The 288,358-nt window shown below is 41.3% G+C and overlaps 1 protein-coding gene across 1 annotated transcript; it reads right to left on the minus strand.

Annotated features, from left to right (window-relative positions):
• Window positions 1–68,082: 68,082 nt before the first annotated feature.
• Window positions 68,083–181,726, minus strand: LOC126252574 (zinc carboxypeptidase-like). The gene is made up of 9 exons (XM_049953474.1): window positions 181,571–181,726; window positions 160,692–160,828; window positions 156,011–156,086; window positions 146,011–146,155; window positions 141,925–142,085; window positions 110,159–110,243; window positions 95,654–95,856; window positions 93,904–93,988; window positions 68,083–68,276 (listed from the first exon to the last, which is right to left on the minus strand). The coding sequence occupies exons 1-9, from the start codon at window positions 181,724–181,726 to the stop codon at window positions 68,083–68,085; spliced, it is 1,242 nt and encodes a 413-aa protein (XP_049809431.1).
• Between the last annotated feature and the right edge of the window lie 106,632 nt (window positions 181,727–288,358).

The raw sequence follows: 288,358 nt of genomic DNA on the forward strand, positions 1-288,358 counted from the left end.
AAACGTTGTTTGCTATTTATTTTCAAAATTTCTTCATAGTTACGCGTCTGTCAATGATGAATTTTCCAGACTTCAGTAAAAGCCAGTTGAAGTTGGAAAAAACATCTTTCTGAAGCGCAACACGATTGAATAGGAACACACGTGACGTACGATTCTGCAAAACTTGACTGAAGTTCAGAAACAGGATCATATTAACTAGTGTAAGGAATTGTTCGAGAAATTCGACCGAGGAAGTACAAAACCTATAAACAATCTATAAACAGGAAACTAAATTGCAGTCAAATGGTAGTGTTTTCCAAGATGAGCTGAAACTAGCAGAGGTGGTCCTTTTGTGAAGTAATTCCAAGGCTTATTTCTTTGCTTACAATGGATATGTTGCAACCACTTATTCAAAGAATACTGATAAACTGTATACAACAGTATGTTTGCCGCAGTCATCGATTACATAAGTGTAAATACCAGAAAATCTCACATCATTGGTTATCATGACTATGGCCAATGTCACACGGCACGTCGGACAGTTGAATATTTGCCATAGAAAAACAAAGAATAATGTATCCTTGTCCATATTCGTGTGGTTAATCATCTAATAACAGCCTACTGCCAGCACCCCCTTTTACAGGGGGTGCTGCTACTGCCCCCATGAGTCTAACAAAAAATGCATGAACAGGTCATGTTGAATCCTCGAAAAGCTATCTTTCTGAGCCACGAACATTAGAGGAAAGAAAGCCATTTGCAAAGTTGGTTCGAAAACAGAGAGACGTATACAAATTATAAAGGCGATTAAGCTGGGAAAAAAGAAAACGAACTGAAACAAAAACTTTTTTTTATTTTGTAAAAATGTTAACCGTAGTCCTCGTATCGATAAGGCAGATCCATTGAATTTCTTTTGTTTGTGTATCTGCTTCATGACGCACTGTGGTAAGAAATATTTCAAATACTGCTGCAGACAGCTTTCATCAATGTGTCTACTTGTGATGCTTAACTGCAACTGTGTATCAGGATGATCTCATAAGAACCATCAGGCAGCAATATGAGGCAGTAACATGAACTCCTCCCTCTGCTAGTGGTGACGACGTCAGAAAATCAGGTTCACCACAGATAGGTAAACACATTAGAAGAATTGGGTGCAACACACAACAATACACTACGTTGTTACTAAGCTTTTCTAGAGTACAAAATTTTTTCCGACTTTTATATATCCCGCTTTTCTATGGGGTCACCTTAAAACATTGATAACATTTGGAACAGGATCAGCTTCTTACTTGATATAAGACTGTTTCTCATAATTTCAGTTGACATAATAAAAGTATATTAGCAGGTCTAGTTGCAGCACTGTAGTTGAAACTTGTTGCTGGTATATGGACGAAAAAGTGTAGTATGTCTTATGGTTTTTGCTATCGCAGTTCAGCAGTAGTTTTGGTACAGCAGCATTAATGCATAGTATTGTAAACACAGGATAACATATGTTTAATGGCACTAATACATCATAAAAGGATCAACTGATTGGAGAATGCCACATCAGTGAACATGAAGGCAATGTATTAGAAAATCTCAAAAGAGAAATAGAGGGGGGCTGGCGATCCTTCACATATACCAGATGGTTATAGTTAAAGTGCAGCTACTCACAGAGGTCCGATAGCGGCTGTAATTATCATATGCCAGCGAATAGTGGTAGATATTCTAATATGTCAATGTGGAACTGATTTATGCTGCAAAAAAATTAGTTCCAGATTTGACCACCAGGTGTAAATCTTGTGCTGTGGTTTCAAGAAAGACGTATAGAATTCCATATGTAATTGGGGTGGGGTGGGGGGGGGGGAGAACAGGTAATATTACCAGTATCTGTTGAAGGACTTTATGTAGCTGCATACGGATATTTTTGGTGTTCAAGATGTTTGGTTTTTAACAGTACGACAACTCTGTCCTACACCAAGAAAAACAAACCCATTTTCGTTGCATCTAATTTCTCATATATATTGACCAGATGAAATAGGCGTCCGAATAACAAGGCCTGTGGGACGAGGATTATATGAACTGTAAAAGTTCGTGGCTTATGTTCAGTTTTCTGTTCTCGTGAGGCCACTACACACAAGTTGACCCAGCACTCATCTCACCACTGCGATCTAAAAGTTCCCGTTCGAAGGCAATATAGTCAATAACCGATATGCTAACCATACAAAACCGCAGCGAGAACTGAGGCACTCATCCTACCGACGCACCAGGTTGAAGATAACGGGTTAGTAAAACACCGTGTCCTGCTGCTCAGCCTCGTCCCACAGGACTCGTCGACCTTTGAACGCATTCTATAAGGGACCGAAGGCGTTATAGTCACATGGGAAGAGGTCAGGACTTACGGACGGGTACTCGAGTGTCTCCCATTGGTCCATAATGAATTAGGCTAGCCTCCCAGATCTGCTGGCGTCTTGTGACGAACCGCGACCAGCATGGAAATTGGTGCACCATTTGTTTTCCTGGTGCCCCATACAGTTTTCTTTCTCTGACGGACGTCTATGGGTGCTGGTACTCTGGCAGTCAAGAGAAGAATAAAAGCACACTGGTCCTGTTTCATTGCATTCGGTAATAAAGTCCCCATAGCTCAGGTTTCTGCATTTAGCACACACACGTGAGAAAAATACGAATGCCACACGACTCCCTTACGTACATGTCTGTGTTTGTATACGCGCACCAAAGTAGGTGTAGGGTATACGCTGCGGCAACACCCGCAAACGAAAACGTTTTGATCGCCCCTTACACAAGTGTGAGGTTCAACTTCACACGCAAATGCACACCAACGTACACACACAAACACACACACACACACACACACAGACACAGACACACACACTCACTCACTCACCCACACCCACACACATATAGTTGGGCTTATGCACGACTCTATTTGAAATATTAGCTCGGTATCAAAGTAGGGACGAGTTGTGCACCATTTTCTTTTATGTACAGCAGCTAAAGTCGCAGCAAAATTGATTTAAATCGTCATCCTTATATCGAAATTATCGAAGCATCTGCAAACTACGCAGATTTAAATTACATACAAGTAGAAATAAATAAAATTCCAATAAAATGATAAAAAGTGTTGTATCCCTTCGAATAAATAATTTAACATAGGCAACACCAAAGAATTTAAATCGAATGAACTGATGATTTATTCACTTAGCAAGATAAAATGCTCAAGTAATTCAAATTGTGGTCCTACAAAACTAAGTTTAAGCATGAAGTAAAATGACAATAATAATCAACTGCAGTAAAGATTTCGTGTTTGAGTGTGTCAGTGGAAGCAGATTCCCCAGATATTAAATATACATGACTGGTTCTTGGAAAACAGAGTCCAGTTCCGTTAAACTATTTACAAACTAATATCCATCTCACAAATAAATAAAGTTCAGTTTATCGATTAGCATATATCAAGACCCGTGTAATCACGTGTAGATTCCAGCCGGCGAACCAGCAATAACTCCAAAATGCAGAGTTCTAAGTTGGCCATCGCCTAATACTCGCGAAAAGTTAAGAGTTCCAATCAGTTTACTGTTTCTAAGTGCCATTCACCACGAAATCCTCAAAAGTACTATCGAAAGTCAAAGTATTCGCACGCTCACTTGCCGCCCAAAATCTATTACTTTACGAGTTCTATTCGACGCTACCACGTGTTCAATATCAAGTTACCTCAATGACCACCCGGTGCAGAACGACCAGCAGCGGCCTTTCAAGCACGCTTAAAAGCCCCCATTTAGTCCGTCAAATCTTACGACCTTCACAAAGTACATAAAATGAACCACCATTTAATATATGCATAACTCAAAAATACAAAATATACAGGTTTAAGATCAACAAAACCGACAAACGTCAGGGAGGGATTCCTGACTGGAAATGGGGGGAAAAAGTCTTATGAGCACGTGTCCGGAAGTGCATCATGGCCACAGTAGATGGCTCTGGCGCATGAAAGTTCCTCTGACCACGTTCTTTGTGTGTTGCAGGCTGTGTGATTGATGCAGCGCACTGTAAGCTGCATAATGATCCGGCATTCACGCCGCGAACAAGCCGACATGGTGTTTGTGTACGGCCAAGCAGATGGAAACAGCACGGCTATACCAAAACAATTAGCCTCACAGACACCAACAACATCACACAAAATTTCGAGGCCTTTTTGAGCGTTTGGGTTATCAAGGATCCTTTCAGACAGACGAACTCGGAGAGAGGCGGCGGACTGTGTGTACACCAGGTTTGGAGGATCATGTTCAACATAATGTTGAGAGGAACCTTAGTAAAAGATCCAGACAAGTGATCCACCAACATGGTACAAGCCAAAGTTCTCTTATGTGCATCCCGCATGACAACCGCTACTATAAATATCAACGGCAGTGAGTGCAAGGTGGTTAGATGAACTTTCATTCGGCCGCGCCATCTACAGTGGCAAAGATACATTTCCAGACACGTGTTCATAGGATCTTTTTTCTTACATTCCAAGTAAATAATCCGTCCCTGCAGTTTGTCGGTTTTATTAATGTTCATCCACCATGTTAAAAGAAGCGTCTTCCGGTTCCCCTAAGACCATTCATAATGTCCTATGTCTAACAGTTTAGCCACAATTAACGAAAACATGAAATTTCCACATGCACACATAGTATTAATTAGAAAGTAGTTGTTGATAATAATATACGATAGACAGTAAAGATGGCTGCTCAACAGAAGAGTTTCTTTGTGCTTTATTTAACGTTGGTTTTAGATTTTATGTACATATTATCTCTTTCAGACGACGGATTTCTTTATTATAAGCTGAATTAACATTCTCGAAATTAAAAAAGAAATCACTTCATGTACTACACATATGGTACATGGTTATGTAGGGAAAGTTACAAGGGAGATCACGCTGCATACATATTCTGTATAAATGTAGAAAATACGATCTTCTGACACATTTACATAGGCATGCTTCTGCTCTATGCAGCCTTTGGTATGCATTTAATTCATTTGTTCATTACAATATTTTTATACACTTGGAGTAAAAGTGCTTATTAATTACTTTGTAAAAATACAACAATAGCTTTTTTGTATGAAGAAAAAGAAGACAGTGAAGGAAACAAAACCGGTTATAAAAACAGAAATAGTTAAGCTTGTTAATACCCACATTGTCAGAATTCAATTTTCCCACACCATCTCTTGTCTAGACGGCTTTGCAGCGCCATAGAAAAACATGTTTTCACAAAAAGGCTGAAGGGTAGTCATTCACTAGTAGGTAAACGAATGAATTTGGCATTTCAAATATTCATTCGCATATTGGCTGCACTTCTCGTCCTCAGTCATGCTGGAACAATACGTTTCGAAAACGTCTAGATACCACAGGTTTCCACAACACCCCGTGCCACTCTGCCACCACACAAGAGTGCAACCTAAAGGCTAGGCTAGCATCTGCATTTTTGTTCAATGTTTGATAGTTCATAAACAGTCTTAGTAATATCTTATAACCCATTTCTTTCGTGTATGAATTACTTTTCTTTAAGATTCTCCCAATAAAACTCAGCCTGGTAGCTGCATTATCTACAATTTTCTTTTGTGTTGTCATACCACTTTAGGTCGCTCCGAATGGTGATTCCTCGGTATTTTACGGTCGTTAGTGTTTCTACTCATTTGTCGGCAATAGTCTCATCGAACAGTAGTAATACTCTATTCTTGTTTATACTTCCATTTATTTACTTTCAGGATGAATTACCAGTCCCGCATTAATCGTCAGGCTCTGCAAGTCTTCCTTCATATTGGTACAGTCTTCTACAGTCGCAACCTCTCTATAGAACACAACGTGGTCCACGAATTTCCTCACAAAGTCCCTTACTTTACAATTAAAATGTAAACACTCTCTTAAGGAACTCCCGAAGTTTGCTTTACATCTATTGATTTTGTTCCGTTATGAAATGCGTTTTGATTTCTATCTGTAAGGAAGTCCTGAATCCAATAAGAAATGTTGTCCGATAGTCGCTAAACTCATATTTTGTCCACTAAATGACAGCATGGAACTGTATCGAATGTGTTCCGAAGTCAAGAAATTCTTCATGTTAAGGGGACAGCTGATATTCCGAATCCTACTGAATCCCTCTACGGAATTACTATAGAGATGGGGCCCCTCCACGCCCGCACCAACGTGGTGACAAAACCAAAAGTTCTACTGTCACCTACGTGAACATGTTAGTAATCTAGTAAGTGGATCACAGGATGCTGGGCTGTGATGTTGTCCGTGCGTCTGGGTAAGGCTACGCATTAACACGGTCCATCAGGTCATAGATAGTGGACGAAACGCGAGTGAGGGTAGCGATTTGAAGAGCAGAGGGAAAAAAGTGCCGTGGCTCGTGCCGTGGGAAAAAAACCTCTGCGACAGCGGGATGGGTAGTAAGAGCAGTAGTGGCTTACTAGCTGCGATAGCTCATGCAAGGTTGGATTTGTTAGTATAGGTATCATGCATCATTACCGTGACAAGCGATGGGGATGTGTCCCAGTTGCTGCAGCTGCTACATTCCTGGAACAATCAAGATCGTTATACAGTAGTGGGAGATCGGCCATAGATCGTCTCACTGTGTGGGGGATGTGTGGAGCCTGTTTGCATGCAGTGTACGGTACGGCTTCCCTGTGTGGTGCCAGTTATTCGGCAGTGTAGTTCAGCTGGATATCCAGTAAATGCGTCTGATTAACAGGGGCTCGCCTGTGCCGTTATGTTTGCGTATGCTTGGCCATAGATGTTATGTCCTTGCAAGTATGTCTTTTGGTCTTTTATGTTTCCATCTATGGTTGTGGTCGTAGTTCCCCAGATTCTGAATAAACGGGTTCTGCGAATGTCTGGAGTTTCTGTATAGTCTTGTGGTGAGTTTGTGGATTACCTCCGTGAGAGTCTCAAGTCGGTATTCCCGGTGAAGGTCCGCGATGCGTGTGTATCGTGGAGCATTGCTTATGATTTTGAGTACTTTGTTTTGTATGAGCTGCAGACGGCGCAGGCGTGTAGGCGCAGCGTATCCCCAGACAGGAGCTGCGTACGTCATCAGGGGTCGGATAAGTGTCATGTACATGGACCTCGACACCCTTCTGTTCAGTGTGCTACGCCTGTTGAGCATAGGATAGAGCTGTTTGAGCCTCGCGCTAGCTCGGTTGGTCATGTGTTGTATGTGGTCCCCCCAGAGTAATTTCCGTTCCAGCCAGACACCGAGGTATTTGACTTTCTCGCGGAAACGTATTGGACGTGTATGTCGAGTTATTGGTCTGCAGTAGCGGTGTTTGCGCAGTTGCTTCGGTCTTTTGGTGAACAGAACGGCTTCGCACTTGTCGACGTTTACTCTAACACGCCATTTCTCCAACCAAGGCTCGGCCACTCTGAGTGCAGTCAGTAGGCGTGACGTAATGTTTGATGGTTTCCAATCTTGCGCAAGGATGGCGGTGTCATCCGCGTAGATTGCCATCATTGTGTTGTGTGTGGTTGGGAGATCGTTTATGTAGAGGTTAAACAGTAGGGGCCATAGGATGCTTCCCTGGGGTACTCCCGCGTGTATACCGTGTCGTGTTGACTGTTTTCCCTGCATGTCGGTGTTGAAGCTCCTGTCTGTGAGGTATGAGTGTATTAGACGCAGCAGCCCGTCGGGGAATCCCGCGTCGCTGAGTTTGCGGATGAGGCCGTTGTGCCATAGACGGTCGAAAGCCTTTACGATGTCCAGGAACACTGCCCCTGTAGCTTTGTTTATGTTGAAGCTATGTGTTATATGTTTAACGACCCGTAGGAGTTGTTGTGGAGTGGTGATTCCTGAAGCCGAATTGCTCCGGTCTCAGGATGTCATTTGTTATCCAGTGCCTAGTGATGCGTTTGAGAATCACCTTCTCAACAACTTTACTGAGCGAGCTCAGAAGGCTGATGGGTCGGTAATTTTGTGGGAGGCTGTGGTCTTTCCCCGGCTTCCTGAACATCAGGACCTTGGCCGTCTTCCAAAAGGCGGGGAAGTGTTGGTGTTTTAGTATGGCATTCGTTATGTGTGTTAGGTACTCAGTTGCTTTATCCGTGAACTCCTGGAGGACACGTTTTTGAATGCCATCATGACCAGGGGCTTTCCTAGCAGCGGAATGCATTATAGCCCAGGAGACTTCGGCTGTGCTAGCATGTCGAATGTCGTCGCGCGATGGTTGGGCTAGAATGCGTGTAACCTCTTGGTCAGTAGCAAGTGTGAACGCTGGATCTGATGGTACCAGGTTCGGTGTGAATGACGCTGCGAGTGTTCGGGCCATTAGTTCTGCTTTCTCTTCCGCTTAGTATGCAGGTCCGTCAGGCCCTTGAAGCGTTGGGGTGTATATTTTCCCCTGGTGAAGTGTCGGGCTAGTTGCCACACGCCAGGTCGTGTGGTGTCCAGCCCTTCGAGTTTTTGGTTCCACTGTTGTGTTCTGTGTGTTTGTATTTTATCGTGTATGATGCCCTGTAGTCTGTTAATGTGCCGTTTGAAGTACGGGCGCCTGGTGCGCTGCCATTGTCTCCTGAGGCGATTCCTCATTGAGATTAGGCCCAGGATTTCCTGGGGCAGGGCCGCACTGCGTTGTTGTGAGGTGCGATCAGGTATGGTGCCTGCCACTGCGTCCTGGACGGCGTTGGTGAGGGTTTCTACTGCCTCGTCAATTTGTGCTGTTTCGTTAATTTCGTGTATAGGTGGGATGTGGCTATCGAGCGTTTGCTTCAACAATGTCCAATTCGCACGCCCGTAGTCGAACATCTTGCGTTGTTCCGTGTGCTGCAGTGTTTCCTCAATGTATAGTATTACAGGTTGGTGGTTTGAGGGCAGATCGTTTTCAACGGCGACGTTGAGTGTCGCTGTAATGCCCTTGATGAGGGCCATGTCTATCACGTCTGGCCTGTGTCCCCTCTGATAGGGAATGTGCGTCGGTTCAGTCGGCGCTAGTATAATGTAGTTTCTGCCTAGCGAATGTTCGTACAGTTTTTTGCCGTTGGGATTTCGTATGCGTTAATTCCATTCTGGGTGTTTTGCGTTCAGATCTCCAGCGACTATTACTCGCGGTGAAATGTTGAGTAATGTGCTGATATAGCGTGTTGAGATGCCTACAGGGCTGTTGTATACCGATATCAGTGTGGTGTAGGCTCCGTTGAACTTGACTCTGACGGCCGTAGCCTCGATTTTTTCCAGTTCAGGGAGCTCTATGTTTGTGTGCTCAATGTCTTTGTGTATGACGATTGCAGTTCCACCTGCCACGGTGTCGCCCGGTCGGTCGGTACGATAGACACAATAGCCAGGAAAGTTTAGTGTTGTGCGGTTTAAGTTTAGTCTCGCTCAGTAGCGCGACAAGGATTCCCTTGCGCTCCATGAACGCGGCAAATTATGCCCTTTTGTTGTGGATCGAGTCTGCATTCCAGAACAGGATCTGTGATAGTGTGTGCAGGTCTGCGTTATGGGCCGGGTGTGGCATATTATTCATGTAAGAGTGTGAAAGAGTGTTGTGATGGCAGTGTGTATACCAGCCCAGTATTGCCCGGGTTCGGCGCTCATGAGCTGGGTGATGAGTGTAGCGACGGCCGTCAGTACCTTGGTAAGGATTTGAACGGTCGTGTGTCGGGGGAATAGTGTTTCCAGTATTCCCCCGGGTGGTGTGTTGGTGTCGGGTGTGGCAGCCTGAGGTGCTGTTGTGGAGTGAGCGGCCGCTTGTGCGGGTATTGGCGTGTTGCTAGGAGTGGCATTTGTGCTTTTTGGCAGAGGTTGTGGCGCCTGTGTTACTTCTGTGGTGAGGGGGATGGTAGTGTGAGTTACAGTCTCGGTGTCTTGTTGACTGTTTTCCTGTGTGTTGCTGTTCTGTTGTTGCTGCGTGGCCTGTTGTGGTGATTTCGTGTTCCCCGCCCTGTGTTTGCGTTTACGTCTATTCCTCCTCTGGGCTTGGGGTTCGGGGGGTTCTTGTGTGGATGTGTTTTCCTGTAAATGGTGCGTTTCTTCGCAGCACGTGATTTCCGGGAGTGGGGTCGTGTTGTTTGGGGGCATAGGTGTTGGTACCGATGCTTGTTGGGTTTCAGCTGTTGTCTGTGGCTGTTGTGTGGCTGTTGCAGCGGTTGTTTCACGTGTGTGTGTAGGGCGCTGAGGTTCCGCAGCCTGTGCCGTTCCGCCAGGGCGTGCAACCGTGGCAAACGTTACGCCGTTCCTTACTGGGTTCGGCGCTGGCCTTGGGCGTGGTATGTCGTACAGTACCCTGCTTTTGTCTTGTTTTCGCTTCAGCGCCTGTTTGTATGAGTTGCACTGTCTGAAGTTGGCCGCATGGGGCCCACCGCAGTTGGCACAGCGTCGCTGGTTTGGCTGTGTTTGTGTGCAAGTGTTGGATCTGTGGTTGCCAGCGCATCCGCGGCAGCGAGTTGCCAGGCCGCAGCGGAGGGCCGAGTGGCCGAACCGCTGGCAGTTGTTGCATTGTTGGGGGACGTTGGGTGGTTCGTAAAGTTCTACACGTACGTCCATCCGCAGAAAGCTCTTTATCTGCAGGATGGCGCGGGAATCAGCCGTGTCGGCTAACTCAACCATGTAGTGTGGTAGCGGTGCGTGTGTACGGAACCCTGTCATCCGGGAGGCACTTTTACAGTCGAATCCCAGATAACAAAGGGCCGCATGTACTGTCTCGTCGGGGGTGCTGGGGTCCACTCCCTTGATCACGTACTGCTGGGTTCTCTCGTCCAGCGTTCTGTACGTGTAATGTTCGATCTTCCGATCTTTGAGGAAGGTCAGAAGATCTTTATATTCGTTGTCTGTGGCAACGTACAGTGAGGCCCTATCCCCCGAGTACTTTGCATGTAATGTGCTGTTTATGTGCCTTGCCGCGAATGCAGTGTTAAGGACACTAAGGTTCCCATAGTTTTGTATAACAACTGGGGGGAAACCAGTCTTGTGTTGTGTGGGCACTGTTGTGGCTTTGTGTATTTTGTTGTTGTTCGCTAGAACTGTGTTTGCGTTTTGTTGTGTGTTAATGTTGCTAGCCTGAGGTGAGCTAGTGGGTGTAGGCCACAGCGCCTTTCGGTTGCCTAGCGAGTTTGGTTGCTCGCTTGTTTGTGCTGGTGTTTTTTTGGGTCTGCGTTTTGGGCCCTCCACCTGCCAGGGCTCTGTGTAGTAGTTTTCTGTGTCCACATCCGCCGCCGCTGCCTCAATCTCTTGAGGCTGCGGCGTCGATGGGAGAATGGTACATGACTGTCCAGTGACAGGTGAGTGTAACGTGATGTTGAGTGTACTTGTTTTTGTGGGAGAGACGTCCGCCCCGAAAAGTTCGGTGATTAGCCGGCGCGACTCAAGCTGCTTTTGCGCTTTCGCGCCAAGCTGTCGAGCGTCGCCAGCCGCTCCCTTGCCTTCGGTAGCGGGTGGGGCGCGAGTTTCGGCGGGTGCAGTCGATCCTCGCGCCTCTTGTGTTGGTCTTGCTGCGGGTGATAGCAGGGGAAGTGCTAGTAGCGTCCGCCATCTCGCACTTACGATTATTTACTGCTCTTCAAAGTAGACACAACCGTTGTGTAGAACCTGTTGCCAGTGATGTGAAAGTCGTAGTATAACGTTAGCAGAGACTGTTCTGTTGATGGTGCGAGTGGAGCGGTCTACTGCCAGTCGAATCTCTGGAACAGTTCTGAAGCGAATGCCATTAAGTGGTTCCTTAATCATCGGAATCAAATCAAAGTCACAAGGACTTAAGTACGAGGAGTATGGTGGATGGTACAGTGCTTCCCAGTCCCATCGACCGAAGAGAACAGCCACGGCTTGCGCAGTATGCGCCCGCGCATTGCCGTGCAAAATGATGGCAGCGTTGCGCAAAGCTGGTCGCAGGTGATGCTCCAAAAAACGAACAGTAATACTGTGCATTGACGGTCTGCCGTGGAGGAACATAATGCATTATGGTAACATCATCACAGTCTTATACGAGAATCGCCATAACTTTCACCATACTGGGGTTCTGATGCACTTTCGACTTTCGCGGCGACCCATAATGACGCCATTCAGTTTTCGCTTCGTGGCCTTCGCTTCAGAATTGTTCCAGAGATTCGACAGGCAGTAAATGGCTCCAAGCTCTGCTAACGGTATACTACGCCTTCCACATCGCTGGTGACGGGATCTGCACAGTGCTGGTGACTACTTTGAAGCACAGTAGCAGGTGCAAACATGTAACTCTTTTGTATCGGTTGTAAATAGATAGTGAAACGTCCCCTTTAGAAAAATTATTACAAGACTGTGCTTATCCTGACACACAATATTTTTAGCGCAACGCAATCTGACTTTCAAAAATCCCTAAAAAAAAAATGGCCCTGACTAACATTAACCTATGCGTTTCACAAATCGCTTACCTCACAAAAATCTTGGTTACTCGAACTACTGCAATACAGCAAGCGCCACTACTGCCAGCTACATAAAAGATTCAAACTATGGAAGGCACTAACTACTGATAGGGATAGTTAGCAAATGAAAGATATTAATAGAGAACAAACAATGTATTTACCTTAATATCATCATATATATATATATATATATATATATATATATATATATATATATATATATATATATATATATATATATATATAGCAGTTCATGACAAATTTCAAAACTCCGCCATCTCTCTCCCCACATCCACCACTGCTGGCGGCTCACCTCCAACTGCGCAACGCTATGCGCTGTTCACAGCCAGCTGCCTCTGCCCAACACTACAATGGCAGACAACAATGCAAACTAGCCACAGACTGCACACAGCACAGCCAGTGATTTTCATACAGAGGTGGCGTTACCAATAAAAAAACCTAAACAGCCTACTTACATAGCCCCCATGCTCCCCACAAAAAATTTTACAAATTGTTTTGGGCACTGGGCAATACATATTTGTTAAAATTTTTCATAATCGTAATTACAATAACAAAGAAATCAAATGCACACACTTATTGATACAATGTTGGTCAAAAGCTAAAATTTTCTCACAGTCCATAAAGATAGTTCTGATCATTCATCATAATAGTAATTACAGTTTTTTTTCACAAAGTCTCATTAGTAAAAGAAATTGCACACAGAAGTAGTGGATTTCCATGCAGTCTTGAAAAAGTAGTGTTGTCCTTCCAACGGAAAGACAGTGCTGACTCTTGACATGCTGACAGGTAATGGGCCACAACAGAGCAAACCCACAGCAGAGTCAGTCGAAGTTTTGAAGAGTATTTGTAGGTAGGTCATCACAGAGCAGACCCACTGTAGTCCTGGTAGAGATTACGGTACTGGTGGGCCACCAGAGATGCAGACCCACTGCAGTCCTTGTAGAAATAATGGTACTGGTGAGTTAGCAAAGGTTTAGACCCACTGTAGTCCTTGTAGAAATGGCCAGCAGCCATCTGTTGTGACTGTGCAGGTGCACAATCACCATTGAAGAGTCTTGCGGACAATATAGCAAGTCCATAAACCACCACTTGTGCACTCACAAAGTTTTTGGAATTGTCCTTAGAACCAGCAATGCTGTTATCCAGTCCCTTGCTGAATTATTAACACACGTGCAAACACTAACAGTCCCTACTTCTCACATCAACTTTACACATGAGCATTAAAACAGAACAGAATAAATAATGTCTAAACATCTTTACAAAGAAAATAACATAGTAGTTGAAAAATTCTAAAACATAAGTCTTATCAGATAAAAATATAAAGACAGGAAAAAAAACATAAATACCCAAGGGAACACAAACATATAGCGGAATAACACAAGGAAAGGACAGGGTTTCTTTTACTGCAGTATTTTGCAAACAAAACTTTCTTTACTTCTCGGAGATCTCCCTTCATTCCTCATTATTTCCAAAAAGTCCTATCTATACCTGTTTTCTGTACTTTTTTCGTATGACTTCTCAATGCATTTCTTCCAATTCATCGCAACGCAGTCTCTTATATAGTCTACCCCCTCTTAAGCTAACTTAAATCTACTGAGCTCAGATGCTAAACTAAGGAATGAGGCAATGCAGCAGCACAAAACAATTAACACAAACAGCAATGATAAAAAATACAAAAGGCAAAGCAAGCAGCATAAATTACAACTAATATAAGGCAATGAGCAGCAAACAAGAAAAATAAATCAGTAGTAAAACTGGCTTAAAAGAATAATACAAAGTGAAATTTAGTAGCACTATGCATGGCAAACAGCAGCAGCAAATGCTATAATTAATACCTAAGCATGGCAAAGATCAAGCAGAAAAAATATTACACTAAAGACAACAACGCAGACAAGGGAAATGTCTATTCACATCTTAATGTCTATGTAATTAAAGTGGTGCACCACAACAACTTATTGTAAAAAAAATATTACCATGTACTTGAAAAGAAAATTATGTGTGCAGTTACTGTTACTAGTCCCTTCTTATTGTTCTTTCCTTTCCAAGTGCTCCTTTTTTTAAGAATGTGGATTACAAAATTATTATTTAATAGATCTGTTGACAGAAAGTGTTCACATTAGCAAATGCATTTTATTTTATAAAAGCAATGCTGCAACACAGCTGGAAACTAGATATCAAATGAAATAAGCAACTATAAAAAGCAAAGCATAAAAATATCATTCAATAGTCATGTGACATTTCATAAGTTAGTAGAAATTCTCTCAACTCTAGTAGAAAGACGCTTGTCATAATCAGGTGTGCAGATGTAAAAATATTTCTCGTCATTTCATTAGGCATTTCAGTAAATATCATAAATTAAGAGCTCCACAGTGTAATCATATGTTTTCAAGTTCGACCGTGTCGTTTTTGCGATGCTTTCTACAAAGGAATGTCAGAAGTGAGGTTAATGGCCTCTTTTTTTCTCCACCTAATGGCTTTTTCTCCGGGCGGCTGTCGCCCAGCTGGGTGCCCACGACGCATTACGTGCAGGTGGTCACTTAACTTTCTTACCGAAATATTTACGACACCAGTTTCCACTACAGTGACAGTCTCATATAAAAAATTTCACAGGTCAAGAATTTGCGTTACAAATGTGTAGAAACAAAATCCTGTAAATATAACAGCGCCCAAAAAATTTTCGCCAGCATTGTGATACATTCGCGCATATACACACATTTCATAACTCTTAAAGTACGATTCTTGGTTTCGAACAACCTTTTTCACAAACCAGAGTCCCTTAACCACTACTCATTATTCCTTACCTTATTCGTCGACACTTCTTCAATATTTCATCATAAGAGACGTAGCATAATCAAATAACTCATATAGCATCAGCTTATTGATCATAAACATACCTCAGCAGCATAATACACATCGTCGTCGTAAAAATAACATCATAACACCTCAGTCAAATCTCAAAAACGTCGTAGCTTTCTGCAATAATGTCAAAACCTAAAAAAAATTCTCTGCTCATTTCAATAGTGTCATCTACCTCAAACGTACTTTAAAAATCATGATCCCACACCAAATACATCATTCAAAGCTCTCATAGCATCACAATGGTTCCAAAAAATTATGAACAGTTCACAAAGTACAGATAAAATACAATTTCATAAGTGTGAAGGTATCCAACTGTGTAATTGCGTAAACATGTGTCACTGATGTATTAAAAAAAATGTTTATCTCTCAGTTAAATGATCAGATAGCTGTGTAATTTGTGTGTTACAGAAATATGGTACCGATGTGTAAAGTTGTATAAGCAAATACCATATTAGCTAGGACTCCTTGTGCTTGCCAAACACATGGTACACAAAGTAGGTGTGTACCCCCCTGAGGATTAATGTAATTATACCCTCAGGTGTTACAGATTACAGCAATGGAATGAAATGTATCACGGAAAACCCTTGTATCATTGCACTTCAAATATCTTAAAAAAAATAAATGTTTTAAGTGCGAAATTAATCACTCAAATACGTGTACTGTAGCGCTAAACTGTGCGTCATGTTGTAAGATAATCTCTGTGGAAGTCTCGTATTTATCGTCCTCCAAAAGCTAAGTTCTGCAGAAGTCAATGTACTTACCTCATGATAAACAAAAGTGAAATGCTTTGTGTATAGATATCGTAGTTATTACGCTTATTGTTGTGATGAAGAAAGTACTGTACTGTAACGTATTGTTGTTCTACGGAAAACCCTGTCTCATTGTAGCTATACTACAAAAGTTACTACTAAAATATGTTTTACTTTCCAGAAGAATTCAGAAAAACTGTGCAGATATAAAACAGATACACCGCAAAAGCAACAAGGTAAATTGTGTCACACATTAGTAGCGTCGTGATATAGTCGTGTAGCTGTCACACAAACTCCAGAATGTATTTTCAAGTAAACCAAAATGTTGCATTAAAATCTCATTAGCAGTACTGGTAAATGTTCTAAGTATGTAAGCCTTATAGTCGTTACGTAATCATGCAACTAACAAGCAAGAATGTACACACACAATAACACTGTGTCGTCTGTTCACTTATAACAATGCATTCGTAATATCTGTTTAAATAAGTTCTCTTGGTTCTTGACTGGATGTTTAACTTCAAACATTGTTGCATGGTAACAGTTTTTAAGTCTGACAATGCATACTAGAAATGTGAAGTAAAAAGTTTTATGGCAATGACAAAGTTAAAAAGCAGATTATCTTTCAATAAACGGTCTTACATGTCAAATGTGGTGTAACCCTTTACTCTTCCTAGTGCACAGAGTTTCAACTTTAAAGCAATTATCATGTTATATACATCAATGCTAAAATTTTTCTCAAGGCTAGCGTCTTATGTTATTTTTCTCAGAGCCAGCGGGCGCACGCGGCTGCATGCTGTGCGAGTCATTGTCTGTCTCTTTGTTGGCGCGCGCCGTTATTGGGATTAGGAGACCTAACTTCTACAAATTCACTCTGACGAGAAGGCCCTGCCCTGTTTAAATCCCGCCAGTTCTGATGCAATTCAGGTCTGTCGTTACGAATATATCGTCTGTCGTCATGTCAGTAGGTTCCGGAGTTTCTTCCTTGTCCGTCACGTGGTGGAGAATTTCTCCCTGAATCGTAACTGTGCGCCGAACTGTTGCGTCTGAAGTTATTCTGTCTCCCTTGATAATAATTGTTTTGGTTCCCATATTGTCTGTTTCTATGGTAATCTCTGTGATAGTCATTACTATGGAAATGCGATCTTTCTCAGTAATTATTTTTACTCTGCCAACGGTTGTCATACGGGTGGTGTCTGTTTTGGTCACGATTTACGTTGTAAGAATAGCCTTGTCGTCTCCAGTTATTATTTCTTTCATCGCGGAATTGTGACAGATGTGACCTGTAATTGTTGTGCTCCTGTTTCCGCGTTCCCCGATTGTCAGTGTCAATTTCCAGTTCTTGTAACAGTCTCTGAAAAGCTTCAATGTCGTCTTTGCAACGTCCTGCCAAAATAATACACCATACTTGCTCCGGACACTGCGAGAGGGCTGTACAAGCAATGATCACACGCACGGCACAGCGGACACACCAGGAACCGCGGTGTTGGCCGTCGAATGGCGCTAGCTGCGCAGCATTTGTGCACCGCCGCCGTCAGTGTCAGCCAGTTTGCCGTAAACGTCCTGCCAAAATAATACACTCCTGGAAATGGAAAAAAGAACACATTGACACCGGTGTGTCAGACCCACCATACTTGCTCCGGACACAGCGAGAGGGCTGTACAAGCAATGATCACACGCACGGCACAGCGGACACACCAGGAACCGCGGTGTTGGCCGTCGAATGGCGCTAGCTGCGCAGCATTTGTGCACCGCCGCCGTCAGTGTCAGCCAGTTTGCCGTGGCATACGGAGCTCCATCGCAGTCTTTAACACTGGTAGCATGCCACGACAGCGTGGACGTGAACCGTATGTGCAGTTGACGGACTTTGAGCGATGGCGTATAGTGGGCATGCGGGAGGCCGGGTGGACGTACCGCCGAATTGCTCAACACGTGGGGCGTGAGGTCTCCACAGTACATCGATGTTGTCGCCAGTGGTCGGCGGAAGGTGCACGTGCCCGTCGACCTGGGACCGGACCGCAGCGACGCACGGATGCACGCCAAGACCGTAGGATCCTACGCAGTGCCGTAGGGGACCGCACCGCCACTTCCCAGCAAATTAGGGACACCGTTGCTCCTGGGGTATCGGCGAGGACCATTCGCAACCGTCTCCATGAAGCTGGGCTACGGTCCCGCACACCGTTAGGCCGTCTTCCGCTCACGCCCCAACATCATGCAGCCCGCCTCCAGTGGTGTCGCGACAGGCGTGAATGGAGGGACGAATGGAGACGTGTCGTCTTCAGCGATGAGAGTCGCTTCTGCCTTGGTGCCAATGATGGTCGTATGCGTGTTTGGCGCCGTGCAGGTGAGCGCCACAATCAGGACTGCATACGACCGAGGCACACAGGGCCAACACCCGGCATCATGGTGTGGGGAGCGATCTCCTACACTGGCCGTACACCACTGGTGATCGTCGAGGGGACACTGAATAGTGCACGGTACATCCAAACCGTCATCGAACCCATCGTTCTACCATTCCTAGACCGGCAAGGGAACTTGCTGTTCCAACAGGACAATGCACGTCCGCATGTATCCCGTGCCACCCAACGTGCTCTAGAAGGTGTAAGTCAACTACCCTGGCCAGCAAGATCTCCGGATCTGTCCCCCATTGAGCATGTTTGGGACTGGATGAAGCGTCGTCTCACGCGGTCTGCGCGTCCAGCACGAACGCTGGTCCAACTGAGGCGCCAGGTGGAAATGGCATGGCAAGCCGTTCCACAGGACTACATCCAGCATCTCTACGATTGTCTCCATGGGAGAATAGCAGCCTGCATTGCTGCGAAAGGTGGATATACACTGTACATAGTGCCGACATTGTGCATGCTCTGTTGCCTGTGTCTATGTGCCTGTGGTTCTGTCAGTGTGATCATGTGATGTATCTGACCCCAGGAATGTGTCAATAAAGTTTCCCCTTCCTGGGACAATGAATTCACGGTGTTCTTATTTCAATTTCCAGGAGTGTATGTCGTAAATGTTCAGGCAGTTTGATTAAGCAAATGCGGATGAGTTCTGAGTATGGGTTTGACAGGTTCTGATTCTTGTGCAACATGTCTTCAAAATATTTCACAAGACTGGAAAATTCAGATTGTTCGAAATGTTTCATCATTATGATGCTATGTTTTACTCGGTCTTGTGTAGCTTGAGACCAATATGCTGAGAGGAAGGCATGATAAAAATCTCCTTCACTGTGACAATCGTGAATGACCGATCGCATTCTTACAGCTGGTTCATTCTCCAAGTAGCCACACATAAATTCTAACCTGTGCTCCAATGACCAGTTGGGAGGAAAACAATGAGAGAATTGATGGAGCCACGCTTGTGGATGAATGTCGTTGGCAGAATTCTTAAATGTTTTGAATTTACGTGTAGTAATAAACAGCTTATAGTCAAAATCATCGTGTCGGCGAGTAGCATATCTGTCATTGTTACGTCGTGTCGGCGGTTCCATCTCAAAATTCGGTGCACCTTGCCAATTTCTTTCATAATTTCCGAAGTGTCCCGTGTTATTATTTTGTGGCTGTTCTGTATTTCTAAGTCCCCCTTCCCGTATTGGGGCGCGAGTGTCCTCTGAAATACATAATTCTTGTACTACTTGTGCCAACTGATCTTGCACTTCCCGGATTTCTCTTTTGTACTGTGTATTAATTTGATTTTGATTTTGTTTGAATTTTCTAATTTGTTCATACTCTTCAGTGTCAGTGAAGGCTACAGGTGTTGTGTCATTCAGATCATCATCTACCTTTGTAGATAAGTTAGTGAACTGATCTGAAAGTTCGGCTACTTTATCCGATAGTGAAATTATTTCCTCTGTATGTTTTTATGAACCAAGTTTCAGAGTGTCCATTTGTGTTGAAATGGTATCTACTGTGTCCTTTAAGTTTTCCTGAGTTTTTGCAAGTTGCATAACCGTATCGGTAGATGCAACTGAGTCAATTTTAGCTTGCAAGGTCTCATGATTTTCATGAACAATAATTTGCAGTTCTTTTATGGCTGCTTCGTGATTCTGTAATGCATTTTCATGTCGCGAAAAAATGGGCTGAAAATGCTCACAGATTTGTGTTTTTACGTCATTACAGACTTTTTGACATTTCGATTCAATGTTATGTAACTCAGTAGTTAAATCTTCACGTGTTTGTTCAAGCGTGGTGTCTAACTTTTGAAGATTTTGTTCCATTGTGTCTAACTGTTGCTGTGTTTGTCTCTGGTGTTGTTCCATTGTGTCTAACTGTTGCTGTGTTTGTCTCTGGTGTTGTTCCATTGTGTCTAACTTTTGAAGATTTTGTTCCATTGTGTCTAACTTTTTAAGATTTTGTTCCACTGTGTCTAACTTTCTAAGATTTTGTTCCATTGTGTCTAACTTTTGAAGCTTTTGCTGTGTTTGTCCCATTTGTTGTATTAATTGTAATAACAATGCACTGGTGTCTGGAACATGTTCCTCAGTGCTTTTCGGCAGTGAATTTTCACCGCCAACATTCACATTTTGACAAGTGGAAAATGTGTCTTGACTCATTTGAGAAAACGGTGAGGACCCAAAACCTGAATCTACAATATTTGCAAAATTGTGTCCTGTCATTACCGATTCCTGAGGCGAGCTGTTGCCGACCAATCGATCGATAAAGCTTCCCTCTTCACTAATTGTTTCACTGTCCACGCCATTGTTTGCCGCCCGCTCCATTTCCCTATGCACAATTACCAAATTACTACTTTGAACATCAGTTAATTCATTACTCGGTGGCGCTAACACACTGCTTTCGTTTTCACTGTCATTTCTCAGTTTACTTTGGAGCCTAGTATTACGTTTTTCACACGCCATTATTGTCACAGTATTTCACACGACAACACAGAAAAACACAATTTGAAGAGCAAAAATAAGAGAACACATTAACATAACACTGAAAATAATATCTAGTTAATTGCAGCTGCGAAATACTTGGTGCAAATCTACATGCATGCCACAACTGTTTTACTGTACAACAATGAAAGACTGCAACTACAAAGGAGATTTTCTCTACAATTACGCGCTAGCAATAAACAAAATCTACACTAATTACACAAACTACAAGAAAAAATCAGAAGAATCCAGTGAGGTATCCTAGGCTAAGGGTCGACATATGAAACGTCCCCTTTAGAAAATTTATACAGGACTGTGCTTAAGCTGAAACACAATATTTTTAGCGCAACGCAATCTGACTTTCAAAAATCCCTACAAAAAAATGGCCCTGACTAACATTAACCTATGCGTTTCACAAATCGCTTACCTCACAAAAATCTTGGTTACTCGTACTACTGCAATACAGCAAGCGCCACTACTGCCAGCTAAATAAAAGATTCAAACTATGGAAGGCACTAACTACTGATAGGGATAGTTAGCAAATGAAAGATATTAATAGAGAACAAACAATGTATTTACCTTAATATCATATATATATATATATATATATATATATATATATATATATATATACAGCAGTTCATGACAAATTTCAAAACTCCGCCATCTCTCTCCCCACATCCACCACTGCTGGCGGCTCACCTCCAACTGCGCAACGCTATGCGCTGTTCACAGCCAGCTGCCTCTGCCCAACACTACAATGGCAGACAACAATGCAAACTAGCCACAGACTGCACACAGCACAGCCAGCGATTTTCATACAGAGGTGGCGTTACCAATAAAAAAACCTAAACAGCCTACTTACAATAGTTGCCACAATTTAAGTTCCAACCCTCGTATAAGTTTAAACTGCAATAAGAAAATGTAATCGACATGCAGAGGGCGAGTGTGCAGAAACACTAGGTTTGCCTTCGGAAGGCGCTCTTCAACTATAGGTCTGATGGTTTGATCCTCCGCATCACTGTCATACTTTGGTGAAATTAGAATCCTTATCTCTGTCGAGATCACTTTCTATTGCAAGTCAAAGTTCTGTTTCTCAAGATAACTTTTTTTCTATATTTGAGGTGAGATAAAGTGGCATTATGGCTCGTCTGCCCGGTGATGGATACGTTCTTGTTGGCTTGTAATATAGTTGGGCCAACAAGAACGTATCCATCACCGGGTGATGGATACGTTCTTGTTGGCTTGTAATATAGTTGGGCCAACAAGAACGTATCCATCACCGGGCAGAGGAGCCATAATGCCACTTTATCTCACCTCAAATATAGAAAAAAAGTTATCTTGAGAAACAGAACTTTGACTTGCAATAGAAAGTGATCTCGACAGAGATAAGGATTCTAATTTCACCAAAGTATGACAGTGATGCGGAGGATCAAACCATCAGACCTATAGTTGAAGAGCGCCTTCCGAAGGCAAACCTAGTGTTTCTGCACACTCGCCCTCTGCATGTCGATTACATTTTCTTATTGCAGTTTAAACATATACGAGGGTTGGAACTTAAATTGTGGCAACTATCTATTTACAACCGATACAAAAGAGTTACATGTTTGCACCTGCTACTGTGCTTCGAAGTAGTCACCAGCACTGTGCAGATCCCGTCACCGGCGATGTGGAAGGCGTAGTATACCGTTAGCAGAGCTTGGAGCCATTTACTGCCTGTCGAATCTCTGGAACAGTTCTGAAGCGAAGGCCACGAAGCGAAAACTGAATGGCGTCATTATGGGTCGCCGCGAAAGTCGAAAGTGCATCAGAACCCCAGTATGGTGAAAGTTATGGCGATTCTCGTATAAGACTGTGATGATGTTACCATAATGCATTATGTTCCTCCACGGCAGACCGTCAATGCACAGTATTACTGTTCGTTTTTTGGAGCATCACCTGCTACCAGCTTTGCGCAACGCTGCCATCATTTTGCACGGCAATGCGCGGGCGATTACTGCGCAAGCCGTGGCTGTTCTCTTCGGTCGATGGGACTGGGAAGCACTGTACCATCCACCATACTCCTCGTACTTAAGTCCTTGTGACTTTGATTTGATTCCGATGATTAAGGAACCATTTAATGGAATTCGCTTCAGAACTGTTCCAGAGATTCGACTGGCAGTAGACCGCTCCACTCGCACCATCAACAGAACAGTCTCTGCTAACGTTATACTACGACTTTCACATCACTGGCAACAGGTTCTACACAACGGTTGTGTCTACTTTGAAGAGTAGTAACAGGTGCAAACATGTAACTCTTTTATATCGGTTGTGAATAAATGGTTTGCACTATTTAAGTTACAACCCTCGTAGATTATTGTATTGTATTAATATACAGTGAGACAGTTATTGATCTACATGCAATAATATCGTCATAACTTCTGAACGGTTTACGTTAGGATGTTCAAACTGCATGGTTGGCCGCGGGGCATGATGGGAGTAAATATGCATTGTATGGTTTGGTTTATGGATGAAGCCCTTTTGCATATGGATGAGTTTGTTAATAAGCAAAATTTTCGCGTTCGGGGAACCGAGAATCCGCATTTCGCGATCGAGAAGTCTCTTCACTTTCAACGAGTGACTGTGTGGTGTCCAGTGACGGAATAATCGGTGTGATATTCCTTGGTGGCACGGTGACTGCCGAACGCTACGTGAATATTCTGGAAGATGATTTCATTCCCATTATCCAAAGTGACCCTGACTCCGATAAGACGTGTGTTTCATACAAGGCACAACTAGACGCCATCGAAACAGGAGAGTGTTTGATGTGCTGGAGGAGCACTTTGGGGACCGCATTCTTGCTCTAGGCTACCCAGAGGCCACTGCCTTTGGCCGCCATATTCTCCGGATATTAACATATGCGACTCCTTTTTGAGGGCCTATATTAAAGACAATCTCTACAGCAGTAACGCCAAAACCATTGCTGAGCTGAAAACAGCCGTTCAGGGGATCATCGGCAGCATCGATATTCCGACACTCCAGAGGGTCATGCGGAATTTCGCTATTCGTCTGCACCACATCACAGACAATGATGGCTGGCGTCAGGCGCATTTAACATGTCATAACCCAAATCCGAACATCTGTGTGTGAGCCATAGTTTGTAACTAATTTACGTTTTTTCTTCTTTCATATAGTTCAATAATTGTCACCCTGTGCCTCATTACTTTGTAAATCTTATGCTAATTTTGTATCCATGTCTCTTGTGAACGATTTTTAAACTAGCTGTAAACAGCAGACGATAAATTAGTTTCACTAAGATGTGACAGAGCTAGATCAAATGTGACAAAGAGCAAGAAATCATTGTTTAGTGGGATATGCTCGAAAGAAGAGTCTCTTAATCTAAATGACCTTTCACGACCACTCTCCGTCACAAGAAAGTAGAGGAGGGAGGCTACCAAGCGGTCGAAGTTGGCAAAAAATGGATCTCGCGGAGCTCGTGAAAGAAAGTAGCACTTTTACTAATCGACAAATTCCAGAACTTGCTGACATTCTGCTCCTGCCACACGCTCGATACATCATTAGAAACTCCTCAAAATAGTTTCCTGCCACTAGCATATCGGCGAATGTGAGTGAGGTTGGATTCAAGATAAGTAAAAAATGAAACAAGATTTTGGATTAAACAAAATAACTTGAGCCGCTTCGGCTAGTATCGATAAGCTGACCTGCATGTCTTTGCCCATGTACGTTACTAAGGTTTATCCGCCGCCCGTTCAGATCACGCACGGTATACGAACATTTCAGAGATTTCTTGCAGACAAGTGGCGCGAGAGGCGGGTATTCTGTGTTTCGGCACGGAATACCCAACTACTTCGAGATCGACCGCAGGCGTCACGCCATTGAGACAGTCCGCAGCGGAAGAGTAGCTGGGCCCTCCTGTCCCAAAGTGCTGGCTTCTGGTCGTCGACGAGAGCGGCACCAGAATCCTACTCAGAGCCCTACAGCATATTCTGGAATTGTTGCTAAATTTGGTGAGCGACTTTTTAACGTTTACTGTAGGGTACCTGAGCCACTGGCATCTGTTGCTAGAAAAGGTTTCGGCCTGGTTGTTGACTACTGGGAGTGACTGGTCAGATTTTACACTTAAACTCAGGCGTGTTACGGGGAGCCAATGTTGGTTAGATGTGTTAGACGAGTTTACGTCCTCTACAGCCTGTGTTCAATTCGTTCTTAGTTGGTGGGCAGGTGAAGCTCTGAATCGAATAACAATCGTTGTCAATCAGACTTACGAAGCATACTGTTGTGTGTTTTGGTCATTCATTCGTATGTACGTGTTTAAACTGTTGGTGCAGCTGTGGTCCTGTTTACAAGAAAGTTTCGCAGTTCATTACTGTTTTTGATTGTTCAGTTAGAAGTTTGTTTGGTGCGTTGTTGTTTGAATCGGTTTTGTGTGCAGGTACTAGCCAGTCTGTGTTTTTATACTAGTTTCGTAGCTTTTGGTTAAACTGTTTGCTTGTGGTTATACACCCTCATTTTCATCCAGTTTTAGTTTTCTAGCTCCATAAGGAGATACTGTTTGGATTTAGAAACTTATTACTTTATGGGTTGCTTTTGTAAAAGATTAATTTTAACCATGGCGTTCTGATTCATTTTCCTGTAAGTTGATTTTAAGTAAAGTGCGTGCCTTGGTGTCTGTGGACATCACTGTCATATGTTTACAGGTTCTTGTAATTCCTAAAATTTTTCTTCATTATTCGTGTCTGTTAATATCCTACAGACGTTAATCTGTGTGCTATAGAAGTATTGTCTACTGCGCTACATTGGTCTGCCTCCTGCTACGTGGCGTCCGGTTCCTGGGCGGGTTTGAGTTCTACCCCATTTGGTAATAACACGCCAATCAAACGGATCATTATTGTTTTTCATACTGTGACCAAAGTAATGGTGAAGCGCATTTCTATATTTTGCTATATCTTGTATGGCAAAATTGTTGAAATGAGAGATGCTTATTTGAGGCCTTCATCACAACCACGCTACAAATTGTGAAACAAAAATGAAGCATTCAGTCGCGTGTTGTTCATCCCCTTGTGTTTTACCACGCTTGGATGCTTATTGCCATCCTCTCCACAAGGTGGACCAGATGTTGCCGTTCGACCCTACCTTTTTCTTCGGCAGAGACATTCTCGAGATTAGCCGGTGGGTAGCGTGGCCTTTCCGATCGTGGTGTTCCCGACCCTTTCGTGTGTGCCGCACGTACTGTGGGATTACCGACCAAGTAGCCTGCACCGTGGGTTTCCCAACCAGAGCCTCCCCCATGGCTGATATACGCCATTCGTTGACCTACAGCGGATTTGTTGTCACCGTCAGTCGGGCGGCGCCCTCGCCGACAGCCTTCGTTTCCCTATAGTTTCGTAAGCATAGGCTACTTGCGTTCTACACACCGTGCATAGCGGGGACGAATGTAGCGAATGGGGGCCCGAGAAAATCGGAATGTGACAGGACGTTGTCTCGAGACAGGATAACGAGAGGGCGTGTAGCAAGTGCGTGCAATGAAACAGTCATTGTTAGCCGCCATACTGTGTAATTTGTATTTTTGAGATTCACAAGCTCTGTACAGGGTGAGTCACCTAACGTTACCGCTGGATATATTTCGTAAACCACATCAAATACTGACGAACCGATTCCACAGACCGAACGTGAGGAGAGGGGCTAGTGTAATTGTTTAATACAAACCATACAAAAGTGCACGGAAGTATTTTTTTTAACACAAACCTACGTTTTTTTAAAATGGACCCCGTTAGTTTTGTTAGCACATCTGAAGATATAAACAAATACGTAATCAGTGCCGTTTGTTGCATTGTAAAATGTTAATTACATCCGGAGATATTGTAACCTAAAGTTGACGCTTGAGTACCACTCCTCCGCTGTTCGATCGTGTGTATCGGAGAGCACCGAATTACGTAGGGATCCAAAGGGAACGGTGATGAACCTTAGGTACAGAAGAGACTGGAACAGCACATTACGTCCACATGCTAACACCTTTTTATTGGTCTTTTTCACTGACGCACATGTACATTACCATGAGGGGTGAGGTACACGTACACACGTGGTTTCCGTTTTCAATTACGGAGTGGAATAGAGTGTGTCCCGACATGTCAGGCCAATAGATGTTCAATGTGGTGGCCATCATTTGCTGCACACAATTGCAATCTCTGGCGTAATGAATGTCGTACACGCCGCAGTACATCTGGTGTAATGTCGCCGCAGGCTGCCACAATACGTTGTTTCATATCCTCTGGGGTTCTAGGCACATCACGGTACACATTCTCCTTTAACGTACCCCACAGAAAGAAGTCCAGAGGTGTAAGATCAGGAGAACGGGCTGGCCAATTTATGCGTCCTCCACGTCCTATGAAACGCCCGTCGAACATCCTGTCAAGGGTCAGCCTAGTGTTAATTGCGGAATGTGCAGGTGCACTATCATGCTGATACCACATACGTCGACGCGTTTCCAGTGGGACATTTTCGAGCAACGTTGGCAGATCATTCAGTAGAAACGCGATGTATATTGCAGTGCTCTCCGATACACACGATCGAACAGCGGAGGAGTGGTACTCAAGCGTCAACTTTAGGTTACAATATCTCCGGATGTAATTAACATTTTACAATGCAACAAACGGCACTGATTACGCATTTTTTTATATGTTCAGATGCGCTAACAAAACTAACGTGGTTCCATTTAAAAAAACGTAGGTTTGTGTTAAAAAACATACTTCCGTGCATTTTTGTATGGTTTGTATTAAACAATTACACTAGCCCCTCTCCTCACGTTCGGTCTGTAGAATCGGTTCGTCAGTATTTGATGTGGTTTACGAAATATATCCAGCGGTAACGTTAGGTGACTCACCCTGTATAATGTTAATATGGAGTGTCGTAACAGCCATAATACAGTCTGTTGCATTTCGAAGGTAATTGCGCGTATTTAATTTTGATCAGAGGATTCTGTGATGAACTGTTATGTACTACAAGCTTGTATAGGACTTCGAACATGTGGTCGATGTTTGTTGTAGAACATGCTTCAATAACACGGTCAAAGCATAGCGAAAGTTTTCTCTGCTAAAAAGAACTCATTTCACTCGCAGATAATCATCGAATGACCAAATGTGAATGGCAGTGTTCCAGTTGGAGAAGATCTTATAGAAGTTTCCTTTCTCTTACATTTCTAGAATTTTACAGATAGCCTTGGGAGTCAGCAGCTATTTCTACACCACGAGAGTAACTTATCTACATATACGAAATTACGTAAGCTGTGGGAGTAGTCGACGCCGAACATACGTTGTCCTTCAGAGACATACAAACAGAGACATTACACACACTAGTTCAATACCAAAGGGTATAGTATCACCAGCTTAAAAATAGTAATTTCTTCTTTTGAGCAGTAAAATATAGTAAAAATGGCTAAAACGTGACAGGACCTACAAGGAGTGAAACACAGACACTGTCAACTGTTTCGTGGCCAAAACCAATTAATACATTATCATTCAGTTACATGTATTAACGATATAGTGTGATTCGTTGTGATAAATGTGTATTTTATGTTATATATGTACTAATGTAATACTTCGTATAATTTCATGTACAACTGATGGAATCATTCTATGTGAGCTATATCCGACATCATACAGCCACGACAACGCGAATCCATCACATATGTACTTCATCCAGTTCAGATATGCAGTAACGGCAAGCACAAGAATGACGTGCTAACTCATTGCACACATTAGTCTGTCTTTGTAGATAACGACTAGGTTAGGAAAATTTGTAAATATAGTTGGTTCAAAAATGGTTCAAATGGCTCTGAGCACTATGGGACTTAACATCTGAGGTCATCAGTCCCCTAGAACTTAGAACTATTTAAACCTAACTAACCTAAGGACATCACACACATCCATGCTCGAGGCCGGATTCGAACCTGCGACCGTAGCAGTCGCGCGGTTCCGGACTGCAGCGCCTAGAACCACGTGGTAGATTTAGTTATTATATGCTTTAGTATAGGCATAGGAATATGTGATTTTTTTCAAAAAAATGCTTCAAATGGCTCTGAGCACTATGGGACTTAACATCTGTGGTCATCAGTCCCCTAGAACTTAGAACTACTTAAACCTAACTAACCTAAGGACATCACACACATCCATGCCCGAGGCAGGATTCGAACCTGCGACCGTAGCAGTCGCGCGGTTCCGGACTGAGCGCCTAGAACCGCTAGACCACCGCGGCCGGCTGATTTTTTTCATGTGTTCACAACTCGGAGAGATATTCTGGGGTGTTGAATCTGATGTGTATTTCCGTGGCGTAAAGGTGAATTGTGTCCAGAGTAAAGTAATTAAAAGAATAGTGAAAAATTGAATTCTTATCGTTAAAACCTGATCACAGTTTGAAATTCAGAGGGAACATGAAGAGAATGTGCAGCCCAGTGGTGATGAACAAAACCCAGGGCAAACGTTAGATGCTGGCCAAGGAGAATCCAAAGATCATATGGCTGAGCTCTTAAATCAAATGAAACTTTTGATGAGTACCGTAGACAGTTTAGCTTCAGAACAGTCTCACATGTCTGCTATTCAAGCTAATATTTCAACAACAGTTGAGAATTTAGCTTCGGAACAGTCCAACTTGTCTGTTACTCAGAGGAAGCCGTTTACTGAACAAGCGAAAATGTCAGCTGAGCGGGTGGCTAGTTCTGCAAATGTAGAAAGCATAGCTGTGAAACAGGCAAATATTGTGGCTAAAGTAACAAATCTGACCACCACTGTTCAAAAAAATGGTTCAAATGGCTCTGAGCACTATGGGACTCAACATCGTAGAAGTCCCCTAGAACTTAGAACTACTTAAACCTAACTAACCTAAGGACATCACACACACCCATGCCCGAGGCAGGATTCGAACCTGCGACCGTAGCAGTCCCGCGGTTCCGGACTGCAGCGCCAGAACCGCTAGACACCGCGGCCGGCTACCACCACTGTGAACAATTTAGTTACAGAACAGGCAGAGGTAGCCGAGAAAGTAAAGGGTATAACAAAGTGAACGAACTGCCCACAAGGAAATATTTCGTTAAGTAGTAGCTGATGTGAGTACTTTGACAAATGAGCAGACGTAAATCAGAAAAGAAATAAATAGTGTGATGCAAACCCACGAAAAATTTCAGATCAAAATAAACAGAGTAAAGAGTGAAATTGAAACCTTGCGGGGGAGACAACAAACGGTGGAAGTAGAGGTACAAAACCTGGCCTCAACAGTAAGGAAATTAGCGTCCGGATGTGAACGGCGAATGAAGCAAAAGTTCCAAGAAAAAAACCAGCAGTTTAAGCAACAACTAGACGACTGGATAGTGGATAAGGAACAACAAGTGATATTATCTGTTAGTAAAGGTATCAAGGAAGTGGTAGAGAATACAGTGAGTGAAGGCCTATCTCTACCTCGCCAAATAGATCAGGAGTTGAAGGAAGTTCGCGAGCAAATAGGAACTGAGTTCCAAAGATGGAAACGAGAGGTTACACAGAATTTACAAACTTGCACTAAAAGGACAGAAGAACTACAGGGGGTGGCTACTGAAGAAAGAAAGGAAGCCAAACCGAGTAGAGATCTAAAGGTAGAAATCAGGGCTGTATGTATAATTATGGGAATGAGGAGCAGTACCCAGATACAAGCCCAAACAAACAGATATATATATATAAGTATGTCACCCATGAGTAATTATACCAGATCTATCATGTAAGAGAAAATGTTAAAGCATAGGCAATTCCAAATATTTCTTCCAGAAAAAAGACAGTAAATCCTGTGGTATTTATCAGAGGATTCAGAGGAGTGTTACCATGAGCTTGGTCTGAGCGACTGAAAATCGAATATGTGTCAGGATACATCCAAGGCGATGGTAGTCAGTGGGTGACTGACATAATAGATAAGTGTCACACCTACGAAGAGTTTGAGAAGGCATTCGTCAATAGATATTTTTCAAGAGGCATTCAGCAGAGATTGGAAACGGAAGTACATAACCCGGATCCCTTCTCATACTGGAAAGGGAACTTAGGAGATACTTCGAAAAATGTTTGAATAAAGAAAGATATTGGGATCAACCAATAGATCACGAAAGTGTAATAATGATCATCAAAGTTCAGCTTCCGACGGAGATCAGGGAAAGACTTCTGCATGTTTCAGAAGACAATCTGGAAGAATTCATGTCTGCAGTAAATTCAATCGTTTTGCTACAGGAGGAACGAAGAGGAAGAAATAACTACAATTAATCCTCTCAAATGGAAAATAGGCAGATAGGTTATAAGAGTAATAAAGGATGAATGATTGGAATACAAATGAATAATTTTCATTGAATCTGTATGAGTAATGATTACAACAATGGAGCAAACTGTATGAAACATCAGAATAACGGAAGACATTATGAGCCGAACAGAAACAGAGGCGATTTGAAAGGAGATACAATCCGATATATAATGACCACAGAAATCAAGGACAAAGTAATCAAACTATATATAAGGCGAGGGCAAGGCCAACAAATAATCAAGCCTGGCGAGAACAACCATCGGTCATAGTCGAAGTAACCGATGACAAACACGGACTGGCTAGATCGAGCAATTTAATCTGAATCCGACCGGATTAAGCTCCAGAGGTTCGGTCGATAAAAGAGTAATGGGGGGCAAGCAATCATCTGTAAACTGTTTAAAATACAGCGATGGAATGAGGATCATTGAGGATTTAACGGAAGACGTAAATCCTGGGGAACAAGTTTCTAATAAATTGCCAGTTATCAGCGATCCGTGCCGAAATACTAGAAATATCTGTCAGAGTAATGTTGGATACCGGAGCTTCGACAAATGTGGTCTCCAACAATGTATTTAAACGACTATCCACGAAGACACAGTTACCGACTTTGCCGTTGCGAAAGTTTAAGATCGTTAGAGTCTTAGGTACCTGATCACAACCAGTCCGGATACAAACTTTGGTAGATGTAAGAATAGGAAATACAGTGATAAGATGCATGTTCCGAGTACTTCAAAAATTAATAGAAGATTATATCACCCGATTAGAGACTATAAGGGAGAAGGACTTAAAAACAGACTTCTCGTCGGGTTAAGTCAGTTTTTGTAATAATGGGGAAATGGCACAAGTTGATCTCATCATGAAAGAAAGGAGAATTGGAAATTACTGTCCTGGGCGTGGTATTAAGCTCATTAGAAAATAAAGGAGATGTAAAGTGCAGAAGAGGTAAAAGAATCAAGATACTTGGAACAGCAGAACAAGTGGAAGAAAAGGCAAAGGAAGCTGATGGACTGGAAAACGAACAAAATGGTTGATAGTTATTTTGGAGGAATATATCCAGGTTTCTGAAGAAAGGCCAGGATTTATTGATTTACGTGTTTCCTCATGAGATGTATCGTAACAAATCATATTCAATTTCGTGGACATTGAAGAAATAAGTAAGTGAAGAAATAAACAAGATGATAAACTGGGACCTGATAGAACCATTGCTCAGTCCATTTTACAGTCCTCTGTTACTTGTACCTAAGCCAGAGGAATTGATGTTTGAAAAGGGAGAAAGGAATGAGTGGGTGAACAGTCTACCAAAGGTGCCACATAATGAGCCCACTTAAGAAGAAAAGATTACATTGGCTTTAGTGAACATGGCCGAAAGGGCCAGAAAGAGAAAGGTAAAATATGACAATAAATTAAAGAAAGTACAAACTTCTCCTGTGGGGGATAGAGTGTTGTTGTGCATTCATCCACAGGCATCTTTATTGAGGAGGAGGAACAAGAAATGGCAATTGTTATTTGTTGGACCGTTCGAAATAATAAGGATTCCACATCCTGTGGCATATCTATTGGCCTACCCAGTGACAGGAGAGGTGAAGGGACTCTGTCCTCACCATGATATTAAAAAGTACTGTGCGGAGTGAAAATTAGAATTAGTCCAGTCTCTAATAAGGATTTTATGTATTAAGGCGTTTTGGTTTAATTGACTTTTTAGGTGTAGGTAGGTTCATTTAGGTAAGTTAGTGTACTGATGTTTGTTTTCAGCAGAACCACAGAAGGAGAGCTGATTCTGATTGTATACTTTTAGGTGTATATGAATAACTTTTGTGTTTATTTCCAGAATGAATTTTAATTTTTTGTGTGTTCATATTTTTGATTAAGTATATATAATGTAGTTCACAGATGATAGTGTCAGAACTTACTGGAAGCAAATATTTTGATAGTAATTGAAACCAAGTAGCTCTGGACATTGAAATTCATGCACTTGTCTGAGAAGTATGCTAAGGCAGAATAATTTTCCTGGGGTACTACACAACAAAGAGCAGGAGTGTCCATGTCATCTTGTGGTTGGCTTTACTACAATTTGGTGGAACTATGCTATATAACCAAATTTTCAGTGTCATGTAACAGGCAACCTAAGGGTGGCTGAGCTGAGTATGTTAGAATCGGATGCTAGTGAGAAATTACTATGTATTAGTGGTTAAATGTTTGTATTACTTGAGCAGTTGGACTTCCAGTGAAGCAAGCAAAGTTATATGACATTGTAAATAAGGGAATATATGACTGATTAAATGACATATGAAGTTATCGAAATATAAGTGCAGTGTAATTGTGTATGCCCATGGACAACCTGTGACTGTTGATAAGGTACAACCAATGCACCATGATTAGGAACATTATGACAATTCATATCGTGTTGAGACTGATCCACAGTGTGATTTGAGGAAAATAGCATATAAAACGAGTAACGTTTAACGGAAGTGTTAGTAATCTGAAAGAGTGGTGAAAAGTGAACAAAGAAAAACTCGATCCGAATCTATCACCCCGGTAGCGGTCGTGGGGGAGAGGGTCATCATTCGAGACAAGGCCGCCCTGCACCGCCTCGCTTCCCGAGAGAGATCGACTGAAGTCACCCAGCTTCTGTGCAATAACTGATTGTGAAAGGGCTGAACAAGAGAATTTTTACTTAAAATCCAATCACAAGTATCAAAATACGAAATAGAGTTTGGGGAGGGGGAGGGCAGCCTGGGGGGTCCATGGACCTTCCAATCGCCTTCTGTTAATGGCGTTCGATGGGCGTGGTCCGGCCTAATGGGGGGGGGGGGGAGGAGGTATTGCGGGCGGCTGGTGTGCGACGGGTTCGCATAGAATTGTAGGCAGGATCGCAAGGTTGAACGTTTCGCCTGCGCAAGCGAAATATTTATTCCGTGACTTAGCATTGCTCCATAGCGAGCGAAGAAAAGTAACAAAATTGGAATGTGACTGGACTTTGTGTCGAGACAGGATAACGAGAGGACCTGTAGCAAGTGCGTGCAATGAAACAGCCATTGTTAGCCGCCATACTGTATAATTTGTGTTTTTGAGATTCACAAGCGATCTGTAATGTCAATTTGGAATTTCGTAACGGCCGCAATACAGTCCGTTGCATTTCAAAGGTAATTGCGCTTATTTAATTTTGATCAAAGGATTCTGTGATGAAATATTATGTACTACAAGCTTGTATAGGACTTCGAACATCTGGTGGTCGATGTATACTGTAGATCCTGCTTCAATAACACGGTCAAAGCATGGAGCAAGTTTTCTCTGCTAAAAAGAACTCATTTCACTTGCAGGCAATCATCGAATGACCAAATGCGAATAGCAGTGTTCCAATTCGAGAAGATCCTATAGAAGTTTTCTTTCTCTTACATTTCAAGAATTTTATAAGCAACCATCGGAGTCGGCAGCTACTTCTACTCCACGAGAGTAACTTGTCTACATGTACGAAATTAAGTATTCTGTTGGAGTAGTCGACGCCGATCAAGATATTGTCCACAGACATACAAACAGTGACATTACAGACACTAGTTCAGTAACAAATGGTATGGTATTACCAGCTTAAAAGCATTAATTTCTTCTTTTGAGCAGTAATAATATGCGCAGCAAATGTGCAGATTAAGAAATGAATCCGTAAATAAAGTCCACGAAGAAAAAAAGTGCTCACTTTCGAAATTTTTAAAGAGGAAATTCAAGATTTTAAAGATAAAGATCTAGATTTCGTCGCAAATAAATCAAATTAGGAGACCTCAAAGACCGCATTATGGAAAGGTAAAAGGTAATCAGAAGACTCAGAGCCCTGGCACTAGTTCTGAAAGTCAACTGGGCGAAGACACTTTGAAATTAACTGAAGATAGTAGTGTTTCGGAAATTGCCTATATGTCTGTTCCTGACAGAAGGATCCTGGTGCCCGGTTGTGATGAAGCGGAGAAAATCCTCTATCAAAGTGCGTAGCGTAGCAAGTTATTATGAGCTGTTAACCGTAGCTTGCCGTGAAGCCGGAAGGAGAGCAGATGTTGGTTCTCACACTGACACAGCTAATTCTGCGTACTGTGCCCAGCGAGCGGTGTACTTGCTTAATGCTGCGTGCAATACGTTACACATGCTTTCTGTGAATCTGAAGTAGTACTATTAAATATTACTCGATCTTTTTCATACTTAGTGTACCAGATTCTGTGGATAACACAACCATATGGTTAGAATTTCAAATTAGTAACTTCAATACTCTCGGAGATGTAAATTTGTACTAAAACACATCATAACCATCCTGGCATTGTGATACTGAGTTAGGGACTATCCTTTATGTATCTACAGCATCAATTGAAACTACAACCAACAAGATAAGTTCACATAATCTAATTTTCGGGGAGTTTATTTAGTTTCATTACAACAGATTCTCTACGCAGTATAAATACTTTGGATAGTAATTATTTCATCGTGTTTTGGTTTTGTGAGTATTTTGGAGAGACTGAGAGAGTGAATGGAGGACATACGTAAAGTTTGAATGTGACATTTTATTTAAACTATGTAAATATATGCGTGAGAAAGTTGTTGTTCAATAGGGAAATTTGTGATGTAGGCCAATGTCCGAGTAAGTTTGATAGGTAAAAGGCAGCCAGAAGTGGCGATGAGTAAAAAATCTATTAGTAATTTGTTTTGTTGGAAGGAATCTTATTTTGTTTTCATTAAATTTTATTTTACTTTCGGAATTTCTAGTCTAAATTACTTGTGGTAATCTGACGGCTGACGCAAGAAATACCGCGAGTATAGAAGTACTCAAGAGGATCTGATTGGCTGCTTAACGTACTAGCCAATGGGAATTAACACAACGCCATGGGTCCCAAAGGAGAATAAACAAATCTAAGTTAAGACTACGGTTTATTACGTCAATCACGTCCCATTTACAACACGGCATTGATTTGCTTTTAGGAAACATAAGTTAAATCCCACGACAATAATTTTAAACTAACAAGACTATGCCACAGACTGCTCCTGGAGAGAGAAAACTAACGCCTATAGAACAAGGGAACTGATACAAAATATCTCAACAATGTTGTGCACCTCTATGCTCAAAACCATCAGGAGTCTCGATGACGAAACCTGATGTGTCCACCGCCCCCGAGGACCCGAAAAAAGGTGTCGTTTTCGGGCAATGTCATCTCCAAACTGGCTCGCACAACAAGTGTCTGTGTCAGACAAACAGGAGCTGCTATCTCCCTCCACACCACATCCTAGCGTTTAATATTATTTATATAGCAAATGCGGCTTCGAAAACTAGTCAGTTCACCCTAATGAGCTGGTGGGAGGTAGATTGTATATGCCTATAGGTCTGGAATATTTTATTAGCCCCGTGGTCTCAGGCACCTTGCCACGGTTCGCTCGGCTTCCCCCGTCGGATGTTCGAGTACCCCCTGGGGCACGGGTATGTGTGTTGTCCTTAGCGTAGCTAGATTAAGTAATGTGTAAGCCTAGGGAGCCATGGCCTCAGCAGATGGTCCCATAGGAAATTACCACAAAACTTACTGTTTTATTTATTATTTATAGTAAACAGGACAGTCAAAGTTCAAATGCTGGGCTGTGATTCTTTGATTTCGGTTCCTCGCAGATAGCATCTTTTTAGGTAAGCAATACAGCATGATCAAATATGAAGTTGATCATAAACCAACGTATGATAACGTTAAAAAGTTAAAAATGTTCTTCTCTTTGATTGTCTGGTAAATTTTTCACTGTTTTTCCACAGCTTCTCTTTATATTTTCCGCTGCGGATTAATGAAATACAAAAACTAACACCTGACCTTCTCATAAAAGGAGCATACATTTCACCTCACTCAAGAGCAAAAGTAAATCATGAATTAAGGACAGATGCTTCACCAACAGGGCTTGAAATGCTTCGTGTAATTCAATGAAACACGAAAAAATTCTGACTGAAGACATTTTTATTCATACTATCTGTGTATTTAATCCAGTCACGATCACAGCTGAATCGGACTGATTGCATGACGACGAAATTCTTTTGGAAATATTTTGCTTTATAGTGCAGTGAAGGTAGATGACGTGCGGCAGCCGTTGTCTTTGACAGGGCCCTTTATTGAGGATAGGATAAACAAGGTACAGTCTTCGGACACTGATGGAGTTACATGGTCTCGAATGGCTCCCCTATGCTTTCTTGTATAGTGCAGTACACGTTATGATGCATTCCTGCCTCTATGGGGCAAAACACGCCACTAGACAAGTGTTTCCAATTCAGTCGCTCATGCTCATGAATTTATTTGCAGAATGAGTCTTCAGAGGTTTGCAATACGGTTTGCTTAAATGCAATCCCCCTCCTCCACTACTATTTTAGTTTTCTGTCTTCCGCCTTTTGGCAAAGACATTTGAAGTCCCATTTTTCTAGGAGTTTAGTCCGTTAAAGTTTTTACTGCCTATCTAAAGCCGATAACATCACGAAGAAATACGGCTTCAAGACGGAAGAGACTATCGAAAAACGATTTAAGGTTGCTCGGAGCCACGTCATGCTTTCGATGTATCGAAGCTATCTACCTCTCGGTATGTTTACTTGTTCTGATGTAATTGGGCGATTGCCAAGTTAGTTATCTGGAAGTGTCAATTCCACTCCAAGGACATTTCTAATGTCAGATCTGATGACTGTGACCTGTATCTTCTAAATCTATGTAGACCGGTGACACGTATTTCACTACACAGCTGTTGAAATGACTAAATACGTTTATCATTCATCATTCGCAAACCTTTATTGCCTGGCCTTGGCAACACTAAAAGACCTAATCAGGATTTTAAACTTGGCAGTGCATTATATTCATTGCGCGCACGAAGTTAGACCGCCGAATTTGAGACGTGATATTCCATGACGGTGAGACCAGTGGTATGCGTTTTGGTGGATATTATGCATTACAAGTAGCGGTAGGCTTTTCTCCTTTGTATGTCTCCATTAGCCTAAGGAGTGGACTTTTCTAAGCCAAGTATTCTTGCCTCTCTGGAACAGTGGTCGTCAAACTGTGGCCCATGGCTCCCATGCGACCCGAATCTAGTATTCGTGCGGCCCGAGGTTTTCAGCTCTATTAATTGATAACATGTATCTAGCAACTAGCAAACGAAACCAAAAACGCCAATTAAAGTTAACAGGTTCGTAAGAATGTAGTCTTCCTGCTCAGTAAGAAACTAAAATATTACAGAGCCAGTAATGTTTTAAAATATGGTTAATTTTAATTGATGTTTGTTAATTCGTCAGTGAGGTAAGTAATGTTGGCCTCTCAGGGGCAAAGCGATAAGTACTGGGGGCAGAGGATGTGAGGGGGGATGTTTTATTGTTTTTCTTCCAGCAGAGACGGATGTGTCACTAGTAGCGAACAGATCTCAAGGTACGGATTGCAAACGAAAATAACGTGGATTCTTGAATGCGCATAACAAAGACGGTCACTTTCAATTGTAGTACATTTTGCAGCAAGGAATAAGAAATTAAATTAAGGCTCTTGTAATACAACGCAGTAAGTAGAAGAAAAATTATGTTCAAACCAATTAGTAAAAATCTGTGATCGTGTATCATACTGCACAGTGTATTTAACTATAAGTAAAATAATTCTTAATGTTATCAGTCAGTTACTGTTGTTAATCATCCGCTCACACAGACAACACAACACTTCGTCAGGCAATTACAGCGGCGCAACTTTTTCCTCGCTGAGGGTGGTAGCAGTCTGGAACAGAGAACAGTCGACACGAAGTGTTTGAATGGCGATCGTTAAGATCAGTGCTTGGGGGCCGGCAGCCAGCTTATCGCGCCCTTTCTTGAGCTAGTCTACTGGGGCTTCATAACACACTAACTCACGTAGGTTAGCAATTAATACACTCCTGGAAATTGAAATAAGAACACCGTGAATTCATTGTCCCAGGAAGGGGAAACTTTATTGACACATTCCTGGGGTCAGATACATCACATGATCACACTGAGAGAACCACAGGCACATAGACACAGGCAACAGAGCATGCACAATGTCGGCACTAGTACAGTGTATATCCACCTTTCGCAGCAATGCAGGCTGCTATTCTCCCTTGGAGACGATCGTAGAGATGCTGCATGTAGTCCTGTGGAACGGCTTGCCATGCCATTTCCACCTGGCGCCTCAGTTGGACCAGCGTTCGTGCTGGACGTGCAGACCGCGCGAGACGACGCTTCATCCAGTCCCAAACATGCTCAATGGGGGACAGATCCGGATATCTTGCTGGCCAGGGTAGTTGACTTACACCTTCTAGAGCACGTTGGGTGGCACGGGATACATGCGGACGTGCATTGTCCTGTTGGAACAGCAAGTTCCCTTGCCGGTCTAGGAATGGTAGAACGATGGGTTCGATGACGGTTTGGATGTACCGTGCACTATTCAGTGTCCCCTCGACGATCACCAGTGGTGTACGGCCAGTGTAGGAGATCGCTCCCCACACCATGGTGCCGGGTGTTGGCCCTGTGTGCCTCGGTCGTATGCAGTCCTGATTGTGGCGCTCACCTGCACGGCGCCAAACACGCATACGACCATCATTGGCACCAAGGCAGAAGCGACTCTCATCGCTGAAGACGACACGTCTCCATTCGTCCCTCCATTCACGCCTGTCGCGACACCACTGGAGGCGGGCTGCACGATGTTGGGGCGTGAGCGGAAGACGGCCTAACGGTGTGCGGGACCGTAGCCCAGCTTCATGGAGACGGTTGCGAATGGTCCTCGCCGATACCCCAGGAGCAACAGTGTCCCTAATTTGCTGGGAAGTGGCGGTGCGTTCCCCTACGGCACTGTGTAGGATCCTACGGTCTTGGCGTGCATCCGTGCGTCGCTGCGGTCCGGTCCCAGGTCGACGGGCACGTGCACCTTCCGCCGACCACTGGCGACAACATCGATGTACTGTGGAGACCTCACGCCCCACGTGTTGAGCAATTCGGCGGTACGTCCACCCGGCCTCCCGCATGCCCACTATACGCCCTCGCTCAAAGTCCGTCAACTGCACATACGGTTCACGTCCACGCTGTCGCGGCATGTACCAGTGTTAAAGACTGCGATGGAGCTCCGTATGTCACGGTAAACTGGCTGACACTGACGGCGGCGGTGCACAAATGCTGCGCAGCTAGCGCCATTCGACGGCCAACACCGCGGTTCCTGGTGTGTCCGCTGTGCCGTGCGTGTGATCATTGCTTGTACAGCCCTCTCGCAGTGTCCGGAGCATGTATGGTGGGTCTGACACACCGGTGTCAATGTGTTCTTTTTTCCATTTCCAGGAGTGTAATAATATCGGTACATATGCGGCCCGAGTTGAGTACTGGTTCTCGAGCGAAAAAGTATGGCGACCACTGACTGCTCTGGAAAAACTTACGTTCTTCACAGACTACTCCTTTAGGAGAATTCTGTGATGAACTGCTCGCTGTTCAGAATTGGCTTAGGACTGACGCTTGGGTAGGAGTACCTGGAGGCGTGGAGTGGAGTTGATCGCACAAAACACATTGTTACGTTTGTAGTTTATTTAGCTCACTCAGACGCGTTGACTTTTGATTGTACAAAAATGTAACTTCAAACAGTGCGTTTAGGGAGACCTGCTCTGTAGTTTCATTCGCGTTGTGTTTACAACGACAAACATTATAAACGGTACACGGAAGGTTTGCTCGACTACATTTCCTGATGACGTTATAGAATTTTTTACATGTTTGAATGTTTGTTGTTGTTGTTGTCTTCAGTCCAGGGATTGGTTTGGTGCAGCTCTCCATGTTATTCTATCCTGTGCAAGCTTCTTCACCTCCCAGTACCTACTGCAACGTACATCCTTCTGAATCTGTTTAGTGTACTCATCTCTTGGTCTCCCTCTACGATTTTTACCCTCCATGCTGTCTTCAAATACTAGATTGGTGATCCCTTGATGCCTCAGAATATGTCCTACCAAGCGATCCCTTCTTCTAGTCAAGTTGTGCCACAAATTTCTCTTCTCCCTAGTTCTAATCAATACCTCCTCATTAGTTATGTGATCTACCCATCTAATCTTCAGCATTCTTCTGTAGTACCACATTTCTAGCTTCTATTCTCTCCTTGTCTAAACTGTTTATCGTCCACGTTTCACTTCCATACATGGCTACACTCCATACAAATACTTTCAGAAACGACTTTCTGGTACTGAAATCTATAGTCGAAGTTTACAAATTTCTCTTCTTCAGAAACGCTTTCCTTGCCAATGCCAGTCTACATTTTATATCCTCTCTACTTCGACCATCATCAGTTATTTTGCTCCCCAAATAGCAAAAATCATTTACTACTTCAAGCGTCTCATTTCCTAATCTAATACCCGCAGCATCACCCGAATTAATTCGACTACATTCTATTATCCTCGTTTTGCTTTTGTGCATGTTCATCTTATATCCTCCTTTCAAGATACTGTCCATTCCGTTCAGCTGCTCTTCCAGACCCTTTGCTGTCTCTGACAGAATTACAATGTCATCGGCGAACCTCAAAGTTTTTATTTCTTCTCCATGGATTTTAATTCCTACTCCGAATTTTTCTTTTGTTTCCTTTACTGCTTGCTCAATATACAGATCGAATAACATTGGGGATAAGCTAGAACCCTATCGCAATCCCTTCCCAACCACTCCTTCCCTTTCATGCCCCTCGACTCTTATAACTGCCATCTGTTTTCTGTACAAATTGCAAATAGCCTTTCGCTCCCTGTTCAAAAATGGTTCAAATGGCTCTAAGCACTATGGGACGTAACATCTGAGGTCATCAGTCCCCTAGACATAGAACTATTTAAACCTAACTAACCTAAGGACATCACACACATCCAAGCCCGAGGCAGGATTCGATCCTGCGACCGTAGCAGCAGCGCGGTTCCGGACTGAAGCGCCTAGAACCGCTCGGTCACAGCGGCCGGTTCACTCCCTGTATTTTACCCCTGCCACCTTTAGAATTTCAAAGAGAGTATTCCAGTCAACATTGTCAAAAGCTTTCTCTAAGTCTACAAATGCTAGAAACATAGGTTTGCCTTTTCTTAATCCATTTTCTAAGATAAGTCGTTGGGTCAGTATTGCCTCACGTGTTCCAAAATTTCTACGGAATCCAAACTGATCTTCCCCGAGGTCGGCTTCTACCAGTTTTTCCATTCGTCTGTAAAGAATTCGTGTTAGTATTTTGCAGCCGTGGCTTATTAATCTGATAGTTCGGTAATTTTCACATCTGTCAACACCTGCTTTCTTTGGGATTGGAATTATTATATTCTTAAGTCTGAGGCTATTTCGCTTGTCTCATACATCTTGCTCACCAGATGGTAGAGTTTTGTCAGGACTGGCTCCCCCAAGGCTATCACTAGTTCTAATGGAATTTTGTCTACTCACGGGGCCTTGTTTCGACTTATGTCTTTCAGTGCTCCGTCAAACTCTTCACGCAGTATCATACTTCCCATTTCATCTTCATCTACATCCTCTTCCATTTCCATAATATTGTTCTCAAGTACATCGCCCTTTTATAGGCCCTGTATATACCCCTTCCGCTTTCCCTTCTTTGCTTAGGACTGGGTTTCCATCTGAGCTTTTGATATTCATGCAAGTGGTTCTCTTTTCTCCAAACGTCCCTTTAATTTTCCTGTAGGCAAAATCTGTCTTACCCCTAGTGATATACGCCTCTACATCCTTACATTTGTCCTCCAGCCATCCCTGTTTAGCCATTTCGCACTACTAGTCGATCTCATTTCTGAGACGTTTGTATTCCTTTTTGCCTGCTTCGTTTACTGCAGTTTTGTATTTCCTCCTTTCATCAATTAAATTCAATATTTCTTTTGTTACCCGAGCATTTCTACTAGCCCTCGTCTTTTTACCTACTTGATCCTCTGCTGCCTTCACTATATCACCTCTCAAAGCTACCCATTCTTCTTCTACTGTATTTATTTCCCCATTATTGTCAATCGTTCCGTAATGCTCTCCCTAAAACTCTCTACAACCTCTGGTTCTGTGAGTTTATCCAGGTCCCATTTCCTTACATTCCCACCTTTTCGCAGTTCCTTCAGGTTTAATCTGTGTATTGTGGTCAGAGTCTACATCTGGCCCTGGAAATGTCTTACAATTTAAAACCTGGTTCCTAAATCTCTGTCTTACCATTATATAATCTATCTGAAACCTATCAGTATCTCCAGTCTTTTTACATGTATACAACCTTCTTTCATGATTCTTGAACCAAGTGTTAGCTATGATTAACTTATGCTCTGTGCAAAATTCTACCAGGCGGCTTCCTCTTTCATTCCACACCCCTATTCCATATTCACCTACTACGTTTCCTTCTCTTCCTTTCCCTACTAGCGAATTGCAGTCACCCATGGATATTAAATTTTCGTCTCCCTTCACTATCTGAATAATTTCTTTTATCTCATCATACATTTCATCAATCTCATCGTCATCTGCGGAGCTAGTCGGCATATAAACTTGTACTACTGTGGTAGGCGTGGGCTTCGTATCTATCTTGGCCACAATAATGCGTTCACTATGCTGTTTGTAGCAGCTTACCCGCATTCCTGTTTTTTATTGATTGTGAAACCTACTTCTGCATTGCCCCTATTTGATTTTGTATTTATAACCCTGTATTCACCTGACCAGAAATCTTGTTCGTGCTGCCACCGAACTTCACTAATTCCCATTATATCTAAATTTAACCTATTCATTTCCGTTTTTAAATTTTCTAACCTACCTGCCCGATTAAGGGATCTGACGTTCCACGCTCCGACCCGTAGAACGCCAGTTTTCTTTCTCCTGATAACAACTTCCTCCTGTGTAGTCCCTGCCCGGAGATCCGAATGGGGGACTATTTTACCTCCGGAATATTTTACCCAAGAGGACGCCATCATCATTTAACCATACAGTAAAGCTGCATGCCCTCGGGAAAAATTACGGCTGTAGTTTTCCCTTTTTTACAGCCGTTCGCAGTACCATCACAGCAAGGCTATTTTGGTTAGTGTTACAGGGCCAGATAAGTCAATCATCCAGACTGTTGCCCCTGCAACTACTGCAAAGACTGCTGCCGATCTTCAGGAACCACACGTTTGTCTGGCCTCTCGACAGATACATCGCCGTTGTGGTTGCACCTACGGTACGGTACGGTACGGTATCGCTGAGGCACGCACGCCTCCCCACCAACGGCAAGGTCCGCGGTTCATGTTTGAATATGTTTCGTTATTCAGTTTAACAATTTTAATTTGCTCGTAAAACCTTAGGACTGAATAGTACCTCCAGCTTCTACAAACCGGAATTCCGTAATAGATCTCGATCTTGCGATAACGTTTAGTAAACTATGCACAAGGAATTCTGTTATAGATCTCGATCTTGCGATAACGTTTAGTAAAATATGCACAAAGCAGCGCAAGCTCGTTCTGATTAACAACAAGAAACAGATGGCTGAACTTTTGTCTAGAATGATATTTTTATTATGCCTATGTATTTTTAACGTAATAAATATCAAACTAAAATATGTGTTCATTAATTAAGATGACTGTAATGATTGAGTTGCTGAGTTGATATTCATTTACGTTAATTGCCGAATATTGTTAGCTTACGACGATGTAATTTTTCTATGTGGCCACTTAAGATTCTAAAGCGTGCACTCGAATAAAACGGACGAATCTACGTATGAAATAATTGTGTGGCCTTAATGGATACAGCCCACATACATTTCATAGGTCTCCATCATACTTTAAACAATTGTCATTGTCGTTCTTAAATCTAAAGATTGTTTCCCTCACTGTCCTTTCCACAAAATGTTCCTTTGACCATCCTTTCTCTGTAGTGATCTGCGTATGATTGACGCTTCCTTCCAATCTCACACACGATGTTTTCAACAGGTTCGCTGTTTTGAATGTCGACATTACTAGGGTGTTGCTATTTTCGTGAGTATAACTTTTACTTTGGATGTAGATCGACCGTTCTGGGTTGAATTTGATATTAACGTGTCTACAAACCACTGTGTAAAGTTTTCACGATTTATTTCTTCGTTATTATTTTCTGTTTCTTTGATTTAGAAAGCATGAAATATTTTGGTAGAAAATTTTAGTACCTTTACGCAGAAAAATGATTCCGTCTCGGTAGCCTGAAGACACTGATATTCTTCTTTTTTTGTCGTCGTTCAGGCCTGATTCAAAAGAATGGCAGAAAAGACCCACAGTCCATCAATCAACATCACTTCATAGATACTGATGTTATGGATATCCCACAAAAATTTCCATCAACAGTTTGTAAGCACAGGTATTTCCAGTGATCAACTGCAAATAAATACGTACTACTGCCTTGAACAGACCTGCTACCTTCAGGTAACGGGTAATTGTCTTCACGTTGGAAGCTCCTTTTTGTGATAATGATCGCAAATACGATAGCACACTGCATCCAGAGGCGATTTATCCGCGTAGCAAATGACACATGCCGCACGCAGTGAGGGGCCGGCTGTCGCACTACTGTACTGTCCAGTCACATTAACGTCACCACTTGTCAGACGCCTTTTGCAGTGCGGACTGCTGCGAGATGCGCAGGGAGAGTCTGTGGGACTCTGCAAGGTACCGACGAGGATGTTGAGCGGTGGCGACTCCAGTGCCGTGGTCACCCTGCAACATGCCGTACACGTGCCTACAGGATACGTAAATCTTATGAGGTTTCTGTTGGCTTTGTAGTCTCTAAATGCATGATAAGTTTAGCAAACAGTCTCATTGTTGTTATACTGTTATTTGGTCTGCAAAACTTCATTGGTTTATCTATCAGTAGGTTATATTTTTTCCCCTGTTTTCGTTTGTAATGGTTTAGCTCCTCTCTCTCCCATGTAAAGGACATTTATCTCATGAAGTTACATCTTACGACAGTCTTTATTACTCACTTCTGTCGCTATCTGCTTTCATGTATATCGATAAATTCAAATGCTTAGATTCAATAAAGGTACAATAAAGTCTCCTTCCTGCATCAACTCATTCAATTGGTTAGACTCAGCTAACTTATAATAAAGTCTTCTTCATGCTCAGCTAAGAGTACACTACGAATGATAATCGTATTGCTTCATTATAGCTGTTGCGTAGAGTACATTAAGAATTATAATCCTCGCACTCCATTATTATTGTAGTGTGTCCGTGTAACAGACAGTGACTGAGCTGATCAAAGAATCCCAAAAAGAAATCGCTACAGCCTCTTTCCCTGTTGCTGTATATTTTCTCTCTCGTGCAGGGTAATGAATGACTGGAAATCTGAATACATTCCAATGTTCAGCCTTAACTGAGACGAACAAATCTCTTCCAAACCCAATGTAGAATGCATGAAATACGATAATGTTTGAAGATACATTTATACTACAGTGTTTCTATATAATAGTATCTTAAATTTTTGAAGCGTCTGAAGATCAACACAGTTTGCTTCTCTAATGCTATACATTTATACCCCAATTGGATTAGTGCTCTAATGCTTAACTCATTAGCCCACCTCACAAAGATGACAAAATTTTCCACTAATTCTGTATCCATTGCTCTCCTTATGTAAGTAAATTTATTTGGAGAATTATGGATGTTGTGTTATCAGTACTTTTTACGCCGTAATTTATACTTTGTTCCGAAGCTACATTCTATTCCTCTTTCCACTTCCCAGACGTTCAGCAGTTCCAGGGAAACTTGGCCATTCATTCATGTCGACTGGAACATATACCAGTCTTGTTCACACATTATTCAATAATTCATTCATTCACTCTTAAAATTCCACACATCCTATCAAAGAATGAGAACTGCCACGAATACGAAAGAACTCAAGGTATATAATAACAAAAAAAAAAACAGGCAAATCATAGGAACTTACTGTGCGTACACCGTTAACAGTATACTATCACTATGGTGCTTAATCTTATTAATGCTTAAAACAACTGAATTTCATGAAGTAAATTGTAAAAAAAAGCTGATTTTTGAAGAAAAGAAATGCTGCCTCCTCACTTATAATAAATATACGGTGTTTATCTTCTATTGGTAGCTCAATATTTGCTTGATTACACTAATATTTTCAAATAAAATAGTTACTTACATGTGTAAATACTGATTACTACTTACAGAATATCGCTATTTGTCATATAGTTTTACAATGAATAATGCTACTTATCACAGAAATAAAAAATAAAGTTAATAGTATATTTCAATTCTTGAGTCCAGATATTCAGTGCCTAATGAGATCTTTTGAATTTTCTGTAGAACTGATCGGGATGTATTTATGTGTCTGTCTGTCATACATCATACTCAAGACATGCAATAGAGTCTTTCACACACGTCAGACCCCATCTGCAAGTACCTGTCCTATCTCTTGCATCTAAGGAGGCTATACCTTGAAAAAACTGCACATCTGTCTTCCTCACTTTCACAAATCATGTATTTTTGACACAGATATCACTAGCCTGAGATGCAGCAAATAAAAGAGAAATGTCAGTATCAAATTTCTTCTCCATATGTATCTGAGTGTCCAAGACATATATGCTATTTTTAAACATTTTAATATGTTATTTGTATGAAATTTTTGGGGTTCCAAGTACTGCGTAATTGTATCTTTACTTCCCATCCCACGTCAAACCACGTGTATTCCCTGTTTCTTCCTATTTTTCATTATTTTTGTACATATTTGTGTTATTTTTGGAGGAAGGAGGAGAAGCTTACGGGCGCTCAACGCCGACATTATCAGCGTGTGTTACATTTTACATACAATATCTCCCGAGCTCAACACTATTTTGCACATTTTTACACTTGCTAAACACTTCATAACTTTTCCACATCGCATTATGATTTGAACTACTGTTTTGCACGTGCTTGGAAGTAAGGCAAATTGAGTAACTTGAAGCTGTGCAATTTAAAAACTCTGTGAACCTATTATATAAAATGTAGAAGGGCTTTCCTTAAGTCCATTGTAACGTTTCTTTCGCTTTGTCTATGTGGTGTCAGTATGAACAGTTTGTCTACTACACTTACATTGCAAGCATTTATATGCAGACATTCAGTGTCAGTTTGAACACTGTCTCTACTGCACTTACGTCACAGGTCTTTATTCCCAGATATTTGAATTTCTTTATACTGCTACGACATTCACACCATTTTCACATGTTAATGCTGAGTCGATTTCCATAAACAACATATGAAGCATAGCAGTCATGTAGACCACGAACAATTAACTTCTATTATTTTCACTTTTATATGTTTATCGATTCATGAATTTCAAACTGTTCCTCAAAGTGGTCGTCGATTAGTATTCATATGATGAGCTATTCGCATTTTCTGCGTAATACACCAAACGCTAACATAAGGAAGTATTAACCAAAAGACAGCGATGCTGGTGCTCTCTCACATTGATGTACTATATGAGGTCACAAGGCTACTGACGAAGATATCAGTGGAGTCCTGTTGTATGTAAAGTGACAGGGTCATTGGGTGATATAAAACTCTCGCTGAGTGATCCTTGTGCGTTCAAGCGACGTCTGAATGTCGGAAATAAACCGAGATCGAGTGTTTTGCAATAGAGAAGTCCTGGTTAAAGTTTTCAGCAAAGTCATTTTCAGGCTCAGATGGAATGCTCACCAACTTTGCATCCCCATTTATTCACGTGCAAATCAAAAATTCTGAAGTACACATACACAGGCATCCTCAAGAATACGGTCTTTGTCACTGTCAAAGGTACTGGTTCATACATGAATCGTATTTGTTTAACACAGAACTTAGACCACAAAATATACTGTCTGCCGAACATAATCATTTGCCGCATTCACGACCCATTGTACAAACTAGCTGCTCTAAAACAGTTGTTCTCGACAGTACAGCCTTTATTTTATCACAACGTTTTGTCTTCTTCACTATACACCCTACTGGGCACAACCCTACGACAAAATAATGAATTTCTACTGCTTCTTATATTTTGACTAAAGTTCAGTCTTGATCACGTCATGTATGTTTTAATGATACAGGTAACCGGTTTCGGTTCTTTCTACAAAACCATCATCAGACCTATGGCTCCTTAGGATGGTGGGCGGAGCTCTCCTCGCTGCTACGCAGTCAACTGATCTGCTTCTCCTTATTTGATTCGCTATTAGGCTTCCGAAGGAACTGAAATGAATCTGCTGCCCTGCTCAAACCTCAATTACAAACCATCTAACATATTTTGTATGAACCAAGTCACATAGACCAAAAATTCGTAACAAGTGTGCACCATGCCCCAGGAATAATGGAAACAAATACTGCCTTTTGCAAATAAGAATCTATCTGAAACCCTTCTCGAATTTTAAACGTTGTAATGCTTGCAAAAGGAGATCCTAGATATTCATTTTTATCTGACTGGTATCTCATGTAGTGACATTTAGCAGACGATGACTATAAAGTAAAGCCTACTCGTTAGTTGTGCTGTGTTTCGTATTGGACGAGTATCACACATAAATACATTGGCCTATATAACATGAGATCTTTTCCGATCACTGTTACGTTAAATAGTTGGACAGACCAGGGAATAGGCAGTATCTGTCTTGTGAAGAAGAGAAAAGGAGTATACCGCGTAAAATGTATAAAAGAATTTTTCTGTTTTGGTACAGGCGTATGAATATGCCGAAAGATTCTAGAGTATTTGACTCTGGAGCAGTTGCCAGATAACCAACATAATCGAAACGGTTTCGAGGCATTAACGTTACCTTGTAACCCAGTCATGAACAACAATATTATACGGAGTATTCATTCAGTATGATGTCGTACATATAATGCACTGTAGACCATGGTCATCTTAAGGTCTAGAGTGTACTCGGTTGGCAGTGAAATCAGCATCTGAATGAGGTTCGCTGAAAAACAGTTTCTTGCAGGATATTTGGCATTAGTTTCCATTGACCAGCTAACTGTGTCAGTATGTCTTTTCACTTTGTCAGAAGCAATCAGCGAAAACGAGTGAGCACATGCTGTAGACGTAGCAATCTGTTGGACAGTGGTTTAATTGTCTCACAAAGATAGGTCCCCAGTGGTGGAATCGATTGTTTTGAACCATCTATTAGGTGATATTGGTTAAAATCCCAGGTATCACAACATGCAGCCATTCGCCCTGGTGGACCCTCGCTTGCGAGTAATTGAATAAAACTAAATTCGAAATTTTGCGTGATGTTCAGCAGCGTTAAAAACGTAATATTCTATGAAATGGTTGCCTGATGTAATGTGTAGGGCGAGGCATTTTTATGTAGAAGGTGGTAGGTTAGAATGTCGGCAGGTTCTTTAAACTTGGTTAAATTTAAATCTGTATTGAAATGACTTCGATAATTACTTTAAGTAAATTAATTGGTTTAAATATCATGTTTATTTCTATTCATTTGTCAGATCGTTTTAATCATTATATCAATTTTCATTTTCTCTCATTTTCCTTCGTGTGTCTTAATTTCTACTGTTATACCGTCCTTTTTTTTTGTCCATGTTATTGCATTCATTTTTTATATTTCACATTTTGCTTGATCTTCGTTTTACTTATAATTTCGTCTTTTCTTTTAAATCTTCATGTGTGTTCTTTTTTGTCCACATTATAATGTTTGTATGCATACCTAGTAACGAAAAATACATTTGTGGCCACTTCCCCTTTTTAATGTGTGTATACACATCTTGTAACTAAAAATGCATATGAGGCAACATTGCACAGTCAACATAAATAGATAATTTCGTCTTTTATTTGTATCCGATAGACCGACATTTTCAAATAAAATTATTTTCAAATAAAATTATTATAATAAATAAGAACAATTAAATTCACATTCAGAAAAATTCCGAGTCGAAAAGAATGATATAAAGCAAAAATGAGAAAATATGCAAAAGTTCAAACAGTGGTTTTAATTATGTGACAAAGGAACAGAAATAATTATTGCGTTTTAACCAATTAACTGAGTAAAAATAATGGTCAATTTTAAGTACCTAAGAAGATTCGAATGCACATAATTCTGCACGCGCAGGTCTTAGCCTATCCATTTCACCATGCGACCATCCTACTACTATACTTTTTCAATACCTTCAAGCATCAAGCAAAATTCCGAAACTTTCTTCGTCGATTACTCGCAAACGAGAGCCCACCAAAGTGAATGGCTGCAGGGTGTGATACCTGGGATCTTAACCTACGTCAGCATACAGATGGTTTCAAAAAGTCGAGCTCATCACTGAGTACCCTCCTTGTCCGTTCTGTGATTCCGTGACGTAAATGTGTTTGTGTGGTAATTAACGTAAAGGTGAAGGATTTATTATGTGAGTGATCCTATTTACTTGTGTTTTGATTGAAATCACTAGAATAGTTCAGTTCTACAACGTCCGTTCGTGAGAAAGACAAGCATCGGTTGTAAGTTCTAAACCTGTGTTCGTACACTTGAACAGAGGAAACGTCTGTCCCCGGAAAACGACAGCTCCATAGCGGGAGAAGTTATAGGTTTGTGTGGTGTCTGTTCTGTCGATCATACATGACAGAGCAGACGTCACACTTATTTACAGTTCTGTGGGCGCGATAGCTGCTTGATGAAAAAGTTATAGTGGTGATGCACAAGCAACTTCGGAACTCTTACAGAAACCAGAAGCTTGTAAGTAGTCGGCCACAGTGGCCGTGCGGTTCTAGGCGCTACAGTATGGAGCCGAGCGACCGCTGCGGTCGTAGGTTCGAATCCTGCCTCGGGCATGGATGTGTGTGATGTCCTTAGGTTAGTTAGGTTTAATTAGTTCTAAGTTCTAGGCGAATGATGACCTCAGAAGTTAAGTCGCATAGAGCTCAGAGCTATTTCAACCAACTTGTAAGTTGGGAGTTAATGAGGAGGGGGTTTTTGCGGTGCGGCGAGCGGGAAGTTAGGAATATGGGTTTACTGGGACGTCTGTCGGGTTGGCCAAGGCGGTTAAGACAACCGTTCTAGATAAGCGGCGCATGACGGTTCAAGGCCCGGTCCGAAACCAATTTTCAACTCTCGACGTTGCATTTCCTCAATGGCCTGTGCGACGGGAAGTCTTTATTTCCTTCCTATCATTTTTCCATCCCGTTTCCCTTTCATCGCTCTCACCCCTGTTATTCATGACGACGTTGGTTTGGCCATGGTGAAATTACGTGGCATCTAGACATGAAAGTTCGATCGCCACGTGGTTTTGTCGGAAATTCATTGTACGATGCTCCAAGTCACACCAAGGATAGTGCGAGTTACGAATTTGTAACAGGACATTTAATTCTTCAGAAAACCTGTAACGGACGAACCAAAGAGTGCAATCCATGGAAAATGGAAAATAAGAACAAGGGTGAATAAACACTTTGCATGAGAGTGAAACACAATTGGATACTGGAGAACAACTCTTTGAGACAGTGTTGGTTCTTCTCGTGTCCTGGGAGGGCCACTAACTGCTTCGAATTGGTTGGTTTTCCAATGTCTGCCACTGTCAACCTGACGACAGTTCGTTGCTGACGAAGTCGCAGTAATTCGGTGATTTCACGATTTTCCCCAAGTTTGGAAATCGTGCTATGTACACATAACACATTCAATATTCACTATACTTGCGTACCGCTCCGCACAACCCACAACTTTATAAGTTTCTTATTGTGCTGTTTGCAAATGCTTCATTTCTCTTCCTAGTTCCATCCACGGATACATGAAGAGAAAAGAACGTAACAACAAGAAAGAAAATTTTGGGAAATTGTCATCAAGTGATCATAGATGTTCTGACATACCTTATGTGTTCTTTGCCGTCGTTGGCTGTTTGAGCCAAACATGAGATATACTCATGCTTTGTGCAATCGTTACCTGGAACCCGACACTTATCATAAGTGAGGATGCAGTTGTATTTTTACTGGAAGTGTAAACTCATTTATGTTCCGGGTATTATAAATCGGATAAAGTATAGCAGTTCCGTGATGTGCAATAATATTCTTATCAGCGTATATAGCGTCATAAACTTTACTCTTACAGTCCAATGAGCTCTTAACATTTCAGTTTTCTTTCAGTTTAGTCAATAGCTGTGAGCTCATTATATTGTAAGGATGTTGACTTAGTTACCTATTAATTTCTGCAGGGAGCAAACTACCACCGGTTATCACATAAGGCAACTTTATTGTTATTAGTGAATTTAAATAGCAATATGAATTATCTTCCATGTGGGATATCTGGTACGTAAGAGGGAGTGTCACACTTTCAGACTTAACTGACTGGCAAACGTAATTGTGTTGTCAGACTTAACTGACTGACAAAGTAATTGTGTTGCTGCCAGTTACAAATGACTCTGAATTTTGTCGAATTGTAAGACATTTTGATTTCGTTTCATTACTGTCTACTAGAACTGTTAAATAATAAGCTTCGGATGTTTTCTCTTTTCAGTATCGTTTCCCATTAAATAAATTTATTATTCTCAACTGCTTCCTGACTGTAGACCAGTAACGGCAATTTTAAGTAATTACTTTCAATGCTTTCTCGTTTCAGTGACTTTTTTTTTTTGGGTCATCAGTCTACTGTCTGGTTTGATGCGGCCCGCCACGAATTCCTTTCCTGTGCTAACCTCTTCATCTCAGAGTAGCACTTGCAACCTATGTCCTCAATTATTTGCTTGACGTATTCCAATCTCTGTCTTCCTCTATTGTTTTTGCCCTCTACAGCTCCCTCTAGTACCATGGAAGTCATTCCCTCATGTCTTAGCAGATGTCCCATCATCCTGTCCCTTCTCCTTATCATTCAAAAATGGCTCTGAGCACTATGGGACTTAACATCTTAGGTCATCAGTCCCCTAGAACTTAGAACTAGTTAAACCTAACTAACCTAAGGACATCACACACATCCATGCTCGAGGCAGGATTCGAACCTGCGACCGTAGCAGTCGCGCGGTTCCGGACTGCGCGCCTAGAACCGCGAGACCACCGCGGCCGGCTCCTTATCAGTGTTTTCCACATATTCCTTTCCTCTCCGATTCTGCGTATAACCTCCTCATTCCTTACCTTATTGTATTATATTTATTACATAGCCCAATGGTTTGTTGCAAATTACGTTATTCTCTCAAAATAAGAATGTGTACTGATTTTTATGTGTGTATAAGTGTGTGTATCGTGTGTGTAAGCATGTGTATATTTGAACTGTTAATAATTCACAATAAGATCACATGAAACTACTTACATTATGATGTACTTTTTAGTTTTGGTATTGTTAAGGCTTTCTATTTCAAGTGCCAGACAAATAAATTACTTTAGAATGTCTGTATAGATGTAAAATAAATTATGAACAGTTCGATGTGAAGCACCTTAGACTTTTTTAAATATCTCAGGGTTGTAATAAAATGTCTTTTCACATGAATAATAATTTATACTTTCGTAGGGTTTCTTGGAGAAGCACCTTTGCATGGTGCACTTATTAATAATAAGTCGAAGCTGAGCACTTTCTTAACTGTGAAAATCTCCTCACTTGACAAAAGATAGCCTTGGAGCGGCAACCACAGAATCTGTCTTGATATCGATACGACTGTTTGCAAAATGAATGAAATTAACTTGACTTTAATCTGTTTCTTCCGTAAATTAATTGTAACCCATCTCCTTTTTGCTTTAGACCACGTAATATTGAGCTAATTTCAAAAATAATTCCGTATAGCAAATAGCGGCCCATAACACTATCTACAACTCGCACTGTTCTCCACGTTTTAATCTCTGAAGAAATGAACAATTATTTTTTCAAACTTGTTGGGACGATAATGCTACTCAAATAAGTGATTTAGTTGTCAATAGCAACATATATCTACCAGAAAGTCGTAGCAAGATACATACATCTCCATCCACGCCTTTCTCGGCTGAAGATTTGCACCAGAGTAAAAAGATTATGAAACTCTATTTCCATTATTCTCATTTTTCTCAGTATCTTTACTACAACACATAGATTATCATGAAACATCGATACTGCTTTGCATAAACACTGCTGTGAGGTAATTAATATTTTTACGTACTCTCTTGCATACAGGATAACAGTTCGTTCAAACATTTCATATGAAAAATAAATAAATGGTTCTCGTTGCCAGAGGACCAGTACACATGCCATTCATTGTAAGAACATTCAGCTTCCACAAATAACATACACAGCTGAACAGTTTAAATGCCTGTAACGTAGATCCTTTAATTTTTTAAAATGTTACGTTGGTGACTGTTCTGGTGTAACCACAAACGCCGGAACGAAGATGCGGAACGCATGACCAGAGAAGGCTGTGAGGAAACGCCGCGCCAGATGTGCCCACTGCCAGACGTGGATAAAAGTGACGCTCTTGCTAGCCCAGGCTTGCTGATCGGCACCGGATGGCGGCCGGTGGTTGTCAGTGACGTGTCAACTTCCAGGAACTTTGTGTGTAGCAAGAACTTCACTGTTTTCGTTTTGCCTCTCGCTAGCGACATTTGATGTAACTTCAAAGTTAAGTATTGTCAGTTACTTTCTACAAATAAAACTACTTATGTTATCTGTTTAAAAATGTTGCGTAGCATTCCGATAACGTTGCATCCTGTAGATATCCTATTAGTGACGAGTGGCAAGACCCCACAGTGACTAATTTCGTTAGCGTTCTAGCTTCCTAGCTTCAGAGTAATCCTACTGAAGTATTTTCATCTAAATCAAGTCTTATACAAAAGGAAATAACAAAAAATCTTTCCTATCTGATTTCGTCATTTCTTTTTACTACCAAATAAAACTTTATTACGAACGCGGAATAATAACGAAGACAACAATCCATTATAATAATCCTGACATAACAGTGATTAATAAAGTTGAGGAAGCCACCTCCATTACAGACATCGCTACACCCGTAATTTGCAAACTACCGTCAATGAAGAGCTGGCCTGGCAGATGAGATAAGAGGCAAGTGACAACAAAAGCTGGTACACATCGTACCTGTGGTTACATCGGGCACACTTGTTGTCCCAAAACGAACTGTGAAGATACAGTAGGACATAAAACTGTGAACATCCTACTGGACCTAAAACTGCATACGTCGCTCCGTTGCCAACTGCAGATGGCTGTTGCACGGAACACATGCACAATTATTCGTTGAGTTCTTAGAAAATGTTAGTAATAACTTGATATTTAAACCTTTATCACAAAACCCATAACACACAAAAAGTAATAATAATAAAACAAAAATAATATGAACCTAGAAACATGTTTTTAGAACTGTATATCTGTAGTGTAGTGAAAGTGGGCTGTGCAAAATCCGGACTAGTAGACACTGGGAGCATCTGAAATACGATATTAATTGTATAGATAATCCTTATCAGCTGAATAGCTAGTTTAGCTAGACATCTGCTGAAACTTGTGTAAAGTAACGTAGCACTTGAGGGAGAAAATTTGTCGGGAGAGACATAGACTAGGAATTACAAAACTCATTAGTAAGTGTGTAGCAGGTTCAGTATGTGGATTTGGGTCTGCCGAGAGCTGCTGGCAAGCGGGGTGCACTCAGACCTCGTAAGGCTCATTGAAGAGATACTTTATTGAGAAGTAGTGGCACCAGTCACGAAAGCTGACAACAACCGGGAGAGCGATGTGCTGATGACATCAGAATTCACTGACGCCTATCGGCTGAGCATGACACGGCAGTCGGTCGGTACTGAAGGGCCTTCAGAGGCCATTTCGGTCATAGAGACAGAGAAAGAGTAGGTATGTGGATATGAAAAGATTAGGATGAAATGTAAGACGACGTAAACCTGTCTAAAATTCATTGTGAATTTTTTTAAAGAAAAAATAAAGAAAAAAGTGCGAGTCAATAAATAATTGGTTCATATTTTGAATAAGTGAGTAGTTGTCAAAGAAATAGTTCCCAACCAGTCCCCTCCCCCTCACCACCTACAAACTCTAAACAGAAGAAAAATTCTGAAGAAACAAGCCTTCTTAAAAATAAAAGTACAATAAAATTCAAAATTAATCTTAAAGTATTATTTATTTGATTAGATGTTTTCAACACAAAAATACCTTGCACAGTAGAAAAACTGTGCTGCGCTTTGCTTGACTTTAATAAGTCAAATGGTTGACTTTAATACGTCAAATGGTTCAAATGGCTCTGAGCACTATGGGACTTAACTTCTTAGGTCATCAGTCCTCTAGAACTTAGAACTAAAAAAACCTAACTATCCTAAGGACATCACACACATACATGCCCGAGGCAGGATTCGAACCTGCGACCGTAGCGGTCACGCTGTTCCAGACTGTAGTGCCTAGAACCGCTTTCTTTCTTTTTTTTTTTTTCGGCCACCCCGGCCGGTCTTAATAAGTCATCTTAATCTAGTTTCTCTACTGCAGTAAACATGCAAAATGACCATTAATTTAATCGATCTTGCAACACTGTTGACATTAAATAAGTTTTGAAATGACGTAAGAAACAAAAATTTCGTTCAGTACAGCAGGATGATCAAGGAGTCATTATAAGCAAATAAACAATGCGCACAAAATCTGAAATCAGTCCTCTTGTCCATTCGTATTTGTTTAAAAACTTCACAGCAAACCTCAAGGTTTTTTGCCAACTCATTTTTTCTCTACAAAAGTTGTAAAATGATTTTTCTATCGGTTATCAGTGTTACTCCGCCAAAAATTTTACTATTTCATCGATGACATCCTCGATGTCATCGATGAAATACAGTTTTCCATCAATTTAAAATATTCACGGAATTATTTTCAAACGGACTCTTGAGCGAAGATTTGATCGAAAATGTCAGAATAGAAATTTCTGAATAATTCTTGAATCTTTTTGAATCTTATCTTGATCGACGGGTTTAGGAGTTTTGCACTGTTGCAGAAGTTTAGGCTCATCAAGACAAATATCAGCAACAGGTTGAACACTTTTGCACCATATTTCCTCAAATTTAAAATCACTAGAAGCACTTACACCATCAGTGAGAGGTTTTTTTTCTTACGATTCGAGTGTACATAAATTAGGATTCTGAAATTTCTGTGTTGGAAATTTCTACCCGATTAAAAACTTCAAAGATTGTTAAGTAAATATATTACTCAAAACTTTGCAAATGACCAAATGCTGTCCGTAGAATAAAATCCATTGTCAAATCGTCACAAATGGCTCTGATTAGCTCAATTTGGGACACGTCACAAATTTAATCTAATAAAATTTAAAAAATATTAAAAATCATTCAGCAATTTGCATCTCATCCATAATTCTGGACAAGACTGGCTGCCATAAGTTGGAGAATTTCAGTTTGATTATTGTGGTGAAGCCATGTGTAACCTTTTGCCCACATTTTGTACTCGACCCTTTAATAAGTCATAAAGCTGGGATTTTCTTCTTCGCTGGATCCCTGTTTCGCCAGTGTCTTTCATGTGCAGAAATTTTTCAATAACACGCTTCGATCATTAATCAATCGTTTCAATTTGAATTGCGATATCTAGTGAACGACGCTAATAGCTTCCACGTTATTTTAATGCTTCGTTGCAGTTAATTTGAAAATAACTTTTTGGGCGAGTCCTTATCCGCTCTGCTACATGTTTCCAGTTTGAAAATCTATCATCATCAAACACTTTTTTTAGATTTTATAGCCTACCTGTCCAAAGTGACCATAGTTTTCGCTCACACCCTTTAGTTAAAGATTTCACGGAAGTTTATACTATCTTTGTTGAACTGAAGCCATAGATTATTCTTCCCCCAGTTTTTAAATATATGCATGAAAATACTGTGTATTTTTCATTTATCTGTATTTCATGTACGTAATATATGTCGAAAGTTCGCAGTCATTTTTGTCGAAAACAACAAACTGCTTGTTAAAATCCTTTTTCACAAAACGTAGAAATTTAAGCTGTATGCACATAATCACTAAGAGATACTATGTAGTTTGTTTTTGAATTATTATTTTACCAACATACTAAATATTAGTCAAGACAGCAAAACTACACGTCACAGTCAATATTTACTATCTCCTACCATACAACAAGGGGGAAGACCACTGTTACAGTAGCAAATAGGCGTAATTACATCTCACCCATTGGATCATGTTCTTACCTATAACAAAAGAGTCTCTAAGAGTGAAGTCTGACGTAGCTAGGGAAAAGGAATCAGTAGCCCACTACTGACATTCAAGCTGGAAGTTTGAACATCTTTATTAAAGATGGAAATAAAAGCAATAGATAGCTGTGGAACTAGGAGTACAGCCCCCTTTAATTAACTTTTTTTCCACACCGTCACGCAACTGTCCACCATGGAAGCCTGTTGGTGTATCCATTTTCCGCAGTAACTATGCAAATGTTCCTTTTCCAAATTATTTACTTTCCAGATGCATTTTGCCTTTTACATTAAAACATCTTCGGTGAATTTAATCTGAATAATAGAGTTCTGTTTTTATATGCGACACCTAGGTTAGAAAACAGTTCAAGCCATAATTTTTACGTTACTGAATTATTGCTTACCGTTATACGTTTTTGCAGTCGAAATTAGTCTTTCCTTTCTTCTACTCACAGGTTTAACACAGTACTGTCACTTAATTTATGACACGGCTCTTATAGCACATTTTCATGTCGCGACCTTTCTGTTTTGTAGCTGTCATATTTCGTAAGCTAACTGCTGTGGAACATCACTTCCGGTCTGGCATTAACTGCGATTTTTTTCTTTTTTTACGAGAAGTGTAAGCAATTTGTGTCGAAACTGCTTCTTTATTCGGTGTCCCTTTTCTTATTTGTTTACTTAAATATTGCCAGCCTAACGACTGTTCCTTGTTGTTCTCTCTCCCCCCCACCCTCTCTCTCTCTCTCTCTCTCTCCCTCTTTCTCAGTATGTGTGTGTGTTTGTGTATGAATGTGTATGCCCGTGTTTATCATTTGGTGTTACTTATTCTATGTACTACAGAGATGTTAACGTTATGTAAAGAATTTAGGAGGGTTGGATTGTGCGAATTTGTAGCAGAAAGTTGAATGTGGATCTTATTCTGTCAGGGGATTGTTTCGGAGTTCTAGGCGTTCAGACGATTCAATTTTAGGTGTAGAGTGTATTTGGAGTGGATCAAAAAAGTAAGGGAAAGGTGCCTTCTAGCATTATTCTGATGATCGTCTGCTTGGGTGTTATACTAATATTTTATCTAATAATGTGACCAACAAGTTCTTCGTCATGTACACTTGGTCATTTGAAGGTGTCGTTTGGTTTTTTCTATATGATAACTTTCTTGCAAGACCAGAAGGCCTCTTTTAATGTTTACTATAATTATTTTCGTCTCCTTTTATCTAGAGTTTGGGTTGTGATTATGTTCTCTGAAATGCTCTGCAAATGTGAAGTGATTTGTCCTAAATTTGCTGGCTCTCATAATTTTTTTGTACTGAATAACAAACGTTCTGTCTGTTTGCCCTTCACGCCTTTCATCACTTTTTTTAAATTGTTATTGATTTATATATGCTTCATGATAATGTCGATGTGTTTTGGTTGTTTTGGGATACATTTTTCGACAGACTTATTTATGTCTTGTCTTCTGACAATGTTCGTGATTTTACGTCTAAATTTGTTTTTGTATTTCAGTGTGTATCAAGTTGTGTCTTCCCTTTTATTGCCCTGATCAATCTTCATTCTTATGGTACTGAGTGTGTGTTTTGTGTAGGGTTATGTACTGTTGTTCTTTGTGGCTTTGTGTTTATTGTTATTGTTTGTCTTTTAATTCTGTTGTTTGTGAGTATGCTACTATTGTACCTATTCTTTATGTCTGTCTGCATTGTGATGTCTGGTTTGTTGTAGTTTTCATTGTGGAATGGTACTGTTTTGAGTCTATGGAGCATGTGTCAAAGTGTTACTTGTTTTTGTGAGTTTGGATGGTTTGAGATTTGGTATATCATTCTGCCCATTGTTGTGGGTTTACAATAAGTTTCGGACAGGTGCTGATTGATTTGTTTCATGATTTTTTACCTAAAAAGTTACTTTTATTGTTGTGTTCTTTTTCTATCTTATGTATCTTGTCAATGTCAACACGGAATATATCAGCTATTAGTTGTGTTTGGTCTCTTTAGCAGAGGATGGAATCTACACATCTCACTCATTATAATGTGTCATTTTATTTTATGTTATTTTTGTAAAAATGATCTGTTCAACATGGTTTCTCTAAAATATGTGCTAAGGCTCCCGCAACTAGGTAACCCATATACAATCCATCACATTGTATATAACATTCACTATTAGAGTCGAAGTAGTTTATTGCGGCGTAAGCTGTAATGACATGAGTGATTCCTTAATTAATTAATGACGAAATTATACATGTTCAATTTTTCTCAATAATGTCTGTTTCCTCTGTTACAAGTATGCTGGAATAAATACTTTCTATCTCGAATAGAAGAAGTATTGCTACGTTTGGAATTTTTATATCTTTTTTGTGGTATCAGATATTTGACAGTTTTAATGGTTCTGTTTTCTTGTAACTAGATGTTTTCTGACATTTGACAGTTTTAATGGTTCTGTCTTCCTGTACTTAGACGTTTTCTGACACTGTTTTAACATATGTCGATCAAACTGTAAATGGGGTTTCTCTAAAGTTTGATATAACTGTGATGGGGCTGTTTGGCTGGTGGATGCTTGAGTGGTGTCATAGGGTGGGTTTAATGGGTCATTCTCTGTAAGTTTTCTTCTCTCTGTGTTATCCAGTACATGATCTACGTTTTTAGAGTGTTTTTACTTTTGTCTAGCGTCTGTCTGTTGGGCCTGATATTAATTTTGTAATATTATTTTGTGATTTTTCTATATAGATTCCTGAGACTTTTTGTCCCACACCAGCCCTCTGTCTTTTGTTTCCACTTTCATGTCACTCTGTCTGGAGTGTCAACCAACAATGGTCGACTGCAACCGCTGTCACCAACATCAATGCTGTGAGAAGATGGAGTATGTTTAAACATGAAGAATGGGTGTTGGTGGCAAGTAGCATTTGATTTGATGCGCACTTTACAACAACGCAGTTGGGCAGTGATGTATCTCTACAGTAATAATGAAATTGAGCGCTGTTACTGTGAATGTCAACAATGCCAGAGATGAGCTCGTGGCGAGTGTTGGAAAGCTGAGGTATTTAAAGGGAGCTAGCACAAGGCCGTAATGAAAGGCTCAGTTGGCAATGACCACATGTTTTCCAGGCGCAAGTCAGACAACTTCAATGTTACAGATTACGATACTTCGGCCACAACGCAAACGAGTGTTGGAATAGAACTCAGGGTGATAGAAATAAGCAGTGGAAGAGGTTAAACATAAATGGGGATGTTTCGTTCATTGGAAAACATTTCAAGTAAGTCAAAGTACTGCAGACACTATTACAGAGATGGACTGTTGTTTGATGGTCTTTGTAAGTGGTAAATATTGTAAATTTTAGTCGATTCCGATGCACATGTGATACAAGGCCGCCGTTTGTACTGACTGCATGTGTCCTCCTTGTTCTGCTATAGTCACATAACAGGGTATTAACTGCTGTCAATTCCTTGCTATGTGCTCTTGTGAAAGACATAGAGTTTCTTGCCAAATGTCATGAGTTAATGAATTTCCTTATCTTACTTTCTCTGATTTTCTGTCACATTCTCCTTTCTGGTTAATGCATATCCTCAGTCGACAGACGGTGTCATAATGTGTCGATGACCAGACCCACTTGCCTGTTTCAGGCTTCTACCTCTGTCTTTGACATGCTTCGAGTTTGTTTGTGGTAATAAACATTTTCTGATTTCTTCTTCTTACTATTCTACGCCACAATACATCCCTCCTCTTTAAAAAAAAATCATCCGAATTTTCCCTTTCTTTCACTAATTATTAATCAATCTATGCCTGCCTTTTTTTAAAAAAAGTTACTCTGTAATTGTTTTTTGGGTTGCTTCTCAGCCTAAGTCTTGAACATTAGTTAGATTACTTGATCTAATTTGTCATTCTGTCATAGTTCCATAAACTGTTTACACTTTCAACTTACATTACTTATGCTAGTTCGTATCCATTCCACAGGTAGCTGATGGATAGCTGAGTGAGATACCTTCTGCTTTACACAAAATTAAGTTGCACAAATAAACATTGGTTAGGTAGTATGTGTGGTGATTCCTCTGGCCAGTACAACATTGATCATGACACATGTGTCCTTGTTGTGACCTCGGTGGTATCTAGAAGGTGAAACAGTCTTCCTGTTATTTCACTTCTAGTTCCATTAATTAACAATCCAATGCCTTGCAATTCTAGTTTCATTATCCAGCTGGTTAACCCCTTTTATAGTGAATGATAATTACTTATATTTATTATTTTGAGCTTTTCCTCATTACAGAGGCCTATCTCCAACATAATAATTTACTCGGAAATTACTACGGAAAGAATAAACGTTCTTAAACTATATTTTCGAAATATTCCTCCAGGTATTTCGATCTTGTGTGTCCTCTTCCTCTGCGCCCATTCTCCTCACTATGTGCTGTACATTTGGGGCCAGGTGGTCATAGGTCGTCCTCTTCTTCTTCAGCCCTCCGGTTCCCAGTCCAGTATCAATTTTGGTATTCTGGCTTCCTCTTCCACATATAAATAAGGAGTAAATCCAGTGATCTCCGGTTTTCTGGAATTTTGGCTGAGGAGCCAAAACTTGTTTATTGCACTCTCGTTCTTCCATTTTCCCTAAGGACAAATGCATTTCGCATGATTTGTTGTTCGTTTGTATCACCCTTGTTGGGCAAATAATAACGTTGTCACTAATACAGTCTTTAAAATCTTCTTCAGACATAATGGAATGAGCACCTCTTTGTCTAGAAACGATTAATATTCGTGAATTTGTTTCTATATCCCTTTCCTAATTCTGCTGTATAAATTACTGATGTCCTCATTACCTGCTGTGCAACATTAAGTTTTGCATGATACCTATCCAGGAAGCCAATTTCAGGAATTGCGGTATCTTGTCCCACAGTTGGCAAAACTTCCATGTACTCACGGAATTCTAAAATTCCATTCCTAAAAATGAACTGTGTTTCCCCAATGATACCAAATAATTATTTCCTGCTGCTCGTAATTTATGTGATGGAGTCGTTGTCTTCTTCCACCCACGAGGTCTACACTAATCAGAGGTGCGTGTGCACCCGTGTCGACTAAAATTTACAATGTTTACCATTTACAAAGACCATCAAACAACAGTCCATCTCTGCAATAGTGTCTGCAGTACTCTGACTTATAGGAATTATTTCCAATGGACGAATCACCCCATTTACGTTTTACATCTTCCCCTGTTTATTCGTTTGCCTTGTGGCCAAAACGCCCACATCTATAACATTGAGGTCGACTGCACTGCACCTTCAAAACATGCGGTCATTACGGACTGACCCTTGTGTCACAGCCTCACGCTAGCTCCCTTTAAATACACCATCTGTGCAGCTGTCGCCATGAGTTGACCCTTGGAATCAATGACATTCACAGTGGTAGCACTCGATTTCATTATTACTGTAGAGTCACATCCACACCCAACTGCAAACTTAAAGCATGGTTCACTATGACCGGCTAAATTAAAAATGGTATATCTCACTGGTATCAAATACGTCTCTTTAAAATTTCCTCTGTATTCTGATAAATCAACATGTTCTGTTGGTGTCACAAAAGATACTTTGGACGCAGCGTGCCCATCAATACACCTAAACTCTACCATGTCACAACTAAAGAAAGAGAAAAATGTCTTTTTCTACTTACTGTTTTGCGGTTACTGCTATAATGAGTAAACGTCATAGATGCAGACCAGTGTCTCGAAATTCTAGACACCAGAGTCGAACACTTCTGATGCCAAATACTCTGATGATAGCATCAAAGTGCACCCTTCTGGCGCCAGTTTACACAGGGCCGAGAGGAGACACCCCTGCGTGAAATCAAGTTAACTGTTGAGTACCTGAAAAGCGTCAGTTGCGCTAGTGCACATTACTAGAGTTCAATCTTTTATTCTCAGTATTTACAAGTCGGCTCGGGTTCTGCCTATCGATCTGCATGTTGACTTCTAGCTGACGTCCGTCAAGTCACCTCAGCGTCTGCACACACAGACAAGGTTTAGCGACTCTGGTGCGAGCGATCAGTTGAGGCCGCTGCCAAGGATGAGGTGTTCTCGAGCAGGCTACTGGTGTGTCCTCAGTCCCACTCTATGATGACCCTCGATGGCCTATCCACGATGTACCCTCCAGCCATCCTGATTTAGGTTTTCCGTGATTTCCCTAAATCGTTTCAGGCAAATGCCGGGATGGTTCCTTTTGAAAGGGCACGGCCGATTTCCTTCCCAACCCTTCCCTAACCCGAGCTTGCGCTCCGTCTCTAATGACCTCGTTGTCGACGGGACGTTAAACACTAACCACCACCACCACCACGATGTACCTGGCGTCGGTAGTAATGTGGCTGATTGATCTCCTCTCTACCACCTGGAGGCGCCTAACAAGGGAACCTCCCCATCGCACCCCCCTCAGATTTAGCTATAAGTTGGAACAGTGGATAGGCCTTGAAAAACTGAACACAGATGAATCGAGAAAACAGGAAGAAGTTGTGTGGAACTATGAAAAAAATTAGCAAAATATACGAACTGAGTAGTCCACGTGCAACATATGCAACTACAAGGGTAAAGCGCAGTCAGGAGCGCCGTGGTCCTGTGGTTAGCGTGAGTAGCTCCCCCGAGTGAAAAATTTACGTTCTTCATTTTCGCAAAGTTATAATCTGTTCGTTCGTTCATTGACGTCTCTGTTCACTGTAATAAGTTTAGTGTCTGTGTTTTGCGACCGCACCGCAAAACCGTGCGATTAGTAGACGAAAGGACGTGCTTATCCAATGGAAACTGAAAAGATTTCATCGCAAGGTCATAGGTCAACCGATTCCTCCACAGGAAAACACGTCTGATATATTCTATACGATACTGTTGACGGCATGTGCGTCACATGACAGTAATATGTTGTCGACCCACCTAACTTGTACACTTGGCGAATGGGTAAAAAGATTCTTCTACCTTGCCCGATTTAGGTTTTCTTGTGGATGTGATTATCACTTCCAAAAAAGTGATCGCATCGGACGGACAGATAATAATTGTCTGAAAACAAAAAATTAAATTTTGGAGTCGAGGGAAGACTTGAACCAAGGACCTCTCACTCCACAGCTGGTCACGCTAACCACATGACCACGGCGCTCCTGACTCCATAATACCCTAGAAGTTGCATATGTTACATGTGGACTACTCAGTTCGTATATTTTGCTAATTTTTTCCATAGTTCCACACAACTTCTTCCTGTTTTCTCGATTCATCTGTGTTCAGTTTTTCAAGGCCTATCCACTCTGCCAACTTATAACTAAATCTGAGGGGGGTGCGATGGGGAGGTTCCCTTGCAAGTGTTGAAAGGAACACATGTACCTCAAGAGGCTCTGTTGCTGGCTTCATTGAAGTGCAGCGCTGGCAGCACTCTGTGATGTGGTGTTGTCAGAAGAGAGTCAGTTCTTCCATTAGTAAATGGTAGTTGGCGACAACCATCAAGTTAATCAGGTGAAGGTCATCATCTTGAGTACATCTTTCTCTAGTTCATAGACTGTGCTGGAGCATCTAGAACATAGATTCGCTATAGTATTGTAATCACAGAATCGAGTGCTATTACTGTGAATGCCATCGATCCCAATGATCAACAGATGGTGTGAGCTGGAGAGCTGGGGTATTTAAAGGGAGCTAGCGTGAGGCCATGACGCGAGGCTCAGTTCGTAATGACAGCACGTGTCCACCTTATTTTACTATATTCACTTAACAGGCTGTTAACTGCTGTGCCAGTTCCTCTTGTGAAAAAGAGTTTCTGGCAACATGTCTTACAAGCTAAAGAATATGCTTGTCTCTCTTCCTTTGCTTTTCTGTTGCAATCTCTTTTCTGCTGAATGTGTATCTTCATTCGACAGACAGTCCTGCAATGTGTCCATGACCTGACCCACTTGCGACATACTGGCTCGCTTCCCGCTTGCTTCTCTGTCTCCGGTATGTCTTGAGTTAGCCTGTGACAAAGTGAATTTTTATAAACATTTTCTAGTTTCTACCCCATACTATTCTGTGTTATAACAAATTCTAAGCATAGAAACGAAGTTTGGCAGTCGTTTAACTTCAATTTTAGGCGAATTACTCCACTTAAGTGTAATACATAAGTCTGAACTAGAATTTTAGCGTGTAGCTAATGCACAACAGGAATTTCAATGTCAGTTGTGTATGAAAAGTTTGTGAAACTATAAACTTATTAGGTGACGTAGATGTGTTATTTTCTGTTCAAGAATGAACCGAAACCATAAAAAGGGACGACCATATTGCAATGGGACAGTATTCAGTGCAGCCTGATTCGGCCAGCATCTGTGATGATCCGGACAGGGTTTCAGCTGCGTATGTTTTTGAGTCGTCATTCGCGATACTTAGAATTATTTCGTGTGGCTTCAATTTGGACTAGTTGGGACTCTGGTTGTTTCCTGATATCAGTTCGACAGAAGTTGTGATTTTCGTGTAAAGTAGTTTGGGACTCCAACTTCGTGCACTGATGCTGGACTTTATATCAGTTTGGCTATGACAGGCTTTCTGCTACCATCGATATTTAAGTTATAGCATCAGGCGTTGGTTAGACTCTGATTAGGTGTGAGTTGGTGTAATTATTTCGAAATTATGAAAAGACAGCGAAATGATTTGTCCTTTTTGGGACATTTAACAGTCCAGTCTCTAAGACAAGTGGTGATACATCGTAGCTTATTCTTTGCACAGTATCTGGGCACCACAAAATGTGTGGGTAGGTGTTTCGCTGGCTAAGTGCTTCCAAGGCACAGCGTTACGTTACGGCGAATACTGGCGTCTTCTGGACATATCACAAGAGAGACAACACAGGACACTCCTCGTGGAGATCACCAGAAAGCGGGAACGTACCATCAGAACAGGACAAAATGCAATGTTCAGTGTCAACGTAGTTTATTATTCATTGGTTACAGTTACTGTACAGGGTTCTCTAGGGGAGCTACTAACAGCGGATAGCGTCCCACACGTCCTCGAGGATGGACAGGACGCTGTAGAAGGTCTCCTCGCTGGTGGGGATGATCTGGTCCGGGGGCAGCAGGAAGCCATAGTGACCCTTGTCCCTCAGCTCCCACAGGAAAACGTAGGGCACGCCCAGCTTGCCCTTCACCCAGTCGATGCTGCCGCCAGTCGCAGGGTCTGTACACACAGAGACATGCAGCCAAACGTTCGTCTGATGATACACAGTGGTCGACAGCACATCGTTTCTGCACTTACAACTTATACTTTGCTCATAGCCAACCTGTAGGTAACTACATACACAGTTTGTTGAGGTGATGATGAGACAGACTCTACGGTCTAATGGATAAGACGAAATGTATCTGTTTAAGATAAGTAATAATAGTCCAGGAAACGCTGACACAAAGTTTTGAAACCAAACTTGTGTGATAACAAGCAGAATACAAAAATTTGCAAATAACAGTTTGTATGATGTAACACATCGTAATTTAATACTTATGGTACTAATACGTTAAAGTGTAGGCAAACCTAACAATGATGTTGCCATACTTTATTTAGGTGGGAGAAGGAAACTCCACTAACACAAAAAAGATGACTTAATGTGATACATTTCCATTGTCTATCTTGATGTAGAAGTATTACTCGACAAAAAAGACCGAAGACCTGGCGCAGAGCTCCATAGTGTTAACTGCCAAAAAGCGACTATGTTTATTACTGTTCGCTCCAATTTTGTTATAAGTGAAGCGGTGTCACTCACTATATGTCAATCAAACGTTTACCAGCGCCTTTGCTTGCAAAAAAATCCAGTGTAGCAACACTTCAACATCATTTATTCAGAGTGTAACGTGTATGAACTAATGATTCGTCTGATTAAACCACTGGCTGTCTTAATTCTGAAGCTTCACATTCTGGTAAAAATTTAATGCAGTATGCCGTTTTGTCAATGTTCTCTCGTTCACACATTTAACGATTCGCTTATAATCGCACCTTTTAGGGTCAAATGCCATAGGCTGAACATTTTTTCTCAAAGTTTTCTTGCTCGCCTTGAAATCCAATTCCCTGCGATAAAAGCCACTAGCTTCTCGCACATTTGGAATTTCTTAGTATTGATCACACTATTGTAGCAACTGCCTGCCACCTGAAACACATTTATCCTTATCGCCAATGGTATGTTTCCTGTGGTCGCTTGCTTCATTTTCTTTGATGTACACCCTGGTCCCAACCCAGTTAGCATGGTGCCTTTCCTGACACAATTTGCGCACTGTTGACTTACTCAAATTTAATATTTGACTGAACATTGCGTCGTCTTTTCTGTCATCACTGTCACTCCTTCCGCCTTCTTCAGTAAATTTAGTAATGTTATTAGTAAGGCGACACAGCTGACCGCTGAGGCAGTTACTGTGATCATTCCTTATTCTTGCACTGCAAAGCATTAACGTGCACTGAAGCACGGCATCCACACGGAGAAGCCGAGTGAGCGGCAGTCGTCCCATCACGCACTTCACTCGCCTTCAGGCAGCTGAATCCTCACCGACTGCCAAGCAGCAGGCGAGTGCCTTCTTTCCAGGCAGCAGAAGAAACACGGTGGTTAACTACGTCAGAATGAAGCGTGAGGCGTAGTGGCGAGTAAACCTCCCTACCATGATCGTCCGCAGAATTTTTTTTAAAGAGGTGGGAAAGCTTGCTACGTACAACCTGTTAGTCTTATAGAAAAAATGAACAGACACTTTTTGTAGGAGATTTAATGTAGTTAAACATTGTACTTGGGTACGTTTTTGCTGGAGGCAATAGTTGTTCAATCACTCGAAAGCTGTGGCCTCCAACGAAAAAGTATCATCTATATTAAACTTTCCACAAAAAGGTCCTGATCATCTTTTGTGTAAGACAATAGTTTGAAGTTTTTTATCGATTGGTCTTTGTAAAATGGCTTTACAGTTGGCTATAATATCAGTACACACGTTTTTCCTGCATGAACAGGCAAATAGAAATTTCAGAATATCAGAATATATCAGCCAAGTAAATCAGTAGGAGATTTAACTCACATACTGTTTTTCGGTCACTGTTCCAGCAGTTAAGCAAACAGGGCAAGCGGTATTTACGGTACAGTGACTTTGAAGGACCACGAACGTTACTCGAATTGTCTCTTTGCAGGAAGCAGTGCTTTTATTTATGTGGGGCCTTCATTGAACACTCTACGAGTTGATCTTGTACTGAGTGTTGAGCACAGCACTGAGTTGAAAGCAATCGGGAAACAGCAGCTACAACCTTACTATTCACAGAGGGTGCTCTTTAATCGTTGTACAGTGTTTATAAGAGACAGACTCCCTACATTGTTGAAATTCATACCTTTGTACCTTCGTACACGCATGTGGTTCCATTTTGATGGAGAGCCTCCTGTTTTATACACCTTGCTGGTGATCATCTTTTCCCAGTACTCAAAACCTTGTATTTTTCGAAGGGGGATTTTTACGGGAGACGTTCCAACACCATTCCTCAAATCCCACTGTTTGACCCAATTTCTCCCAAGGTTCCATCCACATCGATAATTTCGTCCAATTAGGATGATTGTCTTGCTGCATTCGTTCACCTTCTCAGGCACTGCATTCTGTAGTACCAGACATAAAATAAAATTCGTAAAGGGCCTGTAACGCAAAATGAATTTTAAACAGTGGAATCTCCACTATGAAACCCTCAATGACGATGTGGTACCAGCTTCAAAGTGGCACTCTGCAGTTGCTTTTGACACATGTAAGCAAATATTTCACATTGTCGACCATTGATACTTGATATCTGGATCCTCACGTCAGCACCCTCTATTGTCAGCATTGTTTTGATCTTCAAGCTTTGGCACACCTTGTCGAAAATCCGAATCTCCTACAGGTGAGTGATGCTGTATATACACTATGTGATCAAAAGCATCGAGACACTTGGCTGAAAATGACTTAAAAGTTCGTGGCGCCATCCATCGATAATGCTGGAATTCAATATGGTGTTGGCCCACCCTTAGCCTTGATGACAGCTTCCACTCTCGCAGGCATACGTTTAATAAGTTTCTGGAAGGTTTTTTGGGGAATGGCAGCCCATTCTTCACGGAGTGCTGCACTGAGGAGAGGTATCGATGTCGGTCGATGAGGCGTGCCACGAAGTCGGCGTTCAAAACATCCCAAAGGTGTTCTATAGAATTCAGGTCAGGACTCTCTGCATGCCAGTCCATCACAGGGATGTTATTGTAGTGTAACCACTCCGCCACAGGCCGTGCGTTATGAACAGGTGCTCGATCGTGTTGAAAGATGCAATCGCCATCTCCAAATTGCTCTTCAACAGTGGGAAGCAAGATGGTGCTTAAAACATCAATGTAGGTCTGTGCTGTGATAATGCCACGCAAAAGAACAAGGGGTACAAGCTTCCTTAATGAAAAATCCGACCACACCATAACATCATCACAGACTCCGAATTTTACTGTTGGCGCTACACATCCTGGCAGATTACGTTCACCGGGCATTCGCCATACCCACAGCCTACCATCGGATCGCCACATTGTGTACGGTGATTCGTCACTCCACACAACGTTTTTCCACTGTTCAGTCGTCCAATGCTTGCGCTCTATACACCAAGCGAGGCGTCGTTTGGCATTTACCGGCGCGATGTGTGGCTTATGAAGTCCGTGATTTCTGCAGAGCACTCCATTCTTCCTTCTCACGATATCTAATGACTACTGATGTCACTGATATGAAGTACCTGGCAGTAGGTGGCAGCACAATGCATCTAATATGAAAGATGTGTGTTTTTGAGGTGTCTGGATACTTTTGATCACAAAAATGCAACTGTCCACATTCAAGAATATAATGGCAGGAAAACATTTTACCAACAAATTATATTCTTCTTTTGTAAGACCGAAAAGTACAAACTACCATCAAGTAGTTACTGTAACTTACATTTCAAGTGCTGAGTTTGCACATTTGTAAATACAGGGAAGCCTAACAAAATTTGTAAAATACTTACTCGATTTCATTTTTCATACTACTCACTCTACTGCACGTAAGAAATACATGGTATGCTCTGAAAGCGTAAAATCTAGTTTATCTATCAGCGTCGAATTCTACATCAGTTTGCCTGTGCCGATGAAGAAGTCTCTACACTGATAAGTACAGTCTGATCGGAAATAATACCACCTAAAATTAAATAGTACAAGGCAGAATATGCTGTGGAAAATTTTGCCTCTAATTGCATCTATTAGTTGTTAATTAAATTTTGTATCATATCAAAAAGCAGAGTTTAGACAGAATAGGAAATGCACCAAGTAAGACCTCACATGTGAAAGACATTTTCATTTGCAAATTCCTGGACCCAAATGGCATGATGATCGTGAAACATATAGAAGAAAAATAATTAGGGTAAGTCAGGGTGATATGGTGAATCGGGTGAAATGGTGAATTGCTTTAATTCTTTACTGTTTAAACAGATGTCTCTGTATGTCTGTATGCCAACAGTCTCTGTGTACGTGTTGAAAACCAGCTCCGTTTTAGAGACCATAAGTACTTTGTACAAAACTGTTTTCGATGCTAAATAATTTTTATATGCTGCATGCATTTCTAGATGTTACTTCATGTAGCGTAGTCCGCGGGGTATTTTTTGATATATTCTGCCTTCTTATATTGCTTATGAACTACGTAACCTAGAAATCGTTGCGTCTAGTGTTTTGAAGTTATTGCCGTGCTATTCACCGTTTCACCCATAGCAGATGGGAGAAATGGTGAACTTGGGTAGGGGTGATACGGTGAAGGACTTTTCTTATGTGTAAAGTTTAAAGCTTTTATTTAGGTACATCCCAACCAGGATTTTTCACAAGTCATGAAATGTTAGCGTTTCCTATCCCATGCGAGAGTTATATTCTGTTTTTCCGACGTCTCAATACAATCGTTAATTTAAAAATTAGTTTATATATATATTTTTTGCGAGTACAGTTTGGTTTGTCAGTGATTAAAAAAGTAAATGTTCTAACTACCGCCATTGTTCCAGGCAAAGATGCCTACATTTTACAAAAGACAAAAAGGATCCAGCCGTGCTGATTGGACAGAGGAGCAACTTAACGATGTTGTAAAAGCGGTGCAAAATAGAATGAGCCTGAATAAATCCTCAAAGGAGTTTCACTTTCCATGGTCAACGCTGAAGAGACGATTAGCAAACGGGTGCTTTACGAAAAAACCTTTGGGTGGGCCGCCTGTACTAACAGAAAAATGTGAGAAAAAGTTGGTAAAACATATCATAAAATTACAAAACTTCGGATTTGCACCGAAAAGGACAGAAGTACGTACCATGGCGTACAAACTAGCTGAGAAATATAAGCAACATCACAAATTTAACCGAGAAAAGGAAATTACTGGAATGGACTGGCTACATTTATTCTTAAAAAGAAATCCGGAACTCTCAATCCGTAAATGGGAAGGAGTTTCACAAGCACGGTCAAGGGGTTTAACTACGAAAAACGTTTCAGAGTATTTTTCATTGCTGCAGAACATCTTGGTAGAGCATAACCTCCTTGATAAGCCGGGAGATATATTCAACGTAGATGAGTCCGGACCTCAGCTGAATAATAGACCAGGCTACGTGTTGGCAACAAAGGAGTCTAAGAGCGTTCCAGCGATAACATCCGGTGATAAGGATGAAACCACATCTGTAATCGCTTTCTGCAATGGAGAGGGCCTGTTTTTACCCCTAGCTTGTGTTTTGAAGGGAAAAAATGAAAAGGCCGAGTACAAGGACGGTATGCCACCGGGTTCCACGATTTTCATGTCACGAAAGTCGGCGTACATAACAGCTGATATTTTTCTTCTGTGGCTAAGGAACCATTTTGCACCGAGGAAGCCTGAGGGAACAGTCGTGCTTATTTTGGATGGCCATAGCTCTCATTGCAGCAGCGTGGATACACTAGAGTTTGCAGAAGAAAAAAACATAATTTTGCTCTGTCGACCCAGCCACACCACACACTATCTGCAGCCGCTAGACAAAGCATTTTTTAAAGCTCTGAAATCCTATCATTACAATGCTTGCAATTCGTACATTAAAATGAATCCAAATAGAAAAATTTCCAGTGTTCGGAGGACTGCTTACAAAAGCATGGGTACAAGCAGCTACGACAGAGAGTGCAATATCGGGGTTCAGAAGCACAGGAATCATCCCGTTTAATCCTGACGTCATCCCCGAATACGCGTTTTTAACATCAGCTTCAGATTAACATCAGGAAAACAACGAACGACATGAAAACAGACCTACTTCACCTCGACCAAGTTGTTCGCACTGGCAGGAGATACCTAATCCCTCGGAAGAAGCAACTGCAGACGTAGATAACGAGCAGGGACTTGAACGCATACAAGTTTCACCACAACGGGCGGAAAATCCACAGGAAAACATGCAGTCTTCATCAGAAGCAACAGATATGACCTCGACAGTGGCAACAAAAGGATCTCAAATAACCCCTGGCAAACTCTTGGACCATATTTCGCCGATACCTGTCCTAGATGAAGTTGCATCTGCAAGGAAGAAGTCCAGAGCTTTAGCTAGGTTTAGACTTGTCCTGAAAACATCGACAACCTGAGAAACAGAAAACGACAAAATGAGTCAGTGAAGAGTAGAGCAAATACTAAAAAGAGGACCAAAGGACAAACCGTAAACAAAGGAAAAACCGTAACCAAAGGAAAAACCGTAACCAAAGAGGCTACCAAAGGAATTATCAAAAAGAAGCAGCCTAAGAAATGAAAAGCGTCTACCGCTGACACCGAATCCGACTCGTCGCTGGATATCCAATTGCAAGACGATGATGACGACGCGGATGATGGAGAGTGTTGTTGTGTGGGGTGCGGTGAACTGTGCAGTTGCACTAAAAAGGACGTGGATTGGATCAAATGTATTAGCTGCCCATATACATGGGTGAAATGGTGAAATTGATAAAAAGAAGTATTGTTTTTAGTTAGGTTTAAGTAGTTCTAAGTTCTAGGGGACTGATGACCTCAGATGTCAAGTTCCATAGTGCTCAGAGTCATTTGAACGATTTTTTAAACAACTCATTGGAAGTGGAAGACATTAAATTAAATCTCGCGAGACTGAAAGATTAACATCTAAGTTTCTGTTCACTGTATTTTTACAGGTCTTCTCAACTATTCTACATCGTTTGATTATTAATTATTGTGTAAGTATTTTTAAGTGCATATACAGTACATAGGATGAATCACTTAAGACACCGCAAATATTGCAGAAATGGAAAGTGCTGTAGTGCTACTGATGTGCAGTTTTCACAGAATGGATTGGTACTCAGAAGCTAGTATTGTTAGCCAATAAAGAGATGGTAATAATATTTAGAAAGTGTATATGTGTTGTCAAGAATATACTTTTTAAATCGAACAATGCCTATTGACATTAACAAGTAGGATAAATTAGAAAGTCATTGGTGCTTCTTGCAGGACTCTAATGCGAGTCGTTTACGAGAATCGTATTTTCAAAAGTTTCCACTCCGAAAGTTGTGCAATACCTGTGGTAGCACACACTACAGAACGAAACAAGCGTGTACAGGAAGTTATGTGTATTCTAATCAGTAACGAGACAATTGACTATCTCAGTTTGTGTTCAAAATCACCACCGGCAGCGGCACTACATGCTTCCAGTCTGATGTGGAACGACTGCTGACACGTGCTAGCGTTTTAACAAAAATGTCCAAGCACGTTGCAGTAATACATCGTTGCATATCGTCGGATACAGTCTGTATGTCCTTGTAGACAACGTCTTTCAGTTATCCCCACAGAAAAGAGTCTATAGGCATCAAATCCAGGGTATGGGTTGGCCAAGGTACGGGCGCTCTGCGTCCAATCCGACGATTTGGAAATAATTTGTGAAGATATGCTGTAGTACTTCATGCGCTATGGGCTAGAGAGTCATCATGTTAATACCACAGGTTCCTCCCTGTTTACAGCATCCGTGGAAGATGTCTATTAGGAGGCTGCGATATTTGTGTGAGTGCAGTGTTCCGTCTACGAAACACGGGCCTGTGAGCTGATGGTTCACTATCCCACACCACACTTTTGCACTCCATGTATGCTAATGTTAAACATGACGAACCCAACGCTGATTGTCAACAAACCAATAGTGTATGTTTCGGCGATTTACGTGGCCGTATTGGTAAATATGGCTTTATCACTAAACACGATACTTCTGGGGTATCCTGTCTTAATGCCCATGTACAGAAGTTAACACGATTCTTATAACCGTTTCCATGCAGCTCTTAATGGAGAGAGATGTGATAGGGATGAACTTACGTCGATGGAGAATGCGTAGGACATTCGCCTGACACATGCCACTTCCTCGAGCGATTGCGAAGGATCTAACATACGGATTAACTGCAAAAGCAGCACGAACATTAATTTGCCCAATTTTTGTCGCTCCTTGTTTCCTTCTATTACGTTGTGCAGGTGTTACACTACCACTTTCGCGTAACTGGTTGAATAAAAAAAAATGGCTCTGAGCACTATGGGACTTAACATCTGTGGTCATCAGTCCCCTAGAACTTAGAACTACTTAAACCTAACTAACCTAAGGACATCATACACATCCATGCCCGAGGCAGGATTCGAACCTGCGACCGTAGCAGTCGCGCGGTTCCGGACTGAGCGCCTAGAACCGCTAGACCACCGCGGCCGGCAACTGGTTGAATAGATTGATAAATAACTGACGAGATGATTGACGTATTCTAGGATACCTTGCCGCATACACCGTACAAGAACGAACGGTATTCTTCCTACATTCTCCCCACACCATGAGAATGTCGATTTTTCTGCATTGGTAAATCCCACCGTCCACTCACGACCTACTACTTGGACTGCCACGCACTGTGTAGCAAGTCACAATGCACTGAAGCAACACACAAGCACACTGTAAGGAAACATAACGGCAGTACACCTAGCAACTACTCCAAGTGAATGGCACAATCAAGTGTCAGTGTGCAAACTTTTCAAAATATCATCTCTCGTAAGCGACTCACATTAGAATCTTGCAACAGACACCACTGGCATTCCAGTTTATTGTACTATTAGTTTGTTAATGTCAACAGGCACTGTTCCATTTTAAAAAAGTGTACCTCTGCACAAAAAATTCACGTTCTAAGTATTATTACAATCTGTTTATTATCCAACAATACGAGCCCCTGACTACCAATCCACTCTGTGACAACCGCACATCAATAGCACTTTCCATTTGAGCAATATTTGCGGTGGAAATTCTAGTTTATTCAACCTGCGTGAGGTGTGTGTGTGTGTGTGTGTGTGTGTGTGTGTGTGTGTGTGAATGAGTATAGTTTATACTGAGATATTTTATTGAAAACAATTTCCTTAATCTCCCGTTTTAACCCTATAATTTTATCACTAACACTGTCCACGTAGATTCGTTTATCAAAAGTTAATAATTGTTTTTGCTAATTAAAACAGATGAAAGCGCTCTGAGCAGCATCTATTGTCTCTGTTGTTGAGAACTATCACTTGCCACTGAACACATCCTCCTTTTGAGACTTCCTATTAGCAAGTTCGTAATTCATCGAAGCCTGCAGACGCTCATAGTATTCAGCCTGGAGAACAGTAACTTTCGTCGCCCGTGACAGATGTCTATCGTAGCAGATGTACAAGTTTTTCTCTCGCTTCAGGACAACAGGTAAAGGCGGCGCAATCGGCCACGGTGGAGCACTCCTGTGAGCCGTTCCTCGCTAATGCCAGTGTGTAATCGTTAATGGAACATTTCTTATGAGGTTGACAACCTTTTCCACCAGCTGAAACTCCAGGTAAGTATTTTGTCGGAGGGTGGCTCAAGCCCGACATCTTCTCGGACTTTGGCTCATGGGCTATACAGTTCTAAGCGTTGATCACTCTAATCTAAAACCAAAAGGTATTAAATACTCCGGACGCAACTGCTGAAAGTGAAGCAGTGTTCTCTTTTTTTCGAAATAAGTATATGTAATCAGAAATTTTTAATCGGAGTAATCTACAAACCACGCAAAATCAGTGTGGTATCATCCTTCCAATTAGACCAGTCCTCACTAGTGTCATAGTACGAGGACGTAAGCGTTATGGGGGACACAGTGACTTGCAATTAAAATCTCGCTCTATATGATTCACGACAGTGAATTTTGCTCCAGGCCTTTCTGCCCATGATAAGATTTCATTAATGTACTAGTATTCCAAGCAGACCGCCAGAGAAAAGTCTCATTTAATAACCTATAGAAACTGAAAACAGGCTCATCTTGAAGTCCTACAAAAGGACTGTTCTGATATCCAAAGACCGGGCATAATTAATGAGTCGACATTATACGGTAACGCCTGGGAATTCAGTAGCGCACTGCAGGACACAACAATATTACAATACAATTTCCTCGTAGATCCACTACTGCCGATAATAACGAACATTTTTAACTATTCTCTGACCTCTAGCATCTTCCCAACAGCCTTTCTGCCAGCATTAGCGTGAACTTCCGAATCCACAATTCAGAATCAGCTTATAAATTACTTAATTCCCTGATAGACTGAAATATGCTATTGTTATACCTTTGCATAAAAAGGGGGATAGATCTGATGTCAACAATTACCGTCCAATCTCCCTTCTAACAGCTTTATCCAAAATTTTTGAGAAAGTAATGTATTCAAGAGTAGCTTCACATATCTGTAAAAATGAAGTACTAACAAAATGTCAGTTTGGTTTCCAGAAAGGTTTTTCAACAGAAAATGCCATATATGCTTTCACCAGTCAAATTTTGAATGATCTGAATAACCGAACACCACCCATTGGGATTTTTTGTGATCTCTCAAAGGCTTTTGATTGTGTAAATCATGAAATTCTGCTAGACAAGCTCAAGTATTGTGGCATGAGTGGGACAGTGCACAAATGGTTTAATTCGTACCTAACTGGAAGAGTGCAGAAAGTAGAAATAAGTAGTTCTCGTAACATGCAAAGATCAGCACATTCCTCAAACTGGGGAACTATCAAGAATGGGGTTCCACAAGGGTCAGTCTTGGGTCCTTTGTTGTTCTTATTATATATTAATGACTTGCCATTCTATATTCATGAAGAGGCAAAGTTAGTTCTCTTTGCTGATGATACAAGTATAGTAATCACACCTGACAAACAAGAATTAACTGATGAAATTGTCAATACTGTCTTTCAGAAAATTACTAAGTGGTTCCTTGTAAACGGACTCTCACTGAATTTTGATAAGACACAGTACATACAGTTCCGTACAGTGAATGGTATGATGCCATTAATAAATATAGACCTTAATCAGAAGCATATAGCTAAGGTAGAATATTGCAAATTTTTAGGTGTGTCCATTGACGAGAGATTAAATTGGAAGAAACACGTTGATGATCTGCTGAAACGTTTGAGTTCAGCTACTTATACAATAAGGGTCATTGCAAATTTTGGTGATAAACATCTTAGTAAATTAGCTTACTACGCCTATTTTCACTCATTGCTTTCATATAGCATCATATTTTGGGGTAATTCATCACTGAGGAATAAAGTATTTATTGCACAAAAGCGTGTAATCAGAATAATAGCTGGAGTCCACCCAAGATCATCCTGCAGACATTTATTTAAGGATCTAGGGATATTCACAGTAGCTTCTCAGTATATATACTCTCTTATGAAATTTGTTATTAACAACCAAACCCAATTCAAAAGTAATAGCAGTGTGCATAACTACAATACTAGGAGAAAGGATGATCTTCACTATTCAAGATTAAATCTAACTTTGGCACAGAAAGGGGTGAATTATACTGGCACTAAAGTCTTTGGTCACATACCAAATAGTATCAAAAGTCTGACAGATAACCAACAAGTATTTAAGAAGAAATTAAAAGAATTTCTGAATGACAACTCCTTCTACTCCATAGAGGAATTTTTAGATATAAATTAAGGGGAAAAAACAAAAAAATGTTTTAAAAAAATTAAAAAAATAAAATTAAAAAAACAAAAAACACAATAAAATAAAGTTGTTATATTAACTTAAGTATGTTGTTAAATTAACCTAATTATGTCATGTATTGGAAAATTCGACTCGTTCCACATCATTACGAAATATCGTATTCATGATCCATGGAACTAGTATTAATCTAATCTAATCTAATCTAACGTCGAATAACGTTCTAGATGGGTACTAGTCTGATTTCCGGAAAAATCACAGCCTGACGGCTGCTCTTGGAAAAATGTCTGACGAACTGAAACTAGTCATGGATAAATAAGAGGAGAGTATTATGTGCTTTTTTAGCTTCAGCAATGCTTTCGACACTGTCGATTTTGATATTCTACTTGCTAAACTCGGAAGCCAAAACTTTTCTTGAACTGTTGTGCAGAGATTCCACTCACGCCCTACGTCCCTCCAACACCACGTTATTATTGGAAAAACGAGGGCACGATGGAATACTGTAGCGTTATGGGTCCCACAAGGATCGGTATTGTGTCCAAAACCTTTTTCATTGTATGCTAATGATATGTCGACTGTTCTCTCCCATTGAAAATATCACTTACACTCGGCGACTTTCAGTTACACCTAACTGTAAGCCCAACAAACCGGCACACAGCCATCTGGAAGGTAAATTCTAACTTACTTGCTTTATCAGAGTGGGCGCAAACATTGGTTTAAAACTTAACCCACATAAAACGCAAGCAATCTTAGTTGCTCACAGAAGACTTACTATCCCTCATTTCAGAGAATCGCTTCCACCCATAATCCTAAGCAGTACATAAATAACCATTTTTTTCTTCTAAAGAGAACTTGGGGATAATTGTGTACCATCATGTAGACTCGACTGAAAGCAAAATTGATGTAAGAAAGTGTCAACAGTACTTCATTTACAACAGAAATGTGAAGAAGTATTTCCTCTCGTTCTTAAAAGAACCTGGTAGAGTCACTAATACTTCTCATCCTAGATTACGGTGATCTTATTCACCAAGGACTTTCGTATGAGTGCTCACGCAGGCTGGAACTTACGATGAAGCTCGTCTGCGATACATTTATAACGGGCACGCTGTTTAGACCATATCACTCCTGCCTACGAACAATTATCGAGCTACGTGCCGATAAGTGTAGAGATTATCTGTGTCTGTTCTGTCGTCTTCACTTCAGTGACGACTGAGATACTTTTCCCACTGGATACTTTTCCCACTTCGGTACTTCTACTGTGCTGCTCATTTGAAAGAAAAGGGGTTCCTGGAACGATAACGATATGGCTACTTTCGAGCCTTTTACCAACGGCGTCCTCTGGATCAGTCTGCTGCGCATGTCTCATACAGAAAAGGCGTTACAAAAACGGAAAAACCTAAGAAAAAATCTGTCAGTTCACAGGCCTAATGGCTTCTCAATCAGTCTGGATACCACTCTTTCCATAGTAATGGCCCATTGCTTCCTCAGCATGCAACTAGAGCTCACAAATATGACATTTTTAAATACATAAGTGTATAACAATGAAATATAGTGTTTAATTGCTAATCAAAATGTATTGTTACAATCACCTTATGACATCTCTCTCCCCCTAATCACATTGAAAAGAACATTAATAAAATACATTAGATGTTCACAACACGCTACAGAAAAGTCAATGTAACACTGATCCGCTACAAGATGATTTTGGGACTGGGTTTCTAATACTGGCTATCGTTTTAATCATACCTACGCTAACTCCTTCATTAGGCACTGCCACAGACAAGGTCCTCTTGATTGTTTTACGCAGTGTGGCAGAAACATGTCTCTAGGAAAAACGAGTGTGTCGAAGATGTGTTATTTTTTCGCTGACAATTTGTCGTAGCTAGAGAGTTGACTGCTTGTTGAGAAAAACCGTTTATTGATTACGCGAAGGCTTAAAAAAGTCATCATATTTTGCCTTTCTACTACTGAAACTGTAATTTTTTTACGTAGTTCTGCAGGATTCAGCTCGGTGCTTACAACAGAGTGGCCAATCTGATTTTGGGTATCACACCTGTTGCTTTGCTTTGTTCCGCAGCTTTCGGAACACTTTATATAATGCAGGCGTTGTGTTTCGCTTGAATCTTCCGCACCAAAACCTCGTTTATTTGCCAGATGTAGTTCTGCAGGCAGTCGTGTTGCAAGAGGTTTCTTTAGCTTCGTATTATGTTCATCGTCATGATTTACACTAAGTGCATTATTTATTTACTTATTGTTGCTTAAACCTGACCAGATTAGGACCTTGAGGCCCTCTGTTACATCTAACTAGGAAGAACGCATCCAAAAAATATTGCGTAACAATCACAATAATAATAATATGTATTATTAATAAAAATAATAATTGGAAATAATAATAGTGGTATTAACGATCACATAATGCCGGTATTAAGAGTTATGTTGATTAGTTACTACAAAACAGTCACAATAACAGTAATCTGCATTATTAATAAAAATTAATAATTGGCAAAAATAATAGAAACGGTAACGCTAATAATATGATAATGGACATGTTAAGACTGATAATAATAAGTTTTGTACTTTTGAAGTCTTGTTTGGTACTAGAAGAAGTGGAAAGGATCGTGAATAAGAAGACTGAAATGAAAATGACAATGGCTGTTAGAAAAAAGAGAATTTCAATAGAGAGGTGTGCAGGCGAGGGGGAAGGAAACATACGCGGGTACGAAGGGCTGGCGAGAGTGAACTGTGGAAGAGATAGCTATTGTGATAGAAGATGAGTCATTTTGAAGTTTGATAGGATTTTATTTTCTCTAATATGACGGGGAAGATTATTCAAAAGTCACGTTCCTGATAGAGAAAATGATTAACAGAACATGACAGAGTTACGTAGTGGTACACAGAGGATTTTACTATGTTGAGAACGAGTATTTCTGCTACGTTGTTCAGATAGTAGTGTAAGGGCTGGAGATAAATAAGAGGGAGCGCAATGAGAAGACGACTGTGACTGCATTCTGCTGTCGAATGCCCACACCAGGCACCTCAGGCCCAGTTCGCATTCACTGCAGTGGCTAAGGGAGGAGTGTCAAGCACGAATTGATGCCCCGAAGCAGGACTGTGTCGGCGGCAGGTACAGACCGTAGGTCGGCAGTACTGTAAGACCAAGTCCCACACAGGAGACTTAGTGCAGGAGGTGGCTGGCCAGACCCGGTCCCGAACTCATGGCCACAGCCGGCAGTGCCCAGACGTCTGGTCGTGTAGCATGACACTGGCGTCGTCGTGGTGTTGCTGGACTATGGAAGAAACTGACTTCGTAGCTATTTACACGGCTGTGGGGCACATCTTTGCATTATTACCCAGCGCTGGTCATATAGCTCATAACGTGGTTCTTGTCCTGAAGTGGCAATACCGCACTGCCCGCTCCGGCTACCACTGCCCTGCTGTATGGCTGGCTCGTCTTCAATTCTTGTGTATATATGGAGGGTGTTCGGAAATTCCTGCTTCAAACTTCTAGGACCTGTGCAGTAGAGTGAGTGCATAAAATTTAGAATAGGGACCCAGGTCCGGAAACTTACAATTTCCCTGCTACAACTGTTAGAAAACATGTTTGCTAGGTGGGTTTCTAACAGGGTAGTCATGGTGGGAGGGGAGTGCTTAAGTCGGATCAGTTGATGTCATTTGACATCCATTCTACCTCTGCCTACCCTTTCCTCGACGACGTTGTGTAACTGTGGCGAAATGTGTATGCTATGGAGTCCGACGTTGGGCATACCAATCTTCATAAAGGCGACGAGTAGCTCATCCATTACCGTGAGGTTTGCCATACAGAAAGATCCTGTTGGTGTGTTCTGTACTCAACCATGTTACTCTAAAACTCACAGGCACGTAAATGAGGCTCGAATCAGATCAGAGAGGTAGGATGCAGGTCAAATGACATCAATCAATCCGACGTAAGCACCCTACTCCCTACACCATGACTAACGAGTTGCAAACCTACCTAAAGTCTATTCAACGAGAGCTGGGACGAAACATAAACAGTTTCACGTGAGCGACTACGCTCGTTTCCAGAGAAAGCATGCGGTGTGCACGTGATACGTAGGGGTGTGGAAAATCCTTGGCACACGCTTTGCAGCTGGCGGCGTTCGGCTGGCTGCCGACATGTCACAGCGGACCGTGAGAAACCGGGGCAACAATGTACGAAATAAATTTAACAATAATGTTAAAATAATGTTAAACTGAGTTCATTCTGTCGAAACAGATTTATTTTCATTCAGGTTGCTAACAAAACGCTCCATTCAAACACAATTAATTGTTAATTTTAATAACAATACCAGTAATAATAATGATAAAGGACGAAACAAGGTTCACTCTGTCGAACTTGACCTGTTTTCATTGAGGTTTATAACAAACCGCTCCTCTCTCTCCTCTATAATGCAGTCTAATTTCCACATTTGAGTTTCCACTTTTTCTACGACGTGGAGGACACACTTGTTCCAATTATGTGCAGTCACTGTTCTTACTACTTCTTCTAGCAGCACTTTTAACTTCCGGCATTTTGTATGTTTTGTTTTTCGCTGCAACATAGCCTTTGATTCTGGCTCACACTAACTCGATGGCGTTTAATTCACAGTGGTACGGAGGAATTCTGAGAACAGTTTTCCCTGTATTCTTCACCATTTCATCAATTGTGTGTTCGTTGTGCGCTGTTCTGTGATTTTTAACTATATCTAAAAGTTCTTTCTTCAACATACCGTCTTCGAAATCGATGATTTTAGATTTTAGCCACTCTGATACTTCGTGCTTATTGGAATTCGCACTGGGAACTTTTTCTTTTCTCCGAGAATGGTACGGCGCGTTATCAAGAACAATAACTGCAATGTGTGCGATAATCAGACGTTTCCCTTTACCTGATGGGCCCTTGCTTCCGGTGGATAATCCGGACAGAAACGCTTGTTTCGAGGAATTTATTGTGTCATCTACCCAGCTGTAACTTCGGGTATGTCCTGCGTTCACCCACGTCTCGTCCAAATAGTTAATGGGTCTGTCTTCATCTTTCAACCGTTTAATGGTTCGAAGATAACCCCGACTCCATATAATGATGTCATCCCTGCCTATTAGCATGCTATCGCGCCCACGCCGGACATATTTGAAATTCATTTCTCTCAATAACTTATAAAATGTAGTTCTCTGAAAATTGCCCAGATCTGCATCTTCGTTCACGACTGTCAGCACTTTGTCAATTGTTGGCAATTCGTTACGAAAAAAAATTCGTGTACTTTCTTTCGTATCGCATTTCTATCGAAGTCATCAACACTTTCAGAAAGTTTCTGTCGTAATTTTCCTTTCTTGGGAGACTTCGAAGAGTGTGTGGCCTTGTACTCACTTATCACACGATACACTGAAGAACGTCCAACACCTGTAGCTGAAGCTGTTTTCGAAACAAAGTCACTCATCGACTGCTCTGGATGTAACAGTTCCGTTTTATACACATTAAACGCCATGTGCTTCTCGGAAGAACTTAATGATTTCTTCTTTGCTCGCTTCTTTGGTGGACTCAGAACTGACACGTCGACCTCGCTCGCTGGATCCGTGGATGACATAATGAGAACAGCCGTATGTGATGCTAATGAAATAAGTGAATATATAAAATAAGAAACTATGCGATGCTATTGGATGCGCACATAAACAGTGAATGCTCAGCGTGACTACAAAACTATCGGTGTCTGAGATAACGTGGGCTCGGTGAAACAATGTCTTTAAATGTCTTTGACACCGATAGTTTGCAAACGGAAGTGGAGCACCTGCAGACTGTATTTCTGAAGATTGGGTACTCGTCCCAGCAAGTGGTGAGAGCGCTGCAGACCTGTAAACGACTGAACAAAGAAGAGGAAGAGGCCCTTAAAACGACTGCCTCTTTACCATATATTGGTAATATTTCAGCGCAAATACGCAGAATACTAAGAAAATATAAAGTGAAAACAATCTTTCGCTCTCCTACAAAAATTTCGTCGCTGTTCGGATCTGTCAAAGACGACCTAGAGCTGCGCAAGGCAGGTGTTTACAGGATTCTGTGTGAATGCGGCAAATCTTATATAGGGCAAACGACGCCTACTGTGCAGGATCACATTGTAGAACATCAGCGGCATACTCGCCTTCTTCAGCCTTGTACAGTGTGTTAACTGTAAGACGGCAGAGTTGTGAGGGGAGTGCGGGGAGAGGAGGAAGCAATGCATTGGTTGGCGAGCGGAGAGGAGCCGTTGGGGGGGGGGGGGGGGGACAAGGCACGCCTACCAGTTGCAGTGCTGGCACTACAAATTGCGCGTCATGCTTACACGAAAGCAGACGAAAGGCGTGGAAGTAAAACTCGCTTTAAATGTTGTTCGTAAACGAAACTGAAATCGTCATGTACATTGTAATCTATATATATAAAAATGAATGTATGTATGTTTGTCTACTATGAGCTCACAAACCATTCATCCGATTGCAATGAAACTTTGGTGAGTTGTTCTCTGAACGCCTGAAAAGAGTAATAGACAATGTTTCAACAGTTAGGTTACTGTTGCATGCATAGCGCAATTGATTAGGTAAAGGCATGTCATGCAGAGGACCCGTGTTTGATTCCCACTGCTCGCAATTTCTTATTTCATTCCCTGCAATGTTAAACTATTAATTATAAAATTTAAATATACTTAAACAGGTCATATAGTATAACGTAACTGTCAATCTCTATATGCATAAATGAATGTATGTATGTCTGCCCTCTGTGCATTTTGAATTTGGAAATGTACTGTAATACGAATGTGTTTCGAAATAATACATTAACCAGTGGTGTTTCCATACAAAGCAATATGGTAGCAAGGAAAAATGAAATATAAGGTAATTCGGACGAAATAGGGGCTCCTTCAAAGTGATCGCGAACAAAATATCTGAAATGGAAACTCACCTTTTCTTGCCAGGCGTTTGTGGTGATACGCCAGGATGATTCTTGGAAAACTGTTTGAATCTTCCAATGCTACGCATGCTTTGTCCTGTGTATGTAGCAGCTCTCAATGAAGATTTGTAAATGGGGTGAAGCAATTTTTTCTGCTCCCTTTCCCTTTCGCAGCATTCAATTACACGCAATATAATTTTGCGAGCATCGCTACGTAATACTGGTTTCCTTCTAACCGTAGGCCTACCGGTAGGGGTTGTTGGCGACTCTTGAGATGGGCCAGCAACTGCCTCTTCACTCATTTTGATAATGTTTAGCACAACTGCACAATAAAAACACGCAGAACAGTACAGCGCAAAACAATAACGAAGCAGACGACAATGGCTACCTTGCACAACACAGTCAGCTACGTAATGTTGGCAGCAGTCGAAACTGCGTGCCTACCGAAGCCTCCCGACGTTTACCGACTTACCGATTCGGGACTAGGGAGAGGTCTGCCATCTAAAACTTTACACACTGTAAGTCTGCCATCGCCAAACACTGTATTTCCACTGGTCATGCCATGAATTACAACGAGACAAAAATTGTGGCCCATACGTCTAACTTTCAGAGTTCTATTGTTAATGAATCCGTGGAAATACGGCTGCCTGACAATGAGTCTCTTATTAATCGTGACGGCGGTTACCAATTGAATTCGGCATGGAATCCAATTGTTGAAAAACTTTGTGTCCTCCGCAGCCGGCGTAGGTCTGTGATGGAACCTCGAGCCTTTACCTTTCCTAAATCCAAACTGATATCGATGCGGCGAGTTTTCACCACAGAGGGCGCGTGACGCAGCAGAATCGAACGCGCTCAAACAGCGCACGCGCAACAAGTGAATCCACCACGCATGTGCCGGAGGGGCCTTAAGTACCAGAGCTCAGGGAGTTTTCGCTAATAGCACCTGAAGATGGCCAGAAGACTCTGCGCCGAAATATTGTGGTAGGAAGTTGCAAACATCCGGCAGTTCGCCGAAATTTTGTGGAACACTATGAACGTATCTTGATTTTTCTTCATTCTTGCTTCCATTATCAAGTACCAAGTCAGACTGCATTTCTCGAGCCTTTACCTTTCCTAAATCCAAACTGTCCATCATCTAACAGCCCCTCAGTTTTCTTTTGTCATTCTTCTCTGTAATTACTATTCGTGTCAGCAGCTTGGATGCGTGAGATGTGATGCTGAATGTGCGGTAGTTCTCGCATCTATCTGCCATCGCTATCTTTGGAGCAGCGTGGATAATATTATGCTATTTTTCCAAAAGTTTGATGGTACATCGCCAAAGATTCCATGTGCTAACTCGAACAGTCATTTGGATGCCATTTGCCACAATGATTTTAGAAATTCTGCTTTGTTTCATCTTAAGTCTTTCAGAGCCCTTTGAAAACTACCTCTTACACTGGATCCCCTATGTCTTCCCTATCGACTCCCATTTTTTTCTTCTCTGAAGCCAATGGACAAGGCCAACAGTGTACTCTGTTCCACCTATCTGCTCTTTCTGCTGCGTTTAACAGTGGTATTCCCATTACACTCTTAATGTTAGCACCCTTGCTTTTAATTTAACTGTTGGATGTTTTGACTTTTCTGTACTACAAGTCCGCCCTTCCGACAATCATTTCTTTTTAAATGTCTTCACTTTTTCCTGCAGCCATTTCGATTTTACTGCCCTGCATTTCCTGTTTACTTGATTATTAACTAATTTATTTTGCTGCATTCCTGTCTTTCCCTAAACATTTGTGTACTTCTTCCCTTCATTGACGAGTTGAAATATTTCTTCTGTTGCCCATGGTTTTCTTGGAGTTATCTTACTTGTATCCATGTCTGACTATCCAACATCTGTGATTGCACTTTTTAGATATATCCATTCCCGTTAAACTGAATAGCCTACTCTGATATTGCTCAACATAGTATTCACATCGTTAGTGGACTTTCAGAATACCACATACTTCCACACTGATTCTTCCATACGTTTCTCTTAAACTTCAATCTATTCTTCATCATTACTAAATTATGATCTGAATCTATATCTGCTCCTGGACATGCCTCACAATCCTATATCTGATTTTACAATCTCTATCTGACAATGGTGTAATACAGCTGGATGGAAACTTCCCATGTCACCAGGTCATTTCCAAGTACACCTCCTTTTCTTCTCTTCTGACCTTGAACAGAGTATTGGCTATCAGTAGCTGAAATTTATTGTAGAAATCAATTAGTCTTTCTTCTCTCTCATTCCTACTACCAAGCCCATATTCTCCTGTAACTCTTCTTCTACTCCTTCCCATTCAACCGTACTCCAATCCTCCACGTCTATTAGATTTTCGTCTGCCTTGACGTACTGAACTGCCCATTCAGTATTCTCGTCTACTTTAACTGTGTAATAATCTCCTGCTTGAGACGTCAGCATGCGTACCTGAGCTATTGTTGTCGGTGTTGGTTGTTGTCGATTCTGATGAGAACAACTTAATTTTCTACTACGTTCAAACTGCTGACATTCCATGCTGCGACTCGCAGAAAGCTATCCCTTTGTTCATTGTTCCATCTTTTTCTCATGGTCAGCTCTCCAATGGTAGTCCCCTCACAGAGATCGGAATGGGGTACTAAACCGAAATCTTTTGCCAATGGAGAGTGCATCATAACACTTTTTCAGTTACAGACCACATGTCCTGTGGATACACCCTATGTGTCTTTGATGCAGTGGTTTCCATAGCCTTGCCATTGATCATTGCTGATCATTCGGTCTTTTCGGGCAGTTTTCCATTCCAGGGCCAACAGAATCCTCCGAACCTCTGTGCGTTCCTCCATCCTCTCTGACTAGGCCATTGGCAGAGCAAGGGTGATTTCGTATGCCGGAAGTATTGGGCCACCATTGCTGATGATTTTCATTCTTTAGGTGGCTGAGTTCGAACCTCCGATCAATGATATTCTGATTACTACTCAAAGACACTACGCCTAGACAACATTTTTAATATTTTAATGTTGCTTGTCAGTCAGATGGTAGTGAGCTTCACCAAAGGCATATGGTATGGGCCGTTTAAGTAACTTTATTTTTTGTTTTAGAGCACGGTGGAAAGACTGAAGAAGAAACCAGCCAGCGAGGGTAAAGGGGAGTGGTCAGGTACTGACATGGCCAAAAGGGCAGCTGCCGATCATTTTAATGCTCATGGAACTACACTGCATAGGAGAGTAAAACCAGTGTAGGGAATCAGCAGACATCAATGACGTCTCAGTTAGGTTTTTTCAAACAAACCACATGAGGGACTTACATTTCTGGTTAATGACGCCAGCGAAGAGTGAGACGATTTGGCAGAAAATTTAAAACTTCTTCACAGATTTAAAAGAGAAAATAAACTGACAGGTAATCGTTTTCCCTCAGAACTTTATTAAGAAGCACCCAGAACTGTCTCAGAAAACCACAATCCCCAAATTTGATGCGTTGTTTCAGCTTCAGTCGACTAGCTGAAAATTATTTTAACAATCTGTTTTCTTTACTATCTTGTACTTTTGATATATAAACAGATTAATTCGTTTGTGAACCGCAAAAGGGCTCTTTTTATTTAAAAGCCCAAATCTTGTTTTGTGGTACACACTACCCGACACTTTTCTTAAGATCTTGAACTGTAAGCCATAGAAAATTTTCTCTTGTTGTGTGCCGTTTTGGTCAGAAAGCTGTTTTTCCCCATTTACATCAAAACAAATGTCAAGTAAAGGTTTTACCGAATTATACCTTATTTTAAAACACAACAAAAGTTTTATATTAATATGGCTTAAATGTCCCGTACTAGCCGCCATTTCCCTGTTAATGTTGCAGGACAGCCAGACTTTTATTAATAGAAACTGCGCTGATTGTGCTCTTGGATTAATACAGTAATTGTTAACTGTCAGAAGTATTACATTCTTATTTCAAGCACTTTGTATTTCCTTTGCTTAAGTCCAATTTTAAAGTGTGTTTGTTAAGTGGAAAAGTATTTGCAGCTAATCCCACGTTTGAGTGGTTCATTAAGTAAGAAATTTATGACATCAATATGGATGGCTCGCATTGCAACAGTATTTAATTAAATTCATTTGCTTTGTTTCTCAAGACGTAGTAAAATCTGGAAAGAATAAATAATTTCATTTTTATTTGAAAAGTTTCGTAAAGTGATTGGTGAAAAAAGTGGTCATTAAACACCTTGTGAGTTTCATTCTGGTCTAAATATGCATTTACCCAAACAGAAATTCATTAACTGTTCCAAGTTTAATGAAAGTAATTATATTGAAAATTCGTCCCTCAGGGTTGGTGACAAGTATTAGAAGGTAGAATTACCTGTTTTCAGAAGGAAAGTTCTTATGTTGAGTTAGTACTGCTTCTTAGCTCAGTGGTAAATAGTGGCATTGTGTTTTGGTGGGAAACATTATTTATCAAACCAATAATGAAAGCTAAAGAGTGAAGCGAAGCGTTAAACCTACTTTCTGGACAGAACGACCCCTAGTTCTTCACTAAACGCTGCGGAATAAATATGATAATCTTAATAATATTCAAGCGGGTTTACACGTAGTTAAAATTTGTTAGACATTTCAGTTCAAATCTAAACAGTTCTCGAAGAGTAAATTTTATTATTCCTTGGGAGTCTCTAGTTAGACGCTACGAAAGACATTCAAGATTTCAGCAAAGTTATGCAGTTTTGTAGGCGAGAACAGACACTCGTAATGGAAGATGATAAAGCACATTATAATTAACTAATGATAAGCACCAGTTTGATTTTGTTCTACAATATTACTTTTATTGTTAACTGCCTTTCGGCTTACAAGGCCATCTTCAGGCATGTCTGAAGATGGTCTTGTAAGCTGAAAACCGGTTAACAATACAAGTAATACTGTAGAACAAAAGTAAACTGGTGCTTTTCAGTCATTATAATTTTGTTTTACCAAGAACCGATGGAAGATTCTGTTAACACATTACTACTGCAAATGGATTAGAGATGTGTACGAGCGTCATAATCTCCTCTCTCTCTTGTCAGTGGTACATATCCTACTGACAGGAAGTAAAACTTAATTCGACCACTACCCAAAAACGATTATCAAAACTACGCTGTTATCTGTAGTACCTAAAGCCTTGGAGTACATTGCTCGTGACAGCTGTAGCGATATCTCAAATTTTATAAATATCAATCATGTTCCGAAAACATCGTAGCACAGCAGTTGTATTAGTCAATTTGACTGACCATGTCACATATGATTTACACAGATAGTTAGCATCAGTTCACTAAAATTTTGATACTGTTGATTTCAAAATATTACTTATGAAAATGAAGCAGCTGAATTTCTCAAACAGTGCAATACTTTGGCTCGACAGCTAACTCAGAAAAAGATATCAACGAACCATCTGTGGGGTCGGAAAAGCCATCACGGAAACATGTGCTCAATGAAGTCCCTTGGGGTCCAGTTTTTGCTCCGTTGCTTCTCTCATTGTAAATCAGTGCTATTTCATCTAAGTCACATGATTATAGCAACAACATGTATACTGACAAGATCCAGGTGTATCTAAGCTCCGGCTGTAATAAAATTGCCGGTGCTACATCAGCAATAAATTAGGAACTTTGCTCAGTTACACAATGGGCACAAAACGTAGATCTTAAATTAATCCTAAGAAGCGACACGTCATCCTCATTTTACAGCGAAATTTGCTCAGCGGACATTTTATTCATACACTTCCTCCTGTATTCCTTAGTGGTATAAAATCACGCTATGAAAAAAAACCTTAAATCATCTCCACATAATTTTTGATGAGCATCTAAATTGGAAAGAAATAACTGTTACAACACGCAGAAAATTATTCTCTTGCCTATATGCAGTGCGAAAGTATAGTATAATCTCTTACTACTTAAATGAAATAAAAATTAGTTCAATTGAATCCTTGACCAAACTAGTGAAAATTCCAGACAACTAGAAGTAACCATGAATGCTTACACAAGAAATGTGAGTAACATTCATTGTTTGATTACGTGCTCTGCTCACATTGAACGAACGCGACATAATATGAGAACTGATTTCAAACTCTATTCTTTTCTTCATCGGTTCCTTAGTTACAGTTGTCGATACATCTCATCCCATACCAAACATCTAATAACACTCCATCACTGCAACACGTCTCCACAGAAGTCCAGTTCCTCAGCTGTACCGATATTTCACTCTAAATTTTTCTGCATCCCTTTCTCTATGTCAGCTACGCGACTCATGAACGAATTGCCCTGATATATGCGTCTTATCCAAAACCATTGTACATTCAAATCTTGATTTGTTATCATTGGCGTAGTTTCCATCTTGGCATATTTCACGTGTTCTTTTTTGTTCCAGCTCTGACCCAGTCTCTCCGTGGCACTGTCGACACTATCCAGGCTTTCTGATCCCTATCGATTTCTATTTTCTACCTTCCATCTTATTTTCTAACCTTAGTCTGTCGATTCCTGTTCTTCCTTAGAAACTATTCTCTTTATTTGGTCCTTTCTGTGCAGCTGCCACACATTTCTGGTTGACACCGTTGCTCACATTCGACAAGAATTTGCCCAATAAAATGTCAATAACATAGACATTTTCCTGATTCTATATAGTAATTATTGTATATGTATCATCATTATCGCTATGTATTGCTCTTATACCAATAAGGATGTCTGGTTATATGGAAAAGATGGTCTGAAGGTCTTCTCTTGCCAGGTGAAATAAAAAAAGTCGTTCGTTAACAACAAGTACAGAATGGAAAGAATACCTGATATACGTATATATTAACTCTATCTTTGGTAAGATTAACAGATAAATATGCTGGCTACGTCTAGAGATAGTACTGCTAAATTCATAAAGGACTTTTTATGTGGTTGACTTAAGTTGAGCGAGTAGCTGCCTTACTGTAAGATACTTACAGATTGCATCCGCAACGCTGCCAAAGCCATAATGGGTGCCGTATCTGGATTCCAAAGCTTTGACTGCTTTCTCAGCCATTTTGTGCTGTAACAGATGAAAATACCCCCGTCGTGTTGACTAATTAGGTAACTTTTGAGATTCTCAGGAAGTCTCTCCTGCCTCACTCGCTAGACGGTTTGCAAAATGCCTCTATCAAATTCACGTATTTTTCATATAACAAATAGTAATAGACGTATGACTTTCACTTGGCTTCTTTTATTATTTTTTATAATTTTTATACTTGTTAAAACCACATTGAAGAGTTTTGCCGACTTTAACTATTTGAACATATGCACATCATTAGATGTCTTTATCAACTTTGTACCTGCATTTAAGCTATTTTTTTCTTCTTTGAAGAAAACGTAAAATTATCTGCTCTTTACGACAAACCTTAGCACTATTGCAGTAAATGGTCGACTCAGGAACTTGAGACCAAATTGGAACTCAGAGAAAGAGAGTCCACTCTCTATTAACATCGGAACCATTTAATAGTATACGCTTACACGAGCGAATCAAGCAGTAAATTGGTACATTGATTAATGAAGTTGAATCTTGGAGATGTAGATGAACAGGAAAGCCATATCACGGTCATACTACAAAAATGCCCCAAATTTGACGACACACGTAAAAAATATTGTACGCAACAGATTTACATGTGTTTTAACAAACAAATGTTTTCTACAAATATAGGAACAAAAGAGTGCACTAGTATTTGTCTTCAAGTTCGTCTATTTAGCAAAAATATGAATGAAATAAAAGTTGAAAAATAAATAAGTTATGGTATTTAAAAAGGCATTGTAGGATTGAGATGAATGGGAGAAAGGAATCAAATGATGAGAAGTGACAATGGATGTCCTCTTACCTAAATTCTAGGCTGTGGTATTCGACGTGTGGATGCTGACTGCGGGCCAGTGGGTCACATTTCACCGACGTGAATCACGAGGGTAATTTGAGCTTGCTAATGGGAAACACTACAATCTATAGCAGAGTCTGTGACTACTCCTCTGAACACGTTACCTGCCACTATCACAATTTCGTCAACACGGCTGCCAACACGTCGTCCCTTGCAGTGGACACTGACTAATTTGACTGGAACGTTAGAAGTTGGCTGTTACAGAAAACTAGTTAAGGTGAGACTGGATGGTCCCTGCAGGCTCATGTTTAAAGACAGTCCCAGGAAGGAAACTCATGTTGGTGTGTTTCACATTATTTTCTTTTGCCATCACACAGCAAAGTTCCCACGAAAAGTAGGTCTGCTTTGATAGTGGGTTATAAGAGGACTGTATACATCCGTTACAGTATCATCACCTGGTTAGCTACCTTCCAGCAGAGGTCACATTGTGTTCAGGGCACCTTTCTTAATACAAAGGGACTAAGGTTCAACATCATATTAGTGAAAATAACTATAACATCGAAATTTAAATCATCGAGATATATTTTCGTACCCAACGAACAATATTACCTAATTTCTGCCTCTCTGTTGCCTCAGGAACAAGCAGAAAAATCGTTATTCAAATGTTTCAATTAATTATGTAAAACAAAAATACAAAATAGTGAAATTTGATTCAGTTACGTATCTGTAATTCAACCAAAGAATTCCACTAAAATTTCCATCTTTTCTAATAGTGCACTACTGCAAATGCAAGTGATAGAGACACTGGCAGCCTTTCAAGCAATTCGAATGATTGCGAAAAATGTTGGTCTGCTCACCAGTTCAGCGGCGTTGTCGGCGACTTCGTGAGATGAACCGTAGGGATAGATGAGCAGCTGCCTGTAGTTGTGGAAGCTCAGGTAGACCTGCAGGTCGCTGCCCAGGCTGGTCAGGAACTCTGACATGGCCTTTGTCTCACACTCAGAGAACGCCATCGGTCCAGCGTAGTCCTCACGACATTGGTCGCTGCTGGCTCCCTCCTCTGTGGATATTGAACGATTCTTGAACATTCAGCACTACAGTAGGTCGATAATTAACCAAGTTTTCGCTCTATGGGAAGCTTGAGAGCTGTGCGCTTTATGCTTAGTGATATTCCTATTTAATTCCACTTCTTAAAACTTTCCTTAGCAAATCTGGTTATAACAAGGGCTTATTGAAGATGCAGATGAGTGTTAGCAGGGAGCACGGGTAGAAATATTTCTGTACCAGTTTTCCTATACTGGCATATTTCCCTTTGTGCATTCCCTTGTTTAAATTAAAGGCTAGATTTCAAATGAGCGCAGCTGATGATGTTAGCTGATTCATTTTACCAGCTATAATGATCATTGTAACAAGTCTTGCTGAGTTAACAGCCAGTTGAATTTGGTATTCACTCTGCCGTTTTCCTCTATTGAATTGTTTTTAAAAGGTAGAGTACTGCAAACACGACTGATGTAGTAATTCTGTCACCATATATTAGTTCTACGTGATGATGGCAAATACTGACACCACTGGTAAGTAATCTCGCGTATCCATCCTTTAACGCTTGCTGTGCAGTTTGCTGCTCATGTCAGACTGAGCCTTCCGCTGGCATATGCTACCCGTGGCAGTGTTTGGCCCTGCGTAGTGTTGCCGGCACTCGATAAATGCTCTTGCTTGAGCTAGTGCCGCGCGGCACCTGTGCTATACTGGGGTGGCCGTACAAAGGCGCATGGTGAGGGGATGAGTACGTAGTCAATACTGGCAATCTACAGTCACTGTCTGCAGTGTACACCTTGGGGTGCGTGTCCAACATTTAGCACTGATTTTCACGTTACAATAAGTATGTCGAAGATATTTAGCCACTTTTGTGTTCATGTGGGTTGCAGAAAGCAAACACGGCGCGTTAGGAAGCGACAGCGATAGTTTTCCGAGCGTATAAATTTATCCGTGGAAAGTCAGAAGCATAAACAGTGGAACAAGGATACGCTTCCCCAGCACTGCCAGCTACCAGAGTAGCCACCAGGGGGCCACGAAGTACGAGTACGCTCTGCCTCTCTCTGGGCGGAATGCGGCCCCACAGTCTTACCTGTAGATCGCCGCAGCTGCAACCTAATTTTAATTAGTTGCTGTCTGACATTTAAGGCCCGAAGTTGCGACACTGTCGTGTCCAACTACTGTTTGTAGGCAGCCACCGCAGCGCTTTACTCTTCACAGTGATAGAAAATCCCATTAATATCTCTATGTTCTACAAAAATCACATTAAAAAATCTGAAATGTACGTATGGCTTACATTTCTGTAGTTTCTAACCACGATAGAAATCTGTTCTTAACTTTAATTTGTCCAAGCGAAATAGTTTCCATAACTGTGTAACTTACTAACACATTTTTGTTCCTTGATTACCAACATACCTCGCTCAGTAATAGATCTTACCAAAGGTTGGTATCACGTTGGATTTCATATGTACAAATTTCGGGAGATGACATTCTTTTGCAATTCTGTCAATATTTAAATTGGGACGAGTATGGAGTTTAAATTATCTATCCTTCATTTAAAAAAATCCCATGAAAATTCTTAAATTCACTTACATAATAGATTTGTATAAAGTCTTTAAGCGTTTTACAAAACTCTCCATCACTTTAATGATTGCCAAAGCTCTATTTTCTCTTTTATGTATGACATTTTCGAGACTTATAAACTTTTCCTGCTTGATAACTAGCAAGCATGACGCTCTGTGCTACTGAATCGGCGACATTTGGGAGTCTACAATACCAATCTGACATTGCTCCATTGTTCGCAGCAGCTATCCAATCTGATCATTGTCAAATGTCAGCTGACGTAAATATAACTATAGGCAGTGCTAAATAGCGCATATGAAATACTGCTGAACACTTCGTGCTGAAGGAATGGAATTAGACTCACAAACTGTCACCCTCTATGTTGGTGTGTAGTTGCAACCTCTTTTAAAATGATTGCAAGAATCACTGTTTCGTAAAAGAACATTCTGCCTCCACGAACACTAGGTACAGCTGTGTTGGCGTCTTAAATCAGTTTGGTTTCAACAAAGTAAAAAGTCAGTCTTCATTGGCAAAAAATATACTTAGAAGTAACCGTAGGTTTAATCGAATCAATCATCAATTAAGCTCAATTTCCGTGTGGTTTTATTTTGTTTTTTAACTGTTTTAACAATAAATGTTTCAGATCGAGAAGTATTTCAGATTAAGAAGTTAGGAGCAGATAGGTCATTTCCCGTCGTAATCTATAACAGTATCATAAACAATACAAAACGAAGTTAATACATTTTCAAACGTCATGCTTCGTCACTTACTTTTACTTTGCCTCAAGCACCAGTTATATGCTTTCCTCAATGGATTTCCTACTTCCTTCAACTAGCCCCAGGGTTACCATAAGAAATCAAAAATGAAATTATCAGAAGAAATGTATTCTCCATTACGATTAGCTTGTAAACTCCTACACAATTCCTCTTTAGTCAGCGTTTCATCTGGCATTAAAGACGTCAAACAAATTGAAGTTGTAGTCTGCATTCAGCCTTATTGTTGGCGAGGGAGACATTACATACCTGCCACAGTGTCACATTCTTCTCACATGGGCATGCGAAGATATCACCAGGAAGTCACATATAAGAAATTTACATTTACATACATACTCCGCAATCCACCATACGGTGCGTGGCGGAGGGTACCTCGTACCACAATTAGCATCTTCTCTCCCTGTTCCACTCCCAAACAGAACGAGGGAAAAATGACTGCCTATATGCCTCTGTACGAGCCCTAATCTCTTTTATCTTACCTTTGTGGTCTTTCCGCTAATTGCATACAACACTTTTGCTTGCACGTCATGCTGAGACTACTGATATACTTATTCTTAAAACTGCAACGTGCGTCGTTCTACGAGTTCACATGTCCCAATAAATGCAACCGTTTTCACAAATAAATAAATAAATAAATAAAATAAAATAAAAACATTAAAAAATTACTATTGAAATCTTCATCATCACAGATTGATAACAGCCAATTTGCAATAGCCTATTAACGTCGGACAACAGTTTCTGAAAAAGTGCAATCGTTGCACTACCGTTACTAAGATTTTAGTTTGAGTTTGTGCATGACTCTACAGACACTCCGACCTGCTGGGCTACACAGCACAACGGTTTTCTCGAACTTCGTTGCGATGGCAGCCCTAACTCTTCTTCTGGTTTAAAATGATGTACCTCTTGCCAGCGTCCGAGAAACGGAGCGTAGCCTAAGCAGCGATAGCAACCAGCCTCTCTGTGTTTCTTCCCACGCAACCATTTGCGTCGGACGAGTAACGCCACGTACGATTCGCAAGTGTTTAACGGGTTGCCCACGACGCGTTAGTTATGAAGTGTACGTTAGTTATGAAGGAGAAGTTCTCGTACTGCCGAACGATTCGGCTCGTACACTGTCTAGTTACATTAATGAGACCAGCTGTCAAAAACCTCAATAACCACCTTTTTTGACGCAGACAACTGCGAGACATGCAGGAAGAGAGTCAATGAGATTCGGGAAGGTACAGCGTGGATGTGAAACCATTCTAACTCCAGTGCCGTGGCCAGATGCTGACGTTGAAGATCCATGTCTTGAACAGCCAGAGGAACACGGTAAACTCGTCCTGCCGCTCTTTGACCCACGTATGTATACTGCAAGCTTGTAACACATTGCACTGTCCTGCTGGTAGGTGGAATCGTACCAAGGAAAAACTACTTGCATTTAAGGATGGACCTAGTCCCAAAGGATACATGCATGCTTCTGCTAATCCATTGTGCGTTCCAAAATGAAGAGATCACCCAGGGAATGCCACGAAAATATTCCCCAAACCCTAATTGGTGCTGCGTGTTTGCTTTCGCACATTTCACGCTGTACACGCCAACGGCCACCTGTCCAATGGAGCATAAAAATTGTTTAATCGGGAAACGCCACCTGTCGCCACTCTATGGACGTCCAGCTGCAGTACTGATGTGCAAATCCCAGCCTTCGTCGTCAGTGAACAGCAGTCAGCATGGGTGCCTCAACCAGGCACCTGATGAGGAGGCCTAAATGCAGCGACGTTCGCTGAACAGTAGTTGAGGAGACATTGTTGCCAGCCCATTGGTTGAGTGGGCGGTCATTTGCTCAACAAATGGACGACTATTCACCCACACACATTTCTGCAGTCGTTGTTCACCTCTGTCAGCTATGGTCCGTGGTATGCAACAGTTGCCTCGGTGTCGTGTTTGAAGGGCACCATACGAACTGTTTACAAACTTAGAAATTTCAGAAATGCTTCCAACCTTGGCCCAAAAGTACTGATTGTGCCCTTTTAGACGTCAGACAAACAGCCCCGTTTCCTTAGTACGACAACAACTGCACTGTTTTCCGCTTTCCCCCCGACACGTTCTATATACGCTGCACTGTTACTAATGTCACCTGCCGTCTGTGAGGGGTTATTGCTCGTTGAAGCGACCGTAACCGACGATCACATTAATGTGACTTGACCGTATATTTAGCAGATGCAGCGGCGGCACAGAAAGTAAGAATTTATGGTTTGCTGTTTGCTGCGTGATATAAAGAACGTGTGAAACGACACTAAGAACGCCATATTCAACGAGCCGAGCTTCTCGTTCTGTCCACAGATAGATTATGTCAGGTACGACCCCTGTGAGAAGCATGGACACCTGTGCAGTAACACAGTCTGGGCTGCTAGTATCGATATCGTCTTTCAGGAGCAGAAAGAAAATAATTCACACAAATGCATGGTATCGACGAGCAACTGGTTTTCTAATACTTCCAGTGCGGTGTGCACCCTCAGAGTGCCAGAGATACAGACGTCGCTCTGTAGCGCTCACAGGGGGAAGAACTCAGACATGTCCAATGAACAGCGCTCGTTTCTGACAGGTCGGTTGTGCACAGTCTAAAATATGAAACTAGGAACAATACCTCTCCATTTTTGAGAAAACCATCCGTAAAGTCCATTACGCGCAGTGGACTAAATTTGGCGAACTCGATGGACAATTGAAAATTGGGCATTTTTCAACATTGTATACGGGTACGAAAACGCATAGTTTAGAATGTTATATATATTGAGCAAGCAGTAAAGGAAACAAAAGAAAAATTCGGAGTAGGTATTAAAATCCATATAGAAGAAATAAAAACTTTGAGGTTCGCCGATGACATTGTAATTCTGTGAGAGACAGCAAAAGACTTGGAAGAGCAGTTGAACGGAATGGACAGTATCTTGAGAGGAGGGTATAAGATGAACACCAACAAAAGCAAAACGAGGATAATGGAATATAGTCAAATTAAGTCGGGTGATGCTGAGGGAATTATATTAGGAAATGAGACACTTACAGTAGTAAATGAGTTTTGCTATTTGGGCAGCAAAATAACTGATGATGGTCGAAGTAGAGAGGATATAAAATGTAGACTGGCAATGGCAAGGAAAGCGTTTCTGAAGAAGAGAAATTTGTTGACATCGAGTATTGATTTAAGTGTCAGGAAGTCGTTTCTGAAAGTATTTGTACAGAGTGTAGCCATTTATGGAAGTGAAACATGGACGATAAATAGTTTAGACAAGAAGAGAATAGAAGCTTTCGAAATGTGGTGCTACAGAAGACTGCTGAAGATTAGATGGGTAGAACTAATGAGGAGGTATTGAATAGAATTGGGGAGAAGAGGAGTTTGTATCACAGCTTGACTAGAAGAAGGGATCGGTTGGTAGGACATGTTCTGAGGCGTCAAGGGATCACCAATTTAGTACTGGAGGGCAGCGTGGAGGGTAATAATCGTAGAGGGAGGCCAATACACTAGGCAGATTCAGAAGGATGTAGGCTGCAGTAGGTACTGGGAGATGAAGAAGCTTGCACAGGATAGAGTAGCATGGAGAGCTGCATCAAACCAGTCTCAGGACTGAAGACCACAACAACAACAACATATATATTACACTGTAGAAACAGCCGACATAGGGCTCTAGAACCTAGAGCACGTTATACTGAATAGCTTGTAATCATTAGATTTGAGGAGATGTGCTCTGTAGATGTGTGCACTCCTTTTCATTAAATATTTTAACTGTTTGTGGGAAGTCCCCCTTTTATAGCCACACTTCACTTTTAGGACCATATTTTTTAAACTGTATGTGTGTTTATATAACCTAATTTCTAAATCAGGCGACTGTTGTTGTTGCAGGGCGGAGCCTTGCCCATAAGGAGAACGAATTATTAATCATGTTATATACTGTCGTTGGCGTTCTTCATTGCATCATCGTTACTAATACATACATAACGACTGTCTTACTGCTGTACTTCAACATCTTCACCATCTGATAGGTCTAAGATGACTGGCTGAACAGTTTATAAATAGCTGTAAATATGTAGGTTTCAGTATAATGAATAGTGTTATCCTTGACACTAAGTATAGTGTTCATTGTTATCTTAGGAGCGAGTATATGCTCGAGCGGTTAAGCGTCTTTTATAAAAAAATTATGCAATTCCATTGATGATCTTGACAGCTTGTGCTTGCTGTGAAGTATGGAGGGTTGCATGCTGATTCATGATCCACTGGAATACACGGCTGTGGGGAAGTGCTTCAATTACAATTAGAAGAAAGCAGTGTATGGTTGTCCTGCGACTGGTAACGGAACAAGTTATGCTGGCCTAACGCTGGTGTTGCAGTGATGTATACGCTGCAGTTACCTAAGAGAGAGAGAGAGAGAGAGAGAGAGAGAGTCTGTGTGTGTTTGTGTGTATGCTGTCATACGTCGATAAGGTTAAAAAATAAATTTTTTATGACATATATTTATTTACAACTAGCAATTGCAGTAATGGCCAGTACATTCATATTCGCAGAAAAACTAGTCTGTCGCATCACCCACTATGAAGTACATTCTGTACACAAAGGCTGCAAGCTTTATTATGCAACGGCTTTGTAGTCATTACATCAGTACTGCATGTATCTGTTTGTTGCATAATGCACTCCAGGAAGATGTCTCCAATTTCAATATCCGCAGAGTAAGAAATCTTCATGTTGACTCCTTATATATACTCTTCTTCATCACTATCATTATTATTTTCCGGCAGATTTCTAATTGTTTCTTCATCACTTCATCCTCCTCTTTGAAGCTTATGGAACATATCAACTGATGGTTCCAAACAGACTTGGTCATCAATCTCGCTCAGTACTAGCTTCAGCTCTGCAACAGTGGATGACCACATTCATCCCCAACTTTTCATTCTGATGGATTTCTCCACTTACACCCAAACCCTGTGTTTGGAGCACTTCACGTAAGTTGATTGCTTTCTACAGCTTCAACATGACCTCGGTGGAGTCCTTCGCACATTCGTTCGGCAAGGAGGCAAAACGTCCATGTCGATAGTGGCGTTTAATTGATTCCAAAATCCCCTAGTCTGAATCAGGGCCGTCACTTTGGTTGCAAGACTGAATGGTTGTATATCATCAATAAACATTGTCAGTTATAAGTACAGCTTTCAGCGGCAGTTTTTTTTCTCCTTCATCTCCTTTCTCACAGCTAAAACAAATGTGTCGTGGAGCCACTGAGAGGATTTTTTCTGTGTCCATCTATAATTTCTTCCAAGCGCAGTATTGCACTGGTAACGTATTTATGTCACTGTGCTGAAAACAACGTGGATGTTGGAGTTTCACAATCACCTTGAGTGGCAGTTTATGATTGCTACTTGTGGTAGAACACGCCATTAATGTTACCACATTGTTTCTGTTGTTTATACCCAAGAGCTTCCTTCTCGTTCTTGACAGCTAATGTTTTTGAAGGAAGCCTCTTTGAAAAGAGGCGTGTTTCATCAGCAATGTACAAAGTATCAGCATTTAAATCTTCTTTTTCTATTATCTTCCGTATCTTCTTTTCAAAATGTTCTGCATATTTTTTGTTAGCTGAGCGACTTTCCCTAGCGACTGTCAGCTCCCACGCACGACGTTGTGCTTTTCAGTTTGACAGCCAAACTTCGCTTGCTGCAAACGAGTTATTGCCCGCAGGTTGTTTGTTAAATACAACTGCTTTTTCCTTTATTATCGCTCTGATTACTGGAACACCTCTACTGCAGTCTTGTATAAGCCTTCTATAAAAAGCTAAGTTCTTCATTCTCATTATATCATATAACTTCCTGTTTTCTGAAGTCGTTCTCCATTTGCTTCCAGTACTGTAGAATAATAATTTTTGTTTTTGATGTCACAAATAGTTGTTCATCAAACGCTGTACTCAATAACAATGGATTTGTACAAAGCACTTCGGTTCAGTTTATCTAAAACAGTGAGTTTCTGCTTTAGGTCTAGAATACTGTGTTTCCCTTTAGAAGCACTTATACTTAAATTTAAAGAAAGTCACAATTTGAAACATGTATCATTGCTTAAAACTGCAGTCAACTAACATTATTACTGGGCTGGATAATTCATTGCTGTGCATATCATTTCTGCTTTAGTGACTAGACGCTACATTTATTAGAGGCCAGACTACTGAGGGCAGGGTTAGTGACAGTTCACTGTAGTAGTTCTCCTAGTGTTGTAATGATAACAAAACAGCTCTAACACACACATAATACTACTACTAATAATAATAGTAATAACAATAATAATAATAATAAGACTAACAAAAATACTGAAAACAGAATTGACAGCAAGAAACAAGACTAAAGGTATAAATACTTATGCTATACCAATATTGACCTATTCATTTGGAGTAGTGAAATGGAGTAACACAGAACTAGAAGCACTCAATACACTTACACGATCACAATGCCACAAATATAGAATACATCACATACAATCAGCAACAGAAAGATTCACGTTAAGCAGAAAGGAAGGGGATTTATCGACATAAAAAACCTACATTATGGACAGGTAGACAATTTAAGAAAATTATTTATAGAACGAGCAGAAACTAGCAAAATACACAAAGCAATCACTCATATAAATACATCGACTACACCACTACAATTTCATAACCACCTCTACTACCCTTTAGATCACATAACATCAACAGATACGAAGAAAGTAAATTGGAAAAAGAAAACACTACATGGCAAGCACCCGTATCAAATAACACAGCCACACATAGATCAAGACGCATCCAACACATGGCTAAGAAAAGGCAATATATACAGTGAGACGGAAGGATTCATGATTGCAATACTGGAGCAAACAATAAACACCATATATTACAGCAAGCACATTATTAAAGATCCCAATACCACAACACATAAATGCAGACTTTGCAAACAACAAATAGAAACAGTAGATCACATCACAAGCGGATTTAAAATACTAGCAAACACAGAATACCCCAGAAGACATGACAAAGTAGCAAAAATAATACATCAACAACTTGCCATACAACATAAACTAATAAAACAACACGTTCCCACATACAAGTATGCACCACAAAATGTACTGGAGAATGATGAATACAAATTATATTGGAACAGAACCATTATAACAGATAAAACAACACCACATAACAAACCTGACATCATACTCACCAATAAAAAGAAGAAATTAACACAACTAATCGAAATATTCGTACCCAATACAACAAATATACAGAAGAAAACAGGAGAAAAAATTGAAAAATACATTCAACTGGCTGAGGAAGTCAAGGACATGTGGCATCAGGATAAAGTTGACATTATACCAATTATACTATCAACTACAGGAGTCATACCACACAATATCCACCAGTACATCAACGCAATACAGCTACATCCAAATGTGTATATACAACTACAGAAATCTGTAATTATTGATAGATGTTCAATTACCCAAAAGTTCCTAAATGCAATGTAACATATACTGTACAGTTAAAAGGTCCGTGTGACTTTCAATTTTTAACCATACATAACGTCTGAGAAAGGAAAGAAATAATAATAATAATAATAGTAATAATAATAATAATAATATTTAGAGGTGAACGAAATACTTACTGATACGTATTTCCAGTACAATTCACAACCACTTCTTGTATGCTGGGAGATGGCTATACATTTTAAAAAGAGTATACAATTCAAGGAAACAGTAATTACTTGAGCATTAGGCCACCCTCGAACACTCAGGTAGCTGGACGAGCTGCACATTAATCTCTACTATCCTATGTCAGAAGATTAGAGCAATAGGAGTACTCAACCGTTAAGAGCACTTTTCATTGTGTCCGCACACTTAAGACCCTGCAGTGTAGGAAAATCGGCCAGTCTCTGGGGAACTAAACAATTGGCATCTTCAGGAGTCACAAATCATGGATATCAAGGCAGGCACCAGCGCAGTCATGTGCGATGTTCCTTCAGTATTTGTAGATACACATGGTAGTGAGCGCAGCCAATCATCACCCAGCAGCAGCAGTGCCCTATCACAAACTCTGGGTGTAGTTCGTTATGGACAACATACAATGGAAACCAAAGCTGTGAGGTCAGCAGAAGAATATTTAGACCTAAATTCTTTCCTCAAGTTACCAAATTTCAAGCGTTCAGGGATAATATGCCAACCTCCATCCTAATGTATGGGTGGAGTAGTTTGGCTACACCATCCCAGGATCAAGATCCATTCCCCAACAGCTGGAATTTATTTGCTCCCATATTAATGGAGAAGCACCAAACCGGACATTATATTCAGTTTAGGGAAAATTTCCATGTAATGTACTGGTTAACAGCTATGAGAATTGGTCACCCAAGTGACACTGCCAATAGTTTTTCTGTTTTGATTAGTTCTGTAACTCATGTTGAACAAATTTTTGTTGCAGCAAATTGTAAAAACGCCTGTTCCATGAGCATCGATCCTACAATAAACATGTTTACTTCATGAGAAGTGGTCACTTACGTGACACTGATAATTGTTTCTAGATTTTGTTTGATTTTGTAAAGAATTTGTAACAATTATTTCTCCACATGTTATACGTGTTCACCTCTTGTGAATCGGTCACTCAAGTGTAGCTGGTAACAGTCATATTTTTGTTTAGCTTTATAAAGAAGTTTTGCAATTATTTATCCATATGCAACACATGTTCACTGGTTGAGAATGGGTCACACAAATGATACTGATGATAGTTTATGTGTTTTGTTTAATTATGTAAAGGATTTTTAGAATTATTTCCCCATATGGTACACATGATGACTTCATGAGAATAGGTGACAGAAGTGACATGTTAATTTAGTTACCTGTTCCTTGCTTAATTTAAGTAAGGCTCTTTTTATATTAGTTTGTTATACTAATTTTATCTTAAATATTCAATTAAATTATAAATCAATTAATTTTCGCATGTTGTTATTATTATCATTGTTTTACCCTTTCTAATCTAAGTTATTCATTTGCTCCAAAGATATACCTACACATTCATGCAGAATGAATAATGGTTGGAATGTATGCATTTGAAAATTGAAGTTCTTCGTGTTCTAACAGTTCAGCATAAATGTAAATGGTAATCATTTATAGCATTGAGGATACAGCCACAATATGTAGTCTCTCTGAGTTCTTTACTTTTAATTTTTTTTTACTTTTTGTTTTCTTCTGCTCGCAATAAATGTCGACGAAAATCGTTTGGTAGAGATTCCACCATGTTTCTCAGTGAATCCTCTACATTCACCAATTTTAAATCTAACTGGGGTGTGGGGGGCTGACGTGATGCGATGGCCTGTTCCAGGCATCCTCCACATGTATTTTCCCCTTATTTCCATGCCACTTTTGTATACGAAATGCTAATTATTAATTTGCATTCCGATTCAAATTGATTTACGGAACTTACTATTTCATTACGCGATTGGTTAGGATGGAGCATCTTTTCTTATTACGTCTTCTTCTGCTTGCAAGCAAATTTACTATGTGGTCTTAGGAATTTCTTTTTGTTGTGTAAGGTTTTGGGACAGTGGGGGATAGTGCATGTAACAGCTGCAAGTAAATTGTGATTACTTGAGCACTATGCTGTCCCTGAACACCAGGCACCAAGATAGCTGAATGAGCCCCATACTTATCCCTACCATCCTGGCCAGTAGAACTAGAAGTCAATGTCAGAGTGCAACTAGCATGGTGAATAGAGAAATGGGACACAAGTAGTCAAAGCCCTGAGTAATCCACCCACTATGAGCGCTTTCAGTCATGTTTGTGCTCATAAGATCCTGCCCACAGAAACGTAATATTTTGTCATCAGGACGTTTTGAATTTCACTTTTCTTCAACTTGTAGAGGAAATGCCATTATAAGCCTCAGTTGGAATTCCTCGATATTCGCAACGAACAAGCCTTCCAATACGAGATTTTTGGTTTCTACGTGCTCTCTGAACTCTCGATGCAGACCGGTGGATACATTTTAATTTGCTGGTGGGATCTGACGATGCGTGGAGGTCGCAGAATGGTGAAAATTTAGGTCCTTTTCCCTGTGATTGTCTGGAAGAATTGTATGGAGGACTTTTCTGAGGTCTTCAACATGGCAGAAATTTTTTAGGGTCACAGCCTTGCTCAAAATTTTGGTGGAGTTCCAGCATGGTGTGTCTGACTACAGTGGGTGTTTTGTGTCCATATGATTTAGAACTTCAGGTTTCACTTCATCCTCACTGGTCTCAGAATATTTGCGGCGTTGATGTTCGGCAAGAACGGCGGAAACAAGATTCACGTTGCTCAGAAACAGCTCCACTCCATATACCAGCTACTCCCAGCAGCCAGCGACACCACACCCATGGTAGGACCGCAAAAACAATGTAGGCCTGGGAATTTGGCAGATGTGGCAATGAAATACGTGTCTCGTCAGATCTAGAACAGTTTTGACCTGTGTTTCAAATGTACTTGGCGCCTCATGCACTCACTCGCTTACTCGCAATGGTTCTTTGCTGATATCACGTGTATCTTAGTGCCCAGCACTCACTCATGTCTAAGAATCGCCATTAAGGTAAAATAAGTAGAAATTTATTTCCTTGCTGATGAGTTTTCTGTTTTCATTTTCCATTTAGTAATTCTATTGTGTACTCGTGTTTTTTTACACTTTTCCTTTTATTATTGTGTTAAAATTATGTTCATGGTTTGATGATCACAATCGCATGACCTTTATATGATCAGGCAGAACATCAACTGAGATTTTTTCTAGTATCATGCTGGTGGCGACCCTGTTAATCTATTATCTTTTGTACAAAATCATTGTATCTTGTTAATCTCCCGTTAGATTCATGTTCTTCACTCGCACTTCTCATAGACGCCTTGTTTTATTTGAATAAATTTTAAATTTATCGGTTCAATGTCTTTAATTTCGTAGTAAATGGTTTCCATTTTTTGCCTTACTGCTAGCCTAGGCTCTTCTACCATAAAAACCAGGCGAGGCCCCGCTGACAACCTCAGGAACTTTATTATGTGTTTCCTTAATAAGCCACAGCTGAATCTTATTAAGTAGCCTAATCGTTTCTTGGGGGGTAAGCTAGCATTTGTCGTTGATTTGAGGTGAGAATGTACAATTAAATTTATATTTGTTTACCCAAGGAGTATTGGTAGATCGGTGTGAACATCAGCCCTTGCATTCCTGTCATCTGGCCTGTTGCATTGCCATTAATTGTTCGAGAGCTGTATGCTGGCGTCAGCGATTCGGGGAAAGCTGGTGTTGGCATCATCAATTCCGGGAATGTTAATGCTGATGTCAGCAATATTTTGTCCAGAACCCCTACTGCCATGACTTATAAAACTCGTAACATTCAAACCTGTCAGTTGCCTTCATTGGAAATCGGGTTATTAAAATCATCCTGATGTCCGAGGGTATTTCATCGTTCGATAAGCCTTGCATATCAGATAGGCCAGTATTTTGTTGTTCAAGAAACTCAGTAACTGTGAGCGAGTGTCACCTTTACCTACAGGTGTCATGTTTACACTTAGATACCAAATGAGATGGTAACTTGGTTCGCACACTAGACTCGCATTCGGGTAGACGACGGTTCAAAGCCCCATCTGCCCATCCAGATTTAGATTTTCCGTAATTTCCTTAAATCGCTACAGGCAAATGCCGGGATGGTTCCTTTGAAAACGGCATGGCCGATTTTCTACCCCATCGTATTTTGTAATCCAAGCTTGTGTTCTTTCTGTAATAACAGCTCTATTAAAGGGCTGTTAAACTCTAATTTTCGTTCCTTTCTCTTTTTAGGCTTACGTCTCTCATTGTTCTTAAACGCTGCTTGCAGTGTCATATCTCATCTCCAGCTTTCAGCTATCTCTCCTTTGCTTACAAAACTTGTAACTGTTAAAAATTCTTGACTGAGGATGTGCTAGATTGATACCTGAACCATCTAGGAATTTTGCAGTATTTAAGCTGACTAAGTCGTTCGCTTACCTGACCAGCGATGATCCCAGTTTCGATTACCGTCGGTGCCAAAGCACGGCACGTGTGGCCGACGCGTTTTGCGCCACATGCGATCCTGATAACATATAAAAGACAGCAAGATAAGATATATTACTGCCTATGTAAACTAATATTTAGCCGGCCTGAGTGGCCGAGCGGTTCTAGGCGCTACAGTCTGGAGCCGCGCGACAGCTACGGTCGCAGGTTCGAATCCTGCCTCGGGCATGGATGTGTGTGATGTCCTTAGGTTAGTTAGGTTTAAGTAGTTCTAAGTTCTAGGGGACTGATGACCTTAGAAGTTAAGTCCCATAATGCTCAGAGCCATTTGAACCATTTTTGAACTAATATCAGCCACTCATTTTCCCTAAAATTCGGTTACAAAAAGTTAGAATGCGGCTTGTCAGCTCAGTCCTACAAATATAGGTTTATTTTTGTACTATTAAAACTTTGGCTGTAGTTAGGAACAGAGTAACTATGCTGCCAATGTTTGGAAAGTTTTTCAAGCGTCTGGAAATTCAGATTTTCAATATTTGCGTGACGCTCTCCCATGAATCAAACACATTTGGACCATTTGCACCGCCCTTCTTTGTCATATTTGGTAAGGATTCCACGCAAAATAGGAGCAATATGCTAAGAGGGACGCAAATGGTTCAAATGGCTCGGAGCACTATCGGACTTAACATCTGAGGTCATCAGTCCCTTAGACTTAGAACTACTTAAACCTGACTAATCTAAGGACATCACACACATCCATGCCCGAGGCAGGATTCGAACCTGCGACCGTAGCGGTCGCGCGGTCCGAGACTGAAGCGCCTAGATCCGCTCGGCCACAGCGGCCGGCAAGAGGGACTCAAAATGATGTCTGTTACACAACAGAATAGTATATTGGTGCAGCCAGAAAAATTTGAAAGATCTTCTCTGGCAGCGGCAGTGGTAGACCAGAATGAGTCAATAGCCAGGCAGAATTCCAGCGAGAGAGAATCATCAACGGTGCAGCAGCAAACACAGAAGCTATTGCGACATCCTAAATGAGCTAAGCAAGTAAAAAATACTTCAGTATGACATCACGGTGACAAGAGACATCGTAATAATGGTAAATACTTAAAGCATCTCAAGATAGAGCAGGTGGATGCCAAATTAAATGTACAGTTCACTGACATGGCAAAAAGAACATTGAAGGGTGAAGTTGCGAAACCTGACGAAATGAGAAGAGCAGGGCGCATGATGTCATTACTGCCTCATTGTAGCCGAGTGCTTCAGACCATCCAGCACAAATACTATTTCTGCTTTGGTGGAGTTCTGTTCAGTTTATAAGCATCCTGCTGAGAGTCGTGGCCCATGTTGGTAGACCCTCTGGTCATCTCAGTGACCTTCAGTCTTCTATCGAGCAGCAAGTCTTATTTGGTGAACTTGGTCCCTGTGAGCTGCAACAGTCGACTACTGACTCCAGACCGATGGGGAGCTGTGATTGTTACCATCCAGCTGGCATTCTGAAAGCCTAACTAGCACGCTGGGAGCAGATTGTCATCCGTCATCGTGTGGGCGTGCCAATGCTGCCGCTTGCGTCCAGTGTTGGGGCAGACTTCGACGGTGCCGGTCTCTCTCTCGTGATGGGAGGCCAAAGCACTTATTTACATGGGTTCAAGTACTCTGGGCATAGCTGGTAGACGCCTTCCCTGTGTGCAGCTTACGACCAGCGTCATGGCCATCTTACGCCACAAGCTGTTGGTCACCTTGAGCAGCGCAGACGGCCATGCATGCTATACACGCGGGGCAGTGGCCTCGTGACGACATTGGTGCCGTGCACTGAGGCTGGCACCACCTCTGTGGCTAAGGGCCGTACCGTAACCAGCACAAACTGGGTGGGCACTTACGTCTCACACTCTCCCCAGCACTGGCTGCCTCAACATCGACAAATCAACTCTTGTATATGTGGACAATAAATGTTTCATATTTTAATACTGTGTTAATAACATCTTCAGACTTTAAACAGGTAATTGTCCTCGGAGTTCGCATACCCACGTCCCTTGGATGCTCAACCGTCGACTTCCTGACCTCGATCTGACCGCGAACCACCTCCCACTGTAGCATCATACCACTGGGGCACGACATTTCTAAGCAGTGTCCCAAGTAGGCGGATTGCAATTCATAGCATCCTACCAATGTGCTGAAGTCTGTCACCAGCCTTACCTATGACTGAGCCTATGTGGTCATTCCATTTCACTTCCTTACAAAACGTTAAAAACGAGGATTTTGTCTGAGTCGATTGATTGCAGTTAGACCCATTGATATTTCGGTACTAGGGTTCTAATTTTCACAGTTCTAAAATTAGAACAAGTTGTCAATGTTTGTAGCAATTAGAAATCTTATTAACAAATTGGTGACAGACTTCAGCACATTGGTAGGATGCTATGAATTACAGCTTTTTACTGTTGGTACTTCGTCGTAGATAACTACATCGTCTGCACAAAGTGTAGGGTTACTATACAACGAGTACCACAAGTGTCCCTAACTCCCAATCGATCGTCGCTACACAAACCAGGAATTACTTCTACTTGCGTTGATGATTCTCTATTAAAGATAATATGCTGCGTACTCGCTATCATGAAATACTCATTCGACTCACAAATTCTGTTTGAGACTCCATATGATGATACTTCTAGTAATAAAAGTCGGTGACGTACCGAGTTGAATGATTTTCGGATGTCGAGAAATGTTGCATTCCCCTTGTGGCATTTACCTAGTGCTTTCAGAATATCGTGTGAGAAAAGTGCAAGTTGAGTTTCCCATGATCGAATTCGGAATTTATGCTGATTGGCGTGAAGGAAATTTTGTTCTCAAACTAAAGAGTAAAATGTTGTCTTCACCGAAAAGTGGAAATGTTGAAAGAAAATCGACAACGAACTTTGGAATTCGGTGCAGTATGATGCAAATTTTGAACTCGTAGTTATTCGTTATACGAAGACTACATCCAATACAAAAGCTGGCAATAAGTGTGGTTTGGACGAATACGACATGTGATGGTGAATCGCTTTGGAGAATAAGCTAATAACTCTTCTTTTCTCAAGGATGTCCAAAAGAGAGTAACCTTGCAAATACCCTGAACTTTGAGCTAGAGTTCTTTCCTTTGTACAAGACAAACTGAAAGATGGGACACTTACCTCGCAAAAAATAATCCAGTTAAGGGGCTTAGAGATTGCGAAAACCATAAATGAGCCGCAGATGGAATTCCATGGGAAGGTCGTTTAGTTTCAGAACCTGCGAAATAGTCGCGAATAAAAACAGTGCTCCAGGAAGTATAGAATTTTTTTTTAAATTCCAGTGTGTATGATCTCAGCAATTTTCGGCAACTTGCAGACGATAATTATTGTGATCATAGACTGGAATTAAATTCTGTAACTTTTAGTGGTCTGGTTAATACGTAGAAATGGCCTCTGTATCCTACAAAGTTCTACAGTAACACAAAAACTGCCAGCAAGCTTTACCGAGAAACGTGTCACCTTACTGAGATTCGTAATCCAAATGCGACAGCGGCTCTCTTAGCCTCTACGCCAGGTCGCAACGCCGACGAGAAGCTCGTCTTTCGGGACTTACCGAGCAACACGAGAGTAGGCTATAAAGGTGAGGGATACATCGCATTAGAAAAACGGACTGAAGTTCCACTGTTAAGTAGATACTGCACAGAGGGGAAAGCTGTCGATTCTCAAGTGCAAAACATTGCCCAAGGAAAATTCCCCTAAGTAGTTAGTGATTCGTTGCCACGAAAGAAGCCGGATGACAACAGAATTAATTATAGACTAGCTAGATACTGCTTCGACTCGTAGACCTGATGCGCTTCACAATAAGAGAACTATGCTACTGTTGAATGCTTTTAAACTCTCACGCTGATGTAGAGAATAAAGGTGCTGCACTGAGGACAGACCTAGTCGCTACACCCAGAGGAATGACTTAAAAACAGTAGGTGCCTCATGTCGTAGCAAACAAGCCATTTAAATACCATCTCGGAAAATATTATTCCAACTGGGTTCTTGAAATGTATCATGCGCTCAGTCCACCTGGCAGGATTGAAATGCCATCACTCAGCCTTATGTGTGAATAGATTCGCTCTTCATTGCACACAAAATCATCAGATTCTGTCAGCAATGGCTTCAAGAAGTGCTGCATGTTCAGTGTACAGGATGGTAGTGAAGAAAACGTATTTTGGGATGAGACTGACGAAATGTGATTAAGACCGACTATATTACGAACAGTTTTTGTGAACCGGTAATGTGAGATATTTTTTCTAGCCTGAATTTGACTCATTTTCCACCTTCAGAATGAAGGGTATGGCTTATATTCGTATTCAGCTTGTACTCACGCCCATGCGACACATACAGCAACAAATTGAGGACTCTCTAGGTAGTGCTCCGACGTCACCATCAGACCACCTTGTTTTGCTTCATTGGTTCACAGGTGCCGCGTAGGATGATATTGTGGAAGCTGCACAATATTTCAACTAGGCAACTGCTCGTCATTTCCAGGTCCTGACTGACGTGTTGCTACAATGGCTCACAATATATACGCTGACACGCTACAAAAGCGCAGGCGAAAAGGGTGGAGGCTTTAACGTCATCGTAGACGAATCGTAGAGCACGGCGACATCCAGTGCCCCTTGCCGGAGAAACGGGCCACGGTCTCCGCATTCGCGATGCGGGAAAAGCGCGGCCGTAAATAGCGGCCCAGCGAGTGCACGGGTATCAAATAATATGTGGAATGGAAACTGTGCTGGGTTCTATTAAAGACAACCTAGGTCCAAGGAGACCAAGGATACATAAAATCCCGTGCCAGTGTGGGAAATCATACGTTGGCCAGGCGTGTCGCACTGTTAAGGATAGATGTGCTGAACACAGCCATCACACCAGACTGGGTCAGCCAGAAAGTCTGCTGTGGGTGAGCACTGTCTTGACACGAAACTCAGCATGAACTACGGAGAGACGAAGATCCTTTCGTCCGCTTTCACGTACTGGGACTCCATCATTAAAGAAGCTGTTGAAATTCGTATAATTTACGACCTAATCTACAGAGACACGGGATTTCAACTCAGCAAGGCACGAGAACCAGCATTGGCGGTACTAAGGCATCGTCGGCCGCAGACGAACCAATCCGAGTCAACATGGATTGTCGGCACACTTAAACTGGGCGCCAGCATTCTGGCCGTGCGCTCGCTGGGCCGCTATTTGCGGCCGCGCTTTTCCCGCATCGCAAATGCGGAGACCGTGGCCCGTTTTTCCAGCTGGGGGCACGGGATATCGCCGTGCTCTACGATTTGTCTACGATGGCGTTATAGGCTCAACCCTTGCGCCTGCGCTTTCCTAGCGAGTCAGCATATACACTCCTGGAAATGGAAAAAAGAACACATTGACACCGGTGTGTCAGACCCACCATACTTGCTCCGGACACTGCGAGAGGGCTGTACAAGCAATGATCACACGCACGGCACAGCGGACACACCAGGAACCGCGGTGTTGGCCGTCGAATGGCGCTAGCTGCGCAGCATTTGTGCACCGCCGCCGTCAGTGTCAGCCAGTTTGCCGTGGCATACGGAGCTCCATCGCAGTCTTTAACACTGGTAGCATGCCGCGACAGCGTGGACGTGAACCGTATGTGCAGTTGACGGACTTTGAGCGAGGGCGTATAGTGGGCATGCGGGAGGCCGGGTGGACGTACCGCCGAATTGCTCAACACGTGGGGCGTGAGGTCTCCACAGTACATCGATGTTGTCGCCAGTGGTCGGCGGAAGGTGCACGTGCCCGTCGACCTGGGACCAGACCGCAGCGACGCACGGATGCACGCCAAGACCGTAGGATCCTACGCAGTGCCGTAGGGGACCGCACCGCCACTTCCCAGCAAATTAGGGACACTGTTGCTCCTGGGGTATCGGCGAGGACCATTCGCAACCGTCTCCATGAAGCTGGGCTACGGTCCCGCACACCATTAGGCCGTCTTCCGCTCACGCCCCAACATCGTGCAGCCCGCCTCCAGTGGTGTCGCGACAGGCGTGAACGGAGGGACGAATGGACACGTGTCGTCTTCAGCGATGAGAGTCGCTTCTGCCTTGGTGCCAATGATGGTCGTATGCGTGTTTGGCGCCGTGCAGGTGAGCGCCACAATCAGGACTGCATACGACCGAGGCACACAGGGCCAACACCCGGCATCATGGTGTGGGGAGCGATCTCCTACACTGGCCGTACACCACTGGTGATCGTCGAGGGGACACTGAATAGTGCACGGTACATCCAAACCGTCATCGAACCCATCGTTCTACGATTCCTAGACCGGCAAGGGAACTTGCTGTTCCAACAGGACAATGCACGTCCGCATGTATCCCGTGCCACCCAACGTGCTCTAGAAGGTGTAAGTCAACTACCCTGGCCAGCAAGATCTCCGGATCTGTCCCCCATTGAGCATGTTTGGGACTGGATGAAGCGTCGTCTCACGCGGTCTGCACGTCCAGCACGAACGCTGGTCCAACTGAGGCGCCAGGTGGAAATGGCATGGCAAGGCGTTCCACAGGACTACATCCAGCATCTCTACGATCGTCTCCATGGGAGAATAGCAGCCTGCATTGCTGCGAAAGGTGGATATACACTGTACTAGTGCCGACATTGTGCATGCTCTGTTGCCTGTGTCTATGTGCCTGTGGTTCTGTCAGTGTGATCATGTGATGTATCTGACCCCAGGAATGTGTCAATAAAGTTTCCCCTTCCTGGGACAATGAATTCACGGTGTTCTTATTTCAATTTCCAGGAGTGTATATCGGTGAGCCATTGCAGCAACAAGTGCTGTTCACTGCCTTTCCGATGTGTCAAGTGTGGTGGTTCGCATCCGTCAGAGGACTGTAAACTCCCAGCCTCAGAAAAACCCATGTGTGCCCACTGTTTGGGAACCTCTCACCATCCCCACCATCTGGCTTCCGAGAATGGTTGTCCTGTACACCAAAAGGCTATGAGCTCTTCCCGACCTCCATGAAGGAAACCAAGGAGGAATCGGCCACCCCCGCCATCACGGGTCCACACCCATTTCTCAGTCTTGTGGGGTAAGTCCGGCGACCAATCCACCACTGATGCTCAGGCGCCTGACGTGTCTGCGACACAGGAGCCCCTCCAGATCCATCCCCTACGACCACATTCGCTGCTGCAGCTCAGTCTCATCCGTCTTCTGTGACGCATACCAACGCCCACCAGGCTGCAGTCTCCTCTCGCCCACCTGCTGAAGTGCCACATCCCTCCACTGCGGTACCTTCTCCACTAGCCATCACGCCCACCACTGCCCGCCACAGGGTCAAGCAGCCCCCTCCTCCCCCCAGGATGTTTCCCCAGTGGTGGAGACAGATGCTTCTTTCCGAGATGTCATGCGAGAGACCCTCCAGGCCATCTCTCTGTTCACGCGGCCTCACATCAGGGCTGTCTTTCGCGGAACAGCTCAAAAGATCCGTCGGTCAGAGGACAGGCTCATTAAGGTCATCGCCCTTGTTGAAGGGTTCAGACACATTTTGTTAGGATGGTGAATCGCTCACCACACTACCATCAGATCCCTCTGGATCTAGTTGTATTTTTAATGCTAATGGCCTTAAAAGTATGGAGATTGAACTGAAAGCTTCCCTCTATGACAGGGATTAACAACTGGCCGGTTTTGAGTGCGAGTATTCGCGTCTGCTCAGGCATGTGCTCGCGAGCGGCTGCAAGGTCGCGGAGTAGGGAGGGAGGGGAGGGAGGGGAAATGCGCGCGCACGTTTGAATAGGGCCGCAGCGTGCCTATTGAATTCGCGCCGACTGTGTAACGTTTAAAGTACTACTATAAGCTCTAAGAGTCACTTCGCTGGTTAAGAATCATGTCAAGTCGCCGTTGTGTAACCCCAACCGTGCTTTCGCAGTTCAACCCCCATTGGGAGGAATTGTATCTGTTTACAGAAAAAGATGGTGTTGCAAAATGTTGAGTATGTCACAAAACGCTGAATGCTTTTAGGAAATTTAATTTGCAGCGACATTATATGTCGTACCACGCGAAAGAGTACGGAAGTGGAAAATGTGATGGACCGGATCGTGCACAGGAAGTTATTAAACTTAAAAGGAAGCTATCCGAAGAAGATCTGGACGACGAAGAAAAATCAACTGAGGCAGCTCTCAGAGTGAGTTACAAAATTGCTTTGCTTTTAGCAAACTCCCTGCGCCCCTTCACTGATGGCGATTTAATAAAAGAATGTTTGGTAGTTGCAGCGGAACATTTGTGTCCATCTGAAGTTGAACAGTTTCGGATTGTGCCATTATCTAACATGACCATTATGCGTCGCACACAGGACATGGCAGACGACGTCCAGAGCCAGCTTGCAAATATCTGTAAAGATTTTATGGCGTATTCTCTAGCTCTGGACGAAAGTGTTGATGTCACTGGAACAGCGCAGCTTGCCATATTTATTAGAGGTGTTAATAGAGATCTTCAGGTGAGGGAGGAGCTCCTCGATGTAGTAGCCATGAAGAACACTACAACCGGAGGTGATATTTTAAGTAGTGTTGAAGAAAGTGGTGAAAATATAGGATTGTCGTGGAATTCTTTAGTTTCAGTGTCTACAGACGGTGCACCAGCGATGACAGGGAAAAAATCAGGTTTCGTTGCGCTGTTGATGGAGAAATGCAAAAACTGACCGTGCCGAATGAAATAAGGGGCGTTCACTGTGTGATCCATCAGGAAAACTTATGTGCAAAGAGTATCGCTCTAAAAAATGTGATGAGTATTGTTCGTACAACCAATTATGTAAGGAAGCATGGGCTACAACACAGGTAATTTAAAAGGTTTCTTGAGGATGTAGAAAGCCAGTATGGCAGCCTGCCTTATTACAGCGAGGTCCGCTGGCTTAATCGTGGCGAATTATTAAATCGATTATTTTGCCTATTAGATGAGATAAATATGTTCATGGAAATAAATAACATGTGTGTTCCTGAATTGAAAGAGCCTTCATGGAAATGTGATCTCGCGTTCTTAGCAGATTTAACTAGCCATCTGAATGCTTTGAACATTTCACTACAAGGTAAAGATCTGCTAATTACTCATTTCATAGATCGAATACGAGCTTTTAAAATGAAATTGACACTTTGGGTGAGTCAGCTGGAAACAGGTCATTTTCCTAACTTATCATCCATGCAAGATGTTCACAAAGACTGTGAACGTTATTCACGTAGTTTAGTTGCCCTGAAGGAAGAATTTGATCAACGCTTTCAAGATCTGACAGCACTAGACAGTGATTTTGATCTGTTCTCCTCTCCATATTCAGCGAATATTGAAGAGATTCGTCCTGAGCTGCAACTAGAAATTATTGACCTGCAGTGTGACAGAGACAAATTTCAGAACAAGAAAAACATTTTGGAATTCTACAGACACTTCCCTCAGGATAGATTTCCTCGTTTGCAGAAACTGGCGACTAAAATAATATCAATGTTCGGTTCCACGTATGTTTGTGAACAACTGTTCTCTGCAATGAAATGTAACAAGACGCGCCTGAGAAACGCATTGTCTGATCGAAATTTAAACTGCACGCTGCGCCTACAATGCACAAGAACAACTACTCCGAACATAGACGCAATTGTAAAGGGCAAAAAGTACAAGATAACCGAGAATCCCACACTTCAGTGACACCTTTTATTGTGTAACAGTTCACAAATTAATACCAATGTAGAGGCATACACTAAGCTAATAAAATTATGTGGCACATGTACATTCTCCTTTATTTGTTTCATTTGTCGCAGTAATAATTCGTGAGTGATATCCCTGCAGGTGGCCACGGATGTACATTGACTGGCGGCAGCTGTTGTGTGCCCCACGTGACTCCCCCCACTCTCCGCTCTGGTCCGGTAGTGGGGGTAGTGTGCTCGCACTGCTCCGTGCTCGCGCCTTGCTGCTCACAGCTTGCTCCGCGAGCACGTATGTTGTGAAGCCCTGCTCTATGACCACCATGTGTACATTTTACTTGTCTCAGAAACCCACCTGAAACCCACTGACGATTTTCGTCTCCCCAAGGTGGGGGCAAAGCAGTGTTTCTGCATAAGTTACTCATCCATAATCAAGAGGTTCTCCAACCACTCGAACATATAGAGGCTACGCCAATCACTGTATCTATCGGCCTTGGTGCTACAGCTTTTGTTGCAGCGTATTCGAGCCCTAACCTACCACTTCTTGAAGCTGATCTCCGTAATTTGACATCATTTGACAAACTCATTGTTGGGGTAGATGTCAACGCCAAGCATTCGTCTTGGCACTTCACGTTGCTAATCCCAAGGACAGACTCCTCCTTGACCTAGAAGATCCTATGGCGCTGTCGGTCTATGGCCCCCACACTCCCACCCATATACCAGTCCACTCTGACCACAACCGCATGCTCCTACAACTTACCGACGTCTCACTGTCTTTAGATGTCTGTTCTCCCTTGACCATCATGGATAGGGTCAAATTTTCCAGGATTCTTAATAACACCACTCAGCAACATTTCGACCTAACAATGCCTGCCAATCTGGTTAGTGCTGTTGATTACCTCAGCACAAAAATCCAGGACCTGTACTTTCATTGTCCCAAGGGCTTTAACCCCACTTAATGATTTGCCTACCTCTTGCATGAACTCAAAATTCAAAAAAACCGCTACCGTAGGCAGTGGAAGTAGTTTCGTGATCCTCCAGATAAGCATTGCATGAAGCATCCTAAATGAATTCTGCCACTGGCTCGCCAATTGGAAAACAGAACAATGGGAGAACAAGATGTCCGCCTTCCTCCTCCAATATAAATAAATCCGAATGGGCTTTTGTCTGAACCATGTGATGCTCTGCAGTGAAGACCAACTATGCCATCCACACAGTGGCTGACTTAACTTATGATGCCCTCTATGATGTAGAAACTCTGGCCGATGCATTTGAGGCCCAAAACCAGTTTCTCATCCAGGACCTTATGCCTGATGAACTCCAAAATGAACATGATAGTTTGGCTGCCGTTCCCACTTTCAGACAAAGACCACCTCTGACTTCCCCTCATCTTACGTCCACAACGGAAATCCAACGGATCCTCTGGTGGAAGAGTGGGCAGTCGTCTCCAGGTTTTAAACGACCACCTCTATCGACTCCCAAGCAAGCCACTGGTCTTATTTACCAGCATCCTGCATTGCTGTCTCACAACTGGCGTTTTTACCCCACAGTGGAAGCAGGCCAGAATGACTGCCATCCCCAAGCTCTCAACGGATCCTATGGTTTCTACTAACAACAGCTCCATTAGCCTTCTGAATACCATGGCCAAGGTTCTAGAATCTTTGATCCTTCACCGGATTTCCCAGCCTCTGGTGGCGGCTGGGACAATCTGTGCGGAACAATTAAGATTCGCTTCCCACCTGACAGCTAAAGTCCTTAAGATCACAGAAGATATCAGCAAGGGTTTTAACTCCATCATGTTGACTCCAGCAGTTGTCCTGGACCTGCAAAATGCGTATGACAAGACCAAGGAGGATAATCTTGTGTAAAAAATGCTGACAGAGACAACCATCCCCGAAATTTATCTGAAGATCATGGATAATTTCCTTCACGATAGGACTGGTTACTCATCAAGGTCAACGCTCTAGCTTACGTCACATGTAAATGGGTACCCATCAGGGCTCTGTATTCTCTCCCATCCTTTTTAACATATATGTTAACAATATGCCAGTTCTCCCAAACTGCCACCTGGCGCTATATGAAGGTGATACAGCGCTCTATACCACCGGTCGCAACACAGACCAATTCACTGCTGGCCTCCAGAGGCAGGTGGACGCGATAGTGACTTGGTGTCGTTCCAACAAGATTGCCCTCAATGCCGCTTAAATTACGGTAGTCTACTTCACTAAACAGCGCCCCATCCTCCACCACAACATCACTATTGTGGGTGTCCAGGTCTCATGGTCCCCTGATACCAAATACCTGGATGTCCAGATGGATAAAAATTGCTCTTCCATCGCCATGCAGAATAGGTAACCCAAAAAGGACTCAAGCTGATAAAAGCGTTGTACCCAATGCTCACCAGCAGGGAACTGAAACTCGACACCAAGCTCCAGGGCCAGCCGGTGTGGCCGTGCGGTTCTAGGCGCTTCAGTCTGGAACTGCGTGACCGCTACGGTCGCAGGTTCGAATCCTGCCTCGGGCATGGATGTGTGTGATGTCCTTAGGTTAGTTAGGTTTAAGTAGTTCTAAGTTCTAGGGGACTGATGACCACAGATGTTAAGTCCCATAGTGCTCAGAGCCATTTTTTGAACCAAGCTCCAGCTGTACTGGATAATTGTCCACCCTTCCCTCACCTATGGCTCCATTGCGTGGGCTACGATTAGTGCCTCCTGGATACAGACCCTCCAGCGCCTGCAGAATAAGGTGCTTTGGTGGAGCCTGCATGCCCCCCCCCCCCCCCCCCCCCCGCCTCCACGAGGAAACGGACATGACCACTCTCAAGACGTCCCTGCATGAGAAGGCAAGGTGTCTCTATGACAAAGTAGAAGCCCTACATGCCATGGTTGCTGGCTTACAAAACATTGGCATAACGTCTCCCCGGCACTGACACCAACACCCTGTTCCTCTCACCATCCTTGAGGACTCTGATTCTGATCATGGCTAACGACAGAACTTTTATGGCCACTAATGAAGCGTTAGTGTTGACTTGACCACTCGATGGGTAATGACCATAGTCAACTACCACTGTTGATACGTAATGTAGTTCACAGTTTGTTAATATTTGCCTGAGATGGCGGTGTGGGACTTCAAGTCCCACCGCCACACTTACAGCGTGCACTCCAGTGATGTCTTTCGAATAACATCATTGTCAAATGGAACAGTTTTACTAAGACAGAAAGACCATGAGCCGCCGGTGAAACTGTATTTCAGCCTCCCACAAAAAAAAGCGAAGCATCAATAAGCACCTGGAGATGACAAGCAGTTGTCTCGTTGAAATATTGTGCAGTTTCCACAACGTTATCAGACACGACACCCATAAACCAATGATCCAGTTACTACGTCGCCAAAGTCGCAAACGGCATATCTTGTTCTGTACTGGAACATGTGATCCCGTGTTCCACAGTCCAACCACACTTTTTGCAGATCTTGCTCCGATTTGTCCATGCAGTATACTCTTGGTCATCTCACTTGCTTTTCCTGCACCGCAGTACATTTTATTCTCTGGTCTCCTTCCCAAGACTAACAGTGGTCCAGTAATATGAGGTGCATTCAAATTCTAAGGCCTCCGATTTTTTTTCTCCGGACTGGAAAGAGATAGAAACATGCGCATTGTTTTAAAATGAGGCCGCGTTCATTGTCAATACGTCCCAGAGATGGCAGCACCGTATGGCAGATGGAATTTTACCGCCAGCGGCGAGAATGAGAACTGTTTTAAATACTTAAAATGGCGACGTTTTCCTTACTTGAACAGTGTGCAATCATTCGTTTTCTGAATTTGCGTGGTGTGAAACCAATTGAAATTCATCGACAGTTGGAGGAGACATGTGGTGATGGAGTTGTGGATGTGTCGAAAGTACGTTCGTGGGTGCGACAGTTTAATGAAGGCAGAACATCGTGTAACAACAAACCGAAACAACCTCGGGCTTGCACGAGCCGGTCTGACGACATGATCGAGAAAGTGGAGAAAATTTTTTTGGGGGGTCGCCGAATGACTGTTGAACAGATCGCCTCCAGAGTTGGCATTTCTGTGGGTTCTGTGCACACAATCCTGCATGACGACATGAAAATGCGAAAAGTGTCATCCAGGTGGGTGCCACGAATGCTGACGGACGACTACGTGGCTGCCCGTGTGGCATGTTGCCGAGCAATGTTGACGCGCAACGACAGCATAAATGGGACTTTCTTTTCGTCGGTTGTGACAATGGATGAGACGTGGATGCCATTTTTCAATCCAGAAACAAAGCGCCAGTCAGCTCAATGGAAGCAGACAGATTCACCGCCACCAAAAAAATTTCGGGTAACCGCCAGTGCTGAAAAAATGATGGTGTCTATGTTCTGGGACAGCGAGGGCGTAATCCTTACCCATTGCGTTCCAAAGGGCACTACGGTAACAGGTGCAGCCTACGAAAATGTTTTGAAGAATAAATTCCTTCCTGCACTGCAACAGAAACGTCCGGGAAGGGCTGCGCGTGTGCTGTTTCACCAAGACAACGCGCCCGCACATCGAGCTAACGTTACGCAACAGTTTCTTCGTGACAACAACTTTGAAGTGATTCCTCATGCTCCCTACTCACCTGACCTGGCTCCTAGTGACTTTTGGCTTTTTCCAACAATGAAAGACGGTCGCAGGTTCGAATCCTGCCTCGGGCATGGATGTGTGTGATGTCTTTAGGTTAGGTTTAAGTAGTTCTAGGTTCTAGAAGACTGATGACCTAAGATGTTAAGTCCCATAGTGCTCAGAACCATTTGAACCATTTGAGCCATACCCCCAACAACATACGTTTTTCATATTAGGTGCATTGTGCTGCCACCTACTGCCAGGTACTCGTTATCAGTGACCTCAGTAGTCACTGTCCATTGTGAAAGAGCAGAATGGGGCGCTCCGCAGAACTCACAGACTTCGAACGTGGTCAGGTGATTGGGTGTCACTTGTGTCATACGTCTGTACGCGAGATTTCCACACTCCTGAACACCCCTAAGTCTACTGTTTCCGATGTGATACTGAAGTGGAAACGTGAAGAGACACCTGCAGCACAAAAGCGTATAGGCCGACCTCGTCTGTTCACTGACAGAGACCTCTGACAGTTGAAGAGGGTCGTAATGTGTAATAGCCAGACATCTATCCAGACCATCACACAGGAATTCCAAACTGCATCAGGATCCACTGCAAGTACAATGACAATTAGGCGGGAAGTGAGAAAACGTGGATCTCATGGTCGAGCGGCTGCTCATAAGCCACACATCACGCCGGTAAATGCTAAACGACGCCTTGCTTGGTTTAAGGAGCGTAAGCAGTGAAAAAACGTTGTGTAGAGTGAGAAATCACGCTACACAATATAGCGATCCGATGGCACGGTGTGGGTATGGCGAATGCCCGGTGAACGTCGTCTGTCGGCGTGTGTAATACCAACAGTAACATTCGGAGGCGGTGGTGTTATGGTGTTATCGTGTTTTTCATGGAGAGGGTTTGCACCCCTTGTTGTTTTGCGTGGCACTATCATAGCACAGGCTTACATTAATGTTTTAAGCACCTTCTTACTTCCCACTGTTGAAGAGTAATTCGGGGATGACGATTGCATCTTTCAAGACGATCGAGCATCTGTTCATAATGCACGGCCTGTGGCGGAGTGGTTACACGACAATAACATCCCTGTGATGGAGTGGCCTGCACAGAGTCCTGACCTGAATCCTATAGAACACCTGTGGGATGTTTTGGAACGCTGAGTTCGTGCCAGGCCTCACCGATCGAAATCAATACCTCTCCTCAGTGCAGCACTCCGTGAAGAATGGGCTGCCATTCCCCAAGAAACCTTCCAGTACTTGATCGAACGTATGCCTGCGAGAGTGGAAGCTGAAATCAACGCTAAGGGTGGGCCAACACCATATTTAATTCCAGCATTACCGATGGAGGGCGCCACGAGCTTCTAAGTCATTATCAGCCAGGTGTCCGGATACTTTTGATTACAGAATGAATTCCTACAGCAGGTACTATTCATCAAAACCGGAAGAAAAGTTCTGGTAATGAACAGCTTTGAGATATGGCCCATTTTGCTTGTGACAAGTAAAGCGGAGTATTTGATGGTATGGGCCGTCTCACTGCTGCAGTTCATTGCACACACAATAAGCACTTGTGGCCAGACGCAAATCCTCGAGCAATCATGATCGTGAAGCGTCAGGATCTATCAGTATCAATGTCGGGGGAGGGGGGGGGGGAGGGGAGGAATTCTCGGTGACCAAACTGATTAATAACTGCAATTTTGATAAATAAAGACATGGGAACTGTGGCTGTTGTGCGAAATAAATTGTTGATAGTGAACACTCGAAATTGGTTTTATGTTACTTTATTGAAAAAGTACTGTTACCAGATTCGAATTTATACATTTCGTTACCAGACTGCTTTAATACTATCGTCATTTTCATCTCAGTGAGAAACACTGAGAACGACATGAAAATATTACACTTAGCTGAAAAATGAGCCACTATAAATATGTTAGGATAAACCGAAATACGTCGTCACAAAAACAGCTCCGCTGATAAAATCCTTAATGAGCAGACTGAGTTGGCTATTTTTTCCTAAAAAAACTTCCAGAAAATGCTTTCTACACTCCAGTATAAATAATATTTCTACACCAATCTGCAGATCAAGTTACAGATCTTACAATACTGTACGTAACTATAATAGTTGATAATTTTTATGGCACTAAATATTAATAAATTGTAATTTACTGTCTTCATCAGTGTTCAAACAGCACGTAAGGATTACTCATACTTTCTTTTCCAGATTTATTTCTCTATAATTTTGGAAAATAAGTTTGAACGATTTAGTTAAGAAAATTCCGTATATCTATCTGTGTATAACGCCCTGCAGTCAACTGAATACGAGACAGATGGAAGAAGTAAGTACACTGTTTATTACTTCAAAAGTAATTCCCATAACTGTTAATACATTTATTCCGCTGGCAGACAAGCCGGTCAGTGCCTTCATGGAGAAATTTTCGCAGTTGCCTGCGGAAACTTGACTGCGTCCAGGATTGCAGCTCTTTATCCGAAGCAAATCGATGGCTGCGAATGCGTTTCTTCAGGGCTCCAAAAATATAGAATTAGCACGGGGAGAGATCGGGACTGTATGGAGGATGTGTGAGGGCTTCCCATCGAAACAACAGGGACACCAGCTCCGGGAAAACCATGATGACCTTTCTCTTTGACTCCAAGGACCCGTCGTAATTAATGCATAGCAGCATGTGGCCACTTTGCAAAAACTGAAGCGCGCCATCAAATCCAGACAGAGTGGAATGCTGACAGACGGCTTCATTCTGTTGCAGGATAATGCCCGCCCTCATGTTTCCCAGGTCGTTTCGACTACGCTGCAGAAGTTTCGCTTGGGAGCACTCGCGTATCCTCTGTACAGCTCCGCCATCTCTCCACGCGATTTCCGTATTTTTGGAGCCCTGAAGAAAGACATTCGTGGCCGTCGATTTGCTTCGGGCAAAGAAATGAACACTTGGGTAGAAGCGTGGTGCTGTAGGCAAATCAAAACTTTTTCCATAAAGGCATTGACTAGCTTGTGCCACAGTGGGATAAATGTGGGTTTTTTTTCGGAATAATAAACACATTACTTACTTTTTTCCCATGTGTCTCGATTTCATTTTATTGTCACCAACACTTAGAAAGGTCACTGGACTTCGAAATAGCTTTTTAGGGAAGATGTATTTTGTTATACGAAAATCAATGCATTTTACAAGCCTAAATGAACTTCTGCAACATTTCTCCCACCTTATGTAGGAGTGTTATTCAGAAACTAAGGAACGATCGGTTGCGAAATGGAAAATACAGTGAAAATCTGATGAAGCTTTGCACAGATGCGTTGGCCACTGTGTCTATGGTACGCCCGTTGATCACATCATGTCGCTCTTTTCAGTTCTGTGAGCTCACAGTGAGAACGTAGAGATGGGTAGAAATTAGCGTCTCTCGCCAAGTATGAGAGCCTGGCGAAAGATTTCGACTGAAGCTATGCACTACACATAACATAAATGTCATGCGGTTCTTTCTACACGACAATTCTCGGCTGCACTCTGCAGGGGCATTGACGATGTTCCTGCAGCGTTTCCGACGAGAAGTGTTTGATCACAGCCCGTAATTGGCTACCCCTGAGGTTTATCTCTGCTCAAATGAACGGATGGCTATGAAGACAACGTTTTAACACAGACAATGAGCTGCAGTGCAGAGTAAAAAATTGTCGCAAAGCACTGGCGTCTGTTTTCTATAACGAGGAAATTGAAAAGTTGATACAACGTTACGACAGATGTCTAAGTCTGAATGGCGACTGTGTAGAGAAGTAGCTGGAAGGTGTAGCTAAGCGTTATAAATAAAACAGCTTTGATTTTCACTGCGGTTTCCATTTCGCGACCTATCGTTCTTTTCTTTTCGAATAGTCCTCGTATTTCGGCTAGTTTCAAGTATTGGGAGACGCGACAGCCGCCTCGACCTTCCACCACTGCCTAGTAAGTACTGAAGAGTAAGCTGAGCGCAGCACCGATATGCAGTGCAGTTGATATTTCATTTTTCCAGCAACTGACTGTCTTGCAGTTACCCAAGGATTTCCAGAAGATAGGAGGCGAACGAGTATGTCGTCATTAGCCCTTTTTCCTATATTCGTATTATCTTAATGCAGTGTATTGTTCAGTAAAGTGGGTCACCCATGGTTGTTATTCTAAATTTCGTGATATCTATGTACAGATATTACTGTTTGTAGTTCTCAAATTGCTCTTAACAAAGGAGGCAAAGAAAATGTCATAAGGTTTATCGCCGTATAAACAGCGTTAAATGGTGCAAAACGAAAGAAAATCTAAGGGGAACAGGTACAAGATTAAGGAAAAGATGGATAATATACAATATGTGCAAGAACCAAAGGGTACTATAAGAATAGAAAACAAAGAGAAAAGTATTCGAGTTAAAGATGGGCGTAGAGCGTACAGGTGGTATTTCTCCCCTACTGTTCAACTTGCACATTGAAAAGGCGATAAGAGAATTTAAAAAAGGTCCTTGTTGCGAATAAAATTCGGGGTGACAGGGTATTAGTGATAAAATTCGCTGATGACCTTGCACTGTCAGTGTAAATGAAGAGGTATTTGATGCGTTTAAGGTAATGGCCACCTTAACAAGCACAGTACCCAGACCGAGGGTAAACCAAGTCAAAACAAAAGTAATTACGAGTAGCAGAAGTGAGATTAGTGACAAACTTAACATCAAAATTGCGGACCATGAAGTAGATAAAGAGAAGGAGTCCCAATATCTTGCATTCAAAATGACGAATGGCAGACGAAGTAGGAGGGTATAAGAAACTGACAATCACAGGCAAAATGGGCATTCCTCGCTAAAAATTGTCCACTATTATAATCCTAAATTTGAGGGAGAACTTTCACAGAATGTACGTTTGGAGCTCAACATTCTCTGGAAGGGGATGACGGACTGTTTGGGTGGAATCGCTTGAGGCGCAGTGTTACAGAAGGACGCTAAAAATTAAATGGACTGATAAGACAAGAAATGAGAAGAATCTCCACTGAACTGGCAACGAAAGAAATACGCGGAGAACACTGATCAGAATGTCAGACAGGAGGACAAGGCGTATGCTATGACAGCAGAGAGTAAGTTCCGTGGTACTTTAGCGAGCTATAGAAGGCAAAAATAGTAGGGGAAATCAGAGACTGTAATATATGCAATAAATAATTGACGAACTTGGCTGTAAGAGCTACTCTGAATTGAGGAGTTTGGCACATGAGAGGAAGTCATGGTTGGTCACATGAAACCAGTCAGAAGAACGATGACCTAAAGAGACACACTGTGTTCTAATGGAAACCACTTGCAATAGTGTACAAACATCCATTAATTTTATCAGTTAAATGGAATGACTTGAGCCTTGAAAGAGGTTATAACATGATCATTATCAATAATGGAACAAGGATGATGGAATACAATCGAATTAAATAAGACGCTACTGAAAGAATTCGATAAGAAAATGAGACACTGAAAATAGAAAATGAACTTTGCTATTTTGGGCAGTAAAATATCTGACGGTGGTACAAATACGAGGGTAGACTGAAAAGTAATGCCTCCACCTTCGTAACTCTTCAACAGTTGGTAGCATTGGTATGCAGCAAGTACTGGCTTGTGCCGTATTCTCTACAGCTCCAGTTAGCGGGAAGCCTTAGCGTTGAACGGTTGTGTTGTTACAGTGTAAAGTATGGAACCCTGCGCAGACGTTCGGTCAGTGCGATTTAAGCAACGTGCAGTCATTGAATTCTTTTCAGCAGAAGATGTCACCCCAAAGGAGATTCATCAGAGAATGAAAGCAGTTTATGGTGACTGTGCTGATGTGAGTACTGTGTGTCGTTGGGTGAGTAAGTTTAACGATGTTGAGGCGGGAACATCAGACCTGCGTGACATACAAAGAGCTGGACGTCCTGTGACAGTAACCACCGAATTTCACAAGCAAAATGTTGACAAATTGATTCAGGACGATCGTCGTATCACTCAGATAGAAATTGCAAGCACAATCGGGATTTCACCAGAACGTGTGAGTCACATTATTGCTTTGCTTGGCTATCGGAAGATCTGTGCACGATGGGTACCCCGGATACTGACTCCTGAAATGAAAGCGCACAGACTTGAAATTTGCCAGGAGCTCCACTCGCGTTACGAGAATGAAGTTGTGACAGGAGACGAAACGTTGGTACGCCATTACGACTCGGAGAGGAAACGTCAGTCAATGGAATATCGACATAAAGATTCGCCCCAGAAAGAGAAATTCAAGACGCAGCCCTCAGCTGGAAAAATTATGGCCACAGTGTTCTGGGACGCAAATGGTGTTATCCATGTTGATTTCCTGGTTCGTGGAACAACAATAAATTCAGAGCGTTACATCACAAAGCAGCAAACTCTGAAACGACAACTAACAAGCGTCCGAAAGGAAGAGGGAAATGTTTTCCTGCAGCATGAGAATGCCAAACCACATTTTTCACGTGCCACCACAGCAGAACTTCAGAGACTGAAACTCACCACTGTACGGCATCCTCCATACAGTCCAGATTTAGCACCGTCTGACTTCCAGCTGTTCCTGACAGTGAAAGACGATCTGCGGGGACATCATTATGCTTCTGATGAAGACGCTGAGAGGACTGTGAGACAGTGGTTGCGGAAACAGGGTGTTGACTTCATCCATGACGACTTCAGAAAACTTGTTCATAGTTGGCAGAAATGTATCCAATTGGCTGGTGATTCTGTGGAAAAGTGAATATTGGTAATTAAAGATCACATTCTAAGGATTATTTCTGCATCTGATTTATTAAAATATTCCCATCCAAACCCAATTAACGGAGGTGGAGGCATTACTTTTTATTCAACCCTCGTGCACAGAATCAAAATGCACATCTCAAGACGTTTTTCTGAAAATAAGAAATAAATTAACATCTTGTGTAAAATTTAGTGTTAGGGTGTACTTTCTGAAAGTACTTGCCCGGAGTGTAGCATTATTTGAAAGTGAAATATGAACGATAAAGAGCACAGATAAGAAGAGAATTGAAGCTTCGAAGTGAAGAGTTACAGAGGAGGGCTAAAGATTAGGTGCTTAGATCGTATAACTAATGAAGAAACAATGTAATTGGAGAGAAAATAAATTTATGGCACATCTTGATGGAAAGAAGATATCCCTTCACCTCTCACTGTAGCTACATCTACATCTACATGGATACTCTGCAAATCGCACTTAAGTGCCTGGCAGAGCGTTCATCGAACCACCTTCATACTCTCTATTATTCCACTTCCGAAAGAAACGAACATCTATGTCTTTCTTTGCGAGCTCTGATTTCCTTACTGTATTGTGATGATCGTTCCTCCCTTTGTAGGTCGGCGTCAACAAAGTATTTTCGCATTCGAAGGAGAAAGTTGCTGATTCAAATTTCCTGAGAAGATCCCGCCGCAACGAGAAACGTCTTTGTTTTAAAGACGTCCAGCCCAAATCCTGTATCATGTCCGTGACACTCTCTCCACTATATCGCGATAATACGACACGTTCTGCTCCTCTTCGAACTTTCTTGATGTACTCCGTTAATCCCATCTGGTAACGATCCCACACCACGCAACAGTCCTCCAAAAGGCGACAGACAAGCAGTTTTTTAGTAGATCTATTGCATCTTCTAAGTGTTCTGCCAAAAAACCACAGTCATTTATTCGCCTTCCCCGCAACATTTTCTGTGTGTTCTTCCCAGCTGAAGTTGTTCGTAATTGTCATTCTTATGTATTTAATTGACTTTACGTCTTTATATTTAATTGACGTATCGTGTAAATGATGTTCAACGGATTCCTCTAAGCGCTCATGTGGATTACCTCTCGCGTTTCATTATTTGTAGTCAACTGCCAATTTTCGCACCTTACGGATATCATTTCTAAACCGTTTTGCAATTTTTTTTGATCTTATGACAACTTTACTAGATGATAAACGACAGCAACATGTGAAAACAACCTAAGATGGCTGCTTAGACTGTCTCCTAAATCGTTTATGTAGATGAGGAACAGCGGAGGTCCTACAACACTACCTTGTGGAACGCCAGAAACCACTTCTCTATTACTCGATGATTTTCCGTCATTTACTACGAACTCTCTGACAGGAAGTCACCAAGCCAATCACATAATTGGGACATATTCCATAAGCACGTAATTTGATTAAAAGTCGCTTGCAAGGTACGGTGTCAAAAGCATTCTGGAAATCTAGAAATTTGGAATCAATTTGAAATCCCTTGTTAATACCATTCTACATTCCATGAGTAAAGAGCTAGTTGTGTTTCACGGAAACGATGTTTTCTAAATTCGTGTTGACTGTGTGTCAATAGACCGTTGTCTTCGAAGTAATTCAAAATGTTCGAACGCAATATATGTTCCAAAATCATGCTCCATATCGACGTCAGTGGTATGGTTCTGGAATTTGGTGTATTACTCCTAATGCCTTTCTTGAATACCGGTGTGACCTGTGCAACTTTCCAATCTTTGGGTACGGATCTTTCGTCGAGCGAGCGGTTGTATATGATTGTTAATTATGGGGTTATTGCATCAGCATACTCTGAAAGGAACCTAATTGGTATACAGTCTGGAGCGGAAGACTTACTTTAATTAAGTGGTTTAAGTTGCTTCATTAATCCGAGGATATCTGCTTCTAAGTTACTCATGTTGACAGCTATTCTTGATTTAAATTCCTGAGCTATCAAGGAATATTAAATTGGTAGTGGAGAGAAATGTAGAGTGAGATCACGGCTTGAATACAAGGTGATGTTCAAGTGGATGCAGGCTACAGTGGTTAAGCACGGATGATGAAACTGGCGCAGGACAGTTTGCAATCTACCTCGTTTTCTTATATACAGTACAAGAACGCTCGGTTCACTCTACCTTGTGGAGGATGGACACATGTACGACCTTGACTAATGCTTGTTCGTCATTTGACGCAGTGGTGCGTTTCTGACCGCCTCATTTGTGCCCTGCAGGTATATTAATTAAAATTCAACAGGTTACACAAGTGATCCTGTAGTTGAAATTCTAAGTCTGGCAAGTTTGCCAATTAAGCATAAATAAAAGTGATTAATGATAAATACTTGCGATAAAGCCCATAGGGACAATAATGGTACACAACACCTTTGCTTCAAATTTTGGTGAATTGATTGTCTATTCATTAACGAAAAACTCAATAAATAGGATGGAGGTTTTGCAAAAAGCATGCGAATATAACGTCAAATAGGCTGGTGATGATAACGTACGTGAAGTGAAGCTTGCATATATGCAATTCTGGCGCAGGCAGATATCCACATTTCAAAGGCACGTGACATAAACTCCCGTAGCGCATTAATTACTGATATACCAATAGCTAACCGTACAATTAAATTTCTGTAGCTCGGTGAAAAAAATATATATAAATTTTCTCGAAGCATTCAGAAAGTTACTCTTTATCGTCCAGATAAGGAAAAACATCCATCTTTTGCAACTAAATATTTAGTATGCTTGTACCACACATGTTTCGTCTTTTCATGGCAAGCATTTTCAGTGGTAGTTATTTACATGTTCTTTTGATGTATCAGTGTGTTCTTCTGTCTGTGCTGGATGCAAGTAGAACCGGTGGTTTCATCCAATTGATAGGTTGCTTTATAACATTTCACTGGCATAAACTATGATGTAGCACACTGTAGGTATTGTGCTGTAAAATGTTTAAACGTGACCTATTAATTGAAGGAAGCCGGTACTATGCACACCCAGCGCATATAGAACACATGGATGCATCAAAAGGACATAGGAATGAATATCACTGATAATGCCTACTAGAAATAGGCGAACAGATTTGTACATACATTCAGCTGCAAAAGATGGATTTGTTCTTATCTAGACGATGAAGCAGAATTGAAGCAGCAACCGAGGAAAAAGTTTGACGGTATTAATAGTACCAGTAATAAAGCAGTCACAGAAATAACTCTAGGGCCTGCAATGTTTACAGTCTGACACTAATAAAAGTTAAGGTTCCAGCTGATTGCCGGATTGCAAGTTCAAAGCCTTAGTAACTCTACTCAGTCCCCAAAATATCGAGTTGACTACTTGCTGTCCAGTTTCTATCAGTAAACTACCTCACATCAATGCGAACAACCACACGCACTAGTTACCGTCGCGCCATCTCGGAACTGCGTGCTCTTATCGAGTCTGCGTGTAATCATTTGTACCCTCGTGATCACGCCAAACCAAAATAATTGTTAAAAGATGGCCAACCATTCAAATTAAAAGTGATTGAACATAATAAATATGAATATACGTTGAGAGCAGCGGTTCTTTTTGTCTGGCTTTTTGCGAACTCACAGGGTGAAGTATATTGAAATTTTGTTTCTGTATGGGTTCACAGCCTCTAAACATTTTACAAATGGAAACACCGTCCGTTGTAGGCTGTGTATTAACGTTCTTCATTTAACTTGTGCGATAAGCTAATTTCGACTTCGCATCGTTTTCAAGCAGGTGCGCGAAATCAACCTATGAACATCACGTTTTGCATTATGTAGGTATCGGATTCATGTTACACGCCATAATCGACGAGTACATGTGGACAAAGTCCGTACAGTAACGGTACACCATTATGCACTTTTAGTTGTAGTTACTATTATGTCCGTATATATTTATGGATTATGGCGTGTAAGATGAATCCGATACTTACATAATGTAAAACGTGATGTACGTAAGTTAACGTCATGCATATGTTTGGAAAAAAATGTTCAAATATGTGTGAAATCTTATGGGACTTAACCTCTACGGTCATCAGTTCCTAAGATTACACACTACGTAGCCTAAATTATCCAAAGGACAAACACACACACCCAGGCCCGAGGAAGGACTCGAACCTCCGCCGTGACCAGCCGCACAGTCCACGACGGCAGCGCCTTAGACCGTTCGGATATGTTTAGAAACGACACAAAGTCGAAATCAGCTAATAGAAAAACTAAATAAAGAACATTAATACACAGCCAACAATGGGCTATGTTTTCATTTGTAAGTATGTTGATTTACTTACAAGCAATGTAATTACATCGCGCGCGTAAAGGCGCTTGAAACTAGTTACAAAGAGAATACGTTTAACAACACAAATGAAAACTGACATCGTATATTCATAAGAAGCGTATTTTCGAGCTCTTTTCAATGGTGTATTGTGAAACGCGTAAGTAGCACCAGTTTTAATTTACTTGCATCTTCCGTAACAGTCAGATCAATATGTAACTAACTAACTAACTAATAAAACAATGGAAAATTCAGGACGGAATAATAACAGTATTATAAAAATTAAAAGTTGCTATTCACCATATCTTTCCTTATCATGAACCATGGACCTTGCCGTTGGTGGGGAGGCTTGCGTGCCTCAGCCATACATATGGCCGTACCATAGGTGCAACCATAACGGAGGGGTATCTGTTCAGAGGCCACACAAACGTGTGGTTCCTGAAGAGGGGGAACAGCCTTTTCAGTAGTTGCAGGGGCAACAGTCTGGATGATTGACTGATCTGGCCTTGTAACACTAACCAAAACAGCCTTGCTGTGCTGGTACTGCAAACGGCTGAAAGCAAGGGGAAACTACAGCCGTAATGAAACTTCCTGGCAGATTAAAACTGTGTGCCCGACCGAGACTCGAACTCGGGACCTTTGCCTTTCGCGGGCAAGTGCTCTACCACTTGCCCGCGGAAGGCAAAGGTCCCGAGTTCGAGTCTCGGTCGGGCACACAGTTTTAATCTGCCAGGAAGTTTCATATCAGCGCACACTCCGCTGCTGAGTGAAAATCTCATTCTTCTACAGCCGTAATGTTTCCCGAGGGCATGTAGCTTTACTGTATGGTTAAATGATGATGGCGTCCTCTTGGGTAAAATATTCCGGAGGTAAAATAGTCCCCCATTCGGATCTGCGGGCGGGGACTACTCAAGAGGACGTCATTACCAGGAAAAAGAAAACTGGCGTTCTACAGATCGGAGCGTGGAATGTCAAATCCCTTAATCGGGCAGGTAGGTTAGAAAATTTAAAAAGGGAAATGGTTAGGTTAAAGTTAGATATCGTTTGAATTAGTGAAGTTCGGTGGCAGGAGGAACAAGACTTTTGCCGGCCGAAGTGGCCGAGCAGTTCTAGGCGCTACAGTCTGGAACCGCGCTACCGCTACGGTCGCAGGTTCGAACCCTGCCTCGGGCATGGATGTGTGTGATGTCCTTAGGTTAGTTAGGTTTAAGTAGTTCTAAGTTTTAGGGGACTGATGACCTCCGATGTTAAGTCCCATAGTGCTCAGAGCCATTTGAACCATTTGAACAAGACTTTTGGTTAGGTGAATATAGGGTTATAAATTCAAAATCAAATAGGGGTAATGCAGGAGTAGGTTTAATAATGAATAAAAAAATTAGGAGTGCGGGTAAGCTACTACAAACAGCATAGTGAACGCATTATTGTGGCCAAGATAGACACGAAGTCCACGCCTACTACAGTAGTACAAGTTTATATGCCAACTAGCTCTGCAGATGATGAAGAAATTGATGAAATAAATGATGAGATAAAAGAAATTATTAACGCTATTTTGTCGAAAGTCGACATGTTGAGAAACGTGACTGTTGTACTTAAGGTTTATAATTTATATAAAAAACAGCTACCAGCCACATGTATGGTTTAAATAGGTTTATTATCTTCAGACCATGACAGGTTTCGGATTTTTCTTTACAAATCCATCTTCAGATGGCAGTTACAAGCATTCTTAGTTGGACCTAGTTTTGTTTTTGTTATTCGTTTGCTGCACTTACTTAAACCTAATATTCCATCAAAAACATTCAGTATACAGGCCCCAAAAACTGCTTATATGTAATTGAAAAATTGCATAATGAAAACATGTGCATTGCTTATTATGTCATATATTAGAATTTATCTCCCACTATTGTAACAACTAATTAGTAACACACAGTAATTCTGTACTACATATAATGTTTGTAATCATATTTGTATGTAATTTTATTTATTCCGTTTTAGATTAATTTCATACAATAGCAAAGAGGTATTTTACTGTACCCATATCGACTATACAGCATCTGTAAGTTAACATCGTTATGACTGTAAGCTCTTTGCAAATATTGTTCTCGTATGTAATATGAAGCTGGGCCACGTTTTGTCAACGTTATTCGTGTGTGCTGCGTGTGTAATTAAAATGATGAGGTTGAAAGTGACGTCCATTGACTGGAATAGCACTCACATAGTCCATATTGAAAAGTGTATTAAGCTTGCGTTCGAAAACATAAACGCACGAATATTTCGTCAGGCAGAACTACACAGCTCGTAAGTACACTAACCTCAAGTTTACTAATGTTTATAAAACCATCTCATGAGCAATTAGATTTTATAAAATAAGTAAATCTTTCGTAAAAATACCATTACCGATATGACAACAAAAATATTTCTTTTCTCTGCCAGTGCAGCAAACGAATAACAAAAACAAAACTAGGTCCAACTAAGAATGCTTGTAACTGCCATCTGAAGATGGATTTCTAAAGAAAAATCCGAAACCGGTCATGGTCTGAAGATAATAAACCTATTTAAAGCATACATGTGGCTGGTAGCTGTTTTTTTATACAAATTATAAACCTTAAAGAAATTATTCATGTAGTGAAGGGAGACGAATATTTAATACTCATGGGTGACTGGAATTCGAAAGTAGGAAAAGTGAAGGAAGGAAACATAGTAGGTGAATATGGATTGGGGCTAAGAAATGAAAGAGGAAGCCGCCTGGTAGAGTTTTGCACAAAGCATAACTTAATCATAGCTAACACTTGGTTCAAGAATCATAAAAGATGGTTGTATACATGGAAGAATCCTGGAGATACTAGAAGATATCAGATAGATTATATAATGGTAAGACAGAAATGTAGGAACCAGGTTTTAAATTGTAAGACATTTCCAGGGGCTGATGTGAACTCTGACCACAGTCTATTGGTTATGACCTGTAGATTAAAACTGAAGAAACTGCAAAAAGGTGGGAATTTAAGGAAATGGGACCTGGATAAATTGAAAGAACCAGAGGTTGTACAGAGTTTCAGGGAGAGCATAAGGGAACAATTGACAAGAATCGGGGAAAGAAATACAATAGAAGAAGAATGGGTAGCTTTGAGAGATGAAGTTGTGAAGGCAGCAGAGGATCAAGTAGGTAAAAAGACGAGGGCTAGTAGAAATCCTTGGGTAACAGAAGAAATATGGAATTTAATTGATGAAAGGAGAATATATAAAAATGCAGTAAATGAAGCAGGCAAAAAGGAATACAAACGTCTCAAAAATGAGATCGACAGGAAGTGCAAAATGGCTAATCAGGGATGGCTAGAGGACAAATGTAAGGATGTAGAGGCTTATTTCACTGGGGGTAAGATAGATACTGCCTACAGGAAAATTAAAGAGACCTTTGGAGAAAAGAGATCCACTTGTACGAATATCAAGAGCTCAGGTGGAAACACAGTTCTAAGCAAAGAAGGAAAGCAGAAAGGTGGAAGGAGTATATAGAGGGTCTATACAATGGCGATGTACTTGAGGACAATATTATGGAAATGGAAGAGGATGTAGATGAAGATGAAATGGGAGATATGATACTGCGTGAAGAGTTTGACAGAGCACTGAAAGCCCTGAGTCGAAACAACGCCCCGGGAGTAGACAACATTCCATTAGAACTACTGGCGGCCTTGGGAGAGCCAGTCCTGACAAAACTCTACCATCTGGTTCAAATGGCTCTGAGCACTATGGGACTTAACATCTGTGGTCATTAGTCTCCTAGAACTTAGAACTACTTAAGCCTAACTAACCTAAGGACATCACAAACAACCATGCCCGAAGCAGGATTCGAACCTGCGACCGTAGCAGTCGCGCGGTTCCGGACTGAGCGCCTAGAACTGCTAGACCACCGCGGCCGGCTCTACCATCTGGTGAGCAAGATGTATGAGAGAGGCGAAATTCCCTCAGACTTCAAGAAGAATATAATAATTCCAATCCCAAAGAAAGCAGGTGTTGACAGATGTGAAAATTACCGAAATATCAGTTTAATTAGTCACAGCTGCAAAATACTAACACGAATTCTTTACAGACGAATGGAAAAACTAGTAGAAGCCGACCTCGGGGAAGATCAGCTTGGATTCTGTTGAAATGGTGGAACACCTGAGGCAATACTGACCCTACGACCTATCTTAGAAAATAGATTAAGGAAAGGCAAACCTATGTTTCTAGCATTTGTAGATTTAGAGAAAGCTTTTGACAATGTTGACTGGAATACTCTCTTTTAAATTCTAAAGGTGGCAGGGGTAAAATGAAGGGAACGAAAGGCTATTTACAATTTGTACGGAAACCAGATGGAGGGGCATGAAAGGAAAGCAGTGGTTGGGAAGGGATTGAGACAGGGTTGTACCGTCTCCCGATGTTATTCAATCTGTATAGTGAGCAAGCAGTAAAGGAAACAAAAGAAAAATTCGGAGTAGGTATTAAAATCCATGGAGAAGAAATAAAAACTTTGAGGTTCGCCGAAGACATTGTAATTCTATTAGAGACAGCAAAGGACTTGGAAGAGCAGTTGAACGGAATGGACAGTGTCTTGAGGACATAAGATGAACACGAACAAAAGCAAAATGAGGATTATGGAATGTAGTCGAATTAAGTCGGGTGATGCTGAGGGAATTAGATTAGGAAATGAGACACTTAAAGTAGTAAGGGAGTTTTTTTATTTGGGGAGCAAAATAACTGATGATGGTTGAAGTAGAGAAGATATAAAATGTAGACTGGCAATGGTAAGGAAAGCGTTTCCGAAGAAGCGAAATTTGTTAACATCGAGTATAGATTTAAGTGTCAGGAAGTCGTTTCTGAAAGTATTTGTACGGAGTGTAGCCATGTATGGAAGTGAAACATGGACGATAAATCGTTTGGACAAGAAGGGAATTGAAGCTTTCGAAATGTGGTGCTGCAGAAGAATGCTGAAGATTAGATTGGTGGATCACATAATAATGAGGAGGTATTGAATAGAATTGGGGAGAAGAGGAGTTTGTGGCACAACTTCACAAAAAGAAGGGACCGGTTAGTAGGATATGTTCTGAGGCATCAAGAGATCACAAATTTAGCATTGGAGGGCAGCGTGGAGGGTAAAAAGCGTAGAGGGAGACCAAGAGATGAATACACGAAGCAGATTCAGAAGGATGTAGTTTGCAGTAAGTACTGGGAGATGAAGAAGCTTGCACAGGATAGAGTAGCATGGAGAGCTGCATCAAACCAGTCTCAGGCCTGAAGACCACAACAACAACAACAACAACAACATTCACCATATAGTGGAGATGTTGAGTCGCTTATAGGCACAACAAAACGACGATCATACAAGCTAGCTTTCGGGCAGAAAGTCCTTCAACGGAATTACACATCACACACACACACACACACACACACACACACACACACACACACACACACACACACAATCACACCAATGCAACTCACACACACATGACCACAACCTCTGGATGCTGAGGCCTCGGCAGCCAAAGACTGTGGTCATGTGCGTGTGAGTTATGTTTGCGTGAGTGTGTGTGAGTGTGTATTTTATCTAATTCCGATGAAAGCCTCTCTGGCCGAAAGCTAACTTGTTTGGCCGTCTTTTTGTTGTACATCTCAACATCTCCGCTATATGGTGAGTAGCTATCTATGCTTTTCATAATTAACTAATAAATCAGACAAAGAAATACACGTTAACATATTGGTACAGGAGATAAGCTTACGAACACAGCATACTGCATTCGTAATGAGATATGTGCGAAGGAAATGTCGTTCTGTCACATTTACGTAATTGGCCGCAATTACAAGTACAGTTAGGCTGTGTATTAGTTAGCAATGTGCGGCAAACAATGACTAGCTATTTCTCACAGCTATCGCCTCATACCTTGAACTGAAATTACAGCTCAGTGCCTTTACTAGTTATTAATTTTGAAAAGGTTACCTAATAACGTTGTTATAATTGTGCCAATCTAAATTGTGTAATCTTGGTAACACACTTATCATTCTAGCAGAAATGCACACTTATCATTGTCGTGATCATCTTGAAGCATTGGCATTTTTTGTAGGATGTTGCTATGGTTTATTGCTTAGTTTCTGAACTGTCAGCCGTGGCCATTCATCCTACACGTTGTGAAGTTCACCGCATTTGCCGCTTTCATCTTCGGCGATACAACTTTCTTCCGTGCCCTCGGTCTGAAGAAACACAGCCAACGGCCAACGTAAACCAACCTGTACGTTAGCCATTGCAAACAGTTCGACCGTCGGACAGGCACTCTGTCGTGTTTACAAAGCACACCCTCTGACAGCTCGGCAGTGAGCATCGTGTTACAAGCTGCATCAAACCAGTCTTTGGGAAGAAGACCACAATAACAATAGGATTCAGCCAACGAGCCGGCCGAAACATTTTCAAACTATGACCACAAAAGTCTATGAACGTACATTTAGAAGACAGCTACTCACATCCGTCCAAGAGTACTCGTATCCATCGGGGTTGGTGACAGGGAAGATGTAGAAGTCGAACTGATCAACGATGCTTCTCACTCTGGCGTCGGTCGAGCTGAGGATCTCGTTGATGAACCACGTCACGCTGGCCGTGCTGATCCACTCCCTCGCGTGTATGGCTGAGCACGATAAAAAGGCTTTCAATAATATTGTAATGAAATTGTTACAGGAATAGCAAATTTTTACACGGGGTGTATAAAAAATCACCGTCAACCTTCAGCATGTGTTGCTGAACGCAAACTGGTCATTTTTCAAGTGAGGACAATACATTAGACACAAGTGTAAAGAGAACGACCTTTCTCCGTCTGCGGACTGCTCACTACGTAGGGCAGCAAACTGATGATTTTTCCAAGGCAGAGTCATTGTCCGGAAATTCTCAGGAATGTTATTTATTAGGTGCAATACTAGCGTCTGCTTACATTGATTGCTAATGTGTTGCGATTCCACAGCTCTCATGCGTCACACTGTGCCGAAACTATGCATTTCCGGGTGACGCTTCTCCCTTTATAAATAACAAATTTGTGGCCCCTCAGATTATAGTGTTTCGATGACACATCCAGTACATAGTGTTAGGCGTCCAACTTAAGCACTTCAAATAAATTTTGTCTCTTAAAATACATCTGTAATTTCTTTCACATACTTAGCGACCAGAGACTCTTACAACAAAGGCTAATGCAACTTCACTAACAACAGAGATACAGACATCAACTTTCTTTAACACACCATGATAATTTTGCCATAAAACACCAGATCTGAGTGAAACAAATTCTGTGATATAACAATTCTCTAAATCCGAAAGGAAATTATGGATGTAACATACCGAATTCTAGAATTCTGCGCTCATTTTGCAGCCGTATGAATAGAGGATTACGACTCTCTCCATAGAAATTTGTGACGCGACGTCATGCTTGAGCGCTAGGCTTTACAACAGTTCCATTACACTTGAGTCAACTCTTCCAGAGGGCAACACACAAGCGATGAAGTATATCTTGGCTACACTACAGTGAAGTGACAAAGATCATGAGGTACCTCCTAACGTCGTCTCGGACCGGTTTTTGTCCGGCGTACTCGACGTAACCTGACGTAACAGGTCATTGGATGTCCGCTGCAGAAATAATGAGCCATGCTGCCTCTATAGCCGTCCATAAGTGCGAAGTACTGGCAATGCAAGATTCTGGGGGCGGACTGATCTCTCGATTATATCCCACCACAAATGTTCGATAGGTGGACAAATCATTCGCTCGAGTTGTCCAGAATGTTCTTTAGACTAATCGCGCATTGCCACCCATAAAAATTCCATCATAGTTGAAGAACATGAAGTCCACCAATGGTTGCAGTTTGTCTCCAAATAGCCGAACTTGTTTATTTTCAATCAATTATCGGCTCATTATGATACCACCACATGCTTGCACAGTGCCTTTTTGACAATTTGGGTCCATGGCTTCGTAGGGTTTTCGCCACACTCGAACCCCACCATCAGCTCTTGCCAACTGCAATCGGGAATCACCTGACCACGCCACGGTTTCTCAGTCGTCTAGTGTCCAACCGACACGGTCACGAGCCCAGGAGAGGAGCTGAAAGGAATGTAGTGCTGTTAGCAAAGGCACTTGCGTCGGTCGTCTGCTATCAAAGTCCATTAACGCCAAATTACGCATCATTGTCCTAGCGGATTCGTGCGTCATACGTCTCGCATTGCTTTCTGTTGTTATTTCACGCACTATTGCTTATCTGGTAGCAGTGACAACTCTACACAAACGCCGCTGCTCTCGGTCGTTAAGTGTAAGTGTATTTCGTCGGCTACTGCGTTGTACGTGGTGAGAGGTAATGCCTGCACACTATTGGCAATGTTTAACTCAGAATATTGATATTAACAGAATCTTCTGTCGGTTCTTGGTAGAACAACATTACAATAAATGAAAAGCACCAGTTTGCTTTTGTTCTACAATATTACTTTTATTGTTAACCGGTTTTCGGCTTACAAGGCTATTTGCAGACATTTTCTGAGTATTATCACTAAAGAAGTTAAATGTTAGCAGACAACATTGGAAGAGAAGTAACACATCTAGACTGAAGTAGAAACGTACAGTAAGTAACATCTTTGCAATGAAAAAGTAAAAACTGAACAGTACATAAATAACAATGGAGTAGACAGGAAAACCTTTAGCACAAAATAGCAATAGCATGCCTACATAACAGTTTCTGTTAATAAACAAAACTAATAAAATAAAATAAAATTAGTACTAGACAAGGCTGCATCAGGAGGTATGAAACATGGAGAGTGATACACAAAGCAATTAAATGATTCAAATGGCTGTGAGCACTATGGGACTTAACTGCTAGAAGTTAGAACTACTTAAACCTAACTAATCTAAGGACATCACACACATCCATGCGACCGTAGCGGTCGCGCGGTTCCAGACTGTAGCGTCTAGAACCGCTCGGCCACTCCGGCCGGCCACAAACCAATTAAAAGAAGAGACAGTTATCAATGTAAATACAGAATACATAAGGAACTTAAGCAATATCAATAAGATAAACAGAAATAAATAACTGCAGGAAAATGGAGGTGTTTGAGGGAACCTACAGTTTGAGAGTGTGGTGGACTGCATTTTAACATTAACATTATAATCAAAGCAGTGGCTGTGTACCAGTTTTCATTAAATAAATGAGCGAAGTAAAATATGAACAGTATTTGATGAGACAACTACAAGGGGTGTTAAACATGGACAGTTATTACTGTCCAGTTAAAAGAAATCCTCAACTATTGAAACTACAGTCTATGTGGAATACAAAGACAACTTCAACAAAACAAAACAACTTAATGAATACAGGAAAATGGGAATATGTAGGAAGAGAGTGTGTGGAAAGTAATGAACAACAAAGATGATTATATGTAGTTTAGGAGAGAGGAAGTGTTGAGCTGTGTCTGGTCATTTAGTATCTGGACTGTGAGCAAAGTGTTTGTTAATTTCCAGGGCTTCTTTCAGGTTGAGTTTATGGCCTTTGTTTGCTAAGTGAAGTACATGGAACACTGGCTGGTAGTTGTGACCCTCACTCAGTACATGCTCAGCAAATGCAGAGTCTGAATTCTACAACCTCCAGCTGCGTTCATGTTCAGCCAGCCTAGTTGATATGTCTCTGCCTGACTGACCAATGTAAAATTTGTCACAATCAGAACAGGTGATTTTGTATATGTTTCATATCTCCTGATGCAGCCTTGTCTAGTACTAATTTTATTTTATTTTATTAGTTTTGTTTATTAACAGAAACTGTTATATAGGCATGCTATTGCTATTTTGTGCTAAAGGTTTTCCTGTCTACTCCATTGTTATTTATGTACTGTTCAGTTTTTACTTTTTCATTGCAAAGATGTTACTTACTGTATCTTTCTACTTCAGTCTAGATGTGTTACTTCTCTTCCAATGTTGTGTGCTGACATTTAACTTCTTTGGTGATAATACTCAGTAAATGTCTGAAGATGGCCTTGTAAGCCAAAAACCGGTTAACAATAAAAGTAATCTTGTAGAAAAAAAGCAAACTGGTGCTTTTCATTTATCAGAATATTGAATCCCCTAACGATTTCCGGAATGGAACGTCCCATGCGTCTAGCTCCAAATACAATTTCGCGTTGAAAGTTTGTTAATTCCCGTCGTGCGTCCATAATAATGTGGGAAACTTTGTCACGTGGATCACCTGAGTATAAATGTCAGCCGTGGCAATGCACTGCCCTTTTATACCTTGTGTACTCGATACTATCGCCATATGTGTATGTGAATATCGCTATCACATGACTTCTGATCACTCAGTGTATGCAGATTACCGGCGAGAGTGGCATAAAATATCACGCGTGACTGACGTCAACGGTGTTAGTTCCCTCGGAGAATAGAGTATACAGCAAACCATAGTAACAGAAAAACGATTAGTAGCGTTACAGCTTCTCAAGATGAGTGATTCTGTTAAACTAGCTACTGTGAGTGAGCATTCACACTCTGATAGGCTCACAAAAATAATACGAAATCTGTGGTGGCACCTATGTTTACTTACTTCCCTCGATGACAGCTATGGGGCGGCCGGCGCCGTACGAAATCTTAACACCGAGGATTTCGAGACGCTCGAAGCTGAAACCAGCCCGAACCGTCGTCACGATGCCGGGGTAGGTTGCAGGAAGAGACCTAAGCCACGCGTGTACCTGAAGACAGGAGCAAACGCCTTAGTAGCGGGCAAGTGTGTTACGTACAATGCTAGGAAAATAGATTGTGTGTCTTGATGAAACTAGAACAGGAGAAAGAAAGTATCTGCGAATGTGAGAAATTAAACGGTCAAGCGAAAAGGGCACAATGAAATAGAGTTTGACACAAAAAAAGAACTAAGAAGTATACGACAAACCGTTGACAGAAGAAAACTACTGACTGTAGAGCACGTGCCTAGGATTGATTTTGAGTGCCAGAGGTGTAAATGTGTAGGACGAGTGACGAAGCAGGTTAGGGTATGAGTAGGGTAACCATCTCTCCCGTATCTCCCGGCATCTCCCGTACTGCAGCAGTTTTCCTTTAATCCTCCTGACTCTTTCACTGACCGACTCTTTCTTCCGTATATTTCGTCAGTCATCACTGTTATCCACATTATCCCCGCGAAGTACTACGAATAGTTCAAAATCCCTATCAGACAAATCTCGAAATATTTTCATTTGATAATCGATAATATTGTCGACATTTAGTCTATTTTATGGTTGTGCTTCTACGGAAAGAAGATGAATTGGCTTATGGCAATTCGAGGAGAGGAGGAAGAATGACATAACCTATGCGTCTAGAGTTGTCTTGAAACTGGGGAACGTTTACTTGTTTGTCGGTCAATACTGGCAACCAACGGATGCACTTGCCTCGTACCGCTCAGCAGCTACGGTATGAATAAAACACGGAAGTAACAAGGACTCGCGAAAGTGAATTATAGAGACACTCATGTGTAAAAACATCCGTCACACTATTAACTTTTCAGCTGACTCACACAGGCTTACTGTGTGCTATGTAAGCGTGACTTCAGGATCGCTCACTGACATAATATCGACTGTAGTCAACATTCTCGTTTAGAAGATCATAATCGAAACGAAAAGGAGGTGAAGATATCCTCATACTTACTCACATATTTTGGTAATGGCAGTAAGGATACTAAAAACGTTGCAAGTGAGCTAGCAACAGCTGTCAAACATAATGTCAGCTACAGAAGTATGGACTGTGGAAATAAAATATCAAAGGATGTCATCGACTATTCTGAACTGGGCAAGATGAGGACATGTGGTCGAAAAAATGTTCAGAACTTCATTGATATCTTGAAAGATACAGCTAAATCAAGCAACTTTTTCTCTATCGCAACGGATGCGACCAACCACAAAAACAGAAAGATGTTCCCTCTAGTTGTAAAGTATTTTGATTGGGGAAAGATAATAAGAAACAGGCTTGTGGACTTCACTGAACAGGCTGATGGAATAGGCATTGGTGTTTAGTCTGATCAAGTCTTCAGTGAATTATCGTAATTTAGATGTAAAGAACCTTACTGCCTTCTGCGCAAATAATGCAAATGTAATTTACAGGAAGCATAATTCTGTGTTTAAACTGCTTCAAGAAGACAGCAGGCACTTGGTGATACCATATCGTCAAATCACATATTGCATAATGCAAAAAACATGCATGTGATGCATTAGACTGGAATATGGAAATTTATTTATTTATTTATTGTTCCGTGGGACCAAATTAAGGAGAAGTCTCCATGGTCATGGAACGAGTCAATACATGAAATTATAACAAGATAGTAGAAACAGATAAAATGAAATATAAAAATCATATTCAAGCGACAAGTCGTAAGTTTAAATAAAGAAAATCAACAATGTAACACTGGAATTTGCTTAATTTTTTAGCTCTTCCAGGAGCTCCTCGACAGAATAGAAGGAGTGAGCCATGAGGAAACTCTTCAGTTTGGACTTAAAAGAGTTTGGGCTACTGCTAAGATTTTTGAGTTCTTGTGGTAGCTTATTGAGAATGGATGCAGCAGAATACTACACTCCTTTCTGCACAAGAGTCAAGGAAGTGCATTCCACATGCAGATTTGATTTATGCCTAGTATTAACTGAGTGAAAGCTGATAACTCTTGGGAATATTGCTAACAACAAACGACATTAAAGAAAGTATATACTGTGAGGGCAATGTCAGAATTGAATAGGGGTCGACAAGAGGTTCTCGAACTTACACCACATATAGCTCGAACAGCCCGTTTTCGAGCCAAAAATGCCCTTTTTGAATCAGAAGAATTACCCCAAAAAATAATACCATACGACATAAACGTATGAAAATATGCGAAGTAGATTACTGTTCGTGTTGAACTGTCACTTATTTCAGATACTGTTCTAATGGTAAATAAAGCAGCATTTAGTTTCTGAACGAGATCCTGGACATGGGCTTTCCACAACAGCTTACTATCTATCCGAACGCCTAGGAACTTGAAATGTTCCGTCTCGCTTATAATATGCCCATTCTGTCTGATCAAAATACCGATTCTTGTTAAATTGTGAGTTAGAAAATGTAAAAACTGAGTCTTACTGTGATTTAGCATCAAATTATTTTCCACAAGCCACGAACTTATTTCATGAACTACATTATTTGATACTGTTTCAATATTACACACAAGATCCTTCACTACCAAGCTGGTGTCATCAGCAAACAGAAATATTTTTGAATCACCTGTAATACTAGAAGACATATCATTTATATAAATAAGAAACAGCAGTGACCCCAGTACCGACCCTTGGGGAACGCCCCACTTAACAGTGCCCCATTGGGACTGAATATCACTACCATTCTCAATATTGAGGAGAATTACCTTCTGCTTTCTGTTCTTAAAGGTAGAGGCGAACCAATTGTAAGCTACTCCCCTTACTCCATAACGGTCCAACTTCTGCAGTAATATTTTGTGGTCAACACAGTCAAAAGCCTTCGTTACATGAAAGAAAACACCTAGCGTTCGCAACCTTCTATTCAATCCGTCCAAAACCTCACAGAGAAAAGAGAATATAGCATTTTCAGTTGTTAAATCATTTCTAAAACAAAACTGTACATTTGACAGCAATGTGAATTTAAATGCTACAGTAACCTTGTATATACAACCTTTTCGATAACTTTAGCAAACACCGATGGCATAGAAATAGGTCTAAAATTGTCAACATTATCCCTGTCTCCCTTTTTATAAAGTGGCTTCACTACTGAGTACTTTAATCGGTCAGGAAACCGACCACTCCTAAAGGAAAAGTTACAGATATGGCTAAGTACTGGGCTAACATACATAGAACAATACTTCAGTATTCTGCTAGATACCCCGTCATATCCATGGGAGTTCTTGGTCTTTAGTGATTTAATTATTAACTCAATCTCCCTCTTGTCAGTATCATGGAGAAGCATTTCAGGTAACAGTCTCGGAACACTTTTTTCTAAGAGCGCTATATGATTCCCTGTTGGGACTAGGTTTCTATTTAGTTCACCTGCTATATTCAGAAAGTGATTATTAAATACTGTACATATATGCGACTTATCAGTAACACGGACATTCCCACTATGCACTGATTCTATATCCTCGACCTGTCTCTGCAGACCAGCCACTTCCTTTACGACTGACCATATGGTTTTAATTTTATCCTGAGACTTAGCTATTCTATCTGCATACCACATACTTTTTGCCTTCCTAATAACATTTTTAAGCACCTTACAATACTGTTTGTAATGGACTGCTGCATTTAGATTTTGACTGTTTCTAACGTTTTGATATAATTGCCACTTTGTTCTACAAGATATTCTTATCCCTCTAGTCAGCCACCCAGGCTGCCTGTTTGTGCTAGTACCCTGGTTTGAACGTTCTAACGGAAAGGAACTTTCGAAGAGCACGAGAAAAGTCTTGAGAAAAGCATTATATTTATCGTCTACTGTATCAGCGCTAAAAACGTCTTGCCACTCTTGTTCTTTGATAAGGTTTACAAAGGTCTCTACAGCAACTGGATCAGCTTTCCTAAACAGTTGATAACTGTATTTAACATGTGCTGCAGCACAAAAATCTTTTAGAGTTAAAATTTTTGCATCAGGATCTGAAAGGCCATTCACCTTTTTGCTAACAGAATGCCCTTCTAGTAATGATGAATGAACAAAAATGTTGTCTATGGTTGTTCTACTGTCTCCTTGCACTCACGTTGGAAAGAATACGGTTTGCACAAGATTATATGAATTAAGGAGATCTACCAGCATCCTTTTCCTTGCACAATCACTTATACAATTAATATTGAAGTCACCAAATATAACTAACTTTTTGTATTTCCTATAAAGTGAACCAAGAACCTCCTCTAGCTTTAGCAAATTTGTTGTGAAATCGGAGTCTGGGGATCTATAAATAACAACAGTTAGAAGTTTAGCTCCATTAAATTTAACCACACCTGAACAACATTCAAACACCTTTCCAGTGCAGTACTTTGAAACATCAATTGACTCAAATGGGATGCCGTTTTTCACATACACGGCTACTTCCTCACACCGCAATGAGCTCCTAGGAAAGCTGCCAGCCAACTTGTATCCTGGTAAAGGAAGCCTCTGAATTATCTCCTTATTTAAGAAGTGTTCAGATATACCAATAATTTCAGAGTCAACATCTATAAGCAGTTCACTAACTTTATCTCTAATACCTTGTATATTTTGATGAAATATACTAATTCCCTCATTACTCAGATACCTAAGCTTTTTCAAAAGTGGTTCCTTTGTTAGAGAGACTTCCCTTAAGCAGGTATACCTATCAGCTGACTTCAGTTTAAAAAAGGTGCAGCTCTAACACCCACTACTGCAGGAATTTTCCCATGAGTGATCCCAACACCCCCACCTATGGTGTCACCTATAAGCTTTGCCAACCTCCCCTTCCCATACCTGTCGAGGTGCAGGCCATGTCTAGTGAAACCCATCCTGCTGATAGACTCCACTGACACCACTGAAATGTGACCCATGCTTTCTCTCATCAGGGCACCCCCAAGTCTCATGTTATTACGCCTGATGGCTGTATTAAGATGAGGCCGATCGTGACTCTGAAACAGTTCCACGAAATGCACATTCGTGTTACCAGTCTGAGTGGCTATCTTTTGCAGGTCACCATCTATGTCATACTCCCCATCCCTATCAATACTATTACCAGCCCCACCCACAATCACTACCTGATCCACTTTAGTAAAATCCCTACATAACCCCCCTATGTTAACAGTCACCTGAGCCAATCCTGCATTAGGCTTCAAAATGCTGGTGACCTGGCACTCACTCCCCAACACTTCCTGCAACTGCTGGCCTACACCTCTGCCATGAGAACTACCTAACAGCAGAACCTTCTTCTTCCTCTTCGACTTTGCAACTGTCCTAGCCACCGTAACTGCTGAGGTCTGCTGCATACTTCCTACAGCTACTAGAAAATATTTTCACGTTTGTTTGTATCACCTATTCCAAGAAAATGCGATGTAGTTGTGCAGCTGAGATCTATTACTGTCTAGTCTCCCGTAAAACTACCTTTTTTCGTTTTAAGATGTTAACCATCTCCTTTAAAATCATGATCAAATGTTGGTCAACCTAGGATGAAGCATGAAAACGTGAAAGTGGCAACGGATACAAGAAATTTAATAACGGCATGATACTACAGACGAATGGTGAGAAAAAAGGGACCATTTTGAGAGGTGGCATGAGCCCCCTCTCATATTTCTATCTTACTCTGAGTAATTCGATTTTCCTCTGTAATTGCATGCAGTGAAAAGTTGCTATTCCTTCACACACGGACTTCCCACGCAGCATCTCTCGTCACCCGGGTGGTCCGGCGACAGGCGAGTTCTGCTGAGCTTGAAAGGGTTAAGCCAACGGGTGTGAGGGAGTCGAGTGGATGCTTTCCAGACGCCGACATTGTCATAAGAGCGGGAGCGACACGCCCAGAGGGGCCAGAAGGGGCGGCTGGGCTAGAGATTCCGTTACTTCGCAGAAACGTAGTGAAAACGCTTTCTGGCGGGCTACCAGCGAGGCGTGGGAATGACTTGTGTTCCCAGGCAATCTTGGCGGGCATATTCCCGCGCTTTCTGCAAAATCGTAACTGTGATTGGCTTGCTCAGGGCATAGTTCCGTGACGTAGCAAAATCGGCGCAGAAATTGGCTCCAAGAATCGCCATTGGTGGAATGGTAGTGCTTCGGCAATAGAGTGGAATTTTCCGCCGGTTTTCGAGTTGCTGATTGGAACGTTTAACCATGGCCACTGTCGTGGGTGCGGGAATGTTCTGTGTTCGGTTTGCATGGGTGCTCTTGAGAGAGTCGGCTCTCGCCTTTCGGTCGGAGTAGGTTACAAGACTGAGCTCTCGCTGCTCTGGACAGCCTGCCTTCCATTGGCTGTCTAGTATACTATTATTTAATTGTAACTGTTTGACGATGTTGCTGAAGTTTCTACTTCAACGTAACTTTCCGAGTACAATTGGCAATTGAGCGTTCTGCGTACAAGCGGCCTATGTTGTCTGTCTTGAGCAGTTTTGGCTAAAGTCGACTGTATCGGAGTTACTGGGTGACTTCGCTTGTTAAAATCAATCACTGTAACGTCAGTGATTGTGTGGCGCCCCTTCTTCGTCTCCCTCAGAGGCGCATTTGTATTGCTAGGAAGTCTTTAGTCTGGAACAACCAGACCAGGATAATTTGTTTCAGGTTATAATCACGACATTATCATCACCATGACGGGACGTCGAAGCAACCAGCCATCACCTCCGGTACGCCAGATCGTGTTCTTGCAGTTAAGAAGACAGCTTGGTAATGTATGTCCGCAGCACCAGCAGATTAGAGATTTTGCTAGGTAATAATCAGAGCTCAGCAGAGCGCAACTGTTCGTCTTTTCTAACCTGTTCTGTCTTGGGTGCTCATTGTCTGAGTTCTCCCTACTGTAGCAGAAATTTATGTTGGGTTGGCTGGGTGTTTCTCTTAATATTTGAGTTGCAAGGAATTGGCTCCACATACCACTTCATCATAAATGTCACAATCTAGTTTATGGACAACTTCACCTTCACAGCATTTATTTGAGTGTCCAATTTGATCCAATTTGATGTATTGTAAATGTTTCATGTGTTTTGTTTATTATTTTGAGTTTAGTCATAATAAATCAAATTGTTGTTGTGGACAGAACTTTCATTCTGTTAATCGGTAGAGCAACCCTTTCATTTCCCACTACGTTAATGAAACTTCCCTTTATTTAATCAAATTAAATTATTGCAGGTGCCAAACTCTTTTCTACTCCACTTGCAGGGTCGATTACAGTGAGTTCGCATTTCTTCTTAATCCATGTGCAACAGCAAAAGTCGGAGTTAGAAAAGTGGGGGCTTAGAGCATCATTTACATATGAAGATTCTAGAATAATTTACTGTTAAAAACACGCTAGCCCCGGCACCTCGCAATTTCTCAGGTGACTGCATTATGTTACTTTGATGCGAATACGTATCACTCTTCACGCCTCTTCCCTCCCACTTCAAGTGTCGCAGCTATATCTCTTTTCTTTAATAATCAGTACACATTGTTATAGATTATTTCCCTTTACCCGCCCCTACAGCGGCGCGTGAACTCGCAACTCGCCGTTTCGTGGTTCGCCGGAACGCGCCCTCCCCGAATCGAATCTGCCCGGCGAATTTACGATGAGGGCTGGTGTGTCGGCCAGTGGGGATGTGGTTTTTAGGTGGTTTCCCACATCCGACTATATGAATACCGAGCTGATACCGACGTCTCGCCTTAGTTAAATGATTTGCGAACATTTCGAAAACGCTCCCATTCCTCCATATGTGATACACAACTAGGCGCAGACAGATTGGGTACACACATTCTGTCCCATGCAGAGTAGGATGACAACTGGAAGCACGTGCAGCCGCCCTCAAACACTGACAAATCCAGATTAACGTGCCGGTCCCTTGATGTAGGAGATAAGTCCAAGAAAAAGAGGAAGAAAGATTATTTTCCTTTCTTCTCTTTAAATATGCACACGACGAATCGTTGGCTCTTTGTACTGAGAAAGTTTTGGAAATACTCTGCTAATGATATGCTGTACAGTATGCCAAGATCCAGTATCCAGTCGTTATTAAACATTAGCTATTTGTAGTAGGTCTACATGACAATTAAAACACTCTTACTAACTGTGAGGTTCTTCAAACTCTATTATCCAGTAATTATTTTCGCACTTTCTTCATGGGTTCGGGTTTACAAATATACTTGCCCCAGTGAGTAATGGATTATTTACATAACTTTTCTTCTGCTGCAGTTAACGGCTAATACACAGACGGAAAAAAGTCGCTAGATCAAAAAATATTTAATATAGAGTACAAAATTTCGAGAATACATTTGTCTAGGTAATATGTTTCAGTAATTAATATTGCAAAAACACAGTTTAATGTAACTCCATATAAGACATCGTAAATGTGATGTGTGTAACCACCACAAGAATGAAAATATGCAAACGTGCATGTTGTATAGGTACCGGATGTCAGTTTATGGGACGGAATTCCATGCCTGTTGCACTTGGTCGGTCAATAGAAGGAGAGTTAATGTTGTACGCAAATGACGCTGGAGTTGTCGTCCTATGATGTCCCACATGTGCAACATTGGAGATAGACTGGTGATCGAGCAGGCCAAAGGGCATGTCGATACTCTGTAGAGCATGTTGGGTTACAGTAGCGATTTATTTTCCAGTCATGGTGTATGGGATAACCACGAGCCCTCTCGCGCTGTCATAAGAAATAGCAGCCCAGACCATAACTCCAGGTGTGGGTCCAGTGTGTCTGGCACGCAGACAAGTTGGTTGCGCGTCCACGGCCATCAATGGCACCAAGGCCGAACCAGCTTCCATCAGAAAAAAACAACAGGCCTCCACCCTGCCCTCCAAGCTCTCACTTGCCCCCACTGAAACCGCAAATGGCGGTGGTTTGAGGGTAAGTGGAACGCATGCTACAGGGCGTCTGACAGGATTTGTAGTAGTTCGTAATGTCATTATGAAGCCAACTGCTGCTCAAATTGCTGCTGCAGATGCAGTACGATGCAGCACAACCAAACACCGAACGCGATGGTCTTCCCTGTCGGTAGCGCTGCGCGGTGGCCAGCGGCCCTGTCTTCTTGTGGCCAGACATTCTCGTGACTCTTCTGACAGGAGACATGTACAGAGGTAACATTCCTGCCAAGTCTTTCTGCAATATCGCAGAAGTAACATCCAGCTTCTCGCAACATTATTACATGACCTCGTTCAAACTCAGTGAGGTGTATATGATGCGTCTTTGTGGCCTTAAAGGCACTCTTGACTAACATCAACCCATCACATCCAATCGCAAACGTAACTTCCCTCATGAGCCATACAGCGCGTATTTGAAGCATTACATCCTTATAGTGGCGCTATTAGCGTCACATTTATCCGACTGGTGCGAAATTTGAACTGGCCTCACCTGTCAAATGTAGAAACACGCCTACCAGCTTTCGTTTATGCCGTACAACTTCTTCTCGGTGTTGCGATTTCTTTCTGTGAGTGTATTATCTAGCAATTACCCCTTTCTTTATATTTGTACTTGGTTTATGTATTCGGCTTTACAATAGATTATTTGCTTAATTTTTCGATTTTCTTCTGCCGCAGTTAACGCTTAATATACATTTGAATTACATACCCGTTACTGAAGATGTATCAAAACCAATGCATCACCTGCACTAGTTAAGGTTCTGCTGCCGATTGTATGTCTCTTCGCCTTTCCATCTGAGGACTAACTCTTCTGACAGTTAAGCAGAGAACAACAAAATTTTAAATCAAAATAAAGAAGTGATTTAACAACCTTCCCACACTTAACAGCATGTTAAAGGAGCATATAACTTTACAGTAACATGCTAACATACTGCAAATTTATTCAGTAGTTTGTAAAGTCATAAACTATTCTTAAAATATCTTTAAAAAACCTGTCGTTGTCTTTTACTTTTCCACTAATATACTGACAGCATCAACTCACATCGTGGAGGGTGTGGTAGGCGTCCCAACTAAAGGGTCCCATCGATACGTCGTCCGGAATTTGCTTGTCAATAAGCCTATAAAAAATGAAGAAACGTTAATCGAGCTCACCATACCATAATGTAAGAGAAATATGAACGCTAAATCTAACAACAACTAAATTGTGAACTATTTTCCCACTTTCGTTCAAATAAATTACTGACAGATTTGACGAGTCAACCAAATCGGTGCTTATCAACGACATCTGTGCAACGCTTGAACCGTCGCGAGCGTGAAGGAGATGTTTCTCACGATCGAACTTTGGCAGGAGACGAGCACTGGTTGCATCATAGTGCAACGGAGACCTAGAGACAATCTAAGGAGAGGAAAAATCTATTATCTCCAACCGTGAATAAATTTATGATACAGCTGTCGACTGGGAAAATCTTGCTGACAATCTTTCGCGATACCGATTGTCCTGTTATGTTGCACTTCTTGGGGGTCGACCAAACTGAGATTGCTCTTCGCTCCTGTCACATGGTAGGAAGGCAGTTACACATGAGTCGCGGATGGCAGCGATCCCTCGCATGGACATGGGATCGTTTTGTAGATGGGGCGCGTGCGGGCAAAACGCAGCGATCGGCGCTGATCGGTAATCGCATGGAAATACCAGACAATCTAATGGACCGAATGCGCTGTGTGGCAACATAGCGAATCGTTTGTCTAGTTAATGAGTGTCGTTGTGTAATTTTGTTTCGTCTCGCACTACCCACGTTGAGCAAGAACTTTATATTAGAATTTATAGATATTTAGGGTCCACTAACAATTCCGAGAAGTGAAGCTGAGCCCGAAATTTCTATTTATATTAGGAAATAACACAAACATAGAAAGCATTAATGCACTTTGATTTTAAAGTGATGAGATTTTGAGGCTTGTGTTGCAAAAATTAAATTGATTGGCTCCAATGGATCATTGTGAATGATTTATGAAACAACTGCGTGTAGTTTAAAACTTTTCAACTTCTAAGCAGGATGACAAACCATAACATTGAGACTTCAGTTTCAATTTTTAAGGCAAATCTATTATACAGCTGCACTGGAGTCTCTTGTCATTTCTTATAATCAAACTCACGCTTACACAATTTATACCAAGACATCGAGTAGCCAACAGTGCTGCTATTAACTCCATTGCTATAAACACATCGAGATTGTCAAACAATCTGTGTAAATGCTAGCAGTTAAACTATAAGTCTAATGAATGAAAAAGAAATTGAAGACTAATAAATGAAATACAAACTGTTTACACACTGGAAAGTTGTACCGACCCACTTCTTGTGAGTGAAAAATTTAATGTATTCTGTAAGTAACCTACATTCCCCAAGCAAATCGTTTCAAAACAAGTTTAATACACTAAATAGCCGAATAAATTGGTACAACTGCAAAATATCGCGCAGGGCCCACATGAGCACGCAGAAGTACTGCAACAGGACTTGGCATGGACTCGACTAATGTCTGAGGTAGCACTGGAGGGAATTGATACCATGAATCCTGCAGGGCTGTCCATAAATCCGTAAGAGTACGAGGGGGTGGAGGTCTCTTCTGAACAGCACGTTGCAAGGCATCAAAGATATGCTCAATAATGTTCATATCTGGGGAGTTTGGTGGCCAGCAGAAGTGTTTAAACTCAAAAGAGTGTTCCTGGAGCAATTCTGGACGTGTGTGGTATCGCATGGACCTGCTGGAATTGCTCAAGCCCGTCTGAATGCACAATGAACATGAATGGATGAAGGTGATCAGACAGGATGTTTATGTACGTGTCACATGTCAGAGTCGTATCTAAACGTATCAGAGATCCCATACCACTCCAACCGCACACGTCCCACACCGTTACAGAGCCTCCACCAGCCTGAACAGTCCCCCGCTGACATGCAGGGTCCATGGTTTCATGAGGTTGTCTCCATACGCGTATTCGTCCATCCGCTGGATGCATTTTGAAACGAGTCTCGTCCGACCAGGCAACATGTTTGCAGTCGTCAACAGTCCAATGTCGGTGCTGACGGGCCTAGGCGAAAATTGGTTCAAATGGCTCTGAGCACTATGGGACTTAACTTCTGAGGTCATCCGTCCCCTAGAACTTAGAACTACTTAAACCTAACTATCCTAAGGGCACCACACACATCCATGTGCGAGGCAGGATTCGAACCTGCGACCGTAGCGGCCGCGCGGTGCCAGACTGTAGCGCCTGGAACGGCACGGCCACACCGGCCGGCCATCCCGGTAGCAGGCGTGGGGGCGGCCTAGGCGCGTCGTAAAGCTTTGCGGCGTTCAGTCGTCAAGAGTAAACGAGTGGGCCTTCGGCTCCGAATGCCCATATCGATGATGTTTTGTGGAATGATTCCCGCGCTGACACCTCTTGATGGCCTAGCACTGAAAACTGCAGCAATTTGAGGAAGAGTTGGTCCCATACTTGCAGGATCTTTTTCCGGCCGCAGATATATCGAGGATATGATGTTTCATCGGATTCGTAATACTAACGATACACTCGTGAAATGGTCGTACGGGAAAATCCGCAATTCTTCGCTACCTCGGAGATTCTGTGTCCCATCGCTTGTTCGGGAAGTACGAACCACTTTAAACTCACTTAAATCTTGATAACCTGGCGTTGTAGCAACAGTAACCGATCTAACAACTGCGCAGACGTTTTTTTGTCTTATATAGGCGTTAGCGACCGTAGAGCCGTATTTCGTCTGTTTACATATCTCTGTATATGAATATGCATGCCTATACCATTTTCTTTGGCGCTTCCGTGTAATACAGTAATATAATATTATAACGTGTAAACTATAGTTTCCCATTTAACAATATTGTGGGTGGTAGGTGCCTGTCGTAAAGTGGTAGCAGTGTTGGATGAGTAATAAATACGGTATTCAATAGTTTTGAGGTACATTTCACAACAAACTGTGCTTCCTTTCCTCCAGACCCATCTCCAGCCCACCCCTGCCCAGATCCTTGTATGCTGTTGCACGGTGTCGGATCGCTCCATCCTTTTAAGTCTTCCACAAGATAATACCAACTGCAATATTAGGCAAGTAATTCTCTGTTATTCGTAGTATCAATTAGAATGCTTAAATCAAGAAATGAATATTAACAGAATATACACTGAGGTAACAAAAGATGTAGCTTAGCGATATGCATATACATTGCTGGCGCTTGATGCGGAATGGTAGTTGGAACTAGACACATGGGTCATTCTGTTTCGCAAATCGTTAGGGGCTCCAGTATTCCGAGATCCACAGTGTCAAGAGTACGCCGAGAATGCTAGACTTCAGGCATTTCCTCTTAGCATGGATAGCGACGGCCTCCACTTAAAGTCCGAGAGCAGCGGCATCTGTGTACTGTTGTCAATGCTAACAGACAAGCAACAGTGCGTGAAATAGCAACAGAAATTAACGTGAGACATACAACGAACGTATCTATTAGTAAAGTGCGACGATATCTGGCGTTAATGGTCTATGGCAGACGACTGGACAACCGTGACCTCGTCAGATGAGTCCCGATTTCAGTTGGTAAGAGCTGATGGTAAATTCAAGTGTGCCGTAGACACCACAAGCTATGGATCCAAGTTGTCCAAAAGGCACGGTGCCAGTCGGTGGTGACTCTATCGGGAGCTGTGTTTGCATGGTTATGTTCGGCTACTTGGAGACCGTTTGCAGCCATTAATGTTCCCGAAAAACAATGGAATTTTTGTGGATGACAATGTACCAATCACTGGGGTACTATACTTCGCAACTGGTTCGAACGAATGATTTTACCACCCAGCTCGCCCGACATGAATCTCATCGGACATATATGAGGCATAACCAAGAGGTCAGTTCGTACAAAAAATCCCCCATGGGCAGTACTTTGGCAATTATGGACGGCTATAGTGGCAGAATGGCTCAATATTTCCGCAGGGAAGTTTCGAGGACTTTTTGATTCCATGCCAGATCGAGTTCCTGCACTACGCTGGGGGAAAGGGGGTCCAACACGATACTAGAAGGTATCGCACGGCTTTTGTCCTCTGTGTGTATATCCGTCTCAACACATAACTTCAACTGCAGGTTTGTACCCAAAACGTAATGTCTACACTAGAACATTCGTAACATCGTAAGACTACAGGAATGAATCTCTCGAACCATGAAGTAAAAGTTTAAGTCTGAAGTGATGAATGAATTTTTTAAAATAAACGGGCTGAATGAGTAGTGCGAACGAGACGTTTCCAACTGATATAGAACAAAAATAGAAAGTGATGTGAAACAATTAAATCATTTCGCAAATATTTTCGTCATTCCATGCTATACCATTCGGAGACGCACGTTCGACTTTACTTCCACTATGAAACAGAACACTAGTGATATTGTTCCATTGTTCTGAAATTGCAGATAAGCACATCAAACAGACAAGAAGTATGTGGATCGGTGAAGATGCCGGTGAACGCCCAGATAGTTAAGTGGCGTGCAGCTCCACAGATATTATATGAAATTCGAGTCAGTGTCAGATCGTTTCTCCTTCCTGAGTGTACTATACTAAGAAAGTGGGAGATTAATTTTTTCATTTTCGCGGATGTATGTTTCAAAAACCCTTCTTATCTCTAAATCTTTCTTACCTCTAAACTCAACCGGATATCGCAACTGTATGGCGCAGTAATATTGATGAGAGGCTTACTTTTGAACATCTTCTATGAAGACAGAATATGTGATGCTCTTCTCCTTGAGTGCCTTTACGAAGCTGCTCTGCATTCTCGGCGTTACCATCACGTCTGCCGACTTGTTGGTGACGTTGGCATCCTCCCAGAACAAAATCTGTTTGGAAATAAATATCAGCACTTCTGTAACTATTTCACAAAACTGTAGAGATCAATGTAGCTTTCACCACAAAATTTACTTTTAACCGAAGAAAACTCTAGAAATATCCCTATGTTTCGATCAGTTATTTTATTTAGACAACCAGTTTCGACATCTCATTAATGTCATCTTCAGGTCCCTATGCACTCCACGTATAGACACTGAAATATATCGATACTTGAATAACAGTAGCCTCAATATTTGGACTCTGTTAATTCGTTTTTGGAGTGTTTGCTTCGAAAACTTAGAGTTGTCATGTTTTCAAAGTAAACACTTTAAAAACGAATTCACAGAATCAAGATATTGATGGCTCCAGTTATGCAAGTACCAATATATCTGATTGACTATACATGGAGTGCTTAGGGGCCTAAAGACGGCATTAATGACATGCCGAATCTGATGGTCTAAATAAAATAACTTCGCAACAGATACTGCTATTTGGCGATTTTCCGTGGTAAATATTTTACAGGCCGCTGTCATGTATCGACAATGGATCATCAGAGACAAAGTTTACTATCGTTCGCACTGTGGAAGAGAACATACTGGCTGCACAGCTGCGCATGTTTAATGTGGTGAAAAGCAGACTTTTCTCATAGTGCACGAAAAAGTGGCAACGCACCAGCAGGCTAACACTGCTTTGGGATGGGCTAAATGAGCACCATCAGAAATAATTACGTGTTTATTACATATAACGATGTACCTTCAGATCTACTAAAATTCAGAACTTACGTATTATTCTTGTATTCCTGCCCGCCGGAGACCTAGGCTCTGACTCCAACATCGATATGGGGACCGCTCAGACACTGTGCTGTGTAGTGCTTACAAGAAAACGCGACCTTACACAGTGTGTAGGGAAAGAATGACCGTCCTCTTGCGCACCGTTTCTCTGGTGTCTGCAGTTGTGACTAGCTGAAATCGAGTCATGTGATATTTTCAGCCATACTGGGTGTTTAAGTTGCGTGTGTGACCTAGAATGTGCCTATATTTTTGTAAGTTTCGTGTTGAATAATAGCACAGTGCTATGTCCTGGTTGTACTTTTCAAACTCAGACGGGACATGGCGACATGACGTACCATATCTATGGGCGATTGATTTTGGTCACATACTGCGTTTCGTGTGCACATGCCCCATGATGTGATGGTTGAGTGTACACACCCTTGGCTGTGCGTAGTGGATGTGCTAGAGAGCAGTGCCAGCATAGCTGAGCAGAGCAGCAGTGTGTTGCTCACACGTGCTCCTGTCAGAACTGAAATCAGATGGACGTGACGTCAGTTCAGCCATTATCACACAAAGACCTGACTTATATTGTTCACATTAGCAGATCTGCAGTGCAAACTTTCATAGGTATGGAGATTCACGATTCGTCACGTTACAGAAGAGATGTACACGATTCTGATGATAAGCAGATACGCTCTGTAATTATTATGTTAAAGAGTTACAGCCCTGAGAATAACTGTCGCACTTAATTTCAGTAAATAATTAACAGCTTTTACAGTATTTATGGTCCCAACCACATTGACCTATCAAATTAAGGCACTATTCTATACACGTCAATTGAACTATTCACAAGTATTAAAACATAATTACTTAACATGTGAGACACTTTTCAGCTGAATGTTAATTTTGGATCACAGAATAATTTTATTCAAGACCTTAATACAATTAGCAAGCAGTGTGTGTTAGCAGTCGTCATGACACATCGCATACAATATTAATTACAGTATGCATTTTTCTGTCTTGAAAAATTGTTTATTAATTCACGAAGTTTTACCTATAAATCAAAAACTATTAGAGCTACGTCAGTTCTGATAGTGGTAGTGGAAAGCGTAAGGAAACTTCTATCATACTGTCATTACATATTTATTTGTATTGTAATAATTAATGGCACGATGGTCTTGAATTCAATTTTGAAGGCAGCAAACTACTGTACGCAGGTCAAAGTGTAACGTATCAGTTCCATTTGGATTTTTAGCAGGCATCTGATGGCAGATTCAGATTTTTAATAACATTTGTATGTAAGAAGTTGTAAATGAGGCTGCTCATGGCACGAGGTCATTACGTGACGTAGATGCATGATTTTTCCGCAGAGGGGAGAGTGCAGGGCCTGACACTGTGGTGGCCATCTTGCTCGTTTGCACTGTTAGGGTCAGAGTTGAAAAGGCTAGACCAATGCTTGTCTCAGTGGTGATACAACCACACACTTTTCAGTGGTAGAAATTTTCGCATCGTCAGTAACGACTGAAGTGGGAAGGATCTGGGCCAATAAAATCTTGATTAAGTCTAACCTATTTCATTTACAAAAACGCAAAATGCAACTTCACACAATGCATAAATTTCAAAATTAATGAATCCAAACTTTGACGTTATAGATATACAAAAAATACACATTTGTTTGAATCAGCTCAGAATTAGATACGACTGTCAACTGCCCAATACACTGACAATTTAGAGCAATTACTCAAATGCATGAAAAAGTTTAGCCAAGTGATTACTACAATGACGAGGGGCCCATTAAAAAAGGGGCACCTTCTTAACTAATCGCATACAATTTTGAAGCGAATGAATTTTTTTTAAATAATCCTCCACATTAAATTTTAAAGCAAACCAGAAACAGTTAATGGCGGAATAACTGTTTAAATAACTGACCAAACAAAACTTTTAAAATAGGCAAAAAATAGCAATTAATGAAATCAATATTTTAAAATTAATGGCCACACAATTTTTATAAGCTCAGGTATGGTTTATAGTAAAACAATCCACCCCAAAAATTATTTAAACAGAAAATAGTGGTATTAGTACTAACAGTTTCTCTGTATTACTCGAACTTTAACAAGGACATTTGCACGGGGAAACTGACCCAGGCGGCAGTGACAAAGTGAGAGGCCGTTAACCTTCACCTCAAAGATTACACAAGCTAGTACTATGGCGCCAAAATGAACTGTCACACACGTCCAGTAAAGATTCCTCAATATGAATCAGCACTGGCCACAACCAACACCACCAACCCTCATTAAAAAAATAATTCTTACTCAGTGAGCTCATTAACAACCAGATGGAAACAATAAACGAGGGCTGAGGACAGACACATAGATCATATTTTCTTAGTTTAACTGAGGAATAGACATAACAATCAATTGACAACAAGAACAATCACGCTTTAACCTGTAACATTAACCAATGTTAGAACTCAGTGCATGCACAGTACGTGCCACCATCCAGCTTGACAATCAACCTTGGAGACCTCATTTTGATCCTCACAAGCGAGACATCAAGTTGAGATAATCAGAGCATTCTAATAATATGGGCAGGAGGACAAATACGGTAGTGAATAAATAGGCGTCATCTCAAAAGGCAAAATTAACAACTATCAATAACTGGGTTCCCATGTCATCAATTGCACCAAAAGGACTCCGAGTCTTCAGGGCCACAGACATATTTGGGCCAATAATGATCTCATATGGAGGGTATCAGTACACACTAGTGATAATTCAAATCATCTCTAAATTCGTAACGTTTGCACCATTGAAGTAAGCCACTGGTAGATCAGTGATGAGTGCTTTGAACAACTGCATCCTTTGTGCAGTTGGAAAAGTGAAGAGGACCCTATCAGACAATGGACCACAACTTAGGTAAAAATATTGCAAGGATTTTATGAAACGGAAGAAGATAAAGACAGATAATAATGAGTTGTCGACAAGGTATCAGTGAACTTCTCTGGTGTAACTAGTAAAAAAAAATTTCGTGTGACTAGGGCCTCCCGTCAGGTAGACCGTTCGCCAGGTGCACCTCTTTCGATTTGACGCCACTTCGGTGACTTATGCGTCGATGGGGATGAAATAATGCTGATTAGGAGAACACAACACCCAGTCCCTGAGCGGAGAAAATCTCCTACCCAGCCAGGAATCGAACCCAGGCCCTTAGGATTGACATTCTGTCGCGCTGAACATTCAGCTACCGGGGCGGACAGGTGTAAATAGTAGTGCACGTGCATATAAATAATTACAGGAAACTATTGAACCAAGGACAGATGAAACTTTGTAAATCTCATCTGAGTTCCCAAATAAAACGAAAACGGGAACAAATTATTGACGTAACTGTTATTATGTAATTTCATAAATGAAAGAATGCGTTTGTTACAAATGTTAACCAATAGAAATGATTCTGATTTTACATCCTTATGTAAATTTAAACATGGAAGGAAGAGTTTTCAAAAATTGATCAGTTGCAAGCAGAGATGAATACAGTACACAAAAATGTAAGATTCACAATGGAAAAGTAACTGACAGCCAAATAAACTTCTTAGATATAACATTAAAAAAGAAAGCATTTAACATAGCTTTAAAATTTACTATAATTCTACAATAACTGACACAATAATACATCAGAGTTTAACTCACCCACACTCACAGAAACAATCAGCATTCAGGTACATGATTTGTAGACTCAACATAATATCACTCAGTACAGAAAAATACCAGAAAGAACCAGACATCATCACAAAAATAGCAACAAACAGTGGGGATGACAGTAATCTGGTTACAAAATTAAACAACAATTACAGTCTGTAAACAGGATACATAAACAGCCACAAACAACAGCACAAAAAACTCCACACAAACAAACACACAGAATAACAGAGCAAGAACAATACAAACAATGCTTTAAAACAAGGAAGAAGATTCAAGATGATACACAGTGTCATACTAGCACAAACTCAAACATGAAATAAGAAAAATTTATAAAAGACAAGGTATAAAAATAAATTTCAAAACAGGCAGTTCAATCCAAAAGTACATGCGAAAAACAACAAAAGACACAGACATTTATCAGAAAGCAGGAATATATCAACTACAATACTACACATGTGTTCAAGGTATGTGGGAAAAAACAACAGAACATTCGACACCTGGTACAAAGAACACCTCACAGTATGGAAATATGGGACAACTTTTGCATAACATTTAAGAGACAATAATTATAAAGCTACTATAAGAGAGAAATACACTCCTGGAAATGGAAAAAAGAACACATTGACACCGGTGTGTCAGACCCACCATACTTGCTCCGGACACTGCGAGAGGGCTGTACAAGCAATGATCACACGCACGGCACAGCGGACACACCAGGAACCGCGGTGTTGGCCGTCGAATGGCGCTAGCTGCGCAGCATTTGTGCACCGCCGCCGTCAGTGTCAGCCAGTTTGCCGTGGCATACGGAGCTCCATCGCAGTCTTTAACACTGGTAGCATGCCGCGACAGCGTGGACGTGAACCGTATGTGCAGTTGACGGACTTTGAGCGAGGGCGTATAGTGGGCATGCGGGAGGCCGGGTGGACGTACCGCCGAATTGCTCAAGACGTGGGGCGTGAGGTCTCCACAGTACATCGATGTTGTCGCCAGTGGTCGGCGGAAGGTGCACGTGCCCGTCGACCTGGGACCGGACCGCAGCGACGCACGGATGCACGCCAAGACCGTAGGATCCTACGCAGTGCCGTAGGGGACCGCACCGCCACTTCCCAGCAAATTAGGGACACTGTTGCTCCTGGGGTATCGGCGAGGACCATTCGCAACCGTCTCCATGAAGCTGGATTACGGTCCCGCACACCGTTAGGCCGTCTTCCGCTCACGCCCCAACATCGTGCAGCCCGCCTCCAGTGGTGTCGCGACAGGCGTGAATGGAGGGACGAATGGAGACGTGTCGTCTTCAGCGATGAGAGTCGCTTCTGCCTTGGTGCCAATGATGGTCGTATGCGTGTTTGGCGCCGTGCAGGTGAGCGCCACAATCAGGACTGCATACGACCGAGGCACACAGGGCCAACACCCGGCATCATGGTGTGGGGAGCGATCTCCTACACTGGCCGTACACCACTGGTGATCGTCGAGGGGACACTGAATAGTGCACGGTACATCCAAACCGTCATCGAACCCATCGTTCTACCATTCCTAGACCGGCAAGGGAACTTGCTGTTCCAACAGGACAATGCACGTCCGCATGTATCCCGTGCCACCCAACGTGCTCTAGAAGGTGTAAGTCAACTACCCTGGCCAGCAACATCTCCGGATCTGTCCCCCATTGAGCATGTTTGGGACTGGATGAAGCGTCGTCTCACGCGGTCTGCACGTCCAGCACGAACGCTGGTCCAACTGAGGCGCCAGGTGGAAATGGCATGGCAAGCCGTTCCACAGGACTACATCCAGCATCTCTACGATCGTCTCCATGGGAGAATAGCAGCCTGCATTGCTGCGAAAGGTGGATATACACTGTACTAGTGCCGACATTGTGCATGCTCTGTTGCGTGTGTCTATGTGCCTGTGGTTCTGTCAGTGTGATCATGTGATGTATCTGACCCCAGGAATGTGTCAATAAAGTTTCCCCTTCCTGGGACAATGAATTCACGGTGTTCTTATTTCAATTTCCAGGAGTGTATATGAAAATAGTCACAATAAATAATGGAAGACACCTCTTAATCGTACAAGAAAATTATCACATATACAAAACAAAGGTGAAAAGAAGCTACTAGTGAATTACCAAGTGGATAAAGATACCTACACACTGTCTGCATCGAACGAAAATTCAATAGACAGAAATTCCAATTAATGATCACAAATAGCATTCCTCTCCTAAATATTTAAATGACAAATGAAAAAATGAAAACATAGTAATAATAAATAAATAAGAAGAATGAAAAGAGTGAACAGCACACACAAAACTTACACATCAAACATGCAGTTAAAAAATTGAAAGCAAAAACTGAACAAGATGGCAACACTTACAGGAACGAATGACACTTTGCACAAAAAATGGCAGTTACGAGGAAAACAGAAAGCTTTCAGCCAGTTTGTCACATGATACAAAGCTGTTCAGCTTATAAACAATAAATCAGATGCTGGTCTGTAAATCCTTTTCAATTTTATTAGCAAAAATTCAGTTAACTGTTTTAAATGTGCAAGAATAATCTATACGTGCAAACGAAAAATCACCAAATGTTGCTGGATAGCATCTGAAGATGCCTTGTAAATAAGGCGAGACACATCTGCGTGCCCAACGTAAATTAAAAAAACTTAATGTGTAGCAAGCAAAAGGCGTTTTTCTTTGACCTGCTGCAATTTCTATATAGCTGCTATAAAAATGTCCACCACGAGAAACTTGAAATAATTAAGAATATAGATGAACAAAGTTGAAATAACATTAAAATGAGAAGAATAGTTAAAGAATGAAATGTTGTGAATAGTAATAAGTAATGAAAAATTTGTAAAGATATCTGTGAACGTTCAGTTGTAATTATAGTATACGATTAGTGATAGCAACAAGGCACGTTTGCATTTCTAAAGCATAATACTAATATATGTTCAGTTGTGCTGTTTGAGGTCACTGCAGTCACATGTTGGAGGAAGGCATGAGAAGGCTGCAGATGTAACGAGACAGAGGGTACGAGGAATGAGTAAATCGATGCGTTATTGCCCACCAGAGAAACGGTGTGTTGTACTCCCAGTGGTACAGAAAATTAGTTCGTCAGGTCACTCACGTGTGGCGCATGTCACAGCACTGGTCACTGCCATCACACCAAAACAAGCCACCACTAGCGCAATGTACGCTACCTGGACTCTTCTGCCTAAGCTTTAACGCAAGTTGAGGACTTGCGGGAATTTATAGAACCCGTCATCGGTTCGCCGCGACCGAACGCCGTGCGGATCGGCCTAAGTATTGCAACAAGATAGGCGTGTTCTGCCTGACCTGTTTACTTATACCATTATGATGATGTCATGTGGCTTCTGCGTGTAGATACTGTCGACAAACCATTAAATCTTGCCCCTGTGATGCATGTACTTGTTTGATACATAATGAACGTTGCGACGATTGCAAATATACTCATGTTTCCCAAGGTTCTGTGCATGAAGGACACATATTTTCGACTACATTGCAGAACCTTGTGGACGGAAAAGAACATCTTTTTGAATAAGCAGTCGACTACCGCATTTCATAGATAAACAATAACGACGATTTAGGTTGTTGAGTGAATGAAAGGACACTAAACCATTCAATTTCGATGAATCACGTGACATTGTGTGAGGTAACGGGCGAGTTGTGGCGCCCTGGAAATAGAATAAGTTCGGAGTTGGCGTGGCCGCACTGGGGCCTGTCGGTGCGCTGCGGCTCGCTGTGGGCCGCACAACGGCCCGACCACGTGGTCCATCGTGTTATCACATTTTCAATATATTTATTAGTTTAAAGTTTAGTATCTGACGATAAATTATACAGGAACACCCAGCAACGAATTTCCAAAATCTAAATGGTTCATCCGAGTTTGTCGAGCGATGTGTCTTTAGAAAGCTATTAGTGTAAACCCAAACTGGTATGAATTACAGGCATGTAACTTAAATAGTACATGACTTATTGGAGGTCAAAGTGGTCGATTACTGTCGATCGCGTGAGGCCATAAAAAACGGTAGCAAGATGCTTATAAATATATTTATTCATCTATGTCTTTGTTTATATCTGATATACGCTATTCATGAAGAAATTATTTACTGTTTTAGAAAGTACAGGGACATTAGGCTACTGGCCTACTTTTGCTTGCTGTTCCTTTGATATATGTGTATTTAATTTGTTTATGTATTTAATGATGTATGTTAGAGCGTGTTTAAGGTCCAGCCGTAGGAGCATTTATTTAATTTCAAGTTATTTAAAATAAATCCAGTATTTAGAATGTGTTTCATTATGTTTGTGTGGCTGCGTTGCCTTGAAGACATGGCGCTCTAGCCAGTCACAGTGATCACGAATGGGGAGACTGGATGGGAGCGAGAGAAGAGTTCGAGGGATACTGCTCAGGACACGGAGAGTCCGGGACGGTACGGCGCGACGGATGCAAAGTGGGTGTACAGACTTGGACAGTGGAGCAGTTTACGCGTGATCACGGAGCATAGAAATATTTCAGAGTGCCGACATGTGCTCTTGTGTGATTTCCATAGCTTCTGCAGTGAAGACGTAGTATGCATTCAGAAGTGAATATTTCGCGAGCTATGTTATTGTTCATAAGTAATTACGTGAAGTAGGAATCTATTGTTTCCCTATTATTCAACTTATATTCTGCTTAACTGCTGGACCACCGACGCCAATAAGTGTTATGCAGAAATATGCCGCATTCTCAAAAGTACTTCTACTATCGTACTCATAATTTAAGGCTGTTAATATAGTACCTGCAGATTTTATTTATTTGCAATCTTTCATTTATAAATTTATATGTTACATTCATAATTCGCAATTTCCGAGTGATAGAAACCTTCGACCATTCGATTCATGTTTGTATTCTTATCGTATACTGTAGACTCAGAAGTATTTGGTCTGTAATGCGGCAACTACGTATCCCAGCCCCTAGACAACAAAACCAGCCAAAACTTTTATTATTGCAACTCTAAGTCTGTGGGTGCGTATCTGAGGGCCACCACACCATTTTATTTTATTTGAAAGCCCGCAATTACTAAAAAAGGAAGACTCATTATATGACATTGTTCTTACAGCTATATCTGAAACAAACATGAAAAACTGTGATCATATCAAGGACTTGAACTTTTTTAAAATGGGTTATATTCATTAGTACTATGAGAACTTTAAGTCAAGAATTCTTATGTGTGTGTGTGCAACAGAGACAACAGGGAGAAACTTTATGTTGAGAACACTCTTGCATTTCTACTAGAGCACTTTCTCGTTAAACCAGTGTTAATATGCCATGCATATTATACTCATAGTGATGCTTGAACTCAGAAACTATTTTCATAAATCTCATATCAATCCAGTGACTATAATGATACTGTGAGCAGAACTAATTTAATGTCTTAAACCAATGATAATACACTCCTGGAAATGGAAAAAAGAACACATTGACACCGGTGTGTCAGACCCACCATACTTGCTCCGGACACTGCGAGAGGGCTGTACAAGCAATGATCACACGCACGGCACAGCGGACACACCAGGAACCGCGGTGTTGGCCGTCGAATGGCGCTAGCTGCGCAGCATTTGTGCACCGTCGCCGTCAGTGTCAGCCAGTTTGCCGTGGCATACGGAGCTCCATCGCAGTCTTTAACACTGGTAGCATGCCGCGACAGCGTGGACGTGAACCGTATGTGCAGTTGACGGACTTTGAGCGAGGGCGTATAGTGGGCATGCGGGAGGCCGGGTGGACGTACCGCCGAATTGCTCAACATGTGGGGCGTGAGGTCTCCACAGTACATCGATGTTGTCGCCAGTGGTCGGCGGAAGGTGCACGTGCCCGTCGACCTGGGACCGGACCGCAGCGACGCACGGATGCACGCCAAGACCGTAGGATCCTACGCAGTGCCGTAGGGGACCGCACCGCCACTTCCCAGCAAATTAGGGACACTGTTGCTCCTGGGGTATCGGCGAGGACCATTCGCAACCGTCTCCATGAAGCTGGGCTACGGTCCCGCACACCGTTAGGCCGTCTTCCGCTCACGCCCCAACATCATGCAGCCCGCCTCCAGTGGTGTCGCGACAGGCGTGAATGGAAGGACGAATGGAGACGTGTCGTCTTCAGCGATGAGAGTCGCTTCTGCCTTGGTGCCAATGATGGTCGTATGCGTGTTTGGCGCCGTGCAGGTGAGCGCCACAATCAGGACTGCATACGACCGAGGCACACAGGTCCAACACCCGGCATCATGGTGGGGGAGCGATCTCCTACACTGGCCGTACACCACTGGTGATCGTCGAGGGGACACTGAATAGTGCACGGTACATCCAAACCGTCATCGAACCCATCGTTCTACCATTCCTAGACCGGCAAGGGAACTTGCTGTTCCAACAGGACAATGCACGTCCGCATGTATCCCGTGCCACCCAACGTGCTCTAGAAGGTGTAAGTCAACTACCCTGGCCAGCAAGATCTCCGGATCTGTCCCCCATTGAGCATGTTTGGGACTGGATAAAGCGTCGTCTCACGCGGTCTGCACGTCCAGCACGAACGCTGGTCCAACTGAGGCGCCAGGTGGAAATGGCATGGCAAGCCGTTCCACAGGACTACATCCAGCATCTCTACGATCGTCTCCATGGGAGAATAGCAGCCTGCATTGCTGCGAAAGGTGGATATACACTGTACTAGTGCCGACATTGTGCATGCTCTGTTGCGTGTGTCTATGTGCCTGTGGTTCTGTCAGTGTGATCATGTGATGTATCTGACCCCAGGAATGTGTCAATAAAGTTTCCCCTTCCTGGGACAATGAATTCACGGTGTTCTTATTTCAATTTCCAGGAGTGTATTATGTATGTAATTTTCTTTTAGGGGCAATTTAATGATTGGTTAATAAAATATTGTTTGACCTAAAATTGTGTAACAGATGATGACCTGTAGGTTTGATCATCAATAATAAGCAACATTGAGATGTGATGTTTGTACAGTTTAAGTCAATTACTGATAGTATTGTTACAAAATTGAATATTTTGAATATTTAATGCAAGAATTTGTTTTCTTTTTAACTTGTTGTTTAAGCTAAAACCCCTATATAGGGCAGACACCATTTTGTATCACTACTTACAGATGTGTATGCAATTTTGATGCACAGTGACATGAAGTATTACTGCCACATATGAAGTTGGATTTTATATTACATATGTCTTGTGTTATATATATTTTTATGCTATGTATGTCACTGTGTAATAATCGACTATCATGTAAGTTTTTCTAAATTTATCATGTCTTCATTTATATATTTGTTAAAAACGATGAATGGGTAAATTTTGAAAATTGTCTTATAGTAAATGTTAAATGATATATTAAAAATAAATGGAAAAGTATGATTGAACCTAAGCCATCAGCGAGTGAATGTGTAAGCTAATTAATAATAATAATTTTTTGCAAACTCAATATGACTGAATGAAGTTTAAGACAAGAATTAAAATTGTAATGCAAATCTAAAAGAACAATGAAAGGGTTTGTAAGATGTTGTTCGATAAAATGAAGTTACCCTTAACAGCAAGAAACAGAGTGAGTGTGTGACAGAGTATTCGAGTAATAGGGAATATAATAAATGATCACATATACCCCTTATACATCTTATTCTTTACCAGACAATCAATGCCAAAGATGAGCACACAGTCCCAGTGCCATATTAGTACAAATTTCTTTGGTGCAATTATGCTATAACAAATTTTGAGCGCAATTTCATCTGCATAAATTTAAAAAGAGAAGAAAGTGGTAAAGCTATCTGACCATTTCAATCAAACTGTCCTGTAACTTGTGTGAAACCCATAAGGAACAGTCGAAGTAAATTGTAATAGATTAATGATTACTGGATAATGAAATATGAATTGGTGCTGGTGACTGCCAACATAGAACTACTTGGATTTTGATTGCCTTTGTTAAATGCAGGCATAGCTAAATGAGAGGCCACTGCGAGAGCAAGTTGAACGCCAATGAGGGCGGTGCGCAACATAGGCCACGAAACCAGAGGGATTCTGCCCCCAGTGCTATTCAGAACATCGCCACTCACCCCTTTGTATGAAGAGAAATGCAAGGCAGGTAAAATTAGTCAGAGAAGTGTTTTGTGGAGTGAGAGAAAGAGGAAAAGCTACTGCAGCACAGCTAGGCTGTGTGTCTGTCATCAGACAATGCAGAGTACATCTGAGGAATATGCAGGACAGCAGATTTTGTTTTTAACAAGCTGTATAGGTGTGGTCAATTTCTGGCGTCACGCCATAGGGTGAGAGTTGGAGCGAGAGGCCGGTGGCGCCTGGTGACAGTTTGGTGGTAGAAAGAAATATTTTATTAAATTCCAGTTACTCATCTTATTGTTGACAATGTGAATCGGTCATATTGAAGAGGTACATATGTCAGAGCCCAGCATTGCTGACATTAAGCCAAGCAGCGGCCAGTGATGTATCAGAGGGCCAAGTCCCTGACGTCAGCAGTGTATTTCCTCTTCCTGCCATGACTGCAGTCTGCTGTTAAACACCCTCACTCAGATGACTCAGGCTCAGCTCTCATCCAACGCACAGATAAGGCAAGACTACCATGCATGAGTCATATTCTGCTGCCACCTGACAAGAGTTTGATGGTGGCAGATGTAGACAGCAGGTCGGCAAAACTGTGGCACCAAGGCTCATGGACGAGATTTGGTTCAGTAGGAGGCTGGCATGACCCAGCCTCAAACCCCAGGCTGCAGTTGGCAGTGCCCAATCGTCTCGTCATCTAGGTTGACCTTGGGGTCTTGGTGGTGCTGCTGAACTCCAAACGAATTGGCCTCAAAATACAGAGATGTTTATATGGCTCTGGGTCGCATTTGCTGCACTATTGCCTAACATCCAGTCACATTGTTCACAACGTGGTTCCTGCTCAGGCGTGATGACACTACATTACCCTCTTTGGCCATTGTACTGTGCAATGCAGGTCTTGCTGAGAATGGCTAGCTGATCTCACAATCCTTTTGCGTACACATGAGGCTTTCTTCGGAAGACTGGGCCTGTCAAGTCCTGCATAGGAATGGCTCCCCACGGTGACTACTTGCACTATTGATCTGTAACATAAGACACACGGTCCCAAGGTTACTGTGGACTGGCATTTTATCCACTAAACATTTTCTTCATTAAACTTTAGGTCTGCTTCCCATTTTTCTTAAGCTCTACAAATTCATTCCCCATCTCTCGCTCTGGGGATCCAGGATCAGGCTTCCAAACTGCTCATCGTCACAGGTCAATAATGGCTACGAAAAGTAAAATAAGAGTCACTATCTTTCCAGGAATCAGAACAGTCGAGGTCACAGTTACCCATTGTCTACCATCCTGATACTGTTCAACGTGCTGCCTTAGTTGCTCCACAGTGATCTTGCCCTCCTGTGTGGCTATCATCTGTCTCAATGAGTGAACTAGGCTTCGTTCCCAGGTATCGTTCTAGAAGGTTAGGTTTTGCTTAGGCAACGTCTCTAAGGGCTTATCCGGCCAATACAGCTACAGTTGTTTTATATTTAAAAAAGTGACTCTTGTCGTTGTGGATGGTAAATGAAATGTGGATTACATTATATCACACACAGTTGACTAATCAATAACCCATTGCCTCTTAACGCTAAGCTTCGTGCCCCCATGAGCTTCCCTTGCTCATAGAAACGTTTCACCACTATTACATCATTGTAAACCAACTATACACAAGCTCGTTACCTACACTCCTGCATTCCATATACCAACTCCAAAAGACAGCAAGTCTCATTAGCGCTATTCTCGCATCTAGCATTTACATCCCTTCTTGAACTGCCCCTAATCTTGGTTTAGAGCGATGGTTCATGCTTTAGCAAAATCCGTTAAGTTTCTAGTTATTTGTCAAAGCATTTGTGTGTTGTTCAGTACGCCACTCTGAAAACTTACAATCTGTGTGTAAATCCCTTCTGCTAGTTCTCTTGCAGCTTCTGCTGTCTTATTCATTTCACTCACATCGTTTGTGTCTGCTGTCCCAAATAGTGTCTTGAACATCCTTTCCCCAACATCTACCCATCCATGTCTCAGGAATGTCTTAAATGTCCTTCCTCCCACATCTATCGGTTCCCTTTTTTCCTTCTGTAATTCCTTGAGTACTACTCGTAATACTTCCTGCTACCGCTCTTTCAGCTGCGTATATGCTGAGAGCAACTTCCTGTGCTCCGCTATCACCTGTCTGAATACTCCATTACTGTTAGCTGATTGTTTCAAACCCGAAAATGTTCCCTCCAACCTTCGTATTTCTTTCTATAGTTCCCAAACATTAAATACCAACTTGACAGTCCACTTGTGACTAGACAATACCACATCCTGCTGCCTGGAAGACAAAATTCCTCCATCTATGTGATGAATTTCCACCTTAGGCGAAGAGGTACATCACTGACGAAACTACACTGAAGAGCCAGAGAAACTAGTACACCTGCCTAATATCGTGGAGGCTCCCACGGGCTCGCAGAAATGCCACAAAACGACGTGGCATGGACTCGACTAATGTCTGAAGTACTGCAGGAGAGAACTGACACCATAAATCCTTCAGGGCTGTCCGTAAATCCGTAAGACTATGACGGGGTGGAGATCTATTCTGAACAGCACGTTGCAAAGCATCCCAGATGTGCTCAATAATGTTCATGTCTGGGGGGTTTGGTGGCCACTGGAAGTGTTTAAACTCAGACGAGTGTTCGTGGAGCAACTCTGTACCAATTCTGGACGTGTGTAGTGACGCATTGCCCTGCTGGAATTGCAGGGCAATGCGTCGGAATGCACAATGGACATGAATGGATGCAGGTGATCAGACAGGATGCTTACGTACGTGTCACCACTCAGAATCGTATCTAGACGTATCAGGGATCCCATACCACTCCAACTGCACACACTACATACTATTACAGAGCCTTCACCAGCTTGAACAATCCCCTGCTTACATGCAGATCCATGGGGTCATGATGATGTCTCCACACCCGTACACGCCCATCCACTTGATATAATTTGAAACGAATCTCATCGTACCAGGCATCCTGTTTACACTCATCAACAGTCCAATGTCGGTGTTGACGGGCCTAGGTGAGGTTTACAGCTTGGCCCGTGCAGTCATCAAGGGTACACAAGTGCGTACACAAGTGCGTACACTGAAATTTGCAGCATTTTGCGGAAGGGTTGCACTGTCACGTTGAACGATTCTCTTCACTCGTCGTTGGCCCCGTTCTTGCAGGATCTTTCACTGGTCCCAACGATGTCGAAGATTTTATGTTTTACTGGATTCCTGACATTCACGGTACACTCGTGAAATGGCCGTACGGGAAAGTCCCAATTCATCGCTACCTTGGAGATGCTGTGTCCTATCGCTCGTGCGCCGACTATAACACCACGTTCAAACACACTTTAATCTTGATAACCTGCCATTGTAGCAACAGTAACCCATCTAACAACTGTGTCAAACATTTGTTGTCTTATGTAGGCGTTGCCGACCGCAGCGCCGTATTCTACGTGTTTACATAGCCCTGTATTTGAATACGCATGCCTATACCAATTTCTTTGGCGCTTCAGTGTAGTACCTTCGTTCCTCCCCGTCGTCGAATGGCAGTCTGAGGACAGCGACCACTATCATCTCCCTTTCGCCCAGAAGCCTGCTGTCTCTCATCAGCATCTCCCACAGAACAATTAAAGATGACACTACCACAGACATACAATCCTATCCACAGTTACTTTAACAATGTACGCAACAAACAAAGGAACAAAATCGCACTACATGTTGGCTACTTCCTCAGCATTAATAAATATGGTTTACAGGGTCCATGACCCTCCTTCTTTTGTTGCTCATTCCTCAACTCTTTATTTTTCACTCTTTTATTTGGTTCTGCCGACGTACCCTCTGACATCGACTATGGCGCATCCTTGAACAGTCTCAAGTGTCTGATATGTACAATCTTTGGCCTTGTTGGCAGTTGTAGCTTTACAGTCACAAGTGACGTGGTCTCAGTTACTTGGTACAGACCCTGGTAACGTGCCACGAATTTCTTTGTCTTCCCTTTTGGAGTTGACAACATCACCTCTGTTCGCTTGTTGTACCTTTTTCCAGATTTCTCCCACAATTCTTGCAAACTCTCAGACAGCATTTTCACTCTTCCTCCATTCCTGCCTAATCATACTGAATGACGATGACATCTTTTTACCATACACCATCTCGAGTGACGACAGTGCACACTTACCACTGAAGACAAATACGTGTGTCTCTGTCTATATGGTGGGAGTTAATATAATAACGAAGCATCCTCAGTCTGATGAACCAGCTCTGTCCTTCCATATTTTTACTTCCAACAACTGTCACAATGCCTTCATCAGTTTTGATGAAGTTAGCCACTTGATACGTTATTATTGACCCTGGAACCCCAAACTTCAATACTCATTTATTCATCAATACTTGTGTGGTCTGCCATCGGCACCATCTCGATATAACGAGCGAAATGGCCTATTATAGTCAGATTCCCTATTCGAGTTGGGTTAAACATTACCAACACCTCCACCTCAATAGATCGAAACGGCCCCGTCGCTTCCGACACCCTCTGCAACAGTACTTGTTTCTAAATTAGATATACACGTGGAGCACACTGCACACAATTCCTGACATACTGAGCTACATCACCTCTCCTTCCTCTCAACCAGCATTTCTCTGCTACACTCTGATTCGTTGCTCTGAACCCTCCATGGGAAAAGAAAACGTGTTCATGCACTTCTCTCAGCAATTTTTCCCTTAGCTTCACTTGTACAACCGCTCGCGGTCTCAATCTCGTCTCATTACATAAAATCCCATCACACGTTCTGGACTGCTGTTGCTTACCGTACTGCTTACGCTCTCTCTCAGGGATCTGCGTTAGTTGCCACTCAGCAAGGTCTTGAGCTAGTGCTTCTATCACCACTATATTTCAGCTTAATGCGTTGGAATTTCCGAGTTCGTCCCCTGGATTGAAGATTGTTTCCTTCTCAAATCCACTGAGTTTTAAAACCCCATCATATGAATCTGTTGGATGGGTTCTTCAAATCTAGCAACCTCTTCAACGCAGCATAGTGGGTCACTACTTTAAACTTCCTGCTGTATACGTAACACTAAGTATGTTAGTCCATGCACAGCCTGTGTCTCCCTCTCCAGTTTAGAATAATTTCTCCCAATTTCATTTAGATGCCACGACGCAAAAGGAATATGGTACTCCCCTCCACCGATCACCTTGCTCAAAACGCACCTCAGGGTACATTGTAACGCAAATTCCTTCTGAAAATCCGGGAGCATCAGCGTTGGACTTGACGTCAATACTTCCTCTAATTCATAAAATACTTTCTGAGAGACCTCACTAACTTCATGCCCTTTTTCAGTAATTGCGTAAGCAGTCGCGCGATATTCGTGAATCCTCTCAGCAATTTTCTATAACAATTCATGAGGCCAAAGAAAGACTGTAGCTCTTTGCTTGTACCTGGTACCGGAAAATCTTGCATCCCCTGTATTAACCGTGGAGCAGTCCTCACATCTTCTACTGATTACATGACCCAAGTAATTTACGTGTTTCAACACAAAGTGACACTTCTCAGTCCTCTGTGTTGAATAAGCAGCCAGTAACCTCTTGAACACTTAATCTAGTCGTTACCACCGTTCTTGTATATCCATTAAAAAAAATATTATGTCGTCCAGATACACTAAAGATTAGTGGGGTTTCAGTCCCTTCAACACTTCATCTAACAAACGTTGAAATGTTGCTGGTGCATTCTTTAAACCGAACGGCATTCTTATCTAATAATGTCTTCATCGAACTGAAATAGCAGTCTTCTAACTGAAGATACCCACTCCTCAAGTCCACTGTCGAAAACTTCAGGCACTGTCCAAGATTATCAATGGTTTCCGTGATTTTTAGAATCACGTCAGGCTCTGTGCTCATCTACAGTGACTCCCCGGTGCCACCTGACACGCAGTTACGTAAATTTATCCGTAATGTCATTGCTCGCAGTTTATCTGGATTGCCTTGTACAACAGACGCTCCTCATGACAGATCAACATTTACGACAGTTTCCCCTAGACAAAATGTCTTCCCACTTAGTTCCACCACATATTGTCGAAGGTAAATAATAGTATGACGCTGGTGCAGAAAGTCTAATGCTAGGATCATGCTGTACTCCTCTCTTACATGAGGCACCACTTCTACATACTGCTTAAACTTGGTTGCCACTAATTGAAAATTAAGACTTATCGACGCCTGTGGCTATATATCGTTATCCCCTGCACCACGTAAATTATAACGTCGTGATTTTCATTGCCTCTTGCCCACAAATCACTCAAGACCACCGACACATGCACCCTTGCGTCCAACAAAAACTTCGTACTATGTACCTCACTCAGTATGGCATGTTCCTCTTCTGTATTCGTATTTACTGCATTTCCTTTTACTGGGAAGGGGCTTTCTTATGACTTTATAACAGATGCGTGTTACCACGCAGATTATCCTTACCACTATATCCATAATATTGCTGTTGATTCATACCACTCTTGCTGTTATTCCCACAAAACCGCTGATAGTTCATACTACCCCTATCGTTTCGTGGTTGGTGACACTGCCTCTCCATATCCGCTGTGCACCCACAATTAAATCAACCTATATTTAGCGAGAACACATTTAATCGATCTCTTACCCCTGTCACAACGTCAGTCTCTTCAAATTCCATCCGGCCGCTGTGGCCGATCGGACCTAGGCGCTTCAGTCCAGAACCCCGCTGCTGCTACGGTCGCAGGTTCGAATCCTGCCTCGGGCATAGATTTGTGTGATGTCCTTAGGTTAGTTAGGTTTAAGTAGTTCTAAATCTAGGGATTCCATGGCTAACCTGACTGCTATCACCAATGCCCACCACCTGTTTCCCATGCTGAACGCATCAGAAAAGCATTGAGTACCCTGTGTTCGGCTTCCTGTAACAGCATCTTGTTTGCCACATCACTCCACCTGATTTCATGAGTGTCCACACTAATTTTTCTTATTCTCTCTGCAAAATCCTCTATGGTTTTATTAGGCCTATTGGAAATTATACTCAATTGTTCATGGAATGACCGTGCACTATTCTGCTTCTCATATCTCTGTACAATCCCTTGCTTGAGTTGCTCAAAAATTTTCGCCTGGTCCATTTCCTCTATGCCTCATACAATGCACTTCACTTCGTCTGAGAAGTGCAATCTTGCTGTTTGCTACAACTGTTTGTCTGATGAACCCAATATGTCAGCTGATAACAAAAGATCCTCCACAAATGATAGCATATCCTCATATGACCTACCTGCTGGTTCTACCCTTAGACACTGCGATTTCAGCAACCCCAGTTCCTCATCTCCTACCTCCCACACTTCACAGAAGTTCTCCTGGGAAATGTGCTTGACTAGCATTCTTGGGAGGAAGAATATTGCAGAGGCGTGGCTTAGTCATAGCCCACGGCATGTTTCCTTTCTGGGAATGTAAGATTGTCGGGGAAATGCCAGTTGACTCTACAACAATTCTAGCTGCTTTAAGAAACCTTTCAAGACATTAATCAGAAATAGGAAACAGTTAAGAACGAACCTCGATACCGCTCGGGAGACATAGTCTGACTGACTGAAGGTTCGAAAACAGACAAATAACAACAAAATTCTAGACACTAACACTTGTACAACAGCTGCATGCTGAATTAAATACATCTGTGTTAAGATGATGTTTCGATTGTAAAGATATTACTTGCTGTTCCTTCTAGTTGCCAACAAATTCCTTGCTTGTTATCGGTGTTTACTCAGTTAAATGCAATTTTTCAACGAATTTTACTTTCACTAACTGTGCTGCATTTTATGAGTTTTCGCAAAAATGCTGCTTCAATATTAGCAGCACTTGTAGAATATTGACACCTTATTGTTGCTTTCAAAATACACTAGATGACAAATAGACAGGTAGGCCCGTTGCATAACAGCACAACTAAAGAACTGTTTAGTAACTTAATATTCTTTCTAATGAATTTCTCAGTGCAATGCACAAGCAATAGACCTAACAAAGGGGCATTTTAAACAAACACGTTCTATTAACAATTCGTAGATGGAAGTCAACCATAGATAGACTTTTACTTCAAAAACTGTAAATGAAATGGACACTATTGTAGGGGAGCAGCAGCTGCCATGAAAGGCTGTAAGAGCGAGAGCAGTCAGAGTATTTGAAATTATCAGCGGCAAAAGGTACTTACGTCGTGGAGGTGATTGTCGGCGAACTCATTGAGGAACTGTACGTGGAGCTCCTTGGTGGGCAAAACGCGGTACACGGTGTGTGAATCAAAGCGCCGGGGCTTCCCAGCTGTCAACACCAGGGCTGCCAACGTCAACAATGCAACTCTCCACAGCATGCTGAAACTGGAATTGGCGTCCTTCACTATTCGCTGGGAGGAAAATTCGCCTTATAAATTGCTGCAAAGGGGTCCTAGATGGCGCAGCTGAGTTTACTGCTGTTTAAAATTTTCCTTTTGTTATTGTTAAAACAAAGCCAGCTCTGAACTGCCACTAGTAGTTTGTTTACAGCTAGTCTTCAAATAGGTAGTGTTTTGAAACACTGTAGTTTTCATGTAAAGGTTTTCATTTGACGATTTTTAACATTTCCATAATGTCTGCCCCAGCAACATTTCCTCAGTTCGGTTCACTCAGCTGTTGGTAAACAACAACCTTCACAAAACGTTGTTTGCTATTTATTCGCAGAATTTCTTCATAGTTATGCGTCTCTCAAGGATGAATTTTCCAGACGTCAGTATAAGTCAGTTGAAATTGTAAGAAACATCTTTCTGAAGCGCAACATGATTGAATAGGAGCACACGTCATTTATTAGTCTGCAAAACTTGACTGAAGCTCAGAAATAAGATCGTATCAACTGGTGTAAGGAATTGTTCGAGAAATTAGACCGAGTAAGTACAAAACCTCTAAACAACATCCTAAAACGAGACAAAATTTCTGTAGATTCGTTCGAACTGAAGAGAGCTGAAACCAGCAGAGGTAGTTATTTCGTGAAGCAATTCCAAGGAAATGGGGCTTCTTTCTTTGCTTACAATGGATATGTTGCAACCACTTATCCAGAGAATATTGATAAACTGTATACAACAGTTTGTTTGCCGCAGCCATCGATTACATCAGGGTTAATAACAGAAAATATCACATCATTCGTCATCATGACAATTTGCTATGCCACACGGCACGTCATACAGTTTAATATTTGCCATACAAAAACATAGAATAATGTATCCTTGTACCTAAGCGTGTGGTTAATCTTCTAACAACATCCTACTGCTCCCGTGCGTCAAACAAAAAATGCATATACAGGATATATTGAATCCTCCAAAAGCTATGTTTCTGAGCTACGAACATTAAAGTAAGGGAAGACGTTTGCAAAATTGGTTCGAAAACACAGATAAGTATACAAATTTTAAAGGCGATTAAGCTGAGTAACAAGAAAACGAACTGAACGAAAAAAGTTTTTTTTTATTTTGTAAAAATGTTAACTGTAGCCCTCGTAACGATAAGGCAAATCCAGTGCATTTCCTCTGTTTGTGTATCTGCTTCATTACGCACTGTGGTAAGAAATACTTCAACTACTGCTACAGGCAGCTTTCATCAAGGTGTCTGCTTGTGATGCATAACTGCAAATCAGGATTATCTCATAAGAGCCATCAGGCAGCAATATGTACTCCTTCTGCTTGTGGTGATGACGTCAGAAAATCAGTTTCACCACAGATAGGTAAACACATAAGAAGAATTGAGTGTAATACACAACAATATACTACGTTGTTACTAAGCTTTTCTAGAGTACAAAATTTTCTCCGTCTCTTATTTAGCCGGATGTCACCTTAAAACATTAATAACGTTTGGAACATGATCAGCTTTTTACTTGATACAAGAGTGTTTCTAGTAGTTTCAGTTGACATAATGAAAGTATATTAGCAGTGCTAGTTGCAGCACTGTAGTTGAAACTGGTTGGTGGCATTTGGAAGAAAAAGCGTAGCACGTCTTATGGTTTTTACTATTGCAGTTCAGTATCAGAAAATCTCAAAAGAGAAATAGGGGGGGGTTGGCGATCCTTCACGTATACCGAATGGTTATAATTAAAGTGCAGCTACTCACAGAGGTCCGATGGCGGCTGTAATTATCGTATGCCAGCGAATCGTGGTAGATATTCTAATGTGTTGATGTGGAACTGATTTGTGCTGCAAAAAACTTAGTTCCAGTTTTGGCCACCAGGTGTAAATCTTGTGCTGTGAATGCAAGATAAATGTAGAGACGTTTGGAAATCCATATGTAATGGGGGACGTAGGCATAAAAGTTCAAACAAGTGAGACAGGCATATTTTATTATTACACAATTTGTTCAATATGATCAAGAGGGACGTCGATATGCGACAGAGTTGCACCTGGTGGCCGAAATTGGACCTTTTATTTCCAGCTGAAATCGGTTCTGCATAAACGCATTAGTATATGTACTAAGTATCGCAGCCAAACGTTAATTACAGCCCACAATGGACATCCCTGAGTAAATGCACTTTAATTATAGCCACCCGATCATAAAGGGAAAATATAGGGAAATACTATAATGTTTTGGCGAATGGAGACGATGATTCAGGGCGCATATTGTAGCTAGAATCACTCTCCATATTTCGTATAAATCGTTATTGGAGCACATTGAGACGACTATAGGTCCTCATCTCCCGGGCCCACAGACAGCGTTCAGCTCAGTGAGGGTTTTGTTAAAATCAGGTAGTGTGGCGGGGCGGGGGTCGGTCGTCTGCGTTTTTGTGAACGCTATCGTTCAGTCCTCCTGCCTCGATAGGATTCTTCCCGATGTCCCTTCACTCTGTGGTAGCAGATACGTGCTAGGCAGTGTAAAGCAGCGTCGATGAAACCACCACCTAATACCTACCACACAGAGACCGAGTAGCTCTAGTTGAAAGTCACTTCCTGAAAGTTCATGACTAAAAAAATCGGGCGTTCGGAATATTCAAGTCTACTTGCAGAAAAGTCTTCAACATTAGATTAAACCTACTTTTTATTCATACTGAAACCTGTGAAATGGGTATCAAATCCGTATTTAATACGGTAAAACGTTATCATTCAAAATTCACTGTCTATATAACAAATATTCACTCGAAAAGTAGCAAGAATTTTAGTAAGTCGGAACCGACTAATTTTCACGTTCTACGTCAGAGACCCAAAACTATTCACAAGTTAAACATTCGTTCGTTTCAGTGGTCTTCTTCGTAAGAGGAGCTCCCCAAAAATTCCATACAGAGCATGAAACACGCCACGTGGAGTTGTTACTACTACCACAAAGTTCACACGCTCATATCTCTCAAAGTGTTTAATTTAGAAACACCAAACTTTCATTAAAATGTTCCTAACTCCAGTCGCTTCAGTGTCTATATGTTCGAAACGGAATTAGCTCACTATTTCCTCATCCTACAGAGTATTTTTAAGGAGCGATCTGACATCGTGTTATCCGTAGACCGGCTAGCAAGCGACTCCTTTCGAGGTACTCTCCCGTATTCCCACTCCTCTTTTCACGTGGGAACAGCTTAATTCTGATTGGCTGTTGATTTAAACGACCTATCAGAACGTTCATTACAGATCATTCTCGCGGCAAATCTTGCCTTATCCAACCACTAATTTTATAGTAATCATGTCAGTAAAACTTCAACAAACTTGTATTTTGTTTAATCAAAATAAACGAAGTGCGAAATATCCTTCAAATTGAAAAATAAACTTATTCCGCCTCTAAGTTCCATTCCGGCAACCTTTATACAAAAGCAAGCACACACCGACATACGTCACCTTAATCGTGGTTGCAACATAACTTCCCCACAGTTCGTTTGTACAAGGTTTTAGGTAAAATGAAATATTAAATTTTAACGTATGTCCCACATACACTCTCTCAATCATTCTCACGCACTCTGACGGCAAAATATAATCAAATAACAATTTTGACCCGTTTTTGTATTACATAATGCACAGTGACTAAAATTTTAAAAAGAAAATTCTAATTAATTGATTTTTTATGCACGGATAACTTTGAAATGGCTTCAAATGATAATGAAAGTCAATCTGTTGCTGTTCCTAAGTTGGTTTTAAAAAACAAGCGTAGGTTTTAGCAGTTTCAGCTAATTCTCTTTATCTCCCGAAACATAATAAATAAAAATCTGAAAGTCTGCCAGCATCATTCCATTAATAACAAAATGCAGTGTACCAAATTTGAAAGAAATCGGATAATAACTAATATGGATTGTTTAGATTCGTAGAGGGTATGAATCTTCGTATCGACTGAATGTTACGCTATGCAGTTCTCACGGCAGGCAGCATCAGTTATGCTGTGAGCAAAGCGAAAAAAAAAAAGACATAGCCACCCTGCAGCTACTGTACTAGACGGCAGCGTGCCTTACTGCAACGAATGTCATCTCGTAATACCTTGTCTACTCAGTTGGCCACCCCAGTTCAAGAGTTTTACTGTTGGCGTAGGATGGCGCCTTCATATCTGTATGAGACAGTTTGAAAAGATAACAACACAGCATGCAAACATTTCTTCACAGATGGTGGATATAACTCGTAATGGCGTGGTGAGATAAAAAAAGATTTTCTTCTCAAATACGTAAAAATCAGGACATCTCAGATGTGTCATGGTGACAACTGTGGTGAAACGACCGAGAAAGTGCCGTTGAGCGACACTGAAACACGATAATGCACACAGCGCGAACGTGATTAAGCCGGTATCCTGAGGTGAAAGGATGGAGAAGGTTAGCGGACGTGCCATTTTCAAGGGAACCTTCCCGGCCTTTGCCTGGATGGTCGCAAAGTGAGACGAACCGTCGACCTTCATAAGACGAGTCCAGCGTACACTGTACCAGCTCGCTCGGCTATAACCTATAATTTCGAGCGCCAGTTATCCCACTTAGAAATTTTCTATTTCCATCACAGACACAAAGAAATTTTGGCATTTACACAGTATGCACTAGTACTGTGCGAGGATGTGCACCACAACGGAAAACTATCACTATTTGAGTAAACAATTAGAGAAAGTGATAACTTCTTCGAGGATGATTGCAGAAACAGTGAACAGGTAACATTACCAGTATCTGTTAAAGGACTTTACGAAGCTTCACACGGATATTTTTGGTGTTCAGGATGTTTGGTTTCAACAGTATAACAATTCTGTCTTACAACAAGGAAAACAAACGCATTTTCACATTTCTCATATATTCTGACCAGATAAAACCGGCGTCCGAACAAGACAGCACCGCGTTTTGGGTTTTGCCCTTGGACGACGATAATATAAACGCTAAAAGTTTGTGGCTTATGTTCAGCTTTCTCTTCTCGTGAGGCCACAACACACAAGTCGAGCCACGCGGGATTAGCCGAGCGGTCTTAGGCGCTGCACTCATGGACTGTGCGGCTGGTCCTGGCGGAGGTTCGAGTCCTCCCTCGGGCATGAATGTGTGTGTTTGTCCTTAGGATAATTTAGGTTAAGTAGTGTGTAAGCTTAGGAACTGATGACCTTAGCAGTTAAGTCCCATAAGATTTCACACACATCGGACTAGTCGACCTTTGAACGCACTCTTTAAGGGACCGAAGGCGTTATAGTCACATGGGAAGAGGTCAGGACTGATGGACGGGTACTCGAGTGTCTCCCATTGGTCCATAATGAATTAGGCTAGCCTCCCAGATCTGCCGGCGTCTTGTGACGAACCGCGACCAGCATGGAACTTGGTGCACCATTTGTTTTCCTGGTGCCCCATAAAGTCTTCTTCTCTGATGGATGTCTATGGGTGCTGGTACTCTGGCAGTCAAGAGAAGAATAAAAGCACACTGGTCCTGTTTCATTGCATTTGGTGATAAAGTCCCCATAGCTCCCGTTTCTGCATTTAGCGCACGCATGTGAGACAAATACGAATGTCACACTACTCCCTTACGTGCATGTCGCTGTTTGTACACCAGCATCCAAGTCGAGCGACGTTGTATAGGGTATTCGCTGCGGCAACATCCTCAAACGAAAACTTTTTGATCACCTCTTACACAAGTGTGAGGATCAACTTCACACACAAACGCACACCGACACACACACACACACACACACACACACACACACACACACACATATATATATATATATATATATATATATATATATATATATATATATATATATATATATATAGCTGAGCCTATGCAGGACTCTATTTGAAATATTAGCTCGCCCATTTGCTTTCATGCCCAGCAGCTAAACTCGCTGCAAAATTCATTTAACTCGTCATCCTTCAATCGAAATTATTGAAGCAACTGCAAGCTACGCAGATTTAAATTAAATACAAGTAGAAATAAATAAAATACCAATAAAAAAGATAAAAAGGGCTGTGTCCCTTCGTAGGCAACACCAAAGAAATTAAATCGAATTAACTGATGATTGATAAAACACTCAAATAATTGAAATTGTGGTCATACAAAAATAAGTTCAAGCATGAAGTTGAAAGTTCTTAATTTTTTACTTAAACTGCTGAGTGAAACTGAATGCAAGTGTCACTTTGCTAGTCTTTATCGTTTCATATCTGACCTACAAAATTTGCCCTGCCTAACAGAACTCAAACTTGTCCTATTCATTAATTACCCACAATATTCAACGGTAACGCGATCTGGCTACTTTAAAATTACCTCAGAAGAATGGCCCTGAATTAAAAGAAATCCTTGCAATAACTATTACATTTCGTAAGTCACTTACCTCACAGGAAATTTTCATTACATGAACTACAGCAATGCCGCAGACACCAATACTGCCAGCTGTTAAAAGTTTGTAGCTACTGAAGGCTCTAACTACTAACAGGAATGTGGTTAGCAAAGGAAAGACTTTGTTGCAGAGCAAACAATGTATTTACCAGATTTTATCTTAATCAAGTGACAAACAGTTCAACAAAATTATATAATCATCAGTAATAAATCTCCATGATTGATACACATTCAGACCGTCCGCTCGCGCTAATATTGCAAACCTCCAACACTGCTGACTGCTCACAACCAACTTCCACCACTGCTGGCTGTTCACCTCCAACTGCGAGTCCAACCAGCCACAGAGAGTCTCTTACAGAGTGCGCACAGCGCTGTCAGAGTTATTAATGCAGACCGCTACATAGCGCTACCGACATACAAACACATAAACATCACCTTACTTACAAAGTAAAATGACAGTAATAGTAAACTGGAAGCAGATCCCCCAGACATTAATTAAACATGACTGGTTCTTAAAAAACAGAGTCCAGTCCCGTTAAACTATTTACAAAGTAATCTCCATCTCACAAATAAATAAAGTTCAATGTAGCGATTAGTATATCAAAACTCGCGTAATAATGTGTACATTCCAGCAGGCGAACCAGCCATCGCCTAACACTAGCGAAAAGTTAGAGTTCCAACCAGTTCACTGTTTCTAAGTCCCGTTCACCACCAAATTCTCATAAGTAAGAACGAAAGTATTCTCACGCTCACTTGCCACCAAAAGTCTATCACTTTACGAGTTCTATTCGACGCTAACACCTGTGCAACATCAAGTTACCTCAGTGACGACCCAGTGCGGAATGACCAGCAGCGGCCAATCAAGCACGGCTACACGCCCCCATTTAGTCCGTCAGATCTTACGACCAACACAAAGAACATAAAATATACCAACATTTAATATACCAGGTGATCAAAAAGTCAGTATAAATATATAAACTTAATAAACCAAAGAATAATGTAGACAGAGAGGTAAAAATTGACACACATGCTCGGAATGACATGGGGTTTTACGAGAACAAAAAAAAAGTTCACAAAATGTCCGACAGATGGCGCTGGACAGCAAAACGTCAGTGACTGCACATGACAATAGTGTATAAAAGGAGCTGTAATGAGAGAGAGAATAAGATGCGCCAGGAGTCGCAGCATGTTGACGTTACCCGAAAAGGCGCATTTAGTGAAGTTGTATTATCATAATGTGGAATGTGCTAGTTCAGCGTTACGATCCTATCGCCATAGGAAGGGGATTCGAACGGGTAAAGGTCCGTTGACAAATGCAGTTGTGGCGAGAACGATTTCGAAGTTCGAAGCCACGGGTTATTTAGACGATAGACCCCGTAGTGGCCGACCGAGCACAAGGCGTAATGCTGCTGAGACAGTTCAGGAAGAAATGGAGACCGTAGCGGGTTCGTCTATGCACGGGGAAGTCAGCGCTCGTGCAGTCGCACGTCGCACCGGCATTCCATACACTACTGTTTGGTTGGCACTGAGGCGTACTCTCCGATGCTATCCGTACAAAATCCATCGGCATCATGAACTGTTACCTGGAGATTTAGTGAAGCGCAGGGCATTTGCAGTGTGGGCGTTTCAAAAGATGGCGGAAGATGATGATTGATTGAGTAACGTATTGTGGACTGACGAAACTCATTTCACGCTCCGAGGGTCTGTCAACGCCCACAACTGCAGAATTTGGGCTACCGAAAATCCTAGAACTGTCGTGGAAACTCCATTGCACGACGAGAAAGTCACGGTATGGGTTCGATTTACCACATCTACCGTTATCGGGCGTTTTTTCTTCGAGGAAATGCGTGATCTGGTTTTGTAACTGCTACCGTGATGGGTGAGAGGTACGCCGATATGTTACAGAATAGCATCATCCCCAGCTTGGCTAATAAACACCTGCTGGAACGTACGATGTTTATGCAGGATGGCGCCCACCCCATATTGCTAGACGCGTGAAAGATCTCTTGCGCGCGTCGTTTGGTGATGATCGTGCGCTCAGCCGCCACTTTCGTCATGCTTGGCCTCCCATGTCCCCAGACCTCAGTCCGTGTGATTATTGGCTTTGGGGTTACCTGAAGTCGCAAGTGTATCGCGATCGACCGACATCTCTAGGGATGCTGAAAGACAACATCCAATGCCTCACTATAACTCTGGACATGCTTTACAGTGCTGTTCACAACATTATTCCTCGACTACAGATATTGTTGAGGAATGATGGTGGATATATTGAGCATTTCCTGTAAAGAACATCTTTGCTTTGTCTTACTTTGTTATGCTAATTATTGCTATTTTGATCAGATGAAGCGCCATCTGTCGGACATTTTTTGAACTTTTGTATTTTTTTGGCTCTAATAAAACCCCATGTCATTCCAAGCATGTGTGTCAATTTGTACCTCTCTATCTACATTATTCCGTGATTTATTCAGTTTTCAAATTTATACTGACTTTTTGATCACCCAGTATGCGTAACTCAAAAACACAAAATATGATATGAAGAGTAATAAAATCGACAAACGTCAGGGAGGGATCCCTGACTGGAAATGGTGAAAAAAAGTCTTATGAGCACGTGTCCGGAAATGCATCATTGCCACGGTAGATGGCGCTGGCGAATGAAGGTTCCTCTGACCACGTTCATTGTGTGTTGCAGGCTGTGTGATTGATGCAGCGTACTGTAAGCAGCATAATGATCCGGCATTCATTTCGGAAACAAGCCGACATGGTGTTTGTGTACGGCCTAGCAAATGGAAACAGCACAGCTATACCAAAACAATTATCCTCACAGACACCAACCACATCACACAACATTTCAAGCTTTTTTTTGGCGTCTGTGTGATCACAGGTCCTTTCAGACAGACGAACTTACAGAGAGGCGGCGGACTGTGTGTACACCAGGTTTGGAGGATCACATTCTACAGTACTCTTATGTGCACCCCGCATGACAACCGGTACTATAACTATCAGCGGCAAAGAGTGCAAGGTGGTTAGATGAACTTTCATTCGGCCGCGCCATCTACAGTGGCAAAGATACATATCCAGACACGTGTTCATAGGATCTTTCTTCTTCCATTCCCAGTATGTAATCCGTACCTGTAGTTTGTCGGTTTTTTTAATGTTCATCTTTTCACAAAAAGGCTGAAGGGTTGTCATTCACTAGAAGATAAGCGAATGAATTTGGGATTTCATATACTCATTCGAATATTGGCTGCACTTCTCGTCCTCAGTCATGCTGGAACAATACGTTTCGAAAACGTCTAGATACCACAGTTTTTCACCACACCCCGTGCCACTCTGCTACCACACAAGAGTGCAACCTGCAGGCTTGGCTAGCATCTGCATTTTTGTTCATTGTTTGATAGTTAATAAACACAGTCTTACAAATATCTTCTAGCCCATTTCTTTCGTGGATGAATTACTTTCCTTTAAGATTCTCCCAATAAAACTCAGTTTGGTATCTGCATTTTCTACAGTTTTGTTTTACGTTGTCATTCCACTTTAGGTCATTCTGAATGCTGATTCCTCGGTATTTTACGGTAGTTACTGTTCCACTCATTTGTCGGCAATAGCCTCATCGAACAGTAGTAATACTCTGTTCTTGTTTATTCTTCCATTTATTTACGTTCAGGATGAATTACCAGTCCCGCATTAATCGTCAATGCTCTGCAAGTCTTCCTTCATTTTGGTACAGTCTTCTACAGTCGTAACCTCTCTGTAGAACAAAACATGGTCCACGACTTGCCTCACAAAGTCCGCGGCGTAATTCTGGAGTTCATTAATTTACAAGTGAAATGTAAACTCCCGAAGTTAGCTTTTTATCTATTGATTTTGTTCCGTTAAGAAATGCGTTTTGATTTCTGTCTGTAAGGAAGTCCAAAATCCAATAAGAAATGTTGTCCGATACTAACTAAAATATTTTGTGCACTAAATGACAGCATGGAACTGTATTGAATGTGTTCCGAAGTCAAGGAATTCATGCTGTTAAGGGGACAGCTTACATTCCGAATCCTACTGAATCTCTCTATGGAAGTACTGTTCACTTTTCGCCATAACTACCATCGCATAACTGTATTAGAAGCCAACAAGAACGTATCCATCACGAGGCAGAGGAGCCATAATGCCTCTTTATCTCACCTCAAATATAGAAAAAAGTGGTCTTCCGAAACAGAACTCTGACTTACAATAGAAAGTGATCCCGACAGAGATAAGGATTCTAATTTCACCAAAGTATGACAGTGATGAGGAGGATGAAACCATCAGACTTATTGTCGAACAGTGCCTTTCGACGGCAAACCAAGTGTTCCTGAACTCTCTCTCTCTCTCTTCATGTCGATTATATTTTTTATTGAAGTTTAAACTTATAGATCATTGTACTGTATTAATATACAGGGCGACAATTATTGAAGTATATGAAATAAAAGCGTCATAACTTCTGAACGGTTTGCGTTAGGATGTTTAGACTGCACGGTTGGCCGCGGGGCATGGTGGGAGTTAATATGCGCTGTATGGTTTGGTTTAGCGACGAAGCCCATTTTCATTTGGATGGGTTCGTTAATAAGCAAAATTTTCGCATTGGGGCACTGAGAATCCTCATTTCGCTATCGTCTTTTCACTCTCTACGAGTGACTGTGTGGTGTGCAACGTCTAGTCACGTAATAATCGGTGCGATATTCCTTGATGGCACGGTGACTACCGAACGGTACGTGAAGGTTCGGGAAGATGCTTTTATTCCCATTATCCAAAGTGACCCTGATTCCGACAAGATGTGGTTCATGCAGGACAGACCTCGACGCCATCGAAGCAGCATAATTTATGATGTGTTGGAGGAGCACTTTGGGGACCGCATTCTGGCTCTAGGCTACCCAGAGGCCACTGGCAAATACACCCCGATTTTCACTCATATTTGGTTTTCTAGCTCCATGAGGAGACACTGTTTGCATTGAGAAACTTATTAATTTAGGAGTTGCTTCTGTAAAAGACTGATTTTATCCATGACGTTCTGATTCATTTTCCTGTAAGTTAATTTTAAGTAAAGTGCGTGCCTTGGTGTCTGTGGAGGTCACTGTCATATGTTTACGGGTTCTTGTAATTCCTAAAATTTTTCTTCATTGTTCGTGTCTGTTAAGATCCTAAAAATGTTTGTCTGTGTGCTATAGAAGTATTGTCTACTGCGCTACATTGGTCTGCCTCCTGTTACGTGGCGTCCGGTTCCTGGGCGGGTTTGAGCCCTACCCCATTTGGTATTAGCACGACAATTAAAAATGGTTCAAATGGCTCTAAGCACTATGAGACTTAACATCTGAGGTCACCAGTCCCTTAGACTTAAAACTACTTAAACCTAACTAACCTAAGAACATCACACACATCCATACTCAGGCAGGATTCGAAACTGCGACCGTAGCAGCAGTGCGGTTCCGGAATGAAGCGCCTAGAACCGCTCGCCACAGCGTCCGACGCCAATTAAACGAATCATTATTGTTTTTAATACTGTGACCAAAGTAATGGTGAAGCGCATTTCGTTTTTTTATTGTACCTTGTCTGGTACAATTTTTTAAATGAGTGATGCTTATTTGAGGCCTTCAACAGAACCACACTACAAACTGTGAAATAAAAGTGGAACAATAAACAAAATTAAAATTTATGTTAAGTAATATCAGTGGCTTGTTGTTCCTCCCCTTGTATTTTACCACGCTCGGATGCTTATTGCCATCCTCTCCACATGGTGGACCAGACGTTGCTGTTTGACCCTGTCTTTTTCTTCGACAGAGACATTCTCACGATTATCCAGTGGGTAACATGGCCTTTCCGATCGTGGTGTTCCCGACCCTTTCGTGTGTGCCGCAGGTACCGTGGGATTACCGACCAAGTAAGTCTGCACCGTGGGTTTCCCAACCAGAGCCTCCCCCATGGCTGAGTTACGCCATTCGTTGACCTGCAGCGGATTTCTTGTCACCGTCAATCAGGCGGCGCCCTCGCCGACAGCCTTCGTTTCCCTATAGTTTCGTAAGCCGAAGCTACTTGCGTGCAATACACTGTAAGTAACGGAAATAATTACAATGAACGCGAAGCCGTGTCTTAAGGTTGGCCACCGCTACCGGGTCCGCATAGGGTGTGAACAGTATGAGAATTAGTCGTGTATAGATCCCAAACTGAGTTTCTTCCGAGGCCGTTTAAAGGCTGAGGGCTCCAAATGGTACCATCATTGCAAAGCAGCAGCATTCTTGCCTACCTAGCGTGTATAGTGTCCCTTGGCCCGCACTAACTGGTGGAGGTCAGCTGATCGGTTCAGCGACCTTCTTATGGATATTTGTTTAAAGTAAAAATACATCGCGAGGTGGCGCGTTTCGTCTGCGCGAGCGAAATATTTATTCCGTGACTTAGCACTGCTCCATGGCGAGAGAAGAAAAGTAAGAAAATCGGAATGTGACTCGACTTCGTGTCGAGACAGGATAACGAATGGACGTGTAGGAAGTGTGGGCAATGAAACACTCATTGTTAGCCGCCATATTGTATAATTTGTGTTTTTGAGAGTCACAAGCGATGTGTAATGTTAATGTGGAGTTTCGTAACGGCCGTAATTCAGTCTGTTACATTTCAAAGGTAACCGAGCGTAATTAATTTTGATCAAAGGATTCTGTGATGAAATGTTATGTACTACAAGCTTGTATAGGACTTCGAACATTTGGTGGTCGATGTTGGTTGTAGGACCTACTTCAATAACATGGTCAAAATCATAGAGAAAGTTTTCTCTGCTAAAAAGAACTCATTTCACTCGCAAACAATCATCGAATGACCAAATGCGAATGGCAGTGTTCCAATTCGAGAAGATACTAAAGAAGTTTTCATTCTCTCACATTTCAAGAATTTTACAGGCAACCGTCTGAGTCGACAATTACATCTACACCACGAGAGTAACTTGTCTACGTGCACGAAATAATGCTGTGTGTAGTCGACGCAAATCAAATTGTCCTTCACATACATACAAACAAACAGAGACACTACACACACTAGTTCCATAACAACGAGTATAATATTACCAGCTTAAAAACATTGATTTATGTTGTGCTTTGTATAATTTCATGTACGACTGATGGAATCATTCCATGTAAGCTACATCGGACATCAGACAGCCACGACAACGTGGGTCGATCACATATCAACTTCACGCACTTCTACTCTTCAGTAAAGGCAAGCGCAAGAATGACATGCTAACTCATTGCACACATTGGTCTGTCTTTGTAGATAACGACTGGGTTAGGAATATTTGTAGATTTCGTTATTATATGCATAAGTATATGCAGAGTGATATATATATATATATATATATATATATATATATATATATATATATATATATATATGTGTGTGTGTGTGTGTGTGTGTTTTTGTTCATGTGTTCACAATTGTGGAGAGAGAGTCTGGGGTATAGAAACTAATGTGTATTTTCGTGGGGTAAACCTGAATTGTGTCCAGAGTAAAGTAATTAAAAGAATAGTGAACAAATGAATTCTGATCGTTAAAACCTGATCACAGTTTGAAATGCAGAGGGAACAGGAAGAGAATGTGCAGCCCAGTGGTGATGAACAAAACCCAGGGCAAACGTTAGATGCTGGCCAAGGAGGATGTAAAGCATATGGCTGAGCCCTTAAATAAAATGAAACTTTTGATGAATACCGTTGCTAGTTTAGCTGCAGAACAGTCTCACAAATCTGCTATTCAAGCGAATATTTCCACGGCAGTTGAGAATTTAACCTCGGATCACTCCATCATGCCTGCTACTCAGAGGAAGCTGTTTGGTGAGCAAGCGAACATGTCAGCTGCGCAGGTGGCTCGTTCTGAAAATGTAGAAACCATAGCTGTGAAACAGGCAAATATACTGGATAAAGTAACAAATCTGACCACAACTGTGAACAATAGTTAAAGAATAGGCAGAGTTAGCCGAGAAAGTTAACGATACAACAAATAAAGTGAACGAATTGCCCACAAGGGAAAATTTTGTTAAAGTATTAGCTGACGTGAGCAGACAGAAATCAGGAAACAAATAAATAGTATGGATCAAACCCACGAACAATTTCCGATCGAAATAAACAGAGTAAACAGTGAAATTGAAACTGTGCGGGGGAGACAACATACGATAGAAGTAGAGGTACAAAACCTGGCCTCAACAGTAAGGGAATTAGCGTCCGGATGTGAAGGGCGAATGGAAGAAAAGTTCCAAGAAAAAATCCAGCAGTTTAAGCAACAATTAGACGACTGGGTAGTGGATAAGAAACAGCAGGTGATATTGTCTGTTAATAGAGGTGTCAAGGAAGCCTCAAAGAATATAGCGAGTAAAGGCCGCCGGCCGGAGTGGCCGAGCGGTTAAAGGCGCTACAGTCTGGAACCGCGCGACCGCTACGGTCGCAGGTTCGACTCCTGCCTCGGGCATGGATGTGTGTGATGTCCTTAGGTTAGTTAGGTTTAAGTAGTTCTAAGTTCTAGGGGACATGACCACAGCAGTTAAGTCCCATAGTGCTCAGAGCCATTTGAACCATTTTTGAGTAAAGGCCTACCGTTATCTCACCAAATAGATCAGGAGTCGACGGAAATCCGCGAGCAGAAAAGAACTGAGTTCCAAGGATGGAAAGGAGAGGCTATACAGAATTTGCAAACGTGCACTCAAAGGATAGAAGAACTACGGGGGGTGGGGAGGGGCGCGGAGGGGGTGGGGCGGCTATTAAAGAAAGAAACGAAGCCAGCCCAGAGTGGCGATCTAAAGGTAGAAATCATGGCTCTATGTATAATTGGGGGGGGGGGGGGGGGGGCTGAGCAGTACACAGATAGAAGCCCAGACGAACATTTGTATGGAAGTATGTCACCTGTGATTGATTATACCCGATCCATCATGGAAGGGAAAATGTTAAAGCATAGTAAATTCCAAATATTTCTTCCAGAAAAAAAGACATTAAATCCTGTTTTATTTATCAGAAGAATCAGAGGAGTATTACCACGAGCTTGGTCTGATCTGCAGAAAATCGAATATGTGTCAGGATACATCCAACGCGATGGCAGTCTGTGGGTGACTGACAATAGACATGTATCACAGTTACGAAGAATTTGACAAGGCATTCCTCAATAGATATTGGTGAAGAGGTATTCAGAAGAGACTGAAGAAGGAAGTAGATAATCCGGAACCCTTCTCTTACCGAAAAGATACTTCGAAAAATGTTTGAATAAAGACAGATATTGGGATCAACCAATAGATCACAAAAATATGATAATGATCATCAAACTTCAGCTTCCCATGGATATCAGGGAAAGACTGTTGCATGTTTCACAAGATAATCTGGAAGAATTCATGTCCGCAGTAGATTCAATCGATTTGCTACAAGAGAAACGAAGAGGAAGGAATAGTTACAATAAATCCTGTCAAATGGAAAATAGGCAGATAGGTTATAAGAGTAATATAGGAAGAATGAATAATTTTCATTGAACTTACATGAGTAATGATTACAACAATGGAGCAAACTGTATGAAACAGCAGAATAAGAGAAGAAATTATGAGCCGAACAGAAACAGACAGAGGCGATTTGAAAGGAGGTACAATCCGGTGTATAATGACCATAGACATCAAGGACAAAGTAATCAAACTATATACGAAGTGAGGCCAAGCCCAATAAATAATCAAGCCTTGCGGAAACAACCATCGGTCATAGTTGAAGCAACCGATGACAAAGGAATGAGCGGGTGAACAGTCTGCCAAAGGTGCCACGTAATAAGCCCACTTAGAATGAAAAGAGTAAGTTGGCTTTAGTGAACATGACCGAAAGGGCCAGAAACAGAAAGGTAAAATATGACAATAAGTTAAAGAAAGTACAAACTTTTGCTGTGGCAGATAGAGTGATGTTGCACACTCATCCACAGGCATCTTTACGGAAGAAGAGGAACAAGAAATGGCAATTGTTATTTGTTGGACCGTTTGAAATAAGAGGGATTCCTCATCCTGGGGCATATCTATTGGCCTACCCAGTGACAGGAAAGGTGAAGGGACTCTATCCTCACCATGATATTAAAAAGTACTATGTAGAGTGAAAATTACAATTCGTCCAGTCTCTAGTAAAGTTTGTATATATTAAGGAGATTTTATTTTATTGAGGTTTTAGGTGTAGGTAGGTTTAGTTAGGTAAGTAAGTGTATTGATGTTTGTTTTCAGGAGAACCACAGAAGGAGAGCTGATGCTGATTGTATACTTTTATGTGTATATGAATAACTTTTGTGTATATTTCCTGAATGAACTTTAATTTTGTGTGTTTTCATGTTCTCGATTAAGTATAAATAGTAATGTAGTTCATGGGTGATAGTACCAGTACTTACTGAAAGCAAATATTTTGACAGGAAATGAGTCAAAATAGCTCTGGACACTGAACTTCACGCACTTGTCTGAGAAATACGCTGAGGCAGAATAATTTTTCTTGGAATACTAGACATAAAAAAGAGCAGGGGTGTGCATGTTGTCTTGTGGTTGGCTTTACTACAATGTGGTGGATCTATGGTACATAACCAAATTTTCAGTGTAATGTAGCAGGTAAACTAACGGTGGCTGAGTTATGTTAGATTCGGATGCTAGCGAGAAATTACCATGTATCAGTGATTAAATGTTTTTATTACTTGAGCCATTGGACTTACAGTGAAGCAAGCAAAGTAATATGACCTTGTAAATAAGGGAATTTATGACTGATTAAATGACGCCGCGCGGGATTAGCCGTGCGGTCTGGGGCGCTGCAATCACGGACTGCGCGGCTGGTCCCGGAGGAGGTGCGAGTCCTCCCTCGGGTGTGTGTGTTTGTCCTTATGATAATTTAGGGTAAGCTTAGGGACTGATAACCTTAGCAGTTAAGTCCCATAAGATTTCACAAACATTTGAACTTTTTTTTTAGATTTAATGACGTATGAAGTTGTCTGAATGTAAGTGCAGTGTAATTGTGTGTGCTCATGGATAGCTTGTGACTGTTGATAGGGTACAACTAATGCATCATAATTAGGAACATTATGAGAATTCATATCGTGTTGAGACTGATCCAAGGACTAATTCGAGGACAATAGGATATAAAACCAGTGACTTTTAACAGAAGTGTTAAAAATGTGAAAGAATGGTGAAAAGTGAACAAAGAAAAACTCGATCCGAATCTATCATGCCAGTGCAAAAACATGTTAGCATTGTTACTAACAATTTCAGGACCAAGAAGGAATTCTGAGTAAGGGGTCAGAATGCTTAGACTTTTCGTTCTGTTTCATGTTCAGCACATCCCATTCCTGACCCAGATGCTAGCCTCTAACCACCTGGCCCACCACGAGAGACAGCCCGAGCCTGATCCATCGACTACGCATCCCGGTGGCGGGCGTGGGGGAGAGAGTCATCATAAGAGACGAGCCCGCCTTGCAGCGCCCATCTTCCCTGCGAGATCGACCGACTTCACCCAGCTTCTGTGCAACAACTAATCGTCAATAAACTGAACAAGAAGATTGTTATTTAATTTTATGAACTTCAATCAGAAGTACCAATAGGCGAAATGGGAACAGGAAACCAGTTCGGCTGACCGTACTAACTAGTGGATGTAGGAAATCCGATTGATAGACATATATCTCGCAATTTGGCGCGTTTCGCCTGCGAGAGCGAAATATTTATTCCGTGACTTAGCGTTGCTTCACGGCGAGCGACGAAATCGAAGAAAATTGGAATGTGACTCGACTTTCTGACGAGACAGGATAACGAGAGGACGTGTAGGAAGTGTGTGCAACGAAACACTCATCGTTAGCCACGTTATTGTAAAATTTGTGTTTATGAGATTCACAAACGATGTGTAATGTTAATGTGGAGTTTCGTAACGGCAGTAATTCAGTCTGTTGCAGGCAGCTGGTTCGCCACTATTCTGCCAGACTATTAAAAGATGAGCATATTCACCTTTTTTGTACTCTGACAGGAGCGTTTTTCCACTGTTCTTCTATATGAATGAAGATAGCAAATTGGGATCAGTTTTAACTTACATGTGTGACTGTAACGTTTTTATTATAAGAAGAACCATCCGATTTTACAAGAGCATATTTTTTACATGCTTACACGTACAATGTTTGAGCACTTTCTGTATTTACGCTTAACGTCGAAGTTTTCATTTTGTCTTTCACAAATATTCAGTGTCCCTCCTGCCAGGCACTCAAGAAACATTTATATATACGCTACTGGCCATTAAAACTGGTACATCACGAAGATGAAGTGCTGCAGACGCGAAATTTAACCGACAGGAAGAAGATGCTGTGATATGCAAACGATTAGCTTTTCGGAGCATTCACACAAGATTGGCGCCTGTGGCGACACCTACAACGTGCTGACATGAGGAAAGTTTCCAACCGATTTTTCATACACAAACAGCAGTTGACCGGCGTTGCCTGGTGAAACGTTGTTGTGATGCCTCGTGCAAGGAGGAGAAATGCGTACCATCACGTTTCCGATTTGATAAAGGTCGGATTGTAGCCTATCGCGATTGCGGTTTATCGTATCGCGACATTGCTGCTCGCGTTGGTCGAGATCCAATGACTGTTAGCAGAATATGGAATCGATGGGTTGAGGAAGGTATTACGGAACGCCGTGCTGGATCCCAATGGCCTCGTATCACTAGCAGTCGAGACGACAGGCATCTTATCCGCATGGCTGTAACGTATCGTGCAGCCTCGTCTCGATCCCTGAGTCGACAGATGGGGACGTTTGCAAGACAACGACCATCTGCACGAACAGTTCGACGACGTTTGCAGCAGCATGGACTATCAGCTCGGAGACCATGGCTGCGGTTACCCTTGACGCTGCATCACAGGCAGGAGCGGCTGCGATGGTGTACTCAATGACGAACCTGGGTGAACGAATGGCAAAACGTCCTTTTTTTCGGATGAATCCAGGTTCTGTTTACAGCATCATGACGATCGCATCCGAGTTTGGCGACATCGCGGTGAAAGCACATTGGAAGCGTGTATTCGAAATCGCCACACTGGCGTATCACCCGGCATGACGGTATGGGGTGCCATTGGTTACACGTCTCGGTCACCTCTTGTTCGCACTGATGGCACTTTGAACAGTGGACGTTACATTTCAGATATGTTACGAGCCGTGGCTCCACCCTTCATTAGATCCCTGCGAAACCCTACATTTCAGCAGGATAATGCACGACCGCATGTTGCAGGTCCTGTACGGGCCTTTCTGGATACAGAAAATGTTCGACTGCTGCTCTGGCCAGCACATTCTCCAGATCTCTCAGCAATTGAAAACGTCTGGTCAAAGGTGGCCGAGCAACTGGCTTGTCACAATACGCCAGTCACTACTCTTGATGAACTGTGGTATCGTGTTGAAGTTGTATGGGCACCTATACCTGTAGGCGCCATCCAAGCTCTGTGTGACTCAGGCGTATCAAGGCCGTTATTACGGCCGGAGGTGGTTGTTCTGGGTACAGATTTCTCAGGACCTATGCACCCAAACTGCGTGAAAATGTAATCACATGTCAGTTCTAGTATAATATATTTGTCCAATGAATACCCGTTTATCATCCGCATTTCTTCGTGGTGTAGCAATTTTAATGGCCAGTAGTGTATATTACTAGAGGTTAAAAATACCGCTTCAATTGTAAATTTCTTAAATTATCACGACTGGTTTCGGGCTCTCATAAGCCCATCCTCAGGTGTCGCAACTGTGCTGTGGGCCCCGAACGCCGCGGTAGTCGTATGCTAGAGCTATGAACTCATAGGTACCACAGCGCGATCTCCGGCAGGCAAAGCATTCGTGTTTATGCGTTGTTGAGGGCATCCTGCAACAGGGCAATCCGGCGGCCAATCTGAGCACGTGGCGCCAAGTTTCCGTAGTTTAAAAATTATACGCTGACCGGTGTGGCCAAGCGGTTCTAGGCGCTTCAGTCTGGAACCGCGTGACTGCTTCTGTCGCAGGTTCGAATCCTGCCAAGGGCATGGATGTGTCTGATGTCCTTAGGTTAGTTAGGTTTAAGTAGTTCTAAGCTCTAGGGGACTGATGACCTCAGATGTTAAGTCCCATAGTGCTCAGAGCCAGCAGGAGAAGGCGTTTTCATTTACAAAAAATGGCTCTGAGCACTATGGGACTCAACATCTTAGGTCATAAGTCCCCTAGAACTTAGAACTACTTAAACCTAACTAACCTAAGGACATCACACACACCCATGCCCGAGGCAGGATTCGAACCTGCGACCGTAGCAGTCCCGCGGTTCCGGACTGCAGCGCCAGAACCGCTAGACCACCGCGGCCGGCCTTTCATTTACAAAACAGATATTTATGTGTTTGCTGCGGAGGATGGCCATGCAAACAAACTGGTTATCCGTTATCTTGTTCAAGAGAATCGGTATATGCACTAGATAATAAGCCCCTCAAAGTCAACACTTAAAAAAATGCTGAGGTGAACTCCATAGCATGCGTACACATATTGCCTTTGCTTAACCTGTATTGACTGCGAGGTATTAAATTACTGTTTTCAAGCCATCATTCCGTTTTCATTTTAATCATTCGCTGCAGCGTTTTTGCCACACATGACGACGTCGGTCGACAGTCTTTTTTTCCAGTTTACTAGGTTTCCGGACGCGCTCATTATGACGATACGAACGTAAGCAAAACACAAACCTAGTCGGCGAGCGTGGAAAATCTCCGAGCGGCTCCGAATCGAACCCGGACCCCTCCGCTTACTAGGTCACCGCTCTGATTGCGGAGCTACCGAAGCAATACCTGGATCTTTGGCTCTGAGCACTATGGGACTCAACTTCTGAGGTCATTAGTCCCCTAGAACTTAGAACCACTTAAACATAACTAACCTAAGGACATCGCACACATCCATGCCCGAGGCAGGATTCGAACCTGCGACCGTAGCGGCCTCGCGGTTCCAGACTGCAGCGCCTAGAACCGCACGGCCACTTCCTTTTTCTAATCTTTGAAAACACAAGAACCCTATGTCAGATTAACGAAAAGGTACTTTTTGGGATTTTGATGCCGAAACAGGCAAAATTAGGCGTCAACGTCGAAATACGCAATTTTAGGTCCTATAGAACTAACGGTATTCAGTTTAGTTAGTCATGAAACGCGTAAGTACCAACTTATATGCAAATTGGTGCTTAGGAAAAAAAAGGTTTTAACCTAAAGATCCCTGATCTATTTTTTACATATGAATAATAAAACACCTATAAAGAGTATTTAGTATTAACAGGGATAGCGATATTAAAAAAAAAAAATAATAAAACAGACCGAAGTGTTAGGCAAATACGAAGCATGAGCGCATGTCAACTAGCCACCTTGCTGCACGCTGGGCAGAAAATATTTTTTCCCATCTGTCTTATAGCGTAAAAAACCTTGGAGTGACTGTCTTATAAGATGAAATAGGCACTTGTTAGGATATTAAAGCCGAAATAGGCACAAATAGGCACTAATGGGCTTTTTTAGGTTCTATAGAATTAACGCTATTAAGTGAAAATAGTCATGAAACGCATAAGTGCAAATTTTTATGCGAATAGGAACTCAGGAACAAAATAGGTTTCTACCTACAATCCGCGGTCTAGTAATGATATAAATGGTCTGGTTGTCGTATGAAATGTTAAAGACCCAATTCGAGAACGCTGGACGTAAACGTTCTGCCTACCACCTGCCGAAAGTACGGCGATAAGACACAGCATGCGGCTTACAGAGTCGAAACAGGGCAGCTCCTCAACTCAGATAAACACGTAAACTTGGTACAGGTAAACATATAAACATAATATTTTGTCTCTGTCGAGTGCGATACTTGACGATACAAACAATGATGAAACATTACGTACAGAAAAAAAATGGTTCAAATGGCTCTGAGCACTATGGGACTCAACTGCTGAGGTCATTAGTCCCCTAGAACTTAGAACTAGTTAAACCTAACTAACCTAAGGACATCACAAACATCCATGCCCGAGGCAGGATTCGAACCTGCGACCGTAGCGGTCTTGCGGTTCCAGGCTGCAGCGCCTTTAACCGCACGGCCACTTCGGCCGGCTTACGTACAGAACTAACATTAAAGCAGGCTGACTTATTGGAAATAAATGAAAAGCTGAACAGAACAAAAAATTGACAACACAACAACAAGGTAACAGATGGCAGTGTTTACACCAAACTATATCGTCATTTTCATATGTGAGAATAAGTGAATAATTATATAGCACAGCTGTAGAATAATCATGTAAAATGTATCTGGAATCATAATGTTGCTAACATAGAAGTTATTAGTAACGTTGCACAAGAGATACGTTGTCTTTTAAGTGCTGTGTCTGCTGGCCATACTTACGCCCAACGGTTGGTGGACATTACATACGACAGCCAGAGCATTTATGTCTTAACTTCAGCACAATCACAGGATTTAGTAAAGGTTATTATCAGTGATAATCGCCTACTTTATTCGTTAGCCCATTTTCCTGTTTTGTGTGGCTATAGGCAACCTGAAGATGTTCAGAGAAACGAAACAGGTAGTAGCACAATAAATTTGTAATAATACACCTGAAGTGGGATTCACAACCGTTAAAATTAATTTCAGCTGTGTGCTCAACATGATGAAGATCATGCAGCACTAATGCAATCAGATCTGGTAGCACATTCTACACAGAATTTTCGGCTGGGTTAGCCTCTCATTTAACCATAATATGTCGGATATCCATCGAACAAAAACTCTACCCAGTAGCTGGAAGAAAAGCACAGGTCACATTAGTTTACAACAAAGGTAGCGAAAGTGATCCACAAAACAACCGTCCAGTATCCTTAGCACACATCCAGTATACAATCTTAGAACAATCCGCCTCCAATGCTGAGTGGTCAGAGCGGCAGAATGCAAGGAGAGGGGCCCAGGTGCGATTCCCGGCAGGGCCGGAGATTTTCTCCGCCTGAAACTGGGTGTTGTCTACATCATAATTTAATCCTCATCGACACGCAAGTCGCCGAAGTGGCGTCAACTAATTCAGTCACATCTTGATATGATTTCAAAGTGGTGGTGAATTTGACAGGTAGTTATAGACGCTCATAAATTTAACATCGTACACCTCTCGCAACGTTAAATCGTATTATCCAATGACTAACATTAACGATCCATATTTGGCATCAGTCAACTCATACAAATACCTGTGCTAAAAAAAAAAAAAAAAAAAAAATGGCTCTGAGCACTATGGGACTTAACATCTATGGTCATCAGTCCCCTAGAACTTAGAACTACTTAAACATAACTAACCTAAGGACATCACACAACACCCAGTCATCACGAGGCAGAGAAAATCCCCGACCCAGCCGGGAATCCAACCCGGGAACCCGGGCGTGGGAAGCGAGAACGCTGCCGCACGACCAAGAGCTGCGGACACCTGCGCTACACTTTGTAGGGATATGAAGTGGAATGATCACATAGGTTCAGTCGTAAAAGCGGCTGACAGACTTCTATTCATTGTTAGGATACTGAAGGAACGTTATATTCATAAAGAACATTGCTCACTAAACACCATGCTAGACCACAGTTCAAATACGTGGGATCCATAGCAAATAGGGTTATCAGGGGATACTGAAAGAATACAAAGAAAAGCAGCACGAATGGCCACAGGTTTCTTTGCTTTATGGGAGAGTAACATTTTTGTCCAGAAATAAAGCAGTAACAATATACTCAACTTTAGCGTCAATTACTTCGCTAATTTTACGCTTTTCTTGGAGTTATGAACACTGTGCTAGGTATATGTGTGAAACATGGCATTTAAGTGACTAACATTCACAAAAATCTCGTATGGTGAATGAATTTCTGAGTTTCATAGTGTTTTGAAGCACGGAATTTCTCTTCCTGTTTAAATGTCGCAACCACGAACATCTTGAAAAAGTTATGTAACAACAAACAAATAATTTTTTGGAACATTTTCACTAATTATTCATAGATACTGTGACCTACCTTTGTATTCTCCTTCCGGATGTTGGATGCATGAGCCAAATATGTCCAAAACGCCGTATTATCCATTCGTTTTTTATTGAAAATCGCTGCTTTTATAACAGAGAATGCATCTGTATTTTTAGTGCGAGCATAAGTTCAGTAATGCTCCTGGCTTTATTAATCGGATAACGTACAGCCATTCAATTATCTTCAGTAATATTCTTATCACTATTTATGATGCCATAAACTTTAACATCGCTGTCCCCTGAACTCGTAACATTTCACTTTTACTTCAGTTTACCCAATAGCTACGAAATCAATTTACTGTAATACTGTAGAATTCGGGAACCATTTATTTCTCTCAGTGAGCGAACTTACAAGCTGCTCTTATTATCACACGACGTAATTTTACGGGTTCCATCTAACGGAGATGTTCCTGAATTTAATTAGCAATATGAATGACACCTTATGAGGTATCTGCTAGAACTTCTGAAGGGCTGTATTACTTCTTTTACAAGTAACTGACAAACCACACTTAACTGTGTTACTCTATAGAAAACACACGTGCAACTACAAAGAACTTTTTGATTTTTTGGAATAGTTTCGAATTCGTTTTGTGATTTATTATGGAAATGTTAATTAATGAACTTTGAATACTTTTTCTTTGCTCATCATTTTCTTATTAAATGCTCTCTTCCATTAGTACATCCACAGCTGTATTCCGCAAACCACATTATGGTTAGTGGCGGAGGATACTTTATGTACCACAGTCATTTCCTCCCGCCTTTGTTCCAACCGCGAGTGGTCTTCGCTAAGGCTCTTTGGGAGCTCGAGTCTCCTAATAATTTCAGCTTCGTGGTCTTTTCGCAAGTAGGAGGAATCAATATATCGGTTACTCTTCAAGGGACGCACACTTTGGCAGTTTTAACTGCAAACCATAACGTGATGCACAAAGTTTCTTTTGTAGAGTCTGCCACTCTGGTTGGCTGAGCAACTCCTCGCTACCTAAATGAATCTATAAAGAAACGTGCTGCTTTTCTTTGGATCTTGCCTATTTGGTGTACTAATCCCGTCTGGTACGGGTCGTACACTGACAGGCAGTAATCAAGTACGGGGTGTCCATAATTAAAGTCCCAGTTTAGAAACGCAGTAGAAAGACAACCACTGCTCAGAATGACGTCACATTTGAACAGCGTATTACTGAAGTAAGGGGAAACGTCATGGCACAAAAAAATCGAGAATTTTTACCAATAGATGGCGCTGTAAGTATCTAAACGTAAATGTGGTCGGCTACAAATCAGAGAAGAATCGTAATACGACTGCTGCAGTTCGAGTAGCACATTACACCTTCTGTACTGTTCATTGTACGTGACTGCAGAAGACAGTTGTGGTACTGTTAGTTAGGAAAGCTCGTCCTCCACGGCAAGGTCATGCCACGTCGAATGGGAAAAATCAGGTGTAATTGTCCTGAGGTTAAAAATCATATTAAAAGTAGAATGAAATAGGTTTTTAACTGTCCTGCGGTGAAAAACAACATAAAAGTCAAAATGACATCGGTTTCTAGCCGTCGTGAGACTCACGCAACTCTAGATAACATACTGACCATAGTATCCAGTCTGCAAATGCACATTCTTTTTTTGTTCACTGAAATAAATGTTTCTACACTCTATTTACTCACTGGGATACAAGAGCTCCGTTTATAAACAAAAGGTTTGAGTTCTGATTCAATTATAATTTTTAGAAAATTCATACACAAAACATATAATATTCGTGATAATAATAATAATAATAATGTCTCTATCATAAATAGCACTATGAGCAGTTCAGAGGCGACCTCTACTGTAAGTTCCCATTAAATGATCTTTCGCCCTGACTTTTAATAATGAAACTTAATTACTCGCCAAACAAGTGGCGCATGGTTTTGTTAACATTAGGAGCGGCATAGAAACAGTTACTTCTGAGCGATCCAGGACGCTGTAAGTCCTCGCGAGTTCAGTTCCTATTTATACCGAAAATATCCGTGTAGTTGCAGCCTGGCTGTGACGTCACCCGCGGGAGCGCCTAAACCGGTGTTTGACTGACGGTGACCATATGGTGGCTGGGTGCGAAGTGAAGTCATAGTATCACTGCAGACGCAGACGCAGCAGCTGTACGATCCTCCTAAGCTCGGCCTGGGGCAGGCTATGCACAGTGCGCAGTTCCTGAGGTACCTGGTAGGATCGGGATTTGTGACCTGACGGATTGTCCTAACTGTTGATTTGTGTTTGTCCTGTGTCTGCTAGGAAGCGGATCACTCCTTCAGCAGTTCCGGCGAACGTGTTGTTGGCCGGTGGTGTGGTTGGTGCCCCAGGTTTCTGATGAGCCTCTTGCGGGAGACTCCCGCTTTCTCGTAGAACTGGCGTGCTGTGGACTAGAAGCGGTCCCTCAGCAGCAGGATGGCTGTACCTTCATGTAGCTATTGTGTGGCGTAAGTCCTGGGTAGGCACAGGGCGGTTCAAGCACCCTGTTTTGGACCCTCTGCAGGGTGACCATCTTGGCGTCAGCGGCACTGGCCCACACTACGGTAACGTACTCCAGCACTGGGGGTATCAGTGTGAGGTAAAGCTTAATGCCGTGGTGAGGAGGCAGGGTCGACGCCGGGTTCCAAAGAATGATAGGGCCCCACGAGAGGCCTTGGTCTCGCTTGACGCCGAGGTAAACTGCAGTCTTGGTCCACGGGATTGGGCCTCCCTCGATGACGCAAGGTCCGGGTGTATTCTCCTTTTAGTAAAGGCGACCGCCTGGCTTTTGGCGAGGTTGAACTTGAGGCGCCACTTAGTGTACCAAACCCGCAGTGCCTCACAGTCGAGCTGCAGATGGCGTCGCACGGTGTGAGCGTTCATGCTACAGTGACCGCGGCAGTGTCGTCAGCATAGAGAGCTAACTCCACTCTGTCCACCCGCGGCGCGTCAACCGTGTAAAGGGAAAACAACATGGGGGCCAGAACAGACTCACGAGGCACCACAGCTCGGATAGGCCGGACGGTGGTTGTCACTGCTTCTCTGGCGTATTTATATATGGGCGCAGCGGACAGTCGAAGGGAACACCTACCCTCATCTGTTCTATCCCCAAGCAGCAGCAGCTAAATGCCCGCTTTCTCAGAGACACATCATTTTACATAACGCTGTTGTCTATCAATTTACAGTTATCATAATTTTTGTATGAGTGGAGTTAAGTAGGTCTTAGCCACAGAAAAAGTCTAAGCTCCCGTACATATACACTTTGCCGTCTAGAATGTTTAGAACAGAACTGACAGTAGAACATTACCTCGGAACTACATCTTTAAGAGTCCTTGTATTGATTGTTATTTACATCAAAGTACTGAAACTTGTTATATCTTCATTATTTAATAAATGTCATCACGTGCTGTAGTCAGCACTGTCTATCATTAATATGTTGCTGCTGTGGTCTTCAGTCTTGAGACTGGTTTGATTCAGCTCTCCATGTTGCTCTATCCTGTGCAAGCTTCTTCATCTCCCAGTACCTACTGCAGCCTACATCCGTCTGAATCTGCTTAGTGTATTCATCTCTTGGTCTCCCTCTACGATTTTTACCCTCCACGCTACCCTCCAGTACTAAATTGGTGATCCCTTGATGCCTCAGAACATGTCCTACAAACCGATCCCTTCTTCTAGTCAAGTTGTACCACAAACTCCTTTTCTCCCCAATTATATTCAATACCTCCTCATTAGTTCTACCCATCTAATCTTCAGCATTCTTCTGTAGCACCACATTTCGAAAGCTTCTATTCTCTTCTTGTCTAAACTATTTATCGTCCACGTTTCACTTCTATACATGGTTACACTCAATACAAATACTTACAGAAACGACTTCCTGACACTTAAATCAATAGTCGATGTTAACAAATTTCTCTTCTTCAGAAACGCTTTCCTTGCCATTGCCAGTCTACATTTTACATCCTCTCTACTTCGACCATCATCAGTTATTTTGCTCCCCAAATGGCAAAACACCTTTACTACTTTCAGTGTCTCATTTCCTAATCCAATTCCCTCAGCATCACCCGACTTAATTCGACTACATTCCATTATCCTCGTTTTGCTTTTGTTGATGTTCATCTTATACCTTCCTTTCAAGACTCTATCCATTCCGTTCAACTGCTCTTGCAAGTCCTTTGCTGTCTCTGACAGAATTAAAATGTCATCGGCGTACCTCAAAGTTTTTATTTCTTCTCCATGGATTTTAATGCCTACTCCGAACGTTTCTTTTGTTTCCGTTACTGCTTGCTCAATATACAGATTGAATAGCATCGGGGAGAGGCTATAATCCTGTCTCACTCCCTTCCCAACTACTGCTTCCCTTTCATGTCCCTCGACTCTTATAACTGCCATCTGGTTTCTGTACAAATTGTAAATAGCCTTTCGCTCCCTGTGTTTTACCCCTGCCACCTTCAGAATTTGAAAGAGAGTATTCCAGTCAACACTGTCAAAAGCTTTCTCTAAGTCCATAAATACCAGAAACTTAGGTTTTCCTTTCCTTAATCTTTCTTCCAAATTAATCATGAATATAACAGGTCCTTAATTTACTACAAATACGGAAGTTTCTGTTCCAAATTTAGTTTTCAGTAAATTACTTGAAACTTTTAGAGGTAGCTTAATGAGGTCCCATTGTTTATGTTTTTATATCGAACTGAATTTTTATGATTTTAAGTCTAATATTTAGCAGCTTCATGTTTACGTAAAAACATGGATTCCGACCAAAAATTGATCCGACCAAGTTGAAAGTTGTAACAGTTGATTTTGACATACACTCCTCGAAATTGAAATAAGAACACCGTGAATTCATTGTCCCAGGAAGGGGAAACTTTATTGACACATTCCTGGGGTCAGATACATCACATGATCACACTGACAGAACCACATGCACATAGACACAGGCAACAGAGCATGCACAATGTCGGCACTAGTACAGTGTATATCCACCTTTCGCAGCAATGCAGGCTGCTATTCTCCCATGGAGACGATCGTAGAGATGCTGGATGTAGTCCTGTGGAACGGCTTGCCATGCCATTTCCACCTGGCGCCTCAGTTGGACCAGCGTTCGTGCTGGACGTGCAGACCGCGTGAGACGACGCTTCATCCAGTCCCAAACATGCTCAATGGGGGACAGATCCGGAGATCTTGCTGGCCAGGGTAGTTGACTTACACCTTCTAGAGCACGTTGGGTGGCACGGGATACATGCGGACGTGCATTGTCCTGTTGGAACAGCAAGTTCCCTTGCCGGTCTAGGAATGGTAGAACGATGGGTTCGATGACGGTTTGGATGTACCGTGCACTATTCAGTGTCCCCTCGACGATCACCAGTGGTGTACGGCCAGTGTAGGAGATCGCTCCCCACACCATGATGCCGGGTGTTGGCCCTGTGTGCCTCGGTCGTATGCAGTCCTGATTGTGGCGCTCACCTTCACGGCGCCAAACACGCATACGACCATCATTGGCACCAAGGCAGAAGCGACTCTCATCGCTGAAGACGACACGTCTCCATTCGTCCCTCCATTCACGCCTGTCGCGACACCACTGGAGGCGGGCTGCACGATGTTGGGGCGTGAGCGGAAGTCGGCCTAACGGTGTGCGGGACCGTAGCCCAGCTTCATGGAGACGGTTGCGAATGGTCCTCGCCGATACCCCAGGAGCAACAGTGTCCCTAATTTGCTGGGAAGTGGCGGTGCGGTCCCCTACGGCACTGCGTAGGATCCTACGGTCTTGGCGTGCATCCGTGCGTCGCTGCGGTCCGGTCCCAGGTCGACGGGCACGTGCACCTTCCGCCGACCACTGGCGACAACATCGATGTGCTGTGGAGACCTCACGCCCCACGTGTTGAGCAATTCGGCGGTACGTCCACCCGGTCTCCCGCATGCCTACTATACGCCCTCGCTCAAAGTCCGTCAACTGCACATACGGTTCACGTCCACGCTGTCGCGGCATGCTACCAGTGTTAAAGACTGCGATGGAGCTCCGTATGCCACGGCAAACTGGCTGACACTGACGGCGGCGGTGCACAAATGCTGCGCAGCTAGCGCCATTCGACGGCCAACACCGCGGTTCCTGGTGTGTCCACTGTGCCGTGCGTGTGATCATTGCTTGTACAGCCCTCTCGCTGTGTCCGGAGCAAGTATGGTGGGTCTGACACACCGGTGTCAATGTGTTCTTTTTTCCATTTCCAGGAGTGTACATTTGCACATTCTGAGCAATTTTTGGCTTCCTAGCTTTATTATTTAATACCAGTTGTTTTAAATTTAAAACGATGCATTTAGGGAACATACTCATCTCATCACTCTGACATTTGACAATTTAAACGTTAATATACTGAAACATGTGTTGACAAACTTTGGAAAAGTTTCTTTAATTTTTAATTTCATTCTTAAATAATTGTGCAATATTTGTGTGCTACGGACAGGTGCGTTGTGATAATGTGACGCTACTAGCAGTGAACTGGTGTTAAGTCCCAGCACATTCGCTTGCCCCTGTATCTCTTAAATGATACGGCCCTTGTTTTGCCACATTGTCCACTGCTTTCTGCCACAAGTTGAAATGTAAGAACATCATGTTGTACAAGAGATTGGGAATCACGTTCAGAATGCATTGCACAATACTTACAGTTCAGCTATGTTCATAATTGAAGCACGGAACACATCTTTCAGATAACCACACAGCCAGAAGTCACACGGAATATGATTAGCTGATCAGGCTGTAGAGAAATGATGGCTAATAATTTGCATTTCTGAAGTGCCTCTGTAGCAGCCGCTTCACTGGCTGTGCAATGTGCGGTAGACTGCCATCTTGCATAAAAATGGCCCTATCCACACGTTGTCGAAGGGCTGGAATGACGTAGGTGTGCAGAAGACTCTAATAGCGTTTACCAGTGACGGTACACGTAACAAGGCCTGCAGGTCTCATCTCCTTGAAAAAATACCGCCCTATGCTAAACGGTGCTATCAGTCCGCCCCACATAGTCACCTTTACAGAAATGAGTTGCACTGGGTGACGTGACGCGGATTATCCGTTGCCCATATTCCGCATTTCTGCATTTGGATACGTCCTTGGAGATGGAAACGGGAGTAGTGGGAAAAAGCGGCTTCTGCTCCACATTCAATTGTTGGCAGATGTATTAAAGTTGGCGGCGATGGCGTCATGCAAGATGGCGGTGTGTAGACTTTGCAACACTGCATGACGTCATCCAAGATGGCGACCGTGATGACATCCAAGATGGCGGATTTTGACGGGATGATAGGTCAGTTGGGCTACCTCCAGTAACCTAAACCCCCTCCTCTCCCCCCTTGAAAAATGGTGGGAAGTTCAAATTTCAACAGGATAATGTATCACACCTCTACTAACCTAAGAAAATCGTGGGAAGATAGGTTACTTGGGCTACCCCCACTAACCTAATTCACCCAACCACCACCTGTTCCTAGGAACTGACGCCAAGTTTGAATTTTTGTGGTAAAGAAAGGTCAGTTCACGTATCTCTACTTAGCTAAGAAAATGGCGCGAAAGAAAAAGGACACTTGGACTACCTCCAATAACCTAAGTCACCCGACTGCCACCTCCTCCTAGAGATTCGTGGGAAAAAGACTCAGCCTGCACTGGGCTGCAGGAGAAAGGAAGGAGCGTACTTTATTTATTTTGGAACAATTTATTTAGGGATGGACTGTATCACAGTGATACAGAACACACGCTCTGACATGCCACAGAGCATACCGACCTGCAAACTACTCCTAAATAACTCATGTATTATGCTCTATACATACACTTGCTAATTGTAAACTGTCAAAATAACGCTCTGCACAGCCTACAGACATAAAAACCACTCGTAAATAGTGCAATACATTTACGTCCAGAGAGCCAAACAACTAAAGAATTGTAAAATAATAATTCATCTAAAAGACACGGCAAACATGGTTGTTAATCGTCAACTGTCGAAATCGTGCACCATTCTTTATTTAAACAATTAGAGACAGCACCACCATCCAGTGTGTTGGCCAGGAGGTCCACACTCCAACTGACCTAGTACCCAGTAACACCACCAGAGGCCTCTGTAGTCCATTCCGTGACATAATCCAGGATGGTAGCCATGATGTGAGCTGTTGATGCAAGTTCCATTATCCACGATGGCAGCATACGTCGTGTTCACCATGTGGTCTAGTACCCAGAGGGCGCTGTCGTCCAAGATGGTGGCAAACAGTATGTTCACCATGTGGTTTGGTACGCAGTACCGGCACCAGAGCATGCTGTCTTCCGTGACATCACCCAAGATGTTGGCAAGCAGTGTGTTCACCACGTGGTCTAGGACACAGCCAGAGCATGCTCCCATTACGCAATCCAAGATCATTGCTCAGAGCAGGTGAAAGACGCGTCACCCCCCCACCTGTAATCAAGCGCTGAGAGAGAGATGTTGCAATGCTTCCTCTTTCCACACCATCCTAACATACTACGCCACACAGTGTGTATTCCAAATAACATCTTCACTCATAGTATGAATTATTTAGCTTTAAATTGATAAATTGTCATAGGCTCAGCTGTCCTCGAGGTACTGGAAGCATATGACTAGTTCAGCTTTCAGTCACTAGGTGTGCTAGTGAGTCCATCGCCAAAATGCTCAACACCCATTGGTTCACGCTGAGATCACGTGATACTATGTCATCACATCTATATAAGGAATCACTCTCCAGCACTCTTTCTCACTCGTCCGTTGTTCATTCCTGCATTTGTCCGTGTGTTTCTTTGTGTGGTCGCTATTTCATTTACCAGTTCAAAGATGAAGAGAGTTCACACCAGCACCTCAGAGCCTACTTGCAAAAGACTCAGAGTTCAGGATATGGGATTACCAAGTGAGTAGATAATTTCTATTTTGAATCTGAATTTTCGTGTTTATGTTAAATTTACCTTATTAATTAAATCTCCTTGTTACAGTGCAACTTGCGGATTTTATCCTCGAGTGTGGCGAGCGAGCTGGACTGCACCAGGTTTCGGAAGTCCAGCATCCTGTGTTCGATGCACCATCAGAATTGCCTTGTCAGTATAACTGTCATTCTAATTTGTACTTCTTCTTCTTTTATATTAGCCATTAAAATTTTTTTCTTATTTCATACCTCTTGTTTCTTTTTTTGTTTCTAGATCACTTAAGACAAATTCAAATCGAGTTGGAGGTAGAGCTGGATGCTGCTCCACGTAGGGCTGCCGAACTACATAACTGTGACGGCCCCCAGCTGTAGATAGCCGAGAACATCACTCACGTAAGTATAGAGAAAAATATCCATCTGTGTGATCTTTCAGTGTAACTCAGCATTCAAAATAAATAAAATTATATCTCATCCTGTTACAGGAACAGCTCTAGATGATCTCGATTTAATAGACAGGCAGCTGGAGGCTGTTCATCAGCGGATGCGGTAGCAGCCTCCAGCAAATAATAATGAGATGGCCATGCAGCATACTTGTAAGTTTAAAGAAAATATTAACTTTCTCTGTTAGTAGTGCTGGTATAGTAATATAGGAAGTTTTTTTCTCTAAGAAATCAATTTATATTTCTCATTTGTTCTAGGCGATGATCAACAAGTTAAATCACACCTATACGAAAATTGCGATGATTTTTTTGAGGGGTCTTTGGAGTCATCTGACCAATTGTTTATTCCCTGGAGCCAGAACGAAAAAGGTAATTACTCAATATGTACTTATTTATTTTATACCTACTTGTTCTTCTTCTACAGCAGTCGCACCTCAACATGTGTCACAAGAGTACTGGCGGCAGCTAAACCCTCATCAAAGCGGCGTCCGGAAAGGCATGCGTCCCCTATCAGGGCACCACTAGTCACTCTGCAGGAAGCACAAGCCACACCGGCCACAGCCGCTGCATTGGGCCCAACCCCACTCTGGGCTACTCTCACTGGGGACTGGACACTACCCCGGCTGCCACCGCTACCCCATCCCTCAGGCCTCCATGGGCCGCCTCTCGCAGCAGCTCGATTCATCATCAGCATCTCCTCCTGCACCATCACATGAGGTACAGCACATACCAACTAGTTCTAGTTGTAATAGTATTAGTGAAGATCCTGTGGCTAGTGGCAGTTCTCTCCCCTGTCCTTTTATTGAAAGACATCAGGTCAGAGACACCATACCACAGTTGCAGTACTCGGTGACTGCCAACGCCTTTGGGGAGCGAATCTAGTTCACCAGGATCGAAAACCCGGCAGAAGAGTACAGCGATCCTGTTGTATTTCTAAGTGCAGGCCTTCCTGTCATGGAAACAGAGCTCCTCAAGGTAGTCAATTGTATCTCGCCATTAAATGCAGTGCTGTGCTTTACATTGAATTGTCGCCCCCACCCCCCCTTAAGTTGAGTCTGGTGTTGAAGAGTTAAGCATCCATTATCTTTGGGGGGGAAATGGCGTGATAACGCAGAGCACATCAATCACTGAGTGGTTTCGTAAATCCACCTTGAGTGCTATATTGGGCCGGTTTTCAGAGATGGAAGTGAAAGGCTCAGTAGAATTCTACACCTGGACATCCATATACATGTCTACGATCCGATAAATGGAGGGTATAGCTATATCAAGCTCCCTAAAGATATAGCTAATAAGCACGCATGAATTAATGTCGAAAATAGAAAAGATCATTCTTGTTTTGCATGGTCAATCCTGGCTTGCAAAAGAAAAGAATGATCGAAGGGATAATCCTGAGCGTCCCATTACATACAATGTAGGTGATAATATTCGTTCGTGTTATAACTTTGATGGTATAGAGTTCCCCGTCAAGATCCAGGACATACCTAAATTTGAGGCCCAGAATACTGGCATATCGATTCATGTTTATGACCTGGAGAAGAAAAGCAAATCAGATGAGCAAGACAAGCACATTGTCGTCGGCCCCTTCCATTTCTCAAAATTTGCCGGTGAGTGTGAGCTGCATGTAAACATGTTGCTCTTCTCTGAAGGTGATAATTATCACTATGTTTGGATCAAGGACATGTCCCGACTCCTTTGCTCCTAACTATCAACTAATCGTCGTCCAAAACATATTTGTCTAAGGTGCCTCAATTATTTCTCCTCAGACAAGAAATTAGCTACGCATCTAGTAGATTGCGCTTCCAAGGAACCGGTAAGTGTTAGTATGCTTTATGAGGATAACAAATTCATATAGTTTAAGAATGCTCACCACCAGGAGCGATGCCAGTTTGGATTGGATTGTATGCCGACTTTGAATGCCTCCTCACTCCTGTGACCCACTGTGAAGACGACCCTACAACCACACACACCACCTTCACAGAAAAACACGTACCATATGCAGCAGTGTACCAAATTGTATCGTCATATGAGTCCAACCTTAACCAATACAAATCTTACATCGGGGACTGTCCTGTGGTTTGGTTGCTCTCTGAGCTTGAAAAATTTTCACAGCAGGTTGATACACTTTATAGCGGCAATGTTCCCATGACCATATCGAGGAAGAATGAAGATTTGTATAATAACGCCACTTATTGTCATATTAGTGGGCTGTGTTTAGACTAAAAAGTGGAAACTCCTCGTAGGGACCAATGTCATTTTACGCGGAAGTTCCATGGAGCAGCTCACAATGCATGCAATTTGAAGTACCAGGTACCTAGACACATACCCGTTTTCTTCCACAATTTATGTGGGTGTGATACCGACTTTCTTTTTGAGCACTTGGCTGATTTCGGTTTAGAGAAAGGAGAAACATCAGGTCAGTGTCCTACCTGAGAGCATCGAGAAGTATATTTCATTCTCCAAACAAATGTTGCCAAGAATTAAGCTCCGTTTCCTTGATACACTATGTTTCATGCAAGCGCCACTCCAGAAACTTGTTGAAACTCTACCTCGGGGGGATATGCATATCATTTGAGCTGCATTTCCCAACAAGAAAAAGTTTCAACTTGCGACTAGGAAGGAGGTTTTCCCATATGAGTATGTGGATAGTAGGGCGAAACTCAGCGAAACCAGGCTACCTAACATAACTGCATTCTCCAGCAACCTCACAGGCGAGACCATAACGAGTGCATAGTATGAGGATGCTGTGAATGTCTGGCGGGAATTCAATATTTCCACTTTACATGGATACAGATTTGCGCTTCCTTGCAGACGTTTTCGAGAAATTCCGGAGTCTGTGTATGACCACATATTCTCTGGATCCCCCCTTTTATTACACAACACCTGGGTTGTCTTGGGACGCAATGCTCAAGAAAACTAAGTGCAGCATCGAATTATAGACCGATCCTGACATGCTTCTTTGCTTTGAGTGAGGGATCCATGGGGGGCTTTGCCAAAGTGTCCATATGCATACTGAAGCAAATAACCTATGGATGGGAGACAGGTTCAGTGCCTCCCTTGATTCAAGTTATATAATGTACCTCGACGTGAATAACTTACACAGGCATGCCATGCAGCAAACCCTTCCGATTGGCGAGTTTCGATGGCTGTCCGGAGAGGAATGCAAGGGATTAGGTGGAAAAATCATTGGGGGTATGGCAGCTGAATCTGATGCAGGGTATATGGTAGAGGCAGAACTCACATACCATATTAGTTTGCATGATGCGCATACCGATTTGGTACTGAGTCCAGAGCAACTAGTTGCAACAAATTGCAGAAAAAATGACTCTTCCTCAGGAATGCCAGAATTTGAAAGGAAGCTGTGACTAATGTTGTTTACAAGCTTAGACTTGGTTCACCATTTCTGGTTTCACAACCTGAGAAGATTAATGGGAGGCAATCTGCCTCAGTATGATGTATACAAATGTAGATGGTATTTAGGTTCTTTTTATCTACACATGGCTGGTGTTCACTGTGAAACCTGTATTTTCTTGACCCTGCCTGGTAGCATTGTGCTCTAAGCCCAGGACGTTTTTTGGCATCACTGCTGCTGGCGTAAGAGAAGTCTGAACTGAAAAAATTTTGGTATTTATTTAACCCTTTCATAGGCACATTTTTTTGTTGTGATTCAGTAAAGCTTTTTATAACTGCATTAAAATTGTAAACAACTGACAACATTTATTTTGATAATTTTATTTTTATGAGATAGAATCAAAAACTACAGTGCTATCTAAATCTTCCTAAGCCTTACATAAGCTTATTTAGTTTTTTTCTTCTTCTTGTTTATCCCAGCTTCTTGAGATCTCTTGTGAAGAGACACGATACAACAAGTTTCGTAGTGGTGTAGGACACTCAAAATGAAGTTACACAACAGTTAATAATCTAACTTCTGAAACTGGTAGTTTATTGGCATTTATAGAAAGAAAAACATTCTCATACTCTCATGCGGTCAGCAAACTTCGTGTAATATTTTGTGTGTTTAATGGGCCTTACTATGTCGGAAATCGATCTAATGAATTAATTAAGCTGGCTTACAGTGTTGCTAGGCAACGTAATCAACAAGGTGATAACTATATCAATTAAAACAGGACCTCGACATTTTGAATAAATTTTCGGTTCATTTTTTGTCAAAAACAGCACTTGTCTCAAAATTAATTTCCAACTTCGTGCATTAAGTCCAAACGCATTTGTAACTATTGTACACGATTTACTGGACAGCTCGATCACACAGTGGTGTGAACGTATTTCAAATCGAGTGCGCAGGTTTCAGTTTTCTCTAATGGGCTAAACGACTCTTGTGTAATAACGTGATGTATCTATCTCACGTAAAGTTTAAATAACACTGGATTTACTCTCCATTCGGGTCATGATCAGAAAATAAAATTCACCACATAGGTCAGCGAACTGTACACGTGCACTTTTGGCACTCTAAGTGATAAATCGTCTCAGAGTAAAAGCCACACATAAATTCACACTTTTTTCATGCAAACAAAATGCAAAACACCTTTATATTAAGCAAATAAATTATAGCATGTAATTACTAATTAAGCATTTCCAATTCTGAATGAACTTCAAGAACTTGTATTTCATAATCAATAAAATATTATTGCCTGAGAGAAATGATTAGTTTGCTAAAATGGATTCAGATTGCAGTCAACTCGTGTCTCGATGATGACGTCACGAATAGACCCTTGCTTGGAATGAACGAAATACCTGTGCTGAAAAATACTGTCCGTTGAGTAATTTACTAACTTCTATTACAAATTTGGTGCCCCTTGTACTGACCCCCAATCTGTAATGTTGTGATAAGATCGAAGATGTTACAGGATTCACTGGAGTATGCGAGGGTTGTGTACTGTGTACATACCTTAGTTCAGCCATCCCATGATCCATAACACAAGTTGTAACATACACTTCACATCAAATTTTACATGAGTAATTGTAAATGGGGCCTAAGAGAAATTGCCCATTTAACCATTTAAACGAATCTCCAGAAGTCAATGAATTTGTTCAAAGTTCACTTTCTAACATGATGTATTCACACACAACACTTCACTATTTGGTGAGAAGTCCTTTCAACTGATTGCGCAAGGCAGGGACTGCAGCCAGTTCCGATAGAAAATGGATAGAACTGTGACTTCCACCGAACCGTATACTCAGCTATAGTCAGCTCAGTCATCATCTTATTTCTTGCTTTTCAAACGAGCCGTGTACAGTGTAGTGTCGAATGACATATTAGCTGGTAACATCATCTCTGCTTCTCCTCCATGTGTCTTGTGATTCTCTCTGCAGCAAGTGTTGTGCCTTTGCCTGATATTGTTTGTCAACCAACACTCAACTTCAACAACTGGTTTTCTTCTTATTATGTTTTCCAGATTAAAACGTCGATTAGACAGTTACATCAGCTTCTTTCCATCCCTTTTTCAGATTTCCTTTAGCTTTGATCGTGCCCATTACACATACATGAAACATACTTTGTACAATTAGTATGTATGAAATTCCTTCAACAATTCATAAACATAAAATACTGATGCCTCTAGGGCGGCATTCTTTTAATCTTAACTAACCACCTTGAAGTCAGTTAATCTTGCTTTCTCTTGTTCTTCAGTCTATTAACTGCTTCTTTCCCTTTTCAGAAATTATCTTTTCTGCGAACTTTTTCATTTTAATCTTCTTAAATTATATTATTGTGGTATGTTTGCCATAACACATACATTATATTTAATAAAAATTGAATAAAATAATCCTCATAACTATATGTAAAATAATGAACAAACTAATACATCTTGTAGCTCATCCTGTGGTTGAAGTTTAATATTGGTGTCCTGTTAGTAATACTCTTCTCATTCTCCTTTCCTTCATTATCTCTTCATAAATGGTACATATCTTCTCATTGATAATATTTCTTTATCTCTGTGTGGTAGAATAAACATTTTATCACATCAGAATTACAGTCAGCAAGTATATAACTTCCTTCATAGGGAATTTGTATTATTCTGTATGGTCCAGTATATAAATATTGCTATTTCTTATTAAACTTTTTCTTTATCGAGGCCTTTGGATGGTTTCTCACCAATATTTCTTTTCCAACAGCATAGGTTATTACCTTCACATTTTTATCGAATTTTGCCTTTCATAATTTAGCTTGATGTTGTAGATTTAAGTAAACTTTCTTCGAGATGTCCTCCTTAGTGAGAGTGTCTCCTTCAATTTGTGGCCATTCCTTTAGCCAGTCTTGAGAATCATTCTTGCCATACATCACTTGGTTGGGCGAATATCCTGTAGAAGTATGAGGCAAGTCGTTATAAATCCTTTCAAATTCTGATAACTACTCGACCCATTTGTGATGTTTGTGTATGGTATAGGTACGTAGAAATCAATTTAATTCGCAGAAGAATGTTTCAACTGGATTCCCGCAGGGATAAAAATGTGACATTTGTATATGATCAATATTGTATTCCTTCATAGTCTCTCTGCAGATTCTGCTGGTGTAATAGCCAGCATTGTCTGTCAATATCATCTTCCGTTATCTCTGTTATGAAATCATTGACAAATTTCTTTCATATAGGACGCACATGTGGATTCCTCAAAGGATACAATTTCACATACTTCGATAAAATAACGTAGAATGCCAGAATATACTTAAATCTTCCACGAGTAGTATGACATGGTCCACACACATCACAAGATATCAATGTGAAAGTTGGTGGGGAACGATTGGATGTAATTCAATTTTTAGGCAATAGCTTATGGGCTTAGTTTTCTGTCAAATCTTAGAATTCTTTAGAATGTCACTAGCCAAGCGTTCTAATTTCGGATGGTAGCAATATTGGGCAAACTTGGATTTGCATTTTAAAGATTAAGTGTACCAACTCCAGTTGTGTATACCACAGTAAAGATTCCAGATGTTCCTTTGGATCGTCATGAGTTTATATACCAAATAATATATTAGATTGTAAAGTATATAGACTACCAGAATAATTCCTAGCTCCTTGGCTGATTACATGTTGAATAGATTTCCAATAAGGATCTTGTTCCTACAACTGCGACATATTGTGACACAACTTTGAAAATTGTTTCTCACAAAATGCAATAGACAGATTCATTACTTTGAAATCTAAAATCTGTTCCTCAAATTCTTTGTCATCCTGTTTTCTAGGCAAACGAGATAGAGCATCTGCTGCAACGTTGTCCTTCCCTTTTATATATTGCACTGAAATGTTATATTCTTGAAGTAACAAGGCCCATCTGGTTAACCTTGATTGAAACATACTTCCTGTTAAAATATGGTCACAAAATATTGTTCTTTTCCCATGGACAAAATATCTAAACTTATGAAGTGCCCATACCACAGCTAGTACATCTAACTCTGTGGTACAGTATACCATTTCACATTTAGAGAGCATTCTACTTGCGAATCCTATAATATTAATGGTATTCATATCTTGTGGACCACCCATTTGGAAAAGCGTAGTGCCTAGGCCTGTTTCAGAAGCATCGGTGGCAATGCAAAAATCCTGTTCAAGTTTTGGATGATGTAACAACGAGGCATTAACTTAAGTGTCTCGAATTTTGTCAAACGCTTGGCTACACTCAGGGGTCTGTTTCCACATAATGTTCTTTCGCAATAATTTTGATAAACGTTCTTGGCTGATTAATTGATTAGGCAAAAATCGGAAGAAAATGAGGCTAATCCCATGAAAGATTTTAATTCATTTTCATTCTTAGGATAGGGACACTCTTTGATAGCACTCACTTTCTTAGGATTCAGCATAATACAGTCAGGCATAATTATATGTCCTAGCAACTTCACTTGAGTTGTAGTGAATCTAAGTTTCATTAAATTTACTGTTACTCCATAGTCTAAGAATTTCACAAATACTTTTTCAAGCAGATAGAGATTCTCCTCCCATGTTTTGGGAGCGATCAATAAGTTGTCCACATACAAGGTAACTCTATCGAGCAAACCTTGTCCAAGTATAGTGTCTAGTGCCGATATAAATACACTTTCACTAATATTTAGTCCAAATGGCATAACAATGAATTGGTAACTTCTGCCCATAACTTCTCATATAAAGGGATGTCAGGAAGCGGGCACCACAGAATTTCTGAATTAACTCATCCAAATTCGCAGGTCTTGTCTGTACCAGTATGATTATCTTGTTTATCTCTCTCCCGTGTAGAACTAATCTGACGACACCATTCACTTTGAGGACTGCCAAAAGAGGGCTACAGTATTCAGAATGAGAGGGCTCTATAATTCCTCACTCTAACATTTTGTTAATTTCTTTCTTAACTGCCTCTCTCTTTGACCAAGGAACACAATAGGAAGTGCGACAAAAAGATTCGTGTGGATATGTCTTAATGTTGTACTCAAAACGTTTGATTATTCTGGGATGTTTGCTAAATAAGGCAGATAATTACTTAATAAACAACACAAATCTTCTCGTTGACTTGCAGATAGGTATTCGGATTCAGAGATTTTCTCCTGAAGTGTAACTTGACTCATTTCTTCTCCAGTATATTCAGTATAGAAAATATCACCAATTAAATTATAGTCATTAACTTGATGCAATACTGGTACGGGACTTTACTGCCCTTTATCATAGAGACTGACATAACGTCGCCTTCACAGTCCAAGGTACATGTTCCTTCATTTAAATTGATGACTGCTCCAGCATTACACAAAAAATTTAGACTCCAAACACATGGTACGGTCATTCTTGCAACAATCAAGATGGTACTTTCTATTGAAGCCCCCCACATTATGATGTTGACCCACGCCTGCTTTGAGATCGTTTGCTCTTTTGCACTAATTTCTCTAGATACAGTACATCCAGTAACAGGAAATGTAAGAACTTTTGCTCCTTGACTAATTTGTTTAAAACAATCTTCTGTCATTACGCTAATAGTTGCTCTAGTACCAATCAAAATTTCAACATCAATACCATTGTGAACTACTGCCTGCCAAATTCATCCACACTTATTCGAAATGTAAGGTGTTCCTTCAATCAGTTCCTCCCTTAGATCCAAATCATCATTATACCTCAGTACAGTCACTTTAAAATGATGCCTGCCCTCCTCATCCTCTCCAATCATCCTAGGAAGGCTTTTGGGGACCAGTTCTAGTTTAATCTTTCATTAGATGTCATATTTGATGGTTCATGTACCTCAACAATACGTACAGTATGGTCAGAATTTGGTAGTTGTTCCCTTCGTCACTTCATTGCTCCATTACCAAGTGGTATCTGTCCTTGTGGTTGTTGTTCTTGTAGGGTTACATTTGCATCTACCCATTGAACTTCAGGTGTCGAAGGGGCTTCCGGGTATATTGCACGTCTGTGTGAATTACCATACTGTTTATTCGAATCATTCTGTCTGCATTTGCGATTTGGTTTTCCTGTACTAATCTGATTTACCTGATTATTATTATTTACATAGGTTTCTTTAGTATAATAGGTGTTACATTTATATTCATTATTATTATTGGCTTTACTATAGCCATAAGATGTTGCTTGTCATCCTTCGTGTAGTATAAATTTAGTATTTCTATCTCAGTTGTCATTATTATTACTATTACATTGTGAGGTGACATTTGATTATTATTCCATACCTTTACAATCGCACATATCATATGACCTTATTATATGGGGACATTCCCCCCATGTCGATAACATTTTAAAAATACAAAAGAAAGTTTTGCATTTAATAAACAAACTCAGAATTTTCAATATGTTACCAGTCTTTGCATAGACCATGGATATAATTAGTTTTAAACATAAGTGGTACAACTGTTTAACAGATCACCCTTTTTATGATATTAAAGAATACTTTGATTTACCAGATTATTACATTAACTTTTAAAAACTGTTACTTTTAATTGTATTATTATGTACTGCATAAACTTTGTAGAAGTAATATTTAATGCTACACATTGTACTACTGTGCATTGTATATACTTGATCTTGTATCAAATTGATGAAACCCATATCACTGTGAAATGATTTATGGTGAATAAAGATTCTTGATACTTGGGCATCTTCTAGTATCATATCGATCGAATCAACCACAGACAGGAATTGTTCCCCATCATAGTCAGGGACATTTGTAAGTTTCTCACGTATATGAGTAGATAATCTTCCTTTCAAAATATGTATCACTTCCCTATGGGAAACAGGATCACTTCAGTACCTCGTTTTATTAATGTATTTTTCGAAACTGTCTTAATGAACCTCGTTTACAACTATAAAATTTTGGTTGATACACCTCCTTCTGTAGCCTCTGCTGCTGCTCGACCAGTATTTCGCTAAGAAAAGTTGTTCAAACTCCATGCATGTATTAAATTCTCACTCGCTTCTGCAGTCCACAGTGCCGCTTCACCTGTGATCTTGGACACAATGAATTGAAGTCTATCATGTTCAGACCAACTGCGAGGAAAAATACGCTCAAAATTGTTGACGAAAATTATTGCCTGGATGTCATCTTTTTCAGTTAAAAAAGGCATGAAACTGTCTACTTTTGAGTATGCTTGTCTGAACCTTTAAAGACGACCAGTATTCCCATGGACAAAAGTGTCATATTCATTTCCATAACAGTCACAACATTTATCAGGTGTATTCCCACAACAGTTACATTTTACTTCACTACAGGATTTATTATTCCTAAGCCTGTCTTTGGAATAGTTTCTTCAGTCAACACATTTCATGAAGATTTTTGTTCTAATTCTGACAATTTTCAATTTGTTTCTCTTAGCCACTCAGGTAATTCTTCAGTTACTTTAATAGCATGAAACTCACTACTAAATAACTTGACAAGTTCATCAATTTCCATCTGTTTTGCCTTAAATACCATAAAATGGTATTACTTGAGACACTTTCGAATTTCTTCAGCATCTAGCTTTTTCAATTTTACAAAAATAATGAGTTAATGAATTTTAAAGTACAGGTGACATTGCGGTGAAGATCCTGCTGGCAGAAAAAAGTATTTCTTAAATTTCTGTATGCTGATTTTTTACAAACATGTTGGTGTTTCAACTTCCCCCATGGGGGGGTGTTACTTGAAACACCTATGCTTTTATACTGAAAACTTGCAGTTTCGCAAGTATGAACTACTGTGGGGTGTTTCCAATGATGAAATAATTACAAAAGATGATATGTGATATATTTTCATCTGTCAGAAATACAAAATTGGGTACAAATTGTAAACAGTAATGAAAATTTCTTGTTGTTGTTGTTGCTGTTGGTGTTGTGGTCTTCAGTCCTGAGACTGGTTTGATGCAGCTCTCCATGTTACTCTATCCTGTGCAAGCTTCATCATCTCCCAGTACCTACAGCAGCCTACATCCTTCTGAATCTGCTTAGTGTATTCATCTCTTGGTCTCCCTCTACGACTTTTACCCTCCACCTTGCCCTCCAATACTAAATTGGTGATCCCTTGATGCCTCAGAACATGACCTACCAACCGATCCCTTCTTCTAGTCAAGTTGTGCCACAAACTCCTCTTCTCCCCAATCCTATTCAGTACCTCTTCATTAGTTATGTGATCTACCCATCTAATCTTCAGCATTCTTCTGTAGCACCACATTTCGAAAGCTTCTATTCTCTTCTTGTCTAAACTATTTATCATGCACGTTTCACTTCCATACATGGCTACACTCCATACAAAGACTTTCAGAAACGACTTCCTGACACTTAAATCAATACTCGATGTTAACAAATTTCTCTTCTTCAGAAACGCTTTCCTTGCCATTGCCAGTCTACATTTTATATCCTCTCTACTTCGACCATCATCAGTTATTTTACTCCCCAAATAGCAAAACTCCTTTACTACTTTGTCTCATTTCCTAATCTAATTCCCTCAGCATCACACGACTTAATTTGACTACACTCCATTATCCTTGTTTTGCTTTTGTTGATGTACATCTTATACCCTCCTTTCAAGACACTATCCATTCCGTTCAACTGCTCTTGCAAGTCCTTTGCTGTCTCTGACAGAATTACAATGTCATCGGCGAACCTCAAAGTTTTTATTTCTTCTCCATGGATTTTAATACGTGCTCCGAACTTTTCTTTTGTTTCCTTCAGTGCTTGCTCAATATATAGATTGAATAGCATTGGGGAGAGGGTACAACCCTGTCTCACTCCATTCCCAACCACTGCTTCCTTTTCATGTCCCTTGACACTTATAACTGCCATCTGGTTTCTGTACAAATTGTGAATAGCCTTTCGCTCCCTGTATTTTACCCCTGCCACCTTCAGAATTTGAAAGAAGAGTATTCCAGTCAACATTGTCAAAACCTTTCTCTAAGTCTACGAATGCTAGAAACGTAGGTTTGCCTTTCCTTAATCTTTCTTCTAAGATAAGTCGTAGGGTCAGTATTGCAACTGAGTCAATTTTAGCTTGCATGGTGTCGTGATTATCATGAACAATAGTTTGCATTTTCACGACGCGAAAATATGGGTTGAAAATGCTCACAAATTTGTGTTTTTACGTCATTACAGACTTTTTGACATTTTGATTCGATTTTAAGTAACTCAGCAGTTAAATCTTTACGAGTATGTTCAAGCGTTTGCTCAATTCTGTTTAACTTTGGAAGATTTTGTTCCATTGTGTCTAACTTGCGTAGCTGTTGCTGATTTTGTTCCATTCGTTGGATGCATTGCAAAAACAATGTATTATTGTCTGGAACTTGTTCCTTTGTGCTCATCAGCAGTGCATAACAGGCAACATTCGCATTTTGAATGGCAGAAAATGTGTCTTGACTTGATTGAGAAACGGCTAATGACGCAAAACCCGAATCTGCAGTATTTGCAAAATTTTGTCCCGTCATTTCGGATTACCGAGGCGAGCTGTTGCCAACCGATCGATCGACAATGTTTCCCTTTTCACTAATTGTTTCACTGTCTACACCATTATTTGCCGCCTGGTCCATTTCCCTATGCACAATTACCAAATTACTACTTTGAATGTCTGTTAATCCATTACACAGTGGTGCTGATAAGCTACGCTCGTCTTCACTATCATTTTTCAATTTACTTTGGAGCCTAGTGTTACGTTTTTCACACGCCATAATTATCACGTATATCATATGCTAACAAGAAAAGCACAATTTGAAGGGCAAAAATAAGAAAATACATTAACATAGCACAAAAATAATATCTAGTTCATCGCTGGCGCAGCTACTAAATACACTTGGTGCAAATATACATGCATGCCACAACTGTTTTACTGTACAACAATGAAAGAATACAACGACAAAGGAGATTCTCTCTACATTTACGCCCTAGCAATAAACAAAAGCTACACTAATTACACAAACTACAAGAAAAAGGGTCGACATATGAAACCTCCCCTTAGGAAAATTTATGAATGAATGTGCTGAGAAACCTCTTAGGTTATTTGATTTTCAAACAGATGAGCAAAACTGAACGTACTCAGACATTTCTCTCATTACTTATTTTGATCATCGCTAAACTGACACACAATATCTTTAGCGCAACGCAATCTGACTTTCAACGATCCCTACAAAAGAATGGACCTGACTAACAATAACCTATACCTTTCGTGAATCACTTACCTCACAAAAATCTTCGTTACTCGAACTACTGCAATACAGCGAACGCCACTACTGCCAGCTAAATAAAAGATTCAAACTACTGAAGGCACTAACTACTGATAGGCATAGTTAGCAAATGAAAGATTTTGATAGAGAACAAACAATGCACTTACCTTCATAGTGTTCAAAAGTCATGATATGTATATCAGTTCATGACATACAGTCTTACAAATTTACTGTCTCTGATGGACACACGTTCAGATCATCCGCTCTCAAAACTCCGCCATCTCTCTCCCCACATCCACCACTGCTAGCGGCTCACCTCCAACTGCGCAACGCTACGCACTGTTCACATCCAACTGTCCAACACTACAATAGCATATATTACAACAATGCCAACCAGCCATAGACTGCACACGTCACAGCCAGTGAATTTCATACAGAGCGCTACGTGACGTTACCAGAATAAAAACCTAAACAGCCTACTTACAACTGCTCCAAAAAGTTCTTTAGAAACACTTCTTCAGTATGCTCTCAGTATTAGCTGCATTACTATTTTATCATATGGCTATGTGCGGTGCCGTACATTGGAAGAACCGAACTTTAGAGTAAATTTTAACCCTTTCTCCCAGTGCAGTCAGATCTTTTAGCTACAGTATGAACTCTACCTCCTGTGTGGGTCCCTAACTCTTCATTATTATTCGCGGTCTTGACACTCTGTGGTGGGGATGCACCTAAAAAACTTCCCCAACAAATTCATAGTCCAGACAAATCTCCTCGACATACGACAAATTGTGTGATCAACGTTATCAACGACGCAGACACATTTATATAGACCTTCAGACTTCCTTAACACGCTCGTGTTCTAACCACTGCCTACTTCCCATAATGCGCGCCTCCTAGTTTGTTTTCCCACCCCTTCAGCTCCTTTTGATGAGACTGCTATCACTTAACCTTTAATATGCCTCGATGACCTTGAATGATGCTGCTTTCATATGTGTGTGCGTACTGCACACTCGCCCCAAAACACTGTAATTTGCGTACTTTAACTAACAATGCACTCATCATATCGCCATCATCGATCCTCTCTCCCTCCATATACGTCAAAAGTTCATAACTTTATTTCTCAGTGTCACATTTATTATAAGCCGAAAAGAAACTTGTTGAAATTACCTAGCATTTATTTCCTAAAACATTTTCTCATTAAGCTACTTAAAACTCATAACATCACTCAGAAGAAGTACATCACATTAATCCACCATCAAAATTGTTATTAAAACAAACACTTAATCAACACTGACAAAGATAATACACATAAAAAATCCACCATAAAACTTTATTTACCAGATCGTTAACATGGACCGTCACCAAAGAGGTCTATGTGACTATTTGTGAGATACAGGTCATTTCAGACAACTTCCTCCTCATTATCGTAGTCGTCGCATCTGCCGTCGTTCACGGGCTGGTTTGCGGGCACTAAGCCCTTGGCCGACTTCCGACATTCGTTATCGTCATTTCGTAGGTGTTTGGGGCGCAGATTTGGTGCCCTGGTTCCAGCTATCTGCGCACCCTGCATCTCCTGGTTGTTATCCCGTGGGTCTTTGACTCAGCACTCGAAACGGTTCCTGTTGCCGTTACCGTTACTCCAATTATTCCAGTTCGTCTTGTTATGGTTGTGTAGTTGACGAGCACGAGATCAGAATCTATTGTATTATCTCCCATTAGAGTTCCATTGCGGTGTCACGGGAGATTGCTCTTACAAAATGCGTTGTTCGTGCTCTTGTTAATGTTCTCCAACCCTTGCAGCAATGATTTAAGGGCCTCCTCAGTTTCCCCACAGTGACCTGTCAGAGATGTCTGATGCGACTGCAGCAATTTGCCGTAGCACGTCTGAATCGAGTCAGTTGCCGCAAATGGCTGGCCTAGGAACCGGTTCTTTTGCTCCATTCTTTCAAAACGCTTTACAGGACTCTGCATGCCTGAATTAACAAACCTTTTTCCTATAATCTTGCCTTTCATATGAGCCTGGGCCTCCTTTGACCAGTAGGTCTCTAAGAATTTGACTCTGAATGCTCTGAAGGAATCACAGGTATGTGCTACTGTCCTCATTTTATTGGTGACCTTTCCCCCCCCCTCCCCCCCAAGGTAGCTGCAAATCAATTCTAATCAGTATTTTACGAGCCATGTGGAAGGAACGCAGCCGCTAATCGAACTTTTTTGCCGAAGCTTTCCGATTACAATTTTACTATTTTCACAGAAAACCAGAAAATTTGGCAGCTTTAAAAAGGAGTGGTGCTCAAATGCTTCTACTTCTGATGACTTCAGGGTTTCATGGGAAGCGCGATACAGCTCGAAGCATTCTCCACTCAGTGTCCACAGCGGAACACACCTACTGCTCTCCAGAAATTGATTTGGGTTGCCGCCGTCTGTGCCTTCCAGTGTAGATGGTAAGCTACTGTCTATTGGGATGGTATCTCCTTGCGCTCCCTACCGCAGTGCATTTTCGTGCAATAATAAATGTTTTCTTACCAATTCTTCGTCACTTAACCCAGGAAAAAACATATATGCAGTTTAGAAGTTGTAAGAGATTTCCCGCCAGATTATGCTTAAGATATGATGACAATTAAATACAAGATGTTGAGAGATTTAAATCCTTTAGCTTAAGATCTATAATATATTCAACTGGGAAAAGGATAGCGCAGAACTGCCGAAGCGCCTAAAAATATCTATTTGGAATTAGAATGTTGTCAGATGAAAGTGATATAAAAAAATAACATACATATCTTATTTCCATCCCATAACGCAGTATGGGATTATTTAAGGTAACTCGTCAAGCCAAGCTAAATTTTTCCAAGTCGAAAAATGTGTGCAAGGAATTGTTTCTGTTGCGATCTCAAGAACGTCCTGGAGAGACCTGTTTTGGAAATTAGGAATGCCAAATTAGGGATACCAATTACTGCTTCCTTAATAAAATTTGTCATTCAAAATATATCTCTGAGTTATACCAACAGCTCAGTTCATGTTATTAATACTAGAAATAATAACAATCTTCACAAAGATTTAAAGACACTTACATTGTTTCAGAACGGTTATAACATATCCTTCCACACTGGCAAAATGGAAATTGAGAAAAATATTTAGCTATATCGAAAATATATGCAATGCAGTTAAGAAAGGTTTACCTCGAGAAAGACACGTCACAAGTGCGATGGCACGATGTGGTTACTAGTTTAACACTCATCATAAAACTTGTTGTCATTTGTTTGACTTCCTTCAGCTTTAGTATCGTACGTCTGCCATCGCTATTTGATGTCCCCTTAATGTATCAGGGCCTGGTGGCTACTGTGCGTCGTCATTGTTTGAAAGCATTGATAGTGAAAATATAGCATGTTACCTTCAATGCACAAAGTGGAAAAAAGTATGAAATTGGGCTTTGTAGAGAAATAATGCAAAGTTTCAACTTCGTATGAACGTAATGGTAAGACGACCCGACGCGATAAGCCGTTTTGCTTCTAAGCAATGTGTGTGCAGTCCTGATACACAGACCTGAAATGTTTAAACTCATAAACCAGATTAAAATCCACTATGCCAAAGGATTCCACGGATGACGGCAGAGACATTTGCGAGAGACTGCATAAATATTCATTAATAACGCAGAGAAGAAGAAGTGAAGATCAGAAGAGGAAGTCCACGCTTCCTTACTTTTGTTATAAATGAAACGAAAATCTTTTAGATATAGTGTTCACCAGTTTCCGCTGTCGTAATCTGCGAGTTAAATAATCTTATGACTGACATTAAATTTATCTTTGAAATTTACAAAAAAAGTAAAAATTTAACGTTTCCTTATAAGATATCCTTCACTGCCCCTTGACTTCCGGAAGTTATGGTTCGCAGGCATCTCATTCCAGAATGCAACTGAAGTTAACTAATAGCAGTGGGCCACAGTCTTTTAATTCAATTACAAATGTTTCATTTCGACTGCACTCTGTTACACAAATCAACAGAAATGACTTTGAAGCCATTTTCACTATTTTTCGACCGTGATTGTCTCAATAAATATGTAAAGGTTTTTTAAATTACCGCTGCCAGTCACAAACTTTGTTAACTATTGTATTATTTATTTATTTTGCGACATGTTTCGAGGGAATACCTCATCTTCAGGCTAAATGGCATTACAAAACAATTTCACAATCAGATTATACTGATCTTTTCGTAAATGCTGTAGTTATCCTGTGAAAGAAGAGAAAACGCTCATCATAGCGAGACTGCCACGCCAGAAGAAAAAAAGTAAGTGACCGTTGCAAAACATTTTCATGCAAATATCTGTCCAGTTTCCAAAGTGACATCGCCTCTTACTAAGTTTTCTCTTCTTCCGCATGATTACCACAGCATTTATGAAAAGATTATGTAACATCAGTATGATCTTATTGTGGAATTGTTTTTGTAATGCCATTTAGCCTGAAGATGAGGTATTCCTTCGAAACATTTCGCAAAATAAATAAATAATACAATAGTTATCAAAGTTTGTGACTGGTAGCGGTAATTTAAAAACCTTCACATAAACAGGAATTACGTTTTGTACACCAGGTTTTGAGCGTTTATTGGCTCACTTAGTAAGTCCGGTATTGCATTAGCTGAAATCCGAATATATTTTGTTTTGTCCATCCAATCCGGGCGCGGATCGCGGGAAAACGGACCGGAAAAACCCCGAACTGAATCTTTGGACTCTCTTGTCTCGAACAATTCCCGATTACATAGTTTTGGAATAACAGATGCAATTACATAATATTGATAGATGCTCTACAACAACTCAGTTGATTGAAACAGGAGGAAATATTTTAATATCTGAGTCAAAAAATATCGTATACCATGTTTTGTTGAAATTCTTTTGGTACATTGGTACTTTTTATCATAATTCAGTGTTAACGCCTATAATTTTTTATGAATTCAATAGTTCTCGTACGGTGTTATTTTAAAATTTTCACAGTCGCAGTCTGTAATTCATATGCATGACATTACGACTGTGTTAGGGAATCTTGTTTTCAGTTTCGGAGAACAGTTTTTTTTTATTATTGTGATCTGTCGTCTAAAATCCCAACTCGTTGACGTGCAATGAACTCCAGGGGTATGTGGCTTGCCGTGACGTCAACAAGGCAATGTTCCCTCAGTCAGCTGGAATTGGAGCAACCGCTCAGTCGCGTTCCGCCGTCTACAGTACCGCTCGATAGATCTCTCCCACCAGGTGGAAAGGTCGCTCATCGGGGCTGGTTACGTGCAGCATTTGTACGCCAATATCAGCTCTCTACAGCACACAGTTTGTCTTATCATACACGAAGAAGAATATTATTATACAACGTTTCTTTGCTCAACAATAGTTTAAAATAGCTGTTTTCAAAGTGTCTGCTTTTATTCATACAGTCCGTATTAGTTACTGGGAATTTTTGCTTTGAATGTATATTAAAAGTCAATGTCTTTTCATCTTTATTTTTACGCCAACAGTTTTTTGTAGTTATGGCGTGGTGTTACCCCTTTTATACATCTACAGTTTCATCTACATGATTACTCTGCAAGTCACAATTAAGTGCCTGGCAGAGGATTCATCGAAACACCTTCAAGCTACTTCTCTACCGCTCAACTCTCGAACAGCGAGCGGGAAAAACGAACACTAAAATCTTTCCATGCGAGCTCTGATATCTCTTATTTTATTATGATGAGCATTTCTCCCTATGGAGGTGGGCGCCAACAAAATATTTTCACACCCTGAGGAGAAAGTCGTGGACAGAAATTTCATGAGAAGATTGTGGCGCAGCGAAAAACGCCTTTGTTTTAATGACTGCCTCCCCAACTCGTGTATTATATCAGTGCCACTCTTTCCCCTATTTCGTGACAATATAAAACGAGCTGCTCTTCTTAGAATTATTTCAATGTCCTCCATTAATCTTATCTGAGACGGATTCCACACTGCAAAGCAATATTCCAGGAGAGGGCAGACAAGTATAGTACAAACAGTCTCTTCAATAGACCTGTTACATTTTGCAAGTGTTCTGACAATAAATCGCAGTCTTTCGTTTCTTTTCCCCACAACATTATCTATGTGATCGTTCCAGTTTGTTATTAGTAACTTTAATCCCAAAGTATTTAGCTGAGTTTCCAGCCTTTAGATTTGTGTGATTTATAGTGTAATTAAAATATAACGGATTCTTGCTAGTGTTCGTGTGGATGACTTCACATTTTCCGTGAATTAGTCATTTGCCACTTTGTTTCCATACAGATATCTGTAGAAGAAATGTACTCACAGTTACGTATATGGGCTACCATCGGCGCTATAATGGAATGACGACAATGCGAATTTGTGACGGACTGGGAATCGAATTCGGATTTCCCACGTATCGCGAGTACTGCCTTACCATTTGGCTATCCAAGCAGGACTCAAAACGGCCACATCCAAACTTCCATACGTCGCCAACCACGTGTCTACAACCTGTACTCCCACCTCCATTATATATATTCCCGTATAGGGGAGTGATTTTACTTGAAAGTTACTTGCCCGGTGTCGGCGGATAAATACGATATTCCTGTGCCTGCGTTATTCCGAATTACGTGGTGTTTGCATCTCCGAGGTGCCTTTCGTTGTGATCTGCGAAATGCTTCACTTTGAGGAATCCATTTCTTACAATGTTTTCCATGTGATTTGCTCAGCACTTCACTGTCCGTGCCCACAGTAGGTAAAAAACCACTGCACATCATCATTTGTATTAACAGTCACATGAGCGTCCAAAATTGTCCTGTGTGTGCTAATACGAATACTTCACCCGTACCTTCGTACACCCTGCGGTACATCTCCTCTACATTCATATACGCCTCGTGTTCTCTGCGTTTTATTGCTATTGAGCTGTATGTGATTTTTTGTCCCCTACGAATTGGAAATTTTCATATCTATTTACAATAATTTTAAAGTTTTCATGGAAATTCCACATTTACATTGATAATTTACCATCTGTACACACATCTCATGTACGTACCTAAGGGACTGACACGTAAAGATTTTGTCTTCGCGTTTTGTTTTCTTTTTATTCTTGAATTGTGTTTTAAATGCATATATCAAGGCCTCTAGGTCTACTTGTATTACATAAGATTCTAGTAGGACATCCTTGTTCGTTGCCAAACATACCAAGTGTTTTATTACCAAGGGTCTAACGAACATAAACGAACACTAAACAAAGCACGCACAGGAGCTACTGCATTAGATCAAGCGTGCTTGACTTACACCGAAAGTGTCACCGAATCCGAGGTTTCACGAAAACCATCATAGCCCATCTGGTAACACGCACTTGAAATTCTTTTTATGTAAGAATAGGAATCGGAAAATAACAACTTATTAACAGTTTCTGATACTTACCTTTTCTTACTCAAGCAATAGTTTGTATATAACTCTATTTACAGTTTTCTGTGTTTCTTTACTTATCATGTTACTCAGAACTGCTTATTACATTAACTCATACTTATTAGGCCATAGCCGGGATAATATTTGTTTGGAATCACTTGTGTTAATCCCTGTTTATACATTTTACATCGCTTAGTTTGTGTCCTGATGTCTCATTTTTGTCTCTATTCATCATCATTCTTATACCTTAACAAATTCCCACTCCATTTACAAGTATCTGTTGATATCAATGAAACAAATATTCCTTCTTCACACCCAGTGAAGTTTGTCCTTGTACACTTAGATACCAAAGCTCACCTTACATTATAGTACACAGAAGAAGTAATTAGGACATACGGTAACTATACTATTAATACTCATATTTACAAAACAGACTAATTTGAGCGGTTGCTTTAAACATTACACCTTGCACTGTAAATCATAGCATCTGAAAAAATGTCTCCTGATTACTGGTGGTAACCATGACCTACACAAGCTTGCATCATTTGTACTCATGAATAACATGTAAACTTAGGCACAAAAGTACTGACTCTCTGGTTGGTTTACTTTATTTTACAGTGAAACTTACAGCTCAAAATATATGACATCATATTAAACAACACGAAAAATAAAATATATCATCACTGCTGTACATATCTTTCCAAACATTTATGTGGGTATAGTCCTTACAGTCTGTTTTTGCTCATCATCCAGTACACATCCTCCTAACCTCTTCCCTTACACCTTGGTGCTTCGCCCAAAAGGTGGTCGAAGTAAATAGGCAGTAGATATTGTATTGATAATCTTTATGGTTCCTGAGTTTCACAGAAAAGACGTCGATGTACTTCGTCAACAAATCGGCTAGTTCGATTTGTTGTGTTGCATTGAGTCACCGCAATTGTATTACCTTGTTATGAATCTGACTCGTGTTCGATCTCACACTCACGCCCCTTGTGCCTGACTTAACATCATCTAAATAGTGAGACAGAACGTCGTCAAAATATAGCAACTTCCTTTGTGTATTTCTCATCCTGTTACTGTGGCAGTACCTGCCACACCGTGCTTCCGTTTTTAATAGATTCACAAGGACTTCTTTACCATTAAGTATCAAAATCCACTTTCTGAAAAAGAGGTATATTACACTGTTTACCTCACACAAAAACTCTAAACATAAACCTGTTATGCAGGTCGCAGACAGTCCTTTACTAAAAGGAATACAGGGTGCGTCAAAAAATGTATACACTCTTTGAACTGTCATAGACAATTTCTTTCCCATTCTACAAGGTTAAATATCTGTGAGAAAGTAATGTTATGTTTCTTCAACAGGTGGAAGAAGTGGCAAGGAAGTAACTGCAACATGGCGGACGTGCGTTTGTGGTTTGAAGCGCGGAAGCAGACAATTAAGTGGTACTGGAAGTTTGAGAATGTAGCTTCTGTTCGAAGATAGTGGAGAAGTGAGTATGGTACAGAACCACCTTCAAGGTTAACAATTACACGTCTACGAGACAAATTCGAAATTCATGGAACAGTGTGTGATGTGCATAAAGGTCGACCAGGGCGACCACGTGCAGCTACAAGTCATGATTCCACAACTGCGGTCTTGGAACTTGTAAGTAGGCTGTTTAGGTTTTTTTATTGGTAACGCCACCTCTGTATGAAAATCACTGGCTGTGCTGTGTGCAGTCTGTGGCTGCTTTGCATTGTTGTAATACTCGCCATTGTAGTGTTAGGCAGCTGGCTGTGAACAGCGCGTAGCGTTGCGCAGTTGGAGGTGAGCCGCCAGCAGTGGTGGATGTGGGGAGAGAGATGGCGGAGTTTTAAAATCTGTCATGAACTGCTATATATATTATGACTATTGAGGTAAATACATTGTTTGTTCTCTATCAAAATCTTTCATTTGCTAACTATGCCTATCAGTAGTTAGTGCCTTCAGTACTTTGAATCTTTTATTTAGCTGGCAGTAGTGGCGCTCGCTGTATTGCAGTAGCTTGAGTAGCGAAGATTTTTGTGAGGTAAGTGATTTGCGAAAGGTATAGTTTAATGTTAGTCAGGGCCCATTCTTTTGTAGGGATTATTGAAAGTCAGATTGCGTTGCGCTAACAAAATATTGTGTGTCAGTTTAAGCACAGTCTTGTAATAATGTTCAAAAGGGGACGTTTCATATGTCGACCCTTAGCCGAGGATACCTCACTGGAATCTTCTGATTTTTTCTTGTAGTTTGTGTAATTAGTGTAGCTATTGTTTATTGCTAGCGCGTAATTGTAGAGAGAATCTCCTTTATAGTTGCAGTCTTTCATTGTTGTACAGTAAAACAGTTGTGGCATGCATGTAGATTTGCACCAAGTATTTCGCAGCTGCAATTAACTAGATATTATTTTCAGTGTTATGTTAATGTGTTCTCTTATTTTTGCTCTTCAAATTGTGCTTTTCTGTGTTGTCGTGTGAAATATTGTGACAATAATGGCGTGTGGAAAACGTAATACTAGGCTCCAAAGTAAACTGAGAAATGACAGTGAAAACGAAAGCAGTGTGTTAGCGCCACCGAGTAATGAATTAACTGATGTTCAAAGTAGTAATTTGGTAATTGTGCATAGGGAAATGGAGCGGGCGGCAAACAATGGCGTGGACAGTGAAACAATTAGTGAAGAGGGAAGCATTATCGATCGATCGGTCGGCAACAGCTCGCCTCAGGAATCAGGAATGACAGGACACAATTTTGCAAATATTGTAGACTCTTGTTTTGGGTTCTCACCGTTTTCTCAAATGAGTCAAGACACATTTTCCACTTGTCAAAATGTGAATGTTGCCGGAGCAAATTCACTGCCGAAAAGCACTGAGGAACATGTTTCAGACACCAGTGCATTGTTATTACAATTAATGCAACAAATGGGACAAAAGCTTGAAAAATTAGACACAATGGAACAAAATCAGAGACAAACACAGCAAAAGCTACAAAAATTAGACACAATGGAACAAAATCTTAAAAAGTTAGACACAATGGAACAAAATCTTCAAACGTTAGACACAATGGAACAACACCAGAGACAAACACAGCAACAGTTAGACGCAATGGAACAAAATCTTCAAAAGTTAGACACCACGCTTGAACAAACACGTGAAGATTTAACTACTGAGTTACATAACATTGAATCGAAATGTCAAAAAGTCTGTAATGACGTAAAAACACAAATTTGTGAGCATTTTCAGCCTAATTTTTCGCGGCATGAAAATGCATTACAGAATCACGAAGCAGCCATAAAAGAACTGCAAATTATTGTTCATGAAAATCATGAGACCTTGCAAGCTAAAATTGACTCAGTTGCATCTACCGATTTGGTTACGCAACTTGCAAAAACTCAGGAAAACTTAAAGGACACAGTAGATACTCTGAAACTTGGTTCAGAAAAATACACTGAGGAAATAAGTACACTATCAGATAAAGTAGCCGAACTTTCAGATCAGTTCACTAACTTATCTACAAAGGTAGATGATGATCTGAATGACACAACACCTGTAGCCTTCACTGACACTGAAGAGTATGAAGAAATTAGAAAATTCAAACAAAATCAAAATCAAATCAATACACAGTACAAAAGAGAAATACGGGAAGTGCAAGATCAGTTGGCACAAGTAGTACAAGAATTACGTATTTCAGAGGACACTCGCGCCCCAATACGGGAAGAGGGACATAGAAATACGGAACAGCCACAAAATAATAACACAGCGCATTTCGGAAATTATGAAAGAAATTGGCAATGTGCACCGAATTTTGAGATTGAACCGCCGACACGACGTAACAATGACCGACATGCGACTCGCCGACACGATGATTTTGACTATAAGCTGTTCATTACTACACGTAAATTCAAAACGTTTAAGAATTCTGGCAACGACATTCATCCACAAGCGTGGCTCCATCAATTCTCTCATTGTTTTCCTCCCAATTGGTCATTGCAGCACAGATTAGAATTTATGTGTGGCTACTTGGAGAATGAACCAGCTGTAAGAATGTGATCGGTCATTCACGATTGTCACAGTGAAGGAGAATTTTACCATGCCTTCCTTTTAGCATATTGGTCTCAAGCTACTCAAGACCGAGTAAAACATAGCATCAAGATGATGAAACACTTTGAACAATCTGAATTTTTCAGTCTTGTCAAATATTTTGAAGACATGTTGCATAAGAATCAGTATCTTTCAAACCCATACAGCCCCTCAGAACTCATCCGCATTTGCTTACTCAAATTGCCTGAACATTTACGACATATTATTTTAGCAGGACGTTGCAAAGACGACATTGAAGCTTTTCAGGGACTCCTACAAGAATTAGAAATTGACACAGACAGTCGCCGGATGCGAAAACAGGAAAACAATCACTACAGGTCACATACGTCACAATTCCGTGACGACAGAAACAATAACTGGACACGACAAGGCTATTCTCACAACACAAATCGTGACCAAAACAGACACCACCCGTATGACAACCGCTGGCAGAATAATAGTTACAGAGAAAGATCGCATTGCCGTAGTAATGAATATGACAGAGATTACCTTAGAAACAGACAATATGGGAACCAAAACAATTATTATCAAGGGAGACAGAATAACTTCAGACACGACAGTTCAGCGAGCAGGTACGATTCAGGAAGAAATTATTCTCCACCACATGACCGACAAGAAAGGAATTATGAAATCTACTGACATGACGACAGACGAGATAATCATAACGACAGACCTGAATTTCATCAGAACTGGCGGGATTCTAACAGAGCTGGGCCCTCTCGGCATGGCGAATTTGTAGAAGTTAGGTCTCCTAATCCCAATAACGACGCGCGCCAACAAAGAGACAGACAATGACTCGCACCGCAGGGAGCCGCGTGCGCCGGCTGGCTCAGAGAAAAATAACATAGACGCTAACCTTGAGAAAAATTCCAGTATTCTTTACCGACATATACCGCATGATAACTGCGTTGAAGTTGAAACTCAGCGTTCTAGGAAGAGCAAAGGATTGCACTACATTTCACATGTAAAACCGTTTATTGAAAGATAATCTGCTTTTTAACTTAGTCTTTGCCATAAAATTTTTCACTTCACATTTCTAGTATGCTTTGTCAGACTTAAGAAACTGTTAACATGCAACACTGTTTGAAGTTAAATATCCAGTCAAGAACCAAGAGAACTTATTTAAACAGAAATTACGAATGCATTGTTATTGTGAACAGACGACACAGTGTTATTGTGTGTGTACATTCTTGCTTGTTAGTTGCACGATTACGTAACGACTATAAGGCTCACATGCTTCGAGCATATACAGGTACTGCTAATGAGATTTTAATGCAACATTTTGGTTTGCTTGAAAATACATCCTTTATTTGAAGTACTTTCTGTGGGATTAAAGATGACTTAGCATTTGGTTTCTTTGACAGCTACACGATTATATCACGACGCTACTAATGAATGACAATTTACAATGTTGCTATTGCGGTGTTTCTGTTTTATATCTGCACAGTTTTTCTGAATTCTTCTGGAAAGTAAAACACGTTTTAGTAGTAACTTTTGTGGTATAGCTACACGGAGGCAGCCTTTTCTGTAGCACAACAATACGTTACAGCACAGTACTTTCTTCATCACGGCAATAAGCGTAATAACTAAAGATATCTATACGCAAAGCATTTCACTTTTGTTTATCATGAGGTAAGTACATTGACTTCTGCAGAACTTGGCTTTCGGAGGACGATAACTACGTCACTTCCACAGAGATTATGTTGCAACAAGACGCACAGTTTGGCGCTATGGTACACGTATTTGAGTGATTAATTTTGTACTTAAAACATTTATTTTTTTAAGATATTTGAAGTACAATGATACAAGGGTTTTCCGTGATACATTTCATTCCATTGCTGTCATCTGTAATACCTGAGGGTATAATTACATTAATCCTCAAGGGGGTACACGCTTACTTTGTGTACCATGTGTTTGGCAAGCACAAGGAGCCCTAGCTAATATGGTATTTGCTTATACAACTTTTCACTTCGGTACCATATTTCTCTAACACATAATTACACAGCTATCTGATCATTTAACTGAGAGAGACAAACATTTTCTTTACTATGTCAGTGACAGATTTTTACGCTATTACACAGTTGGATAACTTCACACTTACGAAATTGTATGTTGTTTGTACTTTGAGAGCTGTTCATATTTTTTCAGAGCCATTGTGATACTATGAGAGAATTGAATGATGTATTTGGTGTGGGATCATGATTTTTAAAGTACGTTTGAGGTAGATGACACTATTGAAATGAACAGAGAATTTTTTCAGGTTTTGACATTATTGCAGAAAGCTACGACGTTTTTGAGATTTGACTGAGGTGTTATGATGTTATTATTACGACGACGATGTGTATTATGCTGTTGAGGAATGTTAATTATGGTATTTATTTATTATGATGAAACACTGAAGAAGTGTCGACAAATATGTATAAGTGTAATAAGGTAAGGAATAATGAGTAGTGGTTAGGTTTGTGAAAAAGGTTGTTGGAAACCAAGAATCGTACTTTAAGAGTTATGAAATGTGTGTAAATACGTGACTGTATCACAATGCTGACGAATATTTTTTTTTGGACACTTATATTTATAGGATTTTGTTTCTACAGATTTGCAACATTAATTCTTGACCTGTGAAATATTTTTATGTGAGACTGTCACTGTAGCGGAAACTGCTGTCGTAAATATTTCTGTAAGAAAGTTAAGTGACCACCTGCACGTAATGCGTCGCGGGCACCCAGCTGTGTCAGACGCCTGGAGAAAAAGCCATTAGTGTGTGCCAGAGGCACAGGTAGAAAAAAAAAGGGAGGCCATTATCCTCGCTATTGACGTTCCTTTGTAGAGAGCATCGCAAAAACGACACGGTCGAACTTGAAAACATATGATTACACTGTGGAGCTCTTAATTTATGATATTTACTAAAATGCCTAATGAAACGATGAGAAACATTTCACGGCTATTGTCTTGCTAATTGAGAGAAATGCCATATGGCTTGCTTTATGTATTTGTTTACTCATTTTGTTTAATATCTAGTTCCTAGCTGCACTGCAGCATTGGTTAAAATAAAATTTTATAGATGTACTAATATAAATATTTTCTGTCTACAGATCCAGTAAATAATAGTTTTGTGATATATTTCCAAAAAAAAAATGAGGGAGCACAAAAAGACATTTCCCTTCACAGGAACTGCATACATAATTTTCTTTACAATACTTGGTAATTTATTTCATAGAATAAGTTTTTGTGGTGCACCACTTTAATTACAAAGACATTAAAATGTGAATATACATTTCCTTTGTCTGCATTGTTGTCTTTACTGTAATATTTTTCTGCTTGAGCTATGTCATGTTTGGATATAAGTTGTTTTTATTTTTTTGCTGCTGCTGTTTGCCAGGCATAGTGCTACTGAATTTTAATTTGTGTTACTCTGCTAAGCCAGATTTATTTTTCTTGTTTGCTGCACATTGCATTATATTAGTTGTAATATTGCAATCGCTTTGCTAATTTCTATAATGCTGCTTGCTTCGCAAATCTGCATTTTTTTTATTGCTGTTTGTGTTAATTGTTCTGTGCTGCTGCATTGCCTCGTCCCTTAGTTTAGCATCTGAGCTCAGTAGATTTAAGTTAGCTTAAAAGGGGGTAGACTATAGAAGAGAATGAGTTGCGATGAATTGGAAGAAATGCATTGAGAAGTTATACGAAAAACGTAAAGAAAGCAGGTATAGGTAGGATTTTCTTGAAAATAAATAATGAGGTAAGAAATATGTGAACATATAAATACAGAAAGCATGCATGGATAGGATTTTTTTGGTGGAAACAAATGTTGAAATAAGATGAAAGATCTATGGAATGAAGTTTTGGGTTGGACTGCAGTACCAAATGTTACACTGAAAACAAACCCTGTCCTTTCCTCCTGTATTATTCTGGTATGTGTTTATGTACCCTTGTGTATTTGTCTTTTTCCTGTCTTTATGTGTTTAGCTAATAAGATTTATGTTGTAGAATTTTTCAAATACTATGTTATTTTCTTTGTAAAGATGTTTAGACATTATTTATTCTGTTCTGTTTTAATGCTCATGTGTGAAATTAATGTTTCGAAAACTATTCTCATTATTTTATATATTCACTTATGTCATAATTTCTGTAACACTGATGTATATGTTATTTCGATTCTTTTGTAAAGTTTATTACTACAAATGTTATCTGTATTGTTATGTTTTTAATGATGTATTTTGTACCTTTGTAATTGTATTCTCATGTTATAATATTGTAATTGACACCAGTTCATCAAATTAAGTAACTTGTAAGTTCCATTTCACTGCAGACGTTTCTGTTGTCATGGTATCTGGACAATATGTGAGAAGTAGGGACTGTTAGTGTTTGCACGTGTGTTAATAATTCAGCAAGGACTGGATAACAGCATTGCTGGTTCTAAGGACAATTAGAAAAAACTTTGTGAGTGCACAAGTGGTGGTTTATGGACTTGCTATATTCTCCACAAGACTCTTTGATGGTGATTGTGCACCTGCACAGTCGCAACAGATGGCTGCTGGCCGTCTCTACAAGGACTACAGTGGGTCTGCGTCTTTGATGGCCCACCAATACCATTATTTCTACAAGGACTGCAGTGGGTCTGCACCTCTGGTGGCCCACCAATACCATACTCTCTACCAGGACTACAGTGGGTCTACTCTGTGATGACCTACCTACCAATACTCTTCAAAACTTCGACTGACTCTGCTGTGGGTTTGCTCTGTTGTGGCCTATTACCTGTCAGCATGTCGAGAGTCAGCACTGTCTTTCTGTTGGAAGGACAACACTACTTCTTCAAGACTGCATGGAAATCCACTACTTCTGTGTGCAATTTCTTTTACTAATGAGACTTTGTGAAAAAAAAACTGTAATTACTATTATGATGAATGATCAGAACTATCTTTATGGACTGTGAGAAAATTTTAGCTTTTGACCAACATTGTATCAATAAGTGTGTGCATTTGATTTCTTTGTTATTGTAATTACGATTATGAAAAATTTTAACAAATATGTATTGCCCAGTTCCCAAAACAATTTGTAAAATTTTTTGTGGGGAGCATGGGGGCTATGTAAGTAGGCTGTTTAGGTTTTTTTATTGGTAACGCCACCTCTGTATGAAAATCACTGGCTGTGCTGTGTGCAGTCTGTGGCTGCTTTGCATTGTTGTAATACTCGCCATTGTAGTGTTAGGCAGCTGGCTGTGAACAGCGCGTAGCGTTGCGCAGTTGGAGGTGAGCCGCCAGCAGTGGTGGATGTGGGGAGAGAGATGGCGGAGTTTTAAAATCTGTCATGAACTGCTATATATATTATGACTATTGAGGTAAATACATTGTTTGTTCTCTATCAAAATCTTTCATTTGCTAACTATGCCTATCAGTAGTTAGTGCCTTCAGTACTTTGAATCTTTTATTTAGCTGGCAGTAGTGGCGCTCGCTGTATTGCAGTAGCTTGAGTAGCGAAGATTTTTGTGAGGTAAGTGATTTGTGAAAGGTATAGTTTAATGTTAGTCAGGGCCCATTCTTTTGTAGGGATTATTGAAAGTCAGACTGCGTTGCGCTAACAAAATATTGTGTGTCAGTTTAAGTACAGTCTTGTAATATTGTTCAAAAGGGGACGTTTCAAACTGTTTCAGCATTCGCCTCGAAAATCTTCAAGGCAAGCGGCACGTGAGAGTAATGTAAGTGTTAGTAGTGTGCTACGCATTCTGAAGAAAGGCAAGTTTCGTGTGTACATTCCAAGGCTGATGCAACAGCTAAGTAACGACGATCCAGATCGAAGGTTAGAATTTTGTGAATGGGTTCAGGAGATGGCGAGACGTGAACTGGGATTTATGGGTAGCATAATTTGGTCGGATGAAGCCCAATTCAAACTCAATGGAACTGTCAATAGGCACAATTGTGTGTACTGGGCTGAAGATAATCCTCACATTACAGTTAAAAAGGCTGTGAATTTGCCTGGTGTAAATGTGTGGTGTGTTTTGACTGCAAGGGGACTCATTGGGCCTTTCCGCTTTGAAAGTACTGTTACTGGAGAAACGTACCTAACAATACTTGCTGACTCCATATTCCCTGCCATCAGTGCCTTATACGGTAATGATGTGTTTTATTTCCAACAAGATGGCGCCCCGCCGCACTATCATAAGGACGTACGAGCATACCTGGATCACAATGTGCCAGGCCAGTGGATAGGATGCAGGGGACCAATCGAGTTTCCTGCAAGCTCTCCAGAACTCACGCCGCTGGATTTCTTCTTATGGGGCACAATAAAAGATCAGGTGTACTAAAGTAAACCACGTAACCTGGACACACTTGGGAATGAGATTCAGGTGGCGTGCACAGAAATCTCATTGGTCACTTTGGTACGATGTACAGAATCAGTGGTGACTCGTACTCAGAAATGTACTGATGCTGAAGGCCACCAGTTTGAACATTAATCACATTTTCAAAGTGCATTTATTTTTCCAATTGGACTTTAAGCTTTCCATTTCCAGAAATTTAACATTGTAGAACGGGAAATAAATTTTCTATGACGCGTCAAAGTGTGTATACATTTTTTTGACGCACCCTGTATATATTTCATTGCTCCGTTCCCTAAATCTAACTCTACCTGTGCCTGCCACTTAACTTTTTGGGATTTGCGCCAATAGCTCCCGAAAATCTATAATTCTGCACTGGTAAAGGTTGGTATACACTTGGTCTCACTAATTTTGTTATGAAATTTACTGTCCATAACATTTGTCATGCTACTTGTGTTCACAATAACAATAGTCGGAATTCCCTCCTCTATTGCATTGACATCCAAGTGCACTCTTTCTCCCATTTGTTCCTTACATGTTTTGTTGTCATTACATAATTCCTCTCGAATATTTAAACCATCATTGTATCGTAAAACGTGTACGTTGTTATTTCACTGACTGCCCCTGCCCCGTCCTTAGACACGTACTGCAGGTCTGGGTACGTTTGCGTCTGTTTGTTGACTCTTCGGAACCAGTGGAGCGTGACTGCCCGTCACTTCCACTATCCGAACGGCCTGGCTTTGAGTCGGCGACCAGTTCATGTTATTGTCGTGACTTGGCCTCCGCTTATCTCTTGTATTCGGGTTGTTATGAGATAGACCATTTTCACTTACAAGGTTCTGCCCCTATGCGTTATCTGTCCTATTCAGCCAGACTGTATTTTCGTTACCACACAGATAATTATTGTACACAGGACTATACCTGTGGTCATTTATCCTTATCTTGTTACAGTGCTCGCCATTGTTTTGATTCGGCGGTCTGTTTATGTGTACAGAGCGCCGTTCTACTGCGAGCTGTTGCCGCGCCAGCTGCCGTTCTTAGTTCGAGTGATGCGAGAGTTACCGGCTGCCGCTGGCTGATTAGCGATGAGCTGGCCGGAGTGGCCGTGCGGTTCTAGGCGCTACAGTCTGGAACCGCGAGACCGCTACGGTCGCAGGTTCGAATCCTGCCTCGGGCATGGATGTATGTGATGTCCTTAGGTTAGTTAGGTTTAAGTCGTTCTAAGTTCTAGGGTACTGATGACCTCAGAAGTTGAGTCCCATAGTGCTCAGAGCCATCTGATTAGCGATGTTACCAGAATTGCTCTCTAAATCTTCGTGTACGAGGTCTAACGAATCTATAACTGCCATAAGCAAATCTGCCTCCTGCACCTGGATTAATTTCTTCTTTATATATGACGGTAATATAGAGTGCAACATCCTGATTGCGTCTTTGTGCGACATGGGTTCATCCCAATCTCTGATCATGTTCAAATATCGCTCAAAATATTTTCTTAACTGCCTTGCTTCGCATTGCGCGGTTCTGCGTTGTATACTTCCTTTTGAAGGCGTTCCTGATATAGTGCCCAGCGAAAGTGCTTTAAAAAAGCTTTTTCCATGTATTCAGAAGTTTGTATCCTTCTGACGCGTCTACAGTCCAGACTGCAGCGGCTCCTTGTGTGTATGTTGCTTCTATTTGGATCTTTTGTTGGCCACTCCAGGACAGAAGTAATACACCTTTAAATCCTCTTGTAAGCACAAATGGATGAGGAAATATTTTCTCCGGCACATACACCTGTTTCAGAAGAATGGCTAAAAACGTCGGTCAGGCACCCGCTTGTTCGAACGAAATATTGGTGTGTGGTCTGACCAATCACATTGTTTCTCTGTGCTGTCTATCTTTCTTAGGGGTTGACAATTATTGATCTAAATGAAAAAAACGTAAATTAGTTAAAAACTACGGCGTGTACACAATTTAATATGTCAACATCACTACAGATACTAGGATCTAGGTTATGGTATATATGCCTGCCATCTTTGGCGATTATGTGGCGCAGACGAATAGCGAAATTCTGCGTGACCCTCTGAACTGTCGGAACATCGATGTTGTCGACGACCCCCTGAATGACTGTTTTCAGCTCAGCTATGGTTTTAGGGTTGTTGCTGTGCACTTTGTTTTTAATACAACCCCACAAAAAGGTGTCGCGTGTCTTGAGAACCAGAGAATATGGTGGCCAATCGAGGCACATGCCAGTGGCCTCTGGGTATCCCAGAGCCAGAATGCGGTCCCAAAGAGCGTTCAGGACATCAAACACTCTCCTGCTTTGATGGGGTCGAGGTCCGTCTTTCATGAACCACATCTTGTAGAAATCAGGGTCACTTTGGATAAGGGGGATGAAATCATCTTCCAAAACTTTCACGTACCATTCGATAGTCACCGTGCCATCAAGCAATATCGCATCGATTATTTCGTGACTGGACACTGCACTGCACACCACACAGTCACCCGTTGAGGGTGAAGAGACTTCGCGATCGCAACATGCGCGTTCTCAGTCCCCCAAATGAGCCAATTTTGCTTATTGACGAACCCATCGAAATGAAAGTGGCCTTCGTCGCAAAACTAAACCATACGCATGCGCATGCTGTAAGAGATTCCTATCATATGACTCACGTACTGTCACTAACGCCGTGTATGAGACACCAGACGTGTTTGCGGTGGAGGATTTGGTTGACTTGTCGTCTTTTCGTCAAACGCTTGCGGTTCCCATTCGAAAGACACTTCCTTTCGGCTTGTAATAGAGTTGTTGTGCAGAACACTTTTCATATCAGTCCCTTCCTTACACCTCGCTGTTGCAAACACACGTTACAGAACGACAGACATAAATTTGAATACAGCAAACAGCACAAAAACAAATAACAGAGAAATTTGGGTTGAGTGAGCTTTTAACCCGGCTCGCCCGCTTGGAAGTCAAACACCGTGACCACTTATCCACGATTGCTTAGCTACTCCAGCTTCCTCTATGTTGCATTTCCTGCGCTTGGGCCTTTCATTGTTTCTGTTTTGCTTTTTTTTCGCAGTTCAGGACACCTTCTACCTGCTTTCTATTTTTTTTCTTCTTTTTTTTTTCCGGGCTGTCCTCTGGACTCTCTTTCCACCGTACCTGAAGGGGGGGGGGGGGGCGGTAGGAGTTTCCGTTGTGAATCGTTCATCCACGTGTGCTTCCTGGGTTCGCAGCCAAGACGTAAGTCATTGTAGAGTTCTTGGCGCTTCTCGTCAAAGCTTTCTTTAATTTTCTTTTCTTACTCCACAACTACATTCCGGAACTGGTCTGAGAGTTGTTGCACAGATGTTTCTGTTGTGGACTGTGCCGTCTTTAACTCACCAACCACATGGGAAAATATCTTTATTCTTCCTGGGATACCTTCGTATGCTTTTCTTCAATTCATTTATTTCAAAAATGGTTCAAATGGCTCTGAGCACTATGGGACTCAACTGCTGCGGTCGTAAGTCCCCTAGAACTTAGAACTACTTAAACATAACTAACCTAAGGACATCACACACATCCACGCCCGAGGCAGGATTCGAACCTGCGACCGTAGCGGTCGTGCGGTTCTAGACTGTAGCGCCTTTAACCGCTCGGCCACTCCGGCCGGCCTCATTTATTTCGGAATGTAATTCTGTAAGACTCTGAGTTGATTTGCCAGTTTTTTTGGTACCCGAATCATTGTAAATGTAATCTAATCTGACTTTTCTCTGAATACCGAATCAAAATGCTCTTTCATGCGCTTATCTAGACTTTTTGCTAAATGTTCGTAATTGGTTTTCATTTGGTCGTCTTATCTCTAATTGTGACCATTTAGCTGCTCGTCAAGACCTTGCGAAATATGTTCGAAACCACTCTTAATCATATTTTCTAATCTTTGACATAGCGACACGAAGGAATCTGTTGTCGAAGATGGTTGTTGAACTGTTTCAGTGGGGACTGATGTACCCCTAACCCTCCCTCAATAGCGGCCGCGTCTCTAATTTCGGCGTTGGATTCGACCATGTTGCCACTCTCGACATTTTCCTAGGCTGGTATTTCTTCTACATGCCCAGCTTTATCCATTTTAATTTTCCTAAAAAGAAAATTAAATACTCAGAAACTTAATGTCAACAGCTTTGCAAAAATTTGGGTGGGTATGAGCAATGCTATTCCCATTAATGATAATTTCTCACAAAACTTTCCACCAAAAACGCGCCGCGTTACAAAACCGAGGAAAGTCACGGTGACATTTTAACTATCCGTGCTGCAATATTGACCACTTAGTGCCATGAACTTCGGATGTGTAACGGTTTGTATGATTACAAATTTTTTCTTTAAATTGCAAACTGAAATGAGGAAATTCTTGATAGTGAAGGGATATGATACGTCTAGAGTAAAATCTCATACACTTTTGAACATGGCTGTTACTCAGCAACCGTATATTAGTTTCAACAAAGGATTAAACAGCCAACCGGTTGCACGTAAATGGTAGGTACATTGACCTAGGTTTCGACATCTACTATTGGTGTCTTCATCACAGTGAACTGTTGCTAAATCCCACAAAATAATGCATAAAAATCAGGTGTGACAAAAGAAACACATAAACGGAGATAAGAATTTTCATGACGCACAAAGGTTACTTACGTAAAATTACATTGTTAAAAGGCAATAGTCAGAATCTGGAGCAGCTATGCACAAGTCAAAAGTAAAATAAAACGTTCAAGCCTTTGCCACGTGTGCCCAGCTGGGAACAACATCGGACTGATCGGCCCAGTGGCTTACATCACTGCCACGAAACAATACTAGTTGCGCCACCTATCTGGCGCGGACAGTAACATGTGCCCACTTAAAACATTATAACAGAAATAACTGAAAAAAAACGACAATTAATTTTAAAAACAAAATATAAAGAGAGCTAAATGTCTTTTTGAAAATACACAGTAGTAAAACAGATTAAGAATAACACACCTATCTGTTAGGATTTACAGAAATTACTATTACGTAAAGGACAGAATGGTATAGAAAAAAATTTACATATAGGTGTACAATCCCGAGAGTATTGGCATGGAAGTAACTTCAGCAGTATATATCTGTCAGACCAGAAGAAAATAATGTTTCGAAACCAGAAGCAGGGAAAATATAGTAAAAAACAGAGAAACCAAAATTCCGCGAGCAGTGAACTGAAACCACTAAAAAAGTTTTTGTTACATTGTTGTAACTGTTCATTGAGGATGAGGCCATCATTCTTAGAAATATGCTTGAAAATCTCCGGCTCTTCGAGTAAATATAGCCTATGATCTTACCTTTTTCTATGAAAATGGAAATTTCTTCAACGCGTTCGGTTTGTGTCCGGAAATTAGCAGACGATTACCATAATTGGAACTGTGTACATTAATGCCTCTTTTTTCTAACGAATGTTCCTTGTACCTGACACTAAAAGACTTTATAGTCTGTCCCGTACAATAAACGGGACACGTATCACAAGTGATTTTATACACTCCTGCATTGTGTATCGAAGCTACTGTGGACCTGAGACTGTGAATGAGATATTTTTGCAAGTGACTGTTCGTGGGAAAGGCAACTTGGAATCCCTATATTTTACTCAGAAGACGATGAATTTTACACGAAATTTTTCGAAAAGCCACTGATACAGACCAAATTGTGCCCACTAGTTCAGTGCATCCTTCTCCCATAAGAAATAATTTTCGATTCAGCCATTCATCGTGCTGTCTCTGTACGTTTGTCATCTGACAAGCTTACTGAAGAGATGAACATAATAAAAGCTACTGCAGTTAATAACGGCTATAATCTCAAGTTACTCGACAAGATCTTCAAAGTTAGAAATAACGCTAAAGTGAGCACTTTAGGCAGCAGTGCTGTTTCTAACACTAACGAGTATAAAAATGTTTCCTCGATTCCATTTTTAGGCCGTATTTCGTATAAAATCCGTCGTCTTCTGATTAAAAAATATGGATTCAGAACTGCCTTTTGCATGAACAATAAATAGCAAAATAATCTCATTCACAGTCCAAAGTTGCTCCGATGCATAATTTAGGAGTGTATAAAATCACTTGTGATGCGTGTCTCGTTTATTGTACAGGACAAACTGGAAGGTATTTCAGTGTCAGGTACAAGGAACATTTGTTGAGAAAAAGAGGCACTAATGTATACAGTTCCACTTATGCTAATCGTCTGCTAATTTCCGGATACAAACCGAAACGCGTTGAAGAAATTTCCATTTCACATAGATAAAGGAAAGGTCGTAGGATCATAGGCTCGATGTACTCGTAGAGCGGGAGATTTTCTAGCATATTTCTAAGAACTATGTAACAAAATTCTTTTCGGTGTTTTCAATCCACTGCTGGCGGAATTTTGATTTCTCATTTTTTTACTATATTTTCCCTGCTTCTGGTTTCGAAACATTATTTTCTTCTAATCTCATAGGTATCTACTGCTAAAGTTACCTTCATGCAAATATTTTCTGGATTGTATAGCTGTTTGTAAATTCTTTTTATGTTAATCTGTCCTTTACGTAGTAGTAATATCTGTAAAGCCTAACAGATGGCTCTTTTATCCTTAATCTGTTTGACCACTGTGTATTTTCAAAAAGACATTAAGCACCCTTTATATTTTGTTTTTAAGGGGGGAAGGACGTCAAAGGGGCCGACTTGGAGCGAGAGAGGCACCACAGGAATTTGAATTTGCACTGCCTAACATTCAAAAATAAATCCATAAAACTTTGTCAGAACAGGAGGGATTCAGGATTCACACTCACCGCACTGGAAGTTCAAAAACATAAAAATAACCTTTTTTATGTGAATTCTCATGATTTTTTTTCACTAACTATTGGCTGCATTTCTGCTATAGGCACACTTTTCTTCATGAGTAAGAGAGATTATTCGATGACTTTTGCACAGCATACAAACCACACTTATAAGAGTTTGAAACTCTAGAATTTTCCAAATCTATTAACAACTGTAGTAAAAAATTGAGACAATTACCTATAAAATTTGAGTTTTTCTAAACATGTAGCTTAAAATATAACAGCTCATTAATTTTTTTCATAAATTAAATAAATTGTAGAGTTTCATAGACCTGAAAGTATGGTTGGTATGCAGTGCAAAATTCACCAAAGAATTTCTCTGACTTATGAAGTAAAGTGTAGCTACAGCAACAAATGCAGCCCATAGTAAGTGTAACCTCCCCACAAAAATAATTTGAAATATGAATAAATGAATGTGATTCTTTTTTAATGTAACCTCTGAACAAAATTGGTTCACATTTATAATCTCCGTGCAGAAATGCATTCACATCTGATGTATCCACAAAAATTCTTTTTTCATTTAATGTTATGTTCGAAACAGAAAAATTCCTAAACCCCGAAATAAAAAAAAGAAATTCAGTAACCTGGTAAATTTTAGGACGACAGCAGCGCTGCGCCACGGCCCTGCATTCTGAATAAAAAAGTAAAAAATTCTTATCTCAATAAAAACGGCGAATATATCTGCTCTTACCTAAAAAATTTTCGACACAGCTCCGTGAAATGCTGGCATATACATTTGTGATTCGTGAAAGGAATGATCATGCATTGGATAAATTCTTTAAATTGAAATGAATGCTTTTTTTAAAAAAAATTACTTTATATTATAAAAATTATTATTAGGGCATTTTTTTAAAATAAAGTGGATGACAGTTCACCTACATTACTAGATATGCGCGAGGCTGCTACTTTACCTTATACAATAATACTCAGCCTCCAGAATCCCGACCAGAGCAGACTGCAGACAAGCGCAGACACGCGCAGACTACTGCAGACTAGTAACTGCATACTGCTCTCTGGTCAGAGACTCTCCTATGTCTTGCCTATTGCAGGTAGCGCATACCTCTTACATAACCCTCCACTGGGGGGGGGGGGGGGGGGAGGGGGGCAAAAATTTGGCAGCGATGGTGAGTCAATTGGACTTGCCATGAGCAACAAATTTTTCTTAATTAACTAAGTTTACAATCACAGAATATATACATATATATAAGTGCAGAACATGAAATAAAATATAGTGCACATGCACTGAGTACTGAACATATCAAGCAATGACAAAATGTATACGCAATGAGTACAAAACATATTAACAAATGACAAAAGTGCACTCGCACTGTAGTACAGAACATGTCAGGAAATCACAAAATGTATACGCAATATGCACTGTAGTACAGAACATATCAGGAAATGACAAAATGTATACGCAATGAGTACAAATCATATTAACAAATGACATAAAGTGCACACGCACTGTAGTTTTTTTACTATTTTACAAGAACTAGGATAGGAAAGGGAAGGATTGCATCATGGTTGTAGCACATTAGGTTGCACGCAGCTGCACTGAAAGTCCATATCTTTCTACAGAAGCACAACACCAAGTGAGACAATCTGAAGTTCTTTTCCCTGAAGTATTAATCAGTGTAGCCAAGAGACTGAAATGTCGTATTAATATTCCATGTTATCATTTTGGTAGTACATTAGGTACACCAAACAGTGGGACCATAATAACATCTCCATCGCTCAAGGTGGTGGACAGCATGTCGTGTCAACACCATGTTCTTGAAAGGTACACCAACGTAGAATTAGTGCAAAAACCAAATATAGTGCTCCATGATCATGAGGATAGACAGGACAAACGGATATTGCAGTAATTTCTGGTAATTAGGTCAGAAGGTGAAGGACATTAAGTCTTATGCCAGTCATCATTGAGAATTACACTAGTCTATCAACTGATTTGAGTAATTGGTGGCACTCATCGCCCAGTTACTGAACATTTCTGTACCATGTATGAAGTATTACAGAATAATGTTCATAAGTCATCTGTTTACAGAGAACATTGGCACTCATTGACCAGTTACAAACCATCAGAAGTCATCATTCAAACCAGGAGCTAATGAGTGTAGCATCAAGCTACTGGTATTCATATATATAGCATGAAAGTGACATAATACAAATTTAAAATATAAGAAACAGTGGCATTCGTTGGCCAGCAAGTATTGAATATTACAAAACATTTTTCATCATTCAAATGACATATGACATATTTAAAAATAATTATTGGCACTCATTGATCAGTTACAAATCATCAGAAGTCATCATTCAAAACAGGAGCTAATGAGTGTAGCATCAAGCTACTGGTATTCATATATATAGCATGTAAGTGACATAATATAAATTTAAAATATAAGAAACAGTGGCATTCATTGGCCAGCAAGTATTAAATATTACAAAACATTTTTCATCATTCAAGTGACACATGACATATTTAAAAATAATTATTGGCACACATTGGTCAGTTACAAACCATCAGAAGTCATCAGTCAAAACAGGAGTTAAAGAGTGTAGAGCATGCATGCATTATTACAAAATATAATTCAGTATTACTCAGAACTCATCATTCAAGTGACATAAGACATAATTAAACTGTAACATACTGTAACTATTACTCAAGTCTGTGGTTAGAAAACATCATTCAGTATTACTCAGAACTCTCTTAAACTGGTAGCATTATATGGGGCTGGTAATACATTTTTTTTGTGCTAGCAATGCATTGCGTTGGGATCGATAATTAATTGCTGAGGCATAACAATATTTGCTTTTGACTTATTGCTGCAAATGAGGATAGGTAACGTCATTCGTAATGAGTCAGCTGTAGCAAGGTTATGAAACAAATAAAGTATATGTGATCACATTCATGAATGACACACACAAATGGGTAAAAAATGCAAGTACTAGAACAGGTTTAATGACCAACTGCTTATAGCACATTAATTTCATGAATAGCTTCTCCTGGAAAAAAATACAAAATGGACTATTAAGCTGAAAGAAGAAACGCATATTATGCTGAAAAGTAGTGAACTTCGAATTAACAGGTAATGAAATGCGTATTAAATATATATGTTCTCTAGCTGTCCTTTCCAAAACCTTCAGTCATCATACCATGCGACATAAGACATGCTTTCAAGACGAACTGCAACAAATACTTAAATAACTACATAGCATAAATACATAAACTTCAACATTATCCTCATCTGCAAAGAAAAACTTAAAAGTGGTGCATTTAGTGGCCATATAAAGTTTATCACTATCAACACCTGTAAACAAAAACCTCATTATTCATATTACCATAATTCCATTATTATCATCACCTGTAAAGAAAAACTTTATTATTCATATTACTATATTCTTCATCACTATTCATCACCATTCATTATCATCTGCAGAAAGACACTTCATCATACAACTATTCATAGTATAGAGTTCCTTATTTATAGCATATTTCATCACTAAAACTAAGATGTGTAGTTCTGTCTGACAGCCTGCATCAATCGCCTCGTATTCTGAAAGAAAAAATTAGTTAAGACTGCTATCATACGATGTGTATAGTATATTCTTGTTAATGCTTGTTAATTCTGATCCATTTACTCTTCGTGACGAGGTATTGCATCTTCTTTCGTTCATTCCGACGGTGAAATTCCCATTTCATAGTAATCCACTGTGGTTTCTTTAATTTATTTCTTTGACACGTCATTGCTTTCTGAAAGTGATGAACTATGATTAATGTCTTGCATTTAAATCATATACCCATTAAATAAAAACTGGTTTCTAGTGATATAATTGAGCATACAGTATAGCATGACAGAAAACGTAATATGTCCAAAACATAGACAGTGTGCAGGTGCAAAAATGTACACAGAGTATCACAATGTAGCAGAAAAAAAAATGTAAAATAGTCACGATGTTGAGATATCATAAGGCAAAATGTCAAAGTCAACTGGTGTTTGTTATATCTTAAATATTTCATGGTGCATACAAACAAAACAGGAAAACAATCATATATACATGAAAAATGGAAAATGTGCACGGTCTGATATGTAACGACAAGAAAAGCGACCTGATAACCTTACCTTGCCGGGCACTTGCCAAGAAAAAATATGACAATCATCACTAAGTAATCACATAGATATAATTGCATAAGTGGTCATAAAATGTGTAAGTTCATCAAAAAAAATGTGCATGGTCTGATGTGTAATGACAAGAAAAGCGACCTGCTAACCTTACCTTGCCGGGCACTTGCCAAGAAAAAATACGATAATCATCAGTAAGTAGTCACATAAATATAATTGCATAAGTGGTCATATAAGAATCGGGAAATGGCATTACAGTGTGATAAATCATAAAGTATGTTCATTCAATAAAGGGTTTAATATTGGAGACATGGTGATAGCCTTTACTTTTTCTGGTTCTCAGAGTTTCGACGTGTACTACGTTGGGGTGAGGAATGCTGCGAATTCGATATGGACCTGCGTATAGAAGCTCAAATTTACTACATCTACTTTTTCCTCTGTTAGATAAATAATGTGTGCGTACTAATATCTTCTGTCCAATGTGAAAGTCACTGCGTGTACAAACCTGTTTTTGCTGTCTTCTCCGGCGCTCTGCGGCACGTTTGATGATGTTCAGCGCTATGTCAATTATTTCATGGTGTCGTAGTCGACGAGATGTAGGAAAGGTTACTAATTCTTTAATTTTGTTAGGTGGTTCAACATTTTTCAGTATAACAGTCGGAGATAGCATAGTAGATTCATTTGGTATGGAATTAATTACATCCTGGAATGAGAGTATGTGTGTGTCCCAATCAATATGTTTTTTATGGCAGTATATTCTACACAGTTTACCAATTTCCTTCATTAGTCGTTCACAAGGGTTCGAAGAAGCATGGTACCTGGATATATAGATCGGAGAAATGTTTCTAGCTCGTAACATACGTGTCCATATAGCAGATCGAAACTGTGATCCATTGTCGGAAATTACTTTCAATAAATGCCCTACATGAAATATAAAATGTTTTACAAATGCTTTCGAAACAGTTTTAGCAGTAGCTTTGCGTAACGGAGTGAAGGTAACAAATTTCGAAGTGAGTTCAACAGCGACAAAGATGTAGCAAAAACCTCTATTAGTTCTGGGAATCGGACCAAAAATGTCTACAGCGGCTATGTGTCTCAATTTAACAGGTAAAATGGGATGTAACGGAGGAATATGTGAAGTCGTATCTGACTTAGCTTTCTGGCAAATTTTACATGACGCTAAAACTCGTCGAATACGTTTCTCCGTGTTGGTAAAATAGCAGTTCTGTCTCAGTATAAGAAAACATTTTCTGGCTCCATAATGTGCGTAACTTAAATGAGTATACCAAATTAATTTGTTAACAAGTTCGTCAGGAATGCATAATAACCAATTGTTGCTGTCAGGGTGAGAGCGGCGAAACAGAATGTTATTGCGTACAGTGTAATGGTTTCTAATGGTAACATTATTCCTATCTTCCCTAAGGTGTTTAATTTCTTTCCACACGTTGTCTTTACTCTGCTCTTGCGCTATGTCTCGTAATGACGACGAAATGAAATTTTCAAATGCAACTTGTTGAATGTACATGACGCTGAAATTTGTATTGCAGAAGTTGGTTGCGATGTCTTGCTGATTGTTGCTGAGAGAACGGGATAGTGCGTCTGCTACAATATTTTGTGTACCGGGAATGTGAACAATTGTAAAATTAAATTCCTGTAAATAAAGTTTCCCTCTGCTTAATCTGTCGTGTGTAAATTTAGCGGAAAGTAAAAACTGTATAGCTCTATGATCTGTGTAAACGGTCGTATGTCTTCCATAAAGAAAATGCCTAAATCTCGTAAATGCCCATACAACACATAATGTTTCAAGTTCTGTAACAGAATAATTGCGTTCAGCAGGTGACAGAATGCGACTCGCAAAGGCGATGTTTTTAATTATTGTACAACCATCTTCTTCAATTTCCTGAAAAACGTGTACGCCTAAAGCGGTGTTAGAACCGTCGGTGGCAATGGAAGCTTGTTTCAGGTTCACAAATTCAGAATGTGCTTGGCTATCCCAGGACCAAATACTGTTTTTACCTGTCAACTGACATAATCTAGGGGTGTCTAAAGCAGAGTAATGAATAAATTTACGAAAAAAGTTAATTAAACCCAAAAAGCTGCGTAGTTGTTTCTTCGTCGTAGGAACAGTAATGTCACGTAAAGCTTGAAGTTTTTCCAGGTCAGGCGCAATGCCCTCTGCTGAAATTATATGTCCAAGAAATTTTATAGAAGTTTTTCCAAAGTGCGATTTACTGAGATTAACTGTGAGTCCTTGTGCACGAAAAGTTCGTAACAGTTGTTCAAGAATCAGATTGTGTTCAGACCAGTTAGCTTCTGCAATAAGAATGTCGTCTACATACGTTGTGATTGTGTCGGATGTCGTCAAAAGTAATAACATTTTCGTGAACAAGTTTCTGCGTGTCAAAAGTATTGCTTGCGTTACTGGAAGATGCAACCTGTACTAGTCAAATTCTATCTGACGTGCTATTATTTTCGGGAGGATGCTGTGGCATTTCAACTATTTGTACTGTTCTGTTATTTCTTCCTGACGTATTACGTTCGGGATGATATCTACTGTGTGGTTCATTCATAATTATATGTTGTTGCGGATGATTTTGCTGTTGGTAAGACCGACTGTTATTAAACGTACGCTGAAAATTGTGCTCATTATTTTTACGTCTGTCATGATAGTCATTTCTATACGGTGCATTGCGATAGGAATTGAAATGGTGTGTTTTCTGTACGTAGTTATTTCCTTGTTGCTGTGCATTACTATTTGTTGGAGCTGACGCTATACGCGTAGGCGGCGAAACATTAAAGCTTGGTTGACCTTGTACATTACATTGTTGGTTAGGTATGCTAACCGGCTGGCTTTCATGCTGTTGCGGTGAAAAACGTCTATTGTTACCAAAATGTGGTTCCTGTTGCTCATAATTTTGACGATACTGATAATTAAATTTTTGTCTGTTATTAAAGTTCTCGTGGTTGTCATTTCTGGAGCGTCTAATGAAAACTGTCACTTTCGGTAAAACTTGTCTTATCGGGTTTTCTTTACTCATTCTTAATCATAGATGGATCGATAGTTGAAGAGCTGTTTTAATAGATATAAAGGATAGTAGAAGAGAAGGCAGCAGTGCAGAAAACTAAAGATGAAATAGCACTACTACGGCTCGGGGCCCTGTGCACACTACGGCATACATTCATCGAAGCGTAATGAATCCCCTGAGGTCAATTACGCACTGCAAATAAATTTTAGTTTCTGCGTTACAGGCAATGGCGCTGAAAATTCAAAAGCAAGTTGTTATATCCGATCCAATTCTAGTTTCAGCATTACAGGCAACGCTGTTGAAAATACAAAAGCAAATTTTTGTATCCAGTCCAAACGATGTATTTGTGTCCTGTCGTTTTTAAATACCTTAGATTTTTTTACGGATAAAAATTGCTTATAATCAACGTTATCGTCTCTGAATGTGTCAACAGGTTCAGGATTGCATAAGAATCTGTTTGTCTGTGTCACTTCGTATTCTAAGTCACGTAGTCTCTGTAAATTACCTAAGTTACACTGGCTGTGTGAGTGTGACAAATGTTCAGAATGTGGCGTATGCTGGGACGCGTTAATGACTGAAACATTTTTCATTTCTGTCACTTTAAAACGTTCGTCAATTTGGCTGATATGTTGTTCAAATTTCTTATCGACTTCCGTATCCAGAGTGCATGAAACTTCTGCTGACATTAATTTAAACTCGTCGCGTAACTGTGTTGCGTTTTCAGAGCATTGTTTAGCGACTGCACTAATTTCGTCTCTAAGTAATTTAGTTGTAGCTGCATGTGTATTATTTAATTCTTGTGCCACAGATCTAATTTCTTCACTACTGTTCCTAGCACAAGCCTTAATTTCCTCACGTAATTGTTCTTTAGCATCATGACATTGCGCGGCAACGGCTGTAATCTGTTCACTAAGTTGTTTGTTCTGTTCACTAAGTTGTTTGAAATTTTCATTAAGGTTGTCTTGTTTTTTATTCAACTGTTTGTAATTGTTGTCTAGTTTTTCATTAAGTTGTTTGAGATTTTCATTATTTTCATTAAGTTGTTTGTGATTGTTGTCATGTTGTTTCTTAAACTGTAACAATACTGCCGTAACATGATCCAAGCCAAAATTAGCGACTCTATTTTCTATGCTGTGTGTTGGTGTATCTGATTTGTCACGTTTTCTGTAACCATTTTGTCATTCTGTAATTCTTGAACAGGTTTGCCAATCGGATGTGCACTGTTAGTCACTACCTCGGAATCAAATAAATCTGTCGTATTTTGAGTACACTGTTTATTTTCGTTAGAAAAATTCATCTGTTCACAATTCAAATTTTGCAAATCGGGTGTGTCGAACTGGGCAGCGTTCATTGTATCGGAACATGCCGTGTCATCAATTATCGTTAAATTAACAGAGGACACAATTGAATTTGTTTGCTCATCATTAGCATTAAAATCATTACTAGTGATCGGTACGCACTGATTGTCTGTAAATGGAGGACTATCATTAAGACACTGAGTGTCGCAAGTATTATCGGTCAAATTATTAGAGTCGGCTATTTCACTCATTGCACATCACGATGTACTGTTAACAGTTTTTCGCAGCATTTTTATACAAATCAAAATTAAGCACAAAATGAAACAAAGACAAAGCAAAAATGGAACAAACAATTACAACAAAGAGCAATAAATTGCCGATGATCTGTGAAAGAAAGAGTGACAAATTAGTAAATGTGTTGCACCAGATGCAAACTACATGTAAGTAAATAAGAGCAGATATATCACTACTTCTCAGAGATTCACAAAGAAATACGATCCTGGCAGGGTCGCCAAGTGTAACCTCCCCACAAAAATAATTTTAAATATGAATAAATGAATGTGATTCTTTTTTAATGTAACCTCTGAACAAAATTGGTTCCCATTTATAATCTCCGTGCTGAAATGCATCCACATTTGATGTACTCACAAAAATTCTTTTTTCATTTAATGTTAAGTTCGAAACAGAAAAATTCCTAAACCCCGAAATAAAAAAAAAAATTCAGTAACCTGGTAAATTTTAGGACGACAGCAGCGCTGCGCCATGGCCCTGCATTCTGAATAAAAAAGTAAAAAATTCTTACCTCAATAAAAACGGCGAATATATCTGCTCTTACCTAAAAAATTTTCGGCACAGCTCCGTGAAATGCTGGCATATACATTTGTGATTCGCGAAAGGAATGATCATGCATTGGATAAATTCTTTAAATTGAAATGTATGCTTTTCTTTTAAAAATTACTATACATTATAAAAATTATTATTAGGGCATTTTTTTTTAAAAAAGTGGATGACAGTTCACCTACATTACTAGATATGCGCGAGGCTGCTTCTTTACCTTATACAATAATACTCAGCCTCCAGAATCCCGACCAGAGCAGACTGCAGACACACGCAGACTACTGCAGACACGTGCAGACACATGCATACTACTGCAGACTACTGCAGACTAGTAACTACATACTGCTCTCTAGTCAGAGACTCTCCTATGCCTTGCCTATTGCAGGCAGCGCATACCTCTTACATAAGTGAAAAAAATAATGAAGTTTCACACAGAAAAAAATTATTTTGTTGTAGTTTTGAACTTTCACTGCTATGAGTGTGAATCCTGAATATTTCACGGTCATGTTCACATAGTTATATGAATTTAATTGTAAAAGTATAGACAGTGGAAATAAAAATGTCCTGTGGTGCTTCTCCTGCTGCAAGTCGGCCCGTTTGACATCCTACCCCCCTTAAAATTAATTGTAGATTTTTCAGTTATTTCTGTTGTAATGTTTCAATAAAACCCGTGGTCTAGGGGTAGCTTCTTTGATTCATAATCAAAACGTTTTCGGTCCCGGGTTCGATCCCCTCCACTGCCTAAATTTTGATAAATAATCAGCATTGGCGGCCGAAGACTTCCGGCATAAGAAGTCAGCCTCATTCTGCCAACGGCCTTGTCAAAGAGGGCGGAGGAGCGGATAGAGGTTCAGGGCACTCTCTTGTCCTAGGGGTGGGAAATTGCCCCTAAAGGCGGAAGAATCAGCAATGATCAACGACATGAGGAAGCAGAAGGCAATGGAAACCACTGCATTAAAGACACGTAACGTGTATCCACAGGACATGTGGCCTGTAATTGAAGAAGTATCATGATGATCTCTCCATTGACAAAAGATTCCGGAATAGTCCCCCATTCGGATCTCCGGGAGGGGACTGCCAAGGGGGAGGTTACCATGAGAAAAAGATTGAATAATCAAAGAAAGGATAACGTTCTACGAGTCGGGGCGTGGAATGTCAGAAGCTTGAACGTGGTAGGGAAACTAGAAAATCTGAAAAGGGAAATGCAAAGGTTCAATCTAGATATAGTAGGGGTCAGTGAAGTGAAGTGGAAGGAAGACAAGGATTTCTGGTCAGATGAGTATCGGGTAATATCAACAGCAGTAGAAAATGGTATAACAGGTGTAGGATTCGTTATGAATAGGAAGGTAGGGCAGAGGGTGTGTTACTGTGAACAGTTCAGTGACCGGGTTGTTCTAATCAGAATCGACAGCAGACCAACACCGACAACGATAGTTCAGGTATACATGCCGACGTCGCAAGCTGAAGATGAACAGATAGAGAAAGTGTATGAGGATATTGAAAGGGTAATGCAGTATGTAAAGGGGGACGAAAATCTAATAGTCATGGGCGACTGGAATGCAGTTGTAGGGGAAGGAGTAGAAGAAAAGGTTACAGGAGAATATGGGCTTGGGACAAGGAATGAAAGAGGAGAAAGACTAATTGAGTTCTGTAACAAGTTTCAGCTAGTAATAGCGAATACCCTGTTCAAGAATCACAAGAGGAGGTATACTTGGAAAAGGCCGGGAGATACGGGAAGATTTCAATTAGATTACATCATGGTCAGACAGAGATTCCGAAATCAGATACTGGATTGTAAGGCGTATCCAGGAGCAGATATAGACTCAGATCACAATATAGTCGTGATGAAGAGTAGGCTGAAGTTCAAGACATTAGTCAGGAAGAATCAATACGCAAAGAAGTGGGATACGGAAGTACTAAGAAATGACGAAATACGTTCGAAGTTCTCTAACGCTATATATACAGCAATAAGGAATAGCGCAGTAGGCAGTACAGTTAAAGAGGAATGGACACCTCTAAAAAGGGCCGTCACAGAAGTTGGGAAGGAAAACATAGGTACAAAGAAGGTAGCTGCGAAGAAACCATGGGTAACAGAAGAAATACTTCAGTTGATTGATGAAAGGAGGAAGTACAAACATGTTATGGGAAAATCAGGAATACAGAAATACAAGTCGCTGAGGAATGAAATAAATAGGAAGTGCAGGGAAGCTAAGACGAAATGGCTGCAGGAAAAAAATGTGAAGACATCGAAAAAGATATGATTGTCGGAAGGACAGACTCAGCATACAGGAAAGTCAAAACAACCTTTGGTGACATTAAAAGCAACGGTGATAACATTAAGAGTGCAACGGGAATTCCACTGTTAAATGCAGAGGAGAGAGCAGATAGGTGGAAAGAATACATTGAAAGCCTCTATGAGGGTGAAGATTTGTCTGATGTGATAGAAGAAGAAACAGGAGTCGATTTAGAAGAGATAGGGGATCCAGTATTAGAATCGGAATTTAAAATATCTTTGGAGGACTTACGGTCAAAGAAGGCAGAAGGCATAGATAACATTCCATCAGAATTTCTAAAATCATTGGGGGAAGTGGCAACAAAACGACTATTCAGGTTGGTGTGTAGAGTACATGAGTCTGGCGACATACCATCTGACTTTTGGAAAAGCATCATCCACACAATTGCGAAGACGGCAAGAGCTGACAAGTGCGAGAATTATCGCACAATCAGCTTAACATCTCATGCATCGAAGCTGCTTTCAAGAATAATATACAGAAGAATGGAAAAGAAAATTGAGAATGCGCTAGGTGACGATCAGTTTGGCTTTAGGAAAAGTAAAGGGACGAGAGAGGAGATTCTGACGTTACGGCTAACAATGGAAGCAAGGCTAAAGAAAAATCAAGACACTTTCATAGGATTTGTCGACCTGGAAAAAGCGTTCGACAATATAAAATGGTGCAAGCTGTTCGAGATTCTGAAAAAAGTAGGGGTAAGCTAGAGGGAGAAACGGGTCATATACAATATGTACAACAACCAAGAGGGAATAATAAGAGTGGACGATAAAGAACGAAGTGCTCGTATTAAGAAGGGTGTAAGACAAGGCTGTAGCCTTTCGCCCCTACTCTTCAATCTGTACATCGAGGAAGCAATGATGGAAATAAAAGAAAGGTTCAGGAGTGGAATTAAAATACAAGGTGAAAGGATATCAATGATACGATTCGCTGATGACATTGCTATCCTGAGTGAAAGTGAAGAAGAATTAAATGATCTACTGAACGGAATGAAAGGTCTAATGAGTACACAGTATGGTTTGAAAGTAAATCGGAGAAAGACGAAGGTAATGAGAAGTGGTAGAAATGAGAACAGCGAGAAACTTAACATCAGGATTGATGGTCACGAAGTCAATGAAGTTAAGGAATTCTGCTACCTAGGCAGTAAAATAACCAATGACGGACGGAGCAAGGAGGACATCAAAAGCAGACTCGCTATGGCAAAAAAGGAATTTCTGGCCAAGAGAAGTCTACTAATATGAAATACGGCCTTAATTTGAGGAAGAATTTTCTGAGGATGTACGTCTGGAGTACAACATTGTATGGTAGTGAAACATGGATTGTGGGAAAACCTGAACAGAAGAGAATCGAAGCATTTGAGATGTGGTGCTATAGACGAATGTTGAAAATTGGGTGGACTGATAAGGTAAGGAATGAGGATGTCCTGCGCAGAATCGGAGAGGAAAGGAATATGTGGACAACACTGATAAGGAGAAGGGACAGGACGATAGGACAATCGCTAAGACATGAGGGAATGACTTCCATGGTACTAGAGAGAGCTGTAGAGGGCAAAAACTGTAGAGGAAGACAGAGATTGGAATACGTCAAGCAAATAATTGAGGACATAGGTTGTAGGTGCTACTCTCAGATGAAGAGGTTAGCACAGGAAACGAATTCGTGGCGGGCCGCATCAAACCAGTCAGTAGACTGATGACCAAAAAAAAAAAAAAAAGTTTCAAATGGGCACATGTTACTGTCCGCTCCTGATAGGTGGCGCAACTCGTATTGTTTTCTTGCCAGCAATGTAAGCCACTGGGCTGATCAGTCTGGTGTTATCAGTTGGGCACACATGGCAAAGGCTAGAACGTTTTATTTTACTTTCGACTTGAGCATAGCTGCTCCAAATTCTGACTATTGCTTTCTAGCAATGTAATATTATGAAAGTAACTTTTGTGCGTCATGAAAATTGTTATCTTGGTTAATGTGTTTCTTGTCATATCTGATTTTCTATGCAAGATTTTATAGGGTTTAGCAACATTTCATTCTGATGAAGACACCGATAGTAGGTGTCAAAACGTAGGTCAATGTATCTACCGCTTATGTGAATCCAGTTGGCTGTTTAATCCCATGTTGAAAGTAAAATCGCATACTCATAACATATAAAGGTAAGCGATAGACCAAGAACGCTCTCACCTGTTTTTTTATTTATTTATTTGCTGGCTTTTGCGTTGTTGTAATACGATATTTTGATACTGCATGTGTTTCTCTTTAAAGTCCAGTAAATAGAGATTGTCATTCATTTCCTTTTCGGTTTTTCTTTTTGTTCTTGTTGGAATCGACTTCATACTCTTTCTTCGTCAGGCGTCATATTCAGGATAATACACATAAAAAATGTTTCTGAATTATGTACATACAATTCGTCCCATCACGGTCGCCAGTTGTGATGTATAATTTCTTACTGGCAGAATAGAAATTGTAAAAAATATTTAGTTGTAAACAAAATGTATGCATTACAGTTAAGAGAGATTTGTCTCAGGTAAGACACGTCGTAAGTGCGATGGCATGATACAGTTACTAGTCTATCACACGTTACAAAACTTATTATCATTTTCTTGGCTTTTGCCAACTGCAGCCGTCGCTATTTTGATGTCCTCTCGATATGTCAGACTCTCGTAGCTGTTGTTTGACGTCACTGTTTAAAAGAATTTACCATGAAAATATATTACACCGGGTTCCATGGACAAAGTAGCAAAAGGTATGAAATAGGACTTCGCAGAAAAATAATGCGAAGATCCGACTTTGCATGTACATAACTTTAAAGCGACCCAGCGTGACAAGCAATCGACCGTTTCGCTTCTAAACAATATGTGAACAATTTTTTACATAGACCTGAAATGTTAAAACTTATAAACCTGATTCCAAAGGATTATACGAATGACTGTAGACACATTTGGAAGAAACTGCATTTTTGTTCATTAATAATTACAAATTAGACATACCTGTAGTACCTCTATTCGCTAGTGCAACAAAAGAAGAAGTGGAGTTCGGAAAATGAATTCGACACTTCCTCATTTTTGTTTTAAAAGACTTGAAAAAAACTGAGATATAGTCTTTGCTGGTTTCCGCTATACACAATCTGTGAATTAAATAATCATCTGATCGACTCTAAATTCATCTTTGAAATTTACAAGAAAAGAAAAAAATTTACATTCACCTTAGAAGATATACTTCACAGCATTCATTATTCAGGAAGACACTTTACCAATAACTTACCAGCAGCCATAAAAAGTGTAACTACTAATTACGTTCAGTTTAAGAGAAACCGATAGAATTTGTTGGTGGCCAATTCCTTCTAATGATAAATTTCTTATCAGAGCCGATTGATCTGCTTATGTTACTAACAATATAAAATAATGCGAGTATTATGCGACTTCTGTACAAATTCAGTGGAGTAATGCTATCATTACAATGAAGTCTTGTAAACTTATTTTCCTCCTTTCTGATGCAGGGCTACAATACCATATGAATAATCATATGCGTCTCAGCGTATTGAGCAACAACATATTTTTTGAAAAGTTCATTGCCTTTAAAATTAAAATATATTTAAGATTTTTCAACTTATCCATGAGGTGCATTTGATTTGGGATTTGTGGAAGGTACGTTGCCATACCTGTTATTGTTTGTAAATATTTGTTGTGTATTCTTGTATTCTGACGTTCCTGGTAGATCACCTCACTATGAGTTTACTGGAACGAAAAGTGCATCTAATCTAATCTAAACGACAAGACGTCATCACAAGAAACTCAGGAAACACGTAGTAAATATTTATTTAACGTACTATATCGCTATATGTGTAAGTACAGAGCTGGTTGAAATTATACCACGAAATAGGACCATTCACCTTAGATCACAGATTTAACTACAGATCCACCAAAACAAACAAACACACACACACACACACACACACACACACACACACACACACACACACACAGGCAGGCAGCACATAGGTCCACAGACCTATTCGTTCGATTGGCTGGCTTTAGAAAGTGATTCGCAACTTTTCTAAGACCATTATTCTCTAACGGGTTCAGTTATCAGACAAAAGCTTCAACGAAGTTTAATATCTTAGTAAACCTTAGATAAAAAGGTAATGAACATTCCTGCTTATAAAATAATGAAATATAAATAAAATCTAGTCAAATTTGAAACAAATTAAGTTCGAGTGTATCTTCAGGTGCTTTGTTAAACCAATAAGTGATCTGCAGATGGTTGGTAGCCAGTTTAAACCGGTTACCATAGAGCTGTAATTACACTATATAGTGAGAAAGACCATTAAAATTTATAATAAATGATACCCGACGGTTTCAGAGCTTACAAATAAATAATCAATCAGTAATACTACTGGCACTCATTATTTAAATAATCTTTGGTAACGTATGCACTTTGTATGAGCAGATGAACATAATAATTGATGCTCTTGAGCTTGGGCCTCTTCATTTCTGTTGTTTTGGCTACTATACCTCACATTCACACCTATGAGTAGTAGCGAATTTAGTAGTAGCGAATTTAATCAATGTTCTTTAGGATGTTTACGACACTAGTGGATAGACGTAATCAACATTTCACCAAAGTTTTCTGTTTCTTTGTTATTAAAGTATGTTTCCAGTGTGTTGTCTTCGCGAAGTCTAAGAAATTACACTCTGTTTCGAATTCCACTATTTGACAATATTCTCTCACTCATCGAATATAGTCTTAGAGTCAAATCATTTCCTTGTCAGCTATATTAAATCAATGTAGTAGATACTAATAAGATGCATTATTGAGTATAAGGGCTGATTTATGGTACTGGATGCACAACAAATGAATAAATGCGAATTAAAATGGCATGGGGTGCTTTTGGTAAACTGCGTTGGTGGAAATGAAAAATTCATCACCGTGAAGCATTAGACCGTATCTGTCAAAACTGTGGAGACGCTCATCACATAACGGGTACTGAATGATTAACTTTTCATTCCATTCGGAAACGATGTACATTAACAATATCAACCAAAGGCTTGAATACGTTCTTGTATTTGTCTTGACATGGAAGCAAAGAGCTGCCAAACGTCGTCTTCAAGGACCCCTGCCTAGTGCTCTCGAAATGCTATTGTCCTGAGTATATCTCATCACCACACGTTCTGGAGTAATTGGACTACAGCCGCCTGTCTGTGGGATGTATTGGTTAGACGTTTCCATGCCGCTCATGCTAATGATTCCACGTTTCTCTGATTCCAAAAGACGACGATAAACTGTAGGTGCACGTTTTCTGAGCATGCTGTTGTTATCTCCACCGGAAAAGATACAGTAACGTTAGTCTTACCCGATATCCATTACGCAATCAGATGGCTAGATCATATTAGAAAACGTGGAGTGTGAGCGAGGACGTGTATCAATAAGTCAGCGTTGCATGGAAAGGCCTACAAACGCCCTTTGCGCAACAGTGGTTGTCAAGTGCCTGTTGATGATGTTCTAATTTATATACCACACTCTAACAGAAAATGGGGAAAAGAGAGAAAATTTTATAGAAGTTAGAGTCGTGACTAAACCATAATGAAACCCTATTACTTTCCGCCCCTCATAAAATTAAAATTTCCCCACCAGGTGATAATGTGATAACTATCCAGATATAGGGGGTGTGGAGAGCCTGAAAGAAATTCAGACAACCAGTAACAAAATCCATATAGAAGATACGGTAACGTAAGAACTATGGCGGAAACAAGTATATCACAGTCAGTTTCTTGAATAATAAAACCTTGATGACTGGTCGACAGGATCTTGAAGAATTAACACTACACTGACGACTCCAAATACCTCGAACATTGTTACTGTCTGGCTGATGGAGTGCTGAAAGAGTCGAAATATCGGTGTAACAGAACTTTGCCACTGAAGTGCTTTCTGGACGTTAGGCAATGAGTTCAGCCTTGTAACGAAAGGCGTAGTTAGCAGCCTAAACACTCTACTGAGCGGTTTAGAAAAAATGTAAATTTCTGTTGCATACAGAAAAGTCTGGATTCATTTTACAACTATTTGAAACTGCTGAGTAAGTCTGAAGAACATCTTCATTGTTAAAATCAATGATAATTATACTCATAAAGAGAAACAGGTTTGGCTAGTTGCTACAGAGCTGGTGTTATCAACGTTTGCGGTGATGCTACTTCATTCTGTGAACAGTTGTTTTGGTGAAGGCGTATGTGTTCCAGGTGAGACAATACGCTTGATGGCAAAGGAGTGTAAAATGACTTTCAGCCTACGATAAGTACCTATTGTCTTCTGGTCGCAAAAGAAATGAAAAGACACTCTGAAGCTTTTATACCTTCATATACTGTTTGTTGCACGGCGGAAATTCTCGTGTTTCCAGTAACATTGAGCAAGTCTCCCAAGTCATACTGTTTATGATCCTACTTGCCTGTTCACAGGGTACAGTACCAAGCTTACACACACCGGCAACTGTTACAGCAGAAACCGGTACGTATCACGTAGTAGCTTTGGGAAGCATCTCTTGTATCTTAGTTATCATTATGATTAGCGAGAGATGACCGATGACTTATTCATCTCGGTCTTCTATTATTTAGGGAAGGAAAGGCTATTCCTTTCAAATTCGACTAACTCCAACTTCAGTGTTCGTGAACAGCCTAACGGTTCAAAAACTGACAGTGATGTAGAAATACTTCTTCTTTCCGACTCATTTAGTGTTATCCATTTTTAGCGAGTGAGAAATGAAATGATCGTATGGCATTGTTGGACGGGAGGCCCCATTCGGGGAGTTCGGCTGCCGTATTACAAGTCCTTTTTAGTTGACGCCACTTAGGCGACTTGCGAGTCAATGATGATGAAAGTGACGACGAAGGACACACAACACCCAGTCCCGAACCTGGGTCCCTTGCGTGATAGGCGGTAACGCTACTGCTACGCTATGGAGCCGGACAGCGAGTGAGAGGTGAGTACTGTTTCGAAAAATGTATAATTTTGTTATAAGAAAAGTCTCAGTTGTTTGAAGTTTTAGGAAACAAACAGTGCATGGCCCTGTTACCAAGTTGCGAGTCAACAGCGAAGTGCGTGTTGGATGGAGCCTTGCCTAGGTGATACAAATAACTCGCTAGGGCCCGAAGCTAGCTAGGAATATCTATGGAGTGAGCACAGTATGTGGCCAAGATCAGGATGAAATAGTCGCTTGACTCATGTGTAACGCTGTTTGTTTACATATTAAGCTAAGATTGCAATTAATTGGACTTATTTCTACACATGTGTATATTAATAATAGCAATAGTGAGTAACTGTTGATGGTACGGTCAAATTTGAATACTTCCTTTTCGTGGGTAAGTACCACAAATTCTGAGGATATTTTCGTTCTGTCGTTACAACTACAAGAAAATGCGTGTTTGTCTCACCAGATGCGTTTCGCTTTATTGAACTGAAGCACGATCAGTCGTCTGTAATTAAAGATAATTAAAATTTGATTTGTTTTTAAGATCGAAAAACAGTTCGTTATCATTTTTTTGTTATTACGTATCTACATCTACATCTACGTCCATACTCCGCAAGCCACCTGACGGTGTGTGTAATTTCTGCTTGGTTTTTCGTCTACATCAGGAAATGCCGTCTGCTAGCACATCTTTGGTTTCTTTCTTCATTAGACACTGATACTTGTAGTCTAATTTTTCACTGCTTCGCTGAACTGTACATTTTTTACGCTTTACACAACGCACTTTTTCGTTTAGCGGTGTTACTGTTTATATGTATACTTGTAAATGTATATTGTGTTTTTTTAGTGTTGCCAGCATAGTCACCAGTTTGTCTTTGACCTATAGTTGGTTTTTTCTCTGTAGTTAGTCGTATGTGTGTTATTCTATATAATTAAGTTCTGTGTTTGTATACTGTGTAAGAGTAATGAAGGAATAGTGAAGTTTTTTGTGGTGAATGGATGAAGGAGGGGGTACAAAAGGCGAGTGGACGTAAGTGCATTGTACTGTGGTAGAGAGTGAGTTGAAATGACGGGGGGGGGGGGGGGGGGGGGGGTTGGGTTGTGTGGGAGAGGGTGAAATGCGCGCGTTAGTTGTGCCGCCTGCCATACGATATTTACATTATCGTGCGATTTTATTCAGTTTTATCCACGTTGTTTAAGATCTTTAAGATTATTGTACGTGTTTTGCGTGAATGTGAGGCTGTTATCAGCGTCGTTGAACATTGTGGCTGAAGCTGACAGATAACGTTCGCTATCGACTGCTTTTACATATCATCCTGAAACTTTCCTACCGAATCCCACTCGCGGCCCAAATCCGTGCATGCCTAGCAACGAGCGACAGACGAGAGAAAATTATGCAGCATATTGCTTAGCACGATTACTCGGAAACGTTCCGTGGCCGAACCGGATTAATCATTCGAACTCTGTAAATCAGCCTAAATAATGGCCGCCACCTTCGCTGTCTCCCGTGAGACCGGTTTGATATCATCAATACTCGTATACAACGAATAAACGCCCTACAGCAATCCAAGTACCTCCAAAACCTCTTATTGTGACGAACACCGCAAACACTGGCTACATCGTTTCTTTTCGACCAACTCGCGCAAATAATCTGTTCCATAAACGAAACACGATAAAAGTTTAACCTCGAAAAGGAAAAAACGTGCCATACAAAAACAGCATACTTAAGGTTTCTACGGGTACAAGCGAAATGTTTTATTAGACCTCGGAAAGTCTGCCCCGTTGTTATGCAGCACACATCCTGCTAGACGATGGCTCCACCTAGCGATATGAGACCTCTGCCCACCGAGGATACGCTCTCTCACTAAATCGCAACACAAGGTTTCTGGTATGGATTGTAGCTGGATTTTAATGTTGTTAAATCTGTCTCTACTTTACTTAGGTGATAATTTTTTAAAATGTGCGTCTACTTACCTTAGATGTAAATTGTGAGCTGTTTAGTGATCAGCAAATTTGCTATATGATTGTACTACAATAAGTTTTGGCGCAGCCGATAGCTGTGTTTTAGTGTTTTTGAATCTGTGCCTACTCAACTTAGGTGATAATTGTGGGCTGTTACCTGGTCAGCAAATGTGATGTGTGGTTCTGCTATTGTAACTTTTTGCTATAGCCTTTAGCTGGATTTTACTGTTTTGAAACCTGTGTTTTCTTAACTTAGGTGGTAATTGTGAGCTGTTATGTGGGCTACAAATGTGCTATGTGAGCTGTTACTGTTGGAACGTTACGCGTACGTAGGCGAGTGAACTGGCCGCCTAGGAGAGCTGAACTTGCTTGCTGGGATGGGTGCGAGCCGGCTGTACGACGACGTCACACGGCCGCCTCTGGCGATTCCAGGAGCAGAGACAAGCAGCGCCACTGAGAACAGGTAAGTCCCAACCCCGGGAATTGGTAGGCTGTCGCTCTCGTGGGCACTTTAGGTCGAATTCTGTAAGAAGTCAGACCTGTCTGTGGTAACGAGTTGTATTCGATCGTGGAGATGTTTGATTACGGGTGCGTAACGGGCGCCACCATACTTTAACTTCTGAAGGGATTTTATAATTCGGGAGGTCTGAATGTGCTCCAGAGTAGGACTCTAACTAATTCCGCTTCATTCACGGAACTGAGAGAAGACAGAGTACGAGTTACTATGCTTTGTACTGCGTGTGTTAATTTGTAAATCATCGTGTGGAATTCTAAAATGATTTGAGCTGGTGAATCTTTCGTGCATTGTGATACCGAAATGGACTCAGCTTCTTTGTGTCTTCGATGACTACTTAGTTTCGGGATTTTGCTGCCATTCTCGTAACGCTCAATGTAATTTCGCTGCATCTGATAAGGGTATTTCTTGTCTGCATTTTAACAGTATATCTCACGACCACTTCCTGTTTATTTGAGATGTTCTTTCTTGAATAAAACTTTCTTTTGAGTCATCAGTCTTCTGACCGGTTTTATGCAGTCCGTCATGAATTCCTCTCCTGTGCCAACCTCTTCATCTCAGAACAGAATCTGCAACCAACGTCCTCATGGTTCTCGCTGTTCTCATTTCTACTACTTCTCATTACTCTCGCCTTTCTTCGATCTACTCTCAATCCATATTCTGTACTCATTAGACTGCTCATTCCATTCAGCAGATCTTATAATTATTCTTCGCTTTCACTAAGAATAACAATGTCATCAGCGAATCATATCATTGCTATCATTTCGTCCTCAATTTTAATTCCACCCCTGAACCTTACTTTTATTTCCATCGTTGATTCTTCGATGTAGAGATTAAATAGTAAGGTTGAATGACTACATCCCCATTTACACCCTAGGTAATCCGAGTACCTCTTCATTTCCTTTCTCTCTTATTATTCGCTTTTCGCTCTGGTACATGTTGTATATTACACGTTTATCCCTATAGCTAACCCCTATTTTCTTTCGAACATCTTGCACCACCATTTGACATTGCCAAACGCTTTTTCCAGGTCGACAAATCCCATGAACGTGTCTGCATTTTTATTTAGTCTTTCTTTCATTATCAACCGCAACATCAGAATCGCCTCTCTGGTGCTTTTGAGTTTCCTAAAGCCATAGCTAGCGTCATCTAACACATACTGAATCTACTTTTCCATCCTTTTCTATATTGTTATTGTCAGCAACTTGGATGCATGAGCTGTTAAGCTGTTTGTATGATAATTCTCGCACTTGTCAGCTCTTGCAATCTTTCGAATTGTGTGCATGATATTTTTTCGAAAGTCAGATGGTATATGGCCAGATTGATACATTCTTCACACCAACGTGAATACTCGTTTTGTTGCCACTTCCCCTAATGATTTTAGAAATTCTGATGGAATGTTATCTATTCGTCCTGCCTTATTTGATCTCAAGTCTTTCAGAGCTCCTTTAAATTCTGATTCTAATACTGGATCCCCTGTCTCTTCTAAATCTACTCCTGTCTTTTCTTCTATCACATCAGACAAATCTTCCTCGTCACAGAGGCCTTCAGTGAACTCTCTCCATCTATCCGCTCGCTTCCCTGTATTTAACAGTGGAATTCCAATTTTACTCTTAATGTTACCACCCTTGCTTTTGATTTCACCAAACGTTGTTTTGACTCTTCTGTATGCTGAGTCGGTCCTTCCGATAACCATTTCTTTTTTGATTTGTTGACATTTACTATGCAGCCATTTAATATTAGCTACCCTGCAATTCCTATTTATTTCATTCCTCAGCAACTTGTATTTCTGTACTCATGAATTTCCCTGAACATTTTTGTACTTCCTTCTTTCATCAATCAACTGAAGTATATCTTCTGTTACCCCCAGTTTCTTCGCAGCTGCCTTCTTTGTACCAATGTTCTTCTTTCCAACTTCTGTGATGGCCTTTTTAAGAGATGTCGATTACTATTCAACTATACTGCCTACTGAGCTATTCCTTATTGTAGTATATGTAGCTACTGAGTACCTCAAGCATATCTCGTCATTCCTTAGTACTTCCGTATCCCACTTCTTTGTGTGTTGATTCTTTGTTACTAATCTCTTAAACTTCAGCCTAGTCTTCATCACTACTACACTGCAATCCTTTATACGTATTACAAACCACTATCTGATTTCGAAATCTCTGTCTGACCATGATGTAATCAAACTGAAATTTTCGCGTATTTCCAGGCCTTTTCCAAACATAGCGCCTCCTTTGGTGATTCTTGAACACACTATTCGCTGTTACTAGCTGAAATTTATTAAGAACTCAGTTAGTCTTTTTCCTCATTCCTACTACCAAGCCCATATTCTCCCGTAACCCTTTCTTCCTTCCCCTGCAACCGCGTACCAATCCCCCACGACTATTAGATTTCATCTCCCTTTATGTAATGAATTGCCAGTTCGATATCCTCATATACTTTCTGTCTCTTCATCTTCAGCTTGAGACATCGGCATGTATATCTGAACTATCATTGTTGATGTTGCTTTGCTGCCGATTCGCATGGGAAAAACCCTATCACGGATCTGTTCACAGTAACGCACTCTCTGTCTTACCTTCCTATTCATAACGAATCCTACTCCTGATATACAATTTTCTGCTGCAGTTGATATTATCCTATACTCATCTGACCTGAAGTCCTTATCTATTTCCAATTCACTTTACTGACCGCCATTATATCCAGACTGAGACTTTGCATTTCTCTTTTCAGATTTTCTAGCTTCCCTACCACTTTCAAGCTTCTGACATTCCGCGCCCCAACTCGTATAATGTTATACATTCGTTGGTTTTTCGATATTTTTCTGTCACTTCCTCCTTTGGCAGTACCCTTCCAGAGATTCGGATGGGGCCTTCTCCAGAATCTTTTGCCAATAGACAGTGCGTTATGACATTTTTTTAATTACAGGCCACATGACCTGTGGATATACATCACATGTCTTTAGTGCAGTGGTTTCCGTTGCCTTCTGCATCCTCATGCCTTTGGTCATTGCTGATTCTTCTGCATTTAGGGACAGCTTCCCACCCCATGGGCAAAAGAGTGGCCTGAAACATTGTCTGCTCCTCGCCCTGTTTGACAAGGCTGTTGGCAGAATGAGTGTGACTTCTTAGCTGGACGTCTTCGGCCGCCAATGTGAGTTTTATTTAAAATTTAATCAGTGGTGGCGTTCGAACCCTGAACCTAGGCCGTATTAATTACTAATCAAAGACGCTACCCCCCTGCACCGTGGTCGCTGCATCACTCAGTATAATTCTCTGTCGTTTACGTCAATAACAGACGTTAGAACAAAATCCTTGTTATTAAATTACTCATTTAATTTGTATATGGTGTAACTGTGTATTTCATTTACTCGCAGTTCTGGCCAGTGCTTAGACTATTTGACTACAGGATCGCAGCTACAGATTATTATTTACAGCGAATTAGCTGTGTGGCATGAAAGCTGAAGGGCGTGGCTCGACCCTACGATTACGTCGAGCTGTTCTTTTCAAACGGAGTTGTGCATAGCCCAGGTACCTAAGGTATCAGCAATATCAGGCAAAGTCATAACTGGTTTCCTCGTATGGCCTGCTGTTTGCGAAGAGCAACTACTCACTAGAAACCGTTCGGTACCGTCCCACCGTATAGTGCTCTGTGGGTTCCAAATGTTTTGTTTTTAAATTTATGCATGTCTGTCCCATGTATATTGGCTGAAAAGAGTACAATTTAAGCCGTATATGCCTCATTTGTTAAATTTGTCTGAAAGTATTCTGTGTGATTTGAAGTTTTGCTGTATTGCGTTGTCTTTCCGGTATCCTATTTAAAGTTCATATGTACTTGAAGTGTTGCCTATCTTGTGGATTATTTTATTAGTATAGATGAGTATGTACTTTTCTTTAGTGTGTGGATTCCTTTTGTGCTGTGTCCTTTGTGTTGGTGTTGTTTGTGTGGGGGCTTCTTCTGTTTTGTTGGGTAGGGGCTTGTGTACATGTGACACATTCATTCTGTGTCCATTTGCGTATTTTATGGTCTAGTTTCTCTGTCATGTGGGTGTTATAGCCATTCGCTACAAGCCCCTAACCAACAAAACAAAAGAAGCCACCTCACAAAGAATGCCAACACAAAGGATACAGCGCAAAAAGAATCCACACACTAAAAAAAACCACATACTCCTGTTGGCTAACAAAATAATCCTCAGGATAGGCAACAGTTCAAAAACACAGGAACTTCAAATAGGATACCGAAAAGACAATGCAACACAGGGAAAATTCCGTTCACACAACACACTTCCAAATTTAACAAATGAGGCATATACCGACTTAAATGTTACTCTTATCAGCTAATACATGTGGGACAGACATGCATAAATTTTAAAACAAATGATTTGGAACTCTCAGTGCACTATACGGTGGGACGGTACCTAACGGTTACTAGTGAGCGGTTGCTCATCCCAAACAGCAGGCCATACGAATAAACCAGTTGCGACTTTGCCTGATATTGCTCATATCTGAGCTATGCACGGTTCTGTTTGAGAAGAGCATCTCGACGTAGTACAAAGTGTTTGAAATTATACTCCTCTGCAAGGTTCAGTTTGTTTGTGGATTTTTCTTTAATCTATGAATCACGAATCTAAAGCTTGGTGGTTAGTATCCGAATGACTAGTTTGATTCGTTGTAGATAGATGTGCTCGTTGTTGGCGCAGGTTTTCTGTTGGATGTGAATCGTGTCTGTTGAGTATCGTTCGTATTATGAGATGCAGGAAATTTAGTTCATTTTCTGTGTCTGGTTATAATGTGAAATGAATTTTTCGTTGTGCAATTTGTATTAATGAAAAGCTTCGTTACATTTCTGGTGCTGACGAACATTTTTATGTGGAGTGAGTAGTGCATAGAAGTGAGGCATTTATGGATTCCCTCCAGTGATTAATACCCACCATCGTTGGGAATTCCTCGTTTGCGCTCCTGAAGAAATGTGACGCTTCTGAAGTTGAAATCACTGTGTCTAAGAAAACGAAATACTCGAGGACGACCTATAAATCGAACCGCTAGATAATGGCTTTATCGCGTGAGCACTGAGCAGATATACGTTTTCGTGTTACCGTAGTGTTCTAAGCCATTTTCTTGCCGCAGTTGTCACCACAAGACATCTGGCTTAGGAAAAAAGTGTCTACATTTATTTGAAACAAACATTTCTTTAACCCATTACAGTATTAATGTTTTTTCCTGTGGAGAATAGTTTCTTATACATTGTTGTTATCTCTTCAGAGTAACTTGCATTGACACGAAGGCTTAACAGTACAGCCCATGAATAGTGATGCTCGCCTTTGTAGTTGTCTGATGTCTAATGAGCGATAGAAGTAATCACTCGCAGGCACGCTATTACCATTTCAGACAGGTGGCAATGTTGTTAGTCACTCCAAAAAGGATTAGGGACTTTCCCACGGGTGAATTTCTCCAATGCGAGACGAATCCTGTCAGGCGATGAAGGTGGTGTTTGGAGAGGTAGTGGGATTATGAGGGTCATAATTTCTGCCCTCCCCCCGAAAAATATATTTTAGTGAACGAGTTCATATTTTTACGCATATAGATTTCGTAATTTCTCCGTTGTCTTAAATACACTCCTGGAAATTGAAATAAGAACACCGTGAATTCATTGTCCCAGGAAGGGGAAACTTTATTGACACATTCCTGGGGTCAGATACATCACATGATCGCACTGACAGAACCACAGGCACATAGACACAGGCAACAGAGCATGCACAATGTCGGCACTAGTACAGTGTATATCCACCTTTCGCAGCAATGCAGGCTGCTATTCTCCTATGGAGACGATCGTAGAGATGCTGGATGTAGTCCTGTGGAACGGCTTGCCATGCCATTTCCACCTGGCGCCTCAGTTGGACCAGCGTTCGTGCTGGACGTGCAGACCGCGTGAGACGACGCTTCATCCAGTCCCAAACATGCTCAATGGGGGACAGATCCGAGGATCTTGCTGGCCACGGTAGTTGACTTACACCTTCTAGAGCACGTTGGGTGGCACAGGTCTAGGAATGGTAGAACGATGGGTTCGATGACGGTTTGGATGTACCGTGCACTATTCAGTGTCCCCTCGACGATCACCAGTGGTGTACGGCCAGTGTAGGAGATCGCTCCCCACACCATGATGCCGGGTGTTGGCCCTGTGTGCCTCGGTCGTATGCAGTCCTGATTGTGGCGCTCACCTGCACGGCGCCAAACACGCATACGACCATCATTGGCACCAAGCCAGAAGCGACTCTCATCGCTGAAGACGACACGTCTCCATTCGTCCCTCCATTCACGCCTGTCGCGACACCACTGGAGGCGGGCTGCACGATGTTGGGGCGTGAGCGGAAGACGGCCTAACGGTGTGCGGGACCGTAGCCCAGCTTCATGGAGACGGTTGCGAATGGTCCTCGCCGATACCCCAGGAGCAACAGTGTCCCTAATTTGCTGGGAAGTGGCGGTGCGGTCCCCTACGGCACTGCGTAGGATCCGACGGTCTTGGCGTGCATCCGTGCGTCGCTGCGGTCCGGTCCCAGGTCGACGGGCACGTGCACCTTCCGCCGACCACTGGCGACAACATCGATGTACTGTGGAGACCTCACGCCCCACGTGTTGAGCAATTCGGCGGTACGTCCACCCGGCCTCCCGCATGCCCACTATACGCCCTCGCTCAAAGTCCGTCAACTGCACATACGGTTCACGTCCACGCTGTCGCGGCATGCTACCAGTGTTAAAGACTGCGATGGAGCTCCGTATGCCACGGCAAACTGGCTGACACTGACGGTGGCGGTGCACAAATGCTGCGCAGCTAGCGCCATTCGACGGCCAACACCGCGGTTCCTGCTGTGTCCGCTGTGCCGTGCGTGTGATCATTGCTTGTACAGCTCTCTCGCAGTGTCCGGAGCAAGTATGGTGGGTCTGACACACCGGTGTCAATGTGTTCTTTTTTCCATTTCCAGGAGTGTAGAAAGAAAACTATCAGTCTCAATAATTGTGAAAATCCTATAAATTAAAATTATGTTTAATATAGGATGCTTTTTAGTTACTAGCATGAAAACCCGTCCTTGTAGCTGCAGAGAACTTTACGTGCAAGAAGAGGTGTCCATTTACAAACTGACGGTAGCTGTTGGAAAACAAAAAAAAAAAAAAAAAAAAAAACGCGGTTATCAGCGCAAAGTTGGAAACAGCAAACCGCAGGAAGTAGAGTAAGACAGGATAGAAGGTGAAAAACAATCCCCCGAAGAAAAGAAACCAATTACACTGACTTCCCTCGCGTAGGCGGAAAAGACTGAAGAAAACATTTCCCCTATTTACAGGCTCCAGTTCGCATTGTCTTCTGACATGTGTTCGCAGTCGTAGTGGTAAGAGAACTAGTAATAGTGGCGAGTGCTTGCTACTGTTTTATATAGTTTAAAGTAGGACGTTGTAGAGTTGTTCGAGTTTGTTACTGCTACAGTTCTTAAATAAACTGCACGGCATATCTACTACTCACATTTTCGGAGAAATACTTTACAAATGTTGTTTTTGCCTGAAAAAATACTTCTAGGATGTTATGGAAAAATGATGTACTTAATGCTGATGTAAAAAATTATTATTATTATTACACTGCTTGATTAAAGAAACAGAAGCATCCAGAAGACATGGTCGGTTGTCAGTTCGTACAAGTACACACCATCGGCAGTATATAAGTGATTAGAGTGTCAGTTCTTTCTGACAGGTAGAATTGACACCATTGGACATTAGTTGTGCTGGTTTAATGTTTTTACCAGACCTGCTAGGTTATATAAGGGTAGTTAGATATTGAGTGATCACTGTGAAGAACACGTACACGTGTGACAAAATCATCAGCACCTGACAGAGTTTGAAAAAGACCTCACTGTGAGACTGAATGGGCTGGCTAGTCGAATCATTGAATATTAAGATCTGTGGGGCATTCAGACATGAAAGCGGGCCGATGCTGCACTGTATGGGAACATGAGGGCAGGAATACTCGTCGTCAAGTACCGATTGACCATGTCCGACCAGTACAAGGGAGGGCCACCATGCAAGTACATCGTAACCACTTCAGATCTTCGCCTGCCATTCGATAACAAGTAATGGACTCCCTGAAGCACTCTGTGTCATCCCACACCATTAGTCGGAGTTTAGCAGCAGCCGGACTGGTGAAAAGCCGTCCCTTGCGTAGGATGACGTAACACCACAACACAAACACTGCGTTAGGAGTGATGCTGTGACCATAAAGAGGATAATGACGACGATAATTTTGATTTTTGGGGCGCTCAACTGCGCTGTTATCAGCGCCCGTACAAATTCCCAGTCTTTTCACTGTCCAATTTTGCCGTTTCCCGAATGATAATGAAATTGTCAGTACAACACAAATAACACGTCTCCGGGCGGAGAAAATCCCGGAACCGGCCGGGAATCGAACCCGAGATCCCGTAATCCAGAGGCAGCAGCGCTAACCACTAGACCTCGAGCTGCGAACTGACCAGGAAGAATGGACTGCTCATCAATGATTTCGCACGGTGTTTCGCGATGAATCGCTATTATGCAGTACCCCGACTAACCACTGTTGGCATGTCTGGCGGCAACCTATGGAGAGGTCGCATGCTTCCAATGTTTTCAAGAGGCACAGTTCTGAAGTGACCGTGTGAGAAGCTATCGGGTATGACTTCAGATTACGGGCGAGAATGTTTGAGGAAATTCTGACGATAAAACGGTATGACATAAACATTCTGCGTCCTCATGTTTTATGTTTCATGCGACGGTACTGTGGTGCCATTTTTCAACAGATGGCAAGTGTCTCTATGGATTTCCTGCAGATGTTGAGGTACTCTCGTGGCCAACAGACTCCCTCGATTTGTTTGCGACAAGATGTGTGTGCGACCAGCCCAGACGTAAACTCTGTCCCAGTGCCAATATCAGCCGGCCAGAGTGGCCGAGCGGTTAAAGGCGCTACAGTCTGGAACCGCACGACCGCTACGGTCGCAGGTTCGAATCCTGCCTCGGGCATGGATGTGTGTGATGTCCTTAGGTTAGTTAGGTTTAAGTAGTTCTAAGTTCTAGGGGACTTATGACCACAGCAGTTGAGTCCCATAGTGCTCAGAGCCATTTGAATTTTTTTTGCCAATATCAAGGTACAGCACTGTTGGGCCAGCTCGCCTCACGAGAATACTACAGCTTTATGAAACCCTTTCCAAGTGCTTGTATTTAGGCCAGAGGAGGTGCAACGTCGTAAATGCGGTCGTCCTGCCACGTTCTTCGTAAATTTTACTCGATATTGTAATCACTGAAGTAACACACACATACTCTCAAACAGCGATGTTTCGTTCTGGTTGCTTCTTTTTTTTGTCAGACAGTGTATATTAAAACTTTTTCTATATTATATTGTAGTTAATATTAAAACATGGCACATTAAAAGAGGGCGGGGCACAAATTGTACTCAAATGTATGTATACTGGTGGGCCGAGTGGGCGGAGAGGGGAAGAGTAAAAAACTGCAACCAAATAATTTTTTTATATTGGGTGTTTAGCCACAAATTTATTGAAAAACAATTCAGTCTTCCACCTCAGCTGTACTGTATTCACAGTCATTTACTTAATACGATGATCTCATTCTGACGATGTATCGCTTTCAAGTGTTGACACATATCATCGTAATTTAAGAAGGTTACCCCATATGAGAGTATACAATGTACATGTGTCATTTAAATGCATACTACGTCAGGGTTATCTAGGGTGTTCTAGGTGGAATGGTCAATATTCAGGCAAATGAGAGAAACATTCATTTGAAGCAAAAAGCTTCGTACGGATATATGCCCTACTCCAAATGGTTTCAGAGATAAAACACATTTAATGCACTTTCGTCTTTGACCTAGTGGCGCACACATGTGCGTCCTACCCACAAAATCTCTTGGATGTTACCTGATGCTTTTATCCTCTTTGCTTGGGATGGCTTTCTGGCATCAAAACAACCAGCTGGACACACCGTTGTAGAGGGCGTGTTGTGATTGAGGTAGTGCGAGGGGGTGAAAGTGTATCAGAGAAAATCATCGGTTAACTGTGTTTGCACACGCACTGGCTAAAATGTCACACATCTACACTACTGAAGAATATGCAGATATAGTGTAGCCATGGGCACCGGGGGGAGGGGGGGGGGGCGAGGGGGGAAGTAAATACATACAGAAACAAATGAGGAAACGGACAGTTTAAATTTTGCTATTTAAAGAAGTAATTATTACAGTGTAAACTTTAGGGATAATCACCGTGCGAAGACGAATGTGAGGCGCCTAGGTGGTTGACAGAACTTTTTAACACCTTGTCAATGAATTCCATGCCCTCCCTCACCGTTTACGTGACAACACTTAGAATGCACAGGCCGCAGTGGCTCGTGTCTGCCATCGTATGTCGGTCCCATGTCCTGACACGTGGTAACCTAATAAATGAACGTTCACTACATGATGTCGCTAGAATAGTCAGGCCAATAGCGACTGCCTCGCACACAGCTGGGGTGCCGTGTTCAAACATATCGGCGTACTTCATGAGTTTATTTAAGGTCACATCACTCGCATCAAATCATTTGAAATTTTGCATTTAGTTTAGCTCAAAAACGGTCACTGAGGGTGAGTAAAGCATAGAACACGTGGATCGGTCTTGAGGAGTTTCAGTTGACGCACATGCGACTGGCGATTTGAAATATTCGAAGAGCGTATCATTAAAACGGTGAATAGTGTCGATTAAAACGACTTTCTCCTACCAAACTGGAGATGGCTGCATAAAACTTCACAGTGTAACATGCTCTTGTTTAAATTCAGACTATGAATTAACGTGTGCGCATCTGAAACAATCAAAAGGATGTATTACTGTATAACGTGTCTGTGTTACTGTTAATGTTCGTGTCTACTTGCCCCTTCACCCGTTCAAACTACTTTGTGTTTACGTGACTGGAATTTTGATTTCTCACCACAACAAATTTCATTCTCAATAGCGTGACATGGCCATTCTCATGGGTTACTCGTGCTTGAATTGCACATAGAAATCCAGTTTTGATAGTGGTTTGATTGTCTCCTAGTACAGCGACATAGATCCTACCAATATCCACGAGCATATCGCGTCTAAGAGACTAGTAGGTTAGGAAGGACGCGCCATTGGCACAAGTATATTATTGGTGGTTACGTTCTCTTACTTCCATGTGTACGAAAGTTGTTATAAATACTTTTTCCGCAAGGGAAAAACCTCCCGAATTACGTGGAATGATTTGGACCACATTCCCCACTATTTTTACTATTCCTGTATTGCTTTCAAGTATTATTATGAGCATAAACTAGGTTTTACAAAAATTTAGTGAGGTAAAAAAGATATGGATCGTGTCAGAACATGTGGTTTAAATGGTTAGTTTCCCCGATTACCGGAGCCCTATCTTGCGTTATCCGTTGTGATAATACGAATGTAATTTGTTAAATATTTAACTCTTTCGGGCTGGCTCCTTATTTATCCTAATTCTAACCTGAGGAAGTTAGCGAGAGAAGAGAAGGGATCATACCACAGTCTGGCAACGATCTGTAACAAAGCTAAGCGGTGCAGTCCAAGTGTATTTGAATTAATAAAAAGGCAAATTAAAAAATGAGTGGGAGGCTTTCAAAATGAGATGAAGGGAACACTTCCTGCTTTAAATGAAATTCGATTCCAAATAATTGATGTTTTATTAACGCTTAATCGGCACAAGTTGGATGTACAGGAGAGGATAATGGATTCAAGCAGCACTTTCCTCAGTGATGTCAATAAACCCCACGGATCTGAATTTTACTATGCTGTGGTTCGTCGTCCAATCGGAAATTAAAAGAATCCATCTTCGTATCTGGAATATAACGGCAATGTGGAGTCCGTGTACCCTTATAAAATGGTAAACTCCTACCTAATGAGCTAGTGATGGCCAACATACTTGCCAATATCTTGTTGTCTTGATCGACATGTAGATGTGGGTCGGGAAGAGATCTGCAAGACCCCGGAATCTGCAGATCGCGCTAAGTCGTCGGGATGACGTCCCAGTGTAACCACCGGAATGACCACCCCTTCAGCACTCGAGCACTTCAAGTCGCAACAACTTAACAGGCAAAATGCTATTTACTTCTGTCCAACGGCGTGAAACTGCTATATTGAATCAATTTCCCATCACGATATATATCAAGTAGAGGGCCAAACAGGGCATACGCTCCTCTCAAAGTATGTTGCGGAAATTTCGGTCTGAAGTCAAGAGGCGATAATTGAATCAGAGCGTTGTTCATACAACTCAGAATTTCCAGCATGTCAAGCGAACGTGATGGGAATTCCATCAGGTCCCGTTTCCCCAGCAGCAGGCCAGGTCTCTTGAAGAATAGTAAATTCTTTCTAGATGTTATCACGTGATGGGCCAGCCCTTAAGAGTGAAACCCACTCGCCAGACACCAGACAATACCGTATGTCACAACATCGAAAATCACATGACTTGAGAGTTCAGCAAGCCTCACTTGAATGGCTCTGCCGCCCTCGTAAGCCAGGGACTTAAATCATCTAAGTGGCGATAGGATTGCCCCGTTACTTCCAGTGATGTGTGCATCGGCTCTCCCCCAACTGCTGGAGAAACGAGCTGCAAGGTTCCCAGCCGGCCGAAGTGGCCGTGCGGTTAAAGGCGCTGCAGTCTGGAACCGCAAGACCGCTACGGTCGCAGGTTCGAATCCTGCCTCGGGCATGGATGTTTGTGATGTCCTTAGGTTAGTTAGGTTTAACTAGTTCTAAGTTCTAGGGGACTAATAACCTCAGCAGTTGAGTCCCATAGTGCTCAGAGCCATTTGCAAGGTTCCCATGAATCCTCTTGGTTGAAGCGACGTAAGTTCAGACAGACAACCCCTGCACTTTTATCAATTGCAATACTCAGAATCAAGTCCTGTAGTCAGAGTTAAATAAAGAGGTGAGTATCATAATTTCTGCGTATCTCCAGTCATAACATGTGGAAGGCGGTGTTAGTTTGTTATGGAAGGAGGCCAGCCAGGCAGCTTGTAATCTTTCATTGCCTCCTTCGTCCAATAAAATTCTGAGTGGGAATTGTCCACTAAGGTGTAGTGGGGCAACTTAAAGCCAAATTTCCGTAACTACAAGCCATCGCAACTGGTCAGGGAACCCGTAGAAATATGTGAAATGTGAGGGAAGAAATGCTATTAATGGTGTTGGATACATGAAGTAAAGTCGCACCACATTCATCCACCCATCTTATACACACGATTTAAAGAATGAAAAAATGGCCTGTTGTTGAAAAAAAAAAAAACAGAGTTGCGACAGCAGACGTAACTGGTAACAAAAACGGCGTTTGAATAAGAAATGGCCAGCCTGACAGCACTCTCACACTAGCTCGCTCAGAGTCAACATTTACTATAAAGGCATCAGTTATAACTGCGGCGTCATTGTATGGGCACCTGTTCTTCAAAAGTAACTAAACCATACACAAGGTGACAGAAGGTCCACTCGCACATGGCTTTACAGTATCCAATTCATTCGCTGACAACCTACACAAAAGTGACTGTTGATGCCGTTTTCAAACGGACGTATGAAAGAAAGCCCATAGTTATTGTGTTGTAAAATGGTGTAAGTTAAACATTTGTTTACTGAAAAACGTGTCAGACAATAATAAATCGTTGAATCAGGAAAACACACAAGCAT

This window comes from Schistocerca nitens, chromosome 4 (genome assembly GCF_023898315.1).
Source record: "Schistocerca nitens isolate TAMUIC-IGC-003100 chromosome 4, iqSchNite1.1, whole genome shotgun sequence".
NCBI lineage: Eukaryota > Metazoa > Arthropoda > Insecta > Orthoptera > Acrididae > Schistocerca > Schistocerca nitens.

What these genes read in the sequence shown, in the direction of transcription:
- LOC126252574 (XM_049953474.1), bottom strand. Translation starts at nt 181,726, where the DNA reads ATGCTGTGGAGAGTTGCATTGTTGACGTTGGCAGCCCTGGTGTTGACA. An exon ending in CCGACAACGCCGCTGAACTG is followed by an intron (nt 93,989 to 95,653) that starts GTGAGCAGACCA and finishes CATCTGTTACAG; the next exon opens with CACAAAATGGCTGAGAAAGC. An exon ending in CAGCGTTGCGGATGCAATCT is followed by an intron (nt 68,277 to 93,903) that starts GTAAGTATCTTA and finishes CTGTGTGTACAG; the next exon opens with ACCCTGCGACTGGCGGCAGC.